Genomic DNA, 288,358 nt, shown 5'->3' with positions numbered 1-288,358 from the left:
ACTAGTGACAGACTGGGACATAGCCCCTCAGTATTGTAGTGGTGAACCGTGAGGAAAACATAATAATAATAATAATAATATATTTCTATAAAATATTAGTTGTGTGTCCCGTTTCTAAGCATTTTCACATTTCATTGTTTGGGTGTCTGTTTCCATTGATCTGCAAAAATAAAAACAACCAAGAACATAAAGAAGAATTAACTAAGACTACAGGCAGTCCCCGGGTTACGTACAAGATAGGGTCTGGAGGTTTGTTCTTAAGTTGAATTTGTATGTAAGTCGAAACTGTATATTTTATAATTGTAGATCCAGACAAAAAAAATTTTGGCCCCAGTGACATTTGGAGTTTAAACATTTTTTGCTGTAATGGGACCAAGGATTATCAATAAAGCTTCATTATAGACATCTTACAGCTGATTACTGCAGCCTAGGACTATAGTAAAGCATTCAGAAAGCTTCATCAGAGGTCAGAGGGGTCTGTCTGTAACTATGGGTTGTCTGTAAGTCGGGTGTCCTTAAGTAGGGGACCGCCTGTATTGAACACCAGGTATACCAAGATGCTCCGGTGCTGCTAAGGGTGTGTTCACACGTGCGGTTCTGCCGTCTATAACGCACTCTCTGAGTATATCCCGATATGAGCTGCACCACCAGAATGAAAACTTCACTAGGTTACACTCGTCCGAGAATTCAGATATACATGCTCTATATATATGTGCATAAATATGTGGATATGATTGTATACATGTATGTGTATCTATAAATGTGTGTGATTGTATAAACATGTGCTAGGCTATGGATCCCAGTTTCTCCTAGTTATGCCCCTGATCTTAGCCTTTTACCTGTATATTAAAAATAAGAAAACAAACAACTCATGTGAAGTCATGTGAAAATGAGCAGATGAGAGTCATATTTTGACTGAGATGAGTCAAGTTTAGTGGTTGCGGACGCCCCTATCTTCTATAGTACCTAGAAACATTTGGTGTCATATTAAAAATAAGAGGGAATTCTAGAAAGGACACTTCATACCCTACCTGGGGTTACTAGTAACAGTGTCCCTTTAAAAATGTAAATGGCCTTGTCTCTGTTTCCAGGGATCATCCTCCATGTGAGCGAGTCTGTCGTTCAACAAACTACAGGCTGGATCCACACAAACTGTTCATTGAGTAAATACAGCAGAGCAAAATATTATTCTTTTTGTTACGCTTTGAATAGCAAATTTCCTTCAGGCGAGTTCACATGTTTGGGGAAGACTTGGGCAAGCTGGAGGATCACATGGCTACAAACATGGAAACTTTCCAAGATTCTGCCATCTGAAGCTGCAGAGATCTTGTGTCCCTCCGGCTGAGGAGCTTAGAAGCTTCCAGAATGTTGCTTGGCAAAAATATCTAAACGCTCATGCAATAGGTATCCAAGTCAACATCTGCATAGAGTTTGTGTGTGTTTTCTCCGGGTCCTCCGGTTTCCTCCCACACTCCAAAACAGGTTGATTAGATTGTGAGCCCCATGTGGCAGGGACTGATTTGGCAAGGTCTGAGCAGCGCTGCAGAATCTGTGTGCGCTATACATTTAAAGTAATTACTATTATCATGAAATAAGGTGAACTACAAAAAAGGTAAACAGAAGTCAACTCCTTAAGCGTTCCAAAGAGAACCTAAGGGCGCGTTCGCGCGTTCATAACGCGACGCTAGCGCACAGTGGGCGGGGCTCGGGCCGATCACATATGCGCTTCCCGGGAAACGCATGCGATTAATAACCCGATCGCATGTGTTTCTCTGGAAACGCATATGCGATCGCCCCAAACTCCGCCCCCTGTGCGCTAGCGTCACGTTATGAACGCGGCGCTAGCGGAACGTGTGAACGTGCCCTCAGGCTTACACACACACACTATATATACATATACATACACACATACACGCACACTTATAAACAGAGTTCTTCATTCATGCACGCATTCAGACACTCTTGCACACATATAGAGCATATACTGACATACAGCACATATACACACAACATATACAAATACAGATTTTAAATATCACAGATACACACATACAGTGCCATATACAGATGTACAGCACATGTATTTACACCGTATGAAAATACAGCATTTAAATATCACAGATATACATCACATATGTTATATGCATATTATGATGTACAACGTGCAGCATAATATGTATATAATGGTGCTCATCCTCCATTCTTTATTGGTTGGATGACGAATTGCTGTGCTTTGATTCCATTTAGAAACAGAAGCAAAGCTCGAAGTGTGACAACACCCTGATGGCGCGTTCACACGTTGCGTTTTGGTTGTGTTTTCATTGCGTTTGAAACGCATTACAACAGCTGATGAGAGGTGATTTGCCCAATTACATTACGCATGCGTTTGTTTACAAACTTAAACGGTAATATAACTAGGCAAATTACCTCTCATCAGCTGTTGTATATGCGTTTCAAACGCAACCAAAACGCAACGTGTGAACGGGCCCTCAGGGTGATGGCACACGGGGCATTTTGAACGCTTTTTTGGCCTGTTTTTAAACAGTCCGTCAAAAAAAGCATTCGTTAAAAAATGCAAGGGTTTTTGAAAAACGCATGTTTTTTTTTTTTTTTTTTTTTTTTTTTTAAATCAATCCGTTTTTGACAGGTTTGACCAATTATCTTAATTGAAACTGGTCAAAAAACGCATCCGTTTTTTACCGCATGCGGTTTTTGACGGACTGCTAAAAAACGGACCAAAAACGCATTCAAAGCACCACGTGTGCCATCACCCGAACTCATAGATCCATGACCTCCTTCCTTCTAAAATCAACTTTTAAAATGATGCTTATGAGCCAGAAGGTCTCTGGGGTAAATTACCAGAGCCCCTCCGTGCTCTACCGTCACAAGCATTTATACCGTTTCCCCCTCCACCCCGCACCCTCAGCACTTCCTCCCTCCCTCTGCCTGATGTAATTTTACAGCAACAGATGATTGAGGGTGCATTCACATTTGGCACATGCATTTCAAAATCAGCTGTAGAGATATTTGGCTAATCTTCAAAACGCAAGGGTTAAAGCGATGAGATTATTTAATCTAGAAGGGCGCGGTCACACGTTCCACTAGGCGTCCTTTCATAACGCGATGCTATTGCACAGGGGGCGGTCCTCTGCCCGAATACAGATGAGTTTTCAGGGAAACGCATGCGATCATCGCATGCAATAAAGACTCATGTTTGGATTCTTTGTAATTCAACCAGAACAGAGAGGGTCTTGTCCCGATTGCATAGGTGTTTCAACTGGAAAGCTGTAACGAGTGCCAAATGTTTAGCATTGTTTACATCCAAAACACATGGGGGATATTTATCAAAACTATCTTTTTCCCCTATTTTTGCAACTTTTTAGCAATTTTACACTTTTTATTTTGCCATTTCACAAAGTTCATGTAGTTTTTTTTTTTTCCTGTGCAGTGCCCGATTTGTCATAAGGGATTTGTCATAAGTCTCCAGACGTGGACGCCTGATAAAGTCGCCCACAGCCAGTCTAGTGCAGGCGTAGGCAAGGGGTTGCATAAATATTTTAGACTTTGGTGCGATTTTTCTGACAAAAGTTTCAAAAAACCCACCACACTCACCTATATCAACCACTAAAATAAATCAGGTCAGGCCGAAACCTTGTATAAAATCCTAAAGACTAAACACACGTCTCCAGACTCAAGATAAATGTCCCCATTGTGCTCATTTTCAGTCCCATACGAGAGTCAATTGTAGCAAGCAATGTGACATTATGGTGTGGCCTGCACCTCCTTATATATAAGAAGCACATTGCACTCGGCTGAAGAGATATCTAGGCTAGCATAAAAAAAAAAACACAGGTTTTGATAAATTCTCACAATTGAATGGAGCCACAGGACCCATGCCTCATCTGCCACTCCATCAAATAGGGGTAAGGGAACCCTGTTCTATCAGATCGTTATCCAAAGGATAGGTGATAACTTGCTTGTCCCAAACCCTTTATCCTGTTTCCAGTTGCATTCACATCACTTGCGGTAGTCAGCGATCTCCGTCAGCTCCATAGAGATGAATGTAGCAGAATGTGCCATCAGCTTCACTCATCACGGCAAGTGACGAGGGATCCGACAGAGGTAACTTGTACCCCCGGTCTCGTGATCTGTGGGGATCCCATCACTGAGATCAGTAAGTTAGGCCGTGGATGGGGCTTAACTTGTTTGGTGGGAAAACCCCTTAAAGGAATTGTGATGAAAAAGCTTAACAAAAATAACTATCGTTACCTTTAAATTATAAAGTGACAGATCAGTGTTAAGAAATATGGTCACAATTCCTCTTCACTGTTTATAGACTACTATAAGAGATTTCTCTAGAGAAACAGAAAATAATGAAGCAGACAACTAAGAAGCTAAGTTCATTTATTATACACACACAGTCTTTGTTTTTACTTACATTAAATACATTGGTAGATCAGGGGGGAGATGTCCATCATGGTTACAACTGAAGTAAGATCTTTCTTAATGCAAATAAGAAATAAAAAATGCACATTAAAAATGAAAGTAACTGTATCTTTCGGAGCTGTAATGTGCCATCTTGGACCAGGTTTCACCCATATGCAGATAGGGAATCCAGGTGAAGGCGGCCTTGTTAGTATTTGGAGTACAACAATGGGTATTTGTGGCAATACAATGCATCACTTCATCTGGACATTGAAAAAGGACAAGCACAACATCAATATCTCTGTTGTCCCATAGCAAAACCTTAGCAGTGATTTTTGTATTAGTTTGTAAAGTGAATTTTAGTGAACTTGAGCCAATAATGAATAGTTATCCAAAATCAGCCTTTACAGGATCAATGGATATACAGTCTTCTGTGGAATCAATAATATACGTTGCTTGCACATTATGTATCATCACAGTTAAAAAATAAATATCACTTTTCAATCAGCTGCAATGATTAATAAGACTGTAACATACATCTTCCACAGGTAGAAGGACTTGCAGATTCCTACAGAAGTTTATTATTCAATCAGCAGCTTCCCAAGAGCAATTAGCGCAGCTTACAGGGTACAGCAATTGTGGCTACGTCCTGCAGAGTAGTGGCAACCAATGTGGATAAACATACCAAATGCCAAACGCCATACCATAAATATATCTGCACACATGTGGAACGATTAGTGTCTCTGTCTAGAGGTTTAGGCTGATATCTGTGGCTATAGGCAGATCTTACAGTGTATGCAAAACATAAAACTGGTAATTTAATCAATATCTGGGATATAGATATTGGGTATAGTCAGAGACTGAACCACAAATCTCAGATTAGATCACTTTTTTTTGTGCTTTTTTTTCCTGCATGAGATGCCTAGAGCTTCATATACTATTGTAGTGTGAGGGTTTAACACAGCAGCAGTGTTGGAAATGGGCAGAAGCTACAAATGTTTTTTTTTTTTTTTTTTATAAAAGGTCTCAATGAAGGCCATAAGTTTCAGTATAGATCTGTAAAGTATTATAAGGGCTGGATCAAATCAGTGTCATTGCATCAGTTTTTTTTGGATCAGTTTGAGCCAAAACCAGGAGAGGAACACACAGAACAGGTGCACATCTTACCATTATACCACATCTCTGTGTAGTCTCCATATCTGGCTTTCGTTTGCCATAACAGTTGAAAAAACATTTATGAAATACCCAAGATGTGAAAAGATCTAAAACACATCAGAAATGTGAGGGTTTTAAAGTGGCTTAAAAAAAATTAGTTTGCCTATAATAGGAAGAAGATAAAGGGTATGTTTATATGGGATCGTTTTCCTGCTGCATTTCTGTAATATAAAGCATTGGTTGAAGGAGTAACGGAGGATCCGCATCAATGTGTCAGCTGCAGCTAACCCGCTGCTACCGTATCCCACCCTAATGGGGGGACAATGTTCACCCTAATTGGTGGGGTTCCCAGACGGAATGACCCCAATTTTCATGTGTTTTTTTTTCAAACTACAGCCAAAAGGAGCGTTAGCAGGAAGGAGAAGTACACGCTTTTTCTTTATCTTATATATAGTTTTGCAAACTGTTCCTATGGCTCTAGCTAATGGAATAAAATTATATACAAACTGCTACAAAACCACATTCATTTTATAAAGGGGCATGTGAAATGCTCAGGTTGGTTTCCCGCATTGCTTATATCTTACAACATCTGCACAATGTATGAAAGTACTGCTTTTGGTGTAGATTTCTCTAGATTGGGATCTGCAACAATTGTTCAATCCATAGGCACACACAATCTGCTATCAATATTTTATACCTGTGTTCTGTACTTGCAGATTTACAACAACCAAAATTTAGCAAAATCCTATTCCACCTTCAGGGTAGATGAACAGAGATGAGCACAATCAGTGTGTAACCATCATCTACATCCAGGTACAATCCGTAGAATACGCTGCGGCTTATAGAAATTCTATGCATCATTTTTGTATCGTCATGGATTGTTGCTGTCAGATTTTCAGCACCCAATTTTGAGCAAAAAGTCTTCTACAAATTTGGCTACCAAGATTATCTACTTTCCCCCGGGGGTATGTTCATATGCCCCAAAATAATAATCAATTTTTAACATCTGAATGGATTGGTTTCTGCGGCACACACATGGATTTCTGCACACCTCATTCAGATAAATTGAGCACAGTCGTGGAAATTTTAGCAACACATCTGCTAAAGGTCTTACATTAGATCCTAAGCCTTTGTAATTTCTGTGCTGTCTATCCCTCTCACAAGTGGTAAGTAGCAGTACCCCAACAGTCCCGTCCACCTATGGAAGGAAGGCACATTTCAAGAGAAAACTGGCAATCCATAAAGCCACCAATAGAAATCAATAAGAACACTTAGACACACACAGAAAGGCACATACCTGCCATGCCAACTGGTGTATAGATAAGACGTGAGAGAACCTCGAGAGTCAGTTTGGTACATTGTGGCCAAACTTATAAGACTCCTTGGCAGGGTAAAGAGTGGTTAATGTATGCAAGATGTATGGGAGGGGATAGGATCACAATTGCTAGGAGGTCGATGATCTCTGATACATTTGGTGCAATAAGCCCATCTGCTATTCATTGTATGAAGAATTTCAGAGAATATGTAGAAATCAACAGAAGAAGAAGCTTCCCACTGCTCGAGAACTAAAGTGCACACAGCTTGTGGCAGTCCTTGCAGGAGGCAATGCTGAATACACAGGTTTGCATGAAACTACAAATCGTAACCATTTTAGGACACCTCTTCATAAAGGAGAAATGCTCATCTTGTGACTGCCGGTAGTGATCAATAAAAGATATGGAGGTTGCTTCTGCAGACCATTGCCAAGCAGTGTCAGGACTTGCAGAAAGGACTGTGCATGTTATCCATCATCTGTCCATAGTATACACAGGGCTCTATCCACTCATACAACAGCACAACATCTTCATCTGACAAACAGGACACTAACTACGTCTGGATCAGGTACAAGAATAAGTGCAAATCCCCGATATTAAATAAAATTCCTGGACATCATGCTAGAGGGCTCCAATTTCCCAAGTAAAGTTTCCGTAAACCATTTTATGTGCTTCAAACTCCAGACAAAAATGTGATTGTACCCTTTTAACTTAAGCTTGAATTCACTGCATTGTAAATAGAGACTGCAATTCATGGCTGGTCACATACATTAGACAGGGGTCAGCTGAGCCATCTCTTCCAAATCCCCCTCATAAGTCCTGTACTGTTCAGGGAGAGGGAAGGATACTATTTACAGGCACTTCTGGCAGTGGCTCAATAGCCTATCCCTTATATCTCCCAATATCAGAAGAGGGGCCCACACACATTAGATGGTTGGCTAGGCCTGATAAAAATCGACAGGTTTGGCCAACATAAGCCTTACCCACATAATGCCTACTCACCCCTTGCAGTGCTTACAGTAACAGGCAAATCTCATATGTCCATCTTAAAACCACATTTACAGCAGAGAACCATCCAAAAATTGTTCACGTTTTCCGACTACGAAATGGTTTTCTGACTAAATCTAAATAAACAGGAGGAATCACTTACTAGCAGTAGTTGTCCAGGCACACAAATAATGCAGTGACAGGTGAAGCAAACAAGAACTCAATAGTTTACAAGTTCTCGAGAAAGACTGGTAAGTAATGTGAGGCTTCTTCCAAGTTTGAAGAACGACAGAGGCTGCGAAACAGCGAGAAACTGAAGAAAGCAAAAGGTAGGTGTAAAATAGCTTGTGGGTGGAGGGGAACCTACACGACAAAACAAAAATTAATATTAAAGTCACTATATGCAGCTATAATACAAAGAAGAATCAGTTTGTTTTTTTTGCTTCTTTTCTTGTTTGCTCAGTTGAGAAGGCGAGGTCCCCAGAAGATGCGATCCGTTACTGTGTCACCAAGAGTAGTCTGTGTGTGTTTGTTGGAAGCGTTAAAAAGAAAAAACAAAAAATTAAAACCCACAATAGTGCAGTTAGCAGGGAGATCTCCGAGGGCTTCAGTGGTGTAGGGGGTGGAAGGGGACGCCACTCGCTTAGTTTCCGTGTGTGCTGTTATCCGTTGGTGAGAGGCGGGAGGAGTGCAGCAGGGAAAGTCTCGGCAGAGTGAGGTGCTGGAAAGGTGTTAAGTTGTATTTCTGGAGGGTGGAAGGGCAGGTGCAGGAAGAGAGGTTATAATCTTATCTTGAATCCCCTTTGCTCTCCAGTCTCCGGTATTAATTGCTGCAGCACTGGCTCCTGCTCTGCTGGGTCTGCTCATGGAGGTCTACACCCCGGGTCCGACCAGCTGCCCCGCTTGTGTTCTGGGGCTCACTTTTTGGCAGCTTCTTAGCTGTAAAAGAAATTTTGGATTTTATTGTACAGAAAATGATCAAAAGCCAATATTTAAAAAAGACTAGTGCATTGTTTATCTGTTGTAAACAAAGCCAACTAATAAATATATGCCAGACTCTGCTCACGCTCCAAATTTTTTTGTTGTTCCAGTTGCAAAAGCGTATAATACCCTCAGTAAATTCAAGGTGTCCTAGGGTGCAAACGACATAAAATTTCTGCCATAAACAGATTGAGTTTTTCAGCACATTTTAAACAGTGGGGCATCTTTATCAAACTCAGCTGATACTTACCGTATATACTCGTGTATAAGCCGTGTTTTTCACCATAAAAAAATGTGCTGAAAAACCTCACCTCGGCTTATACAAGAGTAAAAAAAAAAAAAAAAAAAAACTAATATACTCACCCTCCGGTGGCCCCAGTATTCAGTGCGGCTCCTCTTCTGTCTTCGCTCTTCTGTACAGCCGGCATGGACGCGACCATGTTATCTTCCTGGCCGGGGCGTACTATGATGCGTCCGCAGATGACATTATAGTATGCGCCAGCCAGGAAGATAACATGGCTGCGTCCCTGCCGGCTGTTACTAAAGATCAAAGAAAGAAGAGGAGCCACGCCGACATTGGAGAGCCGCGCTGAGAATCGGGGCCGCCTGAGGGTGAGTATATAAGTGTTTTTGTTTTTTAAATGCTGAGAGGGCTGGCTGTATACTACAGGGGGCTGGGTGGGCTGGCTGTATACTACAGGGGGCAGGCTGGGCTGTATACTACATGGGGCTGGCTATTATCTGTGATAATAATAACAACAATAATAATTGCACTTCAGCTTCTTAGGAAAAACCCAGTCTCTAAAGTAAATGGCCTGCATGTATAATATATGATGGAAAAACATGACGGATCTCTCTGTCCACTGTGAGCTCTGGTGTATCTCTCTAGATGACGTTTTATTGATCATCTTTGTTTCCATGACAATTCAAAAATTCAATTGTCACAAAAATTTGTCTGAAGTTACAATAATGAAATATACCTGTTCCAATTTACATACAAATTCAAGTTAGGTTCTTTAGGTCTGTATGAAAATGAAAATCTTCTGAATTTGTCTATAATACAATATAATCACAAAGGTTATTGACCTCCAGGTCAGATACCTTTGGCTATGCTATATTCTTAAGAAAGTCACTGGTATTTAAGTGCGATACAGATAATGGCAGCCGGTGTAAAAAGGTGAAGAGACTGGAATACAAGATGAACGAACTTAAGGTCATTGATCAACCTGTAACCCTGTACAAAGTCATCTGTAAGTGAATTATCTCTATACTATCAAAGTGACTTAAAAAAAAAAAAACACTTGTCTGAGAAAGGTCATAGTGACTACTGGGTGCTAAAATGGAAGTGCTGTAATAAAGATGAATTCAATATAATATGCCATACAATTTGTGATAAAGTTGTGTAGCACCATGTGGAAGACGTGCCAGGAGTGTGACCAGAATCCATCACTTTTCCATAGAATTGTAAGAAAATGATGACTACACAGAAGAAGCAGTGTGGGGAAGGTTGTCAGAAGTACAGTCTGGTATCTCCTGGGACAATTTCAAGGGATTTAAGAGGAGGCTCTGAAGATCTGGTCCAGGTGGGTTGAAAAGGTCCTTTAAGGTCAAGTTATGGACAGGGAGTGAGGCGTGTTGTGAACTGAATGACGGTGTGTGTGTATGTGCGAGGTGTGATGGTGACCATGTTGATCTTAGAATCTTATTATCCTTTTTGGTGATATCTCATCTACTGGTCACTGCCATTTCCATAATGCTGTTACTTTTGTACTGTTATTTATTGAGCATTGTACTGCTCGCCTTAATGTGAAAATTGTTATAAAGCCATTTTTAAAATAACATAAAAGAAGACTCTGATCTTGAAACAGCAGAGAAATATCCTGAGTGGATTGTAATGAATATAATAAACCAGTATCAAACACATAAGCTGTACGATGGGGTCTACAATAAAGCAATCATTTATTTGTACCTCAGTAGTCAAGAGCATTTGGTGGTAGTTAAAGGGGTTGTGCAAGTGGTTTATACAAATAAAATGATAAATTACAAACAGACCTATATACCACTGCAAAGGCTGTGAGTGACGACATGCACATTGTAGGGTTTCATTATGACCACTAGTGGCCAAAGAAGAGGAATAAAGAAAACAAAGGATGTAGTTTTTTTTATTCAGTGCATTTTAAGTTTAACAAACCTGTATATATTTCTTTATGCATCACTGCACATTCCCATTTCAGTGCTTCAAAATTAATATTACACAAAGCAACAACTTGTAATACGCAGGTCAAACCTTTATTGATGTGCACTGTAACATGACTTTCAATTGATTATTCACCCATAATGGGGTGAAAGGGGTTTTCCCACGAAGGCAAGCGCTCGGCGATCTCCGTCAGCTCCATAGAGATTAATGGAGCAGAGCGGTCATCCGCGGCCGTCTGCTCCATTGGTCTGAGGAGCGGCGAGGGGTCACTGAGACCCCCACTAATCAGCAAGTTAGGCCCTATCCTGTGGCTAGGGCCTTATTTTCCTTTGTGGGAAAACCTCTTTAACTCCTTTTTAATGCCAATTCCCATACCAAGCAAGATATAGCATGAACTCGGGTTAGTATATTTAAAAAACATGATACCACAAAAGGTTATTGACCTTCAGGTCAGCTCTAAGATCATTTTATATTCTCAAGAAAGTCATATGTCACTGCCAGTGTACTTAAGTGTGACACAGACATAATGATAGCGGGTGACAAGAGGTGAAGAAACTGGAGTACAAAGTGAATGAACTCCTAGGTCATTGATAAAACTGTAAGTGAATTACCCCTTTACTATCAAAGCGACATATCCAAGACAGAATGTAGACATACAGTGAATGTATGAAACAGAAATCAATTGTTGGTGGTGCAAAATTCGCCCATACGAACTACTCACAGTACAAGACCGGTCCAAAAAGTCTAAATACAGATCCAAGAGTAGAGAAAAAGGTTTTTTTTGCTCTAGCCGGAGCTCCCAAATGTATCGAATGCTCCCATGTATAAGAGGGGTCATAGCGACTGCTGGGTACTGAAATGTACAGGAATTCAATATACTATGCCATAGATATAGATGTGATAAGGTACAACACAAGGGTCTGGTTCTATTATGCTTTCCTATGCAATATGTGTAAGAAGATGTGGAACATGTGCCATGAGTGTGACCAGAATCCATCATTCCTCCGTTATTCAAAGATAAGATGAAAGTGATGCCTACACAGGAAGGATAGTGTAAGGCTGGGAATCCTTCGGGCAGTCATGTACAAGGTCTTCAGAGAGACATTTTATCTATCTGGTGAAGACTTAAGGGATACTCATGGAGGCTCTGATCTTAAAATTGTGATCCAGAATGTCAGCGGAGCACAGTACAAATGTAACAAAACCAGAAAGAAAAACTAAGCAGTAAGACTGGGTATACAATAAAGTATCTGCATATACACTGGAAGTCATATGCATTCCCTCATAGTTTAAGGAAATTTACCATCAAAACCAAGCATGGTAATCCAGATCCAGGCCCCATGATGGTGGTAATCGTCTTATATTTGTTATCCTTTCTACTAAAATCAACTTTTAAAAATCTGCCATTGTGCCAAGTGTCCCTGGTTTATCATGATGGATTTTAGTGGTACATCTCTTCTAATTGAGTAGTTGCCCTTTAATACAATTGTAATATTTGTGCTCCTTATTCCTCAAGTTTTAAAAATTAGGCCACACCAAGTGCACATAATAGAAAGAGAAGAAACTACAGGAGGGGCGGACTCTCAAAATGCTCCAATTTATGAACATAGGTCACCATTTGACTAAAGCTGTATATGAATGTCAATGCCTATTTATTGGTACCAGAAAATGTCCAATGATTTTGTATAAGCCCCAATACACTACCGATTACAATTACATGGAATGGAATAGAATCTGCTAGGTCACCGTTCAGGACAGTGCTCTACTGCTACAAGTACATCCAGGATTATAGGATTTGTCATATGAAATACACTTATCTCTCATCCCCACGATATGCCAGGGGTACAGCTGCTGGAACCCCTTGAGTAATCCCAGAGTCCCTTTGGGTTCTTGTGGTGAAAAAAAAATTATGTAAAAAGGTGACCAGGGCTCCACCAGGTTTTATAGGGCTACAAGGATAGTGATCTCACAGAGCCACATAGATGTAAATGGGTGTTTGCTTTTAAATGGTTTTAAATGTATGTTTTTTCCGTGATATTTGTTTCTATTTAATAAAATACATCTTTTGGTACACATGGTTTTGTATTTATAGCCGTATATATATCATTCCCCACTTTTTTCTTTTCCTTTATCGTTTTAACGTTTAGGGATTGGTGGCTAACAACAGTCTATGACTATTTCTACTGGAGGTTTCAAGGAGTATTCCCACTTTGACAAACTTAATGTTGTTGATCGTATGATGAAAAATTCAATTTTTCAATAAATTTTCTGTATCAATTCCTCACAGTATTCTAGATCTCTGCTTGCTGTCATTCTATAGAAAGCTTCTATGTTTACATCCAGTGGACAGAAATCTGACCATGGTCACACAGGTGCACGGCTCATTATATCACAGAGTAATTAGAGCTGTGTGTTATAACGAGCCATGCACCTGTGTGACCATGGTCAGATAAGTAAATATAGAAGCTTTCTATAAAATGACAGCAAGCAGAGATCTAGGAAACCTTCAAGACTGAATTCAGAAAGTATATTAGGCACTGTGGGCAGCACGGTGGCTAAGTGGGTTGAACTTCTGCCTTGCAGGGCTGGAGTCAAGTCCCACCCAGATAAACATCTGCAAATAGTTTGTATGTTCTCTCCATGTTGGCGTGGGTTTCCTCCAGCTACTCCGGTTTCCTTCCACACTCCAAAACATATAGGTTGATTAGATTGTGAGCCCCATGGGGACAGAGACCAATTTCGCAAGCTCTGTGCAGCGCTGTGTAATCTGTGTGCGCTATATAAAGAATTATTATTATTGGAAATTTGTATAACTTTTCATTATTCAAACAATATCAAGTAATTGTTAAAATGGGAACACCCTATTAACCACCAGTGATTTGACACCTATCACCTTTCTTTACATTGGGAATGTGTCATTCATATGACAACCCATTTTACATGTAATAAACATAAGACAGAACTTTTATCATAAAGCAGCTGTTATCAACAGGATAATTCATGTTAAACTTTATATAATAACATGAGTGAGATAACAAAGCTTATTAGATGGTAGAAAGTCACCTTACCTATTGCAAGAAACAGGTCATTGACATTCATGGCCGTCTTGGCTGAGGTTTCCATAAATAACAGGCTGTTGTCATCTGCATAGGCCTGGGCTTCCTGCAGAACAAAGAGCAGGTCACACGGTGAGATCAATGACACGGGGGTGAACAGAACATCCAAGGAGCTTTAAGCTGACCTGCTATCAGGGGTCATATAGATTAGGACCATGTATACAGATAGAGGCGTAGCTATTAGTACTCTTATACTATAACAGGAGGGCAACGAGAATTTAGGCCATTAACCCTTTTGTGACAGATGGTCATTGGTGCCTGAATGTCCAGGTCAATTTTTGACGTTCTGCGAAGTGCTTCTTTAAAGGACGATATCTCTAGCAAAGTTTTACATATCATAACAATATTTACTTTTTATTTTTTCATGACAGGTGGGGCTTTTAATGGTGCCTGCCATTAGGAGACCCATTTTTTGGCTCCCGACAGCATAGTACACACACTGCCAAACAGGTTTTGTATTAAAATAGGCTTTTACAGAAAAATGTATATTTCACCTTAGCGTTCCATGTGAGATGTGACTAGGCTATAGAGGAGCGGTTTCCCCACTACCCTTGGGATACCGTTGCTCTATGTCATTTTCAAGTTAAAAAAAACCTCCCCTCCCCCAGCTGAGCTCCGCACCCTGTGCTTTTCCCCCCCATGGGCGTCATTTCCACTTGCCGCCTCCAAGTCAGGCTGACCACGTCAGACATTCTCGGTTTCCTTTATCTGCTCCAAGCTCGCTAGAGCAGCAGTTGGTGGCTGTAGTGGGTGCACGCACTGTGGACAATTTGCTGCCAGCAAATGAGGCCTCTCCATATTATAACAAAGTAATAGTACAAAGAGGTTAAATACGGGCTGAAATCTGGGGTGAATTTCCACATCTTTATAGACATCTGGATTTATTGTACATTTTTTGTCCTTATTTTGTTAAGAATTCTATAAAGGATCTCTCCTCTCCAATTGAGATGCCCTCCAAATCCTCTATAGAAAACTGACAGGTTGCAAATTTTAATAACCAGTTCATGTCAATTTCCATGCTTAAACATTCAAACCACAGAGTTTGGAATTAAATTTATCATTTTATACCATTTCATCCCACACCCCAGCATGAACATGAAAGCAGAGCCCAGGTGTCTGCCGAGCTGCACCCAGTGATGTCCTCAGCAGTGGCTTCTATCATCTCCAGTGCTGATCTTCTGCTGCCCTCCTGTAAAGCTCATCTCACACTACTGTTCCTTCCCTCCATTAAAAAAAAAAAAAAAAAAAAGAATGGAGGTTTAACGTATCACTTTAAAATCCGCTGTGTATACTGTCCTGAAATCATTGAGGCCGCGTTCGCACAATGCGTTGCGTTTTTGAAGCATTGCAAAGGCTTGAACCGGGCTCACACGAGGATACATCGCGTTTCCATTGCATTTGCTAAAACGCAATGTAACCTCAGCATATGAACCCTGTTCAAGCCCCTGGAATGCTTCAAAAATGCTGCAATAAAACACAGCACAATGCATTTTGTGAACGCAGCCTCAGTCTTCTTGAGGATCATTCACATAATCATGGCTTGGAGGAAACCCATGACCTACGTTCGACAGACTTTTCCGTAACTTCTGGCAGATCTTCAAGCACCTACTCAAAGTCCATAAGTGATGAGAACCCAAGATGTGCAGTTCCATACAAAAATGATAATTGGGCAACTACAAAACTGATTGCGGGGAAGCAGCAAACAGACAAAAGTTGACAGCAACCTTAGACTTACTTCATACTCAACCATGCGCTTGTTAGTGAGGTCCGCCTTGTTGCCAGCGAGGGCTATGACAATGTTTGGACTCGCTTGTCTCTGCAGCTCTTTAACCCATGTCTTTGCTCTGGCAAAAGTCTCCTGCAATAGGAAACCAGAGAAGTACAGTAAACCTAAGGGACACCATTTTTAAAAAGTTCTTTTTTTTTTTTAATCAGTGCTTAAGTTTTAATCTTCTTATGTTTATCCATTTAAAAGGCCAAAAAAATCCTGAGTAAACTTCAGAGTGGTAGAATTTCTCCATTCATATACATGTATTCATATGTCGTGTAATGTACAACTGCTGACATCTACAGGCCAAAAGGCTGCACTGTAGAGTGGCTGAAGAAAGAAAATGCTGCCTCCAGGAAGCACAAACAGAATTTTTTTTTAAAAACTCTTTTTTAAAAGAAATCTAATATTAAAATCAAGCCTGGATAAACTAGGTACACTTACTCCAGAAAATCCAGACCCCATGACTGTGTAATCTTATGTTATCCATGGACTCCTTCCCTCTAAAATCATCTTTTAAAATGATGTCTCAAGGTCTCTAGGAGTGTTACCAAAGCCCCTCCGCGCTGTAGCTTCACATGCTGTTACAGTGTGCAAGAACCACTTCCCAACTTGTGCTGAAACTTCCTCTGTTGCCAAGAGATTACATCAGGCAGAGGGAATGGAGAGGGCAAGACAGTAGCAGCATGTGAAACTGGTAACCCCCCACCAGAGAGCTCTCCTTGAGCATTAGCATAACTGGAAAAGTCCATTTTAGAAGGAAGGAGGCCATGGATAACAAATATAAGAAGATTACCACAGTCACTGTGCCTGGACCGATTAGCAAGTGTTCCTGGTTTATAATTGTAGATTATAACACAGGTAGATTTTGATGGTAGATTCACTTGAGTGATCCATACACCAATGGGCAATCAACATTTTTTTTTTTGCAATTTTATTTAATTTCTTAAAAGACTAAAAAGATGCAAAAAGCACAACTCAACTTTGCATCGTCCATAATATCGGCCAATCAGAGCTCACCTTTCATTTCTCCTGCCTTCCTTCCTTAAATATGATTTGCTTACCTGGTTGGTGATGTCATACACCACGATTGCAGCTTGTGCTCCTCGATAGTACATAGGTGCCAGGCTATGATATCGCTCTTGCCCCGCTGTATCCCAGATTTCAAACTTTACTGTTGTGTCATCCAGACAAACTGACTGTGTAAGAAATGCGGCTAGAAAAAGGTAAAATATAACAAAATTTAATTAAAAAAAAAAAAATTGGAAGAAAAACATAAAAAGTAATACATCCATGAGAATTTGAGGAGGTCACCTACCTCCAATTGTGCTCTCCTGAAATTCATGGAACTGTCCTTTAACGAAGCGTAGCACCAGACTTGACTTGCCGACCGCCGATTCCCCCAACAATACCAACTTAAACTGACAGATCTTACTGGCCTGAGACTGTCCGTTCGGCCTCGCTACTCCTCTCCCGGCCATTTCCTCAAAACAAGATTATAAGAAACGCTCCAGAAGGTGGAGAACTGCCAGGGACCTTCTTGGGCTTGGGCTGATGTGAGGGAGCAGGTCCAGACAAGGGCAGAATCTATAGAACAACCAAAACAAACCCATTTAACAGTCTGCAGAAACTAAGTATCTCTGCAATACATGATAATACCGTGAGAGGAGACAAAAGAGAACCGTTCTGTCATAAAGGGGATAGTGGGTCAGAATAGGTTTTCAGCAGCCCCATTCTTTGAGGAGTGTCCGGTCTGAGTAACTACAGCTCCCATCCATGTGCAGTGGAGCTACCGTACTGTCACTACATAGAGTAAAGTTCTGTTTTCTGTGTTGCTTCTGTAAGTCAGAAATGCCGATTGTTGAGTTTTCCAGATAATAAACCCCTAGGGTTCTGATACGAATAATCTAAATTGAAAAGCCTCAGGATTTGTAGTTGAAATCTTGGTCAGTATCTGCAGCATGTACACCAATCTGTGCAAGAGCTATTAGTCAGGTAAAATGTAAAAGACAGAAAATAATGACATGCATCTGAAACTGAGAAGATACCTAGCAATAAAGACAAAGACTAGAAGTGGACATGTTACACGCTGGACTGGACTAGTTTATTATTCTTTCATCTTTAAAAGGAAACCTGTCAGCAGAAATATACCTAATAAAGCACTAACAGTATGTTGTCAAGCTGCTAATTACCTTCCAGATCATGGCCTGGTGTGGTTACATCACCCAGAAAATCAAGTTTGAAGTGAGATGTAGATTTGTTGTACAAAGTCAAGGAGGCGAAGAGTTTAACACTCAAGTCAAGCTTTCCCTATCTCAAACTGTCCTGCACCCATAGACATCACTAACCAAATCTACTGAAGTCTGGTGCATGCTGTAAGTCACGGGAGGAGGTGTTCAGAGGCAGAGAGAGCTTGACTTCCCTTTTGAATTCTCCGCCTCCTTTACTTTATGCAACCAATTTACTCCTCACTTCCAACATGATTTTCTGGGTGATAGAACAATGCTAGGCAAGGAAAGAAACATGATCTGTAAGGTGTAAAGCTGATAGACAACATAATGCTACTAGTTTATTAGGCCAGTTTCTGATGACAGGTTCCCTTTAAATAAAACACAAAAAAATACAAAAATAATATTAATAAATCTATTTATATAGCTCCTTCTTATTCTGCTGCGCTTTGCCGATCATGGGATTCACGTACAGACATTACAGAGTAATTTTAATATTGCCCTCTTTTTTTTATATCAACATTTGAAAGGTGACTGCTAAGCCAGCTGAGCCACGTCTACGCGCATGGCAGGTAACCCCCTTACAGGGTCACGTCTACGCGCATGGCAGGTAACCCCCTTACAGGGTCACGTCTACGCGCATGGCAGGTAACCCCCTTACAGGGTCACGTCTACGCGCATGGCAGGTAACCCCCTTACAGGGTCACGTCTACGCGCATGGCAGGTAACCCCCTTACAGGGTCACGTCTACGCGCATGGCAGGTAACCCCCTTACAGGGTCACGTCTACGCGCATGGCAGGTAACCCCCTTACAGGGTCACGTCTACGCGCATGGCAGGTAACCCCCTTACAGGGTCACGTCTACGCGCATGGCAGGTAACCCCCTTACAGGGTCACGTCTACGCGCATGGCAGGTAACCCCCTTACAGGGTCACGTCTACGCGCATGGCAGGTAACCCCCTTACAGGGTCACGTCTACGCGCATGGCAGGTAACCCCCTTACAGGGTCACGTCTACGCGCATGGCAGGTAACCCCCTTACAGGGTCACGTCTACGCGCATGGCAGGTAACCCCCTTACAGGGTCACGTCTACGCGCATGGCAGGTAACCCCCTTACAGGGTCACGTCTACGCGCATGGCAGGTAACCCCCTTACAGGGTCACGTCTACGCGCATGGCAGGTAACCCCCTTACAGGGTCACGTCTACGCGCATGGCAGGTAACCCCCTTACAGGGTCACGTCTACGCGCATGGCAGGTAACCCCCTTACAGGGTCACGTCTACGCGCATGGCAGGTAACCCCCTTACAGGGTCACGTCTACACGAATGGCAGGTAACCCCCTTACAGGGTCACGTGTACAGGCATGGCAGGTAACCCCCTTACAGGGTCACGTCTACATGCATGGCAGGTAACCCCCTTACAGGGTCACGTCTACAGGCATGGCAGGTAACCCCCTTACAGGGTCACGTCTACGCGCATGGCAGGTAACCCCCTTACAGGGTCACGTCTACGCGCATGGCAGGTAACCCCCTTACAGGGTCACGTCTACGCGCATGGCAGGTAACCCCCTTACAGTAGGGTCTCATTATTTCCATTAGGGTCAGCACTTTAACCAGGATGCATGAGAAGAGGCAAGCACATATTATTCTTCCCCAAACCTACAAGCTCACAAATTTTTAAAACTTATTTTAGAAAAGGTTTTGGGAGCATGATGAAAGTTCTCCCTGACTAAGGTAAATTTACATAAACAAAAAAAAAATTTACTCACCCATCCCACAAAAAGATCACAACAAGTTTATAAAATGAAAAAGATGAGCAAAGCAAAGTTTTCACTAAGAAGCAATATACATATTCCCATTGGAGAGTGCAGTTGGATTTGTTACCATGTAGTACAAGTACTATACTAGAAGTAACGCCTTACTATTCCCTTACAGTACTTGTACTATGATTTTGCCCGGCGTCTCATTGTGCTCATTCAGGTCAAGTAAGTGTGACAGACGCTTAAATAACTGCAACCCATATGAAAACAAAGGACAATTGGGAAAGTTAATCCTTCTTGTCCTGTGACCGCTGCAGGCAGGTCAGCATCACATGGCCAGGATAACTATAAAGTTATCCTCATACGGCATGGATTTTCCTGACAAGCAGTCAACCTCAGTGTGCCCTCTAAAATCCTGGAGTCACACACAGAGATTAGTGGTTTTCAATGTGGCTAAAGCCCAAATACCCCCTCGTAGTTACAAGTCTCTACAATACTACTACAATAACATGCTAGTTTTGTTTCCAGAATATTGGGACCGCTTTTTCTAAAAACTGTGAGCACTCCGTTAGATCCCTAAGTATCTGGTGTATGGTCTTGTGATAGCTATGTGTCCCAGATATCGGACCCCCAGTGATCATACACTAAGGGTGATGGCACACGTGCCACTTTGTCTGCGTTTGTAAACGCAGACAAAGCTGCACCCACCATTAAATTAATGCACAACACTGCGGCCCCGGTGGGTGCGGCTTTGTCTGTGTTTGTGTGTGCCATCACCCTTAGGGTACGTTCACATGTTCAGTCAGTAATGCAGTCGGAATGGGGAGGGGCTTTTGCCGATTGCATCTTCACTTCAGAGGAAGCGCATGCGATTGGCAACCAACACCGCACGTTTTGCATTTTCTACATGCTTTTCAAAACGCATTGCTGACCGAACGTGTGAACGCACCCTAAGGGTGATGGCTCACGTCGCGTTTTGAACGCATTTTTGGCACATTTATAGCCAGTGTGTCAAAAAACGCATGTGTTTTTTGAAAACGCATCCGTTTTTGACAGGTTTGACCAATTATTTGAAACTGGTCAAAAACGCATGCGTTTTTTGACAGACTGCTTAAAAACAGGCCAAAAACGTGTTCAATGATAATTTGATGATGATGGCATGTGAACAATCAGTACTCAGATTTTTTACTGAATCCATTTTGGCTTATGGACACATACAGATTGGTTTCTCTTCCTGGGGTTTTTTTTTTTTTTTTTTTTTTACTGATGCCTTACTGAACTATTCTTTTCCAGGTGTTTTTTCACACATAGACCTTCTGCGCATGCGGAATCTTTAGTGCACACTGCGAGAGCAGAGGTTGGCACATGCGCAGTAAGTCTGTATACACACAGGACCAGCGCTGAACTCACAGGCATACTGTGCGAGGATCATGCCGAAGAGAACCGGGATATCCGGGAAAGGGGCATTAAACAGCAGTGTGGTAGCATGACCGGATCTCAAGAGAGAAACAGCACCAATAAATGTCATTTTGGGAGAAATGCATCAGTGCATACAAGACATGAAAACACCTAAGACATACTTGGATATTAGTCTATTTTTCCAACTTGGATTTGTCTCAATGACTAGTTTGTAAGTGGGTCACAGATAATCAGGATTTTTGCATGAAGTGTGATGTGTCAAATGTAGGCGTTTATTTGTACAGGACCATGCAGAAACACAGACTATACATGTACATTGGTTTATCCACGGAAAGCATAGTAAATCTATACAAGCCATCACACAATATAAATCTACTATACACAGTCATGTTCCCGGATTACCAGCACCATGTCTGATCCCCATTACCTTCCAAACAGTCTATAGAAATCCTGGCCGTTCTCTCTTCATGCACCACACAAAACAAAAATGAGCCCCTCTACACAGAATACAGAAAGAATGTCTCCTCCATCCAGTTGTATCCAGCTCCTCCACGGCCGACAAACCTGTTTGCTATTTTACCTGTAAACCTACAGGTATTCCAGAACAAAGTCACACTGCTCTTACATCATCTATGGAAGTGCAGTCCCAGATGTCCCTTAAAGGGGCTGTCCACATACAACAAATAGTTGACATTGTGTAATGAAACGTTTTTTGACCTTTCCAATATACTTTCTATATAAATTCCTCACTGTTTTCTACATCTCTGCTTGCTGTCCTGCTATACAAAGCTCAACAGTTTACAGTAGTTAGAAATCTGTGATGTCACAGGTGCACGGCTCCTTATAAAAACCCTTTGCTGATTACTCTCTAATACTAACAAGCAGTGCACCGTGTGACATCACATTAGCATGAACAGATTTCTATTGACAGAAGTAAAACATTGAGGGTGCATTTTGGTTGCGTTTTCATTGAGTTAACGAATGATGTTAACAGTGATGAAATTAGGCAAATCACGTCTCCTCAGCTTTTGTAATGCGTTTCAAACGCAATGAAAACGCAGGACAAAACGCAATGTGCGAACACGCCGCCTGGGTGATGCCACACATGGCGTTTTTAAGCATGTATTTTCAGTCTGTTCAAAAATGCAGCATTTTTACCGTTTACCATGTGTTTGGCTGCTTACAACCTGTTTATTTATTAAGATAATTGGGGAAATCGGACGCGTTTTCAAAAAACTCATGCATTTTGAAATGGACTGAAAACGCATGCTTAAAAACAGACTAAAAACATCATGTGTGTGATCACCCTTAGGCCGGCGGCACGTGTGGCGCTTTGAACCCTCGTTTTTGGGCCGTTTTTAAGCAGTTCGTTTTAACAGCAGTGCGTTTATTGAAAAACGCATGCATTTTTTTGCCCAGTTTTAATTAAGATAATTGGTAAAACCAGTCAAAAACGCATGTGTTTTTAACAGACTGTTTAAAAACTGCACAAAAACGGGTTCAAAGCGGCACGCGTGCCGCCAGCCTCAGATGGTGACTGATGGTTATCCTGACAATCTACCCAATAGTGAGACAGCGCCCCCCATTTTCCAGACTGTTGGGTGTACAAGCAGTCAGTCTCTCACCAAACTGCTTGTTATTCCCTATCCTGTGGGTAGAGGGAAACCTGAAAACTTGGGCAACCTCTGTCAGCTCCAAAGAGATACATGCAGCAGAACAGACATGTGCGGCCACCTGCTTCATTCACCTCGGGGACAGAAGTACCTCGGACCCCACGTTCTAGTGATCTGTGGGGGTCTCATCACTGAGAGGTGAGAAGTCAAGGTGGGGAGTTCTGAATGCCTCCTCCTCTGATTGATATCCTGCACTGGACATAAGGAGATCTGGTTAGTGATGTCTCTGGATGCAGGACCATCAATTACAGTGAAGGAGGCTTTCGAGGAAGAGAGAACATGACTTTATACAACCAGTTTGAGTTTCTGGATAATGCCACCACACTGGGTCATGAAAGATACTTGATCTAGAAGGTATTCAGCTGCTTGACAACATGGTAGTGGTTAAAAAGGTCCATTTCTGCTGACAGGCAAGATCTGCTGTGGATTTCATTAATAATAATAATTCCTTTATTTATATAGCGCACACAGATTATGCAGCGCTGCACAGAGCTTGCCATATTAGTCTCTGTCCTCATGGGGCACACAATCTAAACAACCTACCAGTATGTTTTGGAGTGTGGGAGGAAACCGGAGGACCCGGAGGAAACCCACGCAAACACGGAGAGAACATACAAACTCTTGGCAGATAACCTAATGAGGTGTACAGTAGGTGCTGTTGGATATTTTATTAGAGTAGTGGTTATTTCGCCTCCCCCTCCCTAGGGCTTATATTCAAGTCAAAAACTTTTTCCAATTTTTTGTGGTAAAATTAGGAGCCTCAGGTATTTACAGTATGAGGGGGAGTTCATCTGCAGAGCACAGAGGTCGGGGGAAGCCAGGGGTAGTAGTAGCCTCTCCTACACAGTCTGGGAGATCTGGTCTGAATGGTAGTCACGGTGGAGGCAGAGGTCGCATTAACGCCTCACCACGCGTCATAGACGCGTGATGAGGCGCCATTACCCCCCAAAATAATTGCCATGCGTAAAAGAACGCATGGCAATTATTCCCTGTAGCGCGCAGGCTGAGCGGTTCAGCACGCGCTGCAAATGAGGGAAATGTCTATCGAGCGATCGCAGCGCGCGCTGGACCGCTCAGCAGGACACGTGACTCAGTGTCAGGGGCGGTCAGGAGAGACCCGGAGCGAGAGCGCAGCCCCCAGGGGGAGGCATGTGGGCAGCGGGGCTGCCGCTCCCCGTCCTGCTCCAAACGCTGCCTGCGTTTATGTGATCGACAGGACCGGGTGAGTGTGTGCCGTGTCCTGCTTGGATCACCAATATGTTATCAGATGGGAAGCTTTTGGAGAGCGGATGACGCCACAGTCTGCAGCGGGTGATAACAACGGCCTCCGAAAATAATTGGATATATATTTAATGAGCTCCCGGACGCCTCCAATCATTGACTGCTGTGCACAGGGGGCGCTCTATCTGCACATCTCCCTCCGGAGGTTCATAGGGGGGTATAGATGGCTGCTCAGGGCACATTATACATTTGTGTTAAATTCACTCAAAATGTAATAAATCGGAGGTGTCTGAGGCTCATGGGAGTCGCTTATCCATAGGTGTTTCCCTGCTGCTTCTAATATCAGTAGGTGGGAAATCCTTGCAATTCCCGCATACACATGCATGCTCAGCTTTGAGTGGAGTAAGGCCCAGTCAGACTCAGGCATATGTATTCGATGTCAGAAATTGGCAGGTTTGGGGACCGTCTGATGTGTTTGGGGGTCCTCCTGCACAATTGCAAATGCTCAGAGGGGGGATTGTGCATGTTGGATTTAACCCCTTAAGGACGGAGGGTTTTCCGGCTCATTTCTCGCTCTCCAACTTCAAAAATCCATAACTTTTTCATTTTTACGTGTACAGACCTGTGTGAGGGCTTATTTTGTGCGTAACAAATTTTACTTTCCCGTAATGTTATTTATTTTAACATGCTGTGTACTGCGAAGCTGAAAAAAAATTCCAAATGTGGAAAAATTGAAAAAAAACCGCACGTGCGTCACGTTCTTGTGGGCTCAGTTTTTACGACTTTCACTCTTCACTCCAAATAATACGCCTACTTTATTCTTTGGTTCGGTGCGATCGCGGTGATACCAAATTTATATAGGTTTTATTGTGTTTTAATACATTTTCAAAAATTAAACGAATGTGTACAAAAAAGAAAAAACATTTTTTGCCATCTTCTGACGCTAATAACTTTTTCATACTTTGGCGCACGGAAATGTGTGAGGGGTCATTTTTTGCGAAATGAGGCGACGTTTTCATTGCTACCATTTTGAGGTCTGTGCGACATTTTGATAATTTTTTATTTCATTTTTTATGTTATGTAAAAAGGTGTAAAAGTCGCATTTCGGACATTTGGGCGCCATTTCCCGCCTCGGAGGTCACCGCCGGCCGTAACCGTTTTTATATTTTGATAGATCGGGCATTTTGGGACGCGGCGATACCTAATATGTCTGTGATTTTTACTGTTTGTTATGTTTTATATCCGTTCTAGGGAAAGGGGGGTGATTTGAACTTTTAATATTTTATTAATTTTTTTTATTTTTTAAACTTTTTTTTTTCTTTTTTTTTTCACTATTTTTTAGACCATCTAGGGTACATTAACCCTAGATGGTCAGATCGCTCCTACCATATACTGCAATACTACAGTATTGCAATATATGGCATTTTTGCAGGTCATACATTACAATGAGCCACTGGCTCATTGTAACGAACCTGCATAAACCATGTAGCCTCGTGTCAAAAGAAGACCCGAGGCTACCATGGTAACCGATCGCCGCCCCCCAATGACGTTCGGGGGCGTGGCGATCAAAAAAAAGATGGCGGCGCCCGCGCGCCGCCGTCTTTTAAACACCGCCCGCGACTTTGCGGGCGGCGTTTACAGGGTTAATAGCCGCGATCGGTGCAAGCACCGACCGCGGTTATTAGCGGTGGGGGTTTTGTGCAAAATGCAAAAACCCCCACCTCTGTATGAAGAGGACTCAGCCCGTGAGCCCTCTTCATACATCCCTTATACCTCTGCGCCGTAGAGCTACGGCGCAGAGCGTTAAGGGGTTAAAGGGGTTCGCCGTGTCCTGTTTGAGTGTGCCGTGTCCTGTTTGAGTGTGCCGTGTCCTGTTTGAGTGTGCCGTGTCCTGTTTGAGTGTGCCGTGTCCTGTGAGCGACCAGTGTGTGCGCGCTATGTGTGCGGTGTATTACCGAAATTTTCATACTCCTCCTCGGGTAAAAATACTCCTCAAAAATTGTGAGAGGAGTATTTTTACCCTTCTGGAAAAATGTTAGTGCGACCTCTGGGTGGAGGTTTTCATGCACCATCTTCCAATTGTGTCAAACAGTTTAGACCAGCTGAAAGAAGGTCCAAGGCTACATTCACACTGCCGCTGTCCGCCCGTACCGTACCGTAGCGGGCAACGGCAGTGCACGGGGAGAGGAGGAGGAGGAGGTGAGCGCAGCTCACCCCCGCCCCTCTCCATAGGAAGCAATGGCGCACGGCGCCGTACTACGGCTAAAGATAGGACAGATCGTATCTTTTTCCCGGGTACGGAGCGGTAAGGTGCCGTACCGCACCACTCCCGTAGGGCGCCGTGTGCCCATTGCCGTCTATGGGGGACGTATATACGTCGGCCGTATATATACGTCGGCCGTATATACGTCCCCCATACGTCAGTGTGAATATAGCCTAAAAGTAGAACACTCTAAGGCCGGCAGCACATGTGGCGTTTTGACCCTGTTTTTGGGCTGTTTTTAAGCAGTCAGTTAAAAACCCCATGTGTTTTTGAAAAACTCATCCGTTTTTGACCAGTTCTAATACAGGCGGTCCCCTACTTAAGAACACTCGACTTACATACGACCCATAGTTACAAACGGACCTCTGGATGTTGGTAATTTATTGTACTTTAGTTCTAGGCTACAATGATCAGCTGTAACAGTTATCACAGGTGTCTGTAATGAAGCTTTAGTGTTAATATTGATTCTTATGACAACCCAACATTTTTAAAATCCAATTGTCACAGAGACCAAAAAAAGTTCTGGCTGGGATTACAATGATTAAATATACAGTTCTGACTTACATACAAACTCAACTTAAGAACAAACCTACAGACCCTATCTTGTATGTAACCCGGGGACTGCCTGTAATTGATAAAACCAGTCAAAAACATTTTTTAACGGACTGCTTAAAAACGGTCCAAAAACGGGTTCAAAACGGCACATGTGCCTCCGGCCTAAGGGTGATGTCACACATGGCGTTTTTGGGCCATTTTTAGTTAGTGCGTTTTCAGACTAACTAAAAAACATCCGTTTTTGTCTGGTTTTTTGAATTTGCACAATTAAAAATGGCCCAAAAACGGCAAAATTTTACCTGTGTTGCTTTTTTATATTGAATCCACGTATCCCACGTCCGTTATATACATGCTACCGGGTTGGTTCCTCGCCCTATATCAGTGGTGGCGAACCTATGGCAGGGGTGCCAGAGGCGGCACTCAGAGCCCTTTCTGTGGGCACCCAGGCCATCGCCAGAGCACAAAAGACAGGACTCAAAGAATTTTCCTGCAGTCCCCAGGAACTTAAAAGATTCTGCTTTCAGTCATATCTTAAAGTGATACTTACTTCGCTACTTGTGACTGTAGAAAGAGGGAGAATGTGTAGACAGGGCCAAGTTATTTTTGGAGGACCTCCTGCTGGCCCCAAGATTCTCTTTGTACAGAATGACACTGGAAAGAAGCTACAATTATGCAAATTTTCCCTCCTTTTTACTACTGTGTTGCTGTCCTCAGAAGGCCGGTAAGATTGAACTGCTGTGGTGGGGAAAATATTTCAGGGGTTTGTTAGAGATGCTATCCTGGAGTATCTCACTGTACATAACCTTATAACCCAGCGTCAGCATGGGTTTATGACAGATCGTCCTGTCAGACTAATCTGATTGGTTTCTACGAGGAGGTAAGTTCAAGACTGGATCTGGGGGACGCTGTGGATGTTGTATATCTGGACTTTTCAAAGGCATTTGACACCGTGCCGCATAAAAGGTTGGTATATAAAATGAGACTGCTGGGAATAGGGGAAAATCTGTGTATTTGGGTAAGTAATTGGCTTAGTGATAGAAAACAGAGGGTGGTCATTAATGGCACATTCTCAGATTGGGTTGACGTTACCAGTGGAGTGCCACAGGGGTCAGTATTGGGGCCACTTCTTTTTAATATTTCTATTAATGACCTTGTGGTGGGTTTACACAGTCAAGTTTCAATATTTGCAGATGATACTAAGCTGTGTAAAGTAATAAATACGGAGGTCGATAGTTTAGCATTACAGAGGGATTTGTGGAAGCTTGAGGAGTGGGCAGAGAAATGGTTGATGAGGTTTAATGTAGATAAATGTAAAGTTATGCACTTGGGCCATGGAAACAAAAAGTATAATTATGTTCTAAACGGTCAATTACTTAGTAAAACTGGAGCTGAAAAGGACTTGGGGGTATTGGTGGATGGTAAACTTAATTTTAGTGACCAGAGCCAGGCGGCTGCTGCTAAAGCAAATAAAATAATGGGATGTATCAAGAGAGGAATAGATTCTCATGATAAAGACATAGTTTTGCCCTTATACAAATCCCTGGTCAGACCACACATGGAATATTGTGTACAGTTTTGGGCACCAGTGTATAAAAAGGATATAGTAGAGCTGGAACGGGTGCAGAGGAGAGCAACCAGGATTATTAGGGGAATGGGGGGATTAGAATACACTGACAGATTAAAAAATTTGGGATTATTCAGTTTAGAAAAAAGACGACTGAGGGGAGACCTCATTACAATGTACAAATACCTGAACGGTACAAGGATCTCTCCAAAGATTTTTTTCTACCTAGGCCTGTGACCAGGACAAGGGGGCATCCTCGGCGCCTGGAGGAGAGGCGATTCTACCATCACCATAGACAAAGGTTCTTTACTGTACGAGCAGTGAGACTGTGGAACTCTCTGCCGCAGGAGGTTGTTATGGCGGACTCTATGTACATGTTCAAGAGAGGCCTGGATGTCTTTCTGGAGAGAAAAATATCACAGGTTATGGGGATAAAACATTTAATTCTTAAAGGTTGGACTTGATGGACTTGCGTCTTTCCAGCCTTATATACAATGATACTATGAAGAACATGGAGCAATAAGTTACTGTTCTAATTTTTGGTTGGCACCTCGCGATAAATGAGGGGGGTTGGGGTTGCAGTTTGAGTACTCCGTCGCTAAAAGGTTCGCCATTATAGACCAGGCTTATATTAAAGGAAAGCTGGTGGCAGCTTAATTGGGTTCATAAGGTCCTGTTTCAATGAGGCTAGTGAAAGGGATCTTTCAGCCATTCAGGGTTGTGATTAGTTGTTGCGCTATATTCGGAAGTTGTATAGACAACACTCAAGCACTTCCTGCGCCTTCCAGAGTCTATAAAAAGACAATTAATTGATCTTGCATACCAGTCAGGGGTCCGAAACATCAGGTTTTCATTCACAAACAACTTCTGCTTTCTCCCTGAGGTCCTAGTTTAGCGCTACTCTTCCCTGCAAACTGGAGACCAACACCTGCTGACGTCTAAAGTCAGTGGGCATTTGCAATCAAGTTAAAGATGGCCCGGTTATGGTGGAAGGAAAAAAAAAATTTTCAAAATCCCCAGCTCACAATTTTACAAAACATTGTCAAAATCACCCACTATCCCCCCCCCCACTATATGTAGTAAATATCAAAATGACCATAACACAATAGGGAACCCATTATTCATTTTCTTTCTGGGTTCATTTGAAAACTAGAACATAAAAAAAGCATGACACATTAGAAAAACAAAACAGGAAAATTAATTATTAACTAACCTTATGTGTCATGAATTTCTTTTTTTTTGCTGCTTTAATACTTTATTATAAGTTGAAATACTATGGGGTCATTTATCTTTAGTTATTTGTCTGCTTTTTTCTTGGGGGGGGGGGGGCTATATTTTGTGCATGTTATTGCCCGGAGGAACAACACCTAAAAACAAAAGCATTGAGGTCCCATTCCCTTTAATGAATGAAGCAACTGGTCCAGCAGACCCCCTGCTACTACAGGAGTTCTTTATGATATTTCCTGATATAGCACTTGACCATCTCCAGCAGACTAAACAGGGCAGGATGAGGTTGGAGGCTTCTGTCATAGCCTTGTGCAGGGAGGGGGAGGCAGTGGCCTCAATCATAGCCTGATCCAGGACCGGTATGAGGAGGTGAGAAATCCGTAAGCCCCTCTCCACTGTGACCTCTGGGGAAGCTCTGGACGCTGGTAATTTACTGAACTCTAGTCCCAGGCTGCAAGTTACACTTTTTTTTTTTTTTTTTTAAGATAAACCTGTTCCAACTAACATAAGGGCAAACCTACAGAACCTATATTGTGTGTAATCTGGGGACCACCTATGCATGTTATTTGCATTTCACAGTTTTTTCTTACAATCTTTCAAAATTGTAGCAAAAACCACGTAGTTTTCCATATATTTATAGGACCCTCAATTTAGCAACAATATGGTTTAAAAAAAAAAAACCTGCCATTGAAATTAAAAACTATGATTAAAAAATATTACCATTCTCACTAAATGATTCCTTTCCATGGCTCCAATGTTAACAAATCAGTTTGTGAGTCCACTGACACCAAGTGAGTATATTCAGTAGTTGCTTGCATTGCCCTGCCTCACTGCTACAGAACATGCTGCTGTGTGTAAAAGTGAGCTGTGGTTCCCAAACGAGTTGGCAAGCAGAGCCGGCTCTTTCGTGTGAACAACGGGAGTCAGCTCCCTTCAGTGAGCCGATAGCTCACCTAACCCCCGCCCCTAATCAGCTCATCACGCCCAATAAAATCTGGTTAAAAGTGGTGTGGAGTGGATTGGCACACCCTATTGTACTTTTTTTTTTGTTTAAATCTTTTTTTATTGTTTTCTTTATAACAAGGGAAAACAGCACATTTCACAGCCTTACAGCACTCTGACAGGTCGAGTTGGCCTGCACAAGTTTTGGCTCAAGCAGGAACTATATATTAAGAGTAGTTGCACTGCAGAGTCACATATTAATAACTGGGATTGGGAAAAGGGCGGAGGGAAGAGGGGGTGACATTAGGTGGGCACAACTGTAGCCGGCTTTCTTTATAGTTCGTAAGGGTGTGTTTAATCTTATGAACGGGAGCCGTTCTGTAGACACAACAGCCGGCTCATCTTATCGGGGAAAGCCTAATGATCCAGCTCACTAAGAAGAGCCGGACTTTCAATCATTAGTGTGGAACATAGAGAGCTCTGTTGCATCATTGGCCAATTCATGTCAAGTAACAAGGGTGATGTCATCTAAGGTACTGTTACATCTGCAACATCTACCTCATGTATGTATCTTATCACATGAAATCAAAGCAGCCTCTATGGAGGATGGGGAGGAGTAGAAGTCCATGGAGGCTTCATGTGATAAAGATACATACATGAGGTAGACCTTGTAGGTGTAACAGGACCTTCATTGAGATGCAAAAGGACCTTAGATGACATCACCCTGGTCACATGACATGATCTGGCATGGGAATGAGAAAATGGGAGGGACGGGCTAAGCAGGGCCCCTCCCCCCTCTGATTCCAAGGAAAGTAACATAAAGTTGATTTATAGGGATGTGAGGGAGACATTTGTTAGCTAAAAGAAGGATGTCAGTTAGGTTCCTATAGAGCCCTATCACTAGCTGTATCTGTGGAAATGTGGCGACAGGTTCCCTTTAAACGTACTCCCTAAATTATCTTTCCACAATGAGGTCACCTCTACTACATTTCCCAGCATGCCTAGCGTATTTCAATGGCATTATCAGTGTATGTCTCCAGCCTGCATCGGTGGTCAGACAACTGGGGACAGCCGTACATTGATACAAAAATGTATATATGTCATGTATGCAAATGAACCTACAGGCAGTCCCCAAGTTACCCCCAGGATTAAAGGGGCTGTTACATATAGGTTCTTTAAGTTTGCTCTCGTGTAGAACAGAGCATGCCTGAACAATAATAATTATTCATTTATATAGTGCACACAGATTACGCAGCGCTGCACAGAGTTTGCCTGAACTTTTGGCGTTTGGGCCGTTCTGCCCTACCAGACCTGTTACATGATATGCTGCCGAGAGGTCAAACGGCAGATTTATGCCCCTAGCAACTAGTCATGACTGAGATTGGGAAGGGATGTCCACAGTCATGCCTAGTTGCTAGGTGCATAAATCTGCCAGACTGGCCGCTCGGCAGCATATCGCACAACATGGACGCCAAATCTGAACTTAGGTTCGCTACATAGATATTATTGTTACTTTCCAGGATATTAAACTGACTCATCACTTGAAGATGAAAAAAATATTAGTGAAAACAGTTGACTAAAATCTAGCGAGCCACAATCGTCCTTCCTCACAAAGGCAAAGCCACCTGAACACCTCGATTGATTGGTCCCATTTTTGGGACTCTGGAAGGGTGCAGCTGCAACCATGAAACCAGAATACATCACCAATTCACAAAAGTATTGGGTCTCAATGCCATTTAGTAAGAGTTTGGCCATTTGGGTAGGAGCGGGTACTGCTTTTTATTTTCTTTTGCTTTGAGCAACCAAGACAGATAAGGTGGAGGAAGGTCAAGTCTTACTGTAATAGTACACACTAAATGGCAGGGACACATGCATGCTCAGCCTAGCCGAGTGTGCACCTGGTCTCATCTTGGAGAAAGACGCTGATGACGCCAATGTAATGTAGAGGGTCACATTACCGATAGGGTTATGTTCCCATGTGTCTGGCTACATAACATATAGTGTGGCACAGACACACTAACTCCTGGCAGGAAATATTGCTGACAAGCAGCAGCAGTGTTGTGTATACAATGAAGATTGGGGTATTCCAAGTTTAGCCGAATGAGACTGGGGCCCCTGACATGATGCTGCCAACATGCACGCCCGGCTGTCTCCACTACGCGCAGCCTCGGTCACCCGGATGTTGTGCAGGAGGAGATGATTCAGCTGGACATCGCAGGCCCGGCACAGTCTATGTGCCCCGCACCTGCACACACGGCGTCACGTACATGGGGCTATGACGGCACATCAGGCCGGGAGAAGCCGCCTCATCCGCCGGATGTTACCTTATAACGGAAGCGGCCGAGTCCTAGACCCGAGTGCTCACCGCTCCTGCTCCGCCTCGCTGATCGGTACAGATGCTGGATTCCGGGGGCCTAAAGGACCTTCCCTGACATCACAGTCATGTGACCGGGATCCGATGACGTCAGTGTACCATGTGACTACTGTGTCTGTGGAAAGAAAAGGGGCGGAGCGTTGAGCTAGTGAGAGGACGTGTGTTATTGTGGAGGTGTAGTAGTTATCAGGGGAGGATGTCTACGGCAGTAACCGTACAGCGCTGTCATGTCCTGGCTGCCCGCCGCTCACATTGCTTCATGCAGTGTAAACTATGAAAGCTGATTGGTGTAGGTGCGACAACTACAAGGCAGCACCTTCATTTCATGAGGAAAAACTCTGTTATAATCATAGTGCCCACAGAACAACTAGTGGCTTATACACTGTGATATATACTGTTAATAAGTAAAATCACCAGGATTAAAGGGGCTGTCCATTTTCATCAAATATACATTGTTTGTATAACATGTCACTACAGTGTGTGATATCACATGACCATGGAGTAGCAGAATGTTCTGAATACCCTGAATAACTTCTGCTGCTCTAGGAGATGCTTGCATATTAACCTGCATTTTTATGGTGACTTAGTATGTTTATTACAATGTGCTATATCCTGAATTTTCCACCCTGACCAATAGGTCTGATAATAGACCAAAATGTAAATGTGAATAAAATAAAGACGTGCACTCACCAACTAAAATACAAAGTCCTTTTATTCAGACAATAGAGCATGCGAGACACAGTGACGAGAGCTCACCCGGAGCGCCTCTGGCTCATTTCCAGATTTTTATAGAGGAATCTGGACATTTCATTATAAAACTAAAAATGGGGACTTTGCATAAAAAGAGCATGTAAGTCGGGGTAGTCAGTAAATCTGAGGGTAGATGTCCTTTACGCTTTGGCCAACCTATGAAGTTGAAGTGGCATGAAGCAGCCGAAGCTTACAAAGTATCTGAGAGGTTGACAGAAATTGGCAGGAAGAAATGGTACAATATCCAGCGTTGGACAAATGGTGTATGAAGCTATGGGAAATGTATGGTGGCAAGACAAGAACATACGAGTATTCAATGTCAAAATCCAGCTAATTCCAAGGGTTCCTTGCAAATGTATGTACATGATAGAAACAAAAATTAAACAAGGGTTATCCACAATTTATAAATTAGGGCAGACCAAAACAACATGTAAACTACTCTGCGCAAGATCCCCAGGTTGCAGCTTCAGTCCCTATTGGACCATTGATCTCAACAATCACATGTTGATCAGCACATGGCTAGCAGTTAGGTCAGCTGTCACAGGCACAATGGCTGTGACATCATTACATTACAGTTTTGAGGGGTCTCAGTGTATCATTTATGTTATATTGTAGGCACAGCACTGGGCATACCTGGGAAATTTCTCGGCCCCGGCTGCTGGGGGTGGCCCACATTAGGCTTTACATAAAGAATCCAATGTGATGTGGAGGGCTGTTTATAATTAATTCATAGGGGCTTTATGCAAACTAACCATGAGGGGGCAATTTTCTATGATAAAATAGGGAATATTTGGGGAAACGGGAGACTGTTTTAGCTTCTGAATTTTCAATGTTGCCACGTGAGTTCACTGCAAAGGAGCCCAATGAAACCTGCAGCCGACCCTGGGTAGGCTCATTTATTTTAACAGGCACCATCTGATCCACACCAATAAGATCAAATTATTTTCTAACAATACAAATCAGATGTCTAGCATAAAAGTTAAATAGGTTATTGGGAATCAGAGAAATGCTTATATTTTACATAAATATGCAAGGGAAAGAAAACAGATACTTGACCCTCCAATTGCAGCAGGAGTCTGCAGAGATTGGCTCCATTGTTGCACTAAATGTATAGGACAATTTCTTCTGGCCCCTTAGGAAAGATAATACCGGTTTTTGTTTTCACTATAATATTCAGACATTTCCTTACTATGCCTTATCCAAATCATAAAACATCTCTTTAAACCCCAAGTATATCAATCTCTCAGTTCCTGTGTTGCGGATTTACTTATAGGAAATCCATGACACAAAGTTCATGATCACCACTGCTTTACACAGGGACCACTTCATCTATCCAATATAGTCCATTCTCATTGTTAAATTGGTAAAGGCAGGCCCCCTACTTAAGAACACCCAGCTTACAGACGACCCCTAGTTACAAAACAGACCTCTGGGTATTGGTAATATACTGTACTTTATCCCCCGGCTACAATGATTAGCTGTAACAGTTATCACAGGTGTCTGAAATTAAGCTTAAGGGTGATGGCACACGTGGCGTTTTCAATCAGTTTTTAAGCAAAATGGGCCAAAAACGGAGTGAAAACGTATACGTGTGATATCACCCTAACTGTTAATCCTGGTTCTTATGACAACCCAACATTTTTAAACATCCAATTGTCAGAGACAAAAAAAAAATTCTGGCCGGGGTTACAAATATAAAATATACAGTTCTGACTTACATACAGACTCAACTTAAGAACAAAGCTACAGAACTTATCGTGTACGTAACCCGGGGACCTCCTGTATTCCCACAAAGACAAGATTCTTAAACCACTTAGTGAAGTGGCTTGAAAAGGCTCGTGACCGGGGCATTTTTGGCAAATTTTCGTACGTGGCAGTTTACAGGAAACCTACCACTTGTAGTGGCAGGTTTCCGATGTCAATACCGAGCACCAGCTCAGGGTGAGCTGGTGCCGGAGCTTATTTTAGTTAGTGTTTTAATCCGCGGTATCGCAGTTTAAAACACTTTTTAAAAACTTTATAGCCGGCGCAGGCAGGTACGCGCTCGGCGCTTACCGTGCACGCGGCTACATAGGAAGTGAATGAGAGCCGCGTGCACGGTAAGCGCCGAGCGCGTACCTGCCTGCGCCGGCTCTAAAGTTTAAAAAGTGTTTTAAACCGCGATACCGCGGTTTAAAACACTAACTAAAATAAGCTCCGGCACCAGCTCACCCTGAGCTGGTGCCCGGTATTTCCATCGGAAACCTGCCACTACAAGTGGTAGGTTTCCTTTAAGGGCCATAGCTTCTTTTAATTTTGCATGCTACCTTAAAATCTTTTGAAACTTTTTTTCCAGGAAACACGCTAGTTAAAACGTATTAAAAAGTTAAGATTTTTTTTTTTTCATTTTGTTTTATTTGGGTTTAAAAAGAGGCTTTTTTGTAATTTATAGTACTTTTTTTTCCATTTTCAAGTTAACTCAAAATGAACATTATTAATGAATACCCTACTTTGTATTTTTTAATTTTTTTTAATTTATGAGGGAATTGCAAATGTATTTTTATGAATATTTTTTTGTATATGTGTTTTTATTTTATGTCCCCTTTTTATGTCATGTTATGTCATGTTAATGCAACAGTAACACATGTAAACAGTTGTGTTTTGTAAAGGCAAATGTTAACAGAAAAGTAATTTGCCACATGGGAATGGACCCTCAGGCATGATGGAGGATCCAAAATGCTCTGGGGTTGCTCTGCTACATGTGGTACCAGAAGGCTTGTATCACATTACATCAGAATTCTCAAGAGATTTTAGAGCAAAATGACATAGTACCCAGTCAGTTGCGTAACTACCGCTGTAGCGGCCGCTATGGGGCCGAGTCAAAAATTATGCATGCCATGTCCCCGGGCAGGCTCGTCGCAAATTATCATAGCTGCCGTTATGTTAAGGGGGCACAGGAGGCGGGGGTCGAGTTCCTCTATGACGTTGCTGTCCTAGGCCTGACTCGCCTTACCCATCCACCTCTGTGTCCGGGCAGCGGACCATCCTAGCTTCTTCTTTCCCCTGAGGTCATGTGATGTGACACAGTTTGGCAAGTTTATACTGTATTTGTGTTTATGGTATTTATAGTATACTATATGCAGTATGTGTCTATATTTGTACTTTGTGTACATTGGGTGTGTATATTCCATATGTCCAGGTATATGATATATATATTCTATTTGGGGGTCATCATACACCAAGCACTTGGCACAACTGGAGATATCCAGCGGATTGTTGCGCACCATTTACACCTCTGGTGTGGAGGTGGTGGAAAGGGGGAAATAATCATGAGTGGTAGCAATAAGCTAGCATGTGTGAATATTTCAAGCCTTGTACACCATTGGCATGGTGCAGAAACACTGATAAATATGTGTTTACAATGTGTATGTACTGTACAGAATGTGTGTATGATTTGTATATACTATGGAAGTGTTTTCAAGCACCAGCATGTGATTAAATTTGAGTTTCTATAAAATGTGCATATGAGTATATGTACGGTAGATAAATGTGTGCTTATGAGTTTATACATACATGTGTGCACTAATTTGCATATATTTGAAAAGGGGGCCCCATTCAGAATTCTGCTATGGCCCCAGCCTCTCCTAGGTCTGCCCCTGTACCCAATGTAAGATAGTCCATTCACAATACTTACCAAGTGTAAGAAAAAGTCAAGCACTATTGCACCCCCAGCTCATTGGCAGGTTGAGCATTTCGTAGTATGCACACACAACTGCTAATGATGGGACTTGTATTAGGCTGCGGTCACACGTCGTGTTTAATGCATGCAATTTAAGAACGCATTGCAACAGCTGAAGAGATGATTCGCCTAATTAAAACAGCTGTTAACGCATGCGTTGAAGCAATGTTAATGTTTGCGTTTTGTAAACACGTGTGTTAACAGCTGTTTAACTAGGCAAATCACTTCAGCTGTTGCAATGCTTTTTTTAAGCGCATGCATTAAACGCGACCCGTGACCACTCTTACGGCGAGGGTCAAGTGCCAAAACTAATCACACTATATGTTTTCCATCAAGGACTTGTGGCTCAATCTAGTGCAGCACTGCTGATATGGCCTTAACAAAAAGGATCCATAGTAACTGATATCCATTTTTTAAAACTTATATGCTAATAAGACGAAATCGGTCGAAGATCATGGGCTCTCCAGCAAGACAGTGACTCAAAGCACACCAGAATAGTAGAAAAGGGGAAAAAAATGCAAGCAGAGAGTCTTTACCTCAATCTCATCGAAAATCTTTGGGGCGAGTTGAAATCTGCCATTGGGAAAAAGAACCCTGCAAACATTCAAGAACTTGAACAAACTGCGAATGCATAGTGTAAGGAAAATAATAGATTTTGTAAATTTGGTTTTGTACCGATGTAATAAAGCACTGCAAAAAGTGAGAGCCCGATTTTGCCCATGTGATCATACAGGGTTAAATAAAATATTTTAATTAACCAATTTAACAGGCAAATACATAATAAAACATACCAACAGTAAAATGTAATACATAAAAAATACATATCCCTAACAAAGGTGCAGGCTTGAGCTTTACCCAATCTGAGCTAAACTGCAGAAGAAATGTTCTGCATATTCTTTAAAGGGCCAACACACACACAGGTGCTTGATGTGTGAGTCACATGACAGTGATGGACCGAACACTTTGCATAGGATGGAAGTCCAAGCATGATAGTTATACATGATGCAAGGAAGCTCTGCTTCTTCTTTGAGAAACAGAAGCTTTGTGCAGAGGTTTGCAGCAGCTCCTTGCATCATATATAACTAACGCTTGCAGTCCCGTCCAGGCAAAGTGTTTTGTTCATAAAATTTGCCCACGCAGTCCTCGGGATATTTCCATCTCATAGCCTACTCACAGACTTGCTCAACTCAATGGACGATGGGCCGTAATCTGTTGAAACAGTGCAAGTCCAAGATGGATATCAGAGTCAGTCTCGATATCCAGGTTATAGCCTATGAATATGCCTAGCACGTTTGAAATGGAAACTCTGCTTCTAAAAACGCCAGAACTGCTGGTTTGTCCTTTCTGCAAACCGGTCAGGAGATGACACTAATTCTAGATCAGATCCTCTGCACACATTCACATGGAATGAAAGTTTTGTGCAGGTGTCCAGCTGTATCTGTTCATTGTCAATTTAAGAAACCTTTTGTGCAGAACAAAGACTCCTTTCCTCCGACCCCACAAGACAATGACTTTTAGGCAGCATTTATCTCCTTAGATCACCTAATGAATGAAATCCATGCATGAACAGTCTTCAAAACTTTACAACCATGAAAATTTGGTATATTCCAGTCTCTAAACGACACTGCAGGATATAGACCGGAATTAAAACCTGGACAATCATCTGTAAAAGGACAATCTTAAAATCTGTTTTGTGTGCATGGTACAGTAGAAGCCAGGGTAATAAATAGGTAAACACCCATATAGATCATTCCTGAAGCAGAGTCCTATTGTATATTGCTTTGCTGTGCCTTTACACATTCAGCATATATCTCTTCTCAGAACTGGGTTAATTGAGATGTGGAACGGGTCTGCTGACATCACGGAAGAAAGCATGTGTTAGGGCTGCTTTGGCGGAGATCCTCTTGTTGGAATCATACTGGAGCATTTGCTAGAAAGAGGAGGATATGGATTAGGATAGTAGAAGCAGACACTAAGCATGACAATCTGATAAAATACAAAATAAATGCAAAACACAAAAATGCAAGTGCTGTAAATTTGAATATCAGCAGCACCAAGAAATGCGGTCATTGATTCAACGCGCTAGGGCCAAACTTAAGTTCGTGGTAAAACTGGTTTAACTCAGGATTCTGACTATTATCATCATGTTTGGGTTTTGGACTGATATTTATCACACGAAAAAGGCAGAGATGTAGAGGGAAGGTTATTCACAAAGCATCGTGTCTCAAACTAATAAGTTTGTGTACTGGAGTTAGATACTAAGGATTTAGATTGGTGAATGAAATGTAAATCTTGATAATTTCAATGAATGTGTATGCAGCTGCAGAATAAATAGCAACGAGACATCTCCAAAATCATGACAAATGGATTTAGAAGACATACAAATAAAATATATAACTATACATCAGATAAACAATAACAATCGTGAACATATATAAGAGAAGACAGAATATCACATTTTAGACACTTACAGCCAAAAGATCTCTACCATCATCATCCAGTGGTGGTGCGACCTTACTTAACTCTTGGCGCGCCCACTTGGGAAATGTAGACTTATAGTCTGGCATAGAAGTAACTCCTGGCCATGTAGTCTCATCAGGTGTTCCCAGTGTTCGGAAAATACGGAACAACTGATCAATCTCTGAGTCACCTGGGAACAGAGCCCTTCTTGTTATCTAGGATAAAATAATAGGGAAAATGTTAAAGGATTTGATGTTGTGTACACAGAATTCATTTGAAAATGCATAAAGCAGATACACATAGCAACGCAAGTATTTTCTCGAGACCGCATGCGTTCTATAATTGAATTTTTACATGTGCAGCTTACTAAACAAAATGGAGCAGATTTATTTGAAGCGTCCTAAGGTTAGGTTAGACAGTATTATTCAGCACCAGATTTATTTAAGTATCTACATTCACACAAAACGTACGGGGGAACGTGTATATACAGCAATGGGCGCACGCCTCCGTTGGGTGCAGCACTGTACCGTTCCATACACGTAACGTAGGACGTGTCCCATCTTTCTCCAGAATATGGCGCCGTGCACCATATATCACTATGGAGAGGGGCGGGGGTGAGCAGCAGTCATCCTCTCCTACTGTCCCGGGCGCCAACGCTACAGCAGGCACACGTTAATGTAGCCTAAGACTGTCTAGTTGTACTCTGTACCTACTATTAGTTGGCTTACTTTGAGCCAGAAACTAGGACAAAACTTCTGTTGTGTCAGCAGTATTTATGATGCGAGGTCACACCCCCTTTGGCAAACTAAACAACTGAATTCTGTTGTAGACAGTTTAATAAATCTCCCCCAATGTACAATACACTGCATGGTACAAATCAATTCCAAAAATCAACTAGGAAAAGTTGCTCTGGATCTATAAAACCGCCTGCTGCTGTATACCTCAAAATAATAATACCGTAGTAATAATATACACACACATATGTGAACAGAACAATTTACAAATAGCAGGGATATTTATAGAGCACAATTCCACGATGCTGTACAGTTAAAAATGGGATCACATTAAAGGAAACCTACCACTTCTGAAGGTAGGTATGAGATGTAAACACCGGGCACCAGCTCAGGGTGAGCTGGTGCCGGAGCTTTCCTTAGCTAGTGTTTTAAACCGCTATATCGCGGTTTAAACATATTTTGATTTACAGCCCCGAGGTAGCTTCGGCGCCGCACGTGAATCCTCCGGCACTTTCTATGGAGGCGCGCGCACCTCCATAGAAAGTGCCGGAGGAGTCACGCGCACACGGCCGCGCGCAGCGCCGAAGCTACCTCGGGGCTGTAAATCAAAATGTGTTTAAACCACGATATAGCGGTTTAAAACACTAGCTAAGGTAAGCTCCGGCACCAGCTCACCCTGAGCTGGTGCCCGGTGTTTACATCTCATACCTACCATCAGAAGTGGTAGGTTTCCTTTAAGAACAAATGCAAAGACCATCCACATCTTCAAAAATCGGAAACAAGTGGGAGGAGGACCCTGCCCTTGAGGGGTCACAATCAACGTGAAACGGCAAAGGGAGACACTAGGCGAGGGAGACAAAGCAGTGGTGAAAAGTTAGCCATTGTGCTTAGGTCATCATAAAACCCAAAATTGGGAATCTACCATGTCAGTTAAGTTTTTGCGACTAAAACATAGCAAGAATGTAGTGTGGGGAGTAGCACAAAATGTTAGCAACCATCTCAAAACACATCTGCATCATCTTTTCCTCAATATGTGCAGGAATCTACCCCTGCTGAGGAAGTGTACATAATTTGAGTTGTCGCATGGTTTATTTGGCGTGCCATAAATTGTATATTATATGCTTGATTATGAACAGTATTTACAACATATACTACAATGTGACCTCATGTCTGCATGTACACAAATTTGTACACCAACACTACTCAATAAAGGCTATACTGTACAGCTGAAACTTTGCTATTTAAGGTGAACTAAATTACTTGTCTTCCGCTTCACAAGATGATACTACTAGTGTAAACGTAGGTCTGTGCACCCCTTTTCTGCATGTATGAGATTTTAGGCATCCAAAAAATGCGATAAAAGAAGAATCATTCTGGTCATTCCCTTAGACGCTAATCACATGCTATTATTATAGTGCCAAAACCAGAGAAAGCTGCATCATGGTGTTGTGCCTCAAGGGACATTCTTTTATCAGCAGGGTCTAGTATGAAAGCCTATTCACAATTATTAATGCCATCCCAACCCTTAGGGGGAGGAAGAAGGAGGTCATGACTACAGCCAACTAGCCACATTCAAGTCACACTGTGAGGAAATACACAGAAGTCCTTTTTTTCTGCACAAGATCCATATCTCAGGTGACTGCACTCAAACGACAATTTTTGTATTTATCCAGAGTGAAGCGCTTTAAACTCTGGTATGACATGCCCTGAAGAAGTCACACAGTTATAGGTTACAGACCATGTTAAATCTGCAGTACTCTTTTCTTCATGTTAAAAATTCTAAGCCTTAGGTTACGTGCACGTTTTGGCGGCCGTGAACTGGCCTAACAGACTGCAGTCTCCCATACCCTATGGGTGAGGAGCACTCAACCATCATATCACCACCGAGTTGCAGTGAATGCAATAATGGAAAAAAAAAAAAAAAATTAAAAAAAAGACCTCCCCAAAAACACAACAGAAAATTTACTGTAGCCTAAACATGCAGTAATTGTCTGAAGGATAGTGTAAAGATTAAGCGCATTGTTCCTGTACACAATTCACAGTTACATCTGTACAGAAGCCCTACATAAGATTCCTCCACCCCATTGAGAACGTATTACAATAAAACATACCATTTCTGCAAAGATGCAGCCGAGGCTCCAAATATCCACTGCTGTGGAGTAGTACTTACAACCAAGAAGAATTTCTGGAGCTCTGTACCATAGTGTGACCACCTGGAAGATAAAATTTGTGTTGTATAAAAGGTATGAAATTTGTGGCAGATGAAATTCTATGATGAAAGTCCATTCATCAATGGGGGATAACACCTGGAATCCTTGAAAACAAGTTATCAATAGGTGGACTGTGATACAGTCTGAAATGGCACCAAGACAAGGTGCTATAAAAGAAAAAGGTGGGTGGTGGGGGAATTCTGCTTACCTCATGTGTGTAGGTTCTTACTGGAACCCCAAATGCTCGAGCCAGACCAAAGTCTGCAAGCTTGATCGCTCCATCAGAGTTAATAAGCAAGTTCTGTGGCTTTAAGTCACGGTGCAAGACACGATGTGAATGGCAAAAGGCTAAACCTTGCAAAAGTTGGAACATGTAACTCTGAAAAAGTAAGGGGACAGATTAAGTTCTCATTTGAAAATGTATAACCTACTACTAATACCTATAGGCATATACAAATACCATGTTTATTGGGGTAAGGCAGAAATGACAAACCACTGACAAAGTTTCACATTTTCCTCTACTGGAATGTTTAGAGAATGGTTATAAATTAAAAAAAAAAAAAAAAAAAAAACATTTTAAATAGCTAAATTTTAAGCTTCATACATCCTAGTGATGAACCCTTTTATTAACCCTTTCTTTATAGACTATTTAAAACAAAAAAAGGTTATTGTTTTTTTTTTTCAATCTACTCGCCAGCAAAGGGCGTCTCAACTGCCTTTTCCAAACTGCATCTTCAACCTCCAGACTACATGAAACCCAAATAAATACTGATACCAGATTAGAGATATTTTTAAGAGCCCCCTTAATTTGAAGAATTTTTTTTCCCAGAAATTCTTTTTTGCATCGGCAAGTTCCAAGAACCACAACTTTTTCAATTTTTAGTCAATGTAGCCGTTCTGGTTTCTGGGAGACAAATTGCACTTCCCTGTGGCAGTTTTAACATTCCATGCAGTGTACTGGGACGGAGATAGAGTAACTTATGAACTTAATATCTACAATCATAAAGTTTCTGACTACTTGGGGGCCTTCTCCCCTCCATTATATATAACCATCAGGGTTGTTCTCATCCAGGGGAGAGAGGTTCACTATAACACTAGTAAAACCTTGTTTCTTATGTCTAGGGCCAATTCAACTAAACAAGAAATGTATTTCTTGTGGTTCTCTCAATTATGTCAGGTCCCTTTCACATTAGAAACGACGCCAGCAGGGCTGCCCCCATTATACACACACACAATATTTTTTTCTGAGGTTTATCAGCAAAGGCCAGCACTGATCGCAGGTGTTTTCCCACTGATCGCCGGCTTCAAAAAGAAGCCCATGCGCCACCTTCTGAGGATCGTCTCTTCCCGTGTCGTCATCGGGAAGCGCCGATCCGTCGCCATGGCAGCCTCGGGCTATAAGCACATTGTAATGAATGAGGAGTAAAACCCCCATATACGGCCATAAAAAAACCTAAAAACTCAAATCGCCCCCTAGAACTAAAATAAACAGGAAAAAAAAATTAAACACATTAGGTATCGCCACGTCCGAAAATGCCCGATCAAAATATAATAACGGTTTTTCACTGCGTTTAACCCCGTAGCGGAAAATCGCGCCCAAAGTCAAAAATAGCCGCAAAAAACTACACTTCCCAAAGCTCTGTACACCAAAGTATAAAGTTATTAGCGCCAGAAGACGGCAAAATCCCCCAAAAAATAAATACATTTGAACAGGAGGTTTTAATTTTTGTAAATGTATGAAAACATAAAACCTATACAAATTTGTTATCCCCGTAATCGTACCGACCCAAAGAATAAAGTAGACATGTCATTTGGGGCGTACAGTGAAATCCGTAAAATCCAGGCCCACAAGAATACAGCACAAGAATTTTTTTCCCCGCTTCCCAGTACGCAGCATGGAATATTAAATACCAACATTTTGAAGTGCAATTTGTTACGCAGAAAATAAGCCATAACACAGCTCTGTACATGGAAAAATAAAAAAGTTAGATTTTTTAAGGTGGGGAGTGAAAAATGAAACAAAAAAAAAAACGAAAAAGGGCTGCGGTGTTAAGGGGTTAACTTTACAGTGTTTTCACATAGAAAGCACCTCTCCAACCCGAAGATATATCATACGGCGGCTGTCATTCAACGGACTTGCCATGCAAGATCCAAACAGTGGGTTCAATTGGAACCTGACCTCACATGTCCCACACTTCGTTAACCTCGCCTAACTAACTTCACCTACTCCTTGTTTTCTCCCTAATTTTTCTCTACCATGGACCAACTAGCAGATAAGAGCGTCATGATCGGGATGAGGTGCCTCATGACTCCACTGTTTCACCACCCGGCCTTCCCACCTGGCGTAGGTAGGCAGAGATTCCTTTGTTGAGAGGTCTTCTCAGATGTTCGCCTAGACCAGATTGTCAATGGCTTTTCCATTCCTTCTTACTATGCCATGCAGGCCTCTCATTCAGACATTCCTATGTTGTGACTAGAACATAGACAGCTGACATCATACATGTCTGCAGACCTGAACCACATTACTTTTGGGTCATCCCCAACAGCTCTGGAAGCCCTTTTTTCTAACATCCTCTCCCCTGCGCTTTCTTTTCTATACAGTATATTGCTTGAGGATGCTAGCCCAGGTAGGCCTGGCTTTGTTAGAGCCTGGGAAGATTCAATTTGCAATAAAATATTGTTAAGATTGAATAGATGCCCCCCCCCAACTTCATAGGATCTTTGATGTATGTTGGTGGTGTGGAGCGGAGATGGGTCCCCTGCTTAATATTTGGAGTAAACAGCTCCAGCCCTTTTGAATTAAGGTCTTTAATACTTATCAGGTTACTGGCAAGAAAGCTGCCCTGTCCTCTCTTATAGCTTAACTTTCGATTCTACCTGGTTCCATCAAAAAGGGCCTCCTCTGCCACTTCTCAGCTGTGGCACGTATTCCGATTCGAAGACACTGGAAGAGTCCCCGGCCCCCTACAGTAGTCCAGCGGCTCCAAGAGCTTAGTTTCATCGGAAGAATGGAGAAGATGGTGGCTAATGACTCGGCAGACCTACATGGCTCCAATGGGACACATAGTTCCCAGGAATTTCAAGACCTCTTCCTATTATGAATAGCGAGCACCACAGTCGTGTGTGTTTCCCCATTTCCCTCATGTGTACTCCTTACATCCTTCTGTATCTTTAATGTTTTTTCTAATTCATTGACGTACTGTGATGATCATCCGCTTGTAATGGCTTCTTGATGCATCTTGTTCCATGATTGGAATTTATGCCTCTACCTCCAATATGCCTGTCTATCTGATGACATACTTGATGCTGCGTGCTCATTTGTAATGTGCTAATAAATGTGGATTACACAAATTAAAAAACTTGTGCAAAAAATATTTTAAAAACATTTGCTGTTTAACCACTCAGACCAATAACTTTTTCATGGGAAAAGCTACATTTCTCACATATCAATTTAGGACCCAAACGGTTTTATGGGTGGCGAAAGTGTGAAAATTTGGATTCTAGATTTCATTACAGCATTCATGGCGTGGGATAATATTCTGATAAAATCTGGCATTTTGGGACGCAGCAATATGTTCGTATGTATTTCTTTTTCTACATGTGTTCTGGGGAAGAGATGATTGGGGAAAGGAGCCGATGGCGACACTCGCCTTCAGAGCTTTTAAATGTGATTGAATCCAACCGTGGCACCTAACAGGTTAATGTTAACCACATTATAGGGCACATGTATCAGTTTTTCAGCTGCCACTTTTTCAAGTTTTCTGAAAGTTGGCCTACTTAATCACTGCAAGACTGCAAAGTTTTTCCCCTTTGTGATGCATGTGAAGAGTTGGCCGTTTAGTCTCACTTTTGCAGTGTGCGACTTTTTAGTCCTGATCTAGCAGGCTCTGTTATGGGACTAGAACGGGACAATTTCAGAGCCAAAAGTCTCACAACTCAATTCTCTGGGCTAGACATGAATATGGTACACACTTCATGAACCCTGAAGTGGCCAACTTTGGTACAATGCTAGACTCTGCACCTAAAGTCTCACAAATAGTTGCACAAAAAAAAAAAAAAAAAGGAAATCAAGAGGATTGATGCATGTCCCCCTATGAGGCCCTAAAATGCAGTCATTAAAGTGTTAACTTTAGATAGGTTAGCGATACTTGAACTCACTTTTACAAGAGCCAATGGGATCCCGGTAATGCTGGCACCGTCCATAAATTTCTTTAGATCTTGATTAAGAAATTCAAAGACCAGATATAATTTGTTCTCTGTGTGAATGACATCCAAAAGCCTAATAGAAGTAGAAACAAATGAAGTTGTAAAATCTATCAACACAGAAATTCATTGAAATTTAAGACATTCAAAAATCACTTACTTTACGATGTTGGGGTGATTAAGTTCCTTGAGCAGTGAGATTTCTCTGATGGCTGTGCTCGGTACCCCTTCTGTCTCCCTAGGAGAGAAAATATTATAAAAAGTTAACTTTTTTTGTTACTCTGTATTAAATGGGTTCTTTATCCAATATTAGAGATGAGCAGACCCGAACACTCCATGCAGGTGTGCCCTACGCGATGCGGACATATTGCTGTATAGGCTGACAATCTGGCAAATTTACACCCTTTGCTTCTAGCCATGCCTTTGATAGGCCAAGAGGACACCACTGATCAGTCAGTCAAAACTAGTTTCTAGGAGTATTAATTTACCAATCTGCTCTACAGTCCAGCAGGGATCACAAAGGGCTTGTCACAGTCCTTAGCCTGAAGTGCAGGCAGGGAGAGCTGGGGCAGGACAAGGAGCAGCAGACCCAGTCTCCCCCGGGGCCAGCACTCTTGCTCAGGGTCTCTCCCGCGCTCACAAGGACTGCCAATCCAGCTACAGCCTGCACGCTACAGGGGATAATCACCAAGTGTACTTTTACACATGGCAATTATTTTTGGAGGGTAATGGTGCCTGATCATGCGTGTATGATATGGTGAGGTGTTAATGCGACCTCTGCATATAAGCACTTCATACTTCTGCCTTTCATTAAAAAAAAAAAAAAAAAACAGCACCCAAAAGCTGTAAGTGTAAACTAGGTGTGAAACATCCACGCTCCTATTCACGTGACCAGTAACAGATGGTACTTCATCAATACCCTTAGGAAGGAACCTCCTATCACATTTCTACTCCTGTATGTACTCTGCAAATTACATTAGAAAGCAGTAGTAGTAAGGGAGCCATTAACAATACATGAAGGAATTAGCATGCCTTGTCATGGAAAGAGCAATAGAAGGACCGCATAAAAGGATGGTAAAGCAAAAGGAAAACAAAACAAAGCAGCCAGAGAGCCAGACACTATACATTTGTATGCCTTGTATAGAACAATATTCAACAATAGGAGTATCTTTCAATAATGGATATTGATTTTGCAACAAGTGACAATTAGCCTGCATTCATTGATCCAACCACTGATCCGCCATTTTCCTTTATGGCTCGTTTTATTAAGAGCAGTTTTAATGGGGTCTCAGTGCCGTGTCCACCACAGATCACAAAAATGTTGGACCTTATCGTCACTCCATCAGACTAATGGAGCAGACAGCCACGCATGACTATTCTGCTCCATTAGTCTCTATGGAGATCGCTGAACACGACGCTCAGCAATTTCCGTCTGCTCCGGTGATCTCTATGGAGCTGAACAGTCAAGCGCAGCCATCTGCTCCATTACTCTGACAGTGACGAGGGGGTTAAACGGACACCTTGTTTTCATGATCTGTGGTGGTCTCAGCACTAAGACCCCCACTGATCAGCAAGTTAGGCCCTATCCCATGAACAGAGCCTAAATTTTGTTAGAGGGAAAACCCCTTTAACACCCTCTTTCCACCAAAAAGTAGGCATCAAAATGTGCCCTGAGAAAACAGGCTTCAGGGTGCAAGAACTTGTTTGCTTGGTTATCACCATCATGCGGCACCTCGAATAATCCTTTGCCTATGGCGCATCGCTGTATGACAGGATGATATGCAGCCAACAACTGCGACCGATGAGGCTGCATTCACATGTAGGATATGAAATAAGTTTTGAACCAAAATTCCAACACATTGGAAACTACCCCCCCCCCCCCAAATATCCTTAGACCTAAACTCTAGTGTTGGGTAAATAGCAACACGTGACTTTCCAAAACACGCGCTGCTACTTACCGAACGCACGCGTTTAGGACTTACTGCATCTGCGTTGGGGGCAATTCCTGATTTAATTGAACTGTTTTAAAACAAAATTCTGCAAAATGTGAACGCAGCCTTGGGGAGCATGCAATAACTTGTAAGAGGCCTAAGTGGGTCAAGATATTATCAGCACAGATGTTCTGCTATCACTGGGGCACTGGGCCATCATTTACTAGTGTACGTCTCCGCTACGCAGCCATGCTGATACTTGTAGTTCACCCGCACCCCATAAGGTAACGGTTTACTCACGTGTCCAGGCGGATCTTCTTCAGCGCCACCACCTCCCCGGTCTCCCGGTTCCGAGCTTTGTACACGACCCCGTACGTGCCCTCCCCGATCTTCTCCACCTTCTGAAAGTTATCCATGGCCGCTGAGGTGAAGGCACAGTACGGTTGAGCCTGAGCGGGAGACTCGGTGACGGGACTCTTCCGGAATACTTACAATGCAGACCCCCGAAAACTTCCCGCCATCGCGTAGCCACGCCCCGGCAACTCGGGATTGGTGGAGCAGGAAATCCTGCCGCGACGTCACGCGCGAAATGGCGCCACCAACCGGTCCACGCGTAGGAATTATTCCGCCAACGTGTGAGGAGTTTTGTTTATAGTCGGTGCAGTGACGTCACCAACAGCGGCGCGCGCAGGCATGCATACATACCCACCTACCGGCCGCCATGTCTCCTGCATTGTAAGACTAACCTCGTGTGTATCTGTACGAGGATAAATAACGCGTGGTGAACCCGCCTGTGTGAATTATATCCAGGACTTGAACAGGTTATGTACTGGTTAGTGCAGTCTGCGATCACTGTGGTCTGCAAGTCCAAGAAAAATAACATCACATGAGTAGTCACACATTCGGTCTGAACGTTATATGCGAAAATCAAGGGTAGTATAGTAGAAATAAAGTTCTCAATTTTAATCAGTCAGATGCTTACACAATAAAGATCATTTTTAACACATTAGATTACAAGTTGACTCAGTTTTATTGCTGTTTTTGCTCCTATCACTGTGATGGTCAGTGTAAGAGCCCAGTGTGTGGGGACTCTCTAAGGCCGCGGTCACACGTACCGCTAGGCGTCCGTCATAACGCAACACTAGCGCACGGGGAGGTCCTCGGCCCCAACGCACATGCGTTTCCAGGGAAACGCATTTGATTGTTTAGCCGATCGCATGCGTTTCTCTGGAAACGCATGTGCTTTCGGGCCGAGGACCTCCCCCTGTGCACTAGCGTCGCGTTACGTGTGACCGCGGCCTAAGCAGACACTTCATGATTCCTCTAGTGCTATGAGATGCTGTGTGCTGACCATGTGCTTAAATTATGAAGGTCCAGGTTTGTATACACTTTCACCTGGCTTCTGAAAATTCACTAGTATCTGACACATAGAAAGAGAGAGATCAGCTGGAACAGAGATGAGATGTTGAGATGCCTATTACACACAATGACACTCTCAGTTCAGTCAGACGAAGGTTCGCCCAAAAGCACGTCGGGGACGCAGTCATCCTGGTCAGTGGAGCGTTTCACGCTTATTATTGCTTGTCACAATATAGGTTTATCGTGTGTAATACATGCTCAATACACAGCTGTGTTCTAATAGGCACCTACTATATTCCATATCCAGTTTCACATAATGTCCAGGTTTGACTACATTTTCCCTGTGTTTCACCAATACTGATTGTACTGTATCTTCTGGGTACCTCACTTATGGTGCCATTTTTGTTAAAACAATACATAGGTTTTATTGTATACATTGTACTAATAAAGAGTAAAATAATTTTTTATTGTAACTTTTTCACGCGTTAAGTCTTCTCCTCCTTCCCCTCGCCTGGACGGGTACAATTTTATATATACGTCGAGCTATCTGAGGCAGTAGACCAGGTGCACTTACCAATTCAGGGGTTTCACATTTGGAGTGTTATTATTATATAACACTCTTGGCACTGTTAGCGCCACTTCCCCTCTAGTCTGCTTCTATCTCTCGGACTTATCTGACACATAGAAAGAGAGAGATCAGACAGATCAGAGATGAAATGCCTATGTATTACACACAATGACACTCTCAGCTCTGCTAACTTGCCTATGACAGACACAGTTCAGCTCTGCTATATGCCTCCTTCCCAGTCCCCTGGATAAAGACCTTATTTGATAATAGCTAATAGGAGAGGTGATTTGCCTAATTACATCACTGTTAACATTGATGTTTACAAAACACAATGTGATGTTTACACATGCGCTAACATAGCATTCACAATGCGTTTTGAAAACACAAATGTGCTGGATACCTATATACTGGGGACCAGTGTGCTGGATACCTTTTTAGGGGGAGGGGGCAGTGTGCTGGATATCTATATACTGAGGGAGTGCAGTGTACTGGATACCTATATGCTGTGGATGGGCATGTGCTTGCCATCTATATACTAGGGGGTTGGTGAAGTGTGCTGGATACCTATATACTGGGGGCCAGTGTGCTAGATACATATATACTGGGGGCATTGTGCTGGATACGTATATATATTGGGGGCCAGTGGGCTAGATACATATATACTGGGGGCCAGTGTGCTGGGTATACCGATAAACTGGGGGCAAGTGTGCTGGATGCATATATACTGGAGGCCAGTGTGCTCAATACATATATACCGGGGACAGTGTGCTCCATACTTGGGGGCACTGTGCTGGATACATATATACTTGGGGTCTGTGTGCTGGATACATATATACTGGGGGCTGTGTGTTGGATACATATATACTGGGGGCAGTCTGCTGGATACATATATACTTGGATACATATATACTTGGGGGCTGTGTGTTGGATACATATATACTTGACAGTGTGCTGGATACATATATACTGGGGACTGTGTGTTGGATACATATATACTGGGGGCTGTGTGCCGGATACATATATACTTGGGGGCTGTGTGCTGGATACATATGTACTGAGGGCTGTGTGCTGAAAACATATGTACTGGGGGCTGTGTGCTGAATACATATATACTTGGGGGCAGTTTGCTGAATACATATGTACTGGGGACTGTGTGTTGGATACATATATACTTGGGGACAGTGTGCTGGATACATATATACTGGGGGCTGTGTTTTTGGATACATATATACTGGGGGCAGTGTGCTGGATACATATATACTTGGGGTCTGTGTGCTGGATACATATATACTGGGGGCAGTGTGCTGGTTATACCGATAAACTGGGGCCAAGTGTGCTGGATACATATATACTGGGGGCCAGTGTGCCCGATACATATATACCTGGGACAGTGTGCTCCATACTTGAGGGCAATGTGTTGGATACATATATATATTTGGGGACAGTGTCCTGGATACATATATACTGGGGGTTGTGTGCTGGATACATATATACTTGGGGGCTGTGTGCTGGATACATATATACTGGGGGCTGTGTGTTGGATACATATATACAGGGGCTATGTACTGGATAGATATGTACTGGGGGCTGTGTGCCGGATACATATGTACTGGGGGCTTGGTGCTGGATACATTTATTCTGGGGACAGTGTGCTGGATACATATATACTTGGGGACAGTGTGCTGGATACATATATACTGGGGCTGTGTTAGATACATATATACTGGGGGCACTGTGCTGGATACATATATACTTTGGGGCTGTGTGCTGGATACATATATACTTGGGGGCTGTGTGCTGGACACATATATACTGGGGGCTGTGTGTTGGATACATATATACTTGGGGGCTGTGTGCTGGATACATATGTACTGGGGGCTATGTGTTGGATACATATGTACTGGGGGCTGTGTGCTGGATACGTATGTACTGGGGGCTGTGTGCTAGATACATATATACTGAAGGGAAGAGTGCAAGTTTAATGTGTTTTTCTCTGTTCAATTACATAGAAAAGACCACAGCCACAAGTCTTTTTCACACACGTTTTATGCACGTGAAAAATACATTGAAGATACATTGAAATTGCAAAAACAAAATATGCATGAAAAATGCTAATGAATCAGATAAAATGAAAATTGCAGGCAAAAACAGGGTTTTTTTTCACTTTTACGGTGATCTGCAACGCAAGTGTGAAAGAGGCAAAGGGAAGTGAAAAGGGAACCTGTCTCCAGGGACCTAGTTTTCACAAAAGACAGGTTGTAGAAGCCTAGCACACCTACAGTGCAAATGCAAATATGTCTTTCTGCATTATCTAAGCATTTGCATTACAAAAAAATTGTGCGTTATAACTTACCTTGCACCCTGACAGAATCCTCTGTGTATTCACAGGGGTTGGGCTTTGGTTTGGATGCATTTAAAAAAACAACACATGACTTGTCTGTACTGCAGGCAGTCTCCAGCTTTGTGCTCCTGTACAGCTCCTCTCCCCCACTTATATCAGCTCACTAAGCTGTGACCTCTTCGTAGGAGCAGAAGGGAGGAGCTGTACAGTACAGGAGCACAAAGGTGGGGGATAAGATCTGAGGAGTGAGTAACACAGACAAGTCACATGTTTTCAAACCAAAGCCCAACCCCTGTACTCAGGTGATTTTGTCAGGGAGCAAGGTAAGTTGTAACACATCAATTATATTGTAATGCAAATGCTTATAAAAGGCAGAAAGGCATTTTGCAATGTAGGTGTCATGGGTTTCTACAACCTGTCTTTAGTAAAAATTAGGTCCCTGGTGACAGGTTTCCTCTAAGGCTTTCCTGCATAATTCCAAATCTCACAAAATATATAATTACATTATTCAGATTTGATCTTAAATATAGGCAAGATATAAAGACAGAAGTAGAAGAGCACTCACCGGGCAGGATCTGACATTCAATAGTGTGAATAGCACTCGGAAGTAGCTTGTACGAGTTACATGTACCCTCACCTTATGGTGTTACGTTTAGTGCATATAATCTACTACTAGGACCTACTCACCAGGCTTTTTAGCCATGTACTAAGGAGTTTTGCACTCAGACCTCCCGTTTTAGGGTGGTGGCACACAGTGGATCGTTTTTAAACGCATGCGTTTTGTATGTTTACCATACATTTGTCTGGTTTGAATCTGTTTATCTTCATTTCTAGAAGTGTAGGTAGCTGTGAAACGGATTAAATCCAGCCAAACGCATGGTAAACCTATAAAAACGTGCTTTTTCAGTCCGTTTAAAAACGGACCAAGAACACACTGTGTGACAGCACCCTTAGGACAACTTTGGTACTGGGACCCAGCAGTGTATATAGCCCGGTCTGAATACATGGTGCTCTGAACTTTGAATGAAGACCAGCGAAAGGTTTACACTGCTGCTAGCACCACATTCCAACATCATGCATATGTACTCAAAGGACATCCACAACCAGGCTAGGAAGAAACTCACATACAGGCGCTCCCCTACTTCAGAACACCCAACTTACAGACGACCCCTAGTTACAAACGGCCCTCCGGTTTGTTGATAATATACTGTACTTTAGCCTGAGGTCGGCGGCACACATGGCGTTTTCAAACCGTTTTTGGGCCGTTTTTAAGCAGTCCGTTAAAAAACGCATGCGTTTTCTGAAAACGCATCCGTTTTTGACTGGTTTTACCAATTATCTTAATTAAAATCGGTCAAAAACGGATGCGTTTTTATATGCATGTGTTTTTTAAAGGCCTGCTTAAAAACGGCCCAAAAACGGGTTCAAAAGGCAATGTGTGTGGGGCAGTCTGCTGGATACATATATACTTGGAGGCTGTGTGCTGGATACATATATACTTGGAGGCTGTGTGTTGGATACATATATACTTGGGCGCTGTGTGCTGGATACATATATACTGGGGGCCAGTGTGCCCGATACATATATACCGGGGACAGTGTTCTCCATACTTGAGGGCAGTGTGTTGGATACATATACATTTGGGGACAGTGTCCTGGATACATATATACTGGGGGCTGTGTGTTGGTGTAATAGGAGGCTGGTAGTTCTATAAATTGTTATGCAATATAACGATTAATATCACTACCTTCCTTGTACTGTTTACTATATTTTATATCTTCTGTTTCTAGTCTCTGTATTGTACACTATAATTTACCACACTCAGGGTTAATACCAATAATATTTATTAACACACTAGAAGTATACAATGTCAATCACAATACCCACAAAACCCACAGAATCCAACCCACCACAATGCATATAAACACACACACACACTATATAATAATCCTCACACCTAACTATCCCTATTATTACAGAGCACGAAGGGGGACAGGGAGATTGACAGGAAAGCAGGGGTATAGAGGTAGGTTAATATATGGAAACAGGAAAGCAGGGGTACAGAGATAGGTTAATAGATGGAAGCGGGGAAGCAGGGGTACAGAGATAGGTTAATAGATGGAAGCGGGGAAGCAGGGGTACAGAGATACAGGTACTCAGCCCAATCCGGGAAGGTGCTATAGTGTCTTCTCTATGGTGATCCTCTTAGCTGGTGGTGATGGCAGATTCCTTCTCCTTTCCTAGTTGGTCTGTAGGGAAGATTTTTCTCCCTCCTTTCCTAGCTGGTCTCCATGGAAGATTTCTCCCTCTCTCCTCCACACTCATGCCCTTATAAGTCTGCCCCTTGTCCCTTCCCCCCAGAATGGTGAACAACAGATGTTTACCTTCATATCTTGTATATCCATTTGGTAACCCATTCAGCCACCCTCAGGTGGGAAATGACAAAAGACCCTAGATTCCCATCTAGACATATAGTCTCCGAATAACTGACCCTGGGTAGTTAAACAACTTTAGAGACAAAAGGACCTGGATTCCCATCCAGATATAGAGATATAAATTGTCTCCGAATAACTGACCCTGAGGAGATTGAATGACTTTCCCATAATAAAGGGGGTTGACATCCTGTTGCCAAAGGCCCTCAGTACATCCTGAGTAAGACAGTAGGTGTGTTCTTTCCCAGGAGAAAGGAATATGACAGAGGGATATATATATATATATATACATATATATATTACAAATATCTATGTACATGAATAGACACTTCCTTTACATTCCCCCTGTTTTCACGGGACGTGACAATTAAATTTGAGGGAAGTGTTTTATTGAATTTGCCTATTTAACCATATTTATCCCTGGTAATGATTCAGGATGGAACGAAGTATAATTTTGGATTTAGGTACCAAGACATCACTTTCCCACAGAGCCACCTTCCTGTCCGTCACCGTAACCCAGTATCCTCTGCCCACCGAGAACGTCATCTGCTTCTTGTCTCTTCCTCTCTGAATCACAGTCCTTTACTATGGTATGAGTCTCTTTGGTTGACCTTGTCTGTGTTGCCAGTCTCCTGCTGTAGCCAATCTCAATTGTTATCCTGAGCAATATAGGAATTCTTTAATACTTCCCACAGGCAGGTTTGAGAGAAAGGCCATTTAGCACATGCAGCACCACCCTTGATCTGGTGTTATGGTCATGTAGAGTCATCATCCAATCTGTCACACAGGCAGCAACTTTTCATCAGAGGTGTTAACAATGAAGAACCTTGATTGAAGTGGTATCCATGGACAGAAAACCTGGATCTTTACCAAGGCAAAACAGCAGACTAGAATGGGAGGCGATGTCTCAGAACCTAAGGTCAAATTGTGGGGAGGGGCATTGCCTCCCGTGTCCCCAATACCTGACATTCAATCCATCCTGTTATTAATCATACCATATATAAGGTTTAAAGGCAATTACTCACCATCGTGTGGGGATACCTTACCTGTCCCTAAGGTCCCTACACATATAAATAACACAGGCACACTCTAAATATTGTGTCACCCTCATCTACCAAACACACAAATTCCCATCATTTAAAAAAAATATAAAAATTAACTCAATTAGAGTGAGGACTGTAGTCTGTAGTCATCAAGTTCTTAACGTCTGCCCTCTTATGAGTCCATGATGCTCTTCCTGTCTCTGTTGTGAGGGTTGATCAGTCCTCTCTAATTTTAACTTGAAAATAGTCCATTATACATAACAGAGACCAGGAATAGAAGAATCTCTGTCATTGGGCAAATTAGCATATCAAAGAACAAAGTTGCTTTGGGGCTGTATCCAAACAGTCTCTCCGAGCAGGACACCGCAGAGCCTTTTTCCATGGCATGGACAATCCCTGCAATCTTTATCTGGTCAAAGTCCTTGATTTTCATTTGGACAGATATCCACACACTTTTCAGGGTTAATTGATGTTCTTTCCTTCAGATCTGCTACATCAATACCTACAAATAAATAAAAGGAACAATGGCCTCCTGGGAGGAGTTCTCCTCCTTTTGAGCAGTTAGTTTCATCCTGTGTTACTAGGTTCCAAATTAGTTTACATTTGACAAGATAAATCCACTGTGTAAACGTCCAGCACCCTCCTCAATGTACGTAACAGCAATTTAAACAAACCATCTATAATGATGCTAAAGTTAATGTATCTGCCTCTGGGACACTTCCCACCAGGAAATTTATATCTCCCACAGTATACCTCAGTCATAGGGGTCCCTACCATACAACAACTATTGGAGAATCCATTCCATTACATATTAGTATCTGCCATTAACATTACAGTATCTAATACCCATTGTGCATAGACGACAAGTAGTGTTATGCCACCTCCTGTACACAACTGTCCCCATAATGATTAACATAAATGATTGTATGGAAGAAGATCTCTCTATCTGATTATGTATCTGATCGAGTCCATCAGCATGTACCTTCAAACTGCTGATTTATATCTGCCACAGTATACCTCAGTCATAGGGGTCCCTACCATATGACAATTATTAGAGAATCCACTCCATTACATACCATATTCCATCTTTATGGATTAGTATCTGCCATTACCATTACAGTATCTAATACCCGTTCTGCATAGGTGACAAAGTAGTGTTATGCCACCTCCTGTACACAACTGTCCCCATAATGATAAACATAAATGATCATATGGAAGAAGATCTCTCTATCTGATTATATCTCTGATCTAGTCCATCAGCCTGTACCTTCACACTGCTGCTCTACATAAGCTTTCCAGTTTTACTAGGCTGCAGATCATTTCATAGTATTCTAACAGAGTTGTTGCAGTTTAACTTTAACATTTCAATTGGTCTTTAAATTGTGTGAGGCCTACATCCCCCTGAATCCCACAGCATACAATATGCCTACAGGGTGCAGTTTACATATAAGGATCTATCACAAGAAAACAAACATTACACATACAAGTTACACATAAAACCAAAGACAACAGGTAATCACAAACAGACACCACATAGACAGGACCACAGAATGTAATTTAGGGCCTACTTGTGATTATCCTCCCCAGTTTTAACTGGTCATTTTGAATCATTAGCACATGGTGGGGCACATGTGGCTGGGAAGAAACCCTTTTATAACCATTTTCTTTGTGCCACACAGATGAATTTTCTATGGTGATGTTGCTAGACACCTTACAGCTACTTGCACACGAGCAATGTCTAGCAATATGACCAAAGCTGCCACATTTAAAACATTTCACATAGCAGTGTTTCTTCTGCCTTTCACTATTTGCCAATTTACAATCCTTAGCTATATGACCTAAGCCACCACAAGAAAAACATGTAATACCTTTCATGCTTGGCTTAGGACAGTTTAGATTGTCTCTACATCTTCTAAACTTCTCCATAGCTAGGGATGCACTTCTGACAATCCTACTTTTACAGGTCCTTACTATACCAGAAAGCAATGTTTTACCTTTACCTTTCTGGCTAGGATCACTGTTGGGGATGTTTAATCTGTTGCAAGCTTTATTCCCCCCTTTTTGCCCTGCAGAGGGCAAAACTTCTGAGGACTCTAGCCTTGACTTTAAGGTATAAGACAAGGCTGGCACAATTTTGGAAAAATTACTAATAATGTCTTGCAAGCTAGATATCAGTTGAGACCGGGCTGCAAGTTCATCATTGAGCTTAGCAATCACTACATCAGTAGATGCTGCCTGATCCTTAAATCTTTTGACCTCAGTATAGGACTGAGTCAACTGTGCCTCAATATCAGCATTGTGCTTTCCAATTTCTATCAGTTTTGACTCCAGATTCACACTCTCTGCCAGTTGTGTCTGTAAGGCACAAACCTGCTTAGCGTTATAGACACAACATTTGCAGTGAGATTCTGGGTATTTATTACTTGACACCAAAACACCATGTTCTGGCCTCCACAGCGTCTCATTATAAACATAAATAAGTTTCGCCAGCATGTGGAGCCGTTTAGTAGCCTTATTTAATATTGACTGCTTCTTCATATATTCCTTGTCATAATTCTGCATTTGTTCTAACAAATCAGACCACAGCGTTTCAGCTGACTTGTATGATGTGGGTGGCTCTGGGTTAAATTTACTATTCTTAGCCAACTTCGACAGTGTGGAAAGATCCATACTTACTTGTTCCATGGCCATCTCCGCTGTTGGTGCTGTCCTCTTTGTCTGCGCTGCTTGAAAAAGGTCCTTTATCTTCCGGAACGCCTTTTCCCGACCAGCTGGACTTCAACCGTACAACATGAACACCAACATTGATGCAGTGGAACAACACCCGGATGGATTTCTCTTCCAACTACTCCTTGTCAAAGAGCCTCACACAGATTTGCAAAGAAAACAGAAAATTATTAATAATCATACAACAGTACACAAAAAAATTAAAATAGGTTCTCTGTTATTAATTCTTCCTTGTCCTCTCAAGCACGGCTGTGTTACCTGTCCGAACTTCAAGGCCTTGCACACAGTATGACACCACACTACACCGTGTACCAATGTCACCTGTCCGTGCTTCTACCTATCTTAGTTCACAGTATAAAACAGCTTAACTTAATGAACACATAAGAACAAATTAATTAACAGTCGGGCCTGGCTCGCCAATGTAATAGGAGGCTGGTAGTTCTATAAATTGTTATGCAATATAACGATTAATATCACTACCTTCCTTGTACTGTTTACTATATTTTATATCTTCTGTTTCTAGTCTCTGTATTGTACACTATAATTTACCACACTCAGGGTTAATACCAATAATATTTATTAACACACTAGAAGTATACAATGTCAATCACAATACCCACAAAACCCACAGAATCCAACCCACCACAATGCATATAAACACACACACACACTATATAATAATCCTCACACCTAACTATCCCTATTATTACAGAGCACGAAGGGGGACAGGGAGATTGACAGGAAAGCAGGGGTATAGAGGTAGGTTAATATATGGAAACAGGAAAGCAGGGGTACAGAGATAGGTTAATAGATGGAAGCGGGGAAGCAGGGGTACAGAGATAGGTTAATAGATGGAAGCGGGGAAGCAGGGGTACAGAGATACAGGTACTCAGCCCAATCCGGGAAGGTGCTATAGTGTCTTCTCTATGGTGATCCTCTTAGCTGGTGGTGATGGCAGATTCCTTCTCCTTTCCTAGTTGGTCTGTAGGGAAGATTTTTCTCCCTCCTTTCCTAGCTGGTCTCCATGGAAGATTTCTCCCTCTCTCCTCCACACTCATGCCCTTATAAGTCTGCCCCTTGTCCCTTCCCCCCAGAATGGTGAACAACAGATGTTTACCTTCATATCTTGTATATCCATTTGGTAACCCATTCAGCCACCCTCAGGTGGGAAATGACAAAAGACCCTAGATTCCCATCCAGACATATAGTCTCCGAATAACTGACCCTGGGTAGTTAAACAACTTTAGAGACAAAAGGACCTGGATTCCCATCCAGATATAGAGATATAAATTGTCTCCGAATAACTGACCCTGAGGAGATTGAATGACTTTCCCATAATAAAGGGGGTTGACATCCTGTTGCCAAAGGCCCTCAGTACATCCTGAGTAAGACAGTAGGTGTGTTCTTTCCCAGGAGAAAGGAATATGACAGAGGGATATATATATATATACATATATATATTACAAATATCTATGTACATGAATAGACACTTCCTTTACAGTTGGATACATATATACTTGGGGACTGAGGCCGGCGGCACATGTGGCGTTTTCAACCAGTTTTTGGGCCGTTTTTAAGCAGTCCGTTAAAAAAATTTGCATGCGTTTTTTGAAAACACATCAGTTTTTGACTGGTTTTACCAATTATCTTAATTAAAACCGGTCAAAAATGGATGTGTTTTTTAATGCATGCGTTTTTTAACGGCCTGCTTAAAAACGGCCAAAAACGGGTTCAAAGCGCAAAGTGTGCCACCGGCCTTAGGCTACAATAAACAGCTGTAACAGTTATCACAGGTGTCTGTAATGAAGCTTTATTGTTAATCCTGGTTCTTATGACAACCCAACATGCCTAAAATCCAATTGTCACAGAGACCAAAAAAGTTCTGTCTGGAACTACAATTATAAAATATATTGTTCCGACTTACATACAGATTCAACTTAAGAACAAACCTACAGAATCTTGTATTTAACCCGGGCACTGCCTGTATAAATATATATTATGAATAGAAACTAACATTGAACTTTGTTGTGCATTAAAAATAAATTCTTTATTGGTATAAATCCATCAATAAAAATGTAGAAAGAATAAAATGCAGCATTTCGGGTATCATCCAGGAGTCTATCATTATTATTTTACATTTGCGGGGAAGCAGTTTCCCTTAGGCTACATTCACAAGACTGTATGATTTCTCCAGTCCCGTATTTACGGACCGTATGAGCCCGTATATACGTGACGTTTTTCATCCGTATGCAGCACGTATGTAACCCGTATTTTATACGTCCCCATAGACTTCTAGGCCATACGGAACTGAAATAAGGGAGAACATACACAGTGTCAAAAACGGCAATATAAATGGTTGGACGTATTGTCCATTGAAATGAATGGGGCCGTATGTAACCTGTAAAAAATGGTACGGTATGGTACTGATACGGCTGTTTTCATACGTCCGTGTGAATGTAGGTTTAGGCCGGTGGCACATGTGGCGTTTTGAACCCGTTTTTGGGTAGTTTTTAAGCAGTTGGTTAAAAAACGCGTGCGTTTTTGAAAAACGCATGTGTTTTTTTTTTAAAACACAACCGTTTTTGACCAGTTTTACCAATTGTCTTAATTAAAACTGGTCAAAAACCAGCATATGCGTTTTTTTAACAGACTTCTCAAAAACAGCCCAAAAAAAACGCCGGCCTTAGGGTGTTTCACACATGGTGTTTTTGGTCCGTTTTTAAGCATTTTCCATGCGTTTAGCTGCTTTGAACCTATTTATCAATTAAGATAAATAAGTTCAAAGCGGCCAAACGTATGGTGAATGGTAAAAAATTGATGCGGTTTTAAAACGCACACATTTTTAAACGGACTGAAAATCCATGCTTAAAGACGGACCAAAAACGCCACGTGTTGGAATCACCCTTAACTTTTACATCAAAGTCCTAACTTTTGATGCGTTTTTTTATGCTTTTTTTTTTTTCTTTCAGCTGATTAAGATTATAAAACGCATTTGCAAGCTGGTCTTCAGCTGCGTTGAAATTGCATGCATTCCCGATGCTTTGTAAACGCAACAAAAAACGCTACATGTGAATGCGGCCTCAGGGCTTTTTTACATTGGTATTGGGATTTTACATCAGTAATTTCCACAGGTGCCTCACTGAGCCATTCTTTTCTTTAGGTGTTTTCACATTTCAGTTATTTTCCACTGATCCGTTGTTTTTGTGAAAAAAATTCTGAAAACTTTTCTATTGGATGGGGGTCACTGATGGCAATAGAAGTCTGTTGGTGCGCAAAAAGAAAAACTGATGACAGCTCTGTATATTTTACTGATGTAGCTTGGAAACTTGGTGTTATGTTTTATTACCAATATTAACACCTTCATTTTTTGATGTGCAGACCTGAAAAAAAAGGACATTGCTGATATAATAACGCCAAAAAAACGGGAGAAAAACAGAAACAAAACCGTATCCGTTTTCAATGGAAGCACTAGTATAAAAAGAGCCCTAAGTGCACCTTGCAATCTACTGATCAGACTGTCCCGCGCAATAATTTATAATTGCAGTGGAAACAGGATAGACAAAAGGACCATTTTTAATCCACCCCATTTATAGTGTGAACTGTGTACTATCCTCTGTGTACAATTTTTTGAAAACGCATGTGTTTTTGACGAGTTTGAATTAAGATAATTGGTCAAACCTGTCAAAAACGTGTGCGTTTTTAAAAACGCATGAATTTTTTTACGCATGCGGTTTTTACGATCTGAAAACGCAAGGGTGATGTCACACATGGCATTTTTAGACCGTTTTTGGGCCGTTTTTAGTTAGTGCGTTTTCAGATTGTAAAAAACGAATGCGTTTTTGTCCAGTTTTCTGAAGTTGCGCAATTAAAAACGGATAAAAAACGCATGCATTTTTTTAAAAAAAGGATGCGCTTTTTACGATCTGAAAACGCACTAAAAACGACCCAAAAACGCCATGTGTGACATCACCCTAAGGCTGTGTTGACACATTGGGGCTTATTTATTAAGGGTCCGAGGACGCACTTTTGTAGTTTTTTCCAACGTTTTTGGGATTTGCGCCGCTGTGACAGGTATTTAACCGGGGATTGTTTTGCACGCAATCGGATTGTGGCGCAGTTGCACTGGATTTCATGCGACAGAAATCGGGGGGGGGGGGCCTTCGGACGATCCGACTGATTCGGACTGAGCGTGGGATTTAACTTTCAAATTGTGTCGCAAGATCAAGCACTTACATGCACCAGGAAGAAGAAGGTGAACTCCGGTGGACCTGAGCGGGGAAGCGACACATGCAGGATATCGGGCGCACAATCTTAGTGAATTGCGCCGCAGTGCATGATCATAGGAACAATGCACTTTGGTGAACTCCGCAGGACCGGGTAAGTAAATGTGTCCCATTGACCTTGAACTGCATTTTTAAATGCAGTTCAAGTGCATCAGGGAGTAGTTATTCTGATTAACAAGACAAAATACATGTTGCTATTTCCCAATTACAAGCAAAGTGGTCTAAATGCATCTGTGTTCAGGAGTTCAGTACAGGCGGTCCCCTACTTAAGAACACTCGACTTACATACGACCCCTAGTTACAAACGGACCTCTGGATGTTGGTAATTTCTTGTACTTTAGTCCTAGGCTACAATGATCAGCTGTAACAGTTATCACAGGTGTCTGTAATGAAGCTTTAGTGTTAATCCTGGTTCTTAATCCTGGACAACCCAACATTTTTAAAATCCAATTGTCACAGAGACCAAAAAAGTTCTGGCTGGGATTACAATGATAAAATATACAGTTCCGACTTACATACAAACTCAACTTAAGAACAAACCTACAGACCCTATCTTGTGTGTAACCCGGGGACTGTCTGTATGCTCCCAGCATATGACACAACATACAGTTTAAAGGAAATCTACCATTTAGAATGGTAGGGGTAAGCTGTAAGGTCGAGCACCAGCTCAGGGTGAGCTGGTGCCGGTACTTACTTTCGTTAGTGTTATAAACTGCGGTATCGCAGTTTTAACACTTTTTAAACTTTAGAGCAGAAGGGGCCACCATAAAAAATCTGTAACTTTTTTATTTTTACACGTAAAGAGCTGTGTGACGGCTTGTGTTCTGCGTAACAAATTGCACTTCATAGTGACAGTATTTAATACTCCATGTTGTGTACTGGGAAGCAGGAAAAAAAATTCAAATGCAGCGAAAATTGTGGAAATATTCATTTGCACCGTTCTCTTGTGGGCTTGGATTTTACAGCTTTCACTGTTCGCCCCAAATGACACGTCTACTTTATTCATTGGGTCGGCGCGATCAAGGGGATAAATTTTATATACCGTATATAATCGAGTATAAGCCGAGTTTTTCAACACAAAATATGTGCTGAAAAACCCAAACTTAGCTTATACTCGAGTAAAAAAAAAAAATTCAAAACTCACCTTCCTGGCGCCCCCGCAGGTCTTTTGTGCGTTCTGTCAGTCGGCAGCAGGTCCGTGCGACGTCACTGGCTCAGACGTCAGCCGCCGCCGCTGCATTAGTATTGAGTGTCAGCAGCCGACACATGCTCTGATCGCACAGTAGACCTGCGTGGGCCTCGGGATATAACGGGACGGGGGCCAGCTGCATAACGGGGTGGGGGGCTGGATGTATAACGGGGCGGGGGGGCGGATGTATAGCGGGGTGGGGGATTGGATTTTATTGAATTTTTGATATTTTTCAAAATGGCAAAAAAGTGCCATTTTCGACTTTGGGTGCTATTTTCTGTTACAGTTTTAAACATAGTGAAAAACCGTTATTATATTTTGATAGATTGGGCATATTTGGACGCAGTGATACCTAATGGGTTCATGATTTTTACAGTTTATTTAAATCATTTCTAGGGAAAGGGGGGTCATTTGAATTTTTTTTTTTTTTACTTTTTATTATTTTTACTTTTACTATTTTTCAGACCCCCTAGGTTACTTTAACCCTAGGTTGTCTGATTGATCCTACCATATACTGCCATACTACAGTGTGGCAGTATATGGGGATTTTCCCCTAATTCATGCAAATGTGTGCAAATCACACATTGTAATTAAATGGTTAAAACGAGACAGCATCGGGTCTTTGGAAGACCCGAGGCTGTCATGGCAAACGATCGGTGCTCCCAGATGATGTCACGGGGAGGGACGATCATCACCAAGATGGCGGTCTGATTTTGTTACCTGTAAGTCTTTTGCTGCAATTTGCAGCAAAGACTTCCTGGCTATGGAGAGGGCTCAGCCCGTGAGCACTCTCCATGTACCCGCACCCGAAGTGCGCCGTAATAGAAAGGGCAGGGGTTATATATGGTATATAAAAAAAATTGGTTTAATTTTTCAAAGATTGTGTGCCATTTACCATTTTACATGGATTTATTGTTTTTACTGTGTATACAGTATATACTCGGTTTTACCCCTTGCCCCACCAGGACGTCCCCTAATATCATGGTGCGTCAGTAGGTGTATGAAGAGGGCTCATGGGCTCAGCATAATGCTGTAAACACCAAACTCTAACACCCGAAATTGATGTCGGCATTGATTGTGGTTGTTAACCATTCAAATGCTCCTCTGCAAAGCTGCCAGGAGCATTCAAATGCCGGCGTGCTGCCATCTTGGCCAAGATTGTCGCCCCTGTGACATCATCATGGAGGTGACGATACGTGCTGTGGCAGCTGGGAGTCTAAGTGGTAGGGCCACATCAGAATATTAAAACAGTTATTCCTGGCAGTGAACCACATAATGGAAATTAGCCTCTGAATGGCCACGTTTTTGCCATTTTTCAACACAAAATTTTGATAAAAAGGTCGAGCAGTTTCCCAAATGGTTTCATCTCATCCTGCAAAAAAAAACAAAAAAAAAAAACGACACCTTAAACAGTTCTGCACACTGAAGTATGAAAAAGTTATTGGCCTCAGAATTTAGCAAAATGAATAATTTTCTTTTGTACAAAAGATTTACATTTTTTTAAATCAACTAAAACATAATGATACATATAAAAATTTGGTATCTTCTTAATTGTACCAACCCAAAAGGATAAAGGGAGATGTCATTTGGAGAGATCAGTGAAAGCCATAAAAACAGGACCCAAAAGAAAATGGCGCAAATGTTTTTTTGTCAATTACACCACATTTGGCATTTTTTTTTTCAGGCTTCCCAGTACATGGCATGGAATATTAACCCCTTCAAGCTCTGCGCCATACATGTACTCCCCACATTCAAAAAATCCATAACTTTTTTATTTTTCCATGTAGAGAGCTGTATGAGGGCTTGTTTCCTGCATAACAAATTGTGCTTCCTAGTGGTGGTATTTAAAGGGGTTGTCCACTTTTAACGAGTAAGGAAAAGTTATACAATTTCCAAAATACTTTCTGCACCTATTCTTCATGGTTTTCAAGATCTCTGCTTGCTGTCCTTCTGGTGTTGCGCGCCGCCGTCTCCCGGTGCCCTGCTCCTGTTTGTTTACAGGGCACAGATCCTCAGCCCGCCTCAAAGGGTGTAAGGAGTTGGAGCCGAGCTGCCATGCCCCTTTTAACATGGCTCTGTTTTGTACAGCCACCCCCTCTCCTCCCCCACAAGATTTTTTTTTAATATTGTTGGACACCCCCACAATATCCAGAGATGAGGGTCTTCGTTTTAGTGACAAAAGTTGTAATTCTATTTTTATAGAAATCCATTACATATAATGTTGCAGAGCATCTTCCTGTGAATATGTGATCTTTGTGCCTTTTTAGCCAGTGGGGGCTAAGACCTCAATGTGACTGATTGCCACACAGGCATGCTTTGTACTTGTGGGAGATAAAAAGAAGGTAGCACACAGATTATACAGGCATCATGTCACAGTTCAGAGGCATCAAAGGATCACATGACCTCCAATCAGGGCAAAAGCCTCTCATTAGCAGTGGCTCAGTGATGTGTAAATCAGCAGGTGAAGCAGGTCTGAGCTTAAAGGAAAAAAATCCATAATGATAAACCAGGGACCCCGATGCTGCGGTCACACGTTCCGATAGTGTTGCGCAGCTGGGAGGAGCCTCTCACTATCGCAGATGTGTTTAGATCCAAACAATTATGATCGAGAATTGTGACACGTGCCGGTAAATAAATAAAACATCTGTTGGCTAATACCAAAAACAAGCGTTTTAGGTCTAAATGCATTTTGGCACAGCTTCTTCCCACTGCAATGGAATTGGAGGAGCAATAGTCTAGTCTTACTATGCACCTCCTATAAGTTGGCTTAGTTTATGACAGAATGCTTCGCCAAAAATGTGCAGCATTGGAATCATTTTTGGCACACAGGCTTTTCCTTGAAAAGCCAACCTCTTTGTCTTTTAGTTGTGAAAGTGTCTGACAGCTGTCTAAAACCCTTAATAATCAATATTAATAATTCCTTTATTTATATAGCAAACACAGATTACGCAGCGCAACCCTTGATAAATGTGGCACAGAAAATCTTTTGGTGAAAATGATTCTGTCCTTAAAGGGTGATTTGGGACACTATACCTAATGGACTGGAGGTTAAGTGTCCCCAAACGCCCTGTTTGATTTTTATGAATTTGGAAGAAAAAAAGAAATGTTTTGCTCACCTTGTCTCTTCCTTCCCACTGCTGTTGTGTGTTTTGGGAAGTGAAGCTGGTGTATGATACCTCAGCATCGCTGTGCAAGCGTTGTTACTACGGCACATGCACAGTTAAGTCGGGATACTGTCCCGGCTCCACATCCCGCATTGCGAGAGGAGACGCAGACACTGAATCTGTAGATGTGTGCCCTATGGAACTCACATCTGGGTGAGTATAAAAGTTTAATTTTTTAATAATATTTTTTAATTGTAAAGACTTCAAGAAGGCCGATTTTGGACACTAAGGACCTGTAGTTGGTTTAGGGTCCCAAATAAACCTGAGAGGTGCTCTTTAACAAATTGCTAAAACAGCACCAATATTTTCCTTTTTTTCCTTATCCTTATCCCTGATTTTTTTCCCAGGATTACTGGAAACCCTTTCCGTTTAGAAAGAAATGTGTGCCCTGTATATGAGATTTTACAAAATCTTATGAACTATTATAGTTTGTGGTGCTGCCTAGTGTTTCCTTTTTACTATTTTGATATTGGAGGCATATTCTATTGATGTGTTATCAAAGGTTTTAGCCTGGAAAACCCTTTTTACTGAGGAGCCATATCCATCCATTACACTCAAATGGAAGCAGCCTCTTCACATAGTTATTACTTTATATAAGAGTGATGAAGGCGATCACATGAAATACCTTGCCTGAGGTCTAGAATGACTGTCCACTGGGGGCAGGGAGGCTCGTGAAATGAACAGGAATGTATTAATCCGTGTAAAGTCATGCGGGGGAGGCATGATTATGCTAATGAACTCTTGCTGGGTATTTTATAGGAAACTTCCCTGTTTTTCCTCTTTCATTGTGCTGGAGTCCTGTTTTGGGGGAACAAGGCATCCGGAGACATGAGTAGAATCTGGCACCTGTCTGTCCTGTGGTTGCTGTGTGCTGGGATAAAGGCTCAGAACAGTGAGTACTACTAAGAGAACTTCTCCTGGAGGCTCCATCACACCGGAGTGTCTAGATTTTTATATTTTACTTATTTTAAGGACTGCATAAGACATGCTCATAAACATACATTCCTTAAATAAGAAAAAGAACTTCATTGACATTTGGCATATCTGGTGTAACTATGGCATTTGTTCAGTTTTGATCTCAGAACTATACAAATGAAAGCTTTCTGCAGTTACCCTGCAGTTGGTCTAAAATCTTAAGGTAGTCTTTCAGTTTTTTTGTGAATTACAGGCAGTCCATGGGTTATGATTCCGTAGGTTTGTTCTTATGTAAGTCAGAAAAGGTATATTTTGCAAGTGTGACAAAAAATGTTTTGGCCCTGTGAAAATAGGATTTTCTAATTTTGGGTTGTCATAAGAACAGGGACCAACAATGAAGTTTCATTATAGACACCTCTGATTACTCTTATAGCTGATCTTTGCAACCTAAGGCTAAAGTTCAGTACACTACCAGCATCCAGAGGTCACCGTGGGCAGAGAGATCCTTCTATAAGTTCGATGTTCTTAAGATAGGAACTAACTTTCATGTATGTTTTTTTTTATTCTTTAAATTTTGTTTTGTGGGACCAGAAATGTGGTAAATACTTATATTTAAGAGAAAAGGGAAACAGGGAAGGAAATAGGCTGTGACAGATACATACTAAGAAAATTGAATCCTAAAACGTCCATAGAAATCACTGGCTTCATTTTTCTTCTGGTTCCACAATGGACTATAAAATACAGATGTAAACGTTGGCAGAAACTTAAAAAATGAGCTACCTCATGTCAATCTTGCAAATAAGAATAATTGCCTTTAATAGAATCAAACAAATTTGAAGTCTGTACTAAAGTATTTACCTATAGCGATGGTCAAATACCACAATGCAGCCCATATTGCCCTTCAATATTTGGGGTATTATACAATGGGCAATTGTCATGCCCCTGCCTAGGCACATAAGAAGCAGGGCTAATTCGAAGTGATTTGCAGTTTTTATAAGATGGTAGCATATGCTGCACAAAAAACTTCACTTATAGGAATTTCAAGAGACACAACAATTGGGTTCTTAGCCCCCAAATATCAGTCTTAGTGCACAGCGTGAGGAGGAGATGGAATTTCGCAGTGGAGACCATGCTCAACCATCAGTCTATGGGAAGCATAATCCTGATCCTTATTTTTCTACGTCACGTTGAATCGATTTGCAGTGAATGTGCTTAAATATTACTGCATTCAGTCTCTTGCAGCTGAGGGACAATTGGTGGGGATAATATCAGTCAGACCCCCAAACGGCTTGCGTTGTTCATTTTCCATTGGAAAGGTGAAGAGGGTATAAAAGAGCATTGTAGGATATGTTTGTATGTATAGAGTGTCCTCAGTGTAAAGATTATAGTTCAGTTCAGCATTATGCTTCTATAATTTATAAAAAGACAACTACTGATACATGGGAAAAAGCATTCACACCATGTCATATGGTACCATATAAATGCAAAGCTCCTAGGTTCAATGTAGACCAGATAGTACAAATAACTGGACGTGCGCAGCATTGTCTTATGCTTATCAGGCACCCTATAATCCACAATCTACTGCATGGAATGATGTCTGACCAAAGCAATATATAGCATTGGCTGAGCTATGGTATCAGACATATCCCATGGGCAAACGTTGTACAGTATAGAAGTAGACTGGCTCCTTCTACTTAATAGGTAAATGAAGCACTGTATGGATGTGCCCTTAAAGTTGTTCACAGCTTTTCTGTCTTATGTGGCACTGTGCAGTATAGTGAAGTATTAAGCCATAACAGATGTGTCAGACCTACTATGCATCAATTATCTATATATACACATATATGTCAAATAAGTGACTTTGTAGACAGGTAAATTGAGTTGCTGCAGCTACATTCTACCTCACTATGGTAACTTATTGAGTCACATTGTTTTTGGAGTAAAGAAAGAACCAAATTCAGTATCCAGTCAAACATTTTTTGGAACATTTGGAGAAATGCTTACGAGAAAAGCTTAAATGATTTAAAGTGTTGTAAGCTCTTTGATACTAAAGGTGTCATGTCTTATTACTTTGTGATTGTGAATACTTCTGCATGACTTAGAACATGACTACTACCCATATTCCCTTAAAACCTCAGGTTGGACATCTCAGCTGAGGGTCACATGTAGGATTCCAAGAAGGATTGAATTTCCATGTGACCCATCTCTGCCTAGAGCCCCTCAGCACGACTCCAGATCACACATCACATGCTGATACAAAGGGGCACTACTTAGCCAAAAATTCTGCCTAAGAATAAGGGGTTATACAATAAAGCAAAGTGATTAATCCCCTGTCTCATATGACTCGTGGATTCCTTTTATCTTTCAGTAAGTCATATTGCTTTTGATGGCATGTGACACAAAGGTGGACATGAACTATTTCTAGTATTTTGTTAATATTTACTATTTCATCTTTACATGTTTTAGGATCTGGAAATAGAATCCAGCAGAGCACCTTTGAGGTACAAAGTAAGAGGCGTCTGCCCTTCAAGTCATGGAACAGCCAGATGTACCCTGTCTGGAGAGGGAGTGAAGCCCAGAAGAGGGACTGTTGGAAAGGTCAGAAGACTTTTGTACATATGATTTATGCTTGGTTTATATGCAGCTTTTATGCATTAGAACACTATGCATGTATCCATTTACCATGATATGTACCATCAATACAAGTTTTGCTATATTTTCTGGTAAATTAGGAGGTCAGGTAACCTTTGATATCCAAAATGATGCCCCCACATTGACTGGAGCAAAGACAACTTTCTACATCCAGCTTAACTTTCCCCAAAATCAAACTGTGCTACCTGATGGACAGGTTGTATGGAATCAAAACTGCACCACTAATAGTAAGTATCATTTCTGCTTAAAAAAAGATTTGAATCAATGCAGGTTTGACTACTATATGCGCTAAACTCTGTAGGTACCTGGGTGTCAGCCGGTCAACCTGTCTACCCTGACGAGTCAGCAGAAGGTTCCCAATGTACCTTTCCAGATGGCCGTCCCTTCCCACGTGATTCTGAGAAGAAACGCAGCAAATTTGTCTACGTTTGGCAAGCATGGGGTAGGTTTTTATTTCAGAACCAAAATATACTGCACATTTCGAAGGTGGCATATGAATAACCAAAGCTGTAATTCATTTTAGGAAAGTATTGGCAGGTGGTTGATGGTCCCTCTTCCAATCTAACAGTGGAGACTGATGGCATCCCACTTGGCTCATACAGAATGGATGTTGTTGTGTACCACTATCGAGGGCGTCAAAAATTTATTCCCATTGGCAGCACATCCTCTCAGTTTGCCATAACTGGTATGAAATTCTGTTCCATGTTTGGTGTGAAAATATGTCTTCTATAGCTTGCTTTTGATGTAATGCTACATGTCCTCATGTTAATGTTATAGATTATTGAGTACTGACTCGGACAGTAAAGTATACATTGGATGCTGTTTAATTTTGACAAAGTTTCTGCAGGTTGTATCTGGCTTTTGTCAACCTAAGATCATATTTCTGATACAAAGTTATGTTTGTTACAGATCAGATACCATTCTCTGTTTCCATATCTCAAGTTCTTGATCTGGACCAGGAGGACCAGCGCTTCATCCAGAACAGAGCGGTGTCCTTCTCTGTAGCATTACATGACCCAAGCAGTTATCTCCAGACATCTGACATATCTTTCTCCTGGGATTTTGGAGATAAAAGTGGTACACTTATAACTCGGAATACAGGCGTTACTCATACCTATGTTTCCCCTGGTGTATTCAAGGCAAATGTTGTTGTTCAGGCTGCCATTCCCATTTCTCCATGTGGCAGTGCTGCTCCTTTGGTTCCAACGGCACAAGGGGGTGTCACTACAGAATTACCAGCAGAACCCACAACAGAAGCAGAACCCATAACAGAAGCAGAACCTACAACAGAAGCAGAACCCACAACAGGAGCTACAACAAATGGTGGACAATTAAGTGGTATGTAATGTTCTCACACTACGTATCAGTTTATGTAGGTTCATTTTATATTTTTATACTTTTAAACCTATACCCAGCCATGATTTAGCAGAGCTGTTTTTTTCATATGGGGGACAAATAAGCTCAGGTAGGGGGTGCCAAAAATGCCATTTATAAAGACATATATGCCACGGGATTGTTGCCTGTTACATAAGGCTAATACAGTATGTTGTACTATCCAGTAGTAACAACTCATCCACATGCTACTGACCCATGCTACGTGTCTAATACAGCTTTCAGTCTCTGCAATAAAAAGGTGGAAGAGCCACATCAAGTACTACCAAAATGCTGCCTTTAAAACCTGATCTTAGGCAATTTTTGGCAGCAGGTTATATGACCATTAAATATCAGTGATAAAAATAGTAGCTAAAGACTATAGATGTAGTCCTAGATAGGAATATACATTCTAGTGACCGGTCCTTTTTTCTCCTCAGTGGTTCCCAGCGGTACAGCAGTGCCAGTTCCTAGTAACTCCACAGTGTCGCTAGCTGTAGTAGTTACTCTGCCTGTAACAGAGGCTGCCATAAATGAAGAGAATGATGTGGATTCTGCATCTGTGGAGCCAGAAATTGATCAAACAAATGCACCAACACCTGTAGCAGAAGCTGGGACCTCACAAGTGGCTGTAGTCAATGAGGAGAATGCTGCAACAGAAGCTTTACCCGCTGAGGATGGTTTGCCAGCTACTGAGGATGTCATTCCAAGTGGTACAGCAGTAGGTATAACAGAAGCTGTGCCAGCTGACGAGGCTGTACCTAGTCAAGCAGTAGAAACTGAAACACCACTTACTGAGGAAAATACTACACCAAGTACTGTGGCTGCAGGAGGTTCCTCTACACCAGCACCAGCAGAAGGTATGTTCCCATAGTGTAGGTGTGCATTTCAATAAGGTGACAATGGTTCATAGAGACAGAAAAAGTAGTGCATTATAGCATGGCCAAGTGTTGCAGTATTTGGTCAATTCTCTACCTAATGATAACACTAAGACAAAGTCATATACAGAGCCCTACCTAGAATATTTAACCACTGTGCACAGTGTCATCAGGGAAATTGGGCCATGATAGCCTCATACACTCATGTACAAATTTTACTGTATACGATAAGGAGGATTAGGGTCTCACTATTGATAAGAACTGTTTTCGCCACAATACAATATTGTTCTCTGCAGTGACTGAATTGGTTGCCTCCATTGACTCGGTACCAGTCACAGAAGCAAATGGGGAAGTCTTATTACTTGCCAAGCGCCAGGCACCTGAGGGACCATTTGTTGGATGCCTACTGTATAGATATGGAACTTTTGCCAATGACCTGGAAATTGTTTGTAAGTATCTAGTGTAATGGGAAGCAGGGGTGATGGTTTTATGCCACCAACTTATTTGCTGTATTTTGTATTTTTGCAGCTGGCATTGAAAGTGTACAGATTGTGCAGGTGGAGCCACTGGTGGCCGCTGGGCTGGAGAATACTGTGGATCTCACTGTTACTTGCCAAGGAAGGTAATTATAATAAAATGAGGAAGACAATAAGGGCAATGTGTATACAAGTACTGCTGCAGACTAATAGGAATTTTGGATCTAGGCTTCTCCTTTGTGTAGATAAATATGTAGCGTCACTTAGTTTTTAGTAGCCTCCACAGCAAGTGGGCATGGAGGGGCTTGTAGTGGGCCAAGTCCAGCCATAGAATGGGCCGGAGTAAGCCAATCAGGTGTAGCAGCTATAGCTTGCGCCTGTTATAGCACAATTCTACTCCAGGCTGGATGTATTAAGAGAACGATTGGACAAAGAGGCGGGGGCCTCTTCATACATTTGGGATGTACCAAAGGGTGTGGGGCATAAAATGCTGATGCAAGATTGAGAGGCCCCCCATAGTTTAGTGTAAATAATTTCTCACCATGCAGCCCAACCAATAGAGGATTACTGCTGGGTGAAATACTTGAAACCCTCAACTCTTTGCTAGAAACTCCTCTGTCACAGCAGCTAAAAGCCTCCAGGAAATCTGGTCTCAAGATTCTGAATATTTGGAAATTGGCACTTCCCCATTGATTAGAATCCAAAGATGATGACCTCAATTCCTTTACTATTAACTTAAAGGGAACCTGTCACTGATGACCTTATTTTCACAAAACACATCTTACAGCATTTGCATTACAATTTAATTGTGTGTTTTAACCTACCTGGCTTCCTGACAAAATGCCTTGTTTGTGCTGCTCACTCCTCAGCTCTCAGCCCCCACCTTTGTGCTCCTGTACAGCTCCTCTCTCCCTTCCTGATGTCTTTTAACCAGGCTGTGAGCTCTGGCCTTGTGTGGGTGGAGGAGCAGGAGGGAGGAGCTGTACAGGAGCAGAAAGGTGGGGGCTGAGAGCTGAAGAGTGATTGAGCAGCACAGGCAAGTCACATGTGTGATTTTTTTTTAAATGCATCCAAACAAAAACATACTTGCACCGAAGGATTTTGTCAGGTAACCAGATATTTTAAAACACACAATTATATTGTAATTCAAATTTTTAGAAAAGTCAGAAAGACATCTATGCAATCCAGCTGTAATCAGCTTCTGCAACCTGTCTTTAATGAAAATCAGGGGCGGTTTCCCTTTAAAACCATGTTAACACTTGTAAAAATTGTAGAAACTGTTTGAACACTGACTTCCTATTACAGTGTGCCAAGACAAGTGTGTACAGTGATTTCTGACCCAGACTGTGAGAATCCACAGGAGACAGTCTGTAACCCAGTGGAGCCCTCATCTGATTGCCAACTAGTACTGCGGCAAGTTTTCAATGATACCGGGGTCTACTGTGTAAACGTGTCCCTTACCGATGATGTCAGCTTGGCTGTTGCTAGTGCACAAGTCAGTGTGTCAGGTAAGTCTAAAATACAATACCGGTGACCATGAACTTATTTTTTAAAAATGCTTTATATAAAGGAACATGCATTGTACCATAAAAACCTTTACTCTGTAAAAAAGTGGTGCTTCATGGCAATCTGCTTTGTGGGTGGGCAATAACCCTTAAAGTTGTTTGTTATTGATTATTTCTGAACATTCTGATACTTCTGTTTACTCCTACTGCTTGAACTGATGACTATTAAAAAAATAAAACTGTAGACAACTAACAGAGCTACTACATAGGTTTGTGGTGTACAACTGATCTTTAAGAAGTTATATGTAACTATCATGACACTTAATAGGTAGATCCGAGATGGTACGTTTCCTTTAAGGTAGATCTGGTGGCGGGTTCCTCTAAATAATGCCATTGGAGCCCCTTTTAAGGCTAATCCTTCAGTGCCCAATAAGTTTCTAAATCTTTTATTGCCCTAATATGCAAATTTGTGAAAGAGGCTACTGGGGTGTGGAGTAGCCGGAGCTGAAGCTCCACGCCCAGTAGCCTCTTTCTATCCTCCTACTATATCTTCAGCGCGCAGCTCCTGGTAGCTGTGCGCACTTGTCCAGTGCGCTTTACAAGCCACTGATATTACGGGACCACGATCTTAGTGATACAAGCGGAGGGCGAGGTAACTAAGGACGCAGTCACACAATACCAAGGCTTGTTCTTTATGCGCACGGAAGCGCTTTACAAGCTGTAGGTATCGCGTGACTGCGTCCTTAGTTACCTCCCCCTCCACTTGCATCACTAAGATCGCGGTCGCGTTATACCAGCGGCTTGTTCTTTATGCGCACAGAATCTGTTATACTGTTATAACGGGACCGCGATCTTAGATCCGACTTACATACAAATTCGACTTAAGTATAAACCTACAGTCCCTATCTTGTACGTAACTCGGGGACTGCCTGTATTGTAGCTACAATTGAATAACATAGCCTGCAGAGTTTATTCTTAAAAATCACTAGTGGTATATAAGACAGAAATTTATATTTATAAATTTACTTAAAATACACTTACAGATCTTTGTATGCTTGCAGCATAATGTAACTGTGTTTTACTTCAGGTGCCGCATCTTCAGTCAATGGAATTGCTGTAACGGTCGGTGTGCTAGTGGTTGCCCTGGCTGTTGCTGCAGTAGCTTACACTTACAAGTGAGTCCATGCTTTTTCATTGGTGGTATTTCTCTCATTATGCTGGGCATTTTTTATGTTTTCCCAGTTATATATATATTTTCTTTTTTTTTTTTTAATACTTTCTTTCTATGGGTGATGTCAATCATTAAGTAAAAAGGATGGGGCTAGGAGGCATAAAAAGATTAAAATAGAAACATAGTTGTGGCCATGTCCCTGGAGCTGAGAGAATTTCATCTACATGGATTCTAAGGATGAAAACCTGATTTTCAGTGATTGCTGGGAATCAAAGAATTCCACATACCTTTCTTAAAGGGAACCTGTCACGAGGAGACCCATTTTTAGCACTCCCCCAGTCCCCACAGAGCATAGTACATACACTGCCAAAGTGTTTTTGTATAATTGGTTTTACAGAAAAAAAGATATGTTATATTGTACCTTTCATTAGCATCTGCTGTGTGACTAGGCAGTTGCCAATTGGGAGGGGCTGGAAAGGAGCAGTTTCCCCCCACCCTCGGGAAACATGTGACCTTTTCAAATGTATGAATAACTCCCCACACTCGGGATTGGCTGTAGAGGAGCAGGGGGCGTCGCTAAGCCCAGTGATGGGTGTTTTCATATATTTGAAAAGGTCACATGGAGAAGCTGTTCCCCAAGGGTGGGAGGGGGGGGGGGGAACTGCTTCTTTCCAGTTCCTCCCAGATCTTGTGGCTTCTCTTCTCTAATTTTTCATTGTCTACTTTTTTAAATATTTTTTTCCCTCCTTCTTTACTATTATTTTAGACACCTGAAGAGCTACACACCTCTGAGAACAGAACACTCCTCTGCTAACTGGTTCCCCGACCGTCCGTCTCTTCGTCTCTTCATTCAGAATGCTCTTGGACGCTCTTTGAGTGGGGAAAACAGCCCCCTCTTAAATGGTCGGGTGGTTTGATCAAATGCAGGGTAAAGCATTCTCCGTTCCAGAAGGCCGTACAGAGAAGGGTGACAAGCAGTTATTCATTTTAAGAGACATCTAGCATGTGTAAAAGCAGCACGTGGCTGTAAATGTTTCACCATGGGAGCATGGTGCATTCTACACTCTAAATTGAGGACAAAAGGCATTTTCATTCCAAGCTTGACATTGTTTTGCCAATAAATGTAATAAAACCTGGACTGTGTATAGTATATGATCTTCATCGGAGACACATCCCTTGCTTAGTGTTTCAAGTACAATGCCTGCTTTGGTTTCAAAGTTATAATAAAATAAATTTCACACTATACACTATATTTGTTGTAATGACTGCACAGCCCCATCTATCCGCCAGAAGCCAGCATGACATGGAATGTCACAAGTAGTCAAGTCCTGCTGCCCCGGAATCCGCAGCTCCTGGCGAGTCCCGTGACAATACTGCTATGTCATAGAGATATATGATGTAAGGAGTTCCTGCGTCACTGTTAAACAGCAGCAACATTGTAATCATGTTTAGTGAAGAAATCATATATGGCTATGAAGTAATGAGTCCCATCCCCAGCAGTATTGTCGGTTCGTGACACAGGAGTCTGAATGATCCGTGGACAGATGGACAACGGCAGTGTGAAACTGACGTTATCCTGTTATAGTTGGCCAAACTCTTCAAAGGTGTACAGGATTTTTTCTAAATACCTACTGTCCCTCATAGACATGCCTAACTGAGCTTAACAAATGACACCTGTCATGGGGTAACTAATTCTGTCACCACTACCTGTTAGTGCAGCCTACAAGGATTGCTAGTGTCTGCTGCATGTGAGAGACACAGACATCAGCTACACATGTACCTGACATGTTCTCCAATACACATGTGAGAGACACAGACATCAGTTACACAAGTACCTGACATGCTGTGTTCTCCTATACACATGTGAGAGACACAGACATCATCTGCATAACTACCTGACATGCTGTGTTCTCCTATACACATGTGAGAGACACAGACATCAGCTACACAAGTACCTGACATGCTGTGTTCTCCTATACACATGGGATAGACACAGACATCAGCTACACAAGTATCTGACATGCTGTGTTCTCCTATACACATGTGAGAGACACAGACATCAGCTACACAAGTACCTGACATGCTGTGTTCTCCAATACAGATGTGAGAGACACAGACATCAGCTACACAAGTACCTGACATGCTGTGTTCTCCTATACACATGTGAGAGACACAGACATCAGCCACACAAGTACCTGACATGTTTTCCCATACACGTGAGAGACGCAGACATCAGCTACATAAGTACCTGACATGCTGTGTTCTCCTATACACATGTGAGAGACACAAACATCAGCTACACAAGTACCTGACATGCTGTGTTCTGCTATACACATGGGATAGATACAGACATCAGCTACACATGTACCTGACATGTTCTCCAATACACATGTGAGAGACACAGACATCAGTTACACAAGTACCTGACATGCTGTGTTCCCCTATACACATGTGAGAGACACAGACATCAGCTACACAAGTACCTGACACAGGGCCGCCGATAGGGCAGTACAACTGGTACTGCCCTATGGGGCCCGGACTCTAAGACACTAGGGGGGGGCCCGCAGGGCCGCATCTGCCATGAGCAGAGCCGGATCATCATTGGCGCTATTGGAGCGCTAGCGCCGGGCCCCCGGATCCGGATTTATTGGTTGGGGGCCCCCGTCCTGGCGCTCCAATAGCGCCGATATTCATGCTCCTGCTGGGGCCCCGGCAGGCCCCGACACTCTCCACGGTAGACGGGCAGGGACCTCCGTCCGTCCGGACCGGAAGCTCCTGCCCGTCACTGTATAGTGCTCGATGCGGCCGGAAACGGCCGCTCGAGCACTATTACTGGAGCGATGTGCGCCGGGGTTGTCTTCCGGCCACATCGCTCCATGAATTAGGATGCGCGGCCGCGCGATGACGTCATCACGCGGCCGCGCACCCTTTCCTGCCTGGCCGCGGGCTGAAGAAAGAAGATGTGGGAGCCTGAGGTGAGTACGAGTTTTTTTTTTTTTTAAATCAAATAGCAGTAAAAACATGGTGGGGGCTTATTAAAATATGGGGGCAGAACATTATATAATTCATGGTGGGGGAGGAGGCAGCATATTAAATAATTCAGTGTGGAGGGGCAGCACATCATTTAATTCCTTGTGGGGGGGCAGCACATCATTTATTCCATTGTGGGGGGGCAGCACATCATTTTATTCCATTGGGGGGGGGGGCAGCATATCATTTATTCTATTGTGGGGGGGGGGCAGCATATCATTTATTCCATTGTGGGGGGGCAGCATATCATTTATTCCATTGTGGGGGGGCAGCATATCATTTAATTCATTGTGGGGGGGGGGCAGCATATCATTTAATCCATTGTGGGGGGCGGCATATCATTTAATTCATTGTGGGGGGGCAGCATATCATTTAATCCATTGTGGGGGGGGGGCAGCATATCATTTAATTCATTGTGGGGGGGGCAGCATATCATTTAATTCATTGTGGGGGGGGGGGCAGCATATCATTTAATTCATTGTGGGGGGCAGCATATCATTTAATTCATTGTGGGGGGCAGCATATCATTTAATTCATTGTGGGGGGCAGCATATCATTTAATCCATTGTGGGGGGGGGCAGCATATTATTTAATCCATTGTGGGGGGGGGCAGCATATTATTTAATCCATTGTGGGGGGGGGGCGGCATATCATTTATTCCATTGTGGGGGGGCAGCACATCATTTAATCCATTGTGGGGGGCAGCATATTATTTAATCCATTGTGGGGGGGGGGGCAGCATATTATTTAATCCATTGTGGGGGGGGGCGGCATATCATTTAATTCATTGTGGGGGGCAGCATATTTATTCCATTGTGGGGGGGCAGCATATCATTTATTCCATTGTGGGGGGGCAGCATATCATTTAATCCATTGTGGGGGGGGACGGCATATCAATTAATTCATTGTGGGGGGCGGCATATCATTTAATTTATTGTGGGGGGCGGCATATCATTTCATTCCTTGTGGGGGAGGGGGCGGCATATCATTTTATTCATTGTGGGGGGGCAGCATATCATTTCATTCCTTGTGGGGGGCAGCATATCAAATAAATCATTGTGGGGGGGGGCAGCATATCAATAATGAGGGGATGTGTTCTATGTGGGGTAGCGTGCGGTCACTTGTGTTGTGAGGGTTATTTAGGAGCGCAGTGTTGTTATCCAGGAGACTTTATACTGTAAGTGACTGTGGTATTTTTAGGGACGCCGGGTGGAGATGCTGCACGGAGCTGAAGATATCCAGCTGTGAATTCACCTGTGATACGTCATGGATTGGAGAACCCGGAATAAAGTCCTCCTGATGGAAGAGATTGTCATCTATAAGGTACTAGATGCCACTAATGACTCCCAGATCCTGTAGTCAGTCACACAGTGTCAGGGAGCTGTCTGTAGGGATGTTAATTGTTAGTAAAGTTTTCAGCATTTTCTGAACAGGTAGCGGAATTTGATAAAAGATTTTGCAAATCTGAAAGTAAGAAGACTGATTGCTCCGTGAATCTGAATTTGCGGTTACTTTGCCAAGATCTAGCTGATGTGGCTTCAGGCCAGAGTATAGTTTGTAGAACATGGTCCTTGCTGACCGCGTCACAAGGACTGCACCCTAAGCCAGTTATAATGCAAGGAATTCCACAGTGCTTGGAGTGGCAGTGCACTGTAAAGACAAACAATGTCATTACAGTTCACTGCAGCTCCAAGTGCTCAGAGCTCCCTGCATCATATATGGGTTATGATGTGAGAAGTGCAGTCCTTGTGATGCAGTCAGCACAAGGACCATGTTGCACCAACTGTACACTTTTTTGGAGCTGCTGGGACCAACTGTTTGTTGCAATAGAGGCTCAAAGTGATTTGAGTTGGTTTAATTTTTTGTTTACACCTATGGTGAAGTTTACATATATTTATAAACATTGTTGCATTTACTTTATCCATTGAATGCTGATGCTTATTTATTGGCATTCTTGTGACTACACACTTATAGATGCATGCATCTAATAAAGTTATTTTTATAGTGTGGTACATGAGTATTTTGTCTTTATATATATCCCTTGTTTAAAGGGAATCGAGCACCAGGTGCACAGCATAGTACCTGAAGGTATCATGCTATGCACCTGATGACCCTGACTTCAGCACTGTAAGTTCCATCAAAATGGCCTCTATGGTTATCCTTTAATGCTTTTATAAAGAATTATGTTAATTACCAGCTTAGGAGCAGTGGGAGTGCTCCAGTGCACCTAAGGGCTCCTTATGTCACCCAGCGGCCAGTCCTGCGGACTGCGGTGATCCGAAATCCCGATACCTGTGCCTGCTCAGCAGCCTCTGTGAATCAGTGTGCAGGTGCAGGGACTTTAGGTTTCCTTGGGGCATGCAATGAACGCTCCTTCTTTTCCTTCCCATTGGTTCTGAGGAAATATGAAGTCCTGACCCTTATGCAGTGATTCACAGAGGTTGCTGAGCAGGCACAGGTACCAGGACTTCAGATTACCTCAGGACTGGTGGCAGGGTGACGTAAAGAGCCCTTAGGTGCACTGGAGCACCCCCACTGGTAATTAACACAATTCTTTATTAAAACATTAAAAGATAGTGGCGGCCCTAGCAATTGCACTTTATAATGTTATATTTGTTATATGTTGTCTGTTAAACACTTTTATATGTTTACTGTTCACCATGCTTTAGTTTTTGATGCCATATTTGCACTATAATAAATATACTTGACCAAAAGTATGACTCCTATTGGCAATCTACCAGAAGAGTGTGCCTTGTCGTAGCAACAGGCCTCAAACCCTGTTTGTGAAAGGTCACTGCGGGGGGCAGGAGGCTTGTTCGGCTTTGGGGTGTGTTGGGGCCCAGACACTTTTGCTGTATGGGGCCCCGAATTTCCTGATGGCTGCCCTGACCTGACATGCTGTGTTCTCCTATACACATGTGAGAGACACAGACATCAGCTTCACAAGTACCTGACATGCTGTGTTCTGCTATACACATGTGAGAGACACAGACATCAGCTACACAAGTACCAGACATGCTGTGTTCTCCTATACACATGTGAGAGACACAGGCATAGGCTACACAAGTACCTGACATGCTGTGTTCTCCCATATACATGAAAAGACACCGACATCACTTTCGCACTTTCCTCACGTACACATGGCTGGATCCTGTATCGGTTGTATCTCTCATATACACAGGTTGCAGGGGGCACCAGGAATGTCACATCATTATATAGGCTGTCAGTCATGTGTATAGGAGTATATCATACACATACAGGCTGCAAGGGGAGTGGCCGCCAGAACCAGAAAGCACATAGAGGAGCCATCACTAGGAGTGTCACATCATTATACAGGCTGTCAGTCATGTGTATAGGAGTATCTCATACACACACCGGCTGCAGGGGGCGTGGCCACCAGCACTAGGAAGCACATCATTATACAGGCTGTCAGTCAAGCACTGGGGGTGTGGCTATGCCTACCACTCATGAATAAGCTGAATAGGATAATGATTCATTGGACCTCTCTCAGGTCATTTGCATACAACTTTAGAACTGTTTTTGTTTACAGGCAGGTAGAGGGACAATGTAGGGATAGGGGAAATGCTTTCTAATGGCAGTTTATGAAAATATATTTAGTTTTTGGGGGTCAATTTGTTTTTTGGGTTCTTTTAACCCCATAGCGCAATAAGATGTACCTGTACGTTTTATTGCGCATGGGGTAGTATGAAGAGGGTCCACGGGCTGAGCCCTCTTCATACACGCGGGGTGCTTGCTTCACAATGAAGCAAGCACCCGTCGCTAACACCCGCGATCGGTGCTTGTACCCTTAACCCTTTCATCACCGCCGGCAAAGCTGCCGGCGTCATTAACGAGCCGGCGGCGCGTGGGCGCCGCCATCTTGGCTCCGATCGCCGCTCCCCGTGACGCCATCGGGGAGCGGCGATCCGTTGCCATAACAGCCTCGGATCACACAATGATCCGAGGCTATCATGTTTTAGACCATCTATTACAATGTGCGATCTGCACATTGTAATAGATGGTGTGCAAAATCCCCATATACTGCCATACTGTAGTATGGCAGTATATGGTAGGATCAATCAGACAACCTAGGGTTAAAGTACCCTAGGGAGTCTGAAAAATAGTAAAAAATTTTAATAAAAAAAAATAAAAAATAAAAAATTATATTAAAAAAACCTAAAAATTCAAATCACCCCCTTTCCCTAGAACTGATATAAATATAAATAAACAGTAAAAATCATAAACACATTAGGTATCGCCGCGTCCGAAAATGCCCGATCTATCAAAATATAAGAATGTTTTTTTTACTGCGTTTAACCCCATAACGGAAAATAGTGCCCAAAGTCGCAAATGGCATTTTTTTGCCATTTTGAAAAATATAAAAAATTCAATAAAAAGTGATCAAATGGCAATTGACTATTAATGGCAAGAACACACAGTTGTGTTAACTTGCCCATGCTGCTACATACCGCTGAAATATGCCACTTGGCAACAATACAAACTGTACATATATCAGTACAGTGAATTAAAGATGCACTCCACTCCTTACCTGAGTGCATTGTACATAACAGAAGTTATGTACAGAAAGACTAATTCCCATGCAGTGTAACCTTCCCTCTGCTTTAATCAGACACAGTTGATTTAGTTATATTTATGTTCAGTCTATTATAAATCCTCAGGAGAGCATCCCATGTGTAGTACCATGTCTGTCTGATGTCTTAGGAGGATAATCCAGAAGAAGGAAAGAAAGACAGCAATCCAAAACCTGCACGTGAGTTCATATAGTTGGGTGCTCGCAGCCAAAGGTTCTGGTACCTGAACCTGTAGTCTGGGACATCGATGGAGGAAGCCACAGCACGCCAGGAAAGGCTTTATTTACATAGAAGGCATAGAATTCTATGCCTTCTTTGTAAATAGAATAGGATTTCCTGGCATGCTGTGGCTTCCTCCATCGATGTCCCTGGAGGATAATCAGGAGTCATCATCTTTTACTGCATAACGCTACATATAGTAAACAAGGACGTTGTTTTAATACATGTCTGTAGTTTCCATAGTCTCCTGTGCGAGTTTGACTGTCTGAATCATAAATTATGAAGCGGCTCCTATTCTTGCCCGTGTTTCTGGCACAAGTCGTCTTTTTCTACTGTCATGGTGCCTGAGTGGACCTCACACTCTGAGGACACACAGACTGCCATTGCCTCTGTTATGTGTGTCCTGGAATTGCACATGTGCAAATAGCCTACCCTTGTGACAGAAGCCTGTCTTATCACCCACCTTGTGTACTGTCTGTATGGTACAATCCAAACAGAAATCCTGTTGTTTTAAATAACTGAAAGGCAAAATAATTCTCAGGGGGTCACCAGGAAGTGGCATAATCCAAGTCAGGAAAAGAATCCAAGATAGACGAAAACAACAAAATAATAAACATTTCATATGTCGGAGAAACAAAGACATAATAACGATGTAAAACTTCATAAATGATAATAAAACTTTTTTAAAAAATTACTCAACAACCAGAAAATCCAAGTTTGACTGTAAAATATATATCTAAATGAGCTCAATTGTCTTTAAATGAAACACAGGTGAATGTTGGCAGGGGTGAACCAAGCCTTTCTGCTGCCTGAGGCGAGCCATAGAGAGACGCCCCCCCCCCCCATATATGTAATGTAATATATCTGGGAGTGTCAGAAGAAGATCCATCATATTGATTTGGTGTTAAAATAAAACACCGTAAAATGCATACAGCGTGCCGCCATAGAGTATAAAATGCATACAATGCACCATCATGTAGTATAAAATGCATACAGCATGCCGCCATGTAGCAAAAAAAAATTCAGCGTACCACCGTGTAGTAAAAAATGCATTCAGCGTACATCCGTGTAGTAAAAAATGCATTCAGCGTACATCCGTGTAGTAAAAAATGCATTCAGCGTACCGCCATGTAATATAAAAGGCATACAGCGTACCGCCATGTACTATAAAATGCATACAGCATATCGCCATGTAGTATAAAATGCATACAGCATACCGCCATGTAGTATAAAATGCATTCGGCATACCACCGTGTAGTAAAAAATTTATTCAGCGTACCGCCATGTAGTATAAAATGCATACAGTGTACCGCCATGTAGTAACAAATAGAAGTCCTGATAAATATCACAAATACTGCAGATACATACAGCATATATACAAACATATACAAACAGTATATACAGCATAAACACACACTGCACATACATACAGCAAATATACATATACACACACACATATATACAGAATATACATAACACTCATACAGCATATGCACTTATATACACAAACATATACACACACATACACATATATACAAATACATATATATATACACATATTTACACACACATATACATACACATAAACATCTATACACACACACACACAAATATATACACACAGATACACACATACACACATATACCCATAAACACATACATACACACACATATATACACAAACACATATATGTAAGCACAGATAAAGTTACTTTACCTTCCTTTATGGTCCTGACAGTGGGGGAGACCGATGGCCGGGCACTCGGTGCAGGCCAGCAGACGGTCCCATGGTGCCAGCGGACAGTCCAGTGTGTGGACTGGAGCTCGGTGCTGGACGGCCTGAAGATCGGTGCGTGCTGGCCAGGAGCTCGGTCCCGGTGGGAGCACGGGCAGGAGAATGGTGGTGGCCTGCAGGCGGTCGCATGGTTATGGCCGACGAGCAGTAGCATGTGCGGCCGGCAGCTTGGTTCCGGCAGGCAAGGGGGAGTGGGCGCGGGCGGGAGGATGGTGCTGGCCGGAGGCCATGCGGACGGGAGCTCGGTGCGTGTCGGCCGGCAGAAGGGAGGGGCAGCAGCTCTGTGCCGGCTGGCGCATGGAGCCTTGGTGACGGCCGGAGCGCAAGTCGGAGAATGGGGCGGGCAGGAGAACGGTGCAGGCGGCTGGTGGGAGCACGGAGCCGCCCCCTCGGTTCAGCAGGAGGCGTGCCGCCTGAGACGAGATTCTCAACTCGCCTCATGGCAGGTGCGCCCCTGAATGTTGGAGAAAAAAGTGAACAAGACAAGGAATTTCTTATAACCAGGAATCACTGGTATAGGTTGTATTGTTTTATTTCTTAATGCTTACATTATTCTCTAAATCAAACTTGGCAACATTTATATTCATTCTCAATATAAGCATCATAAGTTAAAAAAATTATAAATAAAAACAGTGCAACATGATCTGTTGACCCAAGTTTGTGGTCCGTACCCATTTCAACTGCAATAAAAGATAGTAAGTGTTCCCATATTATGTTGCTCTATACTACACATGATGGAAAGTTCATATATAATATGTTATTTCCTATTCATACTGTCTAAAAATATCAGATATTGTAAACATACATACAATCTGTATGGATCATATCTGTCCTGGAAAATATAATCTTATACTAAAATTGCTTCTACAAGGTTATCAATACAGCATTATAATATTTCAAGGGTAAGGTTGGAGGAAGGGAAACATGCTAAATGAGCATCTAGAGAGTCATAACCTGCTATAAGTCTCTGTTATTTTCTATCATACAGTATATAGTATATATATATATATTACTTCTCTGATGCTCTGGATGAGATGGTCAGAAGCATTGGTAATGGATTGGAGGCCAACCCTACAGTCAGGTTAGAAGAGGAATCTGAGGCTGTAAGCTTATGATCCATGGTTGATTGCTGTCTACAGTAGAAGTAGATATAAAGTATCTCACGCCTTATCTATTATTTAGAAAAGAAGCTTGAGGAACGCGGTGGAGGGGCCAGCAGCATTGGTGCCTGGTTCTTGTGTGTGATTTTAATCTGGAAGACAGAATGTAACCAATTAGGAAACAGAAAAGTAACCATATAAATAAATAATAAGAATTCTTTATTCATATAGCCCACACAGATTACGCAGCGCTGCACAGAGCATGTCAAACAGTATGTTTTTAGGAGTGTGGGAGGAAACCCACGCAAACACGGAGAGAACATACAAACTCTTTGTAGATGTTGCCTCGAACCCAGGACTCCAGCGCTGCAAGGCAGAAGTGCTACTCACTCAGCCACCCATAAAAAAAAGAAATATTTTTTTAAGCCCTTCAAGACATGGCCCCATTTTTCACATGTAGCCCGTGTAATTTTGAGATTGTTTTCTCGTGACACATTGTACTAGTTTAAAAATTTGGATGCTATCTTTTATGTTTAGTTATGAAAGAAACGGAAAATTTGAAAGTTCTAAATTCTCTACTTCTGATGCAGATAGTCATAGCACCCAAATTAATTCATAACTTACATCTCCCTAATGTCTGCTTTATGTTGGCATGGTTTTGTAAGATTCCATGTATTTTACTAGAATGTCATGAGGCTTAGAATTTTTTGGAAAATCTCCAAACTCTGTATTTATAAGGACCTGCTCAACTTTCAAATGACTGTGAGTGGCCTAAATAATAGCAAGACCTGTAAATGACCCCATTGCGGAAGCTACGCACCTTAACGTATGAAAAACCACTTTTAAGAATTTTTTTTTAACCCGTTAGGTGTTTTAAAGGGGTTAAAACAAAATGGAGGTACAGTCTAAAAATTATAGTATTTTTGGACAATACATTCATTTTGGGCGGAAAATGAAACATTTGCAATGGTTAAATGACAAAAAGCTCTACAACGTTTGATACCCAATCTCTCCTGAGTACACTGATGCCCCATATGTGGTGGTGCCTGCTGTATGGGTGCACGGCCGGGCATAGAATGAAAGGAGTGCCATCCAGAGCAGATTTGTATTGTCAAATTGTACAGGCTATAACTTTTTTATTTTTTTTAACGTGGACATATAAGGGCTTATTTTTTGCCACATGAAATGAACTTTTCTAGTACATAATTCATCAAATTTTGGTAAGATTTTTTTGTTTTGTTTTTTTGGCTATTCACCATACCAATAATAATATATTATTTTTATTCTGTGGGTCGCCACAATTAAAAAAAATACCTCATTTCTATAGATTTTTCTGCCAAATTTTACTGAATAAAAACTAATTTGGAGAAAATGTTGTTCATTTTAGTGGTCTTATTTTAGAATATGTGACACTTTTTTAATCACTATTTAGAGCATTTTTTTTACTTTATTAACCCCTTAACAACCTGGCCTGTTTTTGTTTTTTCATTTCTATTTTTCACTCCCCACATTCCAAAATCTATAACTTTTTTATTTCTACATGTAAAGAGCTGTGTGATGGCTTGTTTTCTGCGTAACGAATTGCACTTCATAGTGACTGTATTTAATATTCCATGTCGTGTACTGGGAAGTGGGAAAAAAATTCCAATTGCAATGAAAATGGTGAAAAAACGCATTTGTGCCGTTTTCTTGTAGGCTTGGATTTTACAGCTTTCACTGTGCGCCCTAAATGACATGACAGGGTCGTTACGATTATGGGGATACCAAATTTTTTTTTATGATTTTGCCATCTTCTGGCGCCAATATATTTTTTTATACTTTGGTGTACGGAGCTGTGGGTGTTGTCATTTTTTGCAACTTTTGATGACGTTTTAATTTCTATCATTTTTAGGACTGTACTACCTTTTCATCACTTTTTATTGATTTTTTTTATATTTTTCAAAATGTCAAAAAAGTGCCATTTTTTACTTTAGTTGCTATTTTCCGTTACGGGGTTAAACGCAGTGAAAAACCGTTATTATATTTTGATAGATCGGGCATTTTCGGACGTGGCGATATCTAATGTGTTTTTGATTTTTACTGTTTATTTATATTTAGATCAGTTCTAGGGAAAAGGGGGTGCTTTAAATTCTTAGGTTTTTTAATTTTCTCTTTAGGGCACTTTAAACCTAGGTTGTCTGATCGTTCCTATCATATACTGTCATACTACAGTATTTCCTCCTCATTCAGTACATTGTGCTGATAGCACATTGTAATGATAGGGTTAACGCGAGTCAGCCTCAGGACTTCGGAAGACCCAAGGCTGTCATGGCGATGGATCGCCGCTTTCCGGTGACGTCATGAAGAGCGACGATCCTCGGCAAAATGGCTAGCAACGATCGCGGGTTTTACCGGTAAGTGTTTGCTGCAATATGTAGCAAAGACTTACCAGCTATGGAGAGGGCTCAGCCCATGAGCCCTCTCCATTCACAAGGACCCGTCGGTAAGGGATTAAGTATTTGTATGGGAAAGTGACATCTTAGGGGCTTATATTTTTATTTATTTATTTTAATGTTTTACATTTTTTTAAAACGTATTTTACTTATACAAACATGAACTTGAACTAGCAATGCTCTGATCGCTGTTTCAAGTCCAATACAATGCTCTACAATACTAATTCATTGTAGAGCAGTGTAAACTGTCTGGCGGGGCTCACGCATGCTCAGACAGTTAATAATAATAATAATAATAATAATAATAATCTTTATTTATATAGCGCCATCAAATTACGTAGCGCTTTACAAATCATAGGGGACATATACAACTATATTACATTACAAAGAACAAACAGTCATATAGAACAATAGGAGTGATGGCCCTGCTCACAAGAGCTTACAGACTATGAGGATGAGGGGGTGACACAAGAGGTTGTATAATGGTCCAGCCATTCTTTATAAGGGAACAATATAAAAATAATTTAATAAATAATTTACTAAACAACGATGTTGCTGCTTGAACCAGCCATCAGCCGCCATCTTATTTACAGGGTCCTAGGTGAAAAAGACTGCAGCCAAGCCTGGAGCTTGGTATATATCAGCTGTTTGCCAGATAACAGATAGGATGGATTAGTAAAGGGAGAGTTGACATTTCATGCAGTTAACACACAGACCCGAAGCAGTTCTGACTGCCGGAGACATCAGGCATCCCCGGGGCACCTGGCAGACACAGGGGATCAGATCACTACAGGGAAGACCCTTACATGATGCGGTCATGCTTGACTACAGTGTGGAAGGGGTTAACATACAGTTGACATATACATCCCACAGGGACGTACTATTGCATCCTAGTGCACAAAAGGGTTAAATAAGGTTGTTTATTTTTTGGAAAGAGCACTGGATGTACTCTACCACCAAAAGTGACAGAACCACTGAAAGAGGTTCTTCAAGGGAATCTGTCATGAGGTTTTGAAATATAATGACAGGTTGCTGTAGATTACTAGTCACTGAACCAAAATCAAAAAAGTCTCTAGCGCCATTCAGGGCTCCTATCTAGTGAAGCCCCTTGCGTCATTTGGGCGGTACAGCAAGTTGTCCAAATCATGACGTCATGATCAGGAATACTTCTCTTGAATTGTTCCTCGCTCTCTACCTTCCTGACATATAGTTGGCTTCTCAGTCAAAATCCTGCACCTGGTTATCTGCCCCCGATTCCAGATACGTGCAGTGACCAGTTGAGTGTTCACTGAGGCTTTGCCATATCACTGCCCATGCGTTGTGACTTTTTTACCAAAAAAATGTATGATCAGTGACTAATAAGCTAGAGGAATTTGCCATTAGGTTGAAATGTCAAAACCTGATGTCAGTTTCCTTTAAATAAAATAAAAGGAGAGCCTTTGCTACAGGAAACAAGAAAATGAATATAAAGAGATCCAGTCCACTCCATTAGTACAGCTGAAATTAGACGTTTACATACACTATATATAAAAGGCACAAGAAACAAGCCTGTTTTTCTCACTATCTGACAAGAAATCGGAATAAAAATGTCTAATTTTAGGTCAATTAGCATTAACCATATTATTTGTTTGCCTAGTCAAGTCAAAAGTTGGAAGCTTCGAATAGTTTTATTGGCATCATCTAAGTAAAGCTCAGGATGTTTTTGAAGGCACATCTGAGGAACAAGATATCAGGAAGGGACCTGTGGACTTGCACTAGTCAAGTTCATCCTTGGGTGCAATTTCCAAAAACAGGTGCACGGATCGAACATACAAACTCTTTGCTGTAATGCTAACCACTAAGCCACCATTACTAAAATAAAGTTTTTAACAAGTTCGGTTATGTTCCAGGATTATTAAAATACAGATTAGGGCAGAGGTAGGCAGGAGGAATCTACCATCAGATCTACTTCTGATGGTAGATTCCTCGTGGTAGGTTTCCTTTAAGGAAAGTGCTTACCATGAGAGATTTTGGCCAATAATTCTAAAGAAAGAGAGTCATGAAATTCGAAAATTCAGGGTTTGATGATGTTTCATAAAATGATGATTTGCCTGTCTTTGATGAAATGTTGCTTTTTGTTCATAAATTCTTGATGGAATTCAGGAACTGTTAAAAGGATGTTAAAGAATTTGTTGACATGAAGGTCTTTAAAGGGGTATTCCAGGAATAAGCATAATTCATATACAACTGGGTTCTAAAAATATAAGCTAATATGTAATTAGTTGTCATTTAAAATGTTGCTCCCCTTAGCAGAAAAATGCTGCTGACATAGACTGTAATGAAGAATTAAAATGCTACTGGCCCTTCAATCAGTCCGTTGATTTTCTCTGCGTGGAACAGACACAGGACAGAAGATGGCTGCTGGTCACATGTCCACATCACATGGCCTGCACCTGCCTGTGCAGGTCATGTGATCATCACTACGTTTGGCTGTTGTTGGTTGGTTGCTGTGCATCCAGTGTGGCCAGTGTTGTGGTGAGATGTCATCTTGGTGAGGTAATGAGCCGTGATGGCAGTTACACATCATTACTATGGTAACAGCAGGACTGTCTGTTAGATCATCATTGAGAGCAGAGCATAAGAGGGAGGAGAGATTATTGAAAACTAAAGGATCATGAGACTTGTAGTTTCCAGTGACAGCCATCTTGGTGATAATTCCGCCTACTTTAGAGAGGCCATAACATTTTGTGAATCAAAAAATCTAACTATTTAAGCTCCATTTTGTGGCTAATGACATTTTGTTATATTCATTTATTTATAGCATTATGAGTTTTTGGATCAGATGGAAAATTAGACCCAGTGCATTTTTATGAGCAAAAATGAATATAAGACACTGGGGGTCATTTACTAAGGGCCCGATTCGCGTTTTCCCGACGTGTTACCCGAATATTTCCGATTTGCGCCGATTGTACCTGAATTGCCCCGGGATTTTGGCGCACGCGAACGGATTGTGGCGCATCGGCGCCGGCATGCGCGCGACGGAAATCGGGGGGCGTGGCCGAACGAAAACCCGACGTATTCGGAAAAACCGCGCATTTAAGAACCGAAAATGTGTCGCTCGGGACCCGCTTACCTTCACTCAGACGGCCTCGGTGAATTCCGGCGCGTTAAAATGCTTTTCAGCGCAGCAGCGCCACCTGGTGGACGGCGGAGGAACTACCTTATTAAATCCCGGCCGGACCCGAATCCAGTGCAGAGAACGCGCCGCTGGATCGCGAACGGACCGGGTAAGTAAATGTGCCCCAATGTCTTAATTTTGGTATTGAGAAGGAGCTTGTAGAAAGATATCCAGAACATTTGACCCACGTCATACCGTTTAAGGGCAATGGTACCAAATACTAATGTATGTAAACTTTTCTTATTAAAGTCACTCTCCCTCTCATTATTCTGGCAATTGGCAAATATAAATAATTTTAATAATTTTTGGTAATTGACCTAAAACAGGATTTACGGGTTTATTCAGATTTCATGTCAGATAGTGATCAGATTGGTCCTGATTTTAGACCAGGTATGACTTGGTCTTAACCAGTCAAACCTGGCGGGAAGAAGTAGCCAGTGGCGAACCGCTCTTTTGGAATTGATTAAGAGGCTGGAGCCTTTTAGTAAATCCAGTGTGAATAAACCGGGAATATAAATAGCCTAAGTGCAGAGATGAGAGAGGTGCTGTGCTATACTTATACAGTAATCTCAGCAGTTGGTCCCACCAATAAAGAAAATAATAAATGCAGATAAAATGTGCATGACAGCGCATTCTTACTGTGCATGGTGGCTGCATCCAGGGTTCCCCATCAATCTGCATTGGAAGAGGCTTTGTGGTTCTACAGAACAGAAAGTATTTAGGTAAAGTTTTAGGTAGAGCTTCATAAAAAATACATAAAGGTAGAACTGATCCAAAAGAAACCAACATAATTTAGAAAACTGCCTGTTACTGTTAGGCCGCTTTTTGATAAGGTTTACATTGGAGTGTATTTTTGATCCTATAGAATGAAGATGATCATTTAAATTAAAATTATTTTTCCTACACAGTGAACAAAATGAGGAAAAAATTAAGCAAAGTTATTTTTTTCTAAAAACAGCTTGTTATTTGTGAGATCCCCCTATGTTCTATGTGCCGAGTTAAGCAGCTGCAACTAAGTGATCACACAGCCAGACGATGATTCCGGGAGCGCACAGGAGGCAGAGTGGTCCGCTAGCACTAGCATAGTGAGATCACTCTGCACTTCACAGTACATAAGGAAGTTCTTCTCTGACACCATCCGCCCCCACTCCCGTGCTGCAGCTCCCCCTCTCTGACAATCCCAGGCATTTAATAGTCCGGGGCTTTTATCTCGGGAACGGTGGGGGCTAGGAGCAAAATTTAAGGTGCCCCTGAATCAGTACACAAGCCCCTACATCATAATATGTGGAGTCTAATATATTTGGGGTGGTGAAGGGTCCTCTTTAAGGAATCTTAAAGGCAATGCAATGCTCCTCTGAGAAAAAGATATGCACATAGGCTCTGTCTTCCTAAAGCTGGCACTTTTCCTTTCTTTTTTATGAGAAGAAAACTAATCTAGTCAATGTCCAACCCTTAATCAGGCTTTGCAAATAACCAGGATGCAGGTCAAACCAGATTCTCATTTGAAGACAGTGTTCCGATTTGGCTTTACATACTGTACTGGTTGTGTTACAGGGCCGGTCATTGCCTAGTAGTTACCTTCCAAAAGGTGGCACTGCAAGCACAACTTTTCTTCCTTTTATAGAAACAAAGACTAATTTACTTATAAGAAATTATAATTTATAGAAGAAAATATTCCTTTCTTTAAATAGAAATTTATATGACTACTGCCCATCAAGTATCAGTGCAACAAAGTGAATGCTTAACATAAACAACTCACCGAATTGTAAGCTCTGAGCATTTGGCCAATCTTTTTCTTGCACTTTTCAGACCTGTATAGATCTGTCCCATCTCAATGGCTCCCTCCAATCCCACAACTTCCAGCCTCTTATCACTAAGATCTGTTGTAAGGGGAAAAAATGCAAGTTCCTATGATATGTGGTCGCAAGTATCAGGAATTATGATTTGCCATTCTTGTTCTCAATAGTTGTATGAACTTACTCTTTATCTACAAAACCTGGATTCTAATTATGAGGTGGATAAAATGAGATTTTCATAGTCTTTCAAATCAATAATTTATCACATAATTATATGAGGTTGCTCTCACCTTGGGTACATGACTTTAAGGCCTCTGGATCAGTGATGGCTTCAGGCAGATTCTGAGATGAGGCATTTCGAGGTTCACCCAATGGCTTCCTTGTCTCTCCCCACAGATTGGAGCCGCCATGCATACTGGGGATATTAATAACTGCAATGCCTTCAAGAGACACTGAGCTAAGGTCCAAGGGGGATCCACAGCACTGTGGTGAATACATTTACAATAGTAGGTTTATTGATGGCAATACTTTATTTTTACAACTATAACCTTGCCTAGAAAATTCCTGGCCTCTGAATTTTTGAATGTAATTTAAATAATTTGATAATTTCTACAAGCAATTTTTTTTACCAGTTTTAAAGGAAATCTATTATCACAATCAATTATGGTAGACCACTAAAAAGTGCATGTGTGTCTCAGCAACTGCAGTCCAGTACTGTCCAGTACAGTGCTGTGTGCTAGAATCGATCGTAGGTGCTATGTCATCGATCGCCACCGGCAACGTGACGTCATCGAGAACTGTCTATCCGCACGTTATAATGAATGAGGAGGAAAATCCCCATATACTGCCATACTGCAGTATATGATAGGATCGATCAGACAACCTAGGGTTAAAGAACCTTAGGGAGTCTGAAAAATAGTAAAAATAAAAAAAGTTAAAAAAAAATTATAATAAAAAAACCTAAAAATTCAAATCAACCCCTTTCCCTAGATATAAATAAACAATACAAATCATAAACACATTAGCTATTGCCGCAAGTCGCAAAAAAATGACACCACCCACAGCTCCGAAGTATGAAAAAGTTATTAGCGCAAGAAGACGGCAAAATGAAGATTTTTTTTTTGTACAGGAGGTTTTAATTTTTGTAAATGTATGAAAACATTATAAAACCCATACAAATTTGATATTTCCGTGATCGTATTGACCCAATGAATGAAGTAGACATGTCATTTGGGGCGCACAGTGAAAGCTGTAAAAACCAAGCCCACAGGAAATGGCGCAAATATGTTTTTTCATCATTTTCACTATGAAGTGCAATAGAAAATAAGCCCATACACAGCTCTTTACATGGAAAAATAAAAAAGTTATAGATTTTTAAAAGCTGGGGAGTGAAAAATAAAGACACAAAAAAAGGGCCTGGTCCTTAAGGGGTTAAAGCAGTATTAAGCTAGAAGTGAATAGGAGCTGAATTGTAGTGACACAGCTGCACCACTACACTGAAAATGAAGCTTACCCCTTTGAGTGGATTTTGGTGTTGGAATATTTCAGAGCACCCATCTAATATTAATGGCTTATCCAACACAAAGCCCCTTTAGATAAACTAGAAATTGTAAAGTGCATTAATTTGTATGATGACTGACCTCAATTGTCACATACTCCTTCAATTTTTTGCAGGTGGAGAAAACGGTTTCTGATGTGGCAAACTCAAAGTACCAGAGTTTATTCTTCATCCTGCAAACAGAAAACACATCAAGCCAGCTGGTTACATATGGACATTACATTCAAATGTGGTAAAGAAGAAGTGCCAAAATGTACTTTTTCTCGCAAAGCAAAGTGTGTACTGAGCAATGGTCACTCATATCTAAAGACAGGCCATTCAAAACTTATGGGACTGATGGAGGCAGCATTGTACACTACTGGGCTGCTTCCGTCAGTACCACAGTAAACTTAGCATGGGGTGCAAGCTCACCAGACACATCAACCTGACTGTACTGGCACATTTGGCATTGTTACCTGCTGTTAAATTTCTCAGGATATTTCTCCCTCATAACATGAAAACGATGAGCAATGGAGGCATCCTATAAAAAGAAAACACTATAAGTGGTACTTCTGCATAGCGGGGTAAATAATACAGAACAATAGCTTGTGGTATCTGCTTCTAATTCAATTCTGAAATGCCCTATTGTGTTGCTAAACATGGTAAAGGAGGTTTGAAACAAACATTATTCCATGTATTAATCTCCCTTTACATCAGCATCTGTCCATGCATTTTACTTCATAATTTTCTAGAAATTGTCTTGCAGACACTGTGGGTGGATAGGCAGACAAGTATACCGTTTACCTATGTGGGATGTCAAAAAGATATACTCTATACTCCCGATCGGTGTTCATCTAGATAAGTGACCTTAAAAAAAATTACATTTATATGTTGTTTAATCTCTTCTTAGCTAGAGAGACAGGATTTGCATATATCAGACATTTGTTGAATATTCCATAAATATCCATGATGGGAATACTCTTTTAATACTACTGTACCCTACAATAGGGTTTAAAATATAGTAGGTCAGAAAGCGTGACCCAGCTCTCCAGCTATTTTTGTTCCCGAACTTCATCCTGTGGATATAACTGCACTGAAGGGTTGTGTACAGCACAACTTACAGATCAAAGGAAGATCAGGAATATTCTGAATGTCATGATAAACACATGCAAACAGCATGAAACAGTCATGATTAAGACGTTTTGCGTTGAAACGCATTGATCAAATGGCGATGCTGTTTTATGCTGTTTGCATGGTTTTATAATGAAATAAAGAAGACTATTCCTGATCTTCCTGTGAACTGTGAGTTATAATAGGAATTGTCTAGGTATTCTATAAAGATGTCCCTAGAGTCTTCTCACAAACTCTTGTACATACCACTCCAATGGAAAAGTAGTTATTAATGATCTCATATGGGACAGGGTCTCCTTTTTCCTCAGGGTTCTCTGGGATGACCTCAATGTTCCATCTGTCCATCAATAATATTGAACTTTTTTCAATATCTTTCAACACTTTAACTAAATTTTCACCATCATAACCTACAAATAAAGAATATGGAGAGATGAAATTATACTAAATTTAATGTAATAAAATAATATGAAAAAAATACCAGACTGTATATGTGAACAATATAAATGATAAGTATAGAGGTGGTCCCTTACTTAAGAACACCCGACTTACAGAAGACCCCTAGTTACAAACGGACCTCTGGATATTGGTCATTTACTGTACTTTAGTCCCCGGCTACAATGATCACCTGTAACAGTTATCACAGGTGTCTGCAATTAAGCTTTATTGTTAATCCTGATTCTTAAGACAGCACAACATTTTTAAAATCCAATTATCACAGAGACCAAAAAAAAATTCCGACTTACATACAAATTCAACTTAAGAACAAACTACAGAACCTATGTTGTAGGTAACCTAGGGACTGCCTGTAATATAAATTACAATATCATTTATATACTATAAAAATATAATGAATACAAAAGCTACCTCTCACAGGAGAGGAAAGAAAAGGATCGACTAAAAAAATGCATATTAAACAACAAAATCTTTATTAGTGACAACAATGCTCAGAATTAAAAATTGCATTAAAATTACAAGTGGTGGAGTACAAAAAGAAAGAACGGGCCGACCCGGACAAGGCAAGATTATAGAGAAGTTAACTTATATCGTGGCAAGAGACTGAACCAATACGCCAAACACATTGGCAGTTTGCTGCAAGGATTTTGGGTTTGTGTAGGCCGAGTAGTGGTAGTAAACACCGACCACTCAGGCGCATATGATATGTACTAAGTAAACTACCCTTTGCCTAGGTATCACAACCTGTGGCTTTGGGGGAAATGAAGGTCAGCTCTTACCCGATGGTGGAGGTGTAGATTTTCTGCCACTGTCCGGGAGGGTCCGCGTCCCCGACGTACGTTTCGGCTCGGGGTGAGCCTTCATCTGGGGGTGAACGAAGGCTCACCCCGAGCCGAAACGTACGTCGGGGACGCGGACCCTCCCGGACAGTGGCAGAAAATCTACATCTATAATCTATTATAATCTATAATCTTGCCTTGTCCGGGTCGGCCCATTCTTTCTTTTTGTACTCCACCACTTTTAATTTTAATGCAATTTTTAATTCTGAGCATTGTAGTCACTAATAAAGATTTTGTTGTTTAATATGCATTCTTTTAGTCAATCCTTTTCTTTCCTCTCCTGTGAGAGATAGCTTTTGTATTCAATATGATTATTGTGGATCAATATTGACTAAGTGTGGTACATTTAGGGTGACCGAACATTGAGCCATACATTCAGGCTCCGGTTTAATTTGGGGGTATGGTATTAAACCTCCCCATTACTCAATCTCCTGTATCCATTTTTGTTTATATAAAAATATAATGTAAATAAATACAGTAATTTTATTCATATAGAAGGGCCCCAGACAACAGGTGCGATCCATCACTGGCTGTTTCACCATAACCTAGATGTGCAGCTATCAAGACATTGAAGATTCTCACCTCCTCCCCATCTGAGACATCGAGCAAGGTCATTTCCAGTACCGAGGGGCAGTACAGCTACAGGAGGTCTTTGTGGGAGATTTGCTTTGTCTAGAAAATACAAATTGTATAATCATGCTTTTTGTTATAAGCAAATGTTCCCTCTTTTATTGAAGTATGTCATAAAGCCGTCAATATACAGTATATGCAGTCAATATACAACATGCAATATGTGTCACTCCACTGGTAGTACAGATCAGATATTCCACCTCCCCTGTATGACCATGGCTATATTTAATGAGATAGCTGGGAGGCACCTCCAGTGCCATGTATTCTAGGGCGCTGCATTGCCCCCACACATGCAGAGAGAAGTTGATCATCTCCCCTCCTCTGCTTCCTGCTGCTGGACTTCTCACAGCAGACTCACTGCTGGTTTCCTGGACTTCTGTATCCGAAAGCAAGTAAACTTCAACTGACTGCTAGTTTTCTGATGCAATGTGTTAGGTTCATATCTATGACTTGCTCAGTATCTTGTACACATGACTTAGTTCTCGCTCATTATTATTGGTAATTTTTTAATGCAATATTTTTACAACTACGGTAATTAAATTGACAAAAAAAACAAAATTAAAAATCCAAGCACTTCCTCTTACCAATAGCATCCAAAATCCATCCAACAGTACCATCTCCGCCACACACTAAAATCCGGTAATCTTGAACGTCCCAGAAGAAATTCAGACTGGTGATAAACAGGAATAAATTGTGTTGGATTTCCTTTGACAGACACTAAGACTAAGCTATGGATAGGTCATCAATATCACTAACTGGAAAAACCGCTTTGACAATAGGATACATTTCTCTCTTTTCTTACCCGGGTGAAGGACCCCCTTTTATTAGATTATAAACTTGTCGAGGGTTAAGCAAATACTGGAACTTGCGAAGAACTCTGCAGTAAATAAGAGAAACACTGAGCATTATACACAAGTATATTTACATGTTACACAGAAAACAGTGATCTTTCTCTATATATACACTTCTATGTATCTGTAGCTCAGCTTCATGAGGATTGAACTTAATGTTATGGCTGATGAGAAAACAGTAAATGCATTTTTAAATCAGAACTTTTTTTTGGCCCCCTTGTGATTTGATCACTTGTTCAGATTAATACACTACCTTTAGGTGTTCGGGTCATGTTTGGAGGGCACAATAAGAGGGGGAATTACAAATAGCACAATAAGAGTGGGGCTCCTGGGCGGGGCACAATAATAGGGGTGCTGCTGAGGGGGCGGAAAAAGAGGTAGAGCAGCTGGGGTCATAATAATAGTGGGAGCTGCTGGGGACAAAAAGAGAGGGAACTGCTGGGGGGGGGGGCGGAACTGCTGGAAGGATTAAAAAAAGGGGAACTGCAGGAGGGGGACAATAAAAGGAGGAGATGTTGGGGGTCACAAGAGGAAAAATGGGGGCACAATATAAGAGGGGCTACAATGTAACAAAGAGTTGGGGAGACACAATGGGGGTAATTTACTAAGGGCCTGATTTGCGTTTTCCAGACGTGTTTCTGTTTTGCGCTGATTTTCCCTGTATTGCCCCGGGATTTCGGCGCAAGCGATCGGATTGTGGCGCATCGGCGCTGGCATGCACGCAATGGAAATTGGGGGGGGGGGGGCTTGGCCGTAAAAAAAACCCGACAGATTCGGAAAAAGCGCCACATTTAAAAAACAAAAAAAGTGTCGCTCGACTCGCGCTTACCTTCACCCACGATGGCTCGGTGAACTTCAGTGTGTTCCGATGCTCTTCAGCGCAGCAGCGACACCTGGTGAACGTCGGAGGAACTGCCTTAGTGAATCCCGGCCGGACCCGAATCCGCCGCAGAGAAAGCGTCGCTGGATCGCGAATGGACCGGGTAAGTAAATCTGCCCCAATGTGAAGGAGAGATGATGGGAACTGAGGGGGAGAATATGCTATGTGGGGTTGAGGTAAGGGGATGGGCAAAACATTTTTCCACAGTTAGTGTAGTGCGCCACATCTTTTGTCACTCTTTCTCTGCTACGAAAGTTGGTAAATATGACATTACCAATAAGAAGCTGTAACTGCTATTCTCATTCGAGTAGCTGCTGAGCTCCTTCATGAGAGAACACAAGGCATCATGGGAAGTAAAGTCTCTCTCTTTTTTTCTGGGTCATTCACTAAAGGTTCTTATTTATTGTTATTAGTGAGGATTGTAATGTCCCCCTTTTAACACCATCATTTACCTAGACATATAATCTACACAAAAAGTAAAATATTTAGAGGGAAAAGTTAAGCAGGAATATGTATAAGAGATATGTAGGACAAACTCACTGATCTTGATGGGTTGTGCTGAGTATCTTAAGCCTGTGGTTTTCCCAACTCTCTCTAAAAACAGGCAACTGGCAGGTGAAAGGTATGTCTAATAGGGGCATACATGAGCTATGTAAGTGTGGGTTGGCTGAAATAGCTGTAGTATGAATGAGTATACGGCCAACTTTAGGTTTTAATATAACGGTTTGATGCCCGGCATAGAACACCCAGAATGTGAAGGGAAAGTGACTACTATAACACTAAACAAGAAATAATTCTATTTTATAGAGTTATATTGGGTATTATAATAGACCTATTTATTCAGACTTTATACATGCAAACAAAACTGATAAATCATTACCTCTCGCCCTGTTTTCCTCCACTCTTGGGGTTGACAAAGACAAGTAAAGGGTGTGTGTCTGAAACTGGTGCAACCTGAAAATACAATAACATTTCTGGAACTGGACAGAGATCCTTAATTTGAAGTCTTAACTATAATATATTGTTTATTATACTGATCCCTTTATGGGCCATGGGGCAGCCTTTACAGCTTCTCAAGTTTTTGCCCTGATTGGATAAAGGTTCACAAGTTTGATGGTGGTTATGACATGAAGACAATTCTTTTCCTTATGTAGATGTTATTGAGAAGGGTTACCTATTAATGAGGGGCTAGTCCATTAGAGAGTTTACTTTGGTGAACTTGCCTTTGCATTACTTAAGCTTATCCATGTAATAACATATGAGCATCAAGGGCTGGAGAAACACAGCAATGATCTAATAGCTTGGTTGATCTCCATAAAAAACATGTACAACCACTTTAAAAATAACTTTACTGAGTAGATACAAAACCTGCGCTGTTGTAAATGTATGGTGAAAATTTAGCTCCTACACCTTCCTGTGTCTAGTGAAAAAGGTCAGATTTACAGCTGGAGACTCGGAAGACAGAAACAATTTATAACCTTATTCAGTGCTGTCACCTCTGGAACTGGTGATCACTTGGGTGCCCCAGTAACATTGGAACATGGCATAAAAAGTGTATGGTCATTAAAGGAGTTGTCCAGGAAGAATTATATATGTAATATGAATTATTATATATATTTAAAAAAGAACTTACACTTACCTCTCCCCTGCTCCTGCATGAGTGCAGGCAGGGTCGGCGACAGTACTGGGCATAAGTGGACAAGTGTCGTCGCCCAGAGCTGCTGGGAGGACCCACATAAGGCTGTACCTAAGGAATCCATAGGGGATGAGGGGGCCTTATATAAAATAATCATGAGCTGGCTGTTTGGGATGATAAACTTGGAAATATTTTAGGGAACAGGAGACTGTTTTAGTTTCAGAATTTTTAATGCCGATATGTGAGTTCACTGCAAAGGGGGCTTACTGAAACCTGGAGCCGACCCTGAGTGCAGGAGCACGAATATAGGCATGCGTCACTGCCAGCCTCTGTATACAAAGAGAGTCCCTGCAGTGAGGGGCCGTGCCACAGGAGAGAGGAAATCATAAGTTCTTTTTATTTTTAAGGAACCTTGAGACAAATATACATTTATAAAATAATACTAATTCTCAGTCAACTCGAAGACCCATTACCCGTAATGCTTGTCCTTCTGCCGAACTAAAGCTCTGTGTTGCTTCTTCTGAGGCAGCAATAAGATTTTTCTGGCTGTTCTGTCGCTCCTAAGCAAAATAGGAAAAATGCTTAGCAATGATGAGTAAAACAAAACGACAATAAGAAAAACATGTGATGTATGCAAAGAGTAAAGAGCTTAAAGAGTAACTGTTGTTTTTTTCCCACAAATCAAACGCTCTTGGGATGTAAAACAACTTTACATATTATCTTTGTTACCTATATTCAGTAGTTTCTTTGCCACCCCCCTCAGATTACCTCAGAGCTGCAGTAGCTGCTTCCTCTCCCTCTGCTGATGTGCCCTGGAGTCCGTAATTTGTTTATAGTTTATCAGTCAGTTTCATGGGAGGCGAGGAGCTGCTGCTGCCTGCTCACAGGGGAGGAGTTCATGTGACAGAGCTCTCTCTGTGTATGTAGCATAGCTGGATGTGTTCAGAACAGTGGATACAAATGTCTCCTGCACAGAATAGTGAGGTACTACTGAAGATCTCCCCTGTTCCCTATCAATCCCTCCATCCCAGTCTGATTCTACAGAACTTTCTCTGTCTCTCTCTGTCTCTCTCTGCACGTCATGCTGCTCTTCTCCCCCACCTTTTCATCTGTATAGTACAGGGAAGCTATTAACCCTTAATGCTCACACAGCACAGGCCATAAACTTCATGTAACTGGTTTACTTAAAATTTCTACCACTTATTACATGTTCCCTGCTCCTCTGTGTGATGGAAGCTGCCAGGCTGGTCACCATATACATTCTGTATGTGCACTGTGCAGTGGATTTACTTTTGGGAAACTAAAGGGATTTAATGCTTAATTACTTTGAGGGAGAACACAAGGCATCACACAAAGACCTGTGGGCAAGCTAATTGGCCTCAGCTTGAGGGCATAGACAGACATACATTAGTCTCCACCCACTTTACCTCTGGTAAGGAAGATTTTTGTCAAACACTTTCAGAACAGAAAATGCCATAACTTTGGAAAGAAAAGGGTGTGTAGCATATAAATAGGCATCGTTCTGTTTGTTTTTAAAGGAAGAATCACCTATAATAATTTGGTAAAATCATTATAACTCTACAGTTATGCTTTAAAGGAAATCTGGCATCAATATCAAGCATGATAAACCAGGGAAATTTACTTATAGATCCAGGCCTCTTTCCTATTAAAATTATGCTAATGAGCCTGAGCGGCTCTAGTGGGTGCCCCTCATTGCTGCATCGTCACAGGCTGTTACATTGAGCAGAACATGTCTCATTCTCTCCCTGCTCTCTCCCTCATCCATCTGCCTGTGTAATTTAGCAGCAGCAGGAAGTGCAGTGGGAGGGTAGACCTGCACTTTGTAACAACCATTAAAAAAAAATCACTGACAGGCTCTGGAAACACCCATTAAAGTCCCCCAGGCTCATTAGCATCATTTAAAAAGTTGATACTACCCCACAAAATTACAAGTAATTGAAGTTGCTCAGTAGGTCTTTTTAGTCAAGTTGTTGTAAACTGCTCTTCTATAGTGTTGAAAACAAGATCTGACTAGTGATAACACAAAATCTGATGCGCTTCACTGCTTTGCCATCCAGATTTGATGCTTAGGAAAATCAACGCGGGAGGATAGGCAACAAATATGAAAATCAAGTTGACCTAAGTAAAACTTTTTAAGGTAATGATATTAATAGTAGCATTTACTAATATAGATGAATCAACTCACCAATATTACAGGATAAATGGAGGAGGGAGGTAATATATGTTCCCGCAATACACCACCATCGCACTGAGGATGGATCACAGAAACACATTCATCATGAACCTGGAATAAAAGAGAATTTTTTAGAGCATAGCTTTATAAAACGTTATTAACAACAATATCTAACAACAGAGTACTTATTTTTTAGATATAGGAGGAGTTACAGGAACACCGACACAGTTTCTGGAAATTGCATAACTTTCTTAATTTATTGCAGTTTTGTGTTATGCAGGGTTTATGCTGAATTTGAGATGTCCCTGTGCTGGTGGATGGAGAGCTGCTGCTGTCACTCTCATTCCTCCCTACATCCCTCTCCATAGACTTCTATGTAAACTGACACATCAGTGAGCTTCTGCTCACCCTAGCTAGGAAGACAGGTTTCAGGAGAAAGTAAAAAGAGTAAATGGAAAAGCACGTTTCTTTGATAATGTACATTACAATTTTTTAAAATTCATTTTAACTATTGATTTATACAAATTCTTTTAAAAAGTTAGTGATCATTTAAATGATTTCAGGTAGAATTGCTTCTAAAGATTAACTAAAATGAAGTATAAATTTCAACTCATTTATACTGTTTTAAAAAGCGGGTTTGTCAGCAAAATGCATTTTCCCCTGTTCTTGTAGCATTTATTATATTTCTTGTGTAACCAATTTCTAGAAGAGAACATTTGATTTGTAAAGCGCTACAGAATTTGATGACGCTATACACATCAAGATTATTATTATTATTATAAATTGAGGTAAAGGCAACCCTGACACCAGGGATGTAATTTTTAGCTGGTCACAGGTTCCAATAAACTATGCTATGCTGAATTAAAAAATTGCCATTCTGGATTATTTCAGTACTTTTTATAACTTTATTTCACACTACCTGACTCCCTGCCAGCATAAGGTGATGAGCCTGTGGCTGGGGAAGGGTAGTTAGAGGCCTCAGTCTCCTTGATGCATTCTTCCTCTATTCCAGCTCTCTCTGCCCCTCCCCGCCTGCTCAGTGTACAGCACAGGATCTGCAGTGGTTATCTGTGAGGGCCAGACAGAGCTGCACCTTCCCCCACTGCCTCAACTCATCACCCGCATTTGGGCCAGTTAAGGTCTCAATGTACTTGGTAAGTGTCATTCATCAGCTATTTGCAATAATGGCATATGTTTAATGCATATATTATGAGAATCAATCAATGAATTCAACTATAGTTGTGTTGGCTATTGGTCATGAAATCTATCACACTGTCTGAGGCTATATTCACACACATATATTCGGCATCTGGATGAGGAGGAGGGGATGAGTGCTGCTTGCCCCGCCCATCTCCATAGAGAAACATGGTGCACGGCGCCATATTCCGGGGAGAGATATGTGTGTACTGCACCGTACGGCTCCCATATGGCGCCACACGCCCATTGCTGTCTGTGGGGGACGTATATACGATGTATATATGTCGGCCGTATATATGTCCCCCATATGGCCGTGTGAATGTAGCGTAAGCCAGATATTACGCCCAGAACATATCCATTGGATGGAGCCAAACACAGTGGGGGGAATGTATTAACACAACTGTGCCACAATTCTGGTGGTTTTGCACCAAAAAAAAACTGTCTAAAATGCCTTCAGAACATTTATCCAGGATTTTAAACCTTTTCCTGGCTATTTTTTGGCTTGCGGAAAATCGTCCAAGCGCCCAAAATTCTAGAGCACAGTTTAGACCTAGTAAAAGTAGGTTTAAAGTAGGAAACAACAGTCTTTTGCTACACCAGAATTCATCATCATCATCTGCTGCAGCAATACACTAGTGTGACACATTGTATTTGGAATATTTGGAATACTACTATATTTAAAGGGGTAATTCTGATAACATCATTATTCTTTATGTAAAGGTTGAATGTAATTTATATGATCCCACTGAATAGGATTATTCTCATTTATCTAATTGTTTATCTATTTGTGACTTGCACATTTTTGGAAGAACTGCATAGTTACCTTTGTGTGGCACCAGACACAGCGCTGACCAGTGAGACTTTGAAAGCTTTTTATCTTTTTCTGGCATTTATCACACTTGTTGGCCTCACAGCCCCCTCTGACCCAGATGTGAGCCTGTCCCTGTCACCATAGAAAAAAAGTATATATTAACATCCCTTGCACAAACAAACATAAAGAGTATAAGTGACAACACAAAGTGATGGAAAAATGAAAGCAGATGCCAACAGATAAGACAAAGACACCACAACTGAACCAGAAAAGATACAAGCGATGGTAGCAAACTGAGTGACACTGTGCTGCAGTCATGACACTTACACTGGCATCTTTGCGGGACTTGGCATAAGTGCTGATGCAGTTATTCGGTGCTTTACGAGCACAGCGTTCATGAACAGTAAACTTACAAACTGCAGAGAAAAATGTAGATTTTACACATATGTGTGTTCCTAACTGGTGTACAGTAACGCAGCGTACTTATATACACAGAAATCCTTTGTTCTTGTATGTATGTATGTATGTATGTGTTTCTTTTATATAAGGCAGCATGATGGCTAAAATGTTTAATTTGTCACCCGTTTATACACCTGTGGTACATAATGGTGCAGGGCAATCAGCGGCCTCAGTGGGTCCTATGACTGACAACACTTCTGGCCGAACCAAAAATCTGCAAGGTGCCAAAACATTGGAAACTGGAGGAAACTGGGAAATACTTCAAATGATTAGAAAATGTGACTTCCAGGCTAAAATGAAGAAAAGCTGCAGAATCTATTCAGCCACAATACTTTGATAAGTTATTACCTAATATACTCGAGTATAAGCCTAGTTTTTTAGCACAAAAAAATGTGCTGAAAACCTAAACTCGGCTTATACTCGAGTAAAAAATATATAGGTTTTACAAGGTTTTTGTGGTAAAATTAGGGGCCTCGGCTTATACTTGGGTCGGCTTATACTCGAGTATTTACGGTACTTTAAGAGTGATCGGAAAATGCTAATGAGGGAAAAAGATACTTGGTAAGCGGCACTAAGTACTCTCTTCTCACAACTAACAGAGACATTGCAACTCTAAAGTGACACTAGACAAAAAACATAGCCAGTGCCAGTGTCTACTCCTTTTCTAATTTCTTGATTTTCTTTGAACTAATTTTTTTTGCCATATTATATTAAAACCTAAAAAAATGTATAAAGAAATTTATTCTATGTGTTCCAGATGAGCTTCCCCATAATTCTGAAATACTGTCTGGATCTTCTGCGCTAGCAAACATTGTTAACCCTGCCCCATTGGATACACCCCACCGACATTTATCACCTGAAAAGTTAATTTATCAGCAAGGAATTTATGCTACAACAATTCAACATGCAGAAAAAACATGCAGAGAGCCTCCTCCTTGCTCTTACTATTTATTTTGATACTTTGTATTTCTTCAAAGGTATTTTTAGAACAACCCTAGTTACAGATGGTAATTTACTGTACATTAGCCCTAGGCTTCAATGATCAGCTATGAGTTATCAAATGTGTGTGCATTGAATCTTTATTATAAATCCTTGTTCTAAACTGTTTAAAATGCAGTTGTCACAGTGACCACATAAAATTTGGCTGGGGTTACACTTATAAAATATACAGTTCTGACTTACAACATACAGATACAACTTAAAGAGGACCTGTCACCTCTAAAATCTGCACTAGGAGTTGCTTACTAAACTAAGCAGCTCCTAGTGCTACAGCATATGCTGCAGTGTTATACTGCTAGCGTTATCAGAAACCCCCGATAACGCTAGCAAACACTGGAGTGCTGTACAACTAAAAACGCCGGACCACGCTGTAAGCGGTCGGGCATATTCATGAGGGGGGTGGTGATTGCCGCGTGAAGCACAGAAGTCACCGTCGGCCTATGGAGTAGGAGGGTGGTCCGGGGGAGGGTGGTCCGTTTTCAATTGTACAGCACTGCAGCGTTTGTTAGCGTTATCGGAGGTTTCCGATAACGCTAGCAGTGTAACACTGCAGCATATCCTGTAGCATTACTCCACTCCTAGTGCAGTTTTTAGAGGTGACAGGTCCTCTTTAAGAACAAACCTATAGAACCTATCTTGTACATAACTCAAGGACTAGTTGTATCTAGTTTAAAGGACGTCTGCCACCAGGATGGAGGATTGCAAGCCAAGTACACTTACATGCTGGTGTGTTCCCCCTCTGAAACTGGTTTCCTCAAAAAAATAAATCTGATTTCTAAAGATTACTTGCGAGGTTTGATTAAACTCATAATCATTTTAAAATAGTCATACATTTTTTATTTCCTACTTCTTGGAAAACAATTCCAATCTTCTCTTATGCTGAATAACGGATTTTGGTCATTTCTAGCCATCAAACTATTGATGGCATTTGCAGTCAAAGCAACATACAAATGATATCCGGTATAACCATTTAAGGATCTTCATACTTACAAGTGCAGCACAGGCCTTGCTTCCTGACACCAAAAAGCAGAGCTTCACAAACATTGCAGTACACAGGGCGGTTAAAATGCTTCAGACGCCACAAATGCTGCCCATCATCTTTGATATTCTATGCACGATGAGAAGTGAAACAAAAGAGTAGTAACTAATATTATATTTGCATATGTCCCCTATGATATGTAAAGCGATATGGAATTTGATGGAGCTATAGAAATAAAGATTATTATTATTACTACCTGTCATGACCTGCTTGTAAAACAAGAACATTTTTAACTCATAATTCACAGATGAATAAAGTACTTCTGGGGGCTAGCGCACTCAAGAACAAATAGTATGCAACCATTTTTGATGTGCCTTGATGTGACTCCCCCCTGGTTAACTACTCCGTGCAGATAAGATGAGCCCTGGCACAAACTACATTTTACCGTATATACTCGTGTATAAGCCGAGATTTTCAGCACAAAAAATGTGCTGAAAAACCTCACCTCGGCTTATTCACGAGTCAACTAAAAAAAAAAAAAAACGAGTCAAAAAAAAAAAATAATACTCACCCTCCGGTGTCCGGATCCTCGGCGGCAGCTCCCGATTCTCGGCAGCGGCTCCGCTCCTCTCTTCTTTCTTCACTGGCGGCTCCCGGGCTCTTTGCTTACTTCGCTAGCCGGCAGTCGGGCGCACACTAAGATGCGGCGCTGTTGCCACTGATGACGTCATCGGCGGCGACACTGCCGCATCATAGTGTGCGCCCGCCCGCAGATCATGGACACGACTGCCTGCTAGCGAAGTAAGCAAAGAGACCGGGAGCCGCCAGTGAAGAAAGAAGAGAGGAGCTGTCGCCGAGGTTCGGAAGCCGCCGCCAGGACCGGGAGCCACCGCCGAGGACCGGGAGCCGTGCCGAGCATCAAAGGTGAGTATCGTCGGAGGGTGAGTATTAAGTTTGTTTTTTTTATTCACTTGGCATACTGGGGGCAGGCTGTATACTACTATTGGGGCAGGCTGTATACTACTATTGGGGCAGGCTGTATACTACATGGGGCAGGCTGTATACTACATGGGGGCAGGCTGTATACTACATGGGGGCAGGCTGTATACTACATGGGGGCAGGCTGTATACTACTTGGGGGCAGGCTGTATGCTACAGGGGGCAGGCTGGCTGTATAGTACAGGGGACAGGCTGGCTGTATACTACAGGGGGCAGGCTGGCTGTATACTACAGGGGGCAGGTTGGCTGTATACTACAGGGGGCAGGCTGGCTGTATGCTACACCCTCGGCTTATAGTCGAGTCAATAGGTTTTTCCAGTTTTTGGTGGTAAAATTAGGGGTCTCGGCTTATACTCGGGTCAGCTTATACTCGAGTATATACGGTAATCACATTGTAGATTCAGTATTTCTCTTTGGTTTCAGATCTATTTCATATTACATTCTACCTAAAAGATTATCCATCATGAAAAAAAATTAAAAAATTACATGATATTACTATATCTTAAATATAGTGTATGGATAGTCTAAGTTTTTTTTAAGTTTTGATAACAACAAGGATGACGTTTCCACACCACGTGTATATATCTCAGCAGAATCTGGCCTTTTCTAGATGGCACGTTTCAGCTCCTTTCAAAGATGCTCAGAAGGAGGGCTCTTGGATGGCTACTTTAGAATAGTCCAATGTTTTGCTCTTAGTCAATGTTTTGCTTGATATTTCATTGTACCCTGAACGGATTCAAGACACCCTGTGTCAGATGCAGCAAAGCAGCCCCAGAACATAACAGAGCCTCCTCTATATTTCACAGTAGGGACAGTGTTCTTTTCAAGATATGTTTCTTTTTTCCTTCTGTGAACATAGAGCTGATGTGCCTAGCCAAAAAGTTAGATTTAGTCTCATCTGTCCATAGGACGTTCTCCCAAAAGCTTTGTAGTTTTGCAAATTCCAGTTTTGTATTTTTTTTTTGTTTTCAGCCATTTGGTATCCTCTTTGGTTGTCTCCCATTAAATACACTTTGGCTTAAACAATGACAGATGGTGTGATCTGACACCAAGGTTCCTTGAATTAGAAGTTCACCTTCAATCTCTTTAGAAGTTTTTCATGGTTCTTTTGTTACCATTCACATTATTCATCTCTTTGATTCGTCATCAATTTTTCCCCGTGGTCCAGTCCAGTGAGGTTGGCTACAGTCCCATAGATCTTAAATTTCTGAATAATATGTGCAACTGTAGTCAAAGGAACATCAAGCTGCTTGGAGATAGTATAATAACCTTTACCTTTACCTTCTGGTCTATCATTTTTTTTTCTAAGCTTCTGAGACAACTCTTTCCTTTGCTTCCTCTGGTACATGTTGAGTGTGGTACACACCTTGTCACCAAACAGCACAGTGAGTAGCTGTAGACCTATGTACATGCCCACTGACTGATTACAAGATTGTAGAGACCTGCGATGCTAATTAGTGGTCACACCTCGATTTAGGATGCCCCTTTGCTTACATCTTTTCCAGGGGTACCATCATTTCGATTGGAGCATGGTTAAAAAGCAATGTCTGCCTTTCATTTATTCATTTTCATAGACATGTATTTTTACTTTTGTCAGATGTAAGTTATTTTTAGAACCATTGTGGGTTTTACTTTAAAACGAGGAGTACCAACAATTTTGTCTATGTGTGTATATCCTTCCACAAATGTAATTTCTTGCAGAATTATACATTTTTGATAAGGGGCAAATATGAGGGAAATAAGGATGGAAGAAGGACAACCTCTCTTATTATTAAAGTTATTATCATCTCTGTCTATCTGATCAAAGTATACATGGCAAATAATTTCTAGGCAGCAACCCTAAGTATGCTTTCTGCTTCTGTACCTGTGATCCCCAGATGACCCAGATTTGTTCTGCAGTGAAAATATGAATGAATAAAAGCTAACATGCCTCCCAAAGGTCTATTAATATCTTACTGGGGAGGAGGATACATTGTGTAATATAAGAAAAAATGTAAAACATAATAAAAAGACAAAACTAAATAAAGAAAATATATTGCAAAAACCACTGGCAGCACAAACCATAGCTTCCAGCCCTGCCACTGGTTATCTCATGTCACTGTCTTGCGCCCATCCCAGTCCTCCGCTGAGCCATATACGGACAGTTACGCCACTTAGGAGACACAAGGAACATCATTGTAATGGGTGTGTAAGAAACCGAAGTTAAACTCACAACTTCCATCCCTAGCAGCACCAGTAAAGGCACTGTGGTGAGTCCTCCTTTCAGCCATTCCTCATAGGAAACTGTCCCATTGCCATCATAATCTACTTGTCTCATCATCTCTTCCAGCATCTGCAGGGAGAAAACAGAAAATCAATGGCATTGCACGTTTTCAAAAATATTTGTCATTTTAGCAGAGATGACCTCAGATGTCAACAAAAAGTGTGATAAATATTGTATCCAGCATGAACCACTAAAGTTATCAAAACCTTTTGAAAAACAGACACCATTTTCTTGTATTCAATTTAGCATTCAAGCACAGGTTTTAGGACTGTTAAAAAGTAAACCAAAAGATGGTCCCATATAATTCTTTATATCCAGAGGTCGCACTAATGTTATTTCCGACATAATAAAAATAACCCTCCAGGCTTTTTTTTAGGTGGATTTTTTATTCACAGAGGAGTACTGTTTGAGGCTATGGAGGATGGATGTTGAAAGGTGAGGAAGTATTCCAGCACTCGCAAAATCTTCTAAAATCATGGCATTTTATTCTTCACATTTAAAAACGTACAGCCATGACTTGTATGACCACCAATAGACGATCTACACGTTTCAGACTAAATTGTTAAGTCCTTAGTCATGATCTACCTGTAACCACCAAACACACTTCTTTAACCCCTTATCACCGACACTAGTTTTCAGCTCAATGACCAGACTCGATTTTTCAAATCTGACATGTCTCACGATAATTGGTTATAACTTCGGAACGCTTTAACATATCCTGGTGATTTTGAGAATGTTTTCTCGTGACACATTGTACTTCATGTTAGTTATAAAATTTAAGTGATAAGTTTTGCGTTTCGTTCTGAAAAAAAGTCAAAATTTGGCAAAAGTTTGTAAAAATTCTTCATTTTCCAAGTTTGAAATGTTCTGGTTTCCAGACAGGAAGTAAAACTACCCAAAAAGTTTGATAATTAACATTTACAGAATATCTGCTTTATGTTGGGATGATATTTTATGCTTCCGGTCATTTTTCTAGGATGTTATGAGGTGCAGAACTTTAGGTGCGATTTTTCTTATTTTCATGAAAATTGCCATAACTCACATTTTGAGGGACAACTCGGCTTCCAAGTGACTTTGAGAGGCCTAAATAATAGTAAAACCTCATAAATTACCCCACTATAGAAACTTCACCCCTCAACGTATGTAAAACAACTTCTATTAAGTCCATTAACCCCTTAAGTGTTTCACATGGGTTAAAAAATATGGACCTGCGATTTAGAAACTATGGAATTTTTTTGGAAATACATTCATTTAGGCCAAAACTGACATTTTCAGAATAAATTAAATGATGAAACGCACTGCAACGCTTGATGCCCAATTCCTCCCGAGTGTACTGATACCACATATGTGGTGGTAAACTGCTGTACGGGCGCACGGCCGAGCATAGAATGAATGGAGGCGCCGTCCACAGCAGATTTGTATTGTCACATTGTACAACCTATAAATTTTTATTTTTTTTGGTAATGCGATCATATGAGGGCTTATTTTTTATGGGATGAGATACAATGTATAAATAATTTATTTTGGGAGTCTAAAGCTTATTCATGAGATTTTATTAACTATTTCAAGGGGGACACAAACAAAATCATCAATTTTTATTTTGGATTGTGAGCATTCCCCCCCAACCCCCGCTCACCGTAACGTAAAAATAATATTTTATCTTTATTCTCTGGTTCACTACGATTGCGGTGATACCTCATTTATATAGTTTTTCTTATTTTGCTCAATTTTTCTGAGCAAAACCAATATTGGAGAAAATTGCATTGTTTTTACTATTGACAACTTTTCAGGGCCATAACATCTGTATTTTTCTGTTGTCAGATCTGGTTGAGGGCTTATTTTTTGCGAAAACAGTTGTTCTTTTCAGTCGTATCATATTAGGTACCGTAACTTTTTTTGATCACTTTTTAGAACATTTTTTGTGATGGTGTTTGATGAAAAATTGTATATTATGGGAAGTTTTTCGAGTTTTTTTTTTTACGTAGTTCACCGAGCGGGTTCAATATTGATTTAGATATATTGTACAGATTAATACGGACACGGTGATACCTCATTTATATAGTTTTTCTTATTTTGCTCAATTTTCCTGAGCAAAACCAATATTGGAGAAAATCGCATTGTTTTTACTATTGACAACTTTTCAGGGCCATAACTTCTGTATTTTTCTGTTGTCAGATCTGGTTGAGGGCTTATTTTTTGCGAAAACAGTTGTTCTTTTCATTCGTATCATATTAGGTACCATAACTTTTTTTGATCACTTTTTAGAACATTTTTTGTGATGGTGTTTGATGAAAAATTGTATATTATGGGAAGTTTTTCGAGTTTTTTTTTTACGTAGTTCACCGAGCGGGTTCAATATTGATTTAGATTTATTGTACAGATTAATACGGACGCGGTGATACCAAATATGTACGTGTTTTGTGTTTTATATACTTTATTTGCATTTTATGTGTTACTGGGGAGATTATGGGACTTTTATTTTATTTATTTATTTAATTATATTATAAAAAGATTTAATTTTTTTTTTTTTACTTTTTTACATTTTCTACTTCTTGGCTTGAATAAGCGATCATCCGATCGCTTATTCAAGCCTTTACACTGCAATACACTTATATTGCAGTGTATAGTGAAAGTAACTGAGCATGCCGCGCATGCTCAGTTACTTACAGCCGGGTCCTGCCAGGAAGGCAGGACCCGGTGAGAAGAGGAGCCGACAGCCCCGGGTCACTCGTCGGAACCCGGGGCAGCGGCAGGAGGGATCGGATCCCCCGGTAAGCACACCGGGGGGGTCCGATCCACGGGGGACACACTTGCACGCCGCGGTCATGCTTGACCGCGGCGTGCAAGGGGTTAAACACCCGGGATCGGAGTTTTTCCGATCCCGGGTGTTAGTGCCGGGTCTGGGCTGTGATATCACAGCCCGACACCGGCACCAGCGAGACCCGGTGTCCCGAAAACTTCTTCTGATGCGCCGCCGTAGAAAGGCGTCGCATCAGAAGAAGTACCCTTAATGACCGCCGTAAAAACCCGATAGGGCGGTCATTAAGGGGTTAAAGGGAACACAGTCAGGTGAAACAACACACGGATAATTAGCACATGCACATAGAATTCTAACAAAGGTTCAGAATAGCATATAGCAATCAGTACATAGAGAAGTTGAAACATATACCCATGTGATTCATCAGAGCACACATGAATTGTAGCACTACACATAATTTTTCACAAGAATGTATCACAATGACCAATAGACTCAAAGCCAGGGAATATTCCAGTACTCACATTAATAGAGCCAAACACATAGCAGAGAATAAATCAAGGGAATCTCTTTTAAAAGAATGCAGTAATACTCAACATATATCTTCTCCACAGAGGGTAGTTTTCTCTACTACATATAGTGAAGTCTACAAAGAGATCACTAATATCATCAGAAAATATTTACCAGTGCTCCATGCTGATACTAAACTGATTTTACATCCTGGCTGCCAATTTGTTTCCCGCAGAGCCAGCACAATAGGGAATACTGTTTCACCTTCTGATTTCAGTAATAAACAGACAAACACTGAAACGTGTGAAGGGGTCTTATGCATGTGGAGGTGACAGGTGTAATGTTTGTTGCTATATGTCAAATAAAAAATATTTTGTCTCTACACACGATCATATACAAAGAAACATAAAGTTGTTTGTAAACTGCAACACTAAGTTTGTTGTCTATCAAGCCTGCTGCATTACATGCAATGTACAATACAGGCAGTCCCCGGGTTACATACAAGATAGGGTCTTTAGGTTTGTTCTTAAGTTGAATTTGTATGTAAGTCGGAACTGTATATTTTATCATTGTAATCCCAACCAGAACTTTTTTGGTGCCTGTGACAATTGGATTTAAAAAATGTTGGGTTGTCATAAGAATCAGGATTAACAATAACGCTTCATTACAGACACCTGTGATAACTGTTACAGCTGTTTATTGTAGCCTAGGACTAAAGTACAATAAATTACCAATATCCAGTGGTCCGTTTGTAACTAGGGGTCGTATGTAAGTCGAGTGTTCTTAAGTTGGGGACCGCCTGTATATTGGTAGCACTGTACGCCCTCTTAAAAGAAGATTAGCTGAACATAAAACAGATGGATCCAAACACACGGATAAAAACATATCCAATCTATCCAAACACTTTTATAATATACATAAAGGAGATTTTTCCTCCCTGGCAGTTACAGGTATTGAAAAAGTTACCACCACCCCCAGAGGGGTAATAGGATACAAAAATTACACAATCGCGAAATGTTTTGGATCCTAAATCTGAACACAAGGATGCCATTGGGTTTAAATAATAAAACAGATACAATGTACTAGGTCATTATTCTCCTGTGTTTTTCATCCCTTTGCACTCATGTAGTGTGAACAGGCACCCAACTTATGCGGTTCACGATCTATATTGTCATATTAGTATGTGTAATTTTTCAAGTTTAACATATATTTACTCCTTTATATATGCATACTTTGTTTGCCTAATTCACCAAATTACACATGGGCATATGTTTCAACTTCTCTATGTACTGATTGCTATATGCCAGGGGTCAGGGACCTTTTTAGCTGAGAGAGCCATAAACGCCACATATTTTAAAATGTTATTCCGTAAGAGCCGTACAATATGCACATGCCCCCCAGTAGATAGGTAGTCCCAGTGTCACGAGTGCCCCTGCGATCTACATCTCGGATCACAGGCACACCTGTGCTCCTCTCCGTGGCCGCATCCCTTTCCGAGCTCACTCACCTCTCCCCGTGCCGGCACTCGCAAATTTAGAGGGCCAGCGCACCGCTAATTGGCGCTACCCAATTCCCGAGTTCCTATAAAGACTGCAGGCTCCTAGCATTCCCAGCCGGATCTTAGTGCTTCATGCCTATGAGGAAGCTTTCCACAGTGTTTCCTTCCCAAGTGTTGACCTCCCGTTGTGACCCCGGACCTGTTCCTGATTCTGCTCCTTCGCTGCCAGCCCTGACCTCTTGCTCCGTCCCTGACCTCGCATCATTGCTGCCTGCTTTGACCTTCTGTCTGTTCCTGACCACAAGACTGCCAAGTGATCCTGTACCTCGACCTTTGCTGCCACCGTGGACAAGTTGCGCCTGTGGAACGACCTGGTGGTACCACGCTGCAACAAGACCATCCTGATTTTTCAGCGGGCTCTGGTGAAGACAGGTGCCACTTAGATTCTGGTCCCATGTGTCTGCTTACATCATCGTCCGCGGGGGCTCACTTCTCCAAACCCACCACATGCCTCCCAGTAGATAGGTAATCCCAGCACATGCCTTCCAGTAGATAGCTAGCCCCAGCACATACCCCCAGTAGATAGGTAGCCACAGCACATGCCCCCAAGTAAATAGGTAGCCACAGCACATGCCCCCCAGTATATATGTAGCCATAGCACATGCTTCCTAGGAGATAGGTAATCACAGCACATGCCTCCCAGTATATAAGTAGACCCAGCACATACCCCCAGTAGATAGGTAGCACCAGCACATACTCTCAGTATATAAGTAGCCACAGCATATGCCTCCCAGTAAATAGGTAGCCACAGCACATGCTCCACAGTAGATAGGTAGTCACAGCAAAAATAAATGAATATTCACTTACCAGCGCTCCATGCAGCCAGCTCCTCATTGCACCCATGCTCTTATCTTTGACCCAGGCTTAGACGATGACAGCGATGGCACCTGGGTCATACAAAGGACGTAGGCAGTGGTAACATCGCTGCTGTGTCCACTAATCAGTCTAACAGACACACAGCAACCCTCACTATTTATTACAGATCTGTCTGAGAGCCAGATGCAGCCAACAAAAGAGCCATATCTGGCTCCCGAGCCATAGGTTCCCTACCCCTGCTATATGCTATTCTGAACCTTTGTTAGAATTCTATGCGCATGTGCTAATTATCCGTGTGTTGTTTCACCTGACTGTGTTCCCTTTTAAGAAGTGTGTTTGGTGGTTACACGTAGATCATGACTAAGGACTTAACAATTTAGTCCGAAACGCGTAGATCGTGTATTGGTGGTCATACAAGTCATGGCTGTACGTTTTTAAATATGAAGAATAAAATGCCATGATTTTAGAAGATTTTGCGAGTGCTGGAATACTTCCTCACCTTTCAACATGTTCCAGTCGGCCGGCAGGACTGCTTAATTCCTTGCACCGGGGGCTATAGGAGAAAATGTGATTTTCCACACGCTGCAAGCATACATGTCCGTTCCTCGTCCCGCTTTAGGGGAAAAGGAGCTGGAGACATATAGGTGTATATGTGACTGCCCTCTGATGTAACAATACTACAGGACTCCACTCAAAGTATCCTTCCAATGGAAGATCTAAATGCAGCCTTATACAGGTGTATAAAAATTGAGTCTGAGCAGCACTCACTCCCTCCTCCTCTCCCGTGAATCGATGTGTAACATGTTAGTGTGAATGTAGCCTTAATGTGTACACCAGGAAAGCTCCTAGCACACAAGCTGAACGTGTCCATAAACTTATAACAGCAGATGGGTGCCTTCATTTTGAAGTCTCATCCAGCAGTCTGCACTATATCATTCTACTTCCTGCTGGACAGTGCAGTCTATGCTTAGCAGAGCCCATTATAGGCTATGGGAGGCTAATGTCACGGTCTTGCACCCATCCCTGTACTCCGCCGAGCATAAAATGTGGGTCTTCCCCAATTATATAACTAGCCATATATGGAGGGTTGCGTCACTTGGGATCATTGCCTACTAATGATGTTCACTCATCCTATTGGATGCCCATTTTATGGGCATACAGTGGGATACGCTGCTGCCCTCCCCTGCACAGATACATTTTGATTCACCCTGACGTATCCTTACAATGGAGCTCTTAAACATGATATAAACCTCATCATGACTTGTCCCCAAATGTTTTGGTTCACAATGATAATAAAGTAGCAAATCTGGGTGCATGTCACAGATTTTGTGACTTTTTGAGGCTTGTGCACCAGTCATGTCACTTTTAACAAGGGTGGGCAGGAGACAAGAAATGCCAGGCGGAGATGTCCTTTCATTCCAGCAAACAACACATCAGGCTTAATAAATCCCCCCCTAATAAACATGTGTACAGATTAGCCCTAAGATTTCTTGGTTTCGAGTGTTTTGTTTTTTTTGCATTTTGAATGTTATAATTGTTTTTCAGCAAAACCACTCACTGCATGGATTAACCAAGATATGATCCTGCATCAGTGAAGCTACAGCATTCTGAAGGTATATTTGCTTCATAATGCATCAAACCAGATGGTTGGTTTCCTTTAAGCAATCCTGGGGTCTATAGGGCCACAGCTCATCATGGGACAGCCCAGCCTGTAAGCACTGCAGTCTGGAGACATGTGAAGAATGAGGGGCATTCCAAGGAGCAAACTGCCTGTGCAAGCATCTATGCCACTTCTACAGGTGGTAATAAAACCTCTGATTACATCCATAAATGTCATTTGTATTAGAGCTATCTGAAATCAACTGTGATTTACACCAATAACAAACATTACTAGCACAAAATGTTTTGTCAACTTTACAGTTTATTATGCCAACTTTCCAAAAACTCACTGGTTTAAGTTCAGTGATATCCCAGTCCAAATATTCGGCGACTCTCATCATTTGGGTTATAATCCGGTCCACTTCCTATTTTGTATAAACAAGAAATAGAGAATTTGTAAGATAAAGAATACAGGTATAAATATTCTTAAAAATTCAAACAAGCCAAGCAGAGTTTACATATTAGCATTGCAAAGGTGGGATCCCACATATAAAATAATTGTCACACGGTGGATTCTAAATTTGCATCATAAAACATTATGCTGCATAATCCTATCTACCATGGTATTACTGTAATTTGCTATGGGTTTGCCTGCAGCTTCTCCAGTTAGACCGGAGAAGGGTATGTGCACACTAGGGCAGAATGGATGTGGGATTGCCCCGTAATCAGCTTGTTTCTTATGTGAATAGTGTCCCAATTTTTCTGTGGCTGGGGCGGAGCTCAACCTTCGCATTGCAAACGGTCATTTCTGCACCAGCAGGAAAAATGCCCAGCGGTATGCAGTATGCATTACTTCAGCAATGTGTGTATGGGATTGTTATCAATCCCACACGCTGAAGGTTTGTGGGATTGCCACATGGAAATGCCACACAGCAAATCTGCAGGTGATACAGAACATGCACAGATATCCTAAAGATCAGCCAGAGTCATCCACAAGCATCGGGGATTGTAAAATACTGAAATGTGTCCCACTGTTTCGGCATATAGCAGAAGACAAGGAAAAGGCAATTAGTTCTAATACTGCAATAATATACCAAAATATAACATGAACAAGGGTTCAGTTTTGAATCATATACAGGCAGTCCCCGGGTTACATACAAGATAGGGTCTGTAGGTTTGTTCTTAAGTCGAATTTGTATGTAAGTCGGAACTCTATATATTTTATCATTGTAATCCCAGCCAGAACTTTGTTGGTCTTTGTGACAATTGGATTTTAAAAATGTTGGGTTGTCATAAGAACCAGGATTAACAATAAAGCTTCATTACAGACACCTCTGATAACTATTACAGCTGTTTATTGTATCCTAGGACTAAAGTACAAGAAATTACCAATATCCAGAGGTCCGTATGTAACTAGGGGTCGTATGTAAGTCGAGTGTTCTTAAGTAGGGGACCGCCTGTATTAATATTATGAGAGCATCAATATGCTCACATGGGTTCATGGTTCATCACATGAAGCAGCTCAGAGTCAGCTGGATGTGATAGTGAGTGTTGGTGACTAGAAGTACCCAGGTTAGACAATGTGATCCTGGGATCCCTGTTTAGACAATGACCAATTAGGAAGTGTTGGAATATCCCACCAATATGCTGTTATTTTTTGTAATTTTTAAGGGGGCACAACCCCCTCAAAATTAAGATCTTCAGAAGTTGAATATTAAACATGAGCTGAAATCAGAAATGTCTCTTGTTCCATACTTGCTTACAAACGAGTGACAAACTCACAGAACTGTCCAGAAGTCCATTGCTGTCCTTATCGTACAACTTGAAGGTGACTGTGAATGGAAAAAAATGCAGAACCATCATTAGCAATCTACAGATCAGTGAAGCTTTAGTGAATCTATAGAAACATAATAGTGCTCAGAACAGCTACAGTATCAACCTAGAAAATACTGGAAAATGGCATGTTCCCCCACACATTTGTAAATCATAGATCATACTCCAAAACACGTTGCACTACTACTTTCTCATAGGTAGATGGCGATGTTCTGCTTTCTATGTTATCACAGCTGAAGGAGAAACATACCAAGGGTCACTACTGCTTCTGCTTCTTCCATTAGTCTTGTAGAAAGATATAAGATTTGTATCTTGATGACACCATCATGAGTAAATAATTCTGAGATAGAACTGTGTATTTACATATCTAGACAAATGCTGACTGCGATTTATTTAACATAATATGACCAACATACCCATGTCTCTCTGTCTGCCTTCAGCTACAAGAACACGAGTCTATCTTTATAGAGAGAAAACTTTCTGAATCACAGCTTCTGCTTGCTGCAATCTTTATGTTGAAAAGAATAAATAAAACACCCCTAATGTTTTATAAATTATTATAGTAAAAAAAACTCCAGTGTGAAAGTACTGTAATTTCATGTTCAAGCCTTTATTAAGTTAGGTTTTAACTTGTATGAATTCCTCACAGTTTTCTGGTTCCGTTATTTTACTTCCTGTGGGTACAAACCGGTCCAAGGTCATGTGATGTCACACATCGTTATAGTAATCAGAGCTGTGTGTTATAATGAGCCTTGCACCTGTGTGACATCACATGACCATGGACCGGTTTTTATCCAGAAGTAGTAAACAATAAAGCTATAGAATGACAGCAAGCAGAGATCTAGAAACCCACAAGGAATTGTTACAGGAAGTATATTGCAATTTGTACATTTAACCCCAAAATGCGGAATACTCATGTTAAAAAAGAAATCACAAATAGAAGAAGAAATGCCACAAAAAACAATGGAGATGCTGAAATGCATCACTCGCACATTATGGTGGAAAATGTCAAGGTTTTCCATTTGTTTGTGAGCTGACGCCTGACAGAATATGACTAATACATTGTAACAATGATTCTGAATAGACAAATCATCTTATTGTACAAAACATGAAGATGAAAAAACTGTTTGTGAGAGACTCATGATTTTGAGCAATCCAGGCAATCCTCACAGAGCGGGTGAATCATCCTAAAACAAATTAGCCAAGACAGGAAATATTTGTTTCAAGTCATGGTTAGAAAAGGCACCACCAGCTGTCATACATGGAAAACCAAACCAGAACAGAATGATGAGGAATCTGCATCTAAATGTTGTGCTCTTCAGGTAGATTTTCAATAGGTTACCCGTATCCTAATCTTTATAAACCTACAACTATAGCAGAATGTTTTTATAGTATAGGTCAGTGATGGCTAACCTATGGCACTGGTGCCAGAGGTGGCACTCAGAGCCTTTTCGGTGGGCACTCAGGCGATCACCAGAGATGACTCCAGGTATCTTCCTGCAGTCCCAGACAGCCCAGGACTTGCTGTGCACAGAGCTATTATAAAGTGACAGCTCTACCTGGGACTATTTTCTGCTTTATTGGTGTCCTCAGGTGCTGGTATGAATGAAAGCTGTGACAGAGAAGGGAGTATAAATCACAAATTAAATTTCTGTGTTGGCACTTTGCGATAAATAAGCAGGTCTTTGTTGTAGTTTGGGCACTCGGACTCTAAAAGGTTTGCCATCACTGGTATAGGTCATTCTCTTCTGTCAGGCTTCTGTTGCTGCACTATTCTGACCAGTAATAGAGTACAACAAAGTATTATTGATCATTCAGATCTGTCAAGGAAGCCTTACTAATAACCAAAATCTACAGTGATTGACACTGCCATTAGGAACCAGTTATATCACTCCAGGAGGCATTATAACTCGTTTACTGGCACAATAATGAGAGCTAGCCATCATAAATATATCAACATACAATAGCAAGGGATAGCACATAGGGGGAGATTTATCATACGCCAGGGCCCCTCCAGTACCACCTAATATATCAGGAGGTTCCGGCATATTAGCCCGAATAAATGTCCCCCATTGGTGAATTGCAGCTGCCATGCGCCCTGGGCTGTATGATTATTATAGCCCCATCAAATCTGGAAGTCACTTTCTACATACAGTACTAGAATCAGGCTTCTTATGGAATGGAGGACGCGTCCCTTCTGCCTGCTTTCATTCTGCAGGTTCAGGACCTTTGCAAGACTTCAAAAATCCTGAAATTGTTCTTTTGTGTATTGAGAGCAGGAACAGATGTATGAGGATTTCAAGGGTGAATGTTCTTCTGAGTATAAAATTTGGTGGGTTGTTTGGGTGGCCATGCGCCCCCTAGAAGGGATGGGCCCCGGGTTAACGCCCAAACTGCCTGTATTTTTAGTCCACTACTGCCGCTGATTACGGTATGTAAGAAATGTAGACATGCCACATGACTATTTATAATCAGGTAGCTTTTATTTTCCAATAAGCAACAGCAAATCTTAAACATGTCCATTATTCATGAGCATTATTATAGAGCTTACCCTGACATACAGAGATCAAAAATTTTAGTAATATGTAAATTAACTGCAGAGGCTACTGGGGTGTGTACTAGCCTGGCCGGGCATCAGGAGCGAAGTCTAGTACACGTCCCAGTAGCCTCTGCAGTTAATTTACATATTACTAAAATAAAGTTTTTAACAAAATAGGTTACGTTCCAGGATTATTAAATTACAGATTAGGACAGAGGCAGGCAGGAGGAACCTACCATCACATCTACTTCTGATAGTAGAATCCTCATGGTAGGTTTCCTTTAAAGAAACATTTCTGCAGTAATAATTCTCTAATGCTACATTATACTTTTAAGAACCAGTTCAAACCTACAATAGAATTTCCGCTATTAACTTCCATCACAAAAATGATAACGGAAGATAAACAGATCCGTTAAAATGTTCATTGATGTCAGTGAACTTTTAATGACTTTCATTAGTGTACGTTTGCACAATTTCCTTAGGCTACTGCTAAGTAATTCTACAGTTTCCATCAAATTATGCACTCACATAATGGAAGCCTTACAGAAATGGTCAATACAAGCACTAATGAAAGCCATCAAAAGTCACTTGACATCAATGGACATATTAATGGATCCACTGGACTTCCAATATAATAATTACCGTATATACTCGAGTATAAGCCGACCCAAGTATAAGCCGAGGCCCCTAATTTTACCACAAAAACCTGGTAAAACCTATATATTTTTTACTCGAGTATAAGCCGAGTTTGGGGTTTCAGCACATTTTTTTGTGCTGAAAAACTAGGCTTATACTTGAGTATATATGGTATTATGATGGACGTTATAAGCTGAAGTCCAAATGCAGGTGTGAACTGGGCCTAACTTAGAAGCTGCTGGCACAAATTTACAGCACCCTACCACACAATGCTTTCAGATATTTTGTTGCAGTTCCCATTCTGTATATATTTGACCTATTTTCAATTTTGGCTGTTACCGAAAGTAAATGTCATTTGAGCCAATTTTAATATTGTGAGGGGGTAAGTATTGTGAAACTGAAATTCTGCTTAGTAAAGTAACAGGCTGCAAAGTGCTCCTAAGTAACAGTGTTACTTCTCTGTTGTAAAGACCTATTAGTCTAACAGGCTGAAGAGAGACTTTCTCTTCTTTCGTTGTGAGCAGTGAGCAGTGAGTGTTACCCCTTTCTGTTCTCTCTCTGGCTATAGAATGCTATGAGCACTGTTTTTTGAAAGTGAAATGGCCAAAGGAAATCTATCACTTAAATTAACCTCTACTAAGCACCACCAGTGCTTTGTAGAGGTTATGATCATTATTGCATCCATTCTTTTAGTATAGCTATTCTATCTCATTAACACTTCTACTAAACATATGTATGTATTCTTGCTGCTGGGAGCTACCCAGAAATTAATGGTTAATAAAGTTAAAACCCTGCATTGGATATAAAGGTTAACCCATCATCAAATATCATCCGTTCTGCTGTTAGATTGTCTCCCCTCAGTACTTCCCCTCCCTTATATGCAGATAGTAATGAGAGTAGGGAGAGATGCACAGACAGCAGGACAGGTGTCCTGCTAATCCAGGACACAATGCAAAAGATCCGGTGCACAGGCCTTGGATCTTTTAACCTAGCGACGCCCCCTCCACGTCATTATCCTGGAACCCCCTGTTTGCACCCATGGAACCTACTGGTTCCTTGTCTACTGGTTAAAGTACACATCGGAGCGGTATATTGTAGTTGCTGGGGGAGGAAATGCCAGAAAGCAGTGAACAAGCCATGAGAGTGGAGCTCTCAAGATGACCCCCCAGCACCTGGTGGTAAACCACGTAACTAAGCCCCTCCGTGCTGATACTGTAGCGAAGCTGGAGAGTTTTGCTAGGACTCCAGGAGTTAGGAGCCAGATACACCAGTTCCCTCTGCCGCATCAGCCGAAAGTGTCCTCTGCCTCGAAGGGAGAATAGGAGAAGGACATGGCAGAGGAGGTTGTGGCAGGAGTTCAGCAGCCCTGGAGTATGAAGTGGAGGAGGCAGAATCAGATGTGATGTGAGCTGTGCAAAAGAATACTTCAGCTCTGCTGAAACTGACAAGACAAGTAGGCAGCTTGAAGGAGGAAATCCTGTTGGTGAGGAATGATGTGCAAAAGGATGCAGTGAGAACAACTGCAGTGGAAAGCAGAATACAGAAGGTAGTGGTAGCTTTACCACCATTGAGACAAGAATTTAAAGAGAGAGCACCAAATCAACATTCGCATGTTTAGAGTGCCGGAAAAGGTTATGGTTAGAACCCGGATTATTGAAACATTTGGATGGGACAATCTAACAATCGAGTGCTAACTAAACCAGGTCCGTGGGGAAGACAGCCAAGACCAATACTTAAACTGCTCAATTATAAGAACCGTGATAGGATCTCACAACAAGCCCATATGCATGATGATATCACTATAAATGGGGCACATATTGCCTTTTTTTTAGATTATTCATCGGAAGTCAAGAAAAGAATGCAGTTCACATCAAGGCTGTCCCTATCCCCGCTGCTATTTGCTTTGGAAATTGAGCCCTTGGCCTGTATGATCAGGCAGCATAGAGATATTAGTGGCTTTGGATAACTGAGGGAATTGGGATTGGGTAGAATTATATGTTGACAGCCTCTAACTCTTTGTGTCTAGGGTGCATCGTCACTTCTGGTGGTGATGGAGCTCATCTCTAGTTTAGGGGCTCACTCAGGATTAAAGATCAACTAGACTAAATCTACCTTGTTGCCGTTCTCTTCGCTGGGGGTTTTTCAGAAGTGTTGCAGGCCAGGCACATGTGGGGCCTTATTTTTCTATCATATTGATAAGTTGTTGGGGGATTAGTGGAGACTCGTGAGAAATGGGAGTTGGAGGTTGGAGTTCTCTCGGATGATGAATGGGGTACGGTGACATCATCTTTAGGTATATTATCCTTTGGTGTGGCCCAGAGACACTCTCAACTATTTATGCTTCACAGGACCTACAAGACTCCTGTAGCGTTGCGAAAGTTTGGGATTAAGAATGGATGCTTGCTGTTCACGTTGTGGAGTGTATGGGACAGATGGTATACACATGTTTTGGGCCACTGAAGAGCTTGAATCTTTGTGGGGGAAGGTGATACAATTGATTGAGTAGGTGTTCGAAGTCAACATTCCGAGAGAGCCCAAGGTATGTGTTCTTGGCAGAAGTGGAAGGTTTAGAACGGATGCAGGGAGACTGACTGGTGATTGCGAACGTTCTGTATCAAGTAAGGTAAACTATAGCCAGATATTGGTTGGATAATACCCAACCTGGATTGAGTGAAGTGAAGAGATTTTTTTTAATAGTATGATTTGAATGGCTGGATGGTTGGAGTGTCCAGCACTGGCTTCATCTGAATTATTGAGAAGTTGGGTAAGATTGTTTCCTGGGAGGCTATGGTAATAGTAATTTGACCCACATATTGTATATTGATAGGGTATAGTGCAGCTGTACTGCTACTTGCAACATATATAAATACGGATTTGGTGGGAGTGATCAGGCTGTGGGGTGGGTTCAAGGCTGGGGGGGCAGTTTGGGAATGCCGATTCTCATGACAACAAATGAATTTTTTTGTCATCAAAACTGTTTACTTTGCTAGGCTTACTAATAAAAGTTATCTGATTAAAAAAAATAAGGTACAACATTTTGTTAACCAGTTATTGAGATCGTTTATTTAAACATAAACCATATGTGTACAGTAACTATTATTCTTTCTTTCCTCTGTTCACTCTGTGCCAACTTGCATAAGACAAGGTTATGACAGTCCAGAAGCACCCAGGGGCTAGCAATGCAAACTACTCCTTAACTTAGACTTCCCAGTAGCCTTCAAGCAAAAAGCTTTCATATACAGATCATCTTTCACATATGACTACTTAGAATGCAGATGAAAGTGATATATACTGTATATAGCCATATGTATACCTAAAGTAACTATTTTAAACACAGTTACTCAAGATACAGATGTATATAACACAGAACAATGCCAAGAGATATTATGGCTGGCTTCACAGGCTGACAGATTAGGCATAAAGAGCTGTAGGCCGTATGTTTACTGAGCCACACAAAATCAATATGTGAGCTCTCCTAAAGCAGACTGAAGTGAAATCATTAGAATGTGCTCACTGAGTATATTAAGTAAGTGCCTCTAGTGTTCTCAACTGTGTCGAACACACTGCAAATAGCAGAGACTATTGTCTAACCTGGGACTACAACAACCATGAGATGTGGCAGTCAAAAGACTAGAGAATATGGAGTCTTCAACAGCTACATTATTATATGCTAAACTTTTTTTATACAACACCGCTGTGCATGAAAGTGTATGATTGTAAAGATTTGGACTGAAGCAAACCCCCAAACACTCCAAAAGTTCAGTGGAGTGTGTCAACATTTTTATTTCTTTCTAATTCTTTCAGAAAATCTACAGGAATTGGTATAGGAGCCTTTCCATGGAGAGAGTCTCTATGGCAGTACTATATTTACTCTGTACATGCTTCCTATAGTAAGGTCCAATATTAATTAAGTATCATTTCACACTGTATAACTGCACTAGAGAATCATGTGAGTTCTAGAACAGATGTATTCAGCAGGAATGTGACATTCGATTATAGGACATTACTTTAGTAATAACTTTTCTCATTGTGATATTCAAATTTACCCAGATTCATCTTTAGCTAGTCTCAAGGTTCATATCCTCTATTTCACTCTATGTTTCATACCAATAACATAAAAAATGTACTTACAAGCAAGTTTGTCCTCCGCTGTACCTCCTTCCAGCAAGGAAAAGTAACAGGAAACATCATTCAGGCTCACACGACCCATTTCTACAAAGTGAAAAACAGCATACAGAATCAGAAACAGAGGAGATTCTTCAGAATCAGTAAGCTTCATCTGTGACTTCATGAAAAATTGATGAAAAATGTGGAAATTACTACCATTAGAGGATTAGATAACTATATTAAATGTTATGTGGTTAATATCTTGTGTCTAAAATGCATTTAGTTCTCCAATTACAGGTTACTAAAAACTCTTTGCTGCTTTTTGAAATGATGTTGTTGTAACATAAAACCCAGAAAAGATCCATCATAAATAACTAGACGTACAATAAGGGAAAGGAGTCAACGGAATGATTTAAATTGGAAAAACAATGTATGTTATGGGTTCAAAGTAGAACTGTCAGTGGTCTGGGGCCTCTAAACTGCATGCAGCTAAGGTTTAGGGTTCCAAAACTTTTTACCTTATAGTTGTCTGTTGCTGCATTTCTGAGATTATAGAGGAGAAACAAATGGTGTCTGGTTAATTGAATCTGTTTGGACCCCTGCCACCCGATGGGGCCCAAAGTAGACACAGATTAAGGGACCCTTACCTTTACCCTTTGAAACTCAGGAGCATGGCGCCCAACAAATTTAAGGTACAAAGGTTTAGGATCTTAAATCCACCTACATGAAGGTAACTGTTAAACTGCACTAGTGGTAATAAATATCCCTTAATACATATGTAGTACCAGTGTCGGACTGGCCCACCAGAGTACCAGAGGCTCCTTCGGTGGGCCCTGGTTCAACCCAACACTAAACCTCAGAGGTCCAGCAGAAAACAACCCAATTTGGCAGCTGCTAGAGTCTATTTCCTTGGGATAAGAATAAGAGTGGGATTAATTTTTTCTGGTGGGCACAAGAAACCCCAGTCCGACAGGGTGTAGTACCCACACATGCTGAGGAAGCACAAAAGAACACCATCAAATTAAAGAAATCTTCTATCCACGGCCATATTATAGACACAGCTCCCAAGGTGCGTGCCCCAGGGCACCCACCATCTTGCTCCCAAAAAGGCCCCCACCAGCTGACTCAGACAATGAATGAATTGTTTGGTCTCCATCTCTTCAAGTTTTTGTGGTTTGATTTTACCCAGTCAGCTCAGCTGTGAGCTGCGCATTGCTCCGACTCAAGGACAGTCAGCTTGCAATGTGGAATACAGTGGCCCTACCGTGCTGCCGGCCCGCACGTACGGCTCCCCACTCATGTCAAGGGCAGTCGAGTCATCTGTGTGCTGATTCTGCCTGGATCGAAGAGGTGGTGCTGCAGAGCATTGCTCCCTCACAAATTCCCAGCTGTTCATGGTAAGTCACAATGCAGCCCATGCACGTACCGCACACACGCCTCAAAGACCAAAGCCTAGGCTACTACATACAAGCTCATTCTGAATGCAGCACACTTTGCATGGAGAGTTATTGACACCACCTGGACTAATAGTGAGTACTCTAGACTACTAATGATGCTGGATCATAGCATGTGGCACTTTTTGTGATATTTTTGATCTTCTCACATGGCCCTTGTTTTTTCATGGAAGCTATCTTCCATGATAGGGTTGGCGGTTGTACATAGATGTATTACTGGGGGGTTGGCGGCTGTACATAGATGCATTACTGGAGGGTTGCCAGTAGTATATAGATGTATTACTGGGGGCTTGGTGGCTGTTTATAGGTATGTAATGGGGGGTTTTGTGGCTGTATGTGGATGTATTATAGAGGGGTTGGCGGCTGTATATAGATGTATTACTGGGGTGAGGCGGCTGTACATAGAGGTGTTGCTGGGGGGGGGGGTGGCTATATATATTGATGTATTACTGGGGGGGTTAGAACTCTATATAGATGTATTACTGGACGGTTGGCGGCTGTATGTAGATGTATTACTGGGGAGTAAGTGGCTGTACATAAATTTATTACTGGGGGTTAGTGCATGTATGTAGATGTATTACTGAGGGATTGGTGGCTTTATGTAAATGTATTACTGGGGGACTGGCAGCTGCAAATAGATGTATAACCAAGGTCTGGCCGCTGTATGTAGATGCATTACTGGTGGTGAGGTAGCTGTAGGTATTTACGGAGACATGGTACATAGTGAACAGGAGGACATGTATCTATGCTACTTTCAGAGGGGGCCACCACCAGATTTTGCACCCACCAACCGGCCCTGCTTCTATCATATGTATAGCTATGCAACTAATAGCAGTGCTATGTAAGGGCTCATTCAGATAAGTGTGTCTGATGTGCAGATGTGTGATATCCGTTTGCAGTCTGTATTTAATCCGCATGTTTTTTTCACATCCGTATATCTTCTTGTCTGCAAAAAAAGATGGTTTTCTAATGTAATCTAATTTTGGCACTTCCCAGTTTGTTGCCTAGAAAAATTAGAGAAAAAACGGACCTCACGCAGATCACAGATGACATTCATATGTGGTCCATTTTTTCTACGGATCCATTTACTTGAAAAAAAAAATAGTGCATGCTGAATTTTTTTACCACAGTTTGCACATCATAGAAATCAATGGGTCAGTACGCTATCTACAAAAGAAATGGATAGCATTTTAAAAAACCATATTGGACAATAAAAGGAGTGCTTTTTGAATTTGCCACGATTATTCATTATGCAAACAAGGCTCTTGATGCTCCAAGGGCAAGGCCAGGACTTCTGCTGCATCTGCTTTTAGCTTGAGGGTTATTTCTGCTGCATCTGCAGCACTGTAGTGGACACATTGGGGCAGATTTACTTACCCGACCCATTCGCGATCCAGCCGCGCGTTCTCTGTGGTGGATTCGGTTCCGGCCGGGATTTATTAAGGTAGTTCCTCCGACATCCACCAGGTAGCGCTGTTGCGCTGAAAAGCATCAGAACGCACTGGAATACACCGAGCCGGGCTGAGTGAAGGTAAGTGCAATATTCGCGACACATTTTTTTAAAAAAATGCGGCGGTTTTTCCGAATCCGTTGGGTTTTCGTTCAGTCACGCCCCCCGATTTCTGTCGCGTGCATGCCAGCGCCGATGCGACACAATCCGATCACGTGCGCCAAAATCCCGGGGCAATTCAGGGAAAATCGGCGCAAATCGGGTGAGGGAAGGCACCATAAGAAAGAAACTTTTCATGGGGAATAAATTTTTTTTTTCTTCCACAAACATGCCTAGTCGTACAAGCATATTAAAGATGTGTTTCCAAAACGTTTGCCTTTACAGCATTGCTATGAGTTGCATAGAGAAAAATGAAAGGGTAGATTTCCCTAGGCAAGGTTCATTACGCGAAATGGAAAAGGATACATGGCAAGGATATGTCAGGAGGATTGGCTGCTGATGATGTTCAGGGTGTTTCCCCAAATATATCTGGTATGCACTGAGTGGAGGCCAGGGTTGGGTGCATTACATTGGCCCACGGGCCCTAATGGTCGCCTCAGAGTGTACAGTATAGGTTGTTCAGCAAAAGAGGGAGCAGTTAAGTTGTAGCTTGCATCTTTCAATCCTGTGTTTCGAACAATATGCAACATGTACTGGTCAGCCGGGGTAAAAAGGACGCCTTTTTACCGTTTGGCAATACAGGTCTAGGGATATGCTCAGCATATATGCAGGGAGCTTTTCTGGCGTATAAAAACAAACATGTAAAGCATACATAGTACAACAAGCATCTTGACAAATGGAACTGTGACAGTACTGTTACAGTCTTGTGCCCATCTCCTTCCCCTGTCCACCACCATCACTTGGGGTATAGTGTTGATTTTCAGTTACCCATTAAATGAAGCATAAAATAGCATTCTGTGATCTACTACAAGGACAATAATAATATAATTCTGCCTGGAAACCTAAGTAAATAACTCCTTATTTTTGTGTCCTAAGTTGCATCCTTTGTCCTCATTTTTTGTGTTACTTTCATCCTAATTAGGTTAATTAGTACACAAATATACCAAACAACAATGGCTTTGGGGAAAATATCTTTGCTCATGCAATTTATATTTGATTATGGTTTTATGCATACCATGGGTTCTCCATTTTAGAGGTGTGTGGTCCATACAAGTTCCATAGCAGAGATGCCTGCACTAAAATTACTAGAAGAATAATTTAATGAGCTCATATGGAAACAAGCTTCAGTGGTGGGAAATGTCACATTTCTTTATTTAGGGCTAAGTTCTCTCCTGCTTATGTACTTCTTTTTAGCAGAGAAAATGGCTCTGTTAACAGAATATTTTTCCCTATAATTAACGGAAGGTACATTCTTACGGAGAGATTTCTACCATGAAACAGTGCAGTGTAATCTGCAGAGAGCCTGTTATAGAACCTACAATACCTATGTGCAGTTTCCTTGTGTATGGTGCAGAATGCGCCAGAATAAAGATTTCTGACGCCCGGTCTTCATGAATCTGGCGCTCCATGCACAGCTCCCACATAGTGTGCCAATTTTTTTGGTGCACCTTTAACATAGGGAGTGCGCAAATTCTGTTGGACTTTGCATGTTTAAACTGACTAAGCACCAAAACGCACTTTAAAAATTTGTGTTGCATAAAAAATAGTACAGTGCGACATCTAAGTGGTGCGGACTCTGCTTAAATACATGTGCCAGCAGTTTGCACTAGAAAGACCGTGCAAAGTCCGACAGAAAAGCAGCTTAGTAAAGGTGCCCCAATTCTTTTTCTTATCTCAAAAATTTATAGAGCAGGTGATAATAGTAAACTTTGTAATATACTTCATTAAGAAAAGCAGCTTCTTTGTGCCTTTTTTTCTCCTCTTCTTTATCTTGTTGTGAGCAGTATATCTGAAGTCACGTATACAGCTTATATATAAGGAAAGGAGGCAAAATAGTAACTTGTTCCATGTCTATAGAATATTTCCCTTTATGATTCAACTCTCTGGGGATATTAAACTACCCATGGTCTTTACAAATGATTTAATTGTATTAAAAGTTTAGATATGTGTTAAGTAGATTGTACACAGTGTCCTCTTGCAGGCAAAATAAAAACAGTTGCTTAGGAAATTGAACATATTTGCAGATATTCTATTGATTTTAAATACAGGCAGTCCCCGGGTTACGTTCAAGTTAGGGTCTGCAGGTTTGTACTTAAGTTGAATTTGTATGTAAGTCGGAACTGCATATTTTATCATTGTAATCCCAGCCAGAACTTTTTTGGTCTCTGTGACAATTGGATTTTAAAAATGTTGAGTTGTCATAAGAATCAATATTAACACTAAAGCTTCATTGCAGACACCTTTGATAACTGTTATAGCTGTTTATTGTAGCCTAGGACTAAACTACAATAAATTTCCAATATCCAGTGGTCCGTTTGTAACTAGGGGTCGTATGTAAGTAGAGTGTTCTTAAGTAGGGGACTGCCTGTAGTATCTTATCTGCAGTCAACAGATATAGATTGAAATAAACTCATACAACATTGGCAGTAAAATTTATGATTGTGCAGGAGACTATATTGCTGTGTACTGTATTACTGCCAGGCAAGGGCACACAGCCAGAATTTATGTCAGTGTTATCCTTCAGCTGCTGATCTACAAATTAAATGTTTTAGTTATGTATTGAAAGTATTGGCTTTATTGTAATGTGCACAAAAATAGTAAAATTCTCATATAGAAGTTGAAGTTGTTGGGCCCCAATGCAAGATTTGTACTAGGCCTCTATCTATAATATAGTATTTATTATAATCTCTTCATATTGTAAAAAGGCACCTTATCATTTTAGATACACCCCTTCAGCTTTATCTTGTGTATGTATGAGAATCTGCTGCAGAAATAAGTTACAGAAAATCCAACCAGCGTTAATGGCACTAAAATATTCTATCCTTAGGATAGATAACCAATATCATCTACAGGCAGTCCCTGGATTTTTTAGGTTTGTACTTAAGTTGAACTTGTATGCAAGTTGGAACTGTATATTTTATAATTGTAGCATCAGACAAAAAATAAATACATTTTTGTCCAGTGACAACTGAGCTTCATAAAAGTCAGGTGTCAAATGAATGTCACTTCACATAAGTGAAAGTAGGGCTCACTGGATTGCTGCTGTTGTTGGAAAAGGCTGATTCGTAGGGTTGCAGTTGATAATGTGACCTATCCTATGAAAGGTCATGAATAATTTAAACCAGGAAATCGCTCTAATATCCGATGTGTAAGCATAATAGCTCAGAACTTAAAGTAGATCTCTGACCTCTCCTTGACAAAGGTAATTATATATCTCCCTTCGTAAAGTCTGTAAGTACAAAGCCCTTTGACAAGGAGATTGGTTTTTACTCAGTTTAAACATACTGCTAAATTTACCTAAATTTTTATCTAAGGGAATAAAAAGAAAATAACACAATTTAGAGCTCTAAGAAAAGATCAGTCAGGATTATATTGTTTATTATATTATTACTATGATATTATTTTTTTTTTTTTTCAGGAAATGCAAATATTAACTATATCAGATATGTCAGGAGTGCAGATAGGTTCTCTTTAATTTAATTGCTTGGCCTAAAGGAGTTTCCAGGATAAAAATATTGATGACTAATATCTGCAATAGGTTATCAATATCTTATTGGTGAGGGTATTACAATAGCACCCCCACAGATCAGCTGTTTTCAGAATTCAATTTCCAGAGTATAGCAAGATACACAACATTAGAAAGCAGTCACATGTCCCTATAAACTGGATTAATTTAACACACAAAACATATACCAGATACAGGCGGTCCCCTACTTAAGAACACTCGACTTACATACGACCCCTAGTTACAAACGGGCCTCTAGATATTGGTAATTTATTGTACTTTAGTCCTAGATGTAACAGTTATCAAATGTGTCTGTAATGAAGCTTTAGTGTTAATAATGATTCTTATGACAACCCAACATTTTTAAAATCCAATTGGCACAGAGACCAAAAAAGTTCTGTCTGGGATTACAATGATAAAATATACAGTTCCGACTTACATACAAACTCAACTTAAGAACAAACCTACAGACCCTATCTTGTATGTAACCCGGGGACTGCCTGTATCTTGTGCAATATAGACCACACCCCCTTTTGCGTAAGCCTTAAGCCACATCCCCTTTTGTTGGACCCTTCAAAAGAGTGCTTTCAAAAAACTGTCTAAAACCCTTGACAAATTTGTCTTAAACAATTACAGAAAATTACAGAAGAATTCTGACATAAAATCTTCCCCAGTATTTGTAGTAAAAATTCTGGTATGTCTGTTCAAGGATACTTGGTACATACAGGATATATTTTTCCCTTTACTACACAAAATAAAAATGATCTGAAAAATATGCAAACACCAGCACAACATTTCCTACAAATATATTTATATCACAAATATATATCAGCTTTCGTGTAGCACAACATCCACAATCATGTGTTTCCTCTCATTGCAGTGCACGGAGACTTACCTTTGGACCCATCTGTTTCATTCCCTTGTACATCCACATTGGGTGCAGCCTGGAAGGACATGAACAGTCGCTTGCAGAGATCAGGAGAGATATCATCTGTATCCAGGTAAGCTTTCAGGAAGCTCTCAAACCCCTTAAAATCTATTGACTGTAAAAATAAAAGCAAAGTTTTAGACATAAGCCAGCATAGAAATCCCAGGCACCAAATCTGCATTTATATTTATTCTCGTTTTCCTGGAAGTAGCACAGAGCCAAACTGCATGTACATCATTTTTTCACACTGGCCCGGGAATAAACATTAACAATCCTGCATATTCATTTGAAATGCTCACATAGTGAACAAGTTCTTAATCATATCATAACTAATAAATCCTAAACTGTTCAGGAGTTTGTTGTAAATTATAAACACATCCTCAAACAGCTACTTATTTTATTACAGTGTGGTCCGTATTTTCTGTACAGTTTTGAGATTTTTTAAAATAATTAATAATTTCGATATAAAAAAAAAGACAGATGCCTGGATGATTAAAATAATGATTTTAGCTGAATGTTCCAGGAAATGCAGCAGAATAAGTGACAGTATAGGTCCCATGTGCACATTTAGAAAACATACATTGTAAGATTTACATGGAAACCTAGGAACACATCTGTGCTGGATACGGAGCTGGGAAACACCCTGACGTCATATTACTTTGATGCTAGAGCACAGCACCTGCTGCAGAGGAGGTGATCATGTACATGAAAAGATGCAGAAAAGCTCACCTCCTCGGTTAGGTGGGGGCTTGAGGTCCCATCTCCATAAAACTCCTGCAGAACATCTTGAACCTTTTTGCTACTGTCTAGAAACAAAACAGAATTTAATGTGAACATGTAGATCTTGCAGTCTTCTCCTCTGGCTAGGAGAACTGAGATGCAGGTTGAATTAAGAGGATACATGCAGTGGAGAGTATTGGGGATGTCTACTCACAGTCAATGTACTTCTGCAGTTGGGTGAACTCCTGTGGGCTGAGGATTGCCCATTCCTTGTTCTCCTCGCTCATTCTGGCTCTGCGACAGCCCTGCGGCAAGACAGCAAGATGAGGTGAGCTGATCCAATGTGCAAGGAAGGGGAGAGATAATGAGAGAAAGGGGATGCTGCCTGGGGATGAATGGGGTGTGATTCTGGCGCAAACCTTGGATTACATATTAGCTGATCTAACACATTCTCCCAGAGTTTTCCAGAGCCACCGTGCTGCTATAATAATGAGACAGAGACAGATTGAGTGGCAGTGTGACAGAGCGAGGGGGAGGCAAGAATGGGATGGAGAGAAATGGAGAGAACAGATAAAGCCAGAGATACACACTGGGTGTGCAGCAGGGAGAAAAAAAGAAAGTGACATTGGTTACGAGAAATCAGGAAGGGGCAAATGAAAGGCTGAGCAGAACCAAATAAGAACTGACAGGCAGAGGGGGATCCAGCAGTGAGTGGTGGGTGTAGAGCAGAAACATGAAAAGGGTTAGAGGAGGGGATTTAAAGGCAGAGGAAAGGTAAGAACACACGGAACATGGAGACAGCCTTGAATTAAGAAAGATCAGCAACACGATTATACATCGCTTACTGTTAGAGTCTACATCTATGAAGTCCATAAATTCACATAGCGGATGTTGTTGGTCACTTTAGAAAATATACATATATACCAACATATTTCCTTGTAGACATGCACACATGTCAGATAAGACCGTGACATCTACATATGACATTTCAGAATGTACAAACATCCACCTCCTGCGTATACTAAAGTAAGGAACTCCTGCTAATATGGTGCAAGTAAAAAGAAGTGCTAGTCAATCATCATCTGTATCACATATATAGGCAGGCTGCACTCTCTAGTAAAAATATGCCTCAATAACTGGAAAGATAACTGGAATATATACAATATCTGCCTCTATCAACAACACAATCACATAACTGAGTTAAGGGCATTTTCATCTAGTCACCTGCTGTATTGGATGTGGGAAACATGTGCAACGGGAAAAAAGCCCTTCTGAACATCTCATCATCTTGAGAAATGTAACCAGAATAGTCCCAACAACAAGTTTGTCCAAGTTTTTTCTTCAATACAAAGCTATTGGCTGCAACAAGGATTGGCCTGGGCAGGAAAGGGATTGCAAGAATTTCTTCATTATAGTCCTTAAACACAAGTCATGTCCAGTTATTTATAAGACAAGAGGGAAGTGACCTCAACTGTGGTACATGGAGGGTTAAACCAATCTCTAGCCTTTTATTGGTGTTGATCTAAATATTTAATGCCTTTTTTCCAACTAAAAAAAACTAACAGTGAGGTACTCGATTTTCTTAATGATTTCAACTTGCTCCTTCACCATCACGTGACCTGCTAATGTGATGAAGAGAGCAGCTTTTACTGCTAATAAGGAGAAAACAGCTAATGCAGGACACATCTCTTTTGGGCAGCTAACAGAAAAAGAGATTTTCCAGTAGCTATAAAACAGCTGATACAAATGATGAACCTCCACAAGACCTGTGGCTACATGAAATGGAAATTACAGGCCCAACAAGAACACTACATCTAAATGAAAATGACATTATCAATTGTTGTAGTTCACGCTTCAACTTTCTTCTCTATGAAATGGTAACCTATTCAACAAACCTTTATGAAAATTAACAGATTCTTCCTCCCCTTACTTTGGCTTTTATCATCCTCCCTCTTTCCACTCTTATATGCTTTTCACACTAAAGTTTAATTGATCTTGCTAACAACATAACAGTGACTCACTGAGATGTCTGATTACAAAGAATATCTATGGAGAAGGGTGGGGGAGCAATAAGTCATAGCACTAGAGAGATGAATAGACTGGTTCAATTGACCCATGTTGTCCTGATTCACGGGGTCTCACCGATCAGCAAGTTATCTCCTAACCTGTGAATAGGGGCTAACTTGTTGGGACCGGACAACCCCTTTAGCTACATATTTGTATTTTTCAGCAGTTCCTCTGTTATGGCTTCTAGAAATAGGGCTGCCAGGTAGGCGTGTGTCCCTAAAAACTCTTAGGGACCAATCTGTACTTCCAACGTTTAGGGACTACACCTTTTTGACAAGGAGAATGGTGACACTGTCAATTTCCTTATACATTTCTAGAAAGAGTAACAGAGGATTAACACAACATACCAGGGGTGTAATACATTCAAGAGGAAAGAAAGAGCTGGCACTCACCGCTGTTGAAATAAAATCAGTCTTTTATTCCATATCGCTTTAAAAACTTCGCTACAGGAGAGAGGAATAAAGCAGGAGCCTACAAGAGGCGACGGCGCGTTTCACGTTACAAGTGCTTAATCCTACCAGGGGTGTAACTTGAGGAACTGCAGAAGGTGAAGTCGAGAACGGGGCCCAAGAGGCCTAGGGGGTCTATATTGTGTACTTTTCCTATATTAGAAGACTAGAACTATAAACAATACATTATAATTGGGGGCCTGGCAAACATTTTGCACTTGGACCAGACAGCTTCAAGTTACACCACTGTAACATACCACAGTAATAGAAAAGTTGGTCTAGAATTGAAATTGCATTGGGAATACAGGAGGAAGTGACAGGTCCTCCTTCACCTACAGATTCTTTCTTAGCAGAGGATAAAATATAAGAGTGGTGAAAAGGCAGAAAGGCAAATGCTTTTAAATCAGAAAAGTCATTTATGTCATTGTCCCATTAGATAATAAATTTAATGTGACTAACAATCTATTCATCCATCTATTAAATATTTAGATTTGCTAAGTGCATGGTGATTTTGCGTGTTATTGTAACATGCCCAGTCATGATGGATGCTTCTTATCATCTTATGAGATAAAAATAATTGTCGCGCTCTTGCGTTACGATCCATATAATCATGTACAAAATTTCAGTTGAGATTAATGGGACATCTGGCAGGCAGCACTTTCAATGCTACATAATGGTTTTTAGCAGAGACCCATTTTCTGGAAAGATACATATAATGGGTCAGAAATAAAGTTTTGTAGGAGCCGAAACATATTTGCTTTGGAGTTTGAGATTTACTTTTGAAAATGTTGGTGCTACAAGTTTAGAATGTATTATACTATCGCCGTTACTTCTACTGTTACTTATTAATTATTCATGAATGATTGGTCCTAGATAGTCATTAGGGGATCAGTCTCCAGCTTAATCCTCCTAGAACAGATTAGCTAACAGTGTGTATGGCCACCATACACACCGATTCTGTGAAAAACCAGCAACAAAAATTCATAATTACTTTGAAAAATGTTTTCTACACAGAAATTGACAGATGTTTTAATTTTAGAATCTGTAGGATGTCAGTCACTCTAACCAGTTGCATTTGCAAGTTTCATCTTCATGGGGCCATCCATGTTTAAGTAAGCATCCTGTGGAAATGTTTAAGGGACTCTGTCCTGTTGAATCCTTGGGTTAGTCTGGGTTAAAATTAATACCCTGTTTCAAAACAATTAGGACACTGGTTAAGTCCACTGGCCATGGTCACATCTTCCGGATAGATGGTGCCAGATGGAGAAGACACAAGAAGTTGTCAAAAGTAATTTTAAAAAGCCAATTGTTTAATTTCCTCAAACCTCAGATATTCAACCATAACTCTAAATGGTATCACTCAAAACTGAAAGTGTTTAGAACCAACACCAACTCAGCTAAGGCAGACCATGTAAAGGGGTGGTGCATCATACAGGTTGCCATTGGTCTCCTGAGGTCAAATCTCCAGGGGCATAACCATCATCACATAAACTGTGCTGGAGAACTTCATATGGTGTGGTGTAAAGCGCAATGGTGTCAATGAAGCATCATCTGTGAGGTAATGAATCACACCGCTTTATCTAGCAGTCTGCAAGACTTGGTATTGAAAGGAGCGGGCACACATTTTTTGTTCATAGTTACCGTTGAAGGGACCCGACGGTTCCTAGGAAAAAATTTTACCTATAGCTGCTCCCTAGTTAGAAAAAGGTTAAGGGCACAAGTTTAAGAGAAGAAACACATATAGAAATGATGCCAATCTACTAATAGGATACCCACAGCCACTGTTATGGATTTTGACTTACTGGGAGTTGGGGTATGGATTTCTTTTGAACACATGTGTATATGGTAGTCATTCTCAACTTGCCTGCAGTTCTCTTGTTCTGTACCGTATAAGGCAAATGATAAATGGATATTTTACCGCTAGTGCTCTAAGCCAATTTAGAAACAATAGAAGTACTTTTAAAAGCCAGGTTTCATTATTACATTATGCCAAGATCATAAAACGGCTTGTACAGGTGGGACTGGGAGCTGTAAAACAACTCATGTCTATGTTATAGAAGCCTACGCAATGGAAAAGAGTCCCTAAGCAGAAACATCATTGTAAGCAAAGTCTGAGGCTAGGAAATGTATCGACTTCCAGATATACTGAACATATTGCTTATAGCAAAACAAGCAGACACTCATTGCTCTTGTCTTCTACAGAGTTGTAAATAATTCCTTTAGTGTTTCCTGACATATTACTGCATATCAGTGTAATTACTTTCCACGTTTAGAAACATTACATGACAGAATTTCAAATTGCCAAGATCCTAAAAGTAATAAATCTACATTGCCAACCCTACTAGTTCCCTGCAGGATTCTGCAAGGTCTCAATGATGGTCCAGCACAGGCAATGATGCTGCAGGACCACCCTCCACCCTTAATGGGTGTACATAAACCCTCATTAATAACCCTTTCTGTGCGAAAATGTTGTGAAAAAACTAAAACTCCACCCTCCGCCCACATTTACATTTGGCTTTTTGTGCTGTTTTCCAAAGGCCTTAATGTTTTATTATTTTGTCAATAGACATATATAGCCATTCAATCAAATTTTCACATATTTTTGAGTTTGGATGTTTTTTTTTTTAAACGCTTATATTATTTGTTAAAAAAAAAAATGAAACCTTTTTTGACAGACCCATTTTACTTCCCAATCCATACATAATGCCAACACAAAACTTCATATCTGCATTTTATACAGTTATAGGATTATCTCAGACGGTGTTTTTATGTAATAATCTTGCGTAAAATGCTTCTAAAATGAATATCAATTACTGTGAAATGGGGAAAGCCAAATGATAAAAAGAAAAATGTTCCAATTATATATTACATGAATAATGTTATGTGACCCAACATTGGGAAGCCAGATAGCCTTAGATGTGTACAACAGAGATTCTAAAAGGTACAGCAATGGTGGGTCAAAGAAGCCAAATTCAGTTACCAATCTTTTACCAAGATGGATTTTACCTAGACCAGTGATGGCGAACCTTTTTGAGCCTCAGTGCCCAAACTTCAACCAAAAGCCACTTATTTATTGCAAAGTGCCAGCACAGGAATTTAAGTAGTAATGTAATTCTCCTTGTTCATTGATAACATTCATCTATCATTGTAGGAAGATTCTGCAGGCAGATTCTTTGAGTTATGTCTGGTGAACTTCATTCTGGGGTGATGATCTGGGTTCCCACAGAGAGGGTTCCGAGTGCCGCCTCTGGCACTAGTGCCATAGGTTCGCCACCACTAACCTAGACCATTGATAAAGAGAAACTGCAGCTGTATTTAAATAAGTCCATTTGGTATACATACTTATACCACCCTGTAGATTCCGTATTGTTTGTGCTGCATGTTGAATTGTGTAGAATAAAACCATATACAAAACACACACATATATATATATAAAATTGTGGTGTCTTTTTTCTAAAAGCAAATCAATAAATTACAAGTACCTGGAATAGGCTTCACTGGAAAAAAAGCAACTTATCCAAAAGTAAACAACAAAAACCCTTATAAACTGCACGAATGGAAAAATGGAAAATATAAAAAGCTTAGTGCTTAAAAGTAAAGATATTTTTGAACTTAAGGGGTTATCTTATTCCATCATTCCATTTATAACATGTGAGCTTAGAAAGAGCTTTAAACAATGATACCTACTACATATATTATATAGTTTGAGTGGAGCCAACAGTACTACAAATTACAAAAAAAAGGAGCGGTCTCATCCTTAAATGTATTTATTCACATTTCTTTTATGAAGCATATGATCAATCTGTTACAAGTTTCCTAGTTTGGTCTCATTTTCATGGACGAGTCAGGTTATAATCTAGAGGCATCTGTAAAAAATGGATGTCACACTAAAGCAACTTGACCAGGAAAAAAATGGCAGGTTCATTGCCATTGTGTCTCTGAAAAGTCAAAAACAGACTGCATTTCAGCAAAGTTTTCACAACAATTTTTTTGGAGAAGATTTTTACATTTCAAAAATGCCTCTAAACATTTTACACAAGGTATTTAATAAGGTTTTCCAGCCTCTCATGGATATTGAAAGCCATTATGGATACCACATGGAATCTCGGCATCATCCTCGCAATAACGTACATGTTCACTTTTTCCTCGCTGTGGAAAAAGCTTCAGAATTCTAACCATAATAAGGGTGAACATGCCCTAAAACAGACATTTTTTTTCTGGTGACGTTTTTTTTACATCCATATTAATCGGGGTGCACTGTTCACTTGTGTTTTTTCATCATCTGCAATGCAAATGGCTAAAAGCTGCAAGTGCTAACATACTGTGTGGTGTTCATGTTGTGTCCATGTTCTATCTGCATCCATTTTTTTGCGTCCGTATGTCATCTGTTGTTTTTTTCACAATCGCAAAAAAAACCTTGTGATTTACCGGTATTAAAATTACATTAAAAAAAACTGCATTTGTGTGATTTTCTTTTGAGGATCCATTGAGTTCCATGGAAGTCTGTGGTTCGCAGGTAAGAAAAAAATAGTGCATGCTGGGGTTTTTTTTTTCTCAATGTCCACACATCAGTTAAAAAACACAGACAAGTGAATAGCCACATATAAAACAATCTGTCAACATCCAAAAAAATCATGGGTGGCATTCGGACATGAAAAATAGTCTGAAAGAGCCCTTAACTAGCACAAAAACTACCGGAGTCTGCAATAAGTTCGTTGTACTGAACGTACTTTCGTCATGAAAAATTCCAAATGCTACAAAATTATAAAAAGCTAGTCATTCATATTTCATTACTGCTGGAGCATGTGACTGGCACAGCCAATCATTAGCACTACCAGACACAGCCCACCCTATTAAAAATGCATTGATATTATAGTGAATCATTGCAGAATTCAGAGGGGTTTTTTTCTTACAGTGATGTTCTGTACAAAGACTGAAGTGGATTTCTGAAAAGACTGTGAAATTATCAGGAAACATCGGCTAATCTTAGGCAATTATCTAGGCCTCTATTATGGATAATGGGTTAATTACCAGTAAGTATAGCATGTGCACTCTATTTACCTCTATGGAATTACCAGTCATTGCCGTCCCAGTAGTCAGGATATAGTAAACATGGATGGAACAGTGGCCAGACATACATAGCTCCACTTTATTTACATGGGGTACATGCAGACCCTATTATCATGTGTGCTGGGTTTCCAGTTCTTTGAACCCTTATTTCATATTTGGGAAAATTCTTTCCATGTTTTATTAATAAATGTTTTCATGTTTTTCTGAGCACATAATTAAAGAAATATACTATGAAAACATATGTACCTTTATTTATTTATTCTTTCTCTCTCTATATTTGCCACAGATAGTAATGGGATGCTCCAAAGTAAAAAAAAATCAGATCTTGATCAAGTGAATAATAATTGCTAGATTCTAGACACTGTATATGTTGTATAAGTGCCTTCTTCCTAGCCTTCCAGTAGCCAGTAACTTCCATAGCCAGTAACCTCTGTGCCTGCAGGCTCTTGGAATATGTTAAGATGCCCTTATTTATTACCAAATATCATTCAAGTGTAAAGCACCAAGTTGAATGAAGGAGGGTGCAGCTGCACTGAGAAAGCACGGAGGTAGAAGATATGCAAGCAGCAGGCAGGAGACCAAAGTATGTAGGTTTTACACAGTATTGGCTGCTCTATGTCCAATATGTATAGCCCTGTAAACCTAAGTTGTATGTTTAACAGATTAGATATACTGAAAACCAAATTACACTAATTACCTAATATTACACTATTACTAAATAACCTTCTTCGGGAGAAATAAAAAGTTTGTCTGGCGTTGTTTTACTTACCAAATGTATTTGTATAATCTGTGTACAGGCGGTCCCCTACTTAAGGACACCCGACTTACGGACAACCCATAGTTATAGTTAGACACCTCTGACCTCTGGTGAAGCTCTCTGGATGCTTTACTATAAACCCAGACTGCAATGATCAGCTGTAAGATGTCTGTAATGAAGCTTTATTGACAATCCTTGGTCCCACTACAGCAAAAAATGTTTAAAGTCCAAATGTCACTGGGGCCAAAAATTATTTTGTCTGGATCTACAATTATTAAATATCCAGTTTCAACTTGCATACAAATTCAACTTAAGAACAAACCTCCGGACCCTATCTTGTACGTAACCCGAGGACTGCCTGTATATGATTTTTTTTACTTTTTGTTAACCATTGTGCAGATACAAAATGTATACAGTTAAAGGGGTTGGCACAAGTTTAATTGTTTAAATTATGTGCAAAGGGGATATTAATTTAATTGGTGGGGTTCCACTGAACTTCTTAGGGGTTTCATAGTCCAGGAAAGTAATTTTATATGCTCCCTATCAAGTTTCCACAACACCAGGATTTCAATTCTCTCAATTCAATGAAGCAGCAGGTCAAGCATTCGCTGCTGTCTATAGAAGAGCTGGAAGTTGCCAAGCACATCAATAGTCAGCACTGTCTTAGAGGAGCATAAAAGTGGAAGAGATATCAGAATTTTGTGCTTGGCAATTTCCAAAACTCCTATATGAAATAAATGAAGTCTGGGGACACATGTTTGACGACTCCCTCCGTTACTTATTGAGAACAGACTGCTTGTTCTTGTGATTAGTGGAGGTGTGACTGCTGAGCTCAATCAGACTTCTATCCCCTACTCATCTAAAAGTTGACACAGACACAGGCTACATTCACACTACAGTATGGGGGACGTATATACGGCCGACGTATATACGGCCGATATACGTCCCCCATACACTCCTATGGGCTCACGGCCCTGTACGGGAGCGGTACGGTGCCGCACACGTGCGGCACCGTACCGCTCCGTAGCCCGGGGAAAGATAGGACATGTCCTATCTTTCCCCGTATTACGGCGCCGTGCGCCATTAGTTTCTATGGAGAGGGGCGGGGGGAGCTGCCCTCACCTCCTCCTCCTCTCCCCGCGCTGCCGTGTGCCCGCCGTGCTACGGTGCGGCGGGCTCACGGCAGTGTGAATTTAGCCTAAGAAATCTATTTCCAAAGGAATCTGTGACTTTATGCATGTCACTCAACCTTTAAAAGGGAAACTGTCACCAGGAAGGTAAGTTTTACATGAGGTTCCAAAGATTCTAGCATATTGATTTCAAAAAAAGTTATTTTTCCTAGGGGCAGTTCAAACAAGAATTGCTTGTGCTTAGCTGATGTAAGCGGCGGAGGGAGCAGGGGGGAGTGCAAAGAGCGAGAAGGACGTTAGGAGGCATTGAGGAGAAAACCGATGTCTTTTGAACTGCCCCACACACCCACCAGGGACTCACTCCACGCTGCTGGCAGAGACTTAGGTAATGTTAAAGAAACAATTAAAGGTCTGCGGAATTATTCAGATGCAGAGGCTATTGGAACCTGTCATCATGTAAAATGACCTTCCTGATGACAGGTTCACTTTTAACTGCTTCTCAAATTTCTATAAAAACAAAAACAGTGCAGGGTTTTACAGTTTTTTTTAATACATTGCAGATATGGACCACTTCAGAGCTGCATATTTGAGGCATTTTATGCATACCTGCTCTGCTCTGTGTTGTTAATATTATTTTGTATTTCCTATAAGCACACAATTTACATACCTTGCTAATATCTGTCCTCCTAAATGGCAAGATTCTCTTCTCCCTCTATGCCAAGCTGAATTTTGACCGTGTAAACACAGAAGACTTTGGTTTCTTCAAAGTATCTGCAAGCCAAACATACATCTGTTTTAGGATAGACATTTACAAAATACATAACATGTAGCAAACACAAATGTTCTGTTGTCAAAAGAAAAATTAAATTAAAAGACAGCACACGGCTAAAAACGGATTTTTGATAAATCTGGCACATGTCCACTACCTCAGTGACCGAATAGGAGTAACAAGAAGCTTCCACCCATTTTCAGTGTGTTGGCGGATGTTGCTTCACTTACTGTCCTGGCTGGGCCTAAACCATGGGTGATCACAGAACCTGATCAGTGAAACAATGGAGCAGGCACAGGAGTAATAGAAAGCTAATAGAAAGAATGTTGAAAGCTAACTTGTCCAGTCCTTGTTTTCTTCTACATCTGCCTTCTAGAGCCTCTGAAACACTTTAGTTAAGCCACCAAAATTTTTAGGTCAATGTAAAGTTTGTAGCCAGGTGAGAGTAACATGATCCTTAAAGACTTAAATGGGACCTGAGATGAGTTCTGGGCTGAATTAGAAAGCCCAGCACTGCCCACCTGGCAGTAGAGAATAATAAATATGTTGAAAGGCCCTGTTTAAGTTTACCGAATTTTTAACATACATAGCAAAAGTAATAAATAAAGGTATGTACAGTAATGGAATACAATACAGGCAGTTTGGGCGGTTTCTAGGGGGCCCATGTTCATCCAAACCACCCACCATTTTTTTTAATGAGAAAGGTCTTAGCCCATGAATCTTCATACAACACCATATAAATAAAACACTATATACAGGGGTTAGGGTACCCCTTAAGGAAGCAATGCTAAATGCACATCGGGGTCTGTGGAGGTGAGGTCACTCCTGGGTCTCATTTGTACGGATATGCAGTCCAGCTGGTATTTCTTACAGGGTTGCATGCATTTTTTAACTTTATATATGGTGATATACTGACAATCATTTTAGCTGTTTGGTGCACTTACACTTTTACCCTATATATGGTGTTGTATTTACAGTAGCTTTAGCGATTTGAGTCCAGTCCTTTTGAATATGCTGTATTTATTGAATGCTTTAAATTGGATAAGAGACCAGGATGTGTACCAAATTATATGCGCACCACCATTTCTGTCTTTCTTCTTTTTTAATGGGTGTTTTTAGGTCCTAGCGACAATTGTGTTTATTTTTATATAGTTAAATAACATTTTTTGATTGATATCATGTTTCGATCCGTTTATTTGCATGGTTAATAATAGTAGCATAATTTTGGAAAGGTGGTTGTGTAATTTCTGTGATATGGACACCTAATGTTTTTTGTAAGAACATCAAATTGGCTTGCCCATGAAAGAAAATTCTCAAATTTTAATCCCCTAGTGATGTTTACACAATAAACATTTTTTATTTTTGTTACCCCCCTACATTACAATTTTACTCAGTTTTATTCAACAATGGTCTGTGTAAAATCCCAGGGTCTGGGCGGGGACTCTCTCACCAGACACTTCATGATCCCTCTAGTTCTGTGAGCTGACAATGTGGTTAGACTATCAGGGTACAGGTTGATAAACACTTTAATTTAACTTCTGAACATCCTACTAGTATTCGACACATAGAAAGAGAGATGAGACAGATCAGAGAGATGAGAGATGACATATTACACATGACATTCTCCACTCTGAAATAACAGGCATAACATACGCTATTAGCTCTGCTATATGACTGCTGCCCCCTCCCCTGGATCTGGGCGGGGACTCTCTCACCAGACACTTCATGATCCCTCTAGTTCTGTGAGCTGACAATGTGGTTAGATTATCAGGGTACAGGTTGATAAACACTTTAATTTAACTTCTGAACATCCTACTAGTATTCGACACATAGAAAGAGAGATGAGACAGATCAGAGAGATGAGAGATGACATATTACACATGACATTCTCCACTCTGAAATAACAGGCATAAAATACACTATTAGCTCTGCTATATGACTGCTGCCCCCTCCCCTGGATAAAGACCTTATCTATCTGTAGCCTGTAGCTTTACTCTCCTCACGCTGCTGTTTGCAGGCAGGAAGTCTCTGTGTGAGCTCATCCTGGAATGCAAGCTTGGGGGCTAGAGGCAGAGAGCATCTCAATGCAGAGTCACACAGAAGAACAATTTGTCTTCCCGACCATAAAGTCAGAAAATTCTGGGTCGGGTACAGGGGCAACCGAAATTGTGTACACCAGGACTGATAGAGACAGGTTGGAATTATTTCTGTGAAATTTTGCATTCTTGTTAATAACTGTTATTTTGTTATCCTGAGTATATGTCTTCGTGGGAATACCCCTTCAACGGCAAGAAAAATGGTTCATAGATTTCACGATATGTTCAGCAATATGTATAACATGCTAAAGCAGATGTAAAAGAATAATTCTACATAAACAAATTTCATTGACTACTGTATACATATATTTTCCCAGCTCCAGAGGAAAATGTTAAATGGTGTGTATGGTTTCCCTAGGCTTCTAGCCTACATATTCTAGGAAGCCAAAACCCGGTCTGGACGAACTGGCTGCTGCTGTATGGAGAGAAGGGCTTGGTCCCTACTCTGCTCAGCCACTCCAGATTATGGATGTGATTGGGGCTAATCTCCAGCAGCTCTGAGGTTTTGCATTAAAAGGTCAGAAGGTGCACAAGATGATGTCTTTCTCTGCTTCTGGGAAAACCTTGTGTGAGTTGCCAATTGCTGTATTTGTAAAGCTCGACGGTAGGTTGTTTTATTGTTTTGTTTTAATTTGTCATTTTTCCTGCTTCAAAGAAGCTAAGAATACTGGTTTAGGACAGTTGCACCCTATTTGTCTGGAGGGGACTGTGTCTGTCATGTGTGCAACAGTGCCCGTCTATCCAAGAGCTAATCCTGTAACAATATATATATTATACATATCGTCAATTGTCCGTTCCCAGAACTGGGCCCATCTTTCTGCTTAGCCACTTGAATACTACACCTAAAATTTGGGAAATATGCAATTATATTTTCCAAGGTGGGAAATGGAAAACCATACCTCTTTTTTGCTACCTTGAAAGGCAGCCCCATTAACACCAAGCATGACTTTCAAGAAGCCTTATGACATGATGTGGGATTAAGCCAAAGCAGTCTATCTATTCCAGAAGGAACAGATTCCCTACAGTAGACAGCGTTGTATCGATCTGGTTGGGTCCCCTCAGTACAGCATAGGGAACTGGTTTGGCCGAGTGACCCCACATCATGTTATTAGACTTCTTGGTCATGCTTGGTGTTAAGGGGGGCGGCCTTTCAAGGTAGCAAAAAGAGGTATTGTTTTTCTTTTTCCACCATGGAAAATATACTTGGATATTTCCCAGAATCCCCTAGTGGAGCATTAATGGCTATAAGATAGCCTTAATTGGCAAACTCTCCATAAGGAGAACTCTTATTTCCGGACACCCAAAATTTGTAATACAACTCCAGATCCTGACACCCATTCCTGACTTCTGGCTACTAACTGAACCCATTTCTAGGGATGAGGTTCCTTCTCTCCCTGGTGTGCTGCTTATCTCAAAAAGCATAGGCTACCTCCCCCTGTGATGTAGAAGATCATGCCCATCTACTGATTTGTAAAGGGGCAGCATGTATTCCTACCAATCTTCTGCAACCACTTCCAGCAAAACCCTGTGAAAAAGGCACCTCCACCATAGGTGTTCTGTGAGGGTATCAAGGCTTTTTCAACCAGTAGATCAAATCCAAACCAGATAGGTGACCCAATGGGTCAATACCCTGCTTGTGTTACAGATTTGTTTCATCTTCTGCCCCCAGAGCAGCTACTGACATGCAACAACTTTAACTGCATTGATAATGGTAGAACATGAATTTCCTCTGCATAACATCCTGGTACACAACTGGCTGCGGATTACAGTACACATTGATGTACATTCTAACTATATAAAGCCTCATTAAACAAGGGATGTTTTATATGCCGAGATTATTACCTTATTTTTTTACGTTTGCTCCTAATAAAACATTTCTTGTTTAATTTGTGTTTATAGCATATGCAGCCATAGACTGGCTATTAATAAAACTGCATTACTCGCATTTGGTATTCTGATGTTTCTTGCTTGTCCAGACATGACATTTTTTGTTACTTTATATTAAAAAGCTTTGTCAGAGAGTGTGAGAAATTGATTGGGAATGAAGGTGAAAAACAGGCAGAATGATAAATATGGAGGAGGTGGAGAGCATGAAGCAGACCTCACATAACTGTTCTCTGTCTCCTGTTACTATTATTTACTAAGAAGATTTTACTGTGAAGTTACCTAAAAATTCAAATCCAAATGCAGCAAAGTTGATGAAAAACACATTTGCACCAGTTTTTTGTGGACGCTGTGTGATCTAAATGACATCTCCCCTTTTGTCTCTGGGTCGATGCATCATGGGGATACCAAAATTACATAGGTTTTAACACATACAATTGTAAACTTTCTGTACTAAAAAATCTTCTTTGTTTCACTATATTTTGACTGTTAGATCTTGTTTATACTTTGGTGTATGGAGGTGTGTACAGTGTTTTTTTTTTTGGTCCGGCTAACATTTTTTATTACTATTTTGGGGGCTGTATGACCTTTTGATTTTGTTCCAATTTTTATGATTTACAAAATTGCAAAAGAAGTTCAGTTTTGAAGATTTGGGAGCTATTTTCTGTGGTTCACCCCTAGCAATAACCAATAAACATGTTGGATATCAAGTCCCAATCTATCAATATACAAAATGGTTATATATTGTTAGATTGGGACTTTTGTGATACCTAACATGTTTATGATTTGTTTGGTTTACTGTATATACTCGAGTATAAGCCGAGTTTTTCAGCACAAAAAATGTGCTGAAAACCTCAAACTTGGCTTATGCTGGAGTCAAGAAAAAAAAATAAAGTCAAAACTCACCTTTCCGGCGCCCTCTGCAGGTCTTCTCTTCTTCCGTCATCAGTGGCAGGTCCGTGTGCAGTAGCCTCGCAGCTATGACCTCAGCCGCTGCTGACATCATAGCATGCAGCAGTGTTGACCTGGAGCTGAAGCAAGAAGAGGACCTGTCTGGGGCGTCGGAAAGGTGAGTACAGGCGGTCCCCTACTTAAGAACACCTGACTTACAGACGACCCCTAGTTACAAATGGACTTATGGATATTAGTAATTTACTGTACTTTAGCCCTAGGCTACAATAAACAGCTATAACAGTTATTCAAGGCGTCTGTAATGAATCTTTATTGTTAATACTTGTTCTTATGACAACACAACATTTTTAAAATCCAATTATCACAGAGACCAAAAAAATTCTTGCTGGCGCTACAATTATAAAATATACAGTTCCGACTTACATGCAAATACAACTTAAGAACAAACCTACAGACCCTATCTTGTATGTAACCCGGGGACTCCCTGTACTTCGTTTAATTTTTTTTGTGCTTGTAAAACTGGGGGCTGGCTAGCTATATACTACACGGGGCTGGCTATACACTAAAGGGGGCTGTCTATATACTACACGGTGCTGACTATATACTACAGGGGGCTGGCAGCACATTGGCTTAGTGGTTAGCACTACAGCCTTGCAGCGCTGGGGAACAGGGTTTAAGTCCCAAGGTCAACATCTGCAAAGAGTTTGTATGTTTTTGCATGGGTTTCCTCTGGTTTCCCCCCACACCATACTGGTAGGTTGATTAGATTGTGAGCTCCATTGGGGACAGGGACCGATTTGGCAAGCTCTGTGTAGCGCTGCATTATCTGTGTGCGCTATATAAATAAGAATTATTATTATTATTTATTATTATTACAAATTCTTTTCAGAATTCACCTCCCACCACTGCTGTTCTGGAAAGCATAGCAGAGTGTATACCAGACTGCCATATCCCAATGGAGACCCTATTTTGTAATATAATTAGAAGACAGAACTCTATGGATACAAATGACATACACATTAGGAGATACAAAGGATGTACTCATGGGATGTGAGCACAGTAGCACTCATTACCACACAGCACACAACACATACCGTGGTTTCAAAAGCCCCATGTATAAGCCGCAAAGTGCAAGTCCTAATCCTGCCCACGTTTGTAGGTCAGGCAGTCTTTTTACGGTCATTGGGACAGGTTGATGACACAGAGCCTAAGCATCTTGATGCATCCGCTTGGCCTTTAACATACGCCCCCCATCATGACACCACTCCATATTTTTTTTTTAGAGACAGTTCAGGTAAAGTGTTTCTGTAGAAGATTTTATTGTGGTATCACAAATATAGGAACACATTTACTAAGGGTTGTGCTGCACACTTTTGTCGGACCATGCACGTTCTTCATGGCTAAAACGTCTTGCACAGGTATTTAAGAAGTGTCTGCGCTGGGATTTTGTCACACGCGGCCCTTTTGAGGCACAGCTGTGCCGGCTTCCATGCGACACAGATTAAGAGGCGTGCGATCGTACGGTCCGACTGATTCGCCGTATTTAACTTTCAAATTGTGTTGCACGCCCTATGTTAAACGTGCACCACAATGGGCATTCCATTGCCCAGTCCTGATTTCCACCAGGATTGACCACTCTCTGTTATCTCCGGAACAGTCTCCGTCCAACTCCCAGCCCTCACCTCTGCGGCTCTATGCCCCTTCATACCCAAAGTGCCGTGCAGAGCACTTAGAGCCTAAAATCAACTGAAAGGCCAGAAAGCTGATGGCTTATTAAACTCCTTCATTCTGAATATTTTCATGTGGACAAATAATACATGTAAGGAAGTGAGAAGCAGAACATTTCATTACTAGAGGGTCTCATGTGGAAAGATCCATTTGCATACATAAAACAAAAGCACATGAGAGCCAGGACGGCAGCAATGTGTATCCAATTCCCATTCCACCAGGCAATTCTACCAGCACTTGTGTCCCTCTCTCAATTAACTTTATAGGAATGAATCAGTACAATTATTGCTAAGACACTTTAGCTTCAATTGTTGGAAAATCAATATGCGATGGGAAAACATATGAAAGAAAGCCAGGAAAGAAAAAAAGATAGAGTATATGATGTGAGATTAGACATAGAAGAAGAGTATTTGTATACGCGCAGGGCTGGCATCAGTTTCCTGCTTTATACCAATATTACTACATTATCAGATCATTAACCTCTCATATCCTATTAAGCCTACAACTTCCTTATTAAAATGTCATAATAGTTTGCTAATCCAGATCACTAGACATCTGCCTCTCTGTGATGGTTCATGTCAAGCAAGATATTAAAGAGCAGCTTGGAATTTCTCTACGGTGCATGTATTTGTTATTTTATGCCTTCTTTAGAGCAGAAGATGCAGAGAAGTTTAAAAACATAAATCCCCAATGGGTTCCATAACTGACACTAATGGTGGCAAATAGATCCAATAACTACAGTAGTGTCCATTGTAGTGTCTGTTATTTTTGTGAATGCAATAGTGAAGAATCTGCACTGGAGCCTCCAGTAAAGATGGGAACTTGGCCTAACACGGGTGGCAAATGACCGTGACCGGTCCATTAAGAAAGGGCTAGATTTCACAGACCAACCATAGTGCCATGGATGGGACTATGTGTACTTTAGACATGATGGAAGGAGTCCTTTGATCCCCATAGAACATCAGCACCGGTAGTGTAATCATAAACAGTAGAAAAGACTGTCCAGGCCACAAACCCAGGCAGGAATAGAACCTGCTCAAAAATTTGTGGCTCGGGTAGCTGGGGCACATAAGAAGCTGTGGAAACCTCAGGCATGCATGTGAGCCCGTAGAGAAGCATCTGTTTGTGTTCTCACCATTGAATCAACAAATAACACAAAGATGAATATTATGTTCAAGTGCATGCAGCCTTCAACTAGCAGCACACAACCGTGATCAGTACATGAACAATGGAACCCGCAACAGCGTGGCGAGTGCCTTCTTTCCTGCAATAGTAGTCTATCGTTGTGGTCCAAATGGATGGCGCACTCAGAGATGGGTATATTAAAAGTTTTTATTCAAGGTCTTTAAAACACAATGTGTTTCGGGGTACTCTACCCCTTTTTCAAGTAACCAAAAGACAAACGCCGAGGATAATGTAGGTTCCTCCTTGGGCATGCCCAAAAAAGGATGCTGTTGTGATTCATGCTTTTTTATGATTTAATTTAACTGTATTATATGTTTAAAATATCATCATCAAAATCAATCATCATCAATACCAATCATCATCCTCATCATCAATATCAATCATCATCATCAGTATCAATCACCATCATCAATATCAATCATCATCATCAATATTATTCATCATCCTCATCATCAATATCGATCATCATCCTCATCAATATCAATCATCATCAATCATCATCAATAATAATGTCTGAGAAGATCCCTCTCTATATAGCAGTGCATGGAGCCTGTGTCACAGTGTAAAAGTAAAGCTCTTAGTTACACAAAATCTTCGACTAACGACTAACCCCATATCCTAGTGGAAAGAGGCTCTGAATCTCTATGGCAGGTGGGGTGTGGAGGTTGTGGGTTCAAATGTGGTTCAAGAGGATGTAGAAACCATATATGGACACATGATGATATTACTCTGATGATGTAGTCCCTGCTCTGACGCTAAACCGACACATCTCTCAAAAGGATTCCTTGCCTTATGTCTGCTCTGCACACAGATACAAGGAGTCTGTAGAAGTCGCTCAGTACCGCACAACAGAAACCTGGTGTTGAACCGTTCTGGCTTTGAAAGTACAAGTAACGTGATTTTGATGCATTGTGCAACCCTACTTGCATTGGTAGTAAGATTGCAAAAAGATGCTTCTTTCTCCTTTTATCTGGCTCCTTTACTCCCTACTGCTTTCTAAACTACTCACTATGTGGTGAAGAATTGAGCCAGAGTAAACAAGTTTCAAAAATATAGCAGAGATGGATCTCTCTTCTTTTATTTGGAATGATTGTAGCAGCTAATCTCTCCACACAAGCTTAGGGAAAAGGGAAATTAAACCTCTTGTTAAAAGGATATTCTTATCTAAGTATTCACTTTTAATTGTGAGCCCTCTCCAATCCTGTCCTACTACGTCATGTGTCGGTAAGGGGTTAATAAATCGGATGGCAACGGAGCTCCAAAGACAGACAAAGAACTGCTGCAAGGAGCCAGCCTAATAAATAACTCCCAATGTACCTATGTTAAGAAATGTAGCCATGTTGTCCCTTAGACACAGGATAGTCATCATTGAATGATGACATCAATGCACTCTGGACTACAAAACTCTGGACCACCTGGATTCGGCATTCATTACCACAGGACGGCTGTGGGACATGCAGTAACTATTTGTTTCTTTGTGTAATCACTCCAGGAGTGATGGTCATATCCAAAGACAGCTGTCCTTCATATCTAAGGGACCATATGGCTAAATTTATGGAAATTATCTTGACACAGCAACATTATCCAATGGAAGAAATTCACATATATATGGCAGATCAATTAATTAACTGGGGAATGTCCAGTTGGTAATACCCCATTAAGCCTGAATGCCCAAACCGATGCTTATCTTCCATTTCCCCATGCATAAAAGTTTCATGAAAAAGTGATTTAAAAAAAAAATCACAATTCACCAAATGGTATCACTGAAAAAGTCATCTAATCCCGCAAAAAAATAACCTTACACAGCTTCATACACTGAAAAATAAATCTACGGGTGTCAGAATATTGTGATACAAGAATTTTTATTTTTTTCAAAAGATTTTAAACTTTTTAAAAATATTAAAACATAACATAACAATTTCAATGCATTTGGACTTCTCAGTAAATTGCATTGAATATTACATGCTGCCACCTGGAAGTATCATTTGTCCTGCAGAAGAAAAGCCCACATTTACACCACTATACATAAGGTCAGGAAGTAAAAGCTCTCCTTGCAGAGTCTTTGCAAATTAATGGTGTATGTGGAGACGTATAGCCATTGATGCTACACTAGTGGATTCTTGGAAAAATGCAAATAAGCTTTCCAGGATGAGATAAGGAAAACAACACCTCTTTAGCTATTTTGTAAGGCAGTTCCCTTACCATAAAGCATGACTATCAGGAAACCTAATGATGTGATGCAGGATTAAAGCCAAACCCGTATATATGATTCTCAACTGTAGACAGCACTGTTTCAATGTGGTTGTATATTTTCAGTACAGTGTAGGGAACTGGTTTAGTTGAGGGAGACTGGGGTCAAGCAGTAAGAGCTCTCCTTAGTTTGAAAACATCAGTTACAACAAACAAAGTAGCTACATCTCCCAAACAGTATAACATTCCTGAATGCCATCTTTGTGAAGGTGGCTAATGTTCACTGGAGCCTGACTTGTGCTTGATAAATGTGTAGACCACAAATTCCAGTGTCACAGAATTTTTTTTACATCTTTGACAGTTAAATATAGAATGTAAAAAAATCTGTAAGTGAATCCCCAATTACCACAGAGTATGGGCACGTTAAAGGCAAAGCTAGGTGTGTCTTATGCATTTGTTTTGGTTTCAGTTTTGTATCCACATCCATTTTTTTCACATCCATATGGCATCCATTGATACAGTATTTTATTATTATTATCTGCAAAAAAAAAAGATGGTTTGCAAAACTTAGAAGGCAAAACACCTGGTTTGCTAGCATCTGCTGAAAAAATAAATGTAATATATGTGCTGACGTCATCCTCAGTCAACAAAGTGCTGCTGAAAGTGCACTGATTTATACAGTCCTGTCTGAACACTGGTCTATTTCTTCCTAGCAACATTGATGCATTATGCACTACATCCAGTTGTTTCCTTTCTACTAACAGTTAACTTGCTGTGATGGACAGAATCATTATCCTGTTACAACCACAAAAGGTCCTAGCAACTTATCCTCAGTGATTATTATAGTTCACACTTGACTAAGCTATTTATTCCTTCTACTTCTAACTATTTGCTTCTGAACCCTTGGCTTGTCTTCCTGGTTATTCCTTTGTCTATTGATTTGGTACTTCGTTGTCTTCTAGGTTTTATTTATCCTAACATAATTGTCATGGGGGTTTCCAGCGGAAAAACTTGAAGGTGTACTCAGAAACAGTATAGACGAGTTTGTAATGTTTTTGCACAGCCTCCACCTCGCTACAGTTTCTCTTCTAAGAAATGTCAGCACAGCAGGCAGCAGCAGGAAGTTCACATGCACTGACAGAGGAATCAGGAAGTGTCTGCTCTGCACCATGTGACTGCTCATCTAGACCACGCCCATACAGCCAAATCTTACACTGACATAGCTGATGCATAAACAGGAGCAAAAGCAGGCAGCAAAAAAACTGAGTAAAATTGTAAAGTAAGGCATTAAACCGTGTATGTGGATGTTATCGATGTTCCATCTGATTTTTTTTTTTGAGGAACCATTGCCTTTTATTGAAATCCGTGATCTGCACGCATGAAAAAAAATAGTGCTTGCTCCAATTTGTTTCCATAGGTCTGTGAAAAAAATGGCCATGCGAATAGCCACAGGTTTAGCCAGTGGAAATCAAGAATGATCTACTAAAGGAAAAAACATGTGTGAGATTTAGCCCATTCTATAATTAAATGGGTTGTCCCAGAATTAGTTAACGAGAACCTGTCAGCATAAATTGACCTAATAAACCACTACCATTATGTCATCAAGAAACTGAACACCTTCTTGATCATGTCTATTTGTCTATTTTATGGCTGAGCGTGGTGACATCGTCCTGAAAATCAACTTTGAAGTGACATGTAATTTGGTTGTATAAAGTTAAAGAGGCGGAGAGTTTAACACTGAAGTCAAGCTTTCCTCACAACAGAATCCCCTCTTCACTGTAATTGATGATCCAACATCCAGACACATCACTAACCAGATCTCCTTCATTCTGCGGTGAGGAGAGCTTGACTTCAATGCTGAGCTCTCCGCATCCATGACTTTATACAACCAATTTACATCTCAAACTTGATTTTCTAAATGATGCCATCACAATGAACAATGAAAGAAATATGATGTGGAAGGTGTTAATCTGCTTTACAACATACCGGTAATGGTTAATTTTGTCAATTTCTGATGACAAGTTGCCTTTAAATTAGAGACTTTGGCCTCTTCACTGCCAAGATAACAGCTGGAAATAGTAAAGAACGTGTGTTTGGTGTTGCAGTCCATTAACCACATAATAAAATATAACTTTTATATATACAAAAGTTTTATTATATAATGTAGTAAATGGGTTCTTTAGATATTCTTTGTATATAGTGGGGGAAATAAGTATTGGATCCCCGGCAGATTTTGAAAGTTTTTCCAGCTACAAAGAATGGAGAGGTCTGTTATTTTACTGTAGATGCACTTCAAATGTGAGAGTCAGAATATAAAAAAAATCCAGCAAAATCACATTGTATGATTTTAAAATAATAAATCAGCATTTTGTTGCATGAAATAAGTATTTTATTCGTAGGGTTCATTTAGACGGCTATCTGGGGGGACGTTTATGTACATATACGTCCCCATAGACAGCATTGGCACGGTGCCATACATGTGTGGCACCATTCTGTGCTGTACACCGGGAAAAGATAGAGCATGCTGCGCCGCTGCTTCCTATGGAGGGAGGAGGGGTCACCTCCTCCTCCAGCACACGGCGGAATGCCCGCACGGTGGGCATACCGCGTGTGAATGAAGCCATAGACTGTAAGCTCTTGTGAGCAGGGACCTCACTCCTTTTGTTCCATATGAATGTTTGTGCTCTGTCATGTTTGTGCTCTGTCCCTTATGATTTGTAAAACTCTACAGAATATGATGGGGATATACAGAGATTATTTATTTATTATTTATATCCCATAGAAAAACCAAACGTTATATTTTGTTCAGAAACAAATTACAGAGGTCAGACCTTTCCTGTATTTCTTGACCAAGTTTGCACACACTGCAGCAGGGATTTTGGGCAAGTCCTCCATACAGATCTTCTCCAGATCTTTGAGGTTTTGATGCTGTCTCTGGACAAAATTCAGGCAGCTCCCTCCAAAGATTTCAGATTAGGTTCAGATCTGGAGACTGGCTAGACCACTCCAGGACCTTGAAATGCTTCATATAGAGCTGCTACCTAGTCCTGGCTACATACAGAGCCGCTTCCTGGCTGTGTGTTTTAGGTCATTGACATACTGGAAGACCCAAACACGACCCGTCTTTAATGCTCTTACCGAGAGAAGGAGGTTTTTGTCCAGAATCTTGCAGACATGGTCCCATCGATACTCCCTTCAATATGATGCAGTCATCCTGTCCCTTTTGCAGAAATCCACCCCTAAAATTTTTTCACCCCCCCCATGATCATATTTGGGACGGTGTTCTTAGGGTTGCACTCCTTCTTCTTCCTTCAAACCTACTAAGTGGGATTGATAAAAAAAAAGATCTATTTTGGTCTCATCTGACCACATGACCTTCTCCAATGCCTCCTCTGAATTATCCAGGTGGTCACTGGGAAACTTCAAACGGCCTGGACATGTGCTGGCATGAGCAGGGGGACCTTGCAAGCCCTACATGATTATAATCCATAACGGCATAGTGTGCTACTAATGGTAATGGTGTTCCTGGCTAGCTTCAGGCTATTGAACAGGTCTTCCTGTGTAGTTCTAGACTACCCCACCAGGTAGATCTTGCATGGAGCCCCAAACCGAGGAAGATTGATGTTGTCTTCTCACCAATGCTGCTTGGTTATTGTCCTGTAGCCCATCCAAGCCTTTTGGTCTTGCCCTGGTGGAGAGGTTGGAGTGTGATTGATTGTGTGGACAGGTGTCTTTTATATAGGAAACAAGCTCAAACAGGTGCAATTAATACAATGGGGGTCATTTACTAAGGGCCCGATTCGCGTTTTCCCGACGTGTTACCAGAATATTTCCGATTTGTGCCGATTTTCCCTAAATTGCCCCAGGATCGTACGCGATCGGATTGTGGCGCATCGGCGCTGGCATGCACGCGGCAAAAATCGGGGGGCGTGGCCGAACGAAAACCCGACAGATTCGGAAAAACCGCCGCATTTAAAAAAAAAATGTCTTGCGAAAACTGCACTTACCTTCACTCAGCCCGGCTCGGTGTATTCCAGTGCGTTACAATGCTCTTCAGTGCAGCAGCGGCACCTGGTGGACGGCGGAGGAACTAGCTTAATAAATCCCGGCCGGACCCGAATCCAGCGCAGAGAACGCGCCGCTGGATTGCGAATGGACCGGGTAAGTAAATCTGCCCCAATGACTGCAGATAAGAGCTAAAAAAAAAACTAACAGCACTAAGTCAGAATTCTTGCCTCTTTGTAGGGGAAAAATATTTACTTCATGCAATAAAATACTAATTAATTATTTTAAAAATCATACAATGCGGTTTTCTGGATATTTTTTGTTTATCACAGTTGAAGTGTACCTACAATAAAAATTACAGACTCCTCCATTCTTTCTAGGTGGGAAAACTTTGCCTGGGATCTGCCTGGGATCAAATACTTACATATCTAAAATTTAACAATGAAACCATAAAGTCACGATGAATCTCTAGTTCTTTGATATTATGGTATTGCAGTTTATCCCTTTTCTGACTTGTAAAGCAGAAGCAGCTCTTCTCAGAGCGCCACCAACACGGAGGTGGTAGATTTGTAGGAGTACCCGGTGTCAAACTCCTACTGATCTAAAACTGGTTTTTCTTTCCAAATGTGTGATCAATTCTTTAAACCCCTTTAAAGAAGTATAATTTCTACAATATAATGTTGCCTTCAACTACATAATTTTAGATCCAGCATGTTTTTCTAGAACACATCTCTACCACACATGTGCAGTAAGTCCATGGATTTCTGCATTTAAAAACTATGTAGGTTTCCGGCTAAAAACTTGCACGAAATCATAAATCAGAAATGTTGCAGAATTTGTTGCAAAATTCCACAATTAAAAGGCGTGAAATGTTTGGTAAAAAAACTACAGGATAATGGAGCAGATTAAAATCAGATAAGAAGCAAGCATTGCTTCAAAACATAACAGTCCAAGGAAAGAGTTATGGCTAAAGAGTAAGCCCAAATAAAGCACCAAGCAAATCACAATACAAAGTCAAATGGCAAACTGCTAACTCTGTAGCAAAAAAATACAGATTTTAATGTTGACAAGTCACAGCATTTTTCAGTGTTAGAAATAGTCAACATAAGAACTAGAAGATGGGGTTCTTCACAATAACGCTAGTGCTCTTGAGTTTTCTCACTTGATGTCCTTGGTTCTTTATAGAAACTGAATGAAGTAGAACAGATATGTGATACAGGTCAGCCAGATAAGAGGAGTTTCTATGAGAAGGTATTTATTATACTTGAAGTCCCCGACCTATGGACACTCAACTTACAGACGACCCCTAGTGACAAATGGACCCCTCTGCCCACTGTGACCTCTGGTGAAGCTCTCTGGATGATACTTTAGTCCCAGACTGCAATAATACTGTTGATTATTGATATTCCATGTTCCCATAAAAGTACAAAATTTTGAAAATCCAATTGTCACTGGGACAAAAAAGATTTTTATCTGGAGCTACAATTATAATATATACCAGTTCCTACTTACATACAAATTAAACATAAGAACAAACCTAAAGAACCTATCTTGTACTTGGCCTTCTTGCCAGATTTTGTGGTTTGTTCCAAGACTTCAAACGGAAAAACCCAGGGTCAGGCAAAAGAGTTTTTGGCCTTTTTTATACAAAGCACTTAGAACTTAGCACTCAGTATTCTTATCACTTACCAAAAAGGATGGACTGACCATTGTACAAGCACATTTTACCTCTTGTGTCAATCGTTCTTCCTCATAGATTGCAAGCTCTTAAGGGTATAGATTTCTACTGTTTAGTTCACCAACTTATTGGGGCACATTGACTTACCCAATCCTGCGCGTTCCTCGATCCGGAGTGTCAGACGATAATACACTCTGCCACGATTCACTTACATCATGCGCCCCCCTGCATGTGTCGCTTCCCCACTAAGGTCCACCAGAGTTCACTATCTTCTTCCCGGGGCATGTAAGTGCTTGGTTTGTGATACAATTTTAAAGCTAAAATCCACGCTCTGTCTGACTTCCCCCGAATTTCTGTCGCATGAAAGCTGGCGACGATGCACCAAAATCTGGTCGCGTGCCGCACGATCCCCTTCTAAATCCCTGTCCCAGCGGTGCAATCCCCGAAAACGTCGGAAACCCTGACAGAAATGCGGCCGCGGGACCCTTAGTAAATAATCCCCATTGTGTTTTTGTCTAATCTTGTCTGTATATTTAGCCTATGATGTGTAAAGTGCTGGGGAATATGTTGGTACTATATCAAGATTCATTATTATAATTAAAGTGCAACATAACATTACAACAAGTAAAGTGATATCTGTACCATCATTATGGCAATGTATGTATAAGAAGGTATCTGGATGATGTCCCTTGTGTGTGGGTGTCAATGTTTATGTGTTTGCAGGTAACAGATTGTCTGTGTGGCAAGAATATCAACTTCACTACATAAATATTTCCGTGATTCATCGTCTGTAGGTTTTAGATTATGTTTATGAAAATGAAATGAATGTCTTATATCGGTTCTCACAACACACGTTGAATTACTAGGTTGAATGTACTTACCTACAAAATGTCTTATGATTTGCAGAACATTCTTGTTTTTTTGCTAGTACTGTACCGGTATTCTAATTTGCTGCTAAACATAATATATGAGCTGAATATTTCTGGCTAGTCTTCACATAGAAATCTCTGCTGGGCATCAGACCCATGTGAATAATAATATAAGTGGATGCACACTGTTAAATTAACTTTGCAAGGAAAATCTTCAAATGAGGAAAACATATGAGAAGCCTCCCCCTCCTAACTGTGCTACCGTATCTTTTATCAGGAAGAATAGATAGGCAGCAGGCTGGGAAAACTTAATTTAGAGGCAGAATTTCTCTTTTAGCTGTGAAATAGCTTTTTTCCGTATGCAGGAAACCTCTCATAGCTCGGCACACTCTGTACATCCATTTATTTGGAGGACTTTGTGACTTCCAGATCTCTATAGGTCTGCGGCTGGTCATCTGCAGCCCTTAAAACAAGATATTTATAGTTGTAATCCGAACACTCGAAAGACATTCTGTGCCATTTTGTATCCATGAGAAAAATTATCTTGGATTTGGTAAGGACTACACAGTGACAAGTGATCATCAATATTGTAAATTATGCAAATGAAAGAGGTCATCCCAAAGCCCAGCAGTTTTGAACTTCAAAAACTTGTCCTGTTAAGCTGTTATATGTATAACTTGTTTATTATGCTGGAGTCAATAAAAATATTGCCCCTGTTGTAGCAGCCTGAGTGTTCTAGAAGGTGGAGAGTCACAATGAAAACATTGTTACCATCATTAGCCTTCAGCAGGCCTTGGTGAAGAACCATTGGTGATTTATTGTAGACCACCAGAATTATGAGACCAATTGACCTTGTCTATGTCCATGACTTTTTTATGGTGCAGTCATTTTTTTAGGCTCCTTAACCCTTTAACACTGATGCCCTTTTTCATTTTTTCATTTTCATTTTTCACTCCCCACCATCAAAAGTCTATACTTTTTTATTTTTCTGTGTGAGGGTGTGTTTTCTGCGTAACAATTACAATGCATAGTGACATTGCAGTGGAAAAACAATTAGTACCATTAGTATTCATTAGGACTATTGCACTCCCTTGGTCAGCAGGTCTTATGATGATATTTGGGTTTAATAATCTAATAGCCCTTTGTTAGCCCTAACTGGTTAGGTTATTGACGTTTCTTTCTTTTCCCCAGGATTTCAGTTTTTTTCTAAGGCAGTCAATGTAGGTGTACAGGTGTACTGTTGTGCCGTGCACATTTATGCCACTGTAACACGAGATTTATAAGTGAATGGAAGCCATCAGATAATATCTTTGGGGGGAAACCCTGCCTTTGGTTTTATTCTAGCACTTTAGTAGGTCCTCTAATGGGTGGATAGCCCATGAAGTGTGTGACCATTTCAGCCACGATTGTAACATAACGAGGGTGATCAAGGAGGTGACAGATCATAACTATCTGAATGTCCTCCAGCCCGAGTACATATGGAGTGGGTTGGCTGATGTGTAGTTGGTCCTAAAGGAGGTACCTAAGCCTGTATTTGCTCAGTACAAGTGCAAGGTTCTTGTTGGTTATGAGCCGAATTTTTAATATTATAACAAATAAAGATTGATATTTTAATGTTCCTATTTACAGGCAGTTATTGCTTTACTTATGACTTTACAAAGATTTTTGTGGGACAAAACTGAATAATTTGGAAGGCAGCAGTCCTTTAATATGGTTTCTAGTCAATGTAGAATATGGAGAAACATAACATACCGACAGAACTGATCACAGAACTGATATGATTTATGGTCACCCACAACTATTTCTCATTTGGAGGGGATCTGTACATTATAATACTAAGCCTAACATGTTTAACATGAAGGGGAACTTTTTTGCCATTAAAAAGAGGAAAAGGTAGTTGTGTGCTTTTCTTATACAGTACTGACAACTTGATAAACCACACTCCAGGACCACAGACTTGATGTGAATTACTGTAGGTCAGTGACAAACAGTCCCTGCTGGGCATCATCCTCCCACCTACCTACTGAACTAAAGCAGGAAAATAATATTCCTCCCACACATCCAAAATCAAGGACAGCCAAATGTTGTTATGTTCTATTCTCTAAGGCCACGCTGCTCATAAGACATGAAATCAGCCAGATCCTACTCTTATGTATTTCACCCTATGTGATGTTCCTTGTAGTTTATTAGTCAGCCCTTTGTGCTTTACAGGCAGGGATCTCTCTATTGTTCTACACATTTTAATAAGATTTTCTTTTCTTCTTGTACACGCTCTTTCAGACTCGTACTCTCAAACGCTGCATTTGTCAATCAATGTTACTCAAATTTACATGTAAAAGGAATTGGATTGGCATACATTGAAATATAGTTGCCCACTTAAATATTTTTTTAGCAAATTTAAATGAATGTTATATTTATCCTCGTTTCCTTAAGAAAATCAAAGCATATTATAAATAAAATGCTCCTTTAAAGGGTAAACGTCATTCTGAGCAAAAAAACATTATTCTGCACCAGGCGTCCCTGGAAATCATTCCACAAAGTATTTGCCTCTCAGTCTCCATTAAGTATGTTTTTTGGTCCATAGCAAGCATGGTTTCCAGTACTGAAACAAACTACAATCAGCAAGATGGAAGGCGGGAACCTGCCTCCTGTGACATCATCACAAGTACGTGCTGCTGACCAATGAGACCATGGCTTGTGCATCTTAGACACACCCACACAGGCGTGTGTGGAGCTTGTAGCTAAGAGGCTGAATAATATACATACGTGAAAATGTGAAGGTTTATTCAATGACAAGAAAAGTTTCAGTATTATAACTTTTGCAACTAGAGAAGAGTGAACACCAATACAAGTAATAGGGGGCATGGACACAATGTACCACCACTAGAATAAATAGATTGTCCCAAAATCAAATAACACCACAAAAAAGGAAACAAAAACCAAATATAGAAAGCATACAATAACACTTTATTACATCAATTAAAACAAATTCATTTAAAAACACAACATACACAGAAAAAGTCCACCAATGGTCAAATAACTAAATATACATGATAAATAGATCACAGTAAGCTAAATAGAGGTATAGCAGGTCTAGTCCTCAGATCAAGTGAAGGCAGGCACTAGTTATATTCTGAGGGGGCAGGCACTGGTTATATTCTGAGGGGGCAGGCACTGGTTATATTCTGAGGGGGCAGGCACTGGTTATATTCTGAGGGGGCAGGCACTGGTTATATTCTGAGGGGGCAGGCACTGGCTATATTCTGAGGGGGCAGGCACTGGTTATATTCTGAGGGGGCAGGCACTGGTTATATTCTGAGGGGGCAGGCACTGGTTATATTCTGAGGGGGCAGGCACTGGTTATATTCTGAGGGGGCAGGCACTGGTTATATTCTGAGGGGGCAGGCACTGGTTATATTCTGAGGGGGCAGGCACTGGTTATATTCTGAGGGGGCAGGCACTGGCTATATTCTGAGGGGACAGGCAATGGTTATATTCTGAGGGGACAGGCAATGGTTATATATACTAAGAGGGCAGGCACTGGCTATATTCTGAGGGGGCAGGCACTAGTTATATTCTGAGGGGGCAGGCACTGGTTATATTCTGAGGGGGCAGGCACTGGTTATATTCTGAGGGGGCAGGCACTGGTTATATTCTGAGGGGGCAGGCACTGGTTATATACTAAGGGGGCAGGCACTAGTTATATTCTGAGGGGGCAGGCACTGGCTATATTCTGAGGGGACAGGCACTGGTTATATACTAAGGGGGCAGGCACTGGTTATATACTAAGGGGGCAGGCACTGGCTATATACTAAGGGGTCACAGGGCTTAAGGGGGCAAAGGCTGGCTATATAGTGGGGGTCAGGGGGCTGCTATCTATTTAATAGGGAAGAGAGGGATGGCTATATACTAGGGGGCAGGGGACTGTCTACATACTAGGGGACATGGGCTGCTGGCTATACAATTGGGAGGCATGTGCTGGCTGGCTATATACTGGGTGTAGGCTGTTTAGTATATAGGTTTTCTCTTTTTTTTGTTAAAATTAGGTACCTTGGCTTTTACTTGGGTCGGCTTATACTTAAGTATATATACATGCTACTCGCTTTCTGTTTTTTTTCAGTGTTTGCAATTGTGACTATGTTTATCCCTATTAACTACCCAAACAATAAATCAGCCAATTTTTTTACCCTTACCTCTTGTGTGTACCAGGCTTAGTTAACTGCTGGAAAAAGAGAGAGCCCTTCAGAGCTCCAAGGAAAATTTGTGTGGAGGCAGAGAAGAGCATTTATTAAACTTTTTTGTTTTTGTGACATTTTAGTGATTTGCAACTCTTTCGTGACTTTTGTTGCCATTTCACAAAGATTATCATTATTTTTCAGTGGAGCGCCAGATTTGTCATCATTGTGAAAAATTGTGTAAAAAAAAAAATCAATTTTGGGCAGAGCATGAGTGGGAAAGGCGTTGCGTAAACATTTGAGACTTTTGTGCGACTTTTCAGACAAAAGTCTCAAAAAACCACCAGACTCAAATTCCTCAATTATCAACCACTAAGACAAATTAGGCAAAACAAAAAACCTTACAAAAAAATCCCCAAAACTAGACACGTTTCGAGATAAATGTCCCCCCATAGTGTTAAAGGGAACCTGTCAACAGGGACCTCATTTTCACTGATGCCACGTTACAGAAGCCCATCATACCTGCAGTGCAAAAATGCCTCTCTGCCTTTTCTAAGCATTAGCATTACAATATAATTGTGTGTTATAACTTACTCTTGTATCCTGACAAAATCCTGGGGTAGTCACAGGGGCTGGGCTTTGGTTTGGATGCATTTCAAAAACAACATGTGACTTGTCTGTGTTACTCACTCCTGAGATCTTAGCCCCACCTTTTTGCTCCTGTACAGCTCCTCCCACCCCACTGATGTCATCTCACCAGGCTGTGACCTCTGTGAAGAAGCAGGAGGAGGAGCTTTACAGGAGCTTAAAGGTGGGGGCTAAGATCTGAGGAGTGAGTAACACAGACAAGTCACATGTTGTTTTTTGAAGCACATCCAAACCAGAGCCCAGTCCCTGTGACTACCCCAGGACGTTGTCAGGGTGCAAGGTAAGTTATAACAAACAATTATACTGTAATGCAAATGAGGGGCATTTTTGCATTGCAGGAAAAAATCACAGAGATGGAACAGGACCAGCGCAAGGGTTTTGTGCATTCCCAAATGTTTTGAAAGTGGGTAGTAATTTCAGAATCACGTTTTCAGCACAATGGATAGGCAGGGGTATAATAGAGTGCAAGGGGAGCTCTGTAGCATAGTGACAAGGGCTTGCTTCCTTAATCATGCTTATGATGAAGGATTTGTAAGTGAGGATATAAAGGCAGTCCCTCTTTTCTGGAGGTAATATCCTTGGAAGTAAACAGCTATGTTACTCAGAAGTACAATATCCCATAGAAACGTGAAAGAGCTACAAACTACAGCGGCTTGAAACTAGTTGTGCCACTATACTTTAAATAGTTGATTTTAGATGGAAGAAGGCCATTGATAACAGATATAAAGAGATTACCACAGTCACAATACCTAGATCTATGAGTAAGCGCCCCTGGTTTATCAGGTTTGATTTTGATGGTAGATTTCCCTGATAGGACCAACTCAAAGAGTGGAGGAACACATCCACAGTTAAACAAGATGATCCAAGAAAGTAAAAAAAATTAAATCAGTCCATAGCATGATTCTTAAATGGATGTGTATAAGAAGTAACAATATACAGGCGGTCCCCTACTTAAGGACACCCGACTTACAGACAACCCATAGTTACAGACAGACCCCTCTGACCTCTGGTGAAGCTCTCTGAATGCTTTACTATAGTCCCAGACAGCAATAATCAAGCTGTAAGGTGTCTGTAATGAAGCTTTAATGATAATCCTTGGTTCCATTACAGCAAAAAATGTTTAAACTCCAATTGTCACTGGGGCCAAATTTTTTTTTTGTCTGCATCTAAAAATTTTAAATATACAGTTTCGACTTACATACAAATTCAACTTAAGAACAAACCTCCGGACCCTACCTTGTACATAACCCGGGGACTGCCTGTACATCAGAGGTCCCCAAGCGCCGGTCCGCGGACCAGGACCGGGCCGTTGGAGTTTATCAGCCGGTCCGCGGCGCCGCTGACAGCTAGCTCCGCGGCCCTGCGCCTGGTCAGAGCTCGCTCTGTGTGGATTTATAATGTTTTCTGCCATAGTCGTGACAGCTTGCAGCTCCCGGCAGAGAACATTATGCATACCTCCCAACTTTTGTGGAGGAGAAAGAGGGACAAAATGGCGGCGCGCGAAGCGCGCCGCGGCGATTTTTTTACCCACAGAAGCCACACCCTAGCCACGCCCCCTAACCACACCCCCTGGCCACGCCACTGCTCATACCTTCAACGCATCCACTGGCACCAATGTATATTTATGTATATAATTGGGGGGCATATTCCACTCCCCCTAGACAACGAGCATGCCCTCCTAGACAACGAGCATATCCTCCCCTAGACAACGAGCATGCCCCCCCCAGACAACGAGCATGTCCTCCCCTAGACAACGAGCATGTCCCCCCCTAGACAACGAGCATGTCCCCCCCAGACAACGGGCATGTCCGCCCCCAGACAACGAGCATGCCCCCCCCTAGACAACGAGCATGTCCCCCCCAGACAACGAGCATGTCCCCCCCAGACAACGGGCATGTCCGCCCCCAGACAACGAGCATGCCCCCCCCTAGACAACGAGCATGTCCCCCCCAGACAACGAGCATGCCCCCCCTAGACAACAAGCATGCCCCCCCTAGACAACGAGCATGTCCCCTAGACAACGAGCATGCCCCCCCCTAGACAACGAGCATGTACCCCCCCCTAGACAACGAGCATGTACCCCCACCTAGACAACGAGAATGTACCCCCACCTAGACAACGACCATGTCCCCCCCTAGACAACGAGCATGTCCCCCCCCCCTAGACAACGAGCATGTCCCCCACCTAGACAACGAGCCTGTCCCCCCCTGTGGCTGCGTGCCCTTTTTTGTGTGTTTGTGTTATTTTTGTCTTCCAGGACCGTGCATGCTGTGGACTGCTTCCGATTCGAAGGATTACATCGATGACCGACAGTTCTAACAAATAAAATGGTCAACGAGGGTGTGTCTGCGTTTTTTGTTCAATAAAATTTTCTGAAAACGGTGTGATTATTTATTTTTTTGCGACACTCTTCATAGTTTGCCGTAGTAGTGGTGCCGGCTAGGTGACGGTGCTCATTACTAAGGGCTGGCCTTAGTGTTTGCCTTAATTTTTTTGGCAAATTCACACTAACGCCCATACCATTACCCCGGTACCCACCGCCACCAGGGGTGCCGGGAAGAGCCGGGTACAAACCAGTACCTGACCGTCTATAGATGGTCAGGTAGTGGGGCGGCTGCAGGCTGTTATTGTTGCGCTGGAATAGCCCCCTAACAGTGACCTATCCCAGCTCAGTAATGGCAGGCTGCTGCTGCTTTTTTGTATCAGGCTGATTTGAAAAATAGGGGGAGCCCCATGCCGTTTTTTCTTCAAATTTTTGACAAAAATATGCGTGGGGTCCCCCCTTTAAAGGGGGCTCCCAGGCTGTTTCCCCCATTTTTACAAAAAAATGGGGGGGAAAAACGGCATGGGGTGCCCCCTATTGTTCAAATCAGCCAGATACAAAAAAGCAGCAGCAGCCTGCTATTACTGAGCTGGGATAGGCCACTGTTAGGGGGCTATCCCAGCGCAACAATAACAGCCTGCAGCCGCCCCAACACCTGACCATCTATAGACGGTCAGGTACTGGTTTGTACCCGGCTCTTCCCGGCACCCCTGGTGGCGGTGGGTACCGGGGTAATGGTATGGGCGTTAGTGTAAATTTGCCAAAAAAATTAAGGCAAACACTAAGGCCAGCCCTTAGTAATGAGCACCGTCACCTAGCCGGCACCACTACTACGGCAAACTATGAAGAGGGTCGCAAAAAAATAAATAATCACACCGTTTTCAGAAAATTTTATTGAACAAAAGACGCAGACACACCCTCGTTGACCATTTTATTTGTTAGAAATGTCGGTCATAGACGTAATCCTTCGAATCCGAAGCAGTCCACAGCAGGCACGGTCCTGGAAGACAAAAATAACACAAACACACAAAAAAGGGCACGCAGCCACAGGGGAGGACATGCTCGTTGTCTAGGGGTCAGGGGTAGACATGCTCGTTGTCTAGGGGGGGGGGGGAAATGCTAGTTGTCTAGGGGGGGAAATCCTCGTTGTCTAGGGGGGGGACATGCTCGTTGTCGCAGTAAAGGGGAGGGGTCCTATGGAGCGCAGTAAAGGGGAGGGGTCCTATGGAGCGCAGTAAAGGGGAGGGGTCCTATGGAGCGCAGTAAAGGGGAGGGGTCCTATGGAGCGCAGTAAAGGGGAGGGGTCCTATGGAGCGCAGTAAAGGGGAGGGGTCCTATGGAGCGCAGTAAAGGGGAGGAGTCCTATTGAGCGCGCAGTGAAAGCCATAAAAAACACATTTGATATTTTCCTTCCCGCTTCCCAGTACAGGGCCTGGAATATTTAATACTGTCACTAGGAAGTATAATTTGTTACGCAGAAACAGGCCGCACACAGCTCTGTACGTGGAAAAATAAAAAAGTTATTGATTTTTGAAAGTGGGGAGTGAAATATGGAAACGCAAAAATTGTTCCGTCAGAGTAATGGAGCAGACGGCCGTGTATGACCATTCTGCTCCATTACCGTCATAGAGCGATGACATGGACCTTATGTGGACCCCAACAGACCCCTTGTTTTCATGATCTATGGGGGTCACATCACTGAAACCCCCACACATCAGCAGGTTAAGCCCTGTCCTATGGATAGGGCCTAACTTGTATTTGTGGGAAAACCCCTTTAACCCCTTAACGCTCTGCGCCGTAGCTCTACGACGCAGAGAGTATAAGGAGTGTATGAAGAGGGCTCACGGGCTGAGTCTTCTTCATACAAGGTGGGGGGTTTTGCATGTTGCAGAAAACCCCCACCGCTAATAACCGCAGTCGGTCATTGTCGCCGGCAAAGTCTTTTTTACGATCGCTGTGCCCCCGAACGTCATCGGGGGCGGCGATCGTTTGCCGTGGTAGCCTCGGGTCTTCTTTTGACACGAGGCTACATGGCTTCTGCAGGTTCGTTACAATGAGCCAGAAGTATTGCAGTATATGGTAGGAGCGATCTGACCATCTAGGGTTAATGTACCGTAGATGGTCTAAGAAATAGTGGAAAAAAAAGAAAAAACAGGTTTTAAAAATAAAAAAAATTTATAAAATATTAAAAATTCTAATCACCTCCCTTTCCCTAGAACGGATATAAAACATAATAAACAGTAAAGATCACAGACATATTAGGTATCGCCGCGTCCCAAAATGCCCGATCTATCAAAATATAAAAACGGTTACGGGCGGCGGTGACCTCCGAGGCGGGAAATGGCGCCCAAATGTCCGAAATGCGACTTTTACACCTTTTTACATCACATAAAAAATGAAATTAAAAATGATCAAAATGTCGCACAGACCTCAAAATGGTAGCAATGAAAACGTCGGCTCATTTCGCCAAAAATGACCCCACCCCCAGCTCCGTGCACCGAAATATGAAAAAGTTATTAGCGTCAGAAGATGGCAAAAATTTTTTTTTTTTTTTTTGCACACATGCGTTTAATTTTTGAAAATGTATTAAAACACAATAAAACCTATAAATCCGGTATCACCGCGATCGCACCAAACCAAAGAATAAAGCTGAGGTGTTATTTTGAGTGCACAGTCAAAGTCGAAAAAACTGAGCCCACAAGAACGTGACATGTGCGGTTTTTTAAAAAATTTTTTCCACATTTGGAATTTTTTGCAGCTTCGCAGTACACGGCATGTTAAAATAAATAACATTACGGGAAAGTAAAATTTGTTACGCACAAAATAAGCCCTCACACAGGTCTGTACACGGAAACATGAAAAAGTTATGGATTTTTGAAGTTGGAGAGCGAGAAATGAGAGAAAAACCCTGCGTCCTTAAGGGGTTAAGGGATTAAGTATATGGTACAATAAAAGCAGAATAGAAGGGCACTGGGGGGGTTAGGGATGGGGGCAGGGGGTCTATGGAGGAAAGTGTTTAACCCTTTAGCTGCTGCCTGCAGTCACTGTAGAGTACCTGTTATCACACTGCAGCAGCTGCACACACTCGGCTCTGCTTCATCAGACGAACTTCAGTGAGGAGCAGGAGGAGGTGGGGGCAGGGAGCCATTGATGTAGCAGTGCTGGAGAGTTCCTGCCTGCACGGAGGATGATCCCCTGGGGCTGCTGTGCAGGGGCAGTGCAGAGAACATGACACTCTGCACTGCTCCATCCATCCATCCATCCATGTGCCTGCAAGTGGCAGCCTGAGGACAGGGAGGGCTCTGCCTCCCAGGGGAGGGGATGGGGGAGGTGCCGGCTCTGCAGCAGACAGCCCGGGAGCTGGAGAGGAGGAGGACGCTGTACCCCGCCCCCTGGCTTCTCTGTATCCTGAGCAGGACGGGGGCGGGACTCGGGGGCGGGACTCGGGGGGGGCGGGACTCGGGGGCGGGACAAAACGGAAAAATCCGTGAAACCGCAAAAAAACCGGGACTTTCACTTAACGGTCCGTGCAGGCGGGACAAGGGTTAAAAAACGGGACTGTCCCGCCCAAAACGGGACGGTTGGGAGGTATGCATTATGCAGGACGGGGTGGGGCGTCGGGTGGGTCTTAGTGACGCAGCCCTCCACAGCACAGCATGGTACCTGTTGTACATCATGGGGCGGGTCTTAGTGACGCGGTCCTCCTGCACAGCATGGTGTGTTCCTGACGGGGTGGGGCGGCAAGCTCTCCTTACTGACACGCCCCCGGCAGAACATGTTATGTGGGGCGTACTGGGGCAGCGGACTGGCTTCAGTGACGCGGCTCCCGGTACTGGTGTTCAGTGTGTAGCGCTGCTAAGCAGCAGTGCTGTATACACTGACGCTCAATGTACAATGCTGCTACTTAGCAGCGCTGTACACAAAGGTCCCGCCAGTTTCCTCCCCATACAGTGCTGTCTGGTGCATAAAGCAGTGCTAGTAGCAGTGCTGTACACTGAAACTGGGTTTTCTGCCATGACAACAGCAAAAACGAGATTACGGAGTGGACTGGACATAAGGAACACACTTCGGGTTTCACTGTCTCCCATCACCCCTAGATGGGACCGTCTTGTTGCAGGAAAACAAGCCCAGTGCTCCCACTGATTCAGGGAAACAAGCCTGGTGCTCCCACTCATTCTGAACCTATGGTAAGTTGAATCACATTCTCATTATAAATGTCATAATTATATGATAAGTATGCACTAAGCTCCACCCCTCCATAACCCCACCCCATATGACCAAAGCCCCGCCCCCACCGGACCCTGGAAAACTGGTCTAGCTTAAAGCCGGTCCCCGGTGCAAAAAAGGTTGGGGACCTCTGCTGTACATCATAGTCTGGATGCTACCAGATATAGGCAGGGAGGTCTGGGAGAAACATACTCGTACGTTAGTGAGCAACTTTTACAAGGAAGTGCTCAGTCCTGGAAGACATACACAGAGTGTGGGAGGGAATCAAAACCGTTTACTATGAACGTCCCAGGAGAGAGATAGGAAAGGGGGCGAGGATTTTATTCAGACAACAAGACAGTCAAAGGCAGAAATTGTTGTGGTGAGATGAAGACCTAGTGGGGCAGCGATTCTCAGCATAGGAATGATACACAAGACACTGGTACTGCTGCAAACAATGCTGGTACTTGTTGTATACAGGAGAAAGGACACACAATCGAATCAGGAAATGCTGCTGCTAGGCTGGCAAGAATGGAGGCTACAAATCCTAAAAGAAAATCAGAGAGAAAGGGAACGTGTAACCGCATTTTAATAAATACAGCTAGTGACAGATTCCCACACAGCCATATTAACAGACATCCTTCTTTTAGCTAAAAATAGTTTCCCTTACATCCCCATAAATCTACTTTATGTTATATCCCCTGGCATCAGAGGGGGTGGTGTGCTGCTTGGCCTCCCCATGTCCCATGCTTCTTCTAAGTATTTAGCACTTCATGTTATGTGACCAATATGATGTCATCTAAGGCAGTGATTTTCAACCTTTTTTGAGCCGCGGCACACTTTTTATACTTAGAAAATCCTGGGGCACACCACCAACCAAAATAGCACAAAATGACACTAAAACAGTCATATTATTCATATAGTTAATAATATAGATTCTAAATTTATTTTACTCAGTGTGAAACCTGGGCCTGTTTCGATAAACACAAAAGGGATATCCTGGCAGGAATGCTGGAAAGACACACACGAAGCTCTTCCTCAACAGTTCTCAGCTTCTCCCTGTTTTTAGTATATGGTGCTGATTATTATGTGGCTCATATACTGCAAAATAAAGGGGTACAATGAGAAGTACTATGGCCATGAGGCCAGAGTACAAGTGCCAGCTCATATACTCAGCATATGAGCTGGTACTTGTAGTATTCCAGCCTCATGACTATAGTATTTCTCATTTTACATTTGTCATTGTTATATGCAGTATACTGCTGGAGTACTAAAAGTACCAGCTCATATGCTGAGTATTCTGCCAACAGTTCATATACTCAGGCAAAAGCTCATATAGTCAGCATTATTGGCAGGCATTACCTTGGCGGTGGGCAAATGCGAGAGTCTCTCCGCTCTCAGGATGATGCGCCGGCCTCGGTGATGTCATTTTGTCGCGCGAGGTTCAAAGCTTGTGCATGTGTTATTATACACGTCTCCTACATTGTAAGAAGCCGTGACTGCACATCGCTGCACACTGCCGGGAAACAAAACACAGGGGGCACCATAGTTTGGGGAACTTTCCCCGCGGCACACCCGACCATGTGTCACGGCACACTAGTTGAAAATCACTGATCTAAGGAACTTATCTATGAGGTCCGGACTTTCTGCAGCTGAAAACAACTAAAGCACAGATAGAAAAGTGCCTAAAATCCCTCTTTATTTAAAACGAACCTGTCCTCAGCAACTGGCCTAATAAGTTTCTTCCTTCTAGTTTTTGTTTCTTTCATGGCCTATGGTGGTGGCATGGTCCAGAAAATCAACGTTGAAGTGAGAGGTAAATTGGTTGTGTAAAGTCAAGGATGTCTTTGGATGCAGGACCCTCAGTTACAGTGAATGCGTCTTTCTGAAGAAAAAAAAAGAGCTTGAATTCAGTGTTAATCTTTCCATCTCCTTGACTTTATAAAACCAATTACATCTCACTTCAAAGTTGGTTTTCTGGATGATGCCACCACACTGGGTTAATGAAAGAAATACAACCTCAAAGTTGTAAAGCTGCTTGACAATATACTGGTAGCAGTTTATTAGGTCGATTTCTGATGACAGGTTCCCTTTAAGTCTATAAAACCAACCTAACATGATCCATATATAGACTTGCTGCAGACACCTATTTTCTGAATGATTTGCAGCGCACGGGTTAAAATGATAGAAAATAGCTTGGCTTGCCGTCTCTGAGTGGGCTGCCAGAGAAATAGTACATTGTGCTGGGAATTATTCCTCAATTGGAACAGTAAAGCTCGAGGGAAGCTGAGTGTTTTCCTAAGAGGGAACAGCCTTAATGATAAAACACTTTGTACTTTTCCTCTAGACCTATAAAAAGACCTGGGCCGCTTCATTTTTGCCTTATTTAGGAAGAAAAAAGCTTTCCCTTTCATTTAATGGCAGGGACAATACATTATTTATGGCAGAGAGACGTAGTGGCACTGTGATTCCCCATGTCACTGAAGGAATAATGCGAGTTAATAAGCAGCTGTAAATGAATAATCGGAGTTGTGAGAAGATTCTTATAACGTTCACCGCTGTGAAGAAGATATATCCTTTCATTATAGGATGACTGCTATTCATGTCATTGTGTATGAGGTGCTTTGCCATCTTTAGGAAATAGGCAATATGAAAAAGAGGTTTCCTGTTTTGACAAGCAGATTAAAAGTTACAGGTTGCAACCTTCAGATAGAGGGTTTCTACCGTTTTTAAAGGAGCCTCTTTATACCTTCAAAGTTGAGAGCAAAACTGCTGAAATACTGATCCATAATACAACACCCATGACCTGCAACAAACATATAGTATGGAGTCACTATTCACTATGAAAGCTATATGAACTTTGCCCCAGCAGGTCAAAAGTGTTGCAGATTAACCCCTTAAACAGACACCATACCCGTTTAAATGTTCACTCCCTACCATCCAAAAGCCATTACTTTTTATTTTGCCATATGCTACCTCCCTTTAACACTCTGGGGGGGATTCAATAATGTGTCTCAGGTTCCGCCAGTTTCTAGCTGGAAAAAACTTGTCTTTTGCTGCGCCAAATTTATCATTGTGATGATGAATTTTGGTGCAGTATCGGACTGTTGGTTCCTACTTTAGACCTACTTTTAGTTGGTCTAAATTATGTGCCAGAATTTTGGGCGCTCAGACGATTTTCCGCAAGCCACGCCACTTTCTTACGAGATCACACCGATCTCCCGAAGGCCACGCCCCGTTAATCAGACAACTTGGGAAAGTGCCAAAAAAAGGTCTAAAGGCCTTGATAAATTTGGTGCAAGGCATTTTAGACAAGTGTTTTTGGCGCAAAACCTCCAGAATTGTGGCGCAAGTGCATTTATAACCCCCCCCCCCCGCGCTGTCTTTGTCAGGGTGTAATAGGGATTGCTGAATATAGGGCCTAGGAGCCTGTGAGAGACTTCTGGCTGTGATAGTTACTGAATCCAAGATGGTGAAAGGATTATAAGAGCTTAACTGGTTCGATCATTGCCCATATCAATAATGGCAGCTAATGACAGCTCTCTGCTCTATAGTACAGCACAAACCCGACTTGTAATAAAATGGCTGAGCCTGTGGGTCTACTCCATGCATATTTAAAAACACTGTGCCTACTAAGGTATCTTAGGCCCCATGCACATGAACGTATGGGACACGTATGTACATACATTCCCCTCAGACGGCAATGGCCGCATGGAACGATTCGGTGACGCACACGTTCATTACATGCCCTATCTTTCCCCATGTTATGGCCCATGTGCCGTGGATCTCTGTGGAGAGGGGATGGATCACCCCTTCTCTTCTCCATAGCGCCGGAAGTATGCCTGCCCGGCTACGGCCTGGCGGCATGCGTTCGTGTGCATGTGGCCTTACAGTAGTCACGGTCCAAGAATGTCTTTTCCGATTCCTGGGTTAGAAATGGGAATTAGAGGTCTTTAAGTGCCTCATGTGAAAACAAGGGTGGTGCAGGTACTTGGACACTGCTCCATTCACTTCTATGAGACCACTAGAAATTACCATTTCTGAACTCCCGTGAAAGTGAACATGGTGGCCAAGCAAGTTGTATTCACATTTAACACTTGCTGGGAGACAATTACTGTAAAAAGGGGATAAATGTTGTTAGTGGTAGAACCTTTTAAACAAGGATAAGCTGGGCTTTAGACCCCCACATCTATATTAAATCTGTGTATTCTGTAGAGCTGCAATACAACTTTCATAAAAGACCGATTTCTACCAGATTTTCTACAACATAGCAGCCATATCAAGCATGCTTATTTCTCACCTTCTTTCCTTTTGGCATACACTGTGGTTATGCTTTTGTAGTTCCTTGGCAGTGAAAAACAAAAAATAATACAAAATCTTCTGTGTTAATTGAGCCCTACAGCACGTTACCATCTTTTCATTGATGCAGATGTCACAAAGTGCTTAAATAAGTGAAAAATAAAACAGGTGTTTAGACGTTCGGGCCTGGATAGTTCTTAAAATTACAAAATTAGCTCGATGGATAATGGCATTGAAGGTGTGCAGATGAGTCCCTGCTTCCACCGTATTGAAACCTCTCTTGCCACAGCTTCTACTTTACTCAGTTTCTAATTTATTATTACTGGCAATATCTAGTGGATCTTCTAGAAGAATTTCTCAGCCCCATAGATGGTAGGAGAGTGAAAAAAGGCCGGAAATGGTAGCCAGCTCCTGAATAAAACAGCAGAGTCATCTGGCAGTGGCAATGCCATCTGTCCCCATCAAAGGATTCCTTCAGGAAACCATGGCCAAAGTTTTGATGAATTTCTCACAATTCAGTAATCCTGAATCATAGACCATCATTGATTTAAACTGACCAATGTAGTTCGCATGTATGTGCACTATGATTATGACATGTCTATTCAATACATATTAAACATCATACTCATAGATCATTTACATTTTTTACTCATGTTTGTGTCTATCTTAGGATAATGCTAGTGTCTTTTAGCAAATGGAAACAATAAAATCAGCAGAGACAAAAGCTTTTTAGTTGAAGAACAAAGTTTCCTGTTTGACACGACGGTTGGTTACAAAAACGCCTGATCAGATAGAGCCACTGTAACAATACATCCTCCGCCTTTCAAACATTACTCTTCAGCACCATCACCCACGTAGTCTACATATATGTATATGAAGTCTAAGCACCACGCGACAGACCTCAAAGAAAAAATAGAGTTTGGAGGAATATTTTTTTTATACTGCAGACAAAGAAGATCATTTCTATCTGCCCTATAAACTGTTTTAAGACGTTAGTCATGTGCTATATAATGCATCTATCATTGGGCAAATTTGTCTAAAATTAGAATTCACATTTTTTTTTCAAATACAAGATCCTTATCTTGATTTCCTAATGTATGCCGCCATCTCTCTGGTTCTTACCCTCTTATCTCTATACCGCCAATTTGTCAGTTTTGAATCTTCTTATGTCTCTACGTATTACGTGTCTCCTACATGTCTATTTATGGCCCCCTTTACTCTATAATGAAATCTTTTCGTTTCTCCCCACATTTCTCACTATTGCTTTCATTGTTCTTTATACTCCCATCTCACTTTATATCCCCCTACTTATTATTCTATGCCCCTCATCTTTGTAAAAAAAAAACAAAAACAGGCGTTTCTAGAAAAGAAGGGGCTCCGCGTTACAATGTTAGCTCCACCCCTAACATTGGTATTCAATTGGACAATAAGCTGAGTGATTAGCTTCCATGTTTACTTTACCCCGCAATCTCCTGAGGATTGGAGCTAAAAATCAGAATCTTGCTCCTCTAAATAGCGAACAATATCCCTAGGAGATGCTACATGGAAAGTAGTTGCCAACTGCAGCAGACGTATCAGAGGTTAAACTACTGAAAATTATAGTTGCTTTGTCCATCATGTAAGAACATACTCTTGGGTTACTGTTATTATTATTTATAGAGCACCATTAGTTTCATGGTGCCTTACATTCTGTAAGGGGTTCATTAACATGAGATCAAATGCAAGTATAAAATACAGAAACTACCGAGATCTGGAACAAATGGAAGGAGATATTGCTAGATATTATATACTGGCTTATTATTACTTGTTTCTAATGCAAAACTGTCTATATCACGTGGCAAAACCATTTAACCGCTTCCTTACGAGTGCATCCACATTATCAAAATATTTCATGATTCCATTTTCCATGGAAGTTTCTCCTGGAATAAATTACACTGTATTCATTTTTATGTAGATGTAATATTTAAAAGAATAAATTCAGGGTTTAAAATTAACTGTGGAAGTAATAAGTGTAATACGTGCATTGTTGTAAATGAAAAACATCTCTTCTAATTGAAACCCTCGATTACAGTAGTGACATTGAGTAACTGTATTGCTCCTTGGTAGAAATTCACAGTAAGCAATGCATAAATTACAGTTGTAATTCCTTTTTTCACAGGTTGGTTAATGGAGAAACCTGAGAATGTAATTAGCTATTATTCATTGGGGAGCCCTTAAGGCTGCCTTCACACATGGAATAAATATCACAGGCTGACAATGTGTTACATGTCGGTTTCATTGTGCATATAGCTGGGGATGATACTTGTTGTATTGTAGTAAAAAAGAAGTTACTAGTGCTTCTGGGGAAGCATCCATGGCACTTAAACCCAGACTCAACAACTAGAGCAACTTTAAGTAAAGCAATGCTGTGATTGATTGCTACTGCGCAAGTGTGTATCTAACCTGTAATGTGACAGCTCCAATGCATTCATGTGGCAATGATGTTAGGAAATGTGTTTTTCCAATTGTTTCGACAACCAGAGCATTCTGTTTAGAGGACACTAGTCAGCAATGCTTGGTATAAAGCTGGATAATTTACTGACAGAGCAGTCTATATGACAGATCGTGTCACATTCCTTCCATGGATACAGGAATAATGGAATGTTTCCAGTAATGTAGAGAAAATCCACAAGTTGAGCTAAGAAAATAGAACCAGGCTTATGTGGCACAGCTCCAGTATAGTCACAACATACGGTAAGCTTTTCTTTTCCAAGAAAGATACACATGTGACATCATATCCCGAGTTTATTTTCCAATGATGAAGCTGTGTTTTTTATGGGGCCAATTGTAGTTTTTAGTGTCATTTTGTCATACATATTAGGAAAGTAATCAAAATACAACAATTCTGACATATAGAAAAAAATTTTTTTCCACAATTATACTTCATTGTTTATACATTTATTGTTTTGATTTTTTTCAGTCCCACCGGTGTCACAGCAGCCAATGACCTGCATTATCTTTGACCATCAGCTACTACACTCCCTGGACACCTGTGGTGCAAGAAACAATGGCTGAAGAAAACAGAAACTAGTATCCAAGAACAACTGGTTAGGCCAGTCATATAAGTGATGCAAAGATGAGGATTTGTTTTCCAGCTAAGTGCGTCCACTTACACTCCGAGAAATGTTTGGGTTCCTAGAATCAAACAATCCCAGTCAACAGTATCCTCAATTCAATCACATCAATGTACAAAATTAAGCCCAATCAGAATTAATGTACAAAATTAAGGGTACAATCAGATGTGGCGTTAACACTTGTTTTCAAACACATCACAACAGCTGAGAAGAGGAGATTTGCCCAATCACATTGCTATCAACATTGCATTTACACCACACATGTGTTGACGCAAGGTTAATGCATATGTTAACATAGTGTTAACAAGTACATGTGTTAACTCAATGTTAACGCATCACAGGCATTTTGTAAACGCAATATTGACAGCAATGTAATTAGGCAAATCTTCTCCTCTCAGCTGTTGTGATTCATTTGAAAACACAAGCGTTAAAGCCACGTGTAATGCACCCAAACTGGAATTTAGATCTGTAAGAGTACAAGTGTGGAACGCTCCATACCTCAGAAACAACCCAAATTTCTGCCCAGTCTATATTCGGATGTAGAGAAAGCATTAAATCTAATACACATGCAGTAAAGGAGAGATCACTCAGCAGATGTTCTCAAATAAAAATGTATGACTTCTACGGCTCAGAAACCCATTCTAGTCTTCTAAAATGAAAACATAAATTCCCTGTAGAAATAAACAGCACTGTGTTATAATAACCATAAACACTATGCAGGAATGATTCTCTAAATTCATATTTCGATGATGTTCCTATGTAGCAGCTGAGCACAAAGTTACTAATATGCAGAAATATGACACCAATCTCATCAGGCAAAGATGAACAAGGGGGAGAAGAAGACATGAAGGCTACATTAGGCAACAATCAGCAAGATCTTAGATACATAAATCCTCCCATAATAAAACATTTGGCATAGCTGCTAGTGTTTATCTTTCTGGGTGGTATTTTTAAATGGCCCATATAGTCACTATTATCACAACTAAACTACCAGCCCTCTCATGAAGGGTATGAAATATCTTTTCTAGAAGTCCCTCTTTAACATTAAAACTCCATTTCCTTTTAATTTTATTCTAAGTCATATGCAAATGCGCTGAGAAGAGTCACTTCTTGCTTCCTTGAGATCAGCCCCTATCTTGGACTTTCTATAAGCAAGAACCATGGTAGGGACAGGTTTCCCCATTACTTCACCTCCATGACAAGTGAGTGTGGAGAGGTGTGAAAGGGACCACACCTAAAGTGTTCCTGGTGTTCCTGTGCCTGGGCACTAGCCTGTGGCAACATCTGGCGCAGGTTGTAGTGCAATTCTATGCCAGGCTGGACCTGCCGTACAAGTATGCAAATGATCATGTAAAACTGCTTTGGCATCAAATAAATGTTATAACATTAGGCAGAAGTGCCATTATTTTCTCTTACTAGCTCTGTGTTCGATAGATCGTTTCGTAAGAATCCACTTTTCTGGCTTGGTGTCGCCAAAAGGGGTTTACTTTGAATTGGACATGACACGTTCCTGTGAACAGTGACCTTTACATAAGTAACCATTATGCTTTCATTATGACACTGAATACTTCTAATCCAGGCGGTTTGGGTAGTTACAGGTTTTGAGTTATTCAATTATAATCCTCTCCCCGTCTCCTGCACTGTGTGTGACACTGTGTGTGTGTAATTTGCACATTATTATTATCATTAGAAATTGTAACAAATGAAAATATCTAGGCTCCTCCTACCCGCATCTCTCAAAAATTATCATAATGCTTCTTTAACCCAGCATCAGTCTACATGTCCTCGCTGTCCTTTATAAAAATTGCTAGGGTCACATAACCACATAAATAACCAATTATGAGAATCCTCCTTTGATTAAAAAACTAATTAGAGACTGAGAGAGACAACAGTCATGATTTTTTTTTTTTATTCCAGTGGTACACTATATATTATTATTATTATTATTATTATTATTATTATGTGGAAACCACTGTGGCACCCACATGACCTGTCAGGTCCTATTACTGTCATGTCTTGTTTGTTCTTCTTCATATTCCAGGCACCCCCTTCAATCAAAACTTATTTACAGACTTCCCCATCTTTTATGGAAAAATCCATCTATTTGTGCAATCGACATATTATTTTTTTACAGCCATAAATCGTTAAGTTATCTGTTTCTAGGACTAAAGCCATAAAATTCATGACTCAGCCCTTCTTCATCAACCTGTCTGCCCACTTGACCTGTTTTACCAGCAGAAATTAATATGTAGACATGTAGGGAACCTGCTGTCCATTGACTTAGCACCAGGTTTCAGCAGCTCATAACACCCACAAAGAAAACATATTTTCCCCAAAAACCTCTCTAATTTTTATAATGAATGTATCAGTTTATTAGTTTGAAGCAGTAGGCTTTCCATAATTACAGAGCAGCAAGAATTGGAAGAGATTGCTTATACAAGTGTCTGATATAACGGTGTCAAGGGCACCCAGGGGACTGGACTGCTGAGGAAGTCGAAGAGAATATTTAGAAACCAAATGATGTTTAGCCATAAGAGTGAAACTCTATCAAAGACTAATGCGAAGAATCACAAATTAAAGTACACTCTACAGATTGTCAACAAAAGCAAAGGTTAGGATAGGACAAGTCTACAGCCTAGCATGGGTGTAAGACCATCACCTCTTCACCCCCTCAAGTTACACCCATTCTTATCTCTGCGGCATGCTTATACCTCCGAGAACTTTTGAACATATTGACAAATAGGAAATTGCCTTTCAAAGACTCAGACAGTGCCATACTTTGCAGGTACATATCTTAGACTTGTGAATCTCAGTCGTCAATTTCTTGATACCTTTTCTAGTAGGGACAACACAATGCAGCACTGAAAAACTTTTTGTTGTTATGAATAATGTAGATATCTAACAAGGTAGACATGTCAGGAAAGATGAGAAGTCAACTTTAAAGGGTAAGCTCTTTAACTCAAGCCCCTTTCAAAACTACCATAGAGAATATAATGATCAATAGATTGACAACCTTCCTATACATGGAAGATTACTTAAAGGGGTTGGCCACTTTTCAATAAATATGTTCCTTTACATGTCTCTGCATGTATAAGTACCTGCACCTTTGCTTTCTTTAAAGAGCTTCAGCCTTTCCCTGTTCTCACCATGCTGCAATCTGCATATATACACAATTTTCTCACTCTCAATGCCTCAGTCTGTCCTTGTATCTCCCACTTTGTCTCTCTCTTACAGTCCCTCATAACTCTGCTGCTGCAGCTCCTCCTATTCATCAGTGCTCACACATGTAAACAAATAATTCAGAGCATTCTGGGACATATTTATCAATCTGTTATAATGTATTATAAAAAAAACGTTCAGCAAAGTTTTAGCCTAAATTGCACAAAAAGTGTGCCCAAATCTAGCATATCTTTCTGGCATGAACTAAGATAACTAAAAAGAAGTCCAAAGTTAGACTAGACAGTCTTAAAGCAATTGTCTGAGGTCAAAATATTTTGATAATTGCTTCTGGGGAAATTATAAAATTGATAAGCAGCTCATACTCACCTTCTCTGAAATTGCTACTATAGCAGACATGCACCTGTTGAGGCCTCATAGCTGCTGTCCTCTGTATACACTCACCTGTCCCACTGCTCATTAACACTTAATTTCTAATCAGCCAATCACAAGGCGGCAACTCAGTGCATTTAGGCATGTAGACATGGTCAAGACAATCTCCTGCAGTTCAAACCGAGCATCAGTATGGGGAAGAAAGGTGATTTGAGTGCCTTTGAACATGGCATGGTTGTTGGTGCCAGAAGGGCTGGTCTGAGTATTTCAGAAACTGCTGATTTACTGGGATTTTCACGCACAACCATCTCTAGGGTTTACAGAGAATGGTCCGAAAAAGAAAAAACATCCAGTGAGCGGCAGTTCTGTGGGCGGAAAGGCCTTGTTGACGCCAGAGGTCAGAGGAGAATAGGCAGACTGGTTCGAGCTGATAGAAAGGCAACAGTGACTCAAATCGCCACCCGTTACAACCAAGGTAGGCAGAAGAGCATCTCTGAACGCACAGTATGTCGAACTTTGAGGCAGATGGGCTACAGCAGCAGAAGACCACACCGGGTGCCTCTCCTTTCAGCTAAGAACAGGAAACTGAGGCTACAATTTGCACAAGCTCAGCGAAATTGGACAGTAGAAGATTGGAAAAACGTTGCCTGGTCTGATGAGTCTCGATTTCTGCTGCGACATTCGGATGGTAGGGTCAGAATTTGGCGTCAACAACATGAAAGCATGGATCCATCCTGCCTTGTATCAACGGTTCAGGCTGGTGGTGGTGGTGTCATGGTGTGGGGAATATTTTCTTGGCACTCTTTGGGCCCCTTGGTACCAATTGAGCATCGTTGCAACGCCAGAGCCTACCTGAGTATTGTTGCTGACCATGTCCATCCCTTCATGACCACAATGTACCCAACATCTGATGGCTACTTTCAGCAGGATAATGCGCCATGTCATAAAGCTGGAATCATCTCAGACTGGTTTCTTGAACATGACAATGAGTTCACTGTACTCAAATGGCCTCCACAGTCACCAGATCTCAATTCAATAGAGCATCTTTGGGATGTGGTGGAACGGGAGATTCGCATCATGGATGTGCAGCCGACAAATCTGCGGCAACTGGGTGATGTCATCATGTCAATATGGACCAAAATCTCTGAGGAATGCTTCCAGCACCTTGTTGAATCTATGCCACGAAGAATTGAGGCAGTTCTGAAGGCAAAAGGGGGTCCAACTAGCATGGTGTACTTAATAAAGTGGCCAGTGAGTGTACATTCAGAATTAGACACTTAGAAAATTTGGTTCAGTTTAAGACTCTGCCTAGCTTTGCACTAATTATAATATTGGTGAATCTAACTCAATGTCTGCTGTGTTTATATTTTGTCTTTATAAACTCTGTCTGGCATATTATGGTTACAAATTTTCATCATTAAAGGGGTATTCCCACAAAGACAAATTTCTTAAATGTATTCAGTATGACAAAATAACACATTCTCTAAATCACTGTTAATAACATAAATAAAGTATTTCACAGATAAGTCCAACCTGTCTCTATCAGGCCTGGTGTACACAATTTCAGTTGCCCCTAGACACAACTCTCTAAGTTTTGACTTAGGGTCGGATACACCATCTTGGATTTCTGTGTGACGGCTGTAAAGCGGAGTTTCTCTCTCTCTGCTCCCTGCACTCTACCTTCCCCTCTTCAGCCAGGCCAGAGCTCACTCATACACAGTCAATCAGTTCCTGCCAGCAGCATGAGAAGAACTATAAGCAGAGTCGCATCTCGCCTCAGGCGGCAGATGCCTGAGCCCTGATGGGGAGGAAGCCTTGGTGTGTGTAATGTGGGGTACATCTGTTTCTTTAAGAACACAGATGCAATTACTATACAGAGCGGCACAGGCCTGGTAAGCACAGAGCATTCGGCGAGAGAAGTGATGGGGATGCCAGCGGCTGCGTGGGGGCGAAACTGGAGGCAAGTATGTGAATTTTCTTCCATGGGAAAACCCCTTTAATAAGCGCAGATATGAATCAGGCAGCTCTGACATCTGAAGGTGAAATGTAAGTTAACACACCAGGGCATTCAGGGTATTTATAAATGCAGACCTTCTACAAATATACAGACATTTCTTCTGTGACATATACATGAGTCGGCTAGCTCTGAATAAGGCCTGTCAGTCTGGGCAGAACCGCTTATCACTGGACTGAACTGACATGTTGAGTTCAGTCCAGTGAAAAGAGGTTCAGTATGGGAAAATCCGCCAATGCGCAGTCTGAGTTTCTCAGACTGAACTAATTTGTGGGCAACCGGCCTTCTGGATTGTGTAAATATAAAACTAAAGCATCTGTTAAATATGTTCATGTAAATGAGGTTTTCCAGGAATGTATTCAAAGTTATCCTCAGGATGACCCTGCTGTTTTCTACCGACTATGGCAGATCCATTGTTATTACCTATGATACAAGGGATTGAGTTCCAGACAACAAAACTGACAAATAGATGGGAGAGGGGGAGGTAGGGATGCAGATTTAGTGCCCCAACACATTTCTCAAATGCTACTACAATCTGGAGGTAGCATGTTATAGAGTTTTGTTATAAGAGTTTCAGTATAAAGTCTAGCTTGTGAGTGAAGTTTCAGGATGAGCCTAAAATGCACTTTAGCCTTTACAGGTGAACTAACAAAAGGTGCTCCATGAATCACTCAAAAATGTAATGGCTCAGTTACAATTGGTATATACATTTTCATGCTATTCGCATTTTGACATCAAGAGATCAAAACAATACCTAACAATTGATCAACAGTACCTCAAGGCTTCTCAATCAGAAGTAGCCACTAGATTAGAGTATCACAGAGCGACTGAGAGATACAGAGAGACTGAAAGAGTCACATCCCACACGATGACCGCTTCAGTGTGAACAATGTCCTGCGGAACCTGATGATGCACAACTCCTGGCACAGTTTAAGGAGTGAGAGGCACACAAGTGTCACGTCAGACCATTCAAAACCATTTATATCAGTATAGTCTGCTTGTTAGGCAACCTGCATGAGTGCCTTTGCATGAGATCATCTAGGTCACATTGTCAGGGAATGGCTGATGGATTCTGGGGTACCTCAAATAGAGTGACCTGCACTTTCTTCAGAAATGAATCCCATTGAAAACCTATGGGATCAGTTGTGTCGCTCTACACCCTAGTATGTCAATGACCTGAGGGTCACCCCTTAAAAAGAGTGGGATTCCATGCCTGAGCAGACAATTAGTTGACACGTAAACAGTATGAGACATCTTTGTCAAGTTGTAAGTGATATTCAAGGCCACATGACAAGTGCCTTACTTTCATCCAAAAGCAGAATACCATACAGTTTTCTGAGTAGCATAGATATAGATATATATACCGTAGTATACATTGAGTGTATGGTATATTGACTTTTCACTCTCATAGTTCACAGAACGCTCTTGGGAGGATAATAAACTGTAAATAAGCCATGCAAACACACCAAGCAGAACAAATGTTATTCCATACTCGAGTCTTTAAACACTGCAGCCTTGTATATTCCAATTTGCGTAGGACTGTTAAACACTAAAATGATGATGTTCCTGAGAACTCAACCACTAATCATAAGGCCATTATTCTATGTATTCTGGTAATGCAATCATTTTTGGTCTGAGAGAATGAAAAACCCAACCATTTAAAGGAAACCTACCATGATGGTAGATGCCTCCTGCCTGCCTCTGCCCTAATCTGTAATTTAATAATCCTGGAACATAACTTGTTAAAATCTTTATTTTAGTAACATGCAATTTAACGGCAGAGGCTATTGGGGTGTGGAGTAACCTTAGCTCCCAGTGCCCGGCCAGACTAGTACACGCCCCAGTAGCCTCTGCAGTTAATTTACTGCCACCAAAAAGACCAGTAGTACCGTTTCACAGTGATATGCTCTCCATTATACTCTCAAAAACTGCATAAAATTCCTGAAAGTGTGAACGCAGCCTCAGGTTGGCAGTTCCAGGTTGTCTGCTTAAGTCCTGGGCCTCCCAACTGACAGAAGAAAGCCTTACTACCAAATTGTGAGTCAAAAGTAACTGATTCCTTGCAGAACATTGGGAACTACAGTAAAAATGCTCACCGCACCGCGTAAATATACGGCAGCTTTTACTGTGACAGATTGCAGAAAGGATGCTTTTTCACGTCATGACAGTAACCAACTTCAAACGGCTATATGTCCTGAACCCTGGCATCTAGTAACACAATTCTGGTGTCAAATTAAACAGGATCACCTCTTCAATATGATATATGGATTGTGTATGGAGCTTTACAGTGCCAGAGATATCCACCATTAAGGTTGCACTAAAAAAGTTGATTTTAATGTACACCTTTGTGCTTTGTAATTTAAGAGTGGATATCTTCGGTTCTGTTGAGCATCCATACACAATCCATATATCATATGAAAGGGAAAACTCTCCTCCTTTTTAATATGACACCAGAATCTTGTTTCTTGTTGCAAGGGTTCAGGAGATATAGGAGTTTCACATTTGTAGTAAATTTTTGGCAAATTTTAAATATGTAGTTATTAAAACTATTGTATCAAGTATAGTATAAAGACTTTTATAGAGACTTTTATAGTATAAAGCAGTGATGGCTAACCTATGGCACTGGTGCCAGAGGTGGCACTCAGAGCCCTTTCTGTGGGCACTCAGGCCATCACCAGAGATGACTCCAGGTATCTTCTTGCAGTCCCAGACAGCCCAGGACTTGCTGTGCACAGAGCTATTTTAAAGTGACAGCTCCACCTGGGACTATTTTCTGCGTTATTGGTGTCCTCAGGGGCTGGTATCAATGAAAACTGTGACAGATAAGGCAGTATAAATCACAAATTAAATTTCTGTGTTGGCACTTTGCGATAAATAAGCGGGTCTTTGTTGTAGTTTGGGCACTCGGTCTATAAAAGGTTCGCCATCACTGGTATAAAGTCTCAAATGTCTTGAAACAAAACAAAGTAAAATTAGTTATGACATGTAAAGCTTTTCCAGAGATGTCTTCATTTAAAGAAGTGCATAGCAGAATGTAAAAAATGTACCTGGTCTTTCTGAACATGGGTACTCAAAGGGTTAAAACGTAAATTTAAAATTGGTGGAGAAAGGTCTCCTTTTGACACAAAATAATTGTAGCCTTAAAGGTGTTTGCCCATGAAAGAAAGTTCTCAAATTTTAATCATCTAGTGATATTTACACAGGGGGTCATTTACTAAGGGACCGATTCGTGGTTTCCCGACGTGTTACCCGAATATTTCTTATTTGCTCCGATTTCCCCTGAATTGCCCCGGGATTTTGGCGCACATGATCGGATTGTGGCGCATCGGCGCTGGCATGCACGCAACGGAAATCGGGGGCGTGGCCGGACGAAAACCCGACGGATTCGGAAAAACCGCCGCATTTAAAAAGAAAAAATGTGTCGCGGAACTTGCACTTACCTCCACTAGGAATAGGCCGGTGAACTTGAGTACATTTCAGCGGGCCTCGGGGAACTTCAGCGCAGCAGCACCACCTGGTGGACGTGGGAGGAACTACCTTAGTGAATCCCGTCCGGACCCGAATCCACGGCAGAGAACGTGCCTCTGGATCGCGAATAGACTGGGTAAGTAAATCTGCCCCAATAAATCATCATTTTAACCCCTTACTTTACAATTTTACTGAGTTTTATTGCTGTTTTAGCTTTTTTGTTTTTTCATTTCCATTTTTCACTCCCTCCCTTCAAAAATCTATAACTTTTTTATTTTTACACGTAAAGAGCTGTGTGACGGCTTGTCACACATAGTGATGGTATTTAATATTCCATGCCGTGCACTGGGAAGCAGGTAAAAAATTCCAAATGCAGCGAAAATGGTGAAAAAACGTATTTGCACTGTTTTCTTGTGGGTTTGGATTTTACGGCTTTCACTGTGCGCCCCAAATGACATGTCTACTTTATTCTTTGGGTTGGCGAGATCACGAGGATAACAAATTTTATAGGTTTAATAAAGTTTTCATACATTTACAAAAATGAAAACCGCCTGTACAAAACATTTTTGGGGAATTTTGCCGTCTTCTGGCGCTAATAACTTTTTTATACTTTGGTGTACAGAACTGTGGGTGGTGTCATTTGTGACTTTTAATGATGTTTTCAATGCTACCATTTTTTGGACTGTACAACCTTTTGATTGCTTTTTATAAAATTTTTATATTTTTCAAAAAGGCAAAAAGGGTCTTTTTCAACTTCGGGTGCTATTTTCTTCTACAGGGTTTATCGCAGTGAAAAACGTTATCATATTTTGATTGATCGGGCATTTTCAGATGCGGCGATACCTAATGTGTTTATGATTTTTACTGTTTATTTATATTCATATCAGTTCTAGGGAAAGGGGGGTGATTTTAAATTTTAAGTTTTTTTATTATAATTTTTTTGCCATGGCCCCCCAATGCCACTCCCCGATGACGTCACGGAGAGCCATGATCGTCACCAAGATGGGCGCTGCCCTCTTTTTGAAGCCAGCAGCTAGCACCGATCCCGGTTGTTACCGGGAAGTCTTTGCTGCAATATGACCTTTCCACGCTCCCGCACCCGACAAGCGCCGTACTATTACAGCGCGTGTCGTTAAGGGGTTAATAAATGTTCTTATGGACTATTTTCTGTCTGCGATTTTCTTTTCAAAAAGTCCCAAAAAAGTTTGAAAAGTATAAAAAACTTCTCAGCACATAGACCAGCAGGGGACTTGAGTAACTATGAGACTTTTGTCATGAATCTGGCTTTGCACGGTGTTGCACTATCCTTAGTTCTATGTTTACACCAGTTTAATGAAGAAGTGGAAATAGCCCTTTGAGACTTTTTAGCAGTGAAAAGTCTCAAAAACCTTTAATGTGACTACTTTGAGACTTTTTTGCACCAAAAAGCCCAGGGAAACCAATGATAAATTACCACCATTATATTTATATTTAGGTAAAACTGAAGGACTTCATCTCAAGCACTTTGTCTCTATAAAACAGAAGTGCCATTGCTGACTACAAGATGTTTACAAAGTACTGTAATTTCCCTTAGGAAAGCTATCCCACAAAGGTCATAGGCCTAAGCAAACAAAATACACTGCCTTGATGTCTATTTCTGTACCCCAGACTAATTTCTTACAACTTCCATTTAGGATAAAATATTATTACTGAATGTAAAATAACTCACGACAGACTATGTAGGGCACCAACATATCCAGCCACCAAACATATACAAGATCTCCTATGGCATGTACACACATAATAGAAGGATGTTTGTAAAGCCATCTGTATCACTTCATTTAAAAATTGACTTTACATCTAAAGATATGTACACACAGCAATAGAATCCAACATACACACTACACAAAGTTGTATTTGTGGTGTTATTGTTTCTAATTTTCCCCTAATTTATAGGAAGCCTATTCACATAAATCTGGTCTACAAAATACGTAGCATATTCATCACACGTGGAAATACATTTTTGTGACATGGGCTCCATGATATTCATTGCTTGGTCTCAGGACTGCTTTGTTATTTTTCTGGTCTGGGCTCTACATTATTATTTATTGTCTGGTTTGAGCTGTAAATGATTATTATTGTCTAGATTGGGCTCCATGTTATTGTTTGGTTTAGACTACATGTTTTCAGACTACAGATAACCTGATAGTAGATGACTACTAGCTGACATTATTGTCTTTAAAATATGCTAATTAGTTTCAGGGACTACTTTGTACATCATATTAGCCCCTGCTTTCTCCATCTCCTAACAAGCCTGGGATTGACTTACTACATAAGGTACTAGAATCAAGCTTCTAGGGCAGTGATGGCGAACCTTTTGGAGACAGAGTGCCCAAACTACAACCAATACCCATTTATACATCGCAAGGTGCCAACATGACAATTTAAGTAGCAACTTATTGATCCGTGCTGTATCACAGGTTTCAATCGTATTGGCGTCCTGAGTTCACCAATACAATAGAAAGATAATAGGGAAATTTGGATTGCAGCTTACCTCCTGGGTCCCCTGAAGAGGAAGAATCAGAGCAGGTGCTCCAACGTTAATCCATCTCTATCCACACCTTCTCGATCCTCCTGTCGTCCTGGCAGTCAAGGATGCTGCTTTAAAATGGCGCTGAACATGGTCTTGGACCACAGGAGGAAGCTTTGATTCCTGTCTGGCAAACTCACTGTTGGTGTGAAGGCCTGGGTGCCTACAGAAAGGGCTCTGAGTGCCACTTCTGGCACCTGTGCCATAGGTTTGCCACCACTGTTCTAGGGGATTGGAGAATGCATCCTTTATGCCAAAATTCTGTCTGCAGTTTCAGGACCTTCGGAGGATCTTCAAATGACTATTGTGTATATGTGTATTGGAAGCAGGAACAGATGTACGAGGATTTCATGGCTAAAGGTACTTCTGAGCAGTGCTGTGGAGTCATAAGCCAAACTTCGACTCCAGCTCCACCAAAATGGTCATCAACTCCATGACTCCGACTCCACAGTCCTGTTTTCCTGGTCAGTCTAGCAGTGCCGAGATAAATGTGAGTGTTCCTTCCAGTGCCCTATTCCTCTGATCTGTAGAGGAGGAGCTTCACTACTGAGCATCTATATAAAGTGAAGCACACATTCATCGCAACTACAAGCCTAAAAAAGGATGCACAACTTATTGTCAACTATGGGGTCTCCAGTATTTGTCTGCTTTGGGGGTCTCCAGTATTATTAGTTTCATGCTCTTGGGGTCTCCAGTATTATTGTCTGCTCTGGCGGTCTCTAGTATTGTTAGTCCACTCTGGGGGTCTCAAGTATTGTTAGTTCACTCTGGGGGTCTCAAGTATTGTTAGTTCACTCTGGGGGTCTCAAGTATTGTTAGTTCACTCTGGGGGTCTCCAGTATTGTTAGTTCACTCTGGGGGTCTCCAGTATTGCTAGTTCGCTCTGGGGGTCTCCAGTATTGCTAGTTCGCTCTGGGGGTCTCCAGTATTGTTAGTCCGCTCTGGGGGTCTCCAGTATTGTTAGTCCGCTCTGGGGGTCTACAATATTGTTAGTCCACTCTAGGGGTCTCCAGTATTGTTAGTCCGCTGTGGGGGTCTCCAATATTGTTATTCCGCTCTGGGGGTCTCCAGTATTGTTATCTGCTATGGGGTCTACAGTATTTTTATTTGCTTTGGGTTCTACAGCATTTTTATCTGCTATGGGGTCTCTAGTTACATGTCTGATCTGGGTGTCTCCAGAATTATTTGTCTGCTCTTGGGTTTTCATGTATTATTATTGCTTACTCTGGGGATCTCTCCATTATTATCATTGACTGTTCTGGGGTTTCCAGCTTTATTTTCTGCTCTGAATGCTGTATTTGGTTGCTGGGGTGGTATTTATTGCTTTACTGTGGTATTAATAATTTCTGGGGGGGGGAGGGGCATTTTGTGCTGTACTATGGTTGTTGGGGCATCTAGGGTGCTGGTTACTGATACTGCCTCTTAAAGTTGAGCAGTATGAGATTGGGCCAATAAATGTTGCGCAAACCTGGCCCAAATCCTTAAATCAGGAATAGAAGAGACATTTATAGGAAATGTCATAATTTTTGATAACTTATTATGTTTGTGTAGACAGAATTGGTCCATTTTATCATGACTACACCAAAATTGTAGCCGACTCCACAGCCCTGCTTCTCAGTATAAAATTTAGTTGGTCGTTTGGATGGCCATGGGCCAAATTATTAGCAACTTTTCACACTACTGAAATAACTTCTATTGTTTTGGTTGGATAATTTAATAATGAATATATTTGTTAAAATAATAATAATTTTTTGAAATTTAGACTTCTGTGGTTGGTATTACAAATAGTAATATGTTATTGTACAGTTTGGGTACATGAAATATTAACGCTTCATTTTGGAACCACTTTAGAGTCTACATACAATGACTACATTATTAGGTATTCCCTAGTGTTACATTTTTTCAATTATTCCTTTTGCCACCAAGAGTAATCCAATAATGCTGATTGGAATTTCACATTTTCCTCTTTAAGCCGCAATATTGCTGAAACACTGGGGCAGAGCTTAACCTTTGCATTAGAAAGGTAGAATACATCCTGAATCCATAGCAATAATTAACATGATTTGTAAAAAATCATCAACTGTGCAACTAATGGAATTTGCAGTAGAATAGCCCACATCGAACCATGTGTCCCCCCAGGTCTCCTCCAGTTTTCTCCATGTTTTTAAGCATGTAACAGCTTTTGAGTATAATCACATGGAGCTTTCTGGAGTGGACTTTTAGGTAGATCAAACAATCCCACGAGGAGAGAAGACACGGCACTCACCGGTATGTGCAACGTTGAAGTCTTTATTCGGACGGACACAGGACAGGAGTGATGCACGCCACGACTAGGCGACGGGACGTTTCCTCAAGCCTCAGCTGAGGTGAGTGCCGTGTCTTCACTCCTCGTGGGATTGTTTGACCTACTCTGCATTCACACGTGCACCTCCGGGGAGCAGCGACCTGATGTCAGTTCACACTCTGGGGCACCACTGGGTCTGGGTTGTGTGGAGAGGGTGGTGCCGGTCCCACTATCTTTCTTGCTTATGGGACTTTTAGGTAGAGATTGACACTTTTTTTAGTCTACAAAAAAAAAAAAAAAAAAGCATCCCACCCTTGGGGTTTTTTATGGTGGAATCACAGTATAATCATGACAGGTGGTATATGTGAATAAGCCCTCATTGCAAACTTGGGACAAAAACAAAAGTCTCACCAAGCCACAGGGGGATATTTAGAGCAGATTTTGAAGAAGAATTCTGCTTAAAAGGGTCAAGCAATATCACTCATGTGCACAAAGGTTTAAGAGTACGCTTTTGACAAAACACTGGCAATTGTTGACTTTTTCAGCTCTTCTCTCACTAAAATTCTAAAAATGAGGAAAGAATCAGGTTCCATGCATGGGTCTGTGTGCTATCTGTTTATTCAATGGATAGCATGCAGACATACTGCATGCTATCCATGTTACCCGAATATTTCCGATTTGCGCCGATTGTACCTGAATTGCCCCAGGATTTTGTCGCACGCGAACGGATTGTGGCGCATCAGCGCTGGCATGCACGCGACGGAAATCGGGGGGCGTGGCCGAACGAAAACCCGACGGATTTGGAAAAACCGCCGCATTTAAGAAAAAAAATGTGTTGCGAAAATTACACTTACCTTCACCAGGTATAGGCCGGTGAATTTCAGGGCATTCCAGCGCGCCTCCGGGGAACTTCAGAGCAGCAGCGCCACCTGGTGGACGGCGGAGGAACTACCTTAGTGAATCCCGGCCGGACCCGAATCCACCGCAAAGAACGCGCCGCTGGATCGCGAACGGACTGGGTAAGTAAATCTGCCCCACTGTATTCATTGCTATGGGCTCATGCACACGGCTGAGAGGAGCCCACAGCAAATCTACTACTGGAAAGAAGCTCTGCTGATATAAGAGATTTAGGCAGTCCCCAGGTTACATACAAGATAGATTCTACAGGGGTTATTTATCATTAGTTTTATTGGGCTTTTTTGGAGCCCAATCATGTGCATATTAGTACATGATATTTGTCTGCTCTGGGTCTCAAGTATTATTATCTGCTATGGGGTCTCCAGTATTTTTTGCCTGATCTGGAGGTCTCCACTATTATTTGTCTGCTCTGGGGTCTCCAGTATAATTATCTGTTTTGGGGTCTCCAGTACTATTTGTCTTCTATGAATGCAATATTTGGTTTCTGGGGTGCCATGTCTTTCTATACTGTGGCATTTATAATTTCTGGCTTGGCATTTTGTGCCAATATCTTGTTAATTTTAATATCTTGTTAATTTTAGCATCACCATCTTTTCAGAGCCAGAACTTTTTTATTTTTTCGGCTGCTAAATCTGGTTAAGGCTTATTTTTAGCTAGAACGGTTGTTCTTTGTAGTAGTCTTACTTAGGGATGTGTAACATTGTTTAATCACTTTTTTGATGTATCCATCTTCTTATCAGCTGTTGGAAACTGACAGGACTTATGTGATTGTAATGTCGACAGAGATAAGATATGGCAAAATGTCACGGGAGAACCCCTTTAATGTAATAATCCGCAGCCTTATTCATCACCAGAAAAACTCATCTCTAAGCCAGGACATTCACCATATTCCGAGTTTAACACTTGGGTTCCATTCTGTACCTCCCCTAGGACAATTCCATGACTCCTTTTCCCCTACCTACTTTCCTTGACCTGTCCTACTCCTCTCCCCACTCTTTTAATATTTGTCTGCCTTGTTATATTTGCATGATATTTGTTATGTGCTTACCTACTTGTAATTTATGCAGTGAATTACCTGTATTTGTTCTTGTTCTTCTCTCTGAGTATGCTGTACAAGAAAGATTTTTGCTTACTTTGTCAGCAACAACTCCCATACTCCGACTCGTTTATCCTACACAATTTGTGCACTTATCGTTGCACCTCTTTTTTGTAATTTTACTGTGAACCTTAGGGTTCACCTTATTTCCCTCACCATTTTTTTCTTTCTGTATCCCCATTATTATTAAAAAAAACTTGCTTAAAGAAATAATCCATAGCTTTTAGCATCTCTCTATATTAATAATTAGGTGTAACAGGCATAATTCAGCAGTATGCATAGGAGTCACCAGTAAGATGTAAATTAGTGTCTAGCCTTTTTATCACATACACAATTAAGATTAAGACATTTGCATACTACATATAGACAATTCACAGCAAACTGGTGCAATCTCATTACAAGGATGCACCCAAGAAAAGCTGTGACTGACAGTTATCCAGTATAGTCAGCAGCCTTACACCATTGACCTAGTTCTTCATCTCTTCCTTATACGAGATCTGCAGTAAACATTCACAAATAAATGACAGAGCAGCAGTAACTGCTTACCATAAAAACAGAGAATCTAAAGCTGCGATCCTGGGGAGGAATACAAACATGACATGATTCTAGGCTTCCTGGAAAACACTGCAATACGCCAGACTATGCTGCAACAAGCAAAGTCCTGATGACATCCTGACATCCTGATGAAGGCATTTCTGGATTTTATACAACATTACTCACCCATCACTCAGGAGTCTGCCCCTGTTACATTCTAATTATCCTTCACCAATTCCAAGGCAGCTTTACAATACACAAAACATGGAAAAGTACAATAATACTGGTTTAATCCATTGAAACTCCCTTAACTGGTTTCAGCAAATAGATGTTAGTTTCTGGCAAAAGGACACACAAGTTATACAATATTGTATTATACTTTCTACATCCTCATGGATATTTAGATCTTTTGTTGCAGTGATTTCACAGTACAGAACAAACACAAATTAATATTATTGTTTGTATGAGTTATACAATTTTCAATATAATATAATAGAATATAATTTTCTGTATCAATTCCTCATGCACCTGTGTGACCATGGTCAGATTTCTGTCCACTGGAAATTAAGAAGCTTTCTAAAGAATAACAGCAAGCAGAGATCTAGAAAACCATGAGGAATTAATACAGAAATATATTGGAAAATTGGAAACTTTTTATTACATTAAGAAAAACAAGACTACCCCATTACAGGTAGTTTTCACACTGTTGCAATGGTTTCTTCTATCTACTGGTCCCTATTTTGTACTCCAAAATAGGCATCTATTGTATAATGAGGCCCCCTTAGCAGTCTGATTCACCACTGAATGAATGGACTATGGCATCATAGATTCCTATAATGCAGTGAATTTAGATCAGACAAATTGTGGTTGACCTAAGAAACCATTGACTGTATACCTGAACCACATTGACGTGCAACTACTTCACATGGGCTGAGCCTGCTTCAGACATACAGTATTTTTTCTTCTGGCCCCAATTACTGGTGTTAACCTGCCAAGATGGCGCTCCGCCGGGGTTTAATTGATGCCATCGACATATAAACTCTGGGGGAGCCACCATCTTGGAAAATAATAATAATTGCTTTATTTATATAGGGCACACAGATTACGCAGCATTGCACAAAGCTTGCCAAATCGGTCCCTGTACCCAATGGGGCTCACTGTCTAATCAACCTACTTGTATGTTTTGGAGTGTTGGAGGAAACCGTTGGACCCAGAGGAAACCCACGCAAACATGGAGAGAACATACAAACTCTTTGCAGATGTTAACCCTGGGACTTAAACCCAGTTCACCAGCGTGGCAAGGCTGTAGTGCTAACCACTTAGCTACTGTGCTGCCAGCCACCTGTAGTATATAGCGAGTCCCGTGTAGTATATAGCGAGTCCCCAGTTTGCCCAGCACAAAAATAAAATGAACGGAGTACTCACCTTTCCGTTGCCCCAGGCAGGTCCTCTTCTTGCTTGAACTCCAGGTCAGCACCGGGTCCGTACACACACCCCGGCCACCGCACTCTGTGATGTCAGTGGCGGCTGAGGTCATAGCTGTGAGACTGCTGCACACGGACCTGCCACTGACGACGGAAGAAGAAAAGACCTGCAGGGGGGCGCCGGAAAGGTGAGTTTTTTTTCTTGACTCGAGTACAAGCCAAGTTTGAGGTTTTCAGCACATTTTTGTGCTAAAAAAAGCTCGGCTTATACTTGAGAATATATACTGTAAACCAAACAAATCATAAACATGTTAGGTATCACAAAACTCCCAATCTAACAATATATAACCATTTTGTATATTGATAGATTGGGACTTTTGTGATATCCAATATGTTTACTGGTTATTCCTGGGTGTGAACCACAGAAAATAGTTCCCAAATCTTTGAAACTGAACTTCTTTTGTAATTTTGTAAATCATAAAAATTGGAACAAAAAAAATTATCAAGGTCATACAGTCCCCAAAATAGTAATAAAAAAGTTAGCTTGACCTGCAAAAAACCCACTGTACACACCTCCATACGGTCAGAATATGGTGGTATGTTCCGAAAAAGCTAGCAGTTTAACATTGCTACATCTGGGGTAGGGCTAGGGAGCTGCTTACTGAGCCAATATCGGGTGACAGGTCCTCTTAACTTAAAAAATTCTAAATAGGATATATCATACCCTACCTGAGGGTTCTGCTAGTTTAGCAGGTTAATAGCAAGTGACAGTGTCCACTTAAATGATTTCTGCTCACAATTCAATGTTATTCTGCACCTACACTGACATGAACCGTGGGTTTTCAAACCAGCTGCGTGTCATTTTTTTTGCAATGGATTTTTTCTTTAATAATAGAACAGAAATACTCTGTGTAATCTGTTACACATTTCACATGAAAACCTTTTAACCCCTAGGCGCACCTGGACGTTATAGTACGTCCCCGGGGCTAGATGCTTAGCGCACGGGGACGTTCTATAACGTCCTGCTTCTGGCACCGGCTCACGAACGGAGCCGGTACCAGAAGCAGCGGCTGTCAGCTGTCTAGTACAGCTGACAGCCTGCGCTAACACCCGCGATCGGAGCCGGCTCCGATCGCGGGTGTTAACCCCTTACACGCCGCGGTCAAACATGACCGCGGCGTGTAAGGGTGTAAGCGCTGTGGATCGGATCCCCCGTGCCGCTTACCGGGGGATCCGATCCTCTGCCGGGCAGCTCCGAGGACTGGCATGTGCCCCGGAGCTGCCCGGTCTCCATGGCAGCCAGACCCCTTCCGGGTCTGGCTGTAAACTGTCTGAGCATGCGCAAGCTTGCTCAGACAGTTTACACTGCTCTACAATAAAATAGTATTGTAGAGCAGTGTATTGAACTTAAACCAGTGATCAGAGCATCACTGGTTTAAGTTCAAGTATGTATAAGTAAAAATATGCAAAAACAGTTAACACTACACATTATAATAAATAAAAAATTAATACATAAAAATATAAGCCCCTAAAATGTCACTTTCCCATAAAAAAACTTAATAAAGTATAAAAAACATAAAAACACAAAAAAACCCCGCATATTTGGTATTGCCGCGTCCGTAACAATCTGCATAATAAAACAGAATTGTTACTGGACCCGCACGGTAAACGCCGGAGGAAAAAAACGCAAAAAACGTTCCGAAAAAAAATAATTTTTAATTAATACCCTATAAAAAATGCTCTAAAAAGTGATTTAAAAAATGTTATGCACTCCAAAATAAGCCCACTAAAAAGAACAACTGTTCTCGCAAAAAATAAGCCCCTAACAAGATTTATCTGCCAAAAAATAAAAAAGTTATGCATATAAAAAGATGGTGATGCTAAAATGAATAAGATTTTCTCCAAATTAGTTTTCATTCAGTACAATTGAATAAAATACACAAAACCCCCACATATTTGGTATCCCTGCGTCCGTAACAATCTGTATAATAAAACAGAATCGTTATTAGATCCGCAAAGTGAACCCCGTAAAAAACAACCTAAAAAAACTCTCTCTGATAAAGATGATTTTTTATTAATGCCCTTTAAAAATGCTCTAAAAAAGTGATTTTAAAAAGTTACGCAATCTAAAATAAGACCACTAAAAAGAGCTATCATTCTTGCAAAAAATAAGCCCTTAAACAGATTTTTGAGGTGAAAAATAAAAAAGTTATGCATATGTAAGTCGGTGATGCTAAAATTAACAACAATTTTGCCAAATTACTTTTTATTCAGTAAAAATGGGAAAAAATAAAAAAATATATATAAATGAAGTATTTTCATAAACGTGGCGACCCAAAGAATAAAAATAATATACTATTTTCATGGTATGGTTAACGGCCAAAAAAAAAAAACACATAAAAATTTTCCTAAAAATTGATGATTTTCATTTCCTCCACCAACAAAGAGTTAATTAAATCTCACCAATTAGCTATAGATGCCCCAAAATTATGTATTAGAAAAGTGCATCTCATGTGGCAAAAGAAATAAGCCCCTATAGGTCCTCATTAAAAAAAAGAAAAAAATTATAGCCTGTACAATGTGACAGCAAATCTGCTCCGGATGGCGCCTCCTTCCCTTCTATGCCCGGCCGTGCGCCCATACAGCAGGTTACCACCACATGTAGGGTATCGGTGTACTCGGGAGAAATTGCGTATCAAACTTTGTGGAGCCTTTTTTCATTTTATCCATTACAAATGTTTAATTTTCCACCCAAAATGAGTGTATTGTGAAAAAATATTACAATTTGCAGACTCCACCTCCATTTTGTTTTAACCCCTATAAAACACGTAAAGGGTTAACAAACTTCTTAAAAGTGGTTTTTCATACGTTGAGGGGTGTAGTTTCCACAATGGGGTAATTTACGAGTCTCGCTATTATTTAGGCCTCTCAGTGTCAATTAGAAACTGTGCAGGTCCATCTAAATACGGGTTTTGGCGATTTTACAAAAAATGTGAAAAATGGCTCCCAAATTCTGAGCTTCATAACATTCTAGTAAAATATGTGGAATCTGAAAAAACCATGCCAACATAAAGCAGACATTTGGGAAATGTAAGTTATGAATTTATTTGGGTGCTATGACTTTCTGAATCAAAAGTAGAGAATTTAGAACATTGAAAATAAAGAATTTTTCAACATTTTTGCCAAATTTTGTTTTTTTTCATAACTAAACGCAAAAGATTTCATCCAAATTTTTAAACTAATTTGAAGTACAATGTGTCACGAGAAAACAATCTCAAAATCCCCTGGATATCTCACAGTGTTCCCACGCTATAACCACTTATAGTGACACAGGCCAGATTTGAAAAATGGGGCCGCGTCCTTTAGGCCAAAAGATGCTGTGTCCCGTAGGGGTTAATAAACCAAGCTTCACTGCAAATTTTGATCAGGTGTGTAGATTCTGCATCTGAGTGAGGGTGGTTGCATTTACAAACACAACACAACCACCACATGTAAAAACATCATGAGAGCGCGTTCACGCGTTGCGTTTTGTTTGCATTTAACGCATGTAAACGCTTTGTAAACAGGTTCTATGCAGCCAAACGCATGGTAAATGGTCAAAAATGGATGAGTTTTTAAAACGCAAGCGTTAAAACGGACTGAAAATGGGACGCATGGCATCACCCTAATGTGTTTTTATTTAGTTTTTTGTTATAATGTCATTTTTAAAACATGCACTTTTTAATTTTTTACATTACACTGGAAGCCCTGTCCGCAGGCAGATAGCGCCTTTTCAACTACTCATTTCTTTCCATTTAGCAGAGACCCATGTATGCACTGTATAAATGCAGAAAATGGATGGGAGCCAGGAAGTGCAGGCACAGTATTTGCCTGCAGACATGATACTCCAAGCTCTAATGTACAGAGAAGGCTTATTATTTGGAAGGAACACATTTAGGCGCTATATGAAAACAATCATTAGCTTGCTTCATGTCTGAGACATTCATTGTAATCTCCATAATTGCTGTTTACTCTAACAATTGATAAAAGATACAATTTTCAGTGAACATAATGAAATAAAGAAATTTAAAATGTTGGGAATGACTTCAGCTCTAAAAAATATTACTGCGGTTACAGAATGAAAGTGACAATGACCACACTAAATGCTATGAGTGTACCACATATAGTAATGATGAAAAACCGCCAAAACAGAGAAGGCACAGCGGTGGGACAGGAAATGCTACATACTATTAAAGAAATCCTGAGAAACTGGTGCAAGGTTATTTTCAAAAAACAAATGTGTTTTTGACCCTTTTTAGTCCATTTTTCCCTATTATCTTAATAGATAAACAGGTTGTAAGCAGCCAAACGCATGGTAAACAGACAAGTTTTTTTTTTTTTTTTTTTAAACTGACCAAAAACGCCATGTGTGGAGGTGAAGTGTCTTACACCCATGCAGATATCAGGTGTGAAGATAGAAAGGTGAGTGCTAGTGGGGTACCTCCCTGCAGGTGGGGCTGCCTGAGACAAGAGGCTTAAAGGGGTTATCCGGATTTAACATTTTTTTTTCTGGCCGGGCTGGGGAGGGCTATTTAAACATAATAAACATGTACTTACCTCCTCCGGTGCTGCCGATGTCCCGCGCCGCGGCCCGTCTTCTCCGTGCGCTGGTTTCAGTAGAAGGGCACACAGGGAGCTTCCGGCCGGCCGGATGCTCCCATGCGCACCATCTCTCAGCGCTTACAACGCTGAGAGATAGGGACGGATGGGAGGAGCCGTCCACAACGCGGACCGGAAGCTCCCTGTGCGCTGCTTCCGTGCCCCCGTTTGTTTACAGGGGCACGGATCGAAGTGACCGCGGCGCAGGACATCGGCGGCGCCGGAGGTGGTAAGTCCATGTTTATTATGTTTAACTATCCCTCCCCAGCCCGGCCATAAAAATTTTTTTAAACCCGGATAACCCCTTTAACTCACCTCATGGCTGGTGCTGTCTTGCTTAGGATAGGTCATTACTATGAGATTATTGGGTGTCTGTAGCTTAGGGTGAAGACACACATGGCGTTTTTGGGCCGTTTTTGGGCCGTTTTTACTAAGTGCGTTTTCAGATCGTTAAAAACGCATGCGTTAAAAAACGCCATTGCGCAATGAAAAACGGACAAAAACGCATGCGTTTTTAACGATCTGAAAACGCACTTAGTAAAAACGGCCCAAAAACGGCCCAAAAACGCCATGTGTGTCTTCACCCTTAGGACCTCAACCAATTAGCTGAATAATGGGACTGTGGCGCTCCAGTCTGAACACTGGATCAATGACAGAGCTACACATTAATTTCTGACTGTGAATGGTATAGCCCCTCTACTATAGCTGGGCCCCTACTAGTCTTATATTACTGGCCTTTTTAAAACATTTAATTCCAAACACTAGAAAACCTCTTTGATGTTCTGTTCACATCTACACTGTACCTATTATTTATAACAGATGTCACAACACTATGATGAATATCAGCAGGTCCTGACCAATGCCTTCGGCTTATACTGGAGTCCGTTGGGTTACTCCAACATGTCTGCGACAAAAGGTATCCAACATAGATGTGAACATAGGCAGATACACAGGGCATTACCCAGGCTGAATATAAATATATGAAATACCATATATACTTGAGTATAAGCCTAGTTTTTAAGCAAAAAAAAATGTGCTGAAAACCCAAACTCAGCTTAGGGAGATGTCACACATGGCGTTTTTAGGCCGTTTTTGGGCCGTTTTTAGTTAGTGCATTTTCAGATCGTAAAAAAGGCATGCGTTTTTTTAAAATGCATCCGTTTTTGTCCTGTTTTCCGAATTTGCGCAATTAAAAATGGACAAAAAAATTGCATGCGTTTTTTACCATCTGAAAACGCACTAACTAAAAACGGCCCAAAAACGGCCTAAAAATGCCATGTGTGACATCACCCTTATACTCGAGTAAATCAAAACTCACCTATCTGGCTTCCCCCGCTGCTGGCTATATACTGGGGCAGGGGGCTGGCTATATACTGAGGATATGGGCTGGCAGGCTATATACTGGGGGGCAGGTGCTGGCTATATACTATGGGGCAGGGTCCGGCAGGCTATATACTGGGGAGGCTGTGACCAATGACTTTCCCACCCTCGGCTTATACCCGAGTCAATAGGTTTTCCCGGGTTTTTGTGGTAAAATTAGGGGCCGCGGCTTATACTCGAGTATGGCTTATACTCGAATATATACGGTAATACAGGCAGTGCCCTACTTAAGAACACCCGACCCCTAGTTACCATCGGACCTCTGGTTATTGGTAATTTTCTGTACTTTAGCCCTAGACTACAATAATCAGCTATAACAGTTACCACAAGTGTCTGTAATGAAGCTCTATTGTTAATTCTGGTCCTGATGACAACCCAACATTTTTAAAATCCAATTGTTGTAAAGACCAATAATATTTGTCTGGAGTTACAATGATAAAGTATACGGTTCCGACTTACATACAAATTCAACTTAAGAACCCTATCTTGTACGTAACCCTGGGACTGCCTACATATAGAAACATAATACATAGAAAAGTGTACAGTAAAGTCGTCCCCCCCCCATGTCTCCACAGAATAAGACCACTGAATACATTCATTATGCCAGACACCCACACCTCACAGAACTGCACATTATGTATAATAGGAAGCCAAATGCAAATAATAGTCCATGCCTCCCTCCAAGCTGAGAGAGCAGATTGTTCTATTCTTTACCTCTGTGTACTGTACAGGACATGTCATAAGGGAAGTTTGTTCATTTCATATAGGACAGTCACACAGAGAACGCTTGTCAATGTCTCTTAACAGGCACAAGGGACGACAAATCTCTTTATGAATAGGTTACATAATAAATTCTTGTCAGTATACAGGCGGTCCCCTACTTAAGGACACCCGACTTACAGACAACCCATAGTTACAGACGGACCCCTCTGCCCACTGTGACCTCTGGTGAAGCTCTCTGGATGCTTTACTATAGTCCCAGACTGCAATGATCAGCTGTAAGATGTCTGTAATGAAGCTTTATTGATAATTCTTGGTCCAATTACACCAAAAATTTTGAAACTCCAATTGTCACTGGGGCAAAAGAAAAAAAATTGTCTAGAACTTCCATTATAAAATATACAGTTTCGACTTACATACAAATTCAACTTAAGAACAAACCTCCAGACCCTATCTTGTATGTAACCCGGGGACTGCCTGTAATGTCATGTTGGCAGGTTCTGATGTTCACTGTAGTGCGTATTATAGTCCATTGTTAACCCTTGCCCACTGCTTATGACAGGCAGACTGCAAAAATGTACAGGGTGTCCATTTCAATAAGAGTATGTAGTATCAAATTGCAATAACTTAAGTTAATGATACAAGCAGAAGAAGTCATTTTAAGCACAATAAATAACATGGGGGAGTGGGGGGGTTATCCGGGCTTATGCACCACGCAAGTGGGGGCTGGCGTAGAAATAAAGGCTGTGCAGACACTGGTGTATTATAAATAACCCTCCTTGTATATATTTCATTCTGGTCACAAAAATGTTATATGCCCGCCCAGCGGATCCTTATGAAGTTACATAAATTCCTCTGCAGGTAATACCCCTGCAATTCCTCTCCATACAGGGCCGTTGTTTTCTGTATTGCACAAGGTGCAAACCCCTTCCATAGCACATATCAGTGGTGTATGGGGGACGCCATATTGATGCCAATCACTGGCCACCGTAACATCAATATTTTGGCAACCTCTTGCCATGACTGCTAGACAATTAAACAGACAATTAAAAAGCAAACTTACACAGTACACTAAAGTATAAAAAGGCTGGGATAAAGTTAGGACATATCGATATTTTCTAGATTCAAATTTTTTTCAGGTATTGCAGGGAATCTGTCAGCAGATTTGACCATACAAAGCTACAGATAGTGTAAGGTATTTTCCATGGAGATCTGTGTTGTTATTAGCAGAAAGACTTTGAAAAATTCATTTATATTACAGGATTGTAGCTGGACTAGGAGCACTCTCGTACGCTGGTGTGTGAGATCTCTTTGCTGAGAACATCACACTCTCTACCTCTGAGTAAGTGGTATGGTATTGAAACAGAAGCCTGCTACAGCAGTAACTCATAGCAGACAGAAGTATCTGTGTAGCAGGAGAGTGAAGTGATGTCACATACCAAGTCCAGATCCAAGTACAATCCTAGAATATAAATTCTATTTTATTAAGTCGTAATGCTACTAACAATGCATGCAAATGTGGCTTCACAGATCGGTACCAGCACAGGAAGATCTCCAGGGCTGGCTGGTACCTAACAGTGTTGTATGGTCAAAACTGTTGGTAGACTCATTTTAAAACATAACATAGCTATATAAGTTTGGTATTTCTGTCATCTAACTAACCCATAGAAAAGTCAAAGCAATAGAGTAAAAGCTGGTAAGAATATGGCGCATCAATGTTTTTTGTTTAAATCTGATAAAACTAGAATGATATGATAAGAGACATCTGGGTAGCATTATGGCAGACAACCAGCAACCACACAGTGAGGCACATTTACTAAGAACAGTGCAAACTTCACTATGTGCAGAAATTTGGGTCGTGTATGGAATAGTGCAGCCGCACATATGTGGCACGAACCCTTCGTAAATACCTGTGTAGGCAGTTTGCCCTAAAAAGAACGTGCAGGGTCCGTCAGGAAACTGGTACTCGGTCCAGCAATTATTTGTGTGCAAAGACAATCACTTTAAATAAACTAATTTATCATACATTAAAGCATGGTATGATAGATAACCCCCCTGTGCGTGGATATATCAGGAGGCTCCGGCCCTGCCAGGTGTAGAACTGTGCTTTAACCTGCAGCTTTCCAGACTGGTTCAGGTAATAGCTAGTGCGCAGCTGCAGTGCAATAACGCCACTGCACCTGCCCACTCTGCCGATGGCCACTCCCCTTCACAGCCCAGCACGCCCACTTGGTGCGGAGGTGGTGGGATGCGAAAATATTCACAATTCCTTGCATTGAGCCAAAAAGCTGGCGTAAAGTCCTGATAAATATCCCACCCACATTGCAGGGACAGCTTTGTATGATGGCTTAGAATGTGACATATCGTGTACAAATAAATGGTAGTCATGTCATTCACAGACCATCAGATCTGATCTGACAATACAAGAAACACTACATACGTACCGATCATTTAAGAATGTACATATATTACCCTTAAGGCGGGTGACACACAACTGTGGACAGTCCGGTTAAAAAAACGGACAATGCGTTGTCCAGATTTCATAGACTGACCACAGTGGGGAGGATGGGACTCCATGCATCATAGTGATATATGATACTAGAAGTCACAATGATTTACAATGAGTTCAGTCTCCAGCAGTGTGATTGGTCTGTGAATCCCAGCCAGGGGCCACTTGCACGCAGAATTTCTTGCAGCAGCAACAAAAAAAAAAAAAAAGAAAATACAAAACACTCCAAACAATGTAGTTTTTGGATGCAATTTAATTCTTACTATTCTGCTCTGCAAAGTGGGGGATCCCCGACCACTAATAAAAAAATCTTCACTGAACAATTCACAGGACCTGCGGAATTTCTTTCTGCAGCAAATTTGATCTCATATAATTTTCAGTTGGACTGCGTTCACACAATGCGCTGCTTTTTTTGTTGCGTTTTTGGCTCATTCCAAAAGCTTGATAAGTGATCACATGCTGAGGTTACATCACGTTTTAGCAAATGCAACGGGAGTCGCAATGTAATCTCAGCATATGATCAAGTCTGAAGTCTTTGGAATGCGTAAAAAATGCAACAAAAAAAAAACGTGACGCATCATGTGAACTCAGCCTTAGTTAAAATGCTGGAAATTGCTGGAAACAACAATTTATGGTGATATATTCACACATGCAGGTTTTATGTGCGGTATTTCTGAAAGAAAAAACTGCACGTTTCTATTATTACGTTTACAATAGCCTGCGCCATAGACGACTGCTGTACTGAGGCAGGGCGTGCTGGCACTTGTAGTCCGCCACAGACACAGAGCTGCTGCTTAGCAGTTTTACTAGTTGTGCAGGTTTTCAGCAATGGGTTGAGGCTTGTATATACATCATCATGCACAGTCTAGTGAATTCTCCAGGCTGCTCCATCCACATGCATGGACCTTGACCACTGGTGACCAGGAGCAGATGTCTACAATGTGGGGGATGATTAGGTTAACTCTTTCCCCGGCAGAGCCCAGCAGCCCCAGCCCCTCTCTCAGTGAAAAGCAGAATTTAGGCCAAAGCTGTGCGGTGCACTTACCTGCGGCAGTGGTGCAGGGGCCCCGGCTGTCTGCTGTCTTCTCCCCGCTCTCTTCTCTTCACACAGGATGTGGCAACAACACAAAAAGAGAGATAAAAAGCCAGAAAAGGGTAAAACACAGAGGGGGCGGTGAATAAAAGTAATAATATGTCGCTGCCAGGAAGTGAAACTTCACCAGTGTAACTAACAATAATGGTTACATGATTCTGAAGGGGGAAGATTAAAGCAGGTTTAGTCAGAGAGCTGGAGAGACTCCAGTGAGAGCTCACACCCTGTATGAGGCGGCCTCTCCCCCTGACACACACATCTGTGAGGTGAATCCCTGCCTACTGTACATGAGCTTTGTACTGCTCAGGAGGAGCCGCAGGCTGTGTGTGACTGGAGTCCAAGCCCCTCACTGGCTGCTGATGACGCCAGAGCTTCACTGACAATTACTAGGGAATCCTCTCACAGACGGAGCTCACTCTATCTGCGGCTGCGGCTTCTTGTCGTTTCCTGAAGTGTTACAAGAGGGGCTGCGGCTTCATACAATGTTACAAAACGTGGACTTATGATCACTATAGAAATATATTCTGCAAAAATGAATACAATTATTAACATGTAAAGGGGGTATTCTGTTACAGAACCACAAACCAGAATATCATAAGAAAGTAATAGTGGCCTGTCCAGCTCCTCTAGGAAGATGGGGGTCTTACTACTAACGTTCATGAGTCACTGAGTCCGCGTTCACACATGGCGATTCAATTGCGTTTTGCAATTCAAACGCGACAGGGAGGAAAATAGTACAACGCAACCCACCATTGCTCTTCTAATCCTTCTTTTATTGATGAATACTTACAAACATGATAAAAACCACAGTGAGGTATGAGAGGGAGGAAAAGCAGGACATCACATAGTAACAAGTAAAACAACAACCGTTTCATGCTCACGGCACTTTATCCAATTTTCTTCTATACAAGGATACAAGCAACCCGGATGAAGCGCAATGGGCATGAAATGGACTTTTGTTTTACTTGTTACTATGCAATGTCCTGTTTTACTCCCTTTCATATAACACTGTGGTTTTTATCATGTATGTTAGTATTCATCAATAAAAGAAGGATGAGAAGACCAATGGCGGGTGCCATTCTACTATTTTCCGTACTTGAAATGATGTATTCAAATCCTGTTTGGAACTCAACACCATATGGGACATTGTTAATAGGATGGGGCACGTTTACTTACCCGGTCCCTGCACGATCCGGAATGTCCACCGAAATGCCCATCTACCGCAATTCATGAAGATCGTGCGCCCCATTTCCTTCATGTGTCGCTTGCCCGATCAGGTCCGCCGGAGTTCACCATCTTCTTCCCGTTGCATGTAAGTGCTTGGCTTGCAACACAAATTGAATTGTTAAATCCCGCATGTAATCCGAATCCGTCTGATCGTTCCGACGGCCGCCCCCCGATTTGTGTTGCGTGAAAGCCTGTGCGATTGTGACACAATACGATCGCGTGCAACACAATCCCCCGCGCAAGCCCGAAAAGTCGGGAAACCCTGATGTAAATGAACCCGTGGGACCCTTAGTAAATAAGCCCCATTACCTCCATTCAGATCCTTCCATCTTAAAGAAGATCCCGATACTCAGATCCTGCCATCCATAAAGAAGATTCTTGCCCTATACTCTTGCTGGCCATATACAAGATCCCTTCTCTCAACTTCTGCTGTTCATATAGAGCAGGGGTAGGGAACCTATGGCTCGGGAGCCAGATGTGGCTCTTTTGTTGGCTGCATCTGGCTCTCAGACAGATCTTTAATAAATAGTGATGGCTGCTGTGTCTCTTAGACTGATCACTGGACACAGGCAGCGTTGTTACCGCTGCCTAAGGAGAAGAGCATGGGAGCGAAGAGGAGCTGGCTGCAGGGAGTGCTGTTAAGTGAATATTCTTTTTTTTTTTGCTGTGACTACCTATCTACTGGGAGTATGTGCTGTGACTACCTATCTACTGAGAGTATGTGCTGTGACTACCTATCTACTGAGAGTATGTGCTGTGACTACCTATCTACTGAGAGTATGTGCTGTGACTACCTATCTACTGAGAGTATGTGCTGTGACTACCTATCTACTGAGAGTATGTGCTGTGACTACCTATCTACTGAGAGTATGTGCTGTGACTACCTATCTACTGAGAGTCTGTGCTGTGGCTATCTGTCTACTTGGGGGCATGTGCTGTGACTACCTATCTACTGAGAGTCTGTGCTGTGGCTACCTGTCTACTTGGGGGCATGTGCTGTGACTACCTATCTACTGAGAGTCTGTGCTGTGGCTACCTGTCTACTGGGAGTCTGTGCTGTGGCTACCTGTCTACTGGGAGTCTGTGCTGTGACTACCTATCTACTGGGAGTCTGTGCTGTGGCTACCTGTCTACTGGGAGTCTGTGCTGTGGCTACCTATCTACTGGGAGTCTGTGCTGTGGCTACCTATCTACTGGGAGTCTGTGCTGTGGCTACCTATCTACTGGGAGTCTGTGCTGTGGCTACCTATCTACTGGGAGTCTGTGCTGTGGCTACCTATCTACTGGGAGTCTGTGCTGTGGCTACCTATCTACTGGGAGTCTGTGCTGTGGCTACCTATCTACTGGGAGTATGTGCTGTGACTACCTATCTACTGAGAGTATGTGCTGTGACTACCTATCTACTGAGAGTATGTGCTGTGACTACCTATCTACTGAGAGTATGTGCTGTGACTACCTATCTACTGAGAGTATGTGCTGTGACTACCTATCTACTGAGAGTATGTGCTGTGACTACCTATCTACTGAGAGTCTGTGCTGTGGCTATCTGTCTACTTGGGGGCATGTGCTGTGACTACCTATCTACTGAGAGTCTGTGCTGTGGCTACCTGTCTACTTGGGGGCATGTGCTGTGACTACCTATCTACTGAGAGTCTGTGCTGTGGCTACCTGTCTACTGGGAGTCTGTGCTGTGGCTACCTGTCTACTGGGAGTCTGTGCTGTGACTACCTATCTACTGGGAGTCTGTGCTGTGGCTACCTGTCTACTGGGAGTCTGTGCTGTGGCTACCTATCTACTGGGAGTCTGTGCTGTGGCTACCTATCTACTGGGAGTCTGTGCTGTGGCTACCTATCTACTGGGAGTCTGTGCTGTGGCTACCTATCTACTGGGAGTCTGTGCTGTGGCTACCTATCTACTGGGAGTCTGTGCTGTGGCTACCTACCTACTGGGAGTCTGTGCTGTGGCTACCTACCTACTGGGAGTCTGTGCTGTGGCTACCTACCTACTGGGAGTCTGTGCTGTGGCTACCTACCTTCTGGGAGTCTGTGCTGTGGCTACCTACCTACTGGGAGCCTGTGCTGTGGCTACCTATCTACTGGGAGTCTGTGCTGTGGCTACCTATCTACTGGGAGTCTGTGCTGTGGCTACCTGTCTACTGGGAGTCTGTGCTGTGGCTACCTATCTACTGGGAGTCTGTGCTGTGGCTACCTATCTACTGGGAGTCTGTGCTGTGGCTACCTATCTACTGGGAGTATGTGCTGTGGCTACCTATCTACTGGGAGTATGTGCTGTGGCTACCTATCTACTTGGGGGCATGTGCTGTGGCTACCTATATACTGGGAGACATGTGCTGTGGCTACCTATATACTGGGAGACATGTTCTATGGCTACCTATCTGGTAGCCCCTGGTCTTTATAGGAACCCAAAAATTGGGCAGTGCACCTTTAAATCAGTGAGTGCCGGTGCACGCAATGGCCAGCCGGGAAGGGGGGGGGGGGAGTGGTGAGTTGAGTGAGCTTTGCGCCGCCACAGAGAGGGGCGCGGGTGTGCCTGTGATCCGAGACCTAGATCGCAGGGGTACCCGTGACACTGGGACTACCTATCTACTGGGGGGCATGTGCATATGGTACGGCTCTTACGGAATAACATTTTAAAATTTGTGCCGTTCATGGCTCTCTCAGCCAAAAAGGTTCCTGACCCCTGATATAGAGGATCCCTGCTCCCAACTCCTGGTGTGTCCACATAGGAAAACCCTGCTTTCAACTCCTGCTGTCTATATAAAAGATCCCTGCTCTCAACTCTTGCTGTCCATATAGAAGATCCATGCTCTCAACTCTTGCTGTCCATATAGAAGATCCCTTCTCTCAACTCCTGCTGTCCATATAGAAGATCCCTTCTCTCAACTCTTGCTGTCCATATAGAAAATCCCTGCTCTCAACTCCTGCTGTCCATATAGAAGATCCCTGCTCTCAACTCCTGCTGTCCATATAGAAGATCCCTTCTCTCAACTCTTGCTGTCCATATAGAAAATCCCTGCTCTCAACTCCTGCTGTCCATCTAGAAGATCCCTTCTCTCAACTCCTGCTGTCCATATAGATGATCCCTTCTCTCAACTCTTGCTGTCCATATAGAAGATCCCTGCTCTCAACTCCTGATGTCCATATAGAAGATCCCTTCTCTCAACTCCTGCTGTCCATATAGAAGATCCCTGCTCTCAACTCTTGCTGTCCATATAGAAAATTCCTGCTCTCAACTCCTGCTGTCCATCTAGAAGATCCCTTCTTTCAACACCTGCTTTCCATATAGAAAGACTCCGGCTGTCCATAAAGACGATTCCTGCCCTTGACTTGTTTTTGTTCCACCATCATTATTACAGTATTTTTTGGACTATAAGGCGCACCATCAATAAATGCCTGCTAAAACGTCCAGGTTCATATATAAGGTGCAGCAGAGTATAATGCGCACCTGATTATAAGGATGAATGACCAACAGGTGGCTGACCTGTGCACAGTTCAAGGCAGCTGTTTTCTGTAAGTAAGGTTCATATATAAGGCGCACTGGACTATAAGGCGCACCTTTGATTTCTGAGAAAAGGATTTTTAGTGCGCCTTATAGTCCGAAAAATACGGTATTGTGGAATTGGGTACCCTGAAGATTATGGGATATTATTTTGCTGATATAGGGTGGGGTGTTTTTAGATGCTTTTAATCTTGTGTGTCATAAAGATTTCACATATTTAGACTATTATACAGATCTCCCTTCTCTTTTGTATGATAAAACATGGCAAACATCATTCTTTATCAGGGTTGATTTGCCTCAGCCTGACATCCGTCTATGAGTCATCTGTGAAAAACTGATCCTTTAAAAAGAATTGCATTTAGTGCAGCCGCGTGCATTTATTCTAAAAGCAGACACCACTCTGATGATTTTTACTGTTGTGTGTATATGCTTCTGCCCAGTTGTTAAACAAGCAAACTTGGTCTGACAAACTTGCTCTGTGTGTGTGCTGATTATACTGTCCTAAACGTAGAACTACTGAACTGAAATCAGCATGTCAGTTCAGCAGTTCTTGCTGAACATAGAGGCCTTAGGTTATATTTTACGTGACAATTCTGAGGCATGAAAAGCTAATATTCTAATCAGTAGAGTAAGTCTTTGCACAATGCAGCTTGCTGGCAGGAAGTGCCTGTGTCTGAGCTGGTCTTGTAATGTAGGGTGGAGGGTCAGGAGGCAGATATTACTGCAGTGTGCAGTTAAGAGAAGCTATTCGTGAGAAGATCCAACCATAGTCAGAAGATTTACTGTCGTATCCAGGGGCAACCAAAATTGTATACACCAGGACTGATAGAGACATGTTGAAATTATATCTGAGAAATTCTGTATTTTATCAATAGACGTTTATTGCAGAATGTGGTTTTTTGTTATTCTGAGTATATTTGAGAATCATGTCTTTGTGGGAATAACCCTTTAAGGCGTATTACACAAGCTAGTCTGACGCTATTTACTTGCATCGTAAGTGTCCGGCCTGAATGCTCAGAGACCAGAACTAAGTACAACATGTTAGTTCAGTTCTGGTCTTTGAGCATTCGGATCGGACACTCAGACAAGCTTACGATGGGATTTTGATGTGAGTAAACCGTATCATGGCCCCTCAGCCCTAAAAGCCCGCTGAGACTGGAAAAGCAGCCTGAACTGGTTCTGGTGGGGATAGGTGTCAAGGGTGTGTAAGATTTTTTTTTTAAATTTACACCATATTCTGTGGTTTGCTCACAAATAGTGTCCACCAAAATATAACCAAGAAGTCTGTCTTTGACTTTCATGAGAAATGGCACATGCTACTCAGCCTACTTGACTTTTTTTAATGTGTGAATATATCCCAATGAAAGAGAATGCATGTGCAAGTTGCCATAATTGCGACACACTCATGTGGTATTGGAATCGCGCCGCATTTACTTTCATTAGCTGTGATGAACACAGTGATAACCAGTGATGTTTGGCAGTGTGACAGGTGTCACAGCCAAAGTCGCTGGGTAGTCCTAACTGAAAACACAACCTTTGTTTCTTTGTTTCTTATAGTAACGGATTACAGCAAATCTTATTGTGTTCTAAAAACAAACGCTGTGTTGTGATTGGGTGTTATGGAAAGCAAAGTTTGTTGTAGATAATTCTATAAATCTGCCGCCAGTGTGTTCATGCAACTTTTATTAGTGTTGTCAACAAATTTTCTTTAAGGTTGTTTTCATACAGACTTTATAATAAGAGAATGAAAGAGCATAGCCTAAAAAGAATGTACAGTACCATAAAAATGCAATACTGAAACAGAATTAAATGATCAAGAAGTTTTATGGCAACAAATAATACCAACCAGATTGTAAAACTGAAAAACTAAATGCATTTATGTTAACACCTTCACGCTCTGCGGCAGATATATCCGCCACAAAGCTATGAAGGGTGTATGAAGAGGGCTCACGGGCTGAGCCATCTTCATACAGAGATGGGCTTTGCTGCATATTGCTTGCACCGGTCGCGGGTGTTTGCCTGTTCTCTGGCGCTGGCAAAGTCACTGGCGGCACTTAAAACACTTAAAACATGGCAACGCCATGTTTCTTTCGATCGTCACTCCCCCGAACATCGTAGGGGGGCGGCGATTGGTTGCCATGACAGCCTCGGGTCTTCATCAGACCTGAGGCTACATGGTTTCTGCAGATCCGTTACAATGAGCCAGTGGTTCATTGTAATGAATCATATGCAAAAAATGCCATATACTGCAATACAGTACCATTGCAGTATATGGTAGGAACCATTGTACTATCTAGGGTTAATCCCTAGAGGGTCTAAGAAATAGTGAAAAAAAAGAAAAAAAGTTTAAAAATGTAAAAAATGTAATCAAATTTAAAAAATTCAAATCACCCCCCTTTCCCTAGAACTGATATAAAACATCATAATCAGTAAAAATCACAAACAAAATAGGTATCGCTGCATCCCAAAATGCCCGATCTATCAAAATATAAAAACGACGGCGGTAACCTCCAAAACTGGCGCCCAAATGTCCGAAACTCGACTTTTACACCTTTTTACATGACATAAAAAATGTAATAAAAAGTGATCAAAATGTTGCACAGTCCTCAAAATGGGAGCAATGAAAACGTTGGCTCATTTTGCAAAAAATGACACCTCACACAGCTCCGTACACCAAAGTATGAAAAAGTTATTAGCGTCAGAAGGTGGCAAAATATTTTTTTAGTTTTTGTACACATTTGTTTAATTTTTGAAAATGTGTTAAAACCCAATAAAACCTATATAAATTTGGTATCACCGCAATCGTACCGAACCAAAGAATAAAGGTGTTATTTGGAGCGGAGAGTGAAATTCGTAAAAACTGAGCCCACAAGAAAGTTACGCATATGCATTTTTTTCAATTTTTCCACATTTGGAATTTTTTTCCTGCTTCCCAGTACACGGCATGGAATAATAAATAACATCACGGAAAAGTTAAATTTGTTACGCACAAAATAAGCCCTCACACGGGTCTGTACATGGAATAATGACAAAGATATGGATTTTTGAAGGTGGAGAGTGAGAAATGAGCGAAGAAAACCCCTACGTCCTTAACAATTAGTAATGGTTACCCACATTTCAGTTTTAATCACTTGCATATTTTCTTATATTATATATTGTGACAAAACTTTTCATGGTGGTACAGCATTTCCCTACATTGCAGTTTTTACAAGGTTACAATCTGGTATTTCTGGTTATGATTGGTATGCTGCATTTATGGCATCCAAACTCCAATAGCACTCTTCACTTTTCCCCAAAGTACATGAAAAGTGGGGCAAACAGTCTTACATAGTGCAGTTTGCCTCATTCACATGCACTTTTAACCATATTATCGAATTATGCACGATGGTCAGTTATACGGCGCAAAAGTTTCAGACAAAATGCAACTGCAACATAATTGGTCTTTGTTTCTTAATAAAATTTCTAGTGTTGATTTACATAATTTGTCAACAAGAAAATAGAAAGTAAAGCAATATTATCTAATAACAATCTCTTATCTATGTGGGGGTCTCAATAATCGATGATGCAGTGGGAGGAGCATGCTGCTGAATTTAATGCTATGTGAGTGTTGGTGGTAAAGGAGCATAGCACTCAGATATATTTTGCACTCTCAAAATCCCCCATAAGAGTGCTAGAGACAGGAGAGGAATTGTAGCATTCCCATAGAGAATGGATGGAGCAGCAGGATGAGATCCACATTTTTATCATCAAAGGGGTTCATAGCTGATGATATTGTTATCCGCTATCCTGTGGATAAGAGATGACCACAAAACATGGCACAATCCCTTCTGACATGCTATAGACCTGACCTTGTAAAAAGTACTTGCAGAAGTTATGAGTTTTTGACCGTGAATCTGCCACAGTAATTGACAAACTGCGAATTCAAGCCCCACAGCACAAACAGGTAATCTGGCTGAAAGATCCGTCCATAGATACTGAATGACTTTTAAGCCAGTGTTGGTGTGATGGAGGCCTGAGAAAATGTAATTTATTTCCCTTAGGCACATTCCACACACATAAACTCTTCCCTTCATTCCTAAAAGAGGAGAACTCCTTAAAAACAGGAAACTAAGAGGAGAATTTACAACAGATAAGAATCTATCACAGACTCCAACAAGAAGCAGTTTGTGAGTAACAAATCCACAGACTTGTGCCATATACCTCCGGTGGGGACAGGGTTTGGATCTTTTCCTCCACAGACTATTTCACACTGTTGCTGAGATCTAAAGTCAGCTGAAGTTACTCTCTGGAATTTAGCTCCACCCGCAAAACTATTTGTGTTAATCTCAGAAACAAGGCCACACATTTTTTCACTTCCAAGAAACACTTTATACAAATGTGCTTTATAGGCAGTCAATGTACATACTATGTTTTATAAGCCATTGCACACAACCATATATGACGGAGGGTGTGGCATCTTTAAGACGCCAATGTTATTGTCTCTGCGAGTGCAATGCAGACGGGAAGGGGGCCCATTGTATTTATTTAATGAAGGGGGGCACATAGTATATAATACATAGCTCCCAACCGTCCCGATTTTGACGGGACTTTCCCGTTTTTCGTACCTCTGCCCCGCGTCACGGGCAGCTATGAGATTGTCACGGATTTTCCCCCCAGGTCCCGCTGTGTCCCGGCGCTGTGTCCGCATAGTAAATACTTTGAAAGTCTGAACTCACAGTACAGAATGGCTTCTACAGACATCGGGAGGGAATCCTTTTCAGAGAATTGTCGGGCTTAGCGGAGAGAGCAGGGACCACGTCATCAGCTCAGATCAGCATCTGTCCATATATGGTCACTGCATCTCCTAGAGTTCCCCAGAGCAGACATCGGGATGGAATCCTTTTCAGAGAAGTATCGGCTTAGCAGAGAGAGCAGGGATCACGTCTTCAGGTCAGCTCAGCATCTGTCCATATATGGTCTCCAGGGCTTCCCCAGACACAAGCTCTTTATTTAATTAAATTAAGTTTTGGCCAGGCTGAGATTCAAACCTGGGACCTTGTGCACTGCAGACAGGAGCCTTAACTAACTGAGCTATAAGCCCAGTGATACAGAGCTGAGGATTTCTGGTAACTAAGAAGTGTTATCTGCCATTTACACTGTGACACAGACTAATGCACTGATATATAGAGAGGGATCTTCTCAGAGATTATTATTGTAATTATTGAGACTATTATTATTATTATTATTATACATTTTATTATTTTTATTATTATGGAGATGATTATTAATAATGGTAAAAATAATAATAATTATCTCAATAATAATAATAATAATAATAATAATAATAATCTCCATAATAATAATAATAGTCTCAATAATTACAATAATCTGAGAAGATCCCTCCCTATATACCAAGGCAGTAAATCTGTGTCACAGTGTAACAATAGACATAGTTCTTAGTTACCAAAATTCTCCACCTTGTTAATCACAGAGGCTAAAGCACAGTTGGTTGAGGCACTGTGTTATTATTGTACATGGACACTGCAGGTTCTGGGTTCAAATCCCAATGAGGATAATTTTTTTTTTTTTTTATTGAGATGATTTTTATTATTTTAATATGGCTAAAATTTGGGGCGTGGCCAGGGAGTGATTGGGGGTGTGGCTTAGGGGGATCGCTACGCGTGCCGCCATTTTGTCCCTCTTTCCTTTTCATAAATGTTGGGAGGTATGTATAATATATGAGGGAGGCCATTGTATATAATTAATGAGGAAGGTCCCATTGTATATAATAAATGAGGGGGCTCAGTGTGTATATTCCAGTGTGTGCCTGACACTGCCGGGTACCTGCCGGATTGCGCCCCTGGGCCCCTCCCTCTGTGTCCCACCTCTCTCCTGGCCCGCCCATCTCTCTCCTGAATCGCCCACCCGCCACCTCCCTGATCATATATATATAATGTATGTGTGTTTTTATATATGGTATGTATGTATATGCTCTATATACTCAATCAGTGTGCGTGTGTATTTCCCATATGTGTGTGTGTTTATATGCTGTATATACTGAATGTGTGTGTATTTGCTGTATGTCTGTATATTCTGTATGTATATGCAGCATGTGTGTATATGATGTTTTTAAACTGCATGTATGTGTATATATGGTCAGTGTATACTGTATGTGTGTATGTATATATATATATATTATATGTATGTGTATTGTATATGTATTATATGGGTATGTATATACTGTATGTGTGTATATACTGTATGAGTTTGTATATACTCTGTGTATTACTGTATAAATGCACGTGAGTGCATAAATGTGTGGGTAAGTGTATACTTGTATGTATGTGGGTGCGAGTATACGAGTGTAGAACTTTATGTGTGTGTATATAAGTATATAAAGGTGTTTAATTGTATAAACATGTCTCTATAAGGGTACATTCACAAGAACATATTTGCGGACGTATATCTGGCTGCAAATTTGCTGATGGATATACTTCCCTCATATGCGTCTATAGTGCCTGGGCTCAGTACGGTGAGCACAACGAGTACTCACTGTTTCGAGCCATGGACGCAAAAGTGATAGAGTGTGCTCCATCTTTGGCCGTAAGAATGGCCATGCGGCTCTATTCTCTATGGAGAGGGGAGGGGTGAGCCGCGATCATCTCTCCTCCTCTCCAGCACGCCAGATGTGTGCCTGCCAGGCTATAGCCGGGCGGGCACATGTTTATGTGAATGCAGCCTACATATATATTTTTTTTTAAGGGGAAAGGGGCCCCATGCAGAAATCTGCTACGGGGCCCAGCCTCTCCTAGTTACACCCCTGATTGTGTACACTGGATTCCTGCGCATGGATGGTACACACTCTGCAATCAGAATGTATGACACACAGAGAAACTCGGCACACATGTCACATGCTTGAAACATCATGATAACTTGACAGAATTAAACACTACAAAAATGCAGGGTAGTTTGAAGATAGAGACGTCAATCACAATGGAGGGACGAGCTGAGGTTGACTTTTGGCAACTCGTCTCCCTATGTAAGGCTCCTTATTACATGGATTAAAAGTGAATTTTATCTACACTGGAACAGCACTCATAAATGGTTATAAGGAAAGCGGATTACTACAAGAACCAAGCAATGCACAGACAGTGGCCAAAAATAAGGCACCAATATATGAACACATATGTTCATATATTGGTGCCTTATTTTTGGCCACTGTCTGTGCATTGCTTGGTTCTTATAGTATACGTCAATTTTTTGCACAGGGCCACCTATGATTGTAATTGTGCGGTGCCAGCCAACTTCTTGGTATGCAAGGAAAGCAGATTACATGCTGCATGTTTACTGGGGTAGTCTTTGTTGACAATTTAGAGGGATTTATATGATAGAATCAAAAAATGTGAGGGAACTACAGGCGGTCCCCTACTTAAGGACACCCGACTTACAGACAACCCATAGTTACAGACGGACCCCTCTGCCCACTGTGACCTCTGGTGAAGCTCTAATATAGCTTTAATATATTCCCAGACTGCAATAATCAGCTGTAAGGTTTCTGTAATGAGGTTTTATTAATAATCCTCGGTCCAATTACAGCAAAAATTTTGAAACTCCAATTGTCACTGGGACAAAAGAAAGAAAATATTCTAGAACTTCAATTATAAAATATACAGTTTCGACTTACATACAAATTCAACTTAAGAACAAACCTCCGGACCCTATCTTGTATGTAACCCGGGGACTGCCTGTATGTGCAAATTAATAAATAGGAGTCACAATGTATAAGTTAGGAAGCATCATATGCATATAAAAAATTTGAATGAGATTATATGTATAATAAAAATAATCACACAGTAATAAAATTTACAAGTACATTTTGTATAAAATAGTTGATTAGGTGGCATTGTATAGAAAGAATAAGTATGGACAATTAAAGGGAACCTGTCACCAGGGAAACAGCTTATAAACCAGCAAATGTACTGTAAAGGCACTATTTAATGATTTCTGCACATGAGTTAATCAATGTACGAAGCTACCATTAACCAGAAAAATATAGTTATATTCATGGACAGTAACCAGTCAGGGGGGCGGGGTTTCGGGGAACAGTAGTCAATCCTGCCTCCTTACCATCATGAAGCTGGTACCAGCCCTGCCTCCTTGTTCTTGGTCTCCTCCCTGTACTCCCGCTGTCTTGTCTCAAAACCTGCGCATGCACAGTGCGTGCATCATATCTGCTCTGGCCCTGCAAGAACCCGCGGAGAAACCCACACTGTGCATGTGCAAGTTTTGAGACAAGACCGCTGGAGGATGGGGAGGCTGCACTTGGACCACACTATGTTATTTTATGGACCAGTCTCCTCTGTAATTTTTTTGAAGCAGGTCCTATTCCTGACCATATTTGTGCTCTGTGCCTTTTCATTAAAGGCCATAAAGCTGTGAAAAATACTGATGCCTCTATATTTGCAGATCGGTAGCTAGGTAACACTAAATCAAGGGACAAGCCAATTACATTATTTGCCAGCCTTCCGTATTTAATACAGACCATAAATATGTTGGACATATGGGTGACACACAGACTGTATTTGCATCCAAACAGAGGAGGAACAGAGCAAAAACAGAACACATACAGAGAACAAATATGAGCAACTGATGCAAATGATGTGTCAGTGTATGATTCCTCCCCCCAACATAGTGTTTTCTTTAACTCCTATGACGCATAGGTGCGGAGGCTGTATGAAGAGGGCTCACAAGGTGCTGCATATTGGAGCTAATACCCACTGATCAGTATTATCTCTTCCGAAGCCCGTGGGTGCCACCATCTTTGTTACGATATTTGCTACCCAGGACGTCATCATGGAGCAGCGATTGGATTGATTCGCCAGACCCGTGGCTGCATAGCTTCTGAAGATTCGTTAAAATGAGTGGCTCATTGTAATGAATACTATGTAAAAATGCAATAAACTGCAATACAGGAGTATTGCAGTATATGGTAGGATTGATCAGACCATCTAGGGCAGGGGTCTCAAACTCGCGGCCAACATTTTGTGGCCCCCACCTGGAAAAGCACCGCCCGCCGTGTATTCACGGCGGCGGTCGGGTCGCGCTGCATGGAAAGGGCTCACGGGCTGAGCCCTCTCCATAGCCGGTAAGTCTTTGCTGCATATTGCAGCAAAGGCTTACCGGTAACACCCGCGATCGGTGCTAGCACCGATCGCGGGTGCTTTCACAGCGATGGCTGCCGGCAAAGCTGCCGGCAGCCTCAAAAAGATAGCGGCGCATGGGCGCCGCCATCTTACCTGGGATCGCCGCTCCCCCGGGGGCAGCGATCCGTCTCCATGGTAGCCTCGGGTCTTCCGTAGACCCGAGGCTATTTCGTTTTAACCCCTTCATTACAATGTGCTGATAGCACATTGTAATGAATGAGGAGGAAAATCCCCATATACTGCCATACTGTAGTATGGCAATATATGATAGGATCGATCAGACAACCTAGGGTTAAAGTACCCTAGGGAGTCTGAAAAATAGTATAAATAAAAAAAAGTTTAAAAAAAAAAAATTATAATAAAAAAACATTAAATTTCAAATCACCCCCCTTTCCCTAGAACTGACATAAATATAAATAAACAGTAAAAATCATAAACACATCAGGTATCGACGCGTCCGAAAATGCCCGATCTATCAAAATATGATAACGTTTTTTACAATGCGTTTAACCCCGTTACGGAAAATAGCGCCCAAAGTCGAAAATGGCACTTTTTTGCCATTTTGAAAAATATAAAAAAATCTATAAAAAGTGATCAAAAGGTCGTACAGTCCTAAAAATGATATAATTGAAAATATTGTCATATTTCGCAAAAAATGACACCACCCACAGCCCCGTACACCAAAGTATAAAAAAGTTATTAGCGCCAGAAGTTGGCAAAATCAAAAAAATAATTTTTGTACAGGTTTTAATTTTTGTAAATGTATGAAAACATTATAAAACCTATACAAATTTGGTATCCCCTTAATCGTACCGACCCAAAGAATAAAGTAGACATGTCATTTGGGGCGCTCAGTGAAAGACGTAATATCCAAGCCCACAAGAAAATGGCGCAAATGCATTTTCATTGCATTTGGAATTTTTTTCCCGCTTCCGAGTACATGGCATGGAATATTTAATACCATCATTATGAAGTGCAATTTGTTACGCAGAAAACAAGCCGTCACACAGCTCTTTACGTGTAAAAATAAAAAAGTTATAGATTTTTGAAGGTGGGGAGTGAAAAATGGACATGAAAAAACAGGAAAGGGCCCGTAACCGGTTAATCCCCTTCCCTCCGGTACTTGAAAAAGATGAAGTCGCCGCTCTGAACGCACTTGGTGCAAGTCAGAGCGGCGACTTCATCTTCTTCGATGGGAGGGACACGGGGAGGCAAGTACCGGGGGGGAGGGGGGGATGGAGTGTCCCTGACTGGGCTCAGTGCGGTAGGAGCTTGGGACCCCTCGGTGCACAGGACGCGTTCATAGAGAAAACACGTCTCCCCGCTCGGGGCTTTCCTTGCGCTGGGAGACGCCATGACATTTGAATCTGAATAATGATATTTTGTAAGCGCATTTTGTGTGGAAAACTTGATGCGGCCCAGCCTTACCCAGAATCTACCTCCAGCGGCCCCCAGGTAAATTGAGTTTGAGACCCCTGATCTAGGGTTTAAGTACTATTGAGGGTCTAAAAAATAGTAAGATTAAAAAAAGGAAAAAAAAATTTAGAAATTCAAATAACCCCTGTTTTTTAGAACTGATATAAAATGTAATAAAGAGTAAAAATCACAAACATGTTAGGTATCGCGCATCTCAAAATGCCTGATCTATCAAAATATAAAAGCGGTTATTGCCGGTGGTGATCCCCATAACAGAAAATTGCGCCCAAATGTCTGAATACTTCTATACCATTTCATATCACATAAAAAATTTAATAAAAAGTGATTAAAAGGTTGCACAGTCCTCAAAATAATAGCAATGAATACGTCATCTCTTTTCGCAAAAATTTTTTAATAAAAATTAAAATACCGAAGTATGAAAAAGTTATTAGCATCAGAAGATGGCAAAACAATTTTGTTTACAGACACATTTGTTTAATTTTGAAAAATGTATTAAAACACGATAAAACCTATATAAATTTGGCATCACGGTGATTCACCAAAACAAAATAGAATAAAGTAGATAATTAATACAGTATCATTTGGAGCACAAAGTGAAAGTCGTAAAAACTTAGCCCACAAGAAAGTGACGCTAATGTGTTTTTTTTTGCCAATTTTACCACATTTTGAAATTTTTTCCAGTTTCCCAGTACGATACGGCTTAGAATAATAAATAATAACACTGAGAAGTAAAATTTGTTACGCAGAAAGTAAGCCCTCACACAGCTTTGTACATGAAAAAATGTTATTAACTTTTTAAGATGGAGAGCGAAAAAAGGAACTGAAAAACCCTGTGTCCTTAAGGGATTAAACAAATCTGTGGGCTCCTCTTTTTCGATAGCCAAGCATTATAAGTCGGACTTTTCTGCTTCAAAGAATTTAGCCTTTGGCAGATAAGTCTTTTTCCTGAATACAAACATGTCTTCCCATTGTCAAGTCAACTTTTTTATGGGGCAGTTCATTATTAGTAAATAATTAGGTGGGAGTAACTAAACATGTTTGCTGTCTTTAGACACAAAGGAAGAAAAAATTCAGAATTATATCCTTCCACACTATGAGCTCTTTGTCAGCATGCTTTCTCTCAGCATATGACAAAGGATCATTTTTTGGCATGCCCTAGGTGTATGAGGACTATGGAAACATTAAATGTGTCCCAGCATGTGTGTGGCAGGAGGTTTCCTAGCATATTTTGTACACTGAATGTGAACTAAAAACAAACGAACCAACCAGGGGGTTTGGAGCTAGGTTAAACATAAAGGAAGAGCCAAAGTTGAGTTGTAGATGGATACGGATGTGAGAAGAAGAGAAAAAAGTGACGGTTGGATTTTATCTTCTGTTTCCTTTCCATAAAAAGGTCTATAAAATTGTTAGATGTACTATGCAACTGTATGTACTGTATAAAGGCTAAAGTTTATCAGGGTCACTGAAGCCTATAATCTTCAGGGTCGGGAAGAGATTGTCAACGGACAGATGATAAGACAGTTGTGAAAGCAAAATGAAAACTCATTAAAGCTGGCCATAAGAATGAGATTCTGCCAGGACCAGCCGATCATCACCGTATTTGGGAAAAACAACCTAACTATTAGAGAGCTAGCTATTAGAGAGCTAGCTAAAGTATCAAACTAAATATTGGGCACTAAAATAAAGTAACTGTGGAAAAAAATTGCTATCTTTACACATTATTAACTACTAATCTCTTTTAAGGTAAAACTGCTTATTATGCTACTTAAATTAAAATAAATCCCTGAAAAGGTATACATTCCAAATTCACTCTTTGGGGGCTTCCACTGTTCTGAGAATCTTCAAAATGTGACATAGCATAGCATCCCTGAAGCCAACAGAAAAGGGAAGCTACTGGACAGGAGGATTAAGTGTCCCATGGGGACAACTAGGGCCCACCCCATCGGACAAATCTGTCCATTGTATTCCTAAAATGTGTAATCTATCAAAATCTAAAAATTATTATCCAATATTATGAACTCTGTACCCATAAAAACCTTCAAATGTCCTAATTACCCCTTTTTTGCAATTTTACTACCTGATTCATCCACAGAATTATGTAAAACTTATGGGTGTCACAAGATAACAGGACAGGCATCAGGAAGCATCATGACAAAATTGCATGAAGCATTTTACATGCCCACAATGGATGAATATTATCAGATTCAGAGGTAGTGGATCCTCTGAACCACCGCGGACGATAATACAAGCCTGGGACTGGAGTGTAAGTGGTACCCGGTTTTCACCAGAGCCCACCACAAAGCGGTGCGATGTGGTACCACCAGGTCGTTCCACAAGCGTGACTTGTCCGCAGTGGCAGCCAAGGTCGAGGTACAGGAACGACAGGCAATCTCGTAGTCGGGGACCGGCAGGAGGTCAGGACAGGCAGCACAGGATCAGAGTCGGGAACGTAGCAATAGGTCAGGGCAGGCGGCGGTGGAGCATAGTCAGGAACAGAACCGGGGTCACAGCGGGAAATCTTAATAACAGTGCAAGGCATCAGCCACAGCTTTTTCTAAGGCACAAAGCACAAAGATCCGGCAGGGTTTGCAGTAAGAGGAAGGCTTAAATACTTTTCCTCAAAATGGCCAGCATCATTTAGTAACACGCTGGCCCTTTAAATCATTTGAAGCCGGCGCGCGCGCCCTAGGAGTCGGGAATGTGCATGCATGCCCGAGGAAGACGGGCAGGAGCTGGGACAGGTAAGGTGCGCGGGCGACGGGCGAGCGGGGGGAGAGGAGCACGAGTGAGTCTGCGACCCATGTGAGAATGCCCATGACAAATGTATTACGCTTTCCTGCACCCAATTTGATAAATGTCCCCCTGCATGTGGTGACACCCACCAAGAACACTTTAGATTCATTACATATTTTTAAAATGCTATTTTACAAAATGGAGAGCCTAAAATGAAATTCCATAAGAGATCCTTCATCATGGTGACCTGAGGAGTGGAGCTGCTTTAGTAAGTAGGAGCACCCGTGACAGCATCCCCCCCTTCGGCCTCCCCCTCTTCTTGGGTTGAAGAAACCTTTGCAGGAGCTTACGGTCCAGGATATTCTAATCAAGCTCCCAAGATCTCTCCTCGAGCTCGAACCCCTTCCAGTTAGCAAGGAAGAACCGCATCCGTCTCACAGTCTTTATGTCCAGTACCCTTTTAACTCTTAGACATCCGCAACGTCAGCCTCTGGAGCAGGAGGAGGAGGTTGCCGAGAGAAGCGATTCCGGATGACAGGTTTCAGAAGGGAGACAAGGAAGGAGTTTGGGATGCACATAGTGGGAGGAAGGCGGAGCCTTTACGCTACAGGATTTATGTGCTTTAACACACACCTCAAAAGAACCAATATACCGTGGACCAACCACACCTTGTCACCCGGCAAGAAGACAGGAGGAGCCCTACGTCTCTTATCAGCCTGGACTTGGTGCGAGCAGAGGCCTGAATAAGAGACTGGCGGGTCTATTTCCAGACAGATTTGAGGTCCTGCATCAAGTCTTCAACCGCAGGGACATCTGAGGGAACTGACAGAGGAAGCAGTGAGCGAGGAATTCGCCATAGACAATGAAAAAAGGTTTCATTGGCAGCCTTAGAGTCCAGAGAGTTATAGGAGAACTCTGCCCATGACAACAGACTCGACCAATCATCCTGAAGGGCAGCCCAAACAGCCCAAACAGGACATAACAGCCCAAAGGTTGGTTTACCCTCTCCACTTGGCCATTTGACTGAGGGTGGTAGGCAGAGGAGAAGTCCAAAGTCACTTGCAACTGATTGCACAAGGATTGCCAGAATTTGGACACAAACTGAACCCCTTTATCCGACACAATGTGTTGAGGAAGACCATGCATCTGGAAGATATGTTGAAAGAACAAGCTGGCAAGACGTGGAGCAGACGGAAGACCCGGAAGGGGAGCAAAATGCGACATCTTAGAAAACTGGTCCATCACCACCCAGATGACGTTATTGCCAGAGGAAGGTGGAAGATCCGTGACAAAGTCCATAAAAAATACGTGCCACCACGGGCGACTGTGTATCGGCAACGGAAGTAAGAGACCAGTCGGTTTCAGGCGGGAAGGCTTATTACGGGCACAGGAAGTGCAGGAACCCACAAAGTCACGACCAAGTCAGGCCATCAGTAGTAGCGGGAGATGAAGGCCATGGAGTGTTGCACCCCAGGTTGCCCAGCCAGGCACAAAGAATGTTCTCAAGAGAAAATCTTCTTCGCAGTGCAGGTTGGACATACATCTTGCCAGGGGGAAGCTGCCGAAGATCCACCAGTGCGGCAACAACCAACTGTTCTGGACAAATAATAGAGCAATTTCTCTCTGCGCATGTGAGCGGCCCTTAGGCCCTTTCTAAATGAGCACCACCCCAGCACCTACGGAAGATGAACCCACCTAAAGATGAAATGGCTTCTCTGTGTCAGGCCTAGAGAGAACAGGAGCCGAGATAAAGGCAGGTGTTAACCTTAAGAAGGCCTCTTCAGCCCCCGAGGGCCAGAGACGTGGATTGGCACCCTTCTTGGTGAGCGGCACGATGGGAGACACCAAAGTACAGAAATGTGGAATAAACTGTCAGTAATAGTTTACGAAGCCTAGGAACCTCTGGATGTCTCGTAAACCTTCTGAACACGGCCACTGCAGACAGTTTAGCAGGATCCATCTGGAGACCTTTGTCGGAGATGATGAAACCGAGGAAAGGAAGGTTTCGTTGGTGGAATTGATGTTAATTGTGAATTGCAGGGATGTTACATCTCTTTAACCACCCACTGTGCTAATGTAGTGGTGGCTGGGCCCTAAGCAAGAATCGTTGTGATGCAACACCGTTTGCAGGGAATCACTTATTGCCTCTGTTTGCCTCCTACTCTGATTCTTATTCTCCTGCCTCCTCATCCAATGAGCATTGACTGGCACCACCAGTTTCAGCACAGCTATTGGGTAACAGCAGGCCATACTAAAACTCATCTTCCTGGGGCAAAAGACCACACACTACTCAAAGTAGAGAAAAATTCCCTCCCAACCCCAAGAGTAACTCCCTGGATCAACTGAAACTGGATAAAGCTTCAGCATTGATGAAATCTGCTGGTTGAGCTAAATTTCACTTGTGTGACATGTTTTTCTTGCAATGATTTTAATGAAAATGGTGAAACCTATAGGTATATCTATCATTATTTGTTTAAATGGCTTGAGCTAAGTTTTATTGCTATTCCCTATGCACTGCTGTGATTAAGGGTGATTGATGAGGCAAGCAGAGGAAAGGGATTGCCATGGCAGCTGGAGGCCTGATCATTGCCTCTGGGGCTCCCAAATGTGGAAACCCATTAGGCACAGTCAGAGGTTGGGTCTAATAGGCAGGCGTCAGTGTAAAACAGGCAGTTATAATACAATACATTACAATGAATTAGAAATGCAATCAAGGTATTGTATGTGTAAATCCCTAAGTGGGACATAAAAAAAAGTGATAGATGATGACAATAAAAACACACAAAACATTATTATTATAAACTTTCACAAATTTGATATTGCCCCATCTCTAGCAAGAGCATATTATTTTATTATACTTCACTTTTATATTGTACTGTGAATGGCATAAAAATAAATTAAAAACTATACCTTTGTAGTGGTTCCTGTGTCCCAAAAAGAAATAAAAATTGATCGAAAAGTCCAATGTCCTATAGAAAAATACCACTCTTACTGCAAAAATCAAGTCCTAATAGCCCTTATATTGTCTTTTGTAAAATAAACATGGAAAATGGGGAAAAATGCTCAGTCCTAAAAGCCGAAACAGACCGTGTCTTTAAAGGAAACTTGTCATCAAGATCATACATTTTCACCTTATTACAGGTTCCCATAGCCTTTTTAGTAATATTTCCCTATCTGCTTTTATAATTAAAGGGGTTTTCCTACCAATCAAGTTAGACCCTATCAAATGGATAGGGTCTAACTTTCTGATCGGTGGGTGTCTCAGTGATGAGACCCCCACAGATCATGAGAACAGGGGGTCCAATGGGGTTTGAGGTGATTAAGGACCCCTCGTTTCCCTTGGAGATGAATGAAGCAGACGGCCGCACATGTCTGTGATCACAGAATTCATACTACCGTGTTTCCCCGATAGTAAGACACCCCCGAAAGTAAGACGTAGCGGGGGTGTAAGGGGGGACGTCTAATGTAAGACATACCCCGAAAGTTAGACGTAGTAAATTGTATCTGCTTCAGGACCATGGACAACATATAGAGGCAGGGGGGGAACTGGAGCGGAGGGGGGGATTGGTGGCTGCTGGCGGGAGTCGGCCGGCGGGGGCTCGATCGCGATGCAGGATCCGGGAGCGGAGGGGTGGAAAGCGGAGGTATGTGGGGGGCGGGTTGGAGCCGGCCAAAGGGTGGGCGGGAGCTTGATGCTGGCGGAGGCTGGAGATCGCGGGGCCGGGGCATACAGAAACACGCAGCCTCCGTGCCCTCATGTGCAGCCTCCGATTGGACCAGCGGCTCCTTCACGATGAAGAAGAAGCCACAGCTCTACCAAGCACCGCAGAGGAATTGATCCGATCCCCATTACGGTACCAGGTACTGTAACCCTATGGGAGACAGTGTGTGGGATACTGTATGGGGCTGTAACCCTATGGGAGACTGTGTGGGATACTGTATGGGGCTGTAACCCTATGGGAGACTGTGTGGGATACTGTATGGGGCTGTAACCCTATGGGAGACTGTGTGGGATACTGTATGTGGCTGCAACCCTATGGAAGGCTGTGTGGGATACTGTTTTTTCCAATATAAGACATCCCCCGAAAGTAAGACATAGTGGGACTTTTGAGGGTAAAAAGAATGTAAGACACTGTGGCACATTTACTTACCCGGTCCAGTCGCGATCCAGCGGCGTGTTCTCTGCTCTGGATTCGGGTCCGGCCGGGATTTATGAATGTAGTTCTTCCGCCGTCCACCAGGTGGCGCTGCTGCGCTGAAAGTCATCTCATCGCGCCGGAATGCACCACCTCGGACCAGGTGAAGGTAAGCGCTCCCCAAGCGACACTTTTTCGGTTTTTAAATGCGGCGGTTTTTCCGAATACGTCGGGTTTTCGTTCGGCCACGGCCCCCGATTTCCGTCGCGCGCATGCCGGCGCCGATGCGCCACAATCCGATCGCGTGCGCCACAATCCCGGGGCAATTCAGGTACAATCGGCGCAAATCGGAAATATTCGGGTAACACGTCGGGAAAACGCGAATCGGGCCCTTAGTAAATGACCCCCACTGTCTTACTTTCGGGGAAACACGGTATGGACACAGAATTCAATGTTGTCATCACAAAATCTGTTTTGCGCTTACAAAAGTAATATTTATCGACCCAAATTGCCTTTTGTCATTACAAAAATCATTTTTGGGTGCACAAAATCAATTAGACTTTCACAGAAAGCACAAAAATAATTTTGTGTGAACAGAATGTATTTTGTGTCACAAAATATAATTGTTTGACTACAAAATGCCATTTTGTTGCACAAAATACGATTTTGTGTCACACAAAATGGGGGTCATTTACTAAGGGCCCAATTCGCGATTTCCCGACGTGTTACCCGAATATTTCCGATTTGCGCCGATTTTCCCTGAATTGCCCTGGGATTTTGGTGCACGCGATCGGATTGTGGCGCATCGGCGCTGGCATGCACGCGACAGAAATCGGGGGCGTGGCTGTCGGAAAACTCGACGGATTCGGAAAAACCGCCGTATTTAAAAAATAAACATTGGTCGCACGGGCCATACTCACATGCACCACGATGAAGTCGATGAACTCCGGGGCACCTCGGCGGACTTCGGCGCAGCAGCGACACCTGGTGGACATTGGGCGCAGGACCTTCATGAATCGCCGGAAGACCCGAACGCTCGTCGGAGAAGCCGCCGCTGGAACGCGAATGGACCGGGTAAGTAAATGTGCCCCAATATTATTTTGTCACACAGAATTCATTTTGTCTCACAAAATGCATTTTGTCACACAGAATTTATTCTGTCGCACAAAATGCATCTTGTCATACAAAATTCACAAAATGTATTCTGTCACACAGAATTAATTTTGTCTCACAGATTTCGACTGGCCAATTGCAGCGGCCCCATTTTGGTTTGGTAACACTGGAGAGATGAGTAGAGTGTTACTGTGTGCACCAAAACACATTTTTCCTATCCCTATTGATCCCTATCTGTTCCCTCCTGCATCCTGTGTGTTCCCTGTGTGATCACCTTGCATGATCACACTTGTCTTCCGTTTTTCCCTGTCTGTCCCTTCTGAACCCAAAGGCACTTTTCAGTGCGCTGTGTTAGCGTTGTTCTGCACTGGAAGCACTTTTCAGTGCGCCGTGTGAATAGCGCTGCACAGTATCTTTAGCGGTAGTTAGGTTGTCTTGGGGCAAGCTCGGAGCATCTGTAGCACCTTTTTGTGCGGTGCCTGGTATTATTTTTTTCCGGAGCGCCGTAGGTGTACCCGTAGTAGGGTGCACTTATCTATTTTTTGTGTGTGCCATCTGTGCGGCTTGTCTGTGTACTTTCTCTAGTTTTTTTCTGGTGCAAATTCTTATTTATTTGTGTGCAGTATCTCAGAAGACTTGCACCGTGTTGGAGACACACAACCTCGGAGAAGGCGCCGCAAGGTTCCTGTGCCTGGGACTTCTGTGATTGATGTGTCTGGGGCTTCCACTAACCCCACATGCGTAGCCCCAGATAATTATACCCCTCAGGTCCCCGACTTTTTGGGTCAAATTAAATTTGACCCGGCAGGGCTCAGAGCTGTAGACTTTTTAAAGTTTTTCTTTTGATTAGGAGCAGTTGAATTTAATTGTAGTCCAGACCAATCTCTACGCTGCACATCAAATGCCCAAAACCCCACTTCATTTTATCCACAACCCTAGACTTGGACCCCTGTCAATGCAGCAGAGATGGAGAAGTATTGGGGCATAATACTTCTTATGGGGATAGTAAAGAAGCCATCAATCAGGGACTACTGGAGCACAGACATAATGTACCACACCCTGATGCTCCACATGGCAATGAGCAGGATGCGCTTTGAAGCCATCAATAAGTTTATGCACTAAACCGACAACACACAGTGCCCACCCAGAGATTACCCCAGTTATGATCGTTTATTTAAGTTTAGGCCCATATAAGATCATTTTAGTGCCAAGTTTGCCCAGGCATATACCCCCACCAAACATGTCAGCATAGACGAGTTCCTGGTACAATAAAAAAGGGAGATTTCCAATCCACCAGTACCTGCTCAATAAGAGGTCAAGGTATAGCGTGAAGATGTATTAGCTGTGTACTTTACCTACAGGTTCAGGGTATATGAAGGGAAGGGGCCACTATCGTGCCCCCATAATGCCCCCCCTTCCTGGGCATTACAGGGATCATAGTGTGGGAATTGGTGCACCCACTGCAGGACCAGGGCTACCACCTCTTCCTGGACAATTTCTACACCATCTCTACCCAGATCAAGTGCCTCACTTCCAGAAATACTGCGGCATGCGGCACTGTAAGCAGAAATCAGAGAGGTCTTCCTAAGTCGCTACTTGGGCAAAAACTTAAAAGACACGATAGCAGGGAACTATGCAGCCACTCTGTACAAGAGAGGCGGGCACTAAACAGCGACTCTGTACAGGAGAGCCGGGCACTATTCAGCGACTCTGTACAGGAGAGCAGGGCACTATGCAGCGACTCTGTACAGGAGAGCCGGGCACTATGCAGCGACTCTGTACAGGAGAGCCAGGCACTATGCAGCGACTCTGTACAGGAGAGCCGGGCACTATTCAGCGACTCTGTACAGGAGAGCCAGGCACTATGCAGCGACTCTGTACAGGAGAGCCGGGCACTATGCAGCGACTCTGTACAGGAGAGCCAGGCACTATTCAGCGACTCTGTACAGGAGAGCAGGGCACTATGCAGTGACTCTGTACAGGAGAGCCAGGCACTATGCAGCGACTCTGTACAGGAGAGCCGGGCACTATTCAGCGACTCTGTACAGGAGAGCCAGGCACTATGCAGCGACTCCGTACAGGAGAGCCGGGCAATATGCAGCAACTCTATATTGTGTGTCAAATGCTTTGAGGGGTCTAGTTTCCTAAATGGTGACATCTTTGGGAGTTTTCTATTGTACTGTTACTTCAGGGGATCTTCAAGTAAACTGTGGCACCACAAAAACATTTGAGGCCAAATTGGCTGCCAAAAACCCAGTAGCACTAACTCTGTTCTGGAAATCGCTGTTGACATCCAGATGTCGGGTATTGCCATACTCGGAAGAAGCAGGGAAAAAAGTTTGGGATGTATATTTACCTCAAATTCCGTCAGAATCTTATTCAAAAATTGAAATTTCAAAATTTCCAATCCATTTTTGTTTGCTTCCAGAGAAAGATTTAAAGGGTTGACAGACTTCTCAAATGCTGATTTGAATAGTTTGAGATGTTCGGTTCATTACTTGTGAGGATGTATAGTACATAATCCTTTATAGGGCACTTCCAAACTGAATTGGTCACCAAAAATTTAGCATTTTTCAAATCTCAAAATCTGAGAAGTTGCTACTAAAACTTGAAACCTTCTCACATCCGTAAAAAAAAATGGAAACGTAAAACAAATTATGGAAATAAAAAGATCAATGGCAAAAGGTTTCTACAAAAAAAATTGTGGCACTCGTGCTGGAACGCGTACCATCTCCCCAGTCTCATCAAAGTGGGCCCCGACGCCTGCTGGCTGCGCCGCCCCGGCTTCCCGCTGCCTGCTCGTTCACGCAGGCCCACTGCCTGCAGAGTCGCGCGGGTCCCAGCGCCCGATGCCTGCTCCTGTGGTCCGGCGGTGACGTCACTGCATCCTCGCCGAGACTTGAGATGCGCGTTTCCACGGCTGCTGCACTTGGTAAGGCCCTCTGTGTGTATCTGTCTATACTGGGATGGGGTGAGGCCCTATTTCTATACTGGTCTGGGGGGTGAGGCCCTATTTCTATCCTGGGGTGGGGGTTGAGGCCCTGTCTCTATCCTGGGGTGGGGGGTGAGGCCCTGTCTCTATCCTGGGATGGGGGATGAGGCCCTGTTTCTATACTGAGGTGGGGGGCCCTGTCTCTATAGTGAGGTGGGGGGGTGGCCTGTCTCTATAGTGGGGTGGGGGTGAGGCCCTGTCTCTATAGTGGAGTGGGGGGAGGCCCTGTCTCTATACTGGCTACTGGAGGGACTGGGTATTACTCCGAAAATCACAATGCTGAAGCATTTCTCCTGTGTTGTGTATGTTATTTTCGGAGAAAATAAAAGTTTTACTTAAAGAGCGATCAGAACTGTGCCCCCACATATTTCAAATATACCCCTCACACCACAAATGACCACACTGTGCCCCCACATATATCATATATACCCCTCACACCACAGCTGACCACACTGTGCCCCACATATTTCAAATATACCCCTCACACCACAAATGACCACACTGTGCCCCCACATATATCATATATACCCCTCACACCACAGCTGACCACACTGTGCACCCACATATATCATATATACCCTTCACACTACAGCTGACCACACTGTGCCCCCACATATATCATATCTACCCCTCACACCACAACTGACCACACTGTGCCCCACATATGGTCATATATACCCCTCACACCACAACTGACCACACTGTGCCCCACATATGTCATATATACCCCTCACACCACAACTGACCACACTGTGCCCCACATATATATCATATATACCCCTCACATCACAACTGACCACAGTGTGCCACCACATATATCATATATACCCCTCACACCACAGCTGACAACACTGTGCCCCCACATATATCATATATACCCCTCACACCATAACTGACCACACTGTGCCCCACATATGTCATATACACCCCTCACACCACAACTGACCACACTGTGCCCCACATATATCATATATACCCCTCACACCACAAGTGACCACACTGTGCTCCTCACATATATCATATATATCCCTCACACCACAACTGTACACACTGTGCCCAAATATATATCATATGTACCCCTCACACCACAACTGACCACACTGTGCTCCCACATATATCATATATACCACTCACACCACAACTGACCACACTGTGCTCCCACATATATCATATATACCACTCACACCACAACTGACCACACTGTGCCCCTACATATATCATATATACCCCTCAAACCACAACTGACCACACTGTGCCCCCACATATATCATATATACCCCTCACACCACAACTGACCACACTGTGCTCCCACATATATCATATATACCACTCACACCACAACTGACCACACTGTGCCCCCACATATATCATATATACCCCTCACACCACAACTGACCACACTGTGCTCCCACATATATCATATATACCACTCACACCACAACTGACCACACTGTGCCCCCACATATCTCATATATACCCCTCACACCACAACTGACCACACTGTGCCCCCACATATATCATATATACCCCTCACACCACATCTGACCACACTGTGCACCCACATATATCATATATACCCCTCACACCACAACTGACCACACTGTGCCCCCACATATATCATATATACCCCTCACACCACAAATTACCACACTGTGCCCCCACATATATCATATATACCCCTCACACCACAGCTGACCACACTGTGCCCCACATATATCATATATACCCCTCACACCACACCTGACCACACTGTGCCCCCAGATATATCATATATACCCCTCACACCACAACTGACCACACTGTGCCCCCACATATCTCATATATACCCCTCACACCACAACTGACCACACTGTGCCCCCACATATATCATATATACCCCTCACACCACAACTGACCACACTGTGCCCCCACATATATCATATATACACATCACACCACACCTGACCACACTGTGCCCCCAGATATATCATATATACCCCTCACACCACAACTGACCACACTGTGCCCCCACATATATCATATATACCCCTCACACCACAACTGACCACACTGTGCCCCCACATATATCATATATACCCCTCACACCACAAATGACCACACTGTGCCCCCACATATATCATATATACCCCTCACACCACATCTGACCACACTGTGCACCCACATATATCATATATACCCCTCACACCACAACTGACCACACTGTGCCCCCACATATATCATATATACCCCTCACACCACAAATGACCACACTGTGCCCCCACATATATCATATATACCCCTCACACCACAGCTGACCACACTGTGCCCCACATATATCATATATACCCCTCACACCACACCTGACCACACTGTGCCCCCAGATATATCATATATACCCCTCACACCACAACTGACCACACTGTGCCCCCACATATATCATATATACCCCTCACACCACAACTGACCACACTGTGCCCCCACATATATCATATATACCCCTCACATCACAACTGACCACACTGTACCCCCACATTTATCATACATACCCTTCACACCACAACTGATAACACTGTACCCCCACGTATATCATATATACTCCTCACACCACAACTGGCCACACTGTGCCCCCACATATATCATATATACCCCTCACACCACAACTGACCACACTGTGCCACCAGATTTATCATATATACCCTTCACACCACAACTGACCACATTGTGCCCCCCACATATATCATATATACCCCTCACACCACAACTGACCACACTGTGCTCCTCACATATATCATATATACCCCTCACACAACTGATCACACTGTGCCCCCACATAAATCATATATAACCACAACACCGCAACTGACCACATTGTGCTCCTCACATATATCATATATCCCCTCACACCACAACTGACCACACTGTACCCCTACATATATCATATATACCCCTCACACCACAACTCACCACACTTTGTCCCCTACATATATTATATATACCCCTCACACCACAACTCACCACACTGTACCCCTACATATATCATATATACCCCTCACACCACAACTGACCACACTGTGCCCCCACATATATCATGTGTACCCCTCACACCACAACTGATCACACTATGCCCCCACTTTCATATATACCCCTCACACCACAACTGACCAAACTGTACCCCTACATATATCATATATACCCCTCACACCGCAACTGGCCCTACTGTGCTCCTCACATATATCATATATACCCCTCACACTACAACTGACCACACTGTACCCCCACATATATCATATATACCTCTCACACCACAAATGACCACACTGTGCCCCCACATATATCATATATACCTCTCACACCACAACTGACCATATTGTGCCACCACATATATCATATATACCTCTCATACCACAAATGACCACACTGTGCCCCCACATATATCATATATACCTCTCACACCAAAACTGACCACACTGTACCCCCACATATATCATATATACCTCTCACACCACAACTGACCACACTGTGCCCCCACATATATCATATATACCCCCCACACCACAACTGACCACACTGTACATAATCCATTATGCAGGTTCCCACAGTGATGTCACAGTGGGTAATACACACATACGCACTTAGTGATAGCACAGGGGATTAATACACACACAGTGATGTCCTAGCACAGGCGGTTAATGCACAACAGTGATGTCACAGCACAGGGGGTTAATACACAACAGTGATGTCACAGTACAGGGGGTTAATACACAACAGTGATGTCATAGTACAGGGATAATACACAAAAGTAATGTCATAGTACAGGGATAATACAGAACAGTGATGTCACAGCACAGGGATAATACACAACAGTGATGTCACAGTACAGGGGGTTAATACACAACAGTGATGTCATAATACAGGGATAATACACAACAGTAATGTAATAGTACAGGGATAATACACAACAGTGATGTCACAGCACAGGGGGTTAATACACACACAGGGATGTCACAGCACCGGGGGTTAATACACAAAGTGAGTTCAAAGCACCAACGTTATCAATAAGAAAATGCTGAAAACCTTAACAATAATTAATGACAATAACCCCACACCACAATGCTGGCTGACTATAGAGACAAGGAATATAACAGGACATGTACAGTACAAGCTGAGAGCTGTCTTACACTAGAAGATTAATCTGACAGTACAATACTGATTTGACACTGGTAGAAGTAGATTCTAGTACCTCACAGGTGACTTCTCCTTCACATCCAGAATCCACGTAACCTATGTGCAACATCCCCCACCGGGGCCTAGCCCTTGAGGTGAGGCCTGGAGACAGCCGGGGCCCGCGGTACCGGAGTGGCTGGCGGTTGCGGCCTAAGCACGCTATTGTCACGGTGCTTGGTACGGGGGAACCGGAGGGCTGTCCTACAGCCGGGCAGGTCTCCAGCAGGGTGGTGTTGGCAAGAAAAGATGAGGGAGCGGCTGCTATAGCGGATCTCCCTGGGGCAACCCCTTAATGTCCCGAGTGTGAGTCTCTGGGTGATGGACAGGGTGCCGGTGATGGTTTGCAGGGGTAGTAGCAGGGACCAGACGGAGGCAGAGGTTGAACAGAAACACTTACAGTTCTTTATTGAAACCGCAGGAACATCAGCAACGTGCCTTTAACAAGATGGTGGAGTACTGGAGAGGTATTTGGAGGGAGCCACAGGATGTATTTCACCAGCCTGGATGTATAGGGCAGGCTGGGAGGCAGCTGGGTCCTTAGAGGAGGCTTCAGCTCGGTCCTGGATCTCTTCAGGTATCACCCTTGAAGGTAGGATGATACCCCTTTCCTCACTACACTAGCTCTAGTCTTATCTTCCACTTCAGGCAGGGGCTAGGCTCTTCCTGCACTGGTCTGGTGTGCTAGAGACTCTGAGCTGCTGCTCAGCTAACTACTCTCTGCTTGCGTCCTGCAGACCCAGAGGGCCTGACTAGGACCGGTCTCTTCTCCCTTCTGGGAGAGACTACTCTCCTCTCTCTCCTGAGAGAGACTTCTCTCTAAGACCTCATACTGGAATCCTCCAGAACATTCCTGGCCAGAGGTTTTATTACCTCCCTTTGGTCAGGTGGTGGCTGCTCCTCCAATTACCTCTCAGTGCACAAAGACAGGATGTAACACAGACATTGGTTGACATAATTACATCACAAATTAACATCTGCCTTGCCAGGCAGGATTAACCACTGCAATTTCCCCTTGATCCTATAAGGACCATGTAGTGTAATGTGGTGTTACCTACAGGTGGGACGTATTCGCAAGCACTACCTCGCCATTGCATCGGCGAGGGTGTTGCATACCCCGGGGGCAATTGAAAGAGCCGCCCTCGGCTCGACTACAGATGGTTTGGGGCACAGAGGGGGCTAAGGGCACTTCTAGAAAGTGCAGGCTATGTGAGGTGTAGGGACAAACCGCCCATGGTCCTGGAGACAGGCACCTGGGTTGGTGTCGGACTAAGACAAAAATATAGCTGTATGACAGTTGGTCGCTGACGCCATTAAACCGAACTGTACAGTAGGAAAGGTGTGGTGTCATGTCCTGTAATCCACTCCTTGCACCAAGGCCTGTATATTTGTTTGATCAACGCTTCTTCCCTGGCGACAATTATATGGTGTCTATCTGCATTGCGTTAGCATATGCGACACGAGTACCTCCTGACTGACAACCTTACCCATGTATGAGTGGCATCCAGGTGCTAACTGTGTAACACCCCCGGTCCCCTAAAGACCTGCAGTTTACGGACTACCCCCATGTGCAAACCTCGGTTTGAGGGATCAGGTAGCGGTCAGTGTTTTACATAGAAGACGGTCCGACACAGCCACACTACAACCTGAAAAGCCTATGAAAAGGTTAATGCAGACTACTGGCATATCTTCTGACAGTGTGCAAACAGGTTAAGATCACATTGGCTTAGGAGCCCAATGGGTACACATCTTATAACATTACAACGTTACAGATAGATAGACTACTCAGAGTAGCACGGTAGCAAATGTCTCTTTTCCTGCAAAGGAAAGGCATAAAAAGTGCAAGCAGAATGTCCATACCTAAAAAGGAAGGCATTAAGTGCAAAATAGTAGTCAATAGACATAGCAACTTTTCCCTGGAGTATCTGGCGAAAGTCTCTCAGAAGGTCTCTAATGACAAAGTCCATCTTCTGGGTACAGCCCTTGATGTGGGGGAAAAGTGCACTGAAAAGCAAAGGGTCTCCTCTAGTGTAGAGGGACAGAGTCCTTTGAAGAAACTCTCTGCTGTGGCAGAGGAAGGGTGCTATCATAGCACATGACAGTGTATAATCTCTTGACTGAGATAAATAAGGGTAAGAGTCTCAGGAAAGTCTCTGGCTCTATAGGGATATGGAGATAAATACACAATATGTACAGTGGACATAGTACCTGGAGAGGGCGACAGCCCTTCAGGGATTAGTCAGTATCGCTGGGTTCAGCAAAGACAGGATCCAGCTCCTGCAGGGAATCCTGTGCATCCTCAGCGGGAGTAGGTGCCGGCTGGGGACACCCGGTGGCAGCAGTGGGTACTGCAGGTGCATCAACATCCTCCGAACCTTCAGGGGGAGGAGCGCTGTCGCCCGGGGTGTCGGCTGTTCCAGCCGGGGGCTCAACTGAGCCAGGGACCACAGAGGGGTCCATGAAGAAATAGACAGAGCCCAGCGGCCGCGCCGCGGCTCCTTCCAGCTCCGGTTCTTCCGGGGCCGGGTCATCACCCCATTGGTAACCAGCCAGGGGAGATGTGGGCCTAGATGGAACCTCCGGACAAGGTTCGCTAGCCGGGATGTCTTCTCCCACAGAAGAGCCGCGGGACCTGGCAATGCTCCCGGCCGGGGAGCCGGTGGGGGTGGCGCCCTGGATCATGCCCGGCCCATGGATGGCAATGGGACCCGTACTCACGATTACCGTGGATGGGGCATTCACGTGAGTCACCGCCCGGGGACTTGCAGCCGAGGAGGAAGAGGTGTTCGGAGATTCCGGCCACTCGTCGTCCTCATACCAGTCGTCCTGCGGGAAGTAACGGTCCTCATCGGAGTCGGGGATCCGGATCACACCAGCCGCCCAGGGTCCTCGAGGTCCTTCCTGCAGGGAGAACTCGATACACTCTCCCGGCTTCAGGTTGTGCAGGCTCTCTGGCAGATCAGGCCTCTTGACAGACCGGCGGGGTATAAATACTTCCCGTCCGGTGTAGTCCTGGGTGGCGAAGCCATAGCCCTTCCGCTTGTCGAAGAACCGGACCATGCCGGTGGTGCGATTCTTCTCGACCCAAGCTCCAGCTGTAGATCGGCCGGCCATATATCGCTGGGCCTCCTTCTCTCGGCGTCGCTGGTCCGAGACAGCGTCTCGGAGTCGCCGGCGGGCGGCCTCACCTCGGCCTTGAGGCTGCGGAGGTTTCGGTGCTGGGGCTCGTGGCTCCGGTTCAGGCTCGGATCTCCTTGGACGACAGGTAGGTGCCGGAACAGGAGCAGGAACCACCGGAGGATCAGGAACCACCACATCGGGGTTAGCAGGCCGCGCAGCCGGAGTAGTAGGCCTCGGAGCAGGTGGAGCGGCAACACTAGGCCCAGGCGTTGGCTCAGCAGGAGTCGGGGCCTCCCCACGTGGCGCCTCCACGTGGACCCGCGGTACCGGGATGGTAGCCGGGATAGGGACGAGGAACCGCCCGGGTGGGATTTGGTACTGCGTCACCGTTTGGTAACATGTCCTGGTGACGAAGGCCCGAGTCAATCCTCGGTGCAGCCGATGTCCAGCGGAGGGTCTTCGGACGGGCTGCGCAGAGACCACCACCATAGTCTCTAGGACCTCGTAAAACTCCGGACGCTCCACAGGAGGGAAAGGCGGAGGACCCCACATGGCGTTGTCCTCGCTGTCCAAAGTCCACTCCAGTTCTGGCGCTTCTCTGAGGCAGGGCAGGAAGTCCGCCTCGAGCCAGTGGGAGGAGTCCAAGTCCTTCCCGCCAAGAGCTGTGGCGGGCTCTAATTTTTCCTGCGCCACAGGAGGCGGGGTTCGCGCCCTTCGCGCGTGGGTGGAGCTTGATGCATCATCTGGGTTTCCCGCCAGTGAAGGTTTTGGCGGGCTTGAATTATTTGCTGCGCCACAGCTTATGAGGTAAAAATCTTCAGGCACGGCAGCGCCGGATGTAGCAGAGCTGGTACAGTTCTTGCCAGGATTAACCTCTGGAGTGCGGGAGCGGCGCTCGACAGCACGTGGCAGCAGTATAACACAGTTCATTCCAGAAACGCACAAGTCCTTAGGCCTAAACCCGGATGGAAGCACGGTTAGGCAGCACAGTCTTTTTCTTAATAAAGTACAGTCTTTAGTGCCAGGATAAGGCACAGAAGTAAATACATCCTGTTCGTGACGCCACTTGCAACATCCCCCACCGGGGCCTAGCCCTTGAGGTGAGGCCTGGAGACAGCCGGGGCCCGCGGTACCGGAGTGGCTGGCGGTTGCGGCCTAAGCACGCTATTGTCACGGTGCTTGGTACGGGGGAACCGGAGGGCTGTCCTACAGCCGGGCAGGTCTCCAGCAGGGTGGTGTTGGCAAGAAAAGATGAGGGAGCGGCTGCTATAGCGGATCTCCCTGGGGCAACCCCTTAATGTCCCGAGTGTGAGTCTCTGGGTGATGGACAGGGTGCCGGTGATGGTTTGCAGGGGTAGTAGCAGGGACCAGACGGAGGCAGAGGTTGAACAGAAACACTTACAGTTCTTTATTGAAACCGCAGGAACATCAGCAACGTGCCTTTAACAAGATGGTGGAGTACTGGAGAGGTATTTGGAGGGAGCCACAGGATGTATTTCACCAGCCTGGATGTATAGGGCAGGCTGGGAGGCAGCTGGGTCCTTAGAGGAGGCTTCAGCTCGGTCCTGGATCTCTTCAGGTATCACCCTTGAAGGTAGGATGATACCCCTTTCCTCACTACACTAGCTCTAGTCTTATCTTCCACTTCAGGCAGGGGCTAGGCTCTTCCTGCACTGGTCTGGTGTGCTAGAGACTCTGAGCTGCTGCTCAGCTAACTACTCTCTGCTTGCGTCCTGCAGACCCAGAGGGCCTGACTAGGACCGGTCTCTTCTCCCTTCTGGGAGAGACTACTCTCCTCTCTCTCCTGAGAGAGACTTCTCTCTAAGACCTCATACTGGAATCCTCCAGAACATTCCTGGCCAGAGGTTTTATTACCTCCCTTTGGTCAGGTGGTGGCTGCTCCTCCAATTACCTCTCAGTGCACAAAGACAGGATGTAACACAGACATTGGTTGACATAATTACATCACAAATTAACATCTGCCTTGCCAGGCAGGATTAACCACTGCAATTTCCCCTTGATCCTATAAGGACCATGTAGTGTAATGTGGTGTTACCTACAGGTAGGACGTATTCGCAAGCACTACCTCGCCATTGCATCGGCGAGGGTGTTGCATATGGCTAATTTTCCACCAGACTTCTGCTCCTGGCAGCACATACCCCACACTGTGCAACTATAAATACCACAGTTACTAACAGTATGTCACCTGGATAACAGAAATATGCCCCCCCCCCAATATACCCATAATAAAACCTCTGTGTCTCTTGCATATATTACTATACTACAGACCCTGAGTAATACTGTACCCCTAATTATATATGTCACCCCCCAATTACACAATATATGGTTCCCCCATGACTTCATTTATATATTGCCCCCTTTAATGAATTAAAGGGGTATTCTCGTCTGGGCATTCACATTCAGTTTCACTAATCTTCCATGTATAAACATTTCTTCAATTGGATGTGCAACATCCCCCACCGGGGCCTAGCCTTCTCTTGGGGCCTGGAGACAGCCGGGGCCCACAGTACCTGAATGGCTGGCGGTTGCAGCCTGGGCACGCTAGTGTCACGGTGCTTGGTATGGGGAGCGGAGGGCTGTCCTACAGCCTAGCAGGTCTCCAGCAGGGTGGTGTTGGCAAGAAATGATGAGGGAGAGGCTGCTATAGCGGTTCTCCATGGGGCAACCCTTTGGGGTCTGGAGTATGAGTCCCAGTGTAGTGGATAGGGTGCCCGTGATGGTGACAGCCGTAGTAGCAGGGACCAGACGGAGGCAGACATTGAACAGAAATAACTTACAGTTCTTTATTGGAACCAACAGGAACCGTAGCAACGTGCTTTAACAGGATGGTAGAATGCTGGAGATGCAGTTGGATCATCAGCCTGGATGCAATGGTGGGCTGGGAGATAGCTGCAGGCCCGGCGTCAGCACCCGGCTGACCCGGGCAAGTGCCGGGGCCCCAGAGCTCCAAAGGGGCCCACAACGATATATTTCTTGCCTGCGGGCCGGTCCCGCGGACCGCAACGGTGGGCGGAGAGGTAGTGGGACGAGCCCCCTGCCCTACCCACCTTACATGTGGTCCGCCCCGCTCTGCCAACCCACCTCTCCTGTGATGCGGCACGTCCCACGCCTCGTGTCAGGCCCAACCTTTGTGCATTGTGTCCTGCGGGGCCCGCGTGATTTGCTTACAGCCTGCCTGCACACCTCGCGACCTGACAGCCTGCACACCTCGCGTCCGGCCTGGCCTGTCTGCGCGCCTCACAGGGCTGTCCACCTTCTCCTATGCGGTCTCCTTCCTGATCCTGCCACCACGTTCCGACCGAGCGACATCCAGCTGGGTAAGTTGCATTACTACATATGTAAATGCATGTATATGTGTTTGTGTGTATATGTGCTGTATATGTGTTTTTTTGTGTATATATTCTGTATATTTGTGCTTATGTGTTGTATGTATATATGCTGTATATCTGTGTGTATTAGTTGTGTATATACTGCATGCGTGTGTGTATGTTCCTTATACTGGGTGTGTGTATATATGCCGTATATTTGTGCGTTTGTGTCGTATATACTGGATGCATGTGTATATCTGTGCATATGTGCTGTGTGCAGAGATCGCATTAACGCCTCACCAAGCGTCATAGACGCATTGTGAGGCGCAATTACTCCCCAGAATAATTGCCATGCGTAGAAGTACGCTTGGCAATTATCCCTGGCTGTAGTGTGTGGGCTGAGCGGTCCGGAGCGCACAGCACTGGTGTGCATGACATTACACTGGCATCGCGCGGGCCGGCTCTGCTCAGCACACACACAGCGCTGGTAGTCTGTAGAATGGAGCTGCTCCGAGTATCCGTGATGTCACGGGAGGGGCGGAGCCTCCGGGAAAGGGGCGTGGCTTACCATGCAGTCTCCATGTTTGGCGGGTGCTGAGGTGGCAGGTATGTGTTACGTAGGACTGCGTGTCTGGCGGGTGCTGAGGTGGCAGGTGTGTGTTACGTAGAACTGCATGTCTGGCAGGTGTGTGTTACGTAGGACTGCGTGCCTGGCGGGTGCTGAGGTGGCAGGTGTGTGTTACGTAGGACTGCGTGTCTGGCGGGTGCTGAGGTGGCATGAGGTATATGTTACGTAGGACTGCGTGTCTGGCGGGTGCTGAGGTGGCATGAGGTATATGTTACGTGGGACTGCGTGTCTGGCGGGTGCTGAGGTGGCATGTGTGTGTTACGCAGGACTGCGTGTCTGGCGGGTGCTGAGGTGGCAGGTGTATGTTACGTGGGACTGCATGTCTGGTGCAGAGGTGTCATTAGCTATATGTTACGTGGGACTGCGTGTCTGGCGGGTGCTGAGGTGGCATGTGTGTGTTACGTGGGACTGCATGTCTGGTGCTGAGGTGGCATTAGGTATATGTTACGTGGGACTGCGTGTCTGGCGGGTGCTGAGGTGGCAGGTGTATGTTACATGGGACTGCATGTCTGGTGCTGAGGTGGCATGAGGTATAGGTTATGTGGGACTGCGTGTCTGGCGGGTGCTGAGGAGGTGGGATTAGGTATATGTTACGTGGGACTGCGTGTCTGGTGCTGAAGTGGCATGAGGTATAGGTTACGTGGGACTGCGTGTCTGGCGAGTGCTGAGGTGGCAGGTGTATGTGAAACAGGACTGCATAAACAGTAAAAACACGTAAAAAATGACAAAGACACAAATTCAATTAATAAAAAAACCTAAAAAAACGCCTCCTCCAAACACAGACACCAAAAAAAATAAACCAAAATTTCTTTTTAAAAAAAACATTTTACAAAGCAACTATCATGGATTTGCAGTGTCAGTTGCAGTCTGGCCACTGGAGCTCGGCAGCGGCTGCCACAGTCTGGTCACATGGGGAGGGGGATACATTGGGGGTCATTTACTAAGGGCCCGATTCGCGTTTTCCCGACGTGTTACCCGAATATTTCCGATTTGCGCCGATTGTACCTGAATTGCCCCGGGATTGTGGCGCACGCGATCGGATTGTGGCGCCTCGGCGCCGGCATGCGCGCGACGGAAATCGGGGGGCGTGGCCGAACGAAAACCCGACGTATTCGGAAAAACCGCCGCATTTAAAAACCGAAAAAGTGTCGCTTGGGGAGCGCTTACCTTCACCTGGTCCGAGGTGGTGCATTCCGGCGCGATGAGATGACTTTCAGCGCCGCAGCGCCACCTGGTGGAAGGCGGAAGAACTACATTCATAAATCCCCGCCGGACTCGAATCCAGAGCAGAGAACGCGCCGCTGGATCGCGACTGGACCGGGTAAGTAAATGTGCCCCATTGTGTGTTAGCCGCAGTCTGTACGTTTGGTGTCAGCGGTGTTAGCCGCAGTGTGGTGGTGGGAGGTCTCGGCGGCCGCAGTGTGGCGGTGGGAGGTTTCGGCGGCCGCAGTGTGGCGGTGGGAGGTTTCGGCGGCCGCAGTGTGGCGGTGGGAGGTTTCGGTGGCCGCAGTGTGGTGGTGGGAGGTTTTGGCGGGCCGCAGTGTGGTGGTGGGAGGTTTTGCCGGCCGCAGTGTGGCAGTGGGAGGTTTCACGCGGCCGCGCATCCTAGTTCCTTCAGCGATATGCGCCGGGGTTGTCTTCCGGCCACATCGCTCCAGTAATAGTGCTCGAGCGGCCGGAAACGGCCGCATCGAGCACTATACAGTGACGGGCAGGAGCCTCCGGTCTGGATGGACGGAGGCCCCTGCCCGTCTGCCGAGGCAAGTGTCAGGGTCCGTCGGGGCCCCAGCGCTCCAATAGCGCCAATGATGATCCGGCTCTGAGTGTGAGTATAGTAAAGTAGCTGTGTAGTAAGTTGTGCTAGACAAGTAGATGTTGCTGTTTATTTGTGAGTAGTATTGTAGTAGATTAGTGAATAGTGTGTAGTATTGTAGTAGATTAGTGAATAGTGAGTAGTGATCTGGTCATCGACAAGTGAACTGAAGTGTTGTATACTAGTGAGTTGTAGTTTTGTATTAGATTAGGGAGTAGTAGTGGTGTGGTACAGCAGTGATTAATAGTGGCGTTGAAGACTGGTGAGTGATGATACTTTAGAAGAGGAGTTAGCAAGAGCTGAACTGGAAAGGCAGAGCTCTACAACGAATGTAAGGTATTGTAGTAGGTTAGTGAGTAGTATTGGTGTAGTAAATGAGTGACTAGTAGTATTGTAGTAGTTGTATATTAATGAATAGCAGTGTTGTAGTAGAATAGTGAGTAGTAGTTTTGTATTAGATAGTAGTATTGTAGATTATTAGAGAGTAGTGTTCCCTGAGTTATAGCTCTAATACAGATGCCGAATTTGCAACTGGGCAGTGCAGTGGCTCACTGGTAAGCACTTCTGCCTTGCAGTGCTGGGATCATTGATTCAAGTCCCACCCAGGTTAACATCTGCGAAGAGTTTGTATGTTCTCTCCATGTTTGTGTGGGTTTCCTCCAGGTTCTCCGGTTTCCTCCACACTCCAGGCACACTCCAGCACCTCGTAATCTGTGTGCAGAATATAAATAAAGAATTATTATTTAAGTACAAAAAAGTCACTAATCCATACCTGCTCTTGGCTGGTGTAGGGGATAGCTTAAAGGTATTTATTCTACTTTTTGGAAACTGTGTTTGCAACACATGAGGGAGGTTGCTCCTGCTAGTATATATGATATATGAGTATGGCATTATGTGCATATGTCTGTGTAGCTAATGTGTAGTATCAAGTGTGATGTGCAAGACGTGGGTTACAGAGCGAGTTTAGGTATATGGGGGGCTTGATCCAAAGTTCACATTGGGGCCCACTGAGGTCCTGTTACTCCACTATTGCCCACATACTATGATGATCCTCTAATGCCCTCCATGTGCCTATAATGTTCCTCTCATAAAATAACAGTAGTAAAACACTAATCCCTGTAGCAGGCGCTATGCACATCAGTGAGTGATAGACTGGTGAGAGGATCTTAGTTTAGTAACTTTTCCTTTGTTAGGGCACCATCTTTATTACTCCATGTAATCCCTCATGTCCTATAAGTAATCTACACACACAGCAAATGACTCTCATGTAATGAGATATAAAACCTGATATCACAACATACTATAAATCTGTATACTCCGCGCTCTCCTGACATGTCTCTATGAAGTCTCGGTAATTTACTTCTCCAGTCTGGCCTGGGGCTGAGATACCGTGATGAATGTGTGACGGGTCTACAGCCGGAAAGGCTGGTTCTGACTTCCATGATAAGTGTAATACAAAGAGCCCTGGAATATATCTCCATAATGTACTTGTCCCAAAAACCAAGTGTAGAGGAGAAGGTCCATGTCTGTCCAGAAAGTCTTGTAGGATATTATAGATTTATATGTAAGGTGGTTGTGAGTTTTCACACTATAGTTCCAGAACCCATGGCCCAACACCTCTACATCTCCGGTTATGGATAAAGATGGAGTGAAACCACTATAACAGAACTGAAATTCTTCTTCATAGTCCCAGATAAATCTAAGAGATGCTGTAGATTAAGGCCTCATGCACATGACCATGATCACCCTCACACACGACGGGTCAATAGGAAATGACTGACCACACCGTGAATGTGCCGAATGGAAGGCTACGGGACGGTGAGTGAATCATAGTTGTGTGTTTGTGTCCATCAGGCCTAAGGGTTGATATTGTATATTGTGACCTTTGTTTAGGATATTTCACTCCCACCACTGATACCAATCCCCTGTCTATACCCCTTCATGCCAGTATTTATGACTGCCGTCCCATCACTATAGGGCTGCCAAAGATTGTGGCCCTTGCAGCCCCATTGAAGTAAATAAAACCCCAGGGGTCGCCCACCAACTTATATGTATCCACTAAGCGGTGGATTATGAATGGGGTATGTGGTGGAACAAGCCCTTTCAGGTCTATTTTTACAAATTAGAAAGTAAAAACACAAAAACACTTCATATAATCGGCACATTTATTGGCAGTGAAATATAACTCTAAGGACTCTTTGTGCCAACATCTGGAGATGAGGAAATGGCAAGTGATGCCCATAGCTGGTATCATGGTGTCACCCTAGAGTACAAAGGTTTGTGTAGATGTTGAAGTCTGTCATATCTTCAGAACATCATTCATGATCCATCTCTGTCACCAGGGGCGGGAGGACACGTCTATTGGCCTAATGAAAGAACAAAGATATATCACTACATACATTCCTCATCAAGTGGCTGCTACATGTCTACAAGATTGGACTCATCCTGGAATGATCCATATCTAAATGTCCATAGCAGTGATGATACCACATGGACATTGGCCTAGATTGTAATATCTTATGGACATTGTTCACTGGTAGAGATGTGATTCATCTATGTGGAAGAGTATAGTCAGGACTTACAGGTTTGGTAGGTTACAGGTCGTCTTGGTTTAAATTCAAGAAGAACCTTCGTGAATGAAAGCTGCAAAAAAAAAATCTCTGGATTTACTTAATTGTAAAGTCTCACATTAGGTCATATAATCCAATGCAAAAGCCAAAAATCAGTCAGTGTATGTTGTAAATATATTTTTTTAGCTCATGTAATGCACTTTTCCAAACTAAGAGGAAAACAGCAGTAGCATCAACTTAGCTCTAGACATGTAATAGTAAAATAGTGTGTGATATCGGGACAAGAGAAGTAAATGAAATAATTTGCAAAGTCACTGGACAAGTTCTGAAGACTCCGATCTGCAGAATCTCAGATCTTCTTGATGTTGTCCTTGTCACAATGTACTGATGTGCGTTCCACCTACCTAAGAACTTATCTCATCCTTATCGACCTGGGTTGAAGCGTCAACCATATAGGAACGTTTCATGGGTTTCACATGGATCATGGTGACTTTTGGCCCAAGGCTGAGCTCTTCTTCTGTGACTTGGCACCCAAAGTTTTTTGTGTCCGGTCTGCTGAGAGCTGGCGTGAAAGGAGTCACCTTCACTGATTCCCGGCTCTACAGAGGAAACATAAGAGAAAGCTGATGATGATGTGTGTATCATGAGTCCAGTCACTTGTGAATGAGATCCTGAGATACACGACATGTATCACCAGGGTGAGATACATGTCCTAGAATGAGATCTCCTCACCATGCAGAAGATGCTCCTCAGTCTTTTTCTCCATCTTGATCCAGATGCTCTTCTTTTCTACCCAGAGGTTTCTGGTTCATCCTGTTGAGAATTTGGATACACAGAAATTTAGAGTGATAGAAAGCAAATGAATCCTCCATTCAACTATAAACATGGGTCCAGATTTACTATGGGAAAGCACCAAAAATTGTACACATAGCGGACACCACACACTAAATTTGTAAATCATGTACTTGATAACACGCTCTAGTTTATCTTGCACTCTCTTTTGGAGAATATTAGTAAATCTGCCCCATTGTCTATAAGTTGTGTGTGGATCATAGAGGAGAAGAGGCGTTGTTTCTGCACTACATTCAGGAGGCGGATCCAGTGGTAGGTAATTCTCCTGTCAATACATATTAATTGTCAAATTAGAATCATTTTCCCTCAATTCATCATCACCTCCATCATCATCATCAATAGTATCAGCAGCAGTTATGGGACATGGTGAGTCCATGACTATATAGTAATGGCCTCCTTACCGATCTAACAATCCAGCAGGGCTCAGGTGACTCCGGCATAAGGTCTCCTGGTCCATCATGTATAGCAGCAGCCAAATTATAGAACGCAGGAGAACGACCTGGCTGTGGGATGTAAAAATAGAAACATTACTTTCAGATTAATGACATCTTATTGATAAGATGTCATGGAGGAGGCGAACCCCAGATAACCCCAATATCACATGTTATGTATAATGTGGTGATGGCTGATGACGTCTCTAGAATTATTTACCCCGTCCTTGTATGATTCAATCCAAGTGCGTTTAGCCTCCGGCTCCAGTGCCCTGCAGGACAGAACTTGGATATGGGTGCGCCCAGTAAGATTATCCTATAGGGAAGAGAGAAGAACAGAATTCCGGGAGTTACTCATATATCAGTATATCAACCTCTGAGGACAGCCAAAAATATTTCGGCCTATAGTAAAGACATTTGCATAATAGTGTCCAGGTGGTCACCTTATACCTGCCATATACATCCATAGGTCCAAGTTAGTCTGACATATGCCAAACTATGTCCCATTGTTATACATAAGGCAGTTATACATAAGCTGTTTGTAGTAAAGTAGTGTAACCCATATTAACCAATCACAGCCCTGCTTTCATTTTATTAGCTGCTTGATAGGAATGTAAGCTGAGCTGTGATTGGCTGCTACAGTTATAATACATGGCTATATAGATAGATACCCTGTTTCCCCGAAAATAAGACAGTGTCTTATATTAGTTTTTGCCCCTATCGATACACTAGGTCTTATTTTCAGGGGATGTCTTGAACAAGAATTTACATTTATTGGTGAACCGAAAAATCAACTTCTAAAACATCCTTATAACTATCCAAACTCTGAACTATTGGGATATTTGGCCCCAATCTCTCATGTTTAGCAATAGCACTTTCCTTAAATAACCCCTTCATGTCCATGTAGCCGCTTGTAGCGTATTTGTTCTGCAATTCTTCACCCATGTGACAACCCTGTTGTAGCATCTAAAAAATCTACAAGTACTAATGTACGGCTTGTCGGGAGATGTAGCAATGTCTGCCACTAGGTCTTATTTTCAGGGAAGGCCTTATATTTTTAAGATGGAACATAATTGTACTAGGTCTTATTTTCAGGGGATGTCTTATTTTAGGGGAAACAGGGTATCACCGGGAGACTCTATGTATAGTAAAAACTCAGCTTCACATTCACCAGCTCTGACAAGGAGAGACAGCCACAAACATGGGAAAAAATGAAGTAAAAAAATGTGCGAAATTTTGATAACTGAATTGTTGATTTGTTACAAAAATTGGCGCCATTTTACTATACAATAAATTCTACTGATCTTTTTTTTATTTTTAAGACCTGTCCACTTGTCTAGTTGCTGTTCATATTTGACATGTGGCGAAAGGAGTTGCAGTTTTTGATGCTAATTTGTGACTCATGAGATTTGATTTTAGGACTTTTTGGTTCAATTCATAGAAAAACTGAATTAATTAGTGAGATCCTAATATTAAATCTGCCATCAAATTCCATCCTGATAAACCAGGATGAATTACTCATACACATATGTGTTATCCATGGCCTCCTTCCTTCTGAAATTAACCTTTATAATTCTTCTGATGAGCCAGAAGCGATCTGGGGGTATTACCAGTGTCCCTCTGTGCTGGGGGAGAAGGAGGTGGGGAAGACAGTGTAATAGTCTGTGAAGCTGCAGCACAGAGAGTCTCTGGTAACAACCCCAGGAGTCCTATAGGCTCATTAGCATAATTGTACAAGTTGAATTTAGAAGGAAAGAGGCCATAGATAACAAATATAAGAACATTACCACAGTCACGGTGCCTGGATCTAAGAATAAGAGCCCCTGGTTTCATGCTTGATTGCAATGGTAGATTTCCTTTAAGGTCACCCATGGCCAATGAGCCTTTGGGGGTTTATATACAGTTTCTTACCCTTATGAAGACCTGTAAATTATAGATTTCTTACTGGGACCTCACAGCTTTAAGTGCCTTCTCTGCGGTCAGCCACGGTATTTAGGTTTTCCACTATAGGAGAAGTCACAAGCTCAGATGTAATCCTTATAGTGATCCTAAGTGTCGGCATCTAAATGACTAATAGAGAATCTTTCTTGGTTGAACAAAAGATTGTGAAACCTCCATCTGTATTACATCATGTGTAAGATCCACATTATCACCAGGCGACGTTCACTGGATTATGGTTGTAGGATTTCCCATACAGACCTGTCATGTCCTCCTCACACCTGTGACGTCCTGACATCTCTGTGACTAATGGCCAAAATATCCGTCAGATCTGTAATAGATATAATACCGTAATGCGAGGGAGGGGGAGAAGAGGAGACTTCATCATTCCTATACACATACATATAAACCTCCAGTGATCAGCCATATCCATGCAGGCAATCAGCAGAGCAGAAATTGGGCTAATATTTTATTCAAGAATTATTACAGCTACCCCCATATTGCTCTTAGAGGGTCCCATAGGTCCTATTAGGCCTAATGCACACGTGCAGTGGTCATGATCTGGATGCCCATTTTGGGGCCAGATATCGCCCACCATTGAGGTCTATTACTCCAGGTCACGGTGTGTTGAGTATATCATCTCTCACGGCACTGTGACTGAGCTGGGTAGCCTTCTCTCTATGGAGGACTCACCCCTCCCATCTCCAAAGATCCCAAAACATCCCCTGGTGTGCATGTATGTAGCATTACATGGATCAAGCTGTAACATCATCATTAGACAAGGAGTCCTTGGCAGTGAAGCTTAAGGCCCATCTATAGATATTGCCATGGAAGGGCCAACCTACATCTCTGAAGTCTCCAAATATAGATTCATGATGTCAGCTCTCAGACAGATGTGCAACAAACTTAAAGGGGTATTCTCGTCTTGGCATTTACATTCAATTATATTAATCTTCCATATATATATATACATTTCTTCAATTAGATCTCATAAAAAAAAACTGTGTGATGATAATCATAAATGTTGCCATATGGTCCCTTAAAAACAAGTCTGTGTCCTTGGATATGGCCACCACTGCTGGAGTCATTTCACAAAGTAACAAAAAGTTTTTGTATATGAGATGTACGGCAGTTACTGCATGCCCCCCAGCCGTCCTGTGGTAATGATCACTGAATCCAGGTGGTTAGGCAGGGCTCATTAGCGCATGTCTGGCCACCGCTGCCAAAATGTGAGGTGGTCGTATCCAAGGAAGCTATCTCGTTTCTAAGGGACAACATGGCAACATTTATAAGAAATTATCTTCACACAGGAACATTTTTTTTAATAACATCCAATCAGAATGTTTACAGAAATGTTTACATATGGAAAATGAATTAAAATAAATGTAAGTGCCCAGATGGGAAAACCCCTTAAATGCTTCCCTGAAGAAAAAAGGATATTTTTTATCACAAACATGATCATGCCTTAAATATCATATTGTGTTGTGCCCCAATGTATTAGGAAGACTCCTGGAAATGTAAGAATACATCCACAACATGACACTACCATTTACTGTACCTTCAGTCTTTTACAAAGAGATTGGTACAAAGGGGCTCCCAAGGATCGACCATCAATAGTTGAAGAGTTGGAACTAGACATCTGTGGTCATCTGGACAACCACAAGGACATAGAGCTAGAAGCAGTTTACTCCTTGCCCATGTAGCTTCAGCCACGGCTAGCATACATTTTCATTAAGAGCCACGTCTCCCGTAGAGATTTCTGAACACTACAGGGGCAAGGAGGCAGCTGCTTCCAGCTCCTAGACTTTATGTATATGGGTCATCAAACAGTTGATCATATGGGTGTTGTGTGTCATTGCTCCAACAATCAACTACTGAAAATAGGCCATCAATAAAATTCCTGACCGAACCCATTTTCCAGGAGGAAAATCCATCCTAGACATAAGCCGGTGACAAGTGACATTTTGTCGCCTCCTATGCCTTGACCCTGATGTATCAGCTGGATATCCAAGTGTAATAGACACATGACTCCGTACACCATCATAGGCCAGGACCATAACAACAGCTCCATAAACTGTCAAAGGCTGAGACCATAAGAATGGCATCATAGACCATAACAATGGCTCTATACAATGTCATAGGCCAAGACCATAACAATGGCTCCATACTCTGTTGTAGGTCAAGATCGTAACAATGACTCCATACCCTCTAATAGGCCGAGACCATAACAATAACTCTATACATTGTCATAGGCCGAGACCAAAACAATGGCTCTATACACCTTCAAAGGTCGGGATCATAACAATGACTCCATACATTGTCATAGGCTGAGACCAAAACTAACGGCTTCATAAACCGTCATAGGCCAAGACCAAAACAATGGCTCCATACACAGTCATAGGCTGAGACCATAACAATGGCTCCATACACCATGATAGGCTAGGCCATAAGAATGGCTCCATACAATGTCATAGGCCGGGACCATTACAATGGCTCCATACACTGTCATAGGCTGAGACCAAAACAATGGCTTCATAAACCGTCATAGGCCAAGACCATAACAATGGCTCCATACACAGTCATAGGCCGAGACCATAACAATGGCTCCATACACCGTGATAGGCTAGGCCATAACAATGGCTCCATACAATGTCATAGGCCAGGTACATTCCAATGGCTCCATACACTGTCATAGGCTGGGCACAAAACAATGACTCCATACATTGTCATAGGCTGAGACCAAAACAATGGCTTCATAAACCGTCATAGGCCAAGACCATAACAATGGCTCCATACACAGTCATAGGCCGAGACCATAACAATGGCTCCATACACCGTGATAGGCTAGGCCATAACAATGGCTCCATACAATGTCATAGGCCAGGTACATTCCAATGGCTCCATACACTGTCATAGGCTGGGCACAAAACAATGAAACCATACATTGTCATAGGCCGAGACCAAAACAATGGCTTCATAAACCGTCATAGGCCAAGACCATAAAAATGGTTCAATACACAGGCATAGGCCGAGACCATAACAATTTTTCCATACACTGTGATAGGCTAGGCCATAGCAATGGCTCCATACAATGTCACAGGCCAAGACCATAACAATGGCTCCATACACCGTGATAGCCCGGGGCCATTACAACCGCCATAAGCCGAGACCATAACAATGGCTCCAGCCTCCACGTCTTTCATCAGTCACCAGGACAATGATATAAATGACTCCTCACAGGTAATGATGGGTCATGATATAATTACCCTACATTATATATATTTTATATTTTATGAGGTAATAGGTGTGAATGAGAAACAGTAAAACCTTCATGCGACTTATGAATAGTAGTAGGACTGGCTGTAATAATGTGTAATATGCTTATAATGGATGGCCAGGAGATTATACTCTCATAGGTCACATGCAAAATATTACAATATGTGAGATCATTACACAGAAGCAAATATAGAAGATTATACTTACGGGAGCATTCAGGGTGACATCCCATTCAAGAGACAAGGAAAGCTGGGTTGCAGCTATACTGGAGGCTAAAACAGCGGTAGATGAGATAAATATCATAGAGATATATAGATATGAGATAGATAGATAGATATATGTGATCAAGTGATCGATTACCATGCAGACATAATTTACATAGATTATAGTGTAATAAGTGACCTGTAAAGGAACCTCCTCCTGGCCATGTTGTTCATAGACAAAACGCTAGCCGCGTCCTACAGACGCTAGTGCGCATGTCAGTAAGAGGTAGTGGCGTGCAGATCCTCTATTGCGCATGTCACGCATGCGCATCAGTACAATTCGCTACTGATGCCGCCATCTTATGTAAGGATAATGTGGATGGGCATAGGAGATTGTGGCGCATGCGCACCATAGGTCTGAACGTCCGGGACCGTCATTTAAAGTAAGGGAAGTTCATTTCTGTAAACCTCAGTTTACGATAAAAATGTGACACATGTCTCTAAATACATGAACATGTAAACAGGAGTCTAGCAGCGGAAAATCTTGAAGCAGTATGGCCTAGATATGGCCTTTTAGATAGCGGTGAAATGCAGTACAGATATCAAAGGTACACATCGAGTATCGAGTATAGGTAGGCAGACAACTAACCACAAACTATGGGCTATAAACTCAGCACAAAGCCAAAAAAATTCTATCTGTCACAAATAACGTGGGGCACTCACACGGGGTGTATACAAGGAGAACACACACCCTGCAAGAAGGGAGAAGCCCCCCGATCAGCTGTGGCGATGTCCCCATCACCAACTGCAATTATCGTTGTGCTCTCCCCCACTAGTGAACTAAGGAAAGCCCTAGTGGTCAGTATAAACCTAAAAAGACATAAAGTAGCAACGTCCAATCTGTATATTATATAGACTGCTAAATATATACGCTGCAACGTCCTAATCACAGTCCAAGTGGTAGTCGGCCCAGTCTCCATCCACCAAGATAAGTAGTCAATATGTGATCATAGTCATTATGGATCTGCAACACCAATAACCTTGGCATCAGTTAATCAGGAGCCAAAATTATCATAAATAAACCTTTTATTAAACTATGCAAACAACAAACATTTTTTAGCAGAGGAGCCAAAGGAGGAGTCCACAGACGGTGTCCAGCAATATTGTGTACGTGACAAAGTGCGATCGTGAGAAAGTGATCTTTAGAAAAAAAGAAAATTACGGTTAGTATTGTATGTAAAATCACAAAAACCGACATAGAAGATTATTTTTGTCAAGGAATTGGAGTAGTAAAAGAGGCAAACCAGGATTCAAAAAATTCCGCTTATTTTGAAATCAACGTTTAACCCATTGGGTTTCAATGTATTTAACTTATCGATCCAATCTAATTCTCGTTTTTTCAAAAGTTTCATCCTATCCCCTCCTCTCCTGAGGGGCGGAATTCTGTCTATGAGGCGAAACCTCAATTGTCCCTCTCTATGTTTGCAGTCAGAAAAACGTTTAGGAACCGGGAGATCGTTTCTGCCAGCCCTAATAGTGTACCTATGGTGATTAATCCGGGTCTTGAAATCGAGGGTCGTCTCACCAATGTACCATAGATTACATGGGCACTGCAATAGATAAATGACGTGATCCAAATTACACGTAAGATACTGCTTAAAGGGGTTGTCCGAGAGCTATGCAAATTAACTAAAGGTCGCCGGAGGAGGCTGCTTTAAAAAATAAAGAACTACTTACCTTCCAGCGCCCTGTGGGTGCCCCGCGCTGCTGACGCTCCTGTCCGGGCGCCATGTAAACAAACATGGCCGCCGGAGCAGCGCTGGACTCAGCTTCCGGCCGTCCGTGACCGGGCACGCCTACCCGTCCCTATTCACAGCATTGTGAATGCCGGCCGGAAGGTTGTTGGGTTTGGCCAGAAGCGGAGTCCAGCCCTGCTCCGGGGGCCATGTTTGTTTACATGGCGCCCGGACCGGAGCAACACCGGAGGGCACCGGAAGGTAAGTAGTTCTTTATTTTTTTAAGCAGCCCCCTCCGGCCACCTTTAGTTAATTTCCATAACTCTCGGACAACCCCTTTAATTTCATACGTGGTGTTAGTTATTGGGTGTGTGAATTTTTCTCCCTCTAGCATCATAATGCAGTTTACACATTGCCTGCAAGGAAAGCTGCCTTTCTTTTGAGGGGCCAGAAAAGTCTGCCTTTCTTTCTTTTTTGTTCCCACATCAGCCCTAACTAACTTGTCTCTCAGATTCGGCGTGCGTCTGTAAGATAGAAGGGGTGGGACTTTAAATTCTGGGATTGTTGGAAACGCATCAGCAAGGATATGCCAATTCTTATGGATAATCTTTCCCATGTCACCACTAATTTCAGTATAAGTGGATACAAAGGGTATGTGGTTTTGTTTTGTTTGTTTCGTTTTGGGTTGTAGGAGATTCTTTCTCTCCATATCCAGAACTTTGTTTCTGTATTCGGCTATAAGGGATGCGGGGTAACCCCTGTCTCTAAATTTAGTGGAAAATTCATCAAAGTTTTTTTGAAGAAAAGAGTCATTCGAGGTGATCCGACGTGCCCTCAAGAATTGCCTATAGGGTAATGAACTCATTATTTCAAGAGTAATCACCCCCAAAAAATGAAGTAAATTATTTTTGTCAGTTGGTTTGACAAATAAATCGGTTTGTAGTTCACCATTTTTTAGCAAAATTTGTGCATCTAAGAACTGCACTGACTCTTTCGACCAGACCAGAGTAAATTGGACTGCATTTCACCGCTATCTAAAAGATCATATCTAGGCCATACTCCTTAAAGATTCTCAGCTGCTAGACTCCTGTTTACATGTTCATGTATTTAGAGACATGTGTCACATTTTTATCGTAAACGGATGTTTACAGAAATGAACTTCCCTTAGTTTAAATGACGGTCCCGGACGTTCAGACCTATGGTGCGCATGCGCCACAATCTCCTATGGCCATCCACATTATCCTTAATTAAGATGGCGGCATCAGTAGCGAGTTGTACTGATGCGCATGCGTGACATGCGCAATAGAGGATCTGCACGCCACTACCTCTTACTGACATGCGCACTAGCGTCTGTAGGACGCGGCTAGCGTTTTGTCTATGAACAACATGGCCAGGAGGAAGTTCCCTTACAGGTGACTTATTACACTATACACTATACACTATACCATATACACCATACACTATAATCTATGTAAATTATGTCTGTATGGTAATCGATCACTTGATCACATATGGCTGTACACTTTATATACTGTTAAAGGGATACACTACTTATTAAAATTGTGTTTATGTGAAAGATAATGTTAACCCCTTAAGGACACAGCCATTTTGCAGGTTAAGGCTCAGCCCGATTTTTTGGATTCTGACCTGCGTCGCTTTATATGGTTATAACTTTTGAACACTGTTACTTATCAAAACGATTCTGAGATAGTTTTTTCCCCACATGTTGTACTTCATTTTAGTGGTAAATTTTGGCTGATAAGTTTTGCGTTTATTTACAAAAAAAAAGAAAATATGATAAATTTTTTGAAAAATTTGCCATTTTCGAAATTCAAAATCATTGCGTTTCCAGGCAAATAGATTTACCACCTAAATAAGTTGCTGAATAACATTTCCCATTTGTCTACTTTACATTTTCATAATTTTTGATATGTCTGGATAATTTATTTTGATGTCACGCGGCTTACAAAAAGAATATCGCTTTTCCGGATTTTCAGAATTGACTATTTTGGGGATAAATACAGTTTGGAATGAAATTTTACATATTTAGCATCAAAACCCCCGTATATAACCAACCCATTTTCAAATCTGCACCCCTCAAGCTATCAGAAACCGCTTTTACGAAGATTGTTAACCCCTTGAGATATTCATAGTAATTGAATCAAAATGGAGGTGAAATTTAGAATGGTCAAATTGTTCCCTTATACGTTCATTTAGCACTAAAATTTACACATTTCCAAAATATAAAAAGAGAAAACCCACCATACAATTTGTTCTGCAATTTCTCCTGAGTGCAGCGACCCCCCACATGTGGCTGTTACTTGTTTTATGGGCGCACAGCGAGACGCAGAAGGGAAGGAGCGCCCTGCAGCTGCCAGGATTTTAGTTTCCTCATTGGCCCCTTTTGAAGGCTATAAAATTTTCGCTTTTGCGTTATTGGGGCCATGTGATGCCATTTTTTTTGCGGGATGAGATGCTTTTTCCATTGTTACCATTTTGGGGTTGGTATCACCTATTGTTGAAAATTTAGGAACTTTTTTTGAGGGCAGGAGTAGAAAAGCATCAATTCTGTACTGGATTTTTTACTCTTTTTTTTTTTGGTGTTCACCGTATAGACTAATAATCATGTTATCTTTATTCTATGGGTTGATACGATTACGGGGATACCAGACTTGAATATATTTTCTTACGTTTTACTAAATTTGTCAAACAAAACCCTAATGTGGGGAAAAATCTATCATTTATGTATTGCCGTCTTCCAAGTGGCATAACATTGTTACTTTTTTGGCTACGGAGCTGGTTGATGGCTTGTTTTTTGCGGGACATGTTGTACTTTGCACCAGTATCATGTCGGAGTACACATGGTTTTTTGATCGCATTTTATAGCATTTTTTGTGGGATTGAATAGCTAAAAATCATAATTTTTGGAAGGTTTATAGCAGTTTTTTTTTACGGCGTTTATCGTGGGGGTTCAATAATGATTTACTTTTATTCTACGGGTTGTTACGGACGCGGTGATACTATATATGTGGGGTTTGTGTTATGATTTAGACTTTTTTTTTAGTTATATGTCTCTTTATATGTTTTGGGGGTTTTGGGCATTTTTAGTGATTTATTACTTTATTTTTTTATTGAATAACATTTTTTTTTTTACTTTTTCACTTTTATACCATGGGACATGAAGAAGCAATCTTCTGATTGCTTCTTCATGATAATATTCTGCAATACTCATGTATTGCAGAGTATTATCAGTGTCAGCCTATACACTTGCATAGGCTGGCACTGTGCCAGTAAGATGACGTCACAGACGCCATCTTACTGGCAATTCTTGCAGGTAACTCTGGGGTCCAGATCGGACCCCAGAGTTACTATAGCAACGATCGGCGCACCCCGAAAACGGTTCGGGGGGGCCGATCGTGGGGGAAAGACCCCCCCAGATACATGTTAGATGCCGCGGTCGCGCTGACCGCGGCATTTAACGGGTTAACCCCGTCTTTCCCGATGCCGGTTCGGCTCAGATCTTGAGCCAAACCGGCATCAGCTCAGCGTCCGATATATCGGACGCTGAGCGCTAAGTCACTGAGCTCAGCGTCCGATATATCGGACGCTGAGCGGGAAGAGGTTAAATACTACTTTATTGTATATGTATGCAATGTTTACCCTGGATATGATGTCACAGCTCTAAGAGTATATATATCTGTATGCACTTGGACACAAATGGCTTGACAAAGGCTGGATACACAGCCGAGACGTTGCTTGAAGTGGAATAAACACTAAACTGTTTCACTATCTTGGAGTGCTGCCGTTTCTTATGTTTGGATCTATTATGGACTCTGGCTGGTGAGAGTACTGGATATCACCCTAAAAACTTTCTAAATCGTTTTTTGACTGTGCTGCTGTTTTTGCCTATATTTTATGTATATTTTCATATATATATTAAATCTATTCCCATATTTTTTCTTTGTTTAATCATATAGGCATCTCTGCACTTTATATACTCCCCATGCTCATTCCCAATTTTTCTCATTTATCGGTATCATTAATTAATTATCCATTTCCCCATCTTCTCAATCATGTATTGCCATTTATATCAATCTCTCCCCTCTTTTCATTTATTCTATATCGTTTCATATTCATCTCACACCATTCTGTACTGTACAGAGCCAGGCATCACACTGCGCTCTCTCTGCCTACCTGTCGCCACCCACTCGGCAGACATCTTTTAGGTTCCATGAGTGAACCACGCATGCGCACACCTCTGGACTGGCGCCGGCCGCTCCCCCACCACTTGCTCTTAAAGAGACAAACACCAGAAGCAACCAGCAACAGCTCTGGCAAGTCTGACAGCACCTAAGCTCTCAGGTATGAGCCCTTTACATGGAAATGATGCCCCATTTTCTATCATTTCCTACTACTTTTGATTCCTATGTATTTCAGTTCTCCTCTAGTCACCGTATCCTATTGCCCCTTGGTGATATATATATATATATATATATGTTGGTGCCCTTTGGTGCCCAATTATTATTGAGCGATGTGTGTATTTATTTATTGTTGGATGAATTCTATCATTCATTTATCTATTTATATATTTATCCGTTTATTTACCTCTCCTATGGACCGACTTTTGATTATTTGTCATTATAACTATGCATCAGCCCTATAGACTTATATTTAATAGCCATTTCTATATTCACATTCATGTGTTTACATTGACATCTGTAGCCATATCTATATTTACATTCATGTTTTTTATATCGACACCTATATTTATATTCATATTTATATTTGTATTTATATTTGTGGGCTCAGGGACCCGGTTTTGCCATCCAGCATTTAGTTTGCTCTATATAGAAGATGCTAAATCCTAATGGGCTAAAGGAGCGGGTCCCTCTATCCACCAGGACCTGCTTTTTCTGATGGGGACCATTTAATTTTAAAAATCATGATCCTCAATGTAGAGAATGATCTACACCCCCACGTAACATCCATGTCACCCTGCTCCCCACATTACATACATGTCACCCTGCTCCCCACATTACATACATGTCATCCTGCAACCCACATTACATCCATGTCACCCTGCACCCCACATTACATCCATGTAACCCTGCACCCCACATAACATCCATGTCACCCTGCACCCCACATAACATCCATGTCACCCTGCACCCCACCTTCTCCTCTCCCTGCCCCACACATCCTCCTCTCCCTGCCCCACACCTCCTCCTCTCCCCACCTCTTCCTGTTCCCCACCTCCTCCTCTCCCTGCTCCCCACCTCCTCCTCTCCGTTCTATCAGAGATCTCCATGGTTTCTGTGTAACTCTAGAGTTGCTCCTCCCACACAAGTCACTTGGCGATGACGTCATCAAAGGTCCTTTACACCACGAGGAAATAGACTCTACTGTAACTTCTCAGAGCAGACACTTTCCTGTGTATATACAGTACAATGTTTAGGAGATCAGCACAATCCAGTCCCTGCCCTATCTATAGACCACAACCAGGGCAGACCAGGGAGACCTGACAACCTCCAGCATGACAGCAGAGCTGGAGCTTCACTGCTGTCTCCAGGACCTGGGAATAAAGGAAGCATTTGATTGGTTGGCTAGTTTGTTTGACAGATATTTCTCACAGAATAGGAATTTTGTTGGACATAATGGCATTTTGTAGTACAGAAGTAGAATTCTGTTGCACAGAATAGTATTTTGTAGTACAGAAGTAGAATTCTGTTGCACAGAATAGTATTTTGTAGTACAGAAGTAGAATTCTGTCGACAGAATGGTATTTTGTAGTACAGAAGTAGAATTCTGTCGCACAGTATGGTATTTTGTAGTACAGAAGTAGAATTCTGTCGCACAGAATGGTATTTTGTAGTACAGAAGTAGAATTCTGTCGCACAGAATGGTATATTGTAGTACAGAAGTAGAATTCTGTCGCACAAAATGGCATTTTATAGTACAGAAGTAGAATTCTGTCGCACAGAATAGCATTTTGAAGTACAGATGTAGAATTCTGTAGCACAGAATGGCATTTTGTAGTACAGAAGTAGAATTCTGTCGCACAGAATAGCATTTTGTAGTACAGAAGTAAAATTCTGTCGCACAAAATGGCATTTTGTAGTACAGAAGTAGAATTCTGTCGCACAGAATAGCATTTTGAAGTACAGAAGTAGAATTCTGTCGCACAGAATAGTATTTTGTAGTACAGAAGTAGAATTCTGTTGCACAGAATGGTATTTTGTAGTACAGAAGTGGAATTCTGTCGCACAGAATAGTATTTTGTAGTACAGAAGTAGAATTCCATCACACAGAATGGCATTTTGTCAAACAGAATGGTATTTTGTCTCATAGAAATAGATTTTATTGTACAGAATAAGAGTTTTGTCTCACAGAATGGCATTTTGTGTCTTCAAAATTTAATTCTGTGTCACAAAAAATGATTCTGTAAACACAAAATTGTTTTTTTGTTCACATAATCTATTATGTAAGCACAAAATAAATTTGGTGTTCACTAAATGTGTAGTTTTGTGCAAGTGTAATGTATTTTGTCTTCAAGCAGAATATTTTGTGAACACAAAATTATTCTGTGCTTACAAAATGGATTCCGTGTCACAAAATGTACTGTGAACAAATGGCGCCCCATATGGCCCCACTGCTAACAAACCGCATCAAGTCTTATGGGTGTCCAAGTCCCTGTGTCGTCATCATCATTATTATTATCTCCTATCCATTCTACCAGTTCTTTTTCCCTTCCCCCGATGATGATGACACAGGGACTCGGAGACCTCCATGACTTGATGCAGTTTGCTGGCAGGAAGCCTGGAATACTTTTTTATGCATTTAAAAGTTAGTTGAAGCAGTAATATTAATTATTAATACAATTAGTATTAACCCCTTAAGGAGGCAGGGTTTTATCACTCATTTCTCGCTCTCCACCTTCAAAAATTCATAACTTTTTCATTTTTCCGTGTACAGAGTTGTGTGAGGGCTTACTTTGTGCATAACAAATTTTACTTTCCCGTGATGTTATTTATTATAACATGTCGTGTACGGAGCTGTGTGATACTTTATGTCATTTTTTGCGAAATGAGACAAAGTTTTCATTGCTATCATTTTGAGGACTGTGCGACATTTTGATCACTTATCATTATATTTTTTATGTCATGTAAAAAGGTGTAAAAGTCACATTTGGGCGCCATTTCCCATCTCAGAGGTCGCCGCCGGTTAGAACCGCTTTTATATTTTGATAGATCAGGCATTTTGGGACGCGCTGATACCTGATGTGTTTGTGATTTTTACTGTTTATTATATTTTGTATCTTTTATTAATTTTTTACATTTTTTTTTACTTTTTTTTTCTTTTTCACAATTTCTAAGACCATCTAGGGTACATTAACCCTAGATAGTCAGATTGTTCCTACCATATACTGCGATACTTCTGTATTGCAGTATATGGAGTTTTTGCATGTGATTCATTACAATGAGCCACTGGCTCATTGTAACGAATCTTCTGAAACCATTTAGCCTCAGGGCAGCCTCGGGTCTGCAAAAATGTTTGTGGGTTTGCATAATTTCAGCTTTGTGCCCCTTTCCCAACAAACCACAACCGTTTTTAGGGATCATGCCCATTTATTGTTCTAATCATGAATGTGTCCAAAACCCTCAATAGCCATTTAGACATTCATAAAAAAGCGACGCTTGAAAAGCATGCTTGAAAAATATTCACATTAGAATCGAATTGTCGCTTTTTTATGCCTGGATGATGTACCAATAAAGACTTCTTCACATCCTACTCCTCGGTGCTGTGGCTTTCTCCTTCCAATATGCCGTATTTGAAGTTTTGAACGCCTGAACTGCTGGCTTCGGGCACCAAACCCCTAGAGGGATCGCTGTGGATTGCTGTCCTCTCTCTTTACCGTTTGGTTCCTCTAGTCACGTATGATCATAAACACTTGATTTACTACATGGAAGTTATGAGACACTCATGGAAACCAATTAAGACAACCGGTTTGAAATGCAGGGATTGCATTTAGTTTTCTGGTCTGTAAATAATACCATGGAAATCCCAATATCGTCTTCTACTATTCATGAAGCCCCATCCCAAGTTGTTGAGGTATAACCCTGCATTTCAATTATTCTTCTTAGGATTTTGGAACCAGGATGCTTTATTTTATTTTATAACTTGTACAATTCAGAATTACTGCAACTTTTTTATGTAGAAGAAAGCAATTCTTTGTCCTTTATTTATGCTTTACCACCACAATACAATCCTTTAAAAGGAACTTGGTATGCTCCAATTTGGAGAACATGTTTCCAGGGAAACCAGGGAAGAACCCCTTTCGCCTGCGGTATATGAAGATATATTGGTTTAATTTTCAGTACCACATTAACAGTTATTAGAGATAAGTAACTTGTGCTGAGTATGTTGCTTCTCCAAGCTAAAAAAAAAAGTTTCAGAAGTAGAATGTTGGTCTCTTGATAAATGCACGCACCACTGAAGTGATCACAATGATATGGACATTGATTTGTCGTGGAAAACTGCATTTTGAAGCTTTGTAAACTGTGAAATATTTTATGGTGCACAAAGAAGTATTCTTTGCCCGAATAGAGCAATGTGTACATTGAATAACATTCAGCTTCTAAGTAGAAGACTGAAACAGACAAAATTATACACTTGGATCTAAAGTCGAAATTCATTATTTGCTCTGTTTATTTTTAGCAGAAATCGACCAAATAAGAAGGCAAGTCATGTAATGCACAGCGCTGTATACCTCTGTACAGTGTCCTGCGCATGAGTGCATTCTCCTAGCTTGAGGGGATGTAAGCATTGTTATGTAACATTCTCTATATTTATGTATTTCCTATACGTAGGAGACTTAAAGAAAATAAAAGAGAAATTCATAGCGTTTTGTATGAATAAGAAATGCATTCTCTGCATGAAAATAGAAGCCATTCAGTCGGAAACATGGCAGAATCCGGTCATTACTAGCCACTTACAGGAACTGATAATTAAATTAGATGAGAATAAACACATTAATGTTCATCAACAAAACACTGAACGGAATATGGACTTTAAATGTGATTTTTAAAGCTGTGGAAGATCTGTAACTGGATAAGGGAGGTTTGCAGCTACATAAGACCTTAGAGCAAGAAGTATACAAATCTGGAACTAGATGTACCATGAAGCAATTTAGAAATAATAAACATAATAAAATATTTTTTTTAATTACAATAACTCAACAGAAAAACAAATACAACAATGGGACTTGCAGGCCCCAGTAAGAACAAACATAATACCAAATATTGAAAAAAAGGAAAGGGAAATATCCGCTCACTCACGTTGTTGTTTGCAGCGTGTAGGGAATCACAGTTTCTCATACAGCCCGTGGTGCAGGGAATTAGACAGTCCTGTCGGCTGACCGGAACATGTTGAAAGGTGAGGACGTATTCCAGCACTCACAAAATCTTCTAAAATCATAGCATTTTATTCTTCATATTTAAAAACGTACAGCCATGACTTGTGTGACCACCAGTACACGATCTACGCGTTTCGGACTAAATTATTCAGTCCTTAGTCATGATCATGACTAAGGACTGAATAATTTAGTCTTAAACATGCTCGGCCCACCCACATGCTATGACGCAGTGGTGTTGCTGCGGCATGACATCATAGCATGTTTGCCTCTGCCCGCAATACCAGAAAGACACTGGAAGCTGCAAGGGATACACGTCAGCTAACCACTGCATGAGATAGGGAGAGGGAGGAAGGAGGAAGAGCTAGCAGAGCAGAGAGGAGATAATGATGATGATGACACAGGGACTCGAACACCTCCATGACTTGATGCAGTAGAATTGATATAAAAAGAAACACAGAAATCCTAAATATGTTAGGTATAGGCACCTCCCACAAAATGACACTTTACACAGCTTCGTACGCCAAAGTGTGAAAAAGTTATTAGTGTCAGCAAAACAAATAAAAAAAATTTTTGTACAAAAGGTTTTCATTTTTTACAATTAATTAAATCTTAATAAAGCCCATTTAAATTTGGTATTCCTGTGATCATACCAACCCAGAGAATAAAGAAGATGTGCCACTTAGATAGCACAATAAAAGCCATAAAAACACAGCCCACAAAAAAATGGGGCAAAATAAGTTTTTTTTGTAATTTTCACTGCATTTGGAATTTTTTTCTCACTCTCCAGTACATGGCATGGAATATTCAATACTACAGAAAGCAGGTCCACAAACTGAAAAATAAAATAAAGGAGAGGAGCAAAAAATGCAAATGCAAAACCGAACAAGGGCTCGGCACCAATGGGTCAATAATACCCAGAACATTTACAGCTGCTCCATGGTACATATATATTCACTCATACATATCAATAAATGTGTATTTTTCATTGTGCCTAGTTACTAAATGAACTAGTTAGTCTCACAGCAGAATTTATGAGCAATACATATGTCACAAAGACTCTTCTGTTTCTAAAGACATCCACCCCTGCTGAACAGCTCACAAAATAAAAAGCCTTCTTACAGTCTGAATGCAAAACTAATAGCAGCAAATACTTTATCTGCTATCACAAATTGCCTTACATTTAGAACTCTATGTACTACTAGATTTACCTAATCTACGCTCTTTGCCACCCACTCTTTCATTTTGCACAGCCAGTAGTAATAACTACATGACAGAAATCCAGTCCTTCCAAATCTGGCAAAGGTCTATCAGTGGGAAAAGGCTTAAGAAATCTACAATTTAGGAACAATATAGCAAGCATTCTTAGGCCCCTTCTACGCTAGCGAGTGTGATGCGATGAACTCGCATCACACTCGCAACGCAAGCTGCCGGGAACGCACGGCCCGAACGCTGCACCGCGGGAGTGAACTCAGCATGTCAGTTCACTCCCGCGGTGCAGGGTTCGGGCCGTGCGTTCCCGGCAGCTTGCGTTGCGAGTGTGATGCGAGTTCATCGCATCACACTCGCTAGTGTAGAAGTGGCCTTAATGTGATGAAATTCAATATGTATGATCTACACCCGCATGCCCCATAGAAGCAGATGGAAACACAGCCCTTTTCATGACTGCCTTTGTTCTGCATTCAAGTCCTTATCTTTTAAATTGAAGCAGAGCAGAAGCCATTGGTTGCTGCATATAAATGAAATTAGTCCTAAAATATATGCATTTACAAGCCATACTACTAGCAACTAATTTGTATCACCTTTGATTTCTGGTTAAATAAAAGCAGTTAGGCCATTTATATTATTTATGTCATTTACCTGTCATTGTTAAACCCGTCATGTTATTGGCTTTATTAAATTATTGGTACTTTAACAAATATGTTTTTTCATAGTATTTATGTTTTTAACTTTCAGCAGACATTTCAGAAATCAGTTCTTCAATGGATGAGATATAACTCTCTTTCTGTAACCTTTCTAGCAGCTCTTTTGACTGTAGTCTCTGTCTGTGAATATGCAGTCCACTTATAGCTGCCGGGTGGAAGACCTTATTGTTCCTGCTCATTCCTTCCCCTTGCCTCTGTGCATCTACAGTGTATGAGTCCAAGATGGCATTCGGCAGAGTGAAAACAGATTTGGTGCCCATTTACAAATATAATGTTCAATCATATAGACATGCATCTTTAAATACCAGTTTATATGTAAAAAAAGAGGGGTTTTTTTGCATTTGGAAAAAAATAAGTGTCTGAAAATTACTTAAATATATAATATCACCCCGTAAACACAGTACAAGGGTGCAGGGACTTTCCCAGCAACATCAGATTTGACAACAGTGTTCAGAAATAGTAAAAACCTCCAATGTATTTACCAAACAAAACTTTAATTATGCCATTTGTTAAACTATAATTATCACTATTTAGAAAACTACAATTATCAAAACAATAGCAAAAGTTGCTGTGTTCAAATGTAGATCCTTATTGATAATAATAAATAATAATAGGATGTGTTCACACGTGGCATTCTGAAAAGTATTTCCATAGGCTTCCTACACCTAAAGAGGACCTGTCACCCTGAAAAATGGCACTAGGAGCTGCTTACTAAAGTATGACGCGCGGCAGTCACCCCTGGCCTATGGAGTGAGCGGGGAGGTCCGGGGAAGAGACACGGCCTCAGACCGCCGCCTCATGAATACCCCGGACCGCTTTGAGAGCGGCCCGGCGTTTGTAGTGTATAGTACACTACAAAGATTTAAAAGGTCATCGCCGATTATTGGCGCTGGCCGGCCGCCTTTTCTGTTAAATGCCCATCCCTTTCCTGTGCCCCCTGCTGGATCTTGGTGCTCTATGCCTGAGAAAAAGCTGTATTCCTTGCCTTGTGCGTTTAGACTGATTTCCCACTGTGACCTCGATTCCGTTCCGTTCCGCTACGTTCTGACTCCGATCCTGTGCTGCCTCTCGACCTTCTGCCTGTTCCTGACCATGCTTCTGCCTTACAACTTTGTATTTTGCCTTGGCTGCCAACGCGGACAAAGTTGAGCCTGGTGGTACCACACCGCAACAAGTCCAACCCACTTTGCGGCGGGCTCTGGTGAAAACTGGGTGCCACTTAGACTCCTCTACCAGGTGTCGGCTTACATCATCGTCCGCAGTGGTCCAGTTGGTCCACTACCCCTGGTACAAGACACTGTGTTTGTGTAAACAGTATGCTGGTTACATTTACTTTTTAATGTATCTTAGTCATTAATGTTAGTTATACAAATAACACACAGTTTTGACTTTTATTTGGTGCATTCCTACTATTTTGCAAAATTGATAAAATAAATACACTGTACATTTTCTAAAAAAAAAGTATAACAGGGGTTACAATTTTTTGACTCTTCTGACAAAGAAACAAAGTCTTCTACCTAAATCTAAATCTGGATCTAAATTTAGGATTGCAACTTATAGCAGGATGAAGGGGAGACCTTGTTTTGATATCAGGAATTTTTCTGACATCAATATTTGAAGCACCACTCCAACTGGGTTGCATATTCAAGATGTAGGTTTTGTAGCAGAGAGGCACATCTAAGTCTAAGATGTAACAAATTTGATTTCTATTGTCTGCACTAACATTGGCCAAAAATCTCTCTCAAAGTCAGATTCTGAGGAAGTGTAGATGTTCCCATATATAGATTTCCCCATAACTATCATGTGCCTTTTCAGTTATTTTCCTATGGAGTATGAAAAGTAATTGTTGTCAAAAAATGTATGAAGGTGAAAATAAAACAGCACCACAAAAACAAATATATATCATAGCTTGTATCATTTACATTACTGCTTCGACTCACTTTTAATAGTGTATAAAAGCGTAACTGGCTACCTGCCAGAAAGCTGTATTGAGTCATGGGGGCGTTGGAGTCCCTGGTGTTATCATCATATCCTTTTTGCTCTGCAAACTCTTCCTGGTGGGTGATGACAGAGTTATGCTTTCAGCATGTTTTCTAATAAAGACTGCATCAGAGAAAGAGGTGGAAGGAAGAAGAAAGAGTGAGCAGAGCAGCGAGCAGATAATGATGATGATTATGGCTTTGCAACAGATTTCCCTTTTCGATACTTACTGAAAATGATGACATCTCATTCATGGTCACTGGACACTGCAGCCAATCAGTGATGTATACACAAAAGGCACATGACAGAATGGCCTCAGTAGACAAGTTATTTTCGTTACATTTGTTTATATCAGTGTTCGACTGCAATGTGTCCACAAATTGTTCATTCTCACCTCCTAGGACCAGGCATGATGAGGATAGTCCTGCATTTGACATATAAGTTATGTTTTTAAATTTAGTTTATAGAATTTACTGTCTAATATATCTATAAATATGAAATAAGCCTTACAACCCCTTGAAATTATAAGACAGATGTTACTGTAAGTAACATATAGTCTGCAAACATATGCTTTACAGGACATTTTGTTTCTTGCATATATACAGAACATATTCACAAGACTCTGTGTTGCATACACGTTCTTCTTGCCAAAAGCAATATTGGATCCCAGCAGAGGAAAAAAACCAGCAAGCTGCATAATCCAACCAAAAAAGGTAGTGCAACCTTGATACTTTCTTGAATGTCAGCCCTATAATAACACAGATCCCAGAATAAAACTGAATTCTATTTTTGTGATTTAGTAATAGAACAATAACAATGGGGTTTCATCCAACATAGTATGGCAAAAAAAGACATCTCACGTTTGTTTGAATTACCTTTTGGCATTACTGGTGGGGTACAGAAGATGTGGGGACTATATGCTATACACCAGAAACTCCTGTAGTGGCACAATGGCTGTACAATGTGGTGGTTAATCAATTTAACCCACAACAGCATGTAGACATTGGGCCACAGTGGGTGGACAGGGTTTGGTCCTGCATATGGTTGCCACATGGTGACCTTTTTGCCCTAGCCCCTCTGTAATCCTGCCTTACACGCCCTTACATTGCCTAACTCTTCACCTGCTCCCTCACCACTTGTGCAGTTAGAACCTCCTGAGACAGTGCAGAAATACTGAAGGAGTAGGCAGGAAGGTGAGTCACAATCATTAGCATTATATGATGATTTTAGAAGGAAGTAGGTGATGGATAACAAATATTAGAAGTTTGTCATGGATTTTGATGGTACAGTTTTCATCTGTAGTAAAGTTTACAATGCAATTTTCCATTGCTTGGATTTTTTGGACATTTGATTCCTGTGTCTTTCATGGTCGACTCTTTATATTCTTTTGTGTTCTCTTGTAATATGAACAATTCTTTCCAGGTGTTTAGACTGATATTGTATAATTCTACTCTACTTTAGTTAATGCTGCCCTTATTCGCTGCTAAGTAACCAAGTGGATGCCTTGATGGCTATCTACTCTCTGACATTTTGATGTGTGCACATTGAGGAGGCAGGAAGAGGATGTGCTCTCCTTGTTCATCTGCTGACTTCTGCACCTGTTACCTCAAAAGATTTTCTACCAGCAGCATTGAAGATACTACAGTTAGAAGAGGAACTGAGCATTGCAAGTCAAAATCGTTTTGCCTTATAATGTATTCCATGTAATTAATAAATATAATAAGATGAAGCCCTCTTTCATTGTAATGTTACTTGAAAATATGAATCCAAAAATTGATTCTTGTGTAAGCAATTTTGCTAAACATTTTGGAATAACTTGGGAACTTATAAACCACTGGCACCATGGTGCTTAATGTGGTGCGTGATAAATATGACATGGGGGAGGCGGGCCTTATACTACTCAAATCCCCCACTTCCCTCCAGCCTCATCCCAATTAACCTAATGGAGCTAGCTAGAGTGTTATCTAACACTACAAAGGCTGAAGAGGAACTCTGGCTTGGTGTGGGGTAGCTATTAACTAATACTTTTTGCAGCCACCATGTCTCCAGAAGGCTTGAGCAGATTTTCCCCCCATTTTCAAACAGAAGACAATGGGGCAGATTTATTTACCCGGTCCATTCGCGATCCAGCGGCGCGTTCTCTGTGGAGGATTCCGGCGATTCACTAAGGTAGTTCCCCCGATGTCCACCAGGTGTCACTGCTGCGCTGAATTCCGTCGGAACCAGGCCGGATGCAGGTAAGCGCGTGTCAAACGACACATTTTTAAAAAAAAAAATACGTCCGTTTTTCCGAATCTGACAGGTTTTCCGATGGCCACACCCCCGATTTCCGGTGCGTGCATGCCGGCGCCTATGCGCCACAATCCAATCGCGTGCGCCAGGGAATTCAGGGAAAATCGGCACGAAACGCTAAAATTCGGGTAACGCGACAGAAAAACACAATTCTAGCCCTTAGTAAATGACCCCCAGTGAGTCATAAAACTTTTGAACCAATATGTTGGTTATGGTGTTATAGTCCATCTCAGCCCAAGGGGAACTACATTTTTGGGTTTGTTATTGTCAGGGGATCCTAGTGCCCTAATTCCCAAGGTTCTTGCACGGAGATATACCTTTCACAAAATGGGACCATAGCAAATGGGTCATGCTTGGTATCAATGCGAACCAGGGATTCACCTGGATACAATGATACCAGAAACCTGACCCTACGATTTCTACTTGAGAAGCTATGACCCATGATCCCTCCTGGGGGGCAGAGGTGTGTCTGCACCTAATATAATCAGAACACCCCTGATGCCCCCTGTCTTTTGTCTGGGATCCATTTAAGTGCAGAGGAAAGATCTATATGGATTGCTGGTATGGATATGGATTGCTGGTACTTGCAGTTCTACCTGCTTAACTGTATGTATATAAATATATATATATATACTGGGGCAGATTTACTTACCCGGTCCGTTCGCGATCCAGCGGCGCGTTCTCTGCGCTGGATTCGGGTCCAGTCAGGATTCATCAAGGTAGTTCCTCCACCGTCCACCAGGTGGCGCTGCTGCGCTGAAAAGCATCAGAACGCACTGGAGTTCACCGGGCCGGACCAAGTGAAGGTAAGCGCGTCCCAAACGACACATTTCTTTTTTTAAATGCGGCGTTTTTTCCGAATCCGTCGGGTTTTCGCTCGGCCACGCCCCCCCGATTTCCGTTGCATGCATGCCGGCGCCGATGCGCCACAATCCGATCGCGTGCGCCAAAATCCCGGGGCAATACAGGGGAAATCAGCGCAAATCAGAAATATTCAGGTAACACGTCGGGAAAACGCGAATCGGCCCCTTAGTAAATGACCCCCATTGTGTGTACTGTTTGTCTAGTGTGCGATTAAATATAAACTATTTTAACCTGTTAAAATTTAACGTATGTGGCTCTTTCATCTCGATCCATGAACCCCACATCCGTGTCTCGATTGCATACATGCTACAGGTTTGGTTTCCCACCCTATATAATCCCGTAACTGACCGGGCTTTTATTAAATGAGAACTGGTGGCAGCTTAATTGGGTTGATAAGGTTCTGTTTCACTGAGACTAGTGAAAGGAATCTTATAGCCATTCAGGGTTGCGATTTATTGTTGTTCCATATCCAAAAGTTGTGTGAGCAACTTTAAATCACTTCCTTCCTCAGAACCTGTGCTTAAAATGGATAATTAAATTACCTTGCATGGGTCCTTACCTTCAGGGGTCCGAAACATCACAGTTTCCTTCACATGGTGCGTAGATTATTTATGAAAAAATAAACTAGTAGAAATGCAGCAGTTGTTGCAAATTAACTCTTTGCTGACCACAAATATCCTTAGGGTGGTACAAGTCTAGTCAATATTGGGCATTTTTTAAAATATTGTCAAAATTGTCTATTTTTTGTAAGTGAAGCTTTTGGAAAAAAAAAAATGGTACAAAATACTATACTTACCTCTCCAGTGTTTGTTCCATTGGCCCTTAGTACCTTCAGTGTCATGGAAAAAACCTGGCTCCCACAGCAACTATTCACTCTCCAATATATCCAAACTGCTCCTTCTGTGGATCCGTTCTGCATGAGTGCTTGGTTCATTGCTTAACCTCAATTTACCAAGCTCCCATTTAGAGCAAAGGTGCAGAAGGTGCAGATTGGAGGTATTTGGGAGAATATGGTAGCAGTGGGGTGCCATGGATGCTAATCGGAGGCAAAAGTACTTACCGTATATACTCGAGTATAAGCCGACCCGAGTATAAGCCGAGACCCCTAATTTTACCACAAAAAATGGGAAAACCTATTGACTCGAGTATAAGCCGAGGGTGTAGTATACAGCCTGTCCCAAGTAGTATACAATCAGCCTGCCCCCATGAAGTATACAGCCTGCCCCCATGAAGTATACAGCCTGCCCCCATGAAGTATACAGCCTGCCCCAATGAAGTATACAGCCTGCCCCAATGAAGTATACAGCCTGCCCCAATGAAGTATACAGCCTGCCCCCATGAAGTATACAGCCTGCCCCCATGAAGTATACAGCCTGCCCCCATGAAGTATACAGCCTGCCCCAATGAAGTATACAGCCTGCCCCAATGAAGTATACAGCCTGCCCCAATGAAGTATACAGCCTGCCCCAATGAAGTATACAGCCTGCCCCCATGAAGTATACAGCCTGCCCCCAAAAAGTATACAGCCTGCCCCCAAAAAGTATACAGCCTGCCCTCAGTATAATAAAAAAAATAAACTTAATACTCACCCTCCGACGATACTCACCTTTGATTTGAAGTGGCGGCTCCCGGTCCTCGTCCTCCGTGGTGGCTCCCGGTCCTCCGTGGTGGCTTCAGTAGATTGGCCCTTTCCTCATCTCCTTTCACCATGACCCCCATGTTATTCGTAAGAGGGCCAACACTCTCCATTTTTAGTTTCTTATCATTTATATACTTGAAAAATAATTTGGGATTATTTTTGCTCTCCTTGGCAACATTTCTCTATTTTTGCGGCCTTTATTTGCTTTTTACAGGATTTATTTTTCTCTCTATAATCCTGTAATGCCTTATCGCACCTTAAATGGCTTATCTTTCTTACTTATTGCTTTCCTTACAAGACTAGTTAGCCAGATTGGCTTTTTCTTGTTCCTCTTATGCTTTTTACCATATGGTATGTGTTTCTCACAGGACTTTTTTTTAGAATATATGAGAAAAAGTCCCATTCTTTAGGGGAGGGGCTTTTGTCTAGAGTGTTGGTTGCCCCTCCACTAACGCTCTTAGTAAAGTGTAAAACAAAATCAATGATATTATGATCACTATTACCCAGGTTCCCCCCAACCTGTAATTTTGATACCCTATCAGGTCTGTTGGTTAGGATAAGGTCCAGCAGTGCCCCCCTCTTGTTGGCTCCAGGACTAGTTGCGACAGGTAATTGTCTTTTGTTGTCGGCGGCGGCTCCCGGTCCTCGGCGGCGGCTCCTGGGCGGCGGCTCCCGGTCCTGGGCGGCGGCTCCCGGTCCATTGTGGCGGCTTCTCTCTTCGATCTTCACGTGCCGGCAGTCGCTACATCATATTATGCGCCCGCCGGCAAGTCGCAGAGACGCGACTGCCGGCACGTGAAGATCGAAGGGAGAAGCCGCCGCCGAGGACCGGGAGCCGGAGGGTGAGTATTAATTTTTTTTTTTTTTAATTAACTCATGTTTTTTTTTTTATTAACTCGTGTATAAGCCGAGATTAGGTTTTTCAGCACATTTTTTGTGCTGAAAAACTCGGCTTATACACGAGTATATACGAGTATATACCTTAATTTTTTTTTCAATTTATGCCCAAAGACTGCCCTGCAAAAGAAAAAAAAAGCCTTTAAGTAATAAAAATCAACTGTCCAGCTGTAGCCTGGCCTGTCCTGCCATATTATTGAGGCCTATCCTGGGGACAACCCAATACCATGCTTTATGGCCTCTTTATTGTTTACATGGGTGAAGACGCTGTACTTTTGTAGTGGTGATGCAAAATATGGCAGTTTTGTTTGTTTCAGGTAATTAAGTAAATATTGCATATATTTTGTCACCTTTGAGGTTATAAAAGACTCTGATAGAGAATACTTTATTGTTTGTTTCAATTTTGCATCTATAGAACCCACGGTAACAAGTGAAAACAGTCTTCATCCGAACATTAGTCACTGGCAGAACTAAATTGGATCTACTAAGATCCATCAGCTATGTAATGCCGGAAAGTATCTGTAATCACTGGGTCCAATAGCCGCAGCACCTCTGCCACATTCACAGGTAATATGGAAGTTGTTAAGGATGAAAAAGGGAATATAGAACAGTTATTAACTGAGAGGTAGAGAACAAGCTGTTCCTGCTACAGTGCATTTATTTATCATAGCATAGGTATAAAGCCGGTGACTAAGGGCTCTTTCACATTGGCGCTGTTTTTGCGGTCGTGGAGACAAAACTGAAGCAAAATGGAGACATAATGGAAACAAAATGCAACAGATGCGCAACGGAGGCTGAGCACCAACGCCAATTTAAAAGAGCCCAGATGATCATGCATTTGGTCCCTATGAGGTGAATCAGGAGTGCGTTCACCTTAATCAGAATGTTAATAGTTTATTATATTACATGTTTTAAATACAATTTAAGAGAGGTAGACATCGCTATTAATACAATTCAAAGAGGCACAATATCTCACCTCTTATCCTCCTACAAATGGAAGAGATAACTAAAGGCATCCTACCACAAGCAAGTCAGGTTCTCCTCTTCTCAGCAGCATCACTTTGAGTAATTTGGTAGAAAAGTTGGTAGAGAGTAACAAAAGAAGGCAAACGTATGTTTTTCATAACTGAGGATGATTCACACTGTTGTTTATTCATATATCTGTTTTTTGTGTCTCCCTAAATGTCAAACTCATAAATTTTGAGTATAAAAGTGACCTGCCACTTCTCCAAAAAGAAGAAATAAATCCTAATTAAACATTTATGGATAAGCCTGCTATATATTATGTAAACTGTCTCCACCACCTCTTGTGTAGTATTATTGTAGTCTGTAGATTCTAATTTGATGTTCAGAAGAAGTTTACTGACTGTAGCAAGGCAAAAGTAGGGACAGGGACGGATTATAGGGATGGCTCTAGCATTGTGCTTCCCGGGGCCCCCAACACATTACACATAGGTGGCCTCCACTAGCTGACTGTCTCTGGAAGTAATGCTAGACCAGCAACAAGGGTAATATGTAAGTAGGAGAAAATTTAAAATTATAATTTAGAATAATAATGTATCATAGTATATAAGAGCGGAAAAAGATGCAAGTCCAACACTTAAGAATGAAATAAATGTTTTATCCCCATAACCCGTGATAATTTTTCTCACCAGAAAGGGAATCCAGGCCACTCTTGAACATGTACATAGAGTCCGCCATAACAACCTCCTGTGGCAGAGAGTTCCATAGTCTCACTTACAGTAAAGAACCTTTGTCTATGTTGATGGTAGAATCACCTCTCCTCTAGACGGTGCCCCCTTGTCCTGGTCACAGGCCTAGGTATAAAAAGATCTTTGCAGAGATCCTTGTACTGTCCGTTCAGGTATTTGTACATTGTAATAAGGTCTCCCCTATGTCTTTATCATGAGAATCTATTCCTCTCTTGATACATCCCATAATTGTATTTGCTTTAGCAGCAGCCGCCTGGCTCTGGTCGCTAAAATTAAGTTTACCATCCACCAATACCCCCAAGTCCTTTTCAGCTACAGTTTTACCAAGTAATTGACTGTTTAGAAAATAATTATACATTTTGTTTCCATGGCCCAAGTGCATAACATTTATCTACATTAAACCTCATCAACCATTTCTCTGCCCACTCCTCAAGCTTCCACAAATCCCTCTGTAACACTTAACTATCGACCTGAGTATTTATTACTTTACACAGCTTAGTATCATCTACAAATATTGAAACTTGACTGTCTAAACCCACTACAAGGTCATTAATAAAAATATTAAAAAAGAAGTGGCCCCAATAATGACCCCTGTGGCACTCCACTGGTAACGTCGACCTAATCATGAGAATGTGCCGTTAACGATGACTCTATATTTTCTATCACTAAGCCAATTACTCACCCAAATACACAGATTTTCCCCTAGCCCCAGCAGTCTCATTTTATATACCAACCTTTTATGCGGCACGGTGTCAAATGCCTTTGAAAAGTCCAGATATACAACATTCACAGCGTCCCCCAAGTTCAATGTGGAACTTACCTCCATTGTAGAAACCAATCAGATTAGTCTGACAGGACCGATCTCTCTGAAACCTATGCTGACGCTGGGTTATAAGGTTATGTACAGTGAGATACTCCAGGATAGCATCTCTAACAATCCCCTCAAATATTTTCCCCACCAAAGAAGTTAGATTCCAGGATCGCCTTTTGATCCTTTTTTGTATATTGGTACCACATTTGCTATGCACCAGTGCTGTGGAACATAACCAGTCCTCAGGGAATCTTCAAATATTAAAAATAACGGTCTGTCTATCAAGGCACATAGTTCATACAGAACCCAGGGGTGTATGCCATCTGGCCCCGGTGATTTATCTATCTTAGTGGTTGTGAGGCGGCGCCGTACCTCTTCCTGGGTTAAACTGTTGACATTCCAAAGAGAATTTACATTATTCCTCATTGTGTCTTCCACCAGGGGATTTTCCTGGGTAAAGACAGTCGAGAAGGCGACATTCAGTAGATTGGCCCTTTCCTCATCTCCTTTCACCATGACCCCCATGTTATTCGTAAGAGGGCCAACACTCTCCATTTTTAGTTTCTTATCATTTATATACTTGAAAAATAATTTGGGATTATTTTTGCTCTCCTTGGCAACATTTCTCTATTTTTGCGGCCTTTATTTGCTTTTTACAGGATTTATTTTTCTCTCTATAATCCTGTAATGCCTTATCGTTACCTACACGTTTTAGCACCTTAAATGGCTTATCTTTCTTACTTATTGCTTTCCTTACAAGACTAGTTAGCCAGATTGGCTTTTTCTTGTTCCTCTTATGCTTTTTACCATATGGTATGTGTTTCTCACAGGACTTTTTTTTAGAATATATGAGAAAAAGTCCCATTCTTTAGGGGAGGGGCTTTTGTCTAGAGTGTTGGTTGCCCCTCCACTAACGCTCTTAGTAAAGTGTAAAACAAAATCAATGATATTATGATCACTATTACCCAGGTTCCCCCCAACCTGTAATTTTGATACCCTATCAGGTCTGTTGGTTAGGATAAGGTCCAGCAGTGCCCCCCTCTTGTTGGCTCCAGGACTAGTTGCGACAGGTAATTGTCTTTTGTTGTCGACAAAAACCTGCTGCCTTTAAAGGACTTGCAGGTTTCTGCCCCCCATCAATATCTGGGTAATTAAAGTCCCCCATGATAAGTATTTCACCATGCTTTGAAGCCGCATCCATTTGACTCCAATGAAGGGATAGAGGAAATGCTTGCCAATTGCAGTTTTTGAAAATATATTTAGATTAGAGGGTTACTTCGCCTCCATTTTGTTTGCGAGGCTTCTGGCATTTGTGTACATACACTTATATGGTTTTCCCTATTCCTTTTGTTCATTTTCCCCAATCTAATTCCAGCCCCCCTTCCTCCCCCATGGACTATGACTCTTCCAAGACCCCTATCTACACTGTATATTTGCCCTGCACAATTGTAGTTGCCCTCCCCCCAGGTCTCTAGTTTAAACATTCCTCCAACCTCCTAGCCACTTTTTCTCCCAAAACAGCTGCACCCTCCCCATTGAGGTTCAGCCCATCCCTACTGTAGAACCTGTAGCCGACAGAAAAGTTAGCCCAATTCTCCATGAACCCAAAGCCCTCCTTCCTACACCAACTTGCCGAACCCGAGCACCCGGCAAACAACACATTGTTCGTCATGCACGGTCTTTGTGACAGATTGCCCTGTGTGTTCCCCTAATAATCGAATCTCCCACTACCAGCACCTGTCTGATCTTGCCTGTGCACCCATTACACCTCTTACTGGAGCAGACAGTCTCCTGGTTGCTAGAGGCCACGTTTTGCTGCAGCATTGCTATCCCAGAGCTGATATCCCCCTCATCCGCCAGCCTGGCAAACTTATTGGTGTGCACCAGATCAGGACTAGACTCCCTACAACTATTCCCTCTACCCCGCCTTCTACATGTTACCCAACTAGCTGCTCCCTCACTCTACACCTCCATTCTTCCATCCCCACACCCATCTTCCCCAGAGAGTTTGTGCTCCAGGAGCAGAAAACTTTGCTCCATATTGTCAATTGCCCGCAGCCTTGAAATTTGCTCATTTAGATCTAGAATCTGGGCTTCCAGATGAGCAATTTTCACACACCCCACACAGCAGTATTCCCCCTTTAACAGCTGTTCAAGGAAAGCATACATGTCACAGGATGTACACTGTGTAGCATTGCCACTTATGGAGTCCATTATTCTAATGGGGATTTCAGAAGAAATACGGAAGAAAAGAAGATTCACAGTAAAAGTAACACAAAATACAGCAGTTACCTACTAAAGTCCCTTAATGTTAAGTCCAACTTTGGACACTACACACATTTAGGATCAATGCACACTCGCTTTTCTGAATGTTCTTTAAAAGGTTATTTGCCACAAAAATCCGCTGTGCTCACTGCAACAAGATTTGGCTGCAAACCACCAAACAAAAGTATATAAAGACTGCTAATTAGATAGCCACACCCCACTATTAATTAGGCAGCACCTGTGCCTATATTGTCTAGATCAGGGGTCCCCAAACATTTTACATAGGGGGCCGTTCACTGCCGCCCTCAGACCGTTGGGGGGCCGGACTAAAGTTTAAAAATAAACAGTGGTACATGTGAATACACTGGCACCCCCCTCAATGAATTATTTAATATATTGCACCCCCTTGTGAACTATTTTATATATTGGCCTGATTAATTAATTGGGCCAATTAATTATTAAATATACTGGGACCCCTCTCCATTAATTATTGAATATGCCCCCCCCCCATTAATTACTAGACTGCCTGTCATAATTAATTATTTCCTATGCTGCCCCCCACCATTAATTATTTCCTATGCTTCCCCCACCATTATTTCCTATGCTGCCCCCCACTATTAATTATTTCATATGCTGCCCCCACCATTAATTATTTCATATGCTGCCCTCCACCATTAATTATTTCCTATATGGCCCCTCATAATTAATTATTTCCTATGCTGCCCCCACTATTAATTATTTCCTATACTGCCCCTCATAATTAATTATTTCCTATGCTGCCCCCCACCATTAATTATTTCCTATACTGCCCCCCACCATTAATTATTTCCTATGCTGCCCCTCATAATTAATTATTTCCTATGCTGCCCCTCATAATTAATTATTTCCTTGCGCAGGTGATTGGTGCTGGTCATTTCCTGTCTTGTATTTAACCCTTTGTCTCCCATCATTCCCTGCCGGATCTTTGTGCCTCATAGCCTTAGAGAAAGCTTCCAAGCGAGTATTCCTGTGTTCCTGCGTATTCCTGCGTATTCTGTATTCCTGCTTTCCTGTGTATTCCTGTGTGTTCCTGTTCCTGAGTCCTGTGTTGTCGTGTTACCTGAGTTCCTCCTTATTGCTGTGTGCCTGCGTTCCCGTTCCCACCTGCCTGGACCTCCAGTTGCTGACCCCGGACTTGGACCTGACGTTGCATCTCTGCCGCCTGCCCTGACCCTGACCCTGTGCCTGGACCTGTCTACGAGATTGTCATCCGCTAAGGTACCTCGACCTCGGCTGCCACCGTGACAGGATTGAGTAAATCTACCCATGAGGCCAAAAAAGAAAACAAAGCATAAATTGTAAGAAAACGAAGCTGTAAATCTCCAGTATTGTCTGGTAATGGCTTAATCCCCTCTCCCTAGTGAGAACACATATGTTATATCCATAGGTGCACCACATTGTGTAAATAGCGTTTCTTATAAGTTGTGAAAAATTACAGTTTTTACATGTTTTCATATCATACACAATTTTAGTGCAACACAAGAGATTTACATAATTTCTGTTTTTTACATGTTTTATGTGCTTTTGCACTGGTTTGTATCATGACTGCACTGCAACCTTCTTAAATTAAGTATCAAAGGGGTATTCCAGGAATCAACATAATTCATATACAAATGGGTCCTTAAAATATAAGCTAATATGTAATTAGTTGTTTATTAAAGTTTTGCTCCCCTTAGCACATAATGCTGTGACATACACTGTAATGAAGAATTAAAATGCTACTGGCCCTTTAATCAGTCCGTTGATTTCCTCTGCGCGGAGCAGACACAGGACAGAAGATGCCACTGATCACATGTCCACATCACATGTCCTGCACCTGCCTGGGCAGGTCATGTGATCACCACCATTCGGCTGTAGTCTGTTGGTTGCAATTCATCCAGTATAGCCATTGTTGTGGTGATGTGCAGGGATGGCAGTTACGTATTACTATGGTAACAGAGCAAGAAAGTCTGTTAGATTATCACAGGGAGTAGAGGAGGAGTTACTGAGAACTAAGGATCATGGGACTTGTAGTTTCCAGTGGCAGCCATCTTGTTGATAAATCTGCATACTTTAGAGAGGCCATAAATTTTGTAAATCATAAAATCAAACTATTTAAGCTCCATTTAGTTTTGTTATATTCATTTGTTTATAGAATCATAGGTTTTTGTGTCAGACGTTCATATTCCCGGAATACCCCTTTAAGTAATTCTTAACCCCTTAAGGACACAGCCATTTTGCAGGTTAAGGCTCAGCCCGATTTTTTGGATTCTGACCTGCGTCGCTTTATATGGTTATAACTTTTGAACACTGTTACTTATCAAAACGATTCTGAGATTGTTTTTTCCCCACATGTTGTACTTCATTTTAGTGGTAAATTTTGGCTGATAAGTTTTGCGTTTATTTACAAAAAAAAAGAAAATATGATAAATTTTTTGAAAAATTTGCCATTTTCGAAATTCAAAATCATTGCGTTTCCAGGCAGATAGATTTACCACCTAAATAAGTTGCTGAATAACATTTCCCATTTGTCTACTTTACATTTTCATAATTTTTGATATGTCTGG

At 42.0% G+C, this 288,358-nt stretch overlaps 6 protein-coding genes and 1 long non-coding RNA gene across 10 annotated transcripts in view; 1 reads left to right on the top strand and 6 right to left on the bottom strand.

Moving 5' to 3' along the window:
* SUOX (sulfite oxidase) overlaps positions 1–1,137 on the bottom strand; it is a 47,251-nt gene extending 46,114 nt beyond the window's left edge. The window contains exon 1 of the mRNA XM_072135050.1: positions 1,032–1,137. Coding sequence (XP_071991151.1) covers positions 1,032–1,098 — 67 coding nt within the window. The 5' untranslated portion in view covers positions 1,099–1,137. The remainder of the gene's footprint in view (positions 1–1,031) is intronic.
* RPS26 (ribosomal protein S26) overlaps positions 1–6,930 on the bottom strand; it is a 104,738-nt gene extending 97,808 nt beyond the window's left edge. Inside the window, exon 1 of the mRNA XM_072135061.1 lies at positions 4,576–6,930. Coding sequence (XP_071991162.1) covers positions 4,576–4,680 — 105 coding nt within the window. The 5' untranslated portion in view covers positions 4,681–6,930. The remainder of the gene's footprint in view (positions 1–4,575) is intronic.
* A 142-nt stretch (positions 6,931–7,072) lies between these two features.
* Positions 7,073–33,271, bottom strand: RAB5B (RAB5B, member RAS oncogene family). Its single transcript, XM_072135060.1, has 6 exons — positions 33,118–33,271; positions 17,261–17,529; positions 17,007–17,158; positions 15,910–16,032; positions 14,127–14,220; positions 7,073–8,819 (listed from the first exon to the last, which is right to left on the bottom strand). Exons 2-6 carry the CDS (start codon positions 17,421–17,423, stop codon positions 8,704–8,706), a joined length of 648 nt encoding a protein of 215 aa, XP_071991161.1. The 5' UTR covers positions 17,424–17,529; positions 33,118–33,271; the 3' UTR covers positions 7,073–8,703.
* A 5,092-nt stretch (positions 33,272–38,363) lies between these two features.
* On the bottom strand, positions 38,364–49,803 carry CDK2 (cyclin dependent kinase 2). The gene is made up of 7 exons (XM_072135049.1): positions 49,474–49,803; positions 47,403–47,480; positions 47,198–47,318; positions 43,248–43,418; positions 42,941–43,042; positions 40,107–40,310; positions 38,364–39,565 (listed from the first exon to the last, which is right to left on the bottom strand). Exons 1-7 carry the CDS (start codon positions 49,587–49,589, stop codon positions 39,464–39,466), a joined length of 894 nt encoding a protein of 297 aa, XP_071991150.1. The 5' UTR covers positions 49,590–49,803; the 3' UTR covers positions 38,364–39,463.
* Positions 49,804–49,851: 48 nt separating this feature from the next.
* PMEL (premelanosome protein) lies at positions 49,852–78,492 on the top strand. Of its 2 annotated transcripts, none has more exons than XM_072135047.1 (13): positions 49,852–49,908; positions 69,039–69,171; positions 71,661–71,792; positions 71,927–72,073; positions 72,148–72,288; positions 72,370–72,531; positions 72,756–73,184; positions 73,658–74,077; positions 74,392–74,544; positions 74,624–74,717; positions 75,877–76,079; positions 77,164–77,251; positions 78,014–78,492. In XM_072135047.1, the coding sequence occupies exons 1-13, from the start codon at positions 49,867–49,869 to the stop codon at positions 78,162–78,164; spliced, it is 2,295 nt and encodes a 764-aa protein (XP_071991148.1). In that variant the 5' UTR covers positions 49,852–49,866; the 3' UTR covers positions 78,165–78,492. The 2 variants fall into 2 exon arrangements, with proteins under 2 accessions (XP_071991148.1, XP_071991149.1); XM_072135048.1 differs by having other exon boundaries at positions 49,881–49,994.
* An 8,884-nt stretch (positions 78,493–87,376) lies between these two features.
* Positions 87,377–211,904, bottom strand: DGKA (diacylglycerol kinase alpha). 3 transcript variants are annotated; one of them, XM_072135043.1, is made up of 25 exons: positions 211,497–211,904; positions 147,936–148,039; positions 138,010–138,100; positions 137,805–137,881; positions 137,043–137,190; positions 129,604–129,684; positions 122,247–122,296; positions 120,815–120,889; positions 113,176–113,295; positions 109,976–110,093; positions 107,855–107,943; positions 107,540–107,659; positions 105,532–105,630; positions 103,799–103,885; positions 102,570–102,643; positions 100,761–100,835; positions 100,543–100,628; positions 99,911–100,000; positions 98,283–98,443; positions 97,382–97,446; positions 97,009–97,099; positions 95,659–95,851; positions 95,332–95,452; positions 94,212–94,272; positions 87,377–88,135 (listed from the first exon to the last, which is right to left on the bottom strand). In XM_072135043.1, the coding sequence occupies exons 3-25, from the start codon at positions 138,080–138,082 to the stop codon at positions 88,058–88,060; spliced, it is 2,232 nt and encodes a 743-aa protein (XP_071991144.1). In that variant the 5' UTR covers positions 138,083–138,100; positions 147,936–148,039; positions 211,497–211,904; the 3' UTR covers positions 87,377–88,057. The 3 variants fall into 3 exon arrangements, with proteins under 3 accessions (XP_071991144.1, XP_071991147.1, XP_071991145.1); XM_072135046.1 differs by lacking the exons at positions 147,936–148,039; positions 211,497–211,904 and adding an exon at positions 138,215–138,449; XM_072135044.1 differs by lacking the exons at positions 147,936–148,039; positions 211,497–211,904 and having other exon boundaries at positions 138,010–138,208.
* Positions 211,905–253,145: 41,241 nt separating this feature from the next.
* LOC140116523 (uncharacterized) lies at positions 253,146–254,480 on the bottom strand. Its single transcript, XR_011852791.1, has 4 exons — positions 254,276–254,480; positions 253,948–254,142; positions 253,556–253,616; positions 253,146–253,339 (listed from the first exon to the last, which is right to left on the bottom strand). It is a non-coding gene; the product is annotated as an uncharacterized lncRNA (long non-coding RNA).
* Positions 254,481–288,358: the final 33,878 nt, after the last annotated feature.

This window comes from Engystomops pustulosus, chromosome 2 (assembly GCF_040894005.1).
Source record: "Engystomops pustulosus chromosome 2, aEngPut4.maternal, whole genome shotgun sequence".
NCBI lineage: Eukaryota > Metazoa > Chordata > Amphibia > Anura > Leptodactylidae > Engystomops > Engystomops pustulosus.
Note: the sequence above shows the minus strand (reverse complement) of the source record. Positions and strands in the feature narration are given on the sequence as shown.

Bases quoted from the DNA above. Each gene is read 5' to 3' on its own strand.
- RAB5B (XM_072135060.1), bottom strand. From the start codon at position 17,423: ATGGCCGGGAGAGGAGTAGCGAGGCCGAACGGACAGTCTCAGGCCAGT. The intron at 17,159-17,260 runs GTAGGTGACCTC...ACCTTTTTCTAG, and splicing joins TCAGGAGAGCACAATTGGAG to CCGCATTTCTTACACAGTCA. The intron at 14,221-15,909 runs GTAAGTCTAAGG...TTTGTTCTGCAG, and splicing joins AGCGCATGGTTGAGTATGAA to GAAGCCCAGGCCTATGCAGA.
- CDK2 (XM_072135049.1), bottom strand. From the start codon at position 49,589: ATGGATAACTTTCAGAAGGTGGAGAAGATCGGGGAGGGCACGTACGGG. The intron at 47,481-49,473 runs GTGAGTAAACCG...TTTCTCTCCTAG, and splicing joins AAGAAGATCCGCCTGGACAC to GGAGACAGAAGGGGTACCGA. The intron at 43,043-43,247 runs GTAAGCAGAATT...TTTATCTTCCAG, and splicing joins TAAGAACCTACACACATGAG to GTGGTCACACTATGGTACAG.
- PMEL (XM_072135047.1), top strand. From the start codon at position 49,867: ATGCATACATACCCACCTACCGGCCGCCATGTCTCCTGCATT. The intron at 72,289-72,369 runs GTAGGTTTTTAT...AATTCATTTTAG, and splicing joins CTACGTTTGGCAAGCATGGG to GAAAGTATTGGCAGGTGGTT. The intron at 74,545-74,623 runs GTAAGTATCTAG...GTATTTTTGCAG, and splicing joins CAATGACCTGGAAATTGTTT to CTGGCATTGAAAGTGTACAG.
- DGKA (XM_072135043.1), bottom strand. From the start codon at position 138,082: ATGAGCGAGGAGAACAAGGAATGGGCAATCCTCAGCCCACAGGAGTTC. The intron at 107,944-109,975 runs GTAAGTATGAAG...TTTTCTCTGCAG, and splicing joins GCAAGGCCTGTGCTGCACTT to TTTGTAAGTTTACTGTTCAT. The intron at 102,644-103,798 runs GTAATGGGTCTT...TTGTATTTTCAG, and splicing joins CAGAAGGACAAGCATTACGG to GTTGCACCAGTTTCAGACAC.